This window comes from Mesoplodon bidens, assembly GCF_964165515.1.
Source record: "Mesoplodon bidens genome assembly, chromosome: 5".
In the NCBI taxonomy this organism is placed as follows: Eukaryota; Metazoa; Chordata; class Mammalia; order Artiodactyla; family Ziphiidae; genus Mesoplodon; species Mesoplodon bidens.
The window spans coordinates 49,654,005-49,942,362 of record NC_138161.1 but is presented as its reverse complement, the minus strand read 5'-3'; the positions used below and the strand labels follow the sequence as shown (position 1 = coordinate 49,942,362).

Here is a 288,358-nt window from a genome sequence, read left to right as displayed (position 1 = left end):
GAAAAGCATAAAAAGTAAATACAAGAACTCAAAAATACATAGTGGTCTCTGCTCATTTTGTGAAGGAGCCAATCGCTCTGCATAACTCAGAAGGTATCACTGGGTACTACCAGCCAGTACCTCTCTTCCAAAGTAGGTGCAGGTTAGCACTACATCCACCTAAAGCGAGATTGGAGTCATCTTAGAATTCTGACTACAGCAAAATAGTACCAAACTAAACTAGAAAGTTTTAGTCCCAAATCCCTTATTATAGAAAGGAGTATTTGATTGGTCCAAGCCAGTCAAGTTACCACCTCTGCTCCAATCAAAGTGGCCAGCATCGTGTAGCACAAACATGGCTCCTCCTGTAAGGAAAGCTGAAAACATGTCTAAGATGAGATCACTTTTATGGCAGTTTCACTACCTAGGGAGAAGAACAGTGGTAGTCTATCTGGTTACATAATCTCTGGGCAAGTCCACAGTCTTTACAGTTGATATATTTTTTAATGAGTCTGTCCTGTTTAGAATCAGTGAGGCTTTTCTAACTTCTATACACATACACACACACACACACACACACACACACAAATAATTCCCATAGACCAGTTAAATTACCACTACAATTATGAGATTTAAATACGTTTTTACAAATACATATCTATGTTAAGGGCTTTCTCCAAATATAGTGAATTCTCCCATAACACAAAATAACCCCAAATTCTGAGGGGTTTTTGTGTTGCAAAGTTATACTTCACTTAACTTTTCAAGCGAATAGTTTCAAATTACATTTTCAACTGGGAGCATGGATCAGTGGTTAAAAACAGGAAGTTTGATGAGTAAACTTGAAACCAGTGAAAATACAGAAGATAATGAGGGAAATTCAAAAAACCTGAAATTGTCCACAAATGTGATAGCTATGGAGCGCTTCCTAAGATTTCCCACATGAACCTGGTAGTGGAAAACATGACTGCAATATCCTGTCAAACAAGAAGTAAATCAACAGAAAGCAATCATAGGCTGTTCTCACATGTGAATTTAAAGTGTTTTCCTTAGTATTTTGGAGATTTAATGAAGTTTTGGTGACCTTTATTCAAGAAATCCTGGAATAATCATTGTCTGAGACCATGACACTAACAGAATTATTTAGGAACCAATTATGCGGGCTTCCCTGGTGGTGCAGTGGTTGAGAGTCTGCCTGCTGATGCAGGGGACACGGGTTTGTGCACCGGTCCAGGAAAATCCCACATGCCGTGGAGCAGCTGGACCAGTGAGCCATGGCCGCTGAGCCTGCGTGTCTGGAGCCTGTGCTCCGCAACAGGAGAGGCCACAACAGTGAGAGGTCCGCGTACTGCAAAAATAATAATAATAATAATAATAATAATAAATAAATGAAGTAAAAAAAACCAAACACCAATATGAATAAGTTGGCCATTTCCTTGGTCTTTGCTTGCTATATTTATAATGGTGTATTTGATGGTAAAATGATAAGTAAGTAAATTTTCCCTGAGTTACTGGCATATGTTCAAATCTAAGAAACATGAATGGAGGGGTGACGATCATGGCCTGAGCCACTGCAAACCCTGAATGCTCAAGCAATTTCTGCAAAGTTCACCAAAAGCACACTTCCTCAGAGACTTCTCCTGATTTTCCAAATGTGTCCAAGGGGACAATTAACATTCTATATTAGGCTTAAAAATGTGTTTTAAATATTCTTCTTATTTGAAAAATTCATGATGAAATGGAAGTTTTTCAACCACACAGACGTAAGCTCTCTTAACTAGAAGAAAGTCCTGGTAAGGGAAAACCACTATTTCTCATCTTAAAAAAACTTTTAAAAATCATCCTAAATTTGGCTGCTCAAAGACCTTCTTGGATTCCATCAAGTTCTCACTTCTGATTTAAGCTTATAAAACAAATGGCTTCTGGAAGAGTAAGATATGACTATTATATCTTAGCCAAGACAAGCCTACTTGTCCCAGTGTTACTGAGTGATCTGGAAAACCTCAGCATTTTCTGAGGCCTTACTTTACTCTTTCATCAGACCCTAGAGAAGTTCTGTCACCCTAGGAAGACTGAGAAGTTCTGTCACAAACTGTGGTACATCAATTAACAGGCTTTTATTGAGTACCATTTGTATACTCAGCACTTATGTTCCCAAAATCTAGACCCCCTGTGTACTAAAGCTGCTTTATCTGTTTGTGTCAAAGTGACTGCCTTTACAGAGTGACAAGAGGGATACCAGGATCCCATCAGGCTGCTTGACACATACCGAGATTTGGGGTGCTCCTATGATGACTAAGAGCTAACCTTTTCAGGACATTGTCATTTCCTCTCTTCACCACATCTCATTCTTTCCAGGGTATTTCCTTTATTTTCAGATACAGGGCAGTTTGCCAGCATATCTTCTGTCATGGGATATTAATCATTATACTATGCCAAGAATTAGAATGGGATAGCATGGCGACCGCTTTCAAAACTCCCTTGTTCTGTCAGCATAATCCTAGTTTTGCTACTTTTTGCATCTCATACTTTTCTGACCCAATCAGAAAATAACGACTTTGTTCCCCAAATGAACTGACTTTCTTTTTACTTCTTCTCTTCCTTATTATTATTCCTCTTCTCTCTTTCTCCTCTCATAAACTGTGGTTCTGTTGTCTAAAATACTTTTGCTTTCACAAGTGGGTCTGTATATCAAATTTTCATTATTTTCATTGAGCCAAAATGTATTGAGTGCCCACTAGACTAGCTACTTCAAAAAATAGATACAGTAACTAGACACAGTCTCAAAGAGCTATGGTCTCAGGGAGGGGGGAGTAGGAAAGTGTAAATCAATAAATAAATAACCACTAAAATGGGCATTAAGTTGAGGATGAGAAGTGCAAAGTCTTTTTGGGGTCAGGGGAGAGAGAAGTTCCAAGTGTTTGGGTGATCAGAGAAAGCTTCATGGTAGAAACAGATGTGGTGGACAGAGTCTGGTTATATATCATTCCAGGCCCAGGAGGAAAGGCAACAGAAAAGTTAGAGGCATGCAGCCCATGTGTAAAAATTGTGACATATAAGTCTGTGAAAATAACTTGGACCATATGTTTTCTATTTCATTTTCTGGGAAACAATGAAGCAGCAAAAGTTTCTGAGCAGAGGAGTGGCCTCATCTGAGGAAGCCTGGGGAAGGTGAACCAACCAGCAGTGTTGTTGGGGGGCAGGGGTGAATCCAAATGTCCAGGCAGGAGCCAGAGTCATGTAGGAGCCCCACCAATTGTCTAGACAAGAAGAAATATAGGTCTGAACTGAGGAGGCAACAACAGAAGGAAGGAAAGAGAAAAAACAACATGTGATGAACACCTGCATGTCAAGAACTGCATGAAGTACCTTGACAAGTATTATTCCATTTAATGGAAAAGAAAACTGGGAATGAGAGATAGAACCAGGGCAAGGGGAAAGAATGAGATTACTATTTATTAATAAGTAAGTAGAAAATGTGCAGCTCTTTTCCAATCCTCTCAATTGGCCATGTAGGGGATGTTATTTTTGTCATTTTATAGATAAGGATACCAAGATTCCGTGAGCTTAAGTAATTTGCTCAAGGCCAAAAGGGTAGTAAGTAGCAAAACCATGATGTGCACCCAGACTTATCTGAGTCCAGAATAGATGTTCTTCCCACCCTGTGTACCACAAAGCCTATAGAATCCTCAATACACAAGAATTTATTAGGCATGGAGCATGAGAAATGAGAAGGAAGGAAGGAAGGAAGGAAGGAAGAGAGGGAGGGAGGGAGGGAGGGAGAAAGTGAGGGAGGAAGAAAGAACGAGGGAGGGAGGAAGGAGTTTTGAAAGATGACTCATTCCCATCTTACTCTTAGGTTCTTCATGACCTTTTTTTTTCTTATTTTTTCTTTCTTAGATTCCATATATATGTGTTACACAGACCTACTAGAGAATGGACTTGGGGATATGGCAAGGGGGAAGGGTAAGCTGTGACAAAGTGAGAGAGTGGCATGGACATATATACACTACCAAACATAAAATACATAGCTAGTGGGAAGCAGCCGCATAGCACAGGGAGATCAGCTCGGTGCTTTGTGACCACCTAGAGGGGTGGGATAGGGAGGGTGGGAGGGAGGGAGATGCAAGAAGGAAGAGATATGGGGACATATGTATATGTATAGCTGATTCACTTTGTTATAAAGCAGAAGCTAATACATCATTGGAAAGCAATTATACTCCAATAAAGCTGTCAAAGAAACAAAAAGATGACTCATTAATAATGGTATCATTAATAAAAACAAAATAAAAACCATCTGAGTTTGGAGTTTAGTGAGTATAAGTTAATAACCTTAGTTTTAAATATGTTGAGTTTGAAATCCTGGCTGATTGTCTAAGTAAGAATATCCTAGCAACAGTTGGAAATTGCTAGGTTTTGGGAATCATGAGGAGAGAGATCTTGAGATGAAGGGAAAAGAGACTGAAGGGATTCATGTGTAAAGCAATGTGAGAGGATGAGGAGTTACCTGAGGCAAAGAATGTGGAGAAAAGAATATCTTCATTATGGAGCAGAAGGAGGAAGAAAGAGCAGCTAGAAGGAGGTGAAAGAAGAGTTCTCAGAAAGAATAAAGAACCCAGCAGACTACAGTATCACAGAGGACATCGGAGGGGAAAATCCCAAGAAGGGAAATTTCTGCAGAGAGGACAAGGAGAAAGAGGACTGAGAAATGCTTATTAGATTTGTTGCATATGAAATATCTGGTGACCTTCCAGAAGGTGGTTTCATAGAGGGCTAGAGGTGGAAGCCATATTACGAGGGGTTAAGAAGTGAATGCATGAGTACAAAGTGAAAGCAGAATTTGTACTCTTTTAGAAATTTGGTGGTGAAAGGAAGAGAGATAAGTAGTAGCTTGCTCGAATAGCAGAGTCAGAGGATGGTTATTTTAGTATAGGAAGGGCCCTCACCATATTTGTGGGCAGAGGAAAAAAGATTAAGAGGGAAAAAAGATGGTACCTAAAGGATGGAGCAAAAGCAAGAAGAAGGGAGCAGTAACACACTCAGAGCAGTGTTCTTGGCAAGAAAAAGAACAAGCTACCTTCTGATGTAGAAAAAGGGAACAAAGGTTACCCTCCAGGAGATATTGAGAGAGTTCATATGGACTGGCCTCATCCTCAATAAAACATATGACAAATAGCTAAATAAGACATAGGAAAAGAGGCTCTCTCCTGTAAGTTTGGAGTTCCACATTTTAAAAGAAAGAGAAATGTTTACATAGGTCAGAAAATGGAAATTCAGTTTTGAAAAGTTACCAGACTTCAACAATTTCTTCAGCTACTCTCTATAGCATTTATTCCATTTTTCCAGAATCTAAACTGTTATTCCCTAAAAAGTACATATATCTCCCTTGGACTGCATGGTTACCATTTGAACAATGAAGAGAGCCTTTTCGGTTGTCAGAAATGAAGCAACTCTGTCCTCTCCTCTGTGTTCTTTTGAGGAGAAGGTTCAGGATATTTACTTCAGTAAATTTGGGGGAAGTAAGTACTGATCTCAATGTTTATTTTCAAAGGCTATCAATTATATGGTGATTTTGGTCAGTCTACCTGTAACAAATGCCATCTATTAGCAAAACATTTATTTTATGTGGATTAGCAACAGAAACTTTCAAATAAACTCAGTTACTAGAGCTATCTTCCAGCCCTTTCCATTCTCATGTTTAATCACTAAGAGCTCACATTCACTGATCTGGTACTCCATGTTGGTTCATGATGTACATGAATGTATCATTTAATCCTTGTAATAACCTTATAGTGTATTATTATTATTCCCATTTTGCATATAAATAAGTATTAAGCCATTTTCCCAAGTTCTCAGAGATAATAATGGTAGAACTAGCGTCAGTCCTGGTCTGACTTAAAAGCTCAAGCATCTGAAGATTAAATTGTACCACCTCGCAATTCAGTTGCATATTTCCATAGATACAGTTTTTTCTTCTTCTCTAACTTCTTTGGTGATCTAAGACGTCTCCTTTCTGCCTCCCTCCTCACCACGAGAGTCTAGTATCCTTGGAAGAGAGCCTAGAATATTGTACCTCTTCAAAATATATGGAAGTAACTTGAAACAAATTAAAATCAACTTAAAAAAATTAATCATTGGGTTTTTCATCACATCTGCTTTGTTTCCACTATACTTCCTACATTCACAACCCCTCCCCCCACATTGGATTCAAGAGAATATCCAAGTGTGGGAATGTGAATATTATTGTGAAAATAACCCCGTAAAACAGCTTCTCTAAATAAGACTCTGCTTAAGTCAAGTGTGTGAATGCATAGAAGATGAAGACGGCCTTCTCATCAGCAATTACCCGGGAAGATTTGAGCTGAGGATTTCACTCCCTTAGAGGTGATGTTCACTTGTTCATTTAACAGCTATTCGTAGAGCACCTTCTATTTGCTTAAGCCAGTTCCTGCCCTTTATGAGTTCTCAGACAAGAGGAGAGATATCAGGTATCCTACAATTGTAGAACAGACTGGTAATGCCAGAACAGAGGTGGGGAGGATGGCCAAACAACAGCTTGACACTTTTTTTGTCATTAATTATATGTATTTCAAGCTAACTTCTCAATATGGGCTCATTTCCTGTTTGCATCAACATGAAGCCTCAAATGAAACCACACAGTGTATTTCATTTCAAAATGAAACTCATGACACAGCTAAGCAGTGAGTCATCCTCAGAAGCCATGAAATTTCAATCCCAGTGTTTTAAAAACTGGTTGGGTCTTTTCCATCATTAAGCTGCACTGTGTGTTTGTAGACCTGAACTTCTTTATCACCCATTTTAATTTAGACGATGATTGTCAAAATAGCTCATCTTTGTGTTACAGTGATAAAATCTGCAACTCTCTACATCACTAAAAATGAATTTGGAACAGAGGAAATAAAGTGAGGAAACTATTTTCCTTACAGACCTAGATAATGGAGGAAATTAGAGATCTGATAATAATTTTTCCACAGAGACTATCCTCACAGCCTAAACTTGTATTATTATTTTCACTTTATTGGGTGCCCTTCAGAATTCTGTAAGTTAACAAAAGGCTGTATCTTTTCACTTTGGAAAGTCAGTCAATGAAAACAAACAAACAAACAAAACCAGCTAGGACATCTTACAGTGAAGAGTAGAAAGAACAGACCCAGGTAAATAACACAGTTCTGTATTGGTGAGGATGCTTCCTAAACCATAGGTGATGTCACGGCTGCTTGTCTATTTCCCACCCTCCTCTTGAAAAAAACAAAAACAAAAACAAAAAACAAAAAAACCTCAGTGATTTCTTAGGGTTAGAACACAGGTCAGGGTGAACCAACCACCCAGGAAAGTCCTTTAGTTTGTAGCCTCACCCTTACACAACAAAACAAACCCATGTAATGCAAAAGGAGAGGGAGATGAAAGAATATGTCAATAATGCAGAAACAAATTCACCTTGACCTCAACTTTTAGCTGATTTTCAAAAAGTATTCTTGTGTATCCCAGACCACACCAAATCTTACATGTGATCGCGCATCATCTCAACCTCCACACTCCTCCTCTTCACCCCTGTTGTCACTACCTCACATGTGCACCTGCACGTCCATTTCAGCCCCACCACACTAAGGGTATGTGAAGAATGCACAGACAAGTGAGTCAGAAATTGTAAAACCCTCGCAGAGGCCAGCCCCAAGGCTGCAGATCTCAGGCAAGCCACATGATGGTTTCCAATGGCACTGACATGCACCAAGACAAGAAGTTTCATTAATGTAGTGCTCACTGGAAAATCCTAATGAATCACCAACTATATGACAAACAAGGAAATTGATAGCCCATATCCAACCTTGTTACTCTGTGTGATGGAGAGGTGACAGTGAACTAGAAAGAAGTATGTGGATTTCACGACCCCTGATGGTTTGGTTTGGTCAAATTCAAGGCCCTTACTAAATACTTAGCTAGAAAGATAAGTGATACACAGAACCACTTCCATTGTGACACATCTTCCTCTTTCACCCTTACCAATTTTAGTGCACACCCAGATCAAATCCTGGTCTTTCCTTCTCTCTTTGCAATGGAGTCACATCTTGCTCCAGGGTTAGGTGGCTCAGCCCATAAAGTGAAAATCTCATGTAATTCAAATTACCCTTGAAAATGCCTAAAGTCCCCTATAGCATTCAGTGTCCTCAGTAGGTGATCTTATCAGTTCTCTAATGCTCCTCTAGGGCTTTTGATTAATTTTCAGTGCCTACATTGAGCATGTCAACAAATCCTTCACCACCCACTTACCAAGTTCCTTGAAAATCTGTTTCATGTCTTTATTATTGGTCAGGGAAACACTTAAAATTATTCAATACAATCTTTCCATGGATTTCTACCGAAGATATTGACTATTTCAGGCTTGATTGAATATGGTGCCTGCGTAGAATGAACATATAACCACACCACTACTCATCCCAACCTTTACCCCACCTTTTTGTCTCCCCACCTCTATACTGTCCTTTCTCTCCTTCCCTCCCTCCTTTTATTTCCACAAAGTTCAGTTCAGATAAATAAATTGCTCCTATCAGGAAAATCTTCTATAATGAGTAAATGTTCTCAAGAAACATTTATAAACCCATTTGCCTGACTTTCTTCCACCAAAACTATTACTTTGTGTTGCTCTCATATGCTCATTCATTCATTCATCCATTCCACAAATATTCACTATGAACCAACTATAAAACATACCAGACACCATTCCAAGCACGGGGTTTACATCAGTGTTCACAACGAAGTCCCTGCTCTCAAGGAACTCACTTTCCAGTGGGGTAGACAGTAAGTAGGCATATTCCTAAGACACTGTCAGGCAGGACTGAGTGTTAAAAAGGGGGCATCAGGTAGTCAGATAAGGCTTGTGGAAAAGGTCTTTGACCAAAGACCTAAGTAAGCAGGGAGACAAGCCCTGTGGATATCTGCAGAAACAGTGTTAAGGACAGAGGGGAGCAGCAAGTGTAAAGGTTTTTAAAAGAGCATGGGATTGGAGATTTCCAGAAGCGACCAGGACACTTCCAGGATGGAAGAAGCTGAAAGCTCAGAGGGGAGAGTAGTATGAGATGACTTTGAGAGTTGGTCAGAATCCAGAGGGATTTTGGCTTTTGTGGATGTTATGCAAAGCCCTGATCCATGGATCTTTTCGTAGGAGGTAGCATGACCTGACTGAGGTATTTTTAGAAGGATTTCTCCAGCTGATCTGTGGAGAGTCATGGGGAGGGACCTGTAGAGGTAGAAAGACAGGAAACTGTCAGGCTCCTCCAACCTCCCAGCATTAGCCTACTGTCTCAAATTAGTGTTTCTCAGTATTTGCCTTTCTTGTCAGGAAAAGCAAGTGAGAAAAGTTTTCTAGTTAAGTGGTTTTTGGTTTTCTACCAAACTGCTCAACTTTCACACAGTCCTTCTCTCCTAATCTCTAGGTCTGACTCTGCCATGAAGTCTGCTTCAAACCTGCCCTGAGAGCAAAGTTTCCTGGTGCGTGGGCCCCTTCAGGGCCCTGGAAGCCACATAGATTCACCCAATACCACCCTCTTAATAATATAGGATTCTACCTTCTAACTTTCTTTTTCACACAGAGATTCTGACAGCTTTATCAAAAAACATAATAGCTTGAAATCAAAAATTCAGTGTTAGTTCCTGAAAAAAATAAGTATTTCTACTAATAAAGTAATGTACATTTAATACAGACAGTAAATTTGCCTCTGAAGCACTGCCTATGTGTATAGTAGTTTTTAGTGCCATGGAAAATCTGTGAATGTAACAGATTGAATTTTGAATCCATAAGAAGTAATTTTTTAACTTTACCTGAGATGTATTTAGAGGCAAATAGTAAGGCTTTTTTTATTAAGTAAAGAAAGGGGACACCTGATTTAGTACAAAATACAACATATAGTGCAAATTATTATCACTGAACACCCCATTTCTCACATATGTGTGTATATACACACACATATACACATATAGGTACACATTTATATAAATTTTTATCAAATTTAAACTTTCTGGCAACCCTATCACTTAGCTCCTCTCATTGTCATCACACCCCTTTTCTGATTGTTGAGCAGCAGTCAGCTGCCTGAGTCTATTGCCTGCTGGTGTCATGCCAAGGAAAGTAGACTTGATTCTTTAGGCCACATGGGTCCATTGACTATTTCAGAGAACAGAAATAATATAATTTTTCAATGTTCATTTATTCAAACATTTGTTTTACACCAACTATGCAGCAGGCGCTGGGCTAGGCAATGGTGGAACAACCACGAATAAGACATAGCCTGTGCCCTTATAGTCCAGTGCGACTGCCACATGGAACGTAGCTGGTAGGGAGCCAAGTCTACAGACAAAAAGGCAATAGCAGGGCTTCCCTGGTGGCGCAGTGGTTGAGGGTCCGCCTGCCGATGCAGGGGACACGGGTTCGTGCCCCGGTCCGGGAAGATCCCACATGCCCCGGAGCGGCTGGGCCCGTGAGCCATGGCCGCTGAGCCTGTGCATCCGGAGCCTGTGCTCCACAACGGGAGAAGCCACAACAGTGAGAGGCCCGCGTACCGCAAGAAAAAAAAAAAAAAGGCAACAGCAGCGTTTTGTAACAGTCTAAGAAGAAAATGGCGAAGCTAAAAGAAACTCAAGGGACATGTCAGAGATAGAATCAACTGGATTCTTTCAGCCATTTTACTGTCCAGTTTTCCTTCCTTACCAACTCTCAGGTAATTCCCTCCAGGATTTTCCCTATAAATGTTTATAACACTTCCAAACTCTGAGAGCTGTACCAGAGTACCGTGTTTTATTTGCTTAAAAATAAGTAGAATAAATATTGCCAGTGAGTTTAGTCAAGGATTTGAGTATCTGGGTGTTATGGTAACAAAGAAGAGGAAACTCATCCAGAAAAGGTATGAAAAATAAAGGTCTGCTTTATAAAGCAATGGGGATAAAATAAAAGTACTAAAGTCCTTATTAAATAGACACCATTCATCACTCTCAATAACGTACGACAATACTTTCCAGAACTTCAATAGAAAAAGAAAGGCCTAAGTTTTGGCACCATCTGAAATCTGGCAGGCATAACATTTAGCTAGTCTAGAAAGCTGTCTTTCTCCTGGGATGTCCTCAAAAGACAATGCAGACTGCCTCAGAGCCACATTTTAAAACAAATAGTCCATGTCAGGAAGAAGAAGCCTTGACGTGCTATGTTGTTTGCTTTTCAGAATCAAGTGAATAGAACAGGATTAGGCTAGAGACACCAAATTTTCCCCAGATTATCATCTGAGACATTTAGCCACAAACAGATGAAATCTAGCTGTGACTGATGAGCCCTTTGGCAGGGAGCAATCATCTCCTTCCAAGTATATCTTTCAAGTGAAAAGCCTTGACGCATTTTGTTCCTTAAAATGGTTGATCCTTCTCAGTCTGGCAGCTAGTTTACCAAGGTCCTAAGCCAAGCGCCAAAGTGAAGGCAGTGGTTACTATGTACACATTTCCATGTCCAACCACAAAATCCTGATTTTCTGATCTTTGCTGATAAGTGGCTGTGAATAAAAAGAGAAATGATGATAGACTCAGAAAAGTGAGCTCTCAACTGCCAGTTTGTTGGCATTATTGTTTCAGTCATCTATCAGCATAACAAACCATCCTGAAAAAGAGTGAGCATCATAAAACACATGCTATTATGTTGCTGCATTCTGGTGCTCAGGAACTTTAACAGAATATAGAGGGATGACTTGTTTCTGTTCAGTAATGAACAGAAAATTCTCTTGTTCAGGGACAAGAGAAACCACTTTCAATATGGTTTCTTTCATCAAATGTCTGGCCCTTGGCCTGGGATTAGTGAAGGACAAGCACAGCTGGGGCTATTGACCAGAGTGCCTACACGTGGCCTCTCCATCTTGGCTGCCTCAAGGTAACCAGAATTACAATGTGATGGCTCAGGGCTCAAAGGACAAGTATTCCAATAAGCAAGGAGAAAGCTTCATGGCCTTTTGTGACCCAGCTTCAGAGGTCAGCTAGCATCACTTCCAGTGTGCTCTGTTGGTCAAAGCAGTCACAAGCCTACCAGATTCAAGTGGAGGAGACACAGACCCCACCTCCTGATGGGAGGAATGTCAAAAAAATTGCAGCCATACTGTTAAACTCTCCCAGTTACCTTCCCCATGGATGTCACCATCAACAGAGAGGCAGATTGTATTTAGGAGCACAGTGTGGGAGTGGGGAATAGGGAAAGGCCCCTGTAGGTACAAGTGTGTAAAATGAGAGGACAGTCCTTACCAGACTAATCTTCTCACTGGAGCACATCCAGGAAGACTCAAGATCTAATTTCCATGTAGCTCTGTTACTTGGAACAGGGCTTCTTAATGTGCATTACTCAAGACCTCCCTTAGGGTCCTATGGCCCCTTTGACTAATGATGTTCCAGATGTGACTCCAGATCACACCATTGTCAACACCGTGGGACTACTATGATTCCTTCCAGACCAGTCCTTACACATCAGGACAGAAACAAGGAAACAGAACATTACCAGAGCTGAACAGTCATGACTGTATGAATGTATGGGGCAATTTTACCCCTTTCCTGGATATCTATCCCAATTTTTCTGGGTGTGGGGCATTGGGGGGAAGGAGGAATCATGGATTCTTGTTACCATTAGCCCCCAAAGCCATCTTCCAGCTGTTCAATGTCACACCCAGTGGGACCAGGGAACAGCAGGGAAAGGAGAAGGAGGTGAGCAATGCACAGGGCCAGGCATGGATCAGCAAAGTATTGAGATTAATTATATAATTATACAACTATATTAATATCAAATGAAATAAACTCTAAGGCTTAAAGCTTTACCAGAGATAGAGTGTCACTTCATAATGACAAAAGGTACATTTCGCATGACAGAAATAATTTTAAATTTTCATGCAAATTTTGACACAGCCTCAGAATATTTAAGCAAAAGTTAGCAGAAAAAATAGATAAATGCAATATCATACAGTAATAGTTTAACAAATCTTTCTATATTTGATAGACCAAGAATATAAAAAGTCAGCAAGAATCTAGAAGGTATTTAATTACATAATTATAAAATTAGCAAGCATAATTAAAGCATAAGCACACTTGAAACACAAAGATTGACCCACACTGATTCTCAAAGCAAGTTTCCAAAAATACGAAAATACTGCTTTCATTCAAAGCATAGTCTCTGACCACACCTCAGTGTTGTTAAACTTGACACTGCTAACAGAAAGATAACTAGAAAAATCCCATATGTTTAAAATCAATAAACTTTTAATAGCTCAAGTCAAAAAAAAGAAATTAAATTGGAAAATAGAAAAAATGTAGAACTGATTAATAATAAAATACCACAAACAAAACTTGGGGAAATACAGCAAAAGCAGGAATTAGAGAGAAATTGGTAATCTTAAAAGCCTGTATTAGAAAAGAAGGAAGTATTGAAAATTAAAGTGCTAAGCATCACCTGGGCAGAGCAACTTAATAGACATTTCTCCAAAGAAGACATCCAGATGGCCAAGAGGCACATGAAAAGATGCTCAACATCACTAATCATCAGGGAAATGCAAATCAAAACCACAACGAGATATCATCTACACCTGCGTTGGCTCCCAAACTGGTCCCCATATACGGAGAGCAAAGAGAGCCTTAAGAAAGAAGTAGGCCACTGGAGATTGGTAGGTGGCGGGTTTAATAAGCAAAGGAACTTACACATGCGGCTATATGTGGGCGGCTGCAGGACAAGTAGATCTCCACACCCACCAGACAAAATCTTAAGGCTTATACACAGACCTTAGCTGGGTTCAGTCATGTATGCTGTCCAGATGGTCTCAACCACACCTTGCTCTCTCAGGGTTGTATCCTTCAAAGCAGCTCCGGCTGTGGGAGCGTGGGCGAAGCGTACTTTCCAAGGACCTGGAGGTGGGGAGGAACCCCCAGTTGCCTGGGTCAGCTTCTGGGTCAATGGGTGGTCACGTCCTCTCCATGACCTCCTCCAACAACCTGTCAGAGCAGCTGTCATCAAGACGACAAGAGATGTGCTGGTGAGGATGTGAAAAAAAGGGAACTCCGGCACTGCTGGTGGGACTGTAAAGCGATTCAGCCACTATGGAAAACAGTATGGAGGTTGCTAAAAAAATTTTAAAATATGATCCAGGAATCCCACTCCTGGGTATATATCCAAAGGAAATGAAAACAGAATATGGAAAAGATACCTGAATCCTCATGTTTACTGCAGCATTATTCATAATAGCCAAGATAAGGAAAGAACTTAAGTGTCTGTCAGCGGATAAATGGATAAAGACGTTGTGGTGTATATACGTATACAATGGAACATTATTCATCCACAAAAAAAGAAAGAAAACCCACCATTTGCAACAACATGTATAAACCTTGATAGCATTATGCTAAGTGAGATAAGCAACACAGAAAAACCAATATCGTATATCACTTATATGTAGAATCTTAAAAAGCCAAACTCATAGAAACGGATTGCAAAATGATGGTTATGAGGGGCTAGGAAGTGCAAGAATTGGGGAGATGTTAAAGATACAAACTTGCAACTAAAAGATGAGTAAACTCTGCAGATCTAATGCACAGCATAGTGATTATGGTCAATAATGCTGTATTGTAAGTGGTGCTGGGAAAACTGGATAGGGACATGTAAAAGTATGAGATTAGATCACTCCCTAACACCATACACAAAAATAAGCTCAAAATGGATTAAATACCTAAATGTAAGGCCAGACACTATCAAACTCTTAGAGGACAACATAGGCAGAACACTCTATGACATAAATCACAGCAAGATCCTTTTGGACCCACCTCCTAGAGAAATGGAAATAAAGACAAAAATAAACACATGGGACCTAATGAAACTTAAAAGCTTTTGCACAGCAAAGGAAACCATAAACAAGACCAAAAGACAACCCTCAGAATGGGAGAAAATATTTGCCAATGAAGCAACTGACAAAGGATTAATCTCCAAAATTTATAAGCAGCTCATGCAGCTCAATAACAAAAAAACAAACAATCCAATCCAAAAATGGGCAGAAGACCTAAATAGACATTTCTCCACAGAAGATATACAGACTGCCAACAAACACATGAAAGGATGCTCAACATCTTTACTCATTAGAGAAATGCAAATCAAAACTACAATGAGATATCATCTCACACCAGTCAGAATGGCCATCATCAAAAAATCTAGAAACAATAAATGCTGGAGAGGGTGTGGAAAAAAGGGAACACTCTTGCACTGCTGGTGGGAATGTGAATTGGTACAGCCGCTATGGAGAACGGTATGGAGGTTCCTTAAAAAACTACAAATAGAACTACCATATGACCCAGCAATCCCACTACTAGGCATATACCCTGAGAAAACCATAATTCAAAAAGAGACATGTACCAAAATGTTCATTGCAGCTCTATTCACAATAGCCCGGAGATGGAAACAACCTAAGTGTCCATCATCGGATGAATGGATAAAGAAGATGTGGCACATATATACAATGGAATATTACTCAGCCATAAAAAGAAACGAAACTGAGCTATTTGTAATGAGGTGGATAGACCTAGAGTCTGTCATACAGAGTGAAGTTAGTCAGAAAGAGAAAGACAAATACCGTATGCTAACACATATATACGGAATTTAAAAAAAAAATGTCATGAAGAACCTAGGGGCAAAACGGGAATGAAGACGCAGACCTACTTGAGAATGGACTTGAGGATATGGGGAGGGGGAAGGGTGGGCTGTGACAAGGCGAAAGAGAGGCATGGACGTGTATACACTACCAAACGTAAGGTAGATAGATAGTGGGAAGCAGCCGCAGAGCACAGGGAGATCAGCTCGGTGCTTTGTGACCGCCTGGAGGGGTGGGATGGGGAGGATGGGAGGGAGGGAGATGCATGAGGGAAGGGATGTGGGAACAGATGTATATGTATGACTGATTCACTTTGTTATAAAGCAGAAACTAATTAAAAAAATAAATAAATAAACTTAAAAAAAAAAAAAAAGACAAAAATAAACACATGGGACCTAATGAAACTTAAAAGCTTTTGCACAGCAAAGGAAACCATAAACAAGACCAAAAGACAACCCTCAGAATGGGAGAAAATATTTGCCAATGAAGCAACTGACAAAGGATTAATCTCCAAAATTTATAAGCAGCTCATGCAGCTCAATAACAAAAAAACAAACAATCCAATCCAAAAATGGGCAGAAGACCTAAATAGACATTTCTCCACAGAAGATATACAGACTGCCAACAAACACATGAAAGGATGCTCAACATCTTTACTCATTAGAGAAATGCAAATCAAAACTACAATGAGATATCATCTCACACCAGTCAGAAGGGCCATCATCAAAAAATCTAGAAACAATAAATGCTGGAGAGGGTGTGGAAAAAAGGGAACACTCTTGCACTGCTGGTGGGAATGTGAATTGGTACAGCCGCTATGGAGAACGGTATGGAGGTTCCTTAAAAAACTACAAATAGAACTACCATATGACCCAGCAATCCCACTACTAGGCATATACCCTGAGAAAACCATAATTCAAAAAGAGACATGTACCAAAATGTTCATAGCAGCCCTATTTACAATAGCCCGGAGATGGAAACAACCTAAGTGTCCATCATCGGATGAATGGATAAAGAAGATGTGGCACATATATATAATGGAATATTACTCAGCCATAAAAAGAAATGAAATTGAGCTATTTGTAATGAGGTGGATAGACCTAGAGTCTGTCATACAGAGTGAAGTAAGTCAGAAAGAGAAAGACAAATACTGTATGCTAACACATATATATGGAATTTAAGAAAAAAAAATGTCATGAAGAACATAGGGGTAAGACAGGAATAAAGACACAGACCTACTAGAGAATGGACTTGAGGATATGGGGAGGGGGAAGGGTAAGCTGTGACAAAGTGAAAGAGCGGCATGGACATATATACACTACCAAACGTAAGGTAGATAGATAGTGGGAAGCAGCCGCATAGCACAGGGAGATCAGCTCGGTGCTTTGTGACCGCCTGGAGGGGTGGGATAGTGAGGGTGGGAGGGAGACGCAAAAGGGAGGGGATATGGAAACATATGTATATGTATAACTGATTAAATTTGTTATAAAGCAAAAAATAAAAAAAAATGCAAAAAAAAAATTTAAAAAAAAAATAATGCTGTATTGTTTCTTTCAAAATTGCTAAGAGACCAGGTGTTAAATGTTCTCACCACAAGAAAGAAATGGTAATTATGTGACATGATAGAGGTGTTATAAAGCTACAGTGGTAATCATACTGCAATATATAAATGTATCAAATAAACACACGGTATACCTTAAACTTACCCAATGTTATATGTCAATTTTATCTCAATTAAAAAAGGAAAATACATTTGAAAACTTTGTGAAATTGAAAAATTTCAGAAATATATCACAAAAACTGATTCAAGAACTGGGAAACTTTAATAGTTTTATAATGATTAAAGATACTGAATCAGCAGTTTAGTCACTTGTGTTGGCTTCTATGACATACTTTTCTTCACTTGTGCAAGAATATTTGGCTGTTCAATGCATATAAATTTATATTTAAATATAATTCCGATTTAACACACACTATTCCAGAGTATAGAAAAGAGGAAAAAAATCCTCCTCAACTCTGTTTGAGTTTTGCATAACCTTGATTCCAAAAACTGACAAAAGCAATACAAAAAAGGAAAATTACAGGCCAGTCTCAATCATGAACATAGATGCTAAAAACCAAACAAAATACTAGCTAATCAAGTCAGCCCAAGGATGCTCTAATGTGCTGGAATGTTCTATTTTTTTACCTGGCTGGTGGGTACTTGGGTTTTTTAAAACATAATACTTGAACAAATACATATATGCTTAAATACATTTTGTACACTTCTTCTGTTTGTAGGATATATTTCATTATAAAAACAAAAACAAATAATCCCTAGGAGCAACTGACACACTCACTCTTTCCCATTAAAGTCATCTGCTCTTTATCTGAACCTCTCAAAATTCTGCACTTGGTGCCACACAGAGTGTGACCCACACACCGAGTAGCAGCAGCAACACATGTGAACTTGTTAAAAATGAAAATTCTGGGTCCCTTGCTGAACTAGAATCTCTGGAGGTAGGACTCAGGAATCTGTGTTTTAACAAGCCCTCCAGGTTACTCCGAGGCTCACTCAAGTGTGAGAAGCACAGCTTTTAGTAACAGCCACAAGTACCAGAGGGCTTACAAGCAAGAGGTGGGACTTAAGCCCAAGGGAATTTGAGCCAGAGGCAACTTGGTGTCCAAAATACACCCACTGACTTACCTGAGCACATATTGCACCATGTTGGGTTTTCCTTCTTTGAGAGACCAGCCTCACCTGGACCAGTCTCATTTCACAGTAAGAATGATGATCATTTTTCAATGACTCACACCTGAACATCTGTGTCAATTATAGAGCCATGATTCTTTAACTACATTACAAGATTCCTTCTCTGAAATGGTCACTGTGTAAGCCTCCCAGAGTAAACTTGCTGCTCTAGCTCTGAGTGAAGGGGAAGTGTGTTCATTCTGAATTATCCAGGGACAAGGACTCTCCTTAATTCATAGACTAATCATGCATTTGTGATAATATTTAAAAGTTTTCCTCCTTCCTGCCTCCTCTTTTGTCCTTTTCACTGTTTCCCAGAATCTTTGCATACACAGAAGAAATGATTGAAGGTCGCTTTCAAATAGGATCCTTGGATACCCACAAATGATTCCCTGGGAATCTGGCCAGAACAACTGGCCAGAATAATACATATTTTAATTATGGATTAGAATGATTTTATATATATGTGTGTGTATATATATACTTATATATACACATACATATGGAAAATAAACCTCATGAAAGTTGAAGAGCTATCAGTGGTAAAATCTGAATAAAATTTACTTTAACTTTTTAAAATTTTTATCAGAGGTATACATTCACATAATTTGAAGATAAGTACAGTTATTTTACAAGGCCTAATATAAAAAAATAACCTCCTCCCAGAGGAAATATCTTTCCTCTCCTTCAGAGGATTCTTTTGGAATTTATCACTGTATCGCTAAACAACATGCACATATTTTAAGTTTCTTGATTTTCAGTTTTAGTCATTATCTGTTGATTTTCTACCAGGGAAGATGAGGCTTAGCTTTCTTTAACCTATTCCTCTCTCCCCACCACAAACACACACGGATTTTCCCATAACCACCACCATCCCCTCATTCACTCAATAGAGTTGTATTGAAATTTTGGTTACATCAACATTCATTGTTTACATTACTGTGACTATATAAATGCCATCCACAGTTGAGACATGCAATCTACATGATTACTTTCCTTCCCTGAACAAGCTTTGGTTAATGGGGATGGGGAGAGGGGAAAGAAGGGGGAACAGTTAATAACTGATGCTTCTTTTCCTTATTTTCTCATATGCTTGGCTTTCTATTTACTTATCACCAATTCAATCCCAAAATCTCTGCCAGATGTCTGAAACTCCCATCAATATATTGTGAAACACAGTGTCAGTCTATTAATTTCATCTTCTTGAGAAAAATCTCTTCTGGAACCTTCTAATTCACTTAATTCTAGATATTAATGCCTAACTATTGTCTCTATGCCCAATGCCTAGCTATTGTCTTAAGCTTTCCCTTTATTCATTCTGAAGAGTCCTTTCTACTCTCTAATATTAAATGCTCTGTTTCTTATTTCCTGTGTCTTTCCCTTTCTTAGTTTACTCCCTCATTTTAATGGATCATATCTCTGAGAAAAAGCTCATAGGAGATTAAATTTTTCAGACTGTATCTGAACTTTTTTTATTCCATCCTCACCTTTGCTTATGAATTTGGCTGAGTGTAGAATTCTAGGAATCATTTTTCCTCAAAAATTTGGAGGCCATGTTCCAGTTGACAAATGCTTGGTGTTCTGATTTTTTTATCTTTTGTATGTGACTTTTTTCTGGAAATTTGTAGAACTTGTGAAAGTACAAAATTACGTGTTTTTAACTCTGCTGGGAAATCGATGGATCCTTTCAACCTGGAAACTCTAACCTTTACTTCTGGAAATTTTTCTTTGACTATTTGGGTAATAATTTCCTCTTTTCTCTTTTCCCTCTTTCCTTTTTCTCCTTTTGAACTCCTGTTTTAAAGGTATTGAACTTCACAATCTGGGCCTCTAATTTTATTATATTTTCTATTTTCCATCTCTTTTCCTCTTTTCTCAAATTTCTCGGAGATTTTCTCAATTTTATCTCTCCACTGTGCTGTTGAGCTTTTCATTTCTGTTATCATATTTTTAGCTTCTAAGAGTTCCCAATTGTCCTTTTTTAAAACAACCTGTTCTGCGGAAACGCAGCCCGAGGTCGGGACGCCCCCGATGTTCTAGGAAAAGAAAATCAGGGCTGCGGGTAAGATGGCGGAAGAGTAAGACACGGAGATCACCTTCCTCCCCACGGATACACCAGAAATACAGCTACACGTGGAACAACTCCTACAGAACACCTACTGAATGCTGGCAGAAGACCCCAGACCTCCCAAAAGGCAAGAAACTCCCCACATACCTGGGTAGGGCAAAGCGGAGAGATTCCCGCACAGAGGATCGGTGCCGAGCGGCACTCACCAGCCCGAGAGGCTTGTCTGCTCGCCCGCCAGGGCGGGCGGCGCTGGAAGCTGAGGCTCGGGCTTCGGTCAGAGCGCAGGGAAAGGACTGGGGCTGGCGGCGAGAACTCAGCCTGAAGGGGGCTAATGTGCCACAGCTAGCCGGCAGGGAGTCCGGGAAAACTCTGGAGCTGCCGAAGAGGCAAGAGACTTTTTCTTCCCTCTTGGTTTCCTGGTGCGCGAGGAGAGGGGATTAAGAGCGCTGCTTAAAGGGGCTCCACAGACGGGCGCGAGTCACGACTGAAAGCGCGGAGCCCAGTGACGGGCGTGGGACGCTGGGGCTGCTGCTGCTGCCGCCGCCAAGAAGCCTGTGTGCGAGCGCAGGTCACTGTCCACACCGCCCTTCCGGGAGCCTGTGCAGCCCGCCACTGCCGGGGTCCCGGGATCCAGGGGCGGCTTCCCTGGGAGAACGCACGGCGCGCCTCGGGCTGGTGCAACGTCACGCCGAACTCTGCCGCTGCAGGCTCGCCCCGCACTCCGTGCCCCTCCCTCCCGCCCGGCCTGAGTGAGCCAGAGTCCCTGAAGAGGCTGCTCCTTTAACCCTGTCCTGTCTGAGCGAAGAACAGACGCCCTCCGGCGACCTACACGCAGAGGCGGGGCCAAATCCAAAGCTGAGACCCAGGAGCTGTGAGAACAAAGAAGAGAAAGGGAAACCTCTCCCAGCAGCCTCAGAAGCAGTGGATTAAAGCTCCACAATCAACTTGATGTACCCTGCATCTGTGGAATACATGAATAGACAACAAATCATCCCAAATTGAGGAGCCAGGAGTCAGTGCTGTGCCTCTGAGGTGGGAGAGCCAACTTCAGGACACTGGTCCACAAGAGACCTCCCAGCTCCACATAATATCAAACGGCGAAAATCTTCCAGAGATCTCCACATCTCAACACCAGCACCCAGCTTCACTCAACGACCAGCAAGCTACAGTGCTGGACACCCTATGCCAAACAACTAGCAAGACAGAAACACAACGCCACCCATTAGCAGAGAGGTGGCCTAAAATCATAAAAAGTCCGCAGACACCCCAAAACACACCAACAGACGTGGACCTGCCCACCAGAAAGACAAGATCCAGCCTCATTCACCAGAACACAGGCACTAGTACCTTCCACCAGGAAGCCTACACAACCCACTAAACCAACCTTAGCCACTGGGGACAGACACCAAAAACAACGGGAACTACGAACCTGCAGCTTGAAAAAAGGAGACCCCAAACACAGTAACATAAGCAAAATGAGAAGACAGAAAAACACACAGCAGGAGAAGGAACAAGATAAAAACCCACCAGACCTAACAAATGAAGACGTAATAGGCAGTCTACCTGAAAAAGAATTCAGAATAATGATGGTAAAGATGATCCAAGATTCTATTTCCCAGATCCAAAATCTTGGAAATAGAATAGACAAAATGCAAGAAACAGTTAACAAGGACCTAGAAGAACTAAAGATGAATCAAGCATCGATTAAAAACACAATACATGAAATAAAAAATACTCTAGATGGGATCAATAGCAGAATAACTGAGGCAGAAGAACGGATAAGTGAGGTGGAAGATAAAATAGTGGAAATAACTGATGCAGAGCAAAATAAAGAAAAAAGAATGAAAAGAACAGAGGACAGTCTCAGAGACCTCTGGGACAACATTAAACGCACCAACATTCGAATTATAGGGGTTCCAGAAGAAGAAGAGAAAAAGAAAGGGACTGAGAAAATATTTGAAGAGATTATACTTGAAAACTTCCATAATATGGGAAAGGAAATAGTTAATCAAGTCCAGGAAGCACAGAGAGTCTCATACAGAATAAATCCAAGGAGAAATACGCCAAGACACATATCCAACTGTCAAAAATTAACCACAAAGAAATCTTATTAAAAGCAGCAAGGGAGAAACAACAAATAACACACAAGGGAATCCCCATCAGGATAACAGCTGATCTCTCAGCAGAAACTCTAGAAGCCAGAAGGGAGTGGCAGGACATAATTAAAGTGATGAAGGAGAAAAACCTGCAACCAAGATTACTCTACCCAGCAAGGATCTCATTCAGATTTGATGGAGAAATTAAAACGTTTACAGACAAGCAAAAGCTGAGAGAGTTCAGCACCACCAAACCAGCTTTACAACAAATGCTAAAGGAACTTCTCTAGGCAAGAAACACAACAGAAGGAAAAGACCTACAATAACGAACCCAAAACAATTAAGAAAATGGGAATAGGAACATACATATCGATAATTACCTTCAATGTAAATGGACTAAATGCTCCCACCAAAAGACACAGATTGGCTGAATGGATACAAAAACAAGACCCATATATATGCTGTCTACAAGAGACCCACTTCAGACCTAGAGACACATACAGACTGAAAGTAAGGGGATGGAAAAAGATATTCCATGCAAATGGAAACCAAAAGAAAGCTGGAGTAGCAATTCTCATATCAGACAAAATAGACTTTAAAATAAAGACTACTAGAAGAGACAAAGAAGGACACTACATAATGATCAAGGGATCGATCCAAGAAGAAGATATAACAATTGTAAATATTTATGCACCAAACATAGGAGCACCTCAATATATAAGGCAAATACTAACAGCCATAAAAGGAGAAATCGACAGTAACACATTCATAGTAGGGGACTTTAACACCCCACTTTCACCAATGGACAGATCTTCCAAAATGAAAATAAATAAGGAAACACAAGTTTTAAATGATACATTAAACAAGTTGGACTTAATTGATATTTATAGGACATTCCATCCAAAAACAACAGAATACACATTTTTCTCAAGTGCTCATGGAACATTCTCCAGGATAGATCATATCTTGGGTCACAAATCAAGCCTTGGGAAATTTAAGAAAATTGAAATTGTATCAAGTGTCTTTTCTGACCACAATGCTATGAGACTAGATATCAATTACAGGAAAAGAGCTGTAAAAAATACAAACACATGGAGGCTAAACAATACACTACTTAATAACGAAGTGATCACTGAAGAAATCAAAGAGGAAATTAAAAAATACCTAGAAACAAATGACAATGGAGACACGACGACCCAAAACCTATGGGATGCAGCAAAAGCAGTTCTAAGAGGGAAGTTTATAGCAATACAATCCCACCTTAAGAAACAGGAAACATCTCGAATAAACAACCTAACCTTGCACCTAAAGCAATTAGAGAAAGAAGAACAAAAACACCCCAAAGTTAGCAGAAGGAAAGAAATCATAAAAATCAGATCAGAAATAAATGAAAAAGAAATGAAGGAAACGATAGCAAAGATCAATAAAACTAAAAGCTGGTTCTTTGAGAAGATAAACAAAATTGATAAACCATTAGCCAGACTCATCAAGAAAAGAAGGGAGAAGACTCAAATCAATAGAATTAGAAATGAAAAAGGAGAAGTAACAACTGACACTGCAGAAATACAAAAGATCATGAGAGATTACTACAAGCAACTATATGCCAAAAAACTGGACAACCTGGAAGAGATGGACAAATTCTTAGAAATGCACAACCTGCCAAGACTGACTCAGGAAGAAATAGAAAATATGAATAGACCAATCACAAGCACTGAAATTGAAACTGTGATTAAAAATCTTCCATCAAACAAAAGCCCAGGACCAGATGGCTTCACAGGCGAATTCTATCAAACATTTAGAGAAGAGCTAACACCCATCCTTCTCAAACTCTTCCAAACAATATCAGAGGAAGGAACACTCCCAAAGTCATTCTACGAGGCCACCATCACCTTGATACCAAAACCAGGCAAGGATGTCACAAAGAAAGAAAACTACAGGCCAATATCACTGATGAACATAGATGCAAAAATCCTCAACAAAATACTAGCAAACAGAATCCAACAGCACATTAAAAGGATCATACACCATGATCAAGTGGGGTTTATCCCAGGAATGCAAGGATTCTTCAATATACGCAAATCAATCAATGTGATACACCATATTAACAAGTTGAAGGAGAAAAACCATATGATCATCTCAATAGATGCAGAGAAAGCTTTCGACAAAATTCAACACCCATTTATGATAAAAACCCTGCAGAAAGTAGGCATAGAGGGAACTTTCCTCAACATCATAAAGGCCATATATGACAAACCCACAGCCAGCATTGTCCTCAATGGTGAAAAACTGAAACCATTTCCACTAAGATCAGGAACAAGACAAGGCTGCCCACTCTCACCACTCTTATTCAACATAGTTTTGGAAGTTTTAGCCACAGCAATCAGAGAAGAAAAGGAAATAAAAGGAATCCAAATTGGAAAAGAAGAAGTAAAGCTGTCACTGTTTGCAGATGACATGATACTATACATAGAGAATCCTAAAGATGCTACCGAAAAACTACTAGAACTAATCAATGAATTTGGTAAAGTAGCAGGATACAAAATTAATGTACAGAAATCTCTGGCATTCCTGTACACTAATGATGAAAAATCAGAAAATGAAATCAAGAAAACACTCCCATTTACCATTGCAACAAAAAGAATAAAATATCTAGGAATAAACCTACCTAAGGAGACAAAAGACCTGTATGCAGAAAATTATAAGACACTGATGAAAGAAATTAAAGATGATACAAGTAGATGGAGAGATATACCATGCTCCTGGATTGGAAGTATCAATATTGTGAAAATGACTCTACTACCCAAAGCAATCTACAGATTCAATGCAATCCCTATCAAACTACCACTGGCATTTTTCACAGAACTAGAACAAAAAATTTCAAAATTTGTTTGGAAAAACAAAAGACCCCGAATAGCCAAAGCAATCTTGAGAACGAAAAACGGAGCTGGAGGAATCAGGCTCCCTGACTTCAGACTATACTACAAAGCTACAGTAATCAAGACAGTGTGGTACTGGCATAAAAACAGAAAGATAGATCAGTGGATCAGGATAGAAAGCCCAGAGATAAACCCACGCACATATGGCCAACTTATCTTTGATAAAGGAGGCAGGAATGTACAGTGGAGAAAGGACAGCCTCTTCAATAAGTGGTGCTGGGAAAACTGGACAGGGACATGTAAAAGTTTGAGATTAGATCATTCCCTAACACCATACACAAAAATAAGCTCAAAATGGATTAAAGACTTAAATGTAAGGCCAGAAACTATCAAACTCTTAGAGGAAAACATAGGTAGAACACTCTATGACATAAATCACAGCAAGATCCTTTTGGACCCACCTCCTAGAGAAATGGGAATAAAAACAAAGATAAACAAATGGGACCTAATGAAACTTCAAAGCTTTTGCACAGCAAAGGAAACCATAAACAAGACCAAAAGACAACCCTCAGAATGGGAGAAAATATTTGCCAATGAAGCAACTGACAAAGGATTAATCTCCAAAATTTATAAACAGCTCATGCAGCTCAATAGCAAAAAAACAAACAACCCAATCCAAAAATGGGCAGAAGACTTAAATAGGCATTTCTCCAAAGAAGATATACAGACTGCCAACAAACACATGAAAGAATGCTCAACATCATTAATCATTAGAGAAATGCAAATCAAAACTACAATGAGATATCATCTCACACCAGTCAGAATGGCCATCATCAAGAAATCTAGAAACAATAAATGCTGGAGAGGGTGTGGAAAAAAGGGAACACTCTTGCACTGCTGGTGGGAATGTGAATTGGTACAGCCACTATGGAGAACAGTATGGAGGTTCCTTAAAAAACTACAAATAGAACTACCATATGACCCAGCAATCCCACTACTAGGCATATACCCTGAGAAAACCATAATTCCAAAAGAGACATGTACCAAAATGTTCATTGCAGCTCTATTCACAATAGCCTGGAGCTGGAAACAACCTAAGTGTCCATCATCGGACGAATGGATAAAGAAGATGTGGCACATATATACAATGGAATATTACTCAGCCATAAAAAGAAACGAAACTGAGCTATTTGTAATGAGGTGGATAGACCTAGAGTCTGTCATACAGAGTGAAGTAAGTCAGAAAGAGAAAGACAAATACCGTATGCTAACACATATATACGGAATTAAAAAAAAAAAAAAAGTCATGAAGGACCTAGGGGCAAAACGGGAATAAAGACACAGACCTACTTGAGAATGGACTTGAGGATATGGGGAAGGGGAAGGGTAATCTGTGACAAAGCGAAAGAGAGGCATGGACATATATACACTACCAAACGTAAGGTAGATAGATAGTGGGAAGCAGCCACAGAGCACAGGGAGATCAGCTCGGTGCTTTGTGACCGCCTGGAGGGGTGGGATGGGGAGGGTGGGAGGGAGGGAGATGCATGAGGGAAGGGATGTGGGAACAGATGTATATGTATGACTGATTCACTTTGTTATAAAGCAGAAACTAATTTAAAAAATTAAAAAAAAAACAAACTGTTCTTATTTCAGGAATGTGATATCCTTTTACAGCTCTCTGAGAACACTAATGATGATTTTTTAAGTAGTCTTTCCCCTGAAAATTTTTCTTTTCTTCCAGGTTGCTTTTTTTCTGTGTGTTTGTTTTGGTCTCTATGTTTCATGGCAAAGTCTTATCTCAGTTACCTGGTGACCTTGCTTGCCTATCATCTATTTAAGAGTGTGGCCCTGAAAGAGCTGATTGGAAGTTCTGAACCTGTGGTTGGGGATTGATTACTACAGGCTTCACTGTACCTGTTGATCCAGCTGGGCTATTTCCTTAGAGATCCCACCCCTCAAATATCAGTACCATTGCTTCTTCCTCTTGGTTTGGTAGAGTTCCAAGAGAAGGAGCTTCCAGTCTCCTATCTAGAAGATACATGTCTCTTTGTCAACACTTTGGGAGCTGAGAATAGAAGAGGCCCAGGTGAGACTGTGGATCTCAGTATTCAGAATATAAATTTGCTTAAGCCCTATGTTTTCAGTAGTATACTTTCACCCTCAACTGTGTCTGACAAATCCTAGTGCAGGAACCCTCTGTTTTACACTCTCCGATTTTCCTCAGTCTTCCCCAGGGTGGGTTGGGGACAGAAAACCACTGTGACTTTGTGGATTGGGGGAGGGGATCTAACTGCTTTTTTTTTTTTTTATTAATTTTGGGCTGCGTTGGGTCTTCATTGCTGCACACGGGCTTTCTCTAGTTGAGCAAGTGAGGGCTGCTCTTCATTGTGGTGCTTGGGCTTCTCACTGCAGTGGCTTCTCTTGTTGCGGAGCATGGGCTGTAGGCACACAGGCTTCAGTAGTTGTGGCAGGCGGACTTCAGTAGTTGTGGCTCGCGGGCTTCAGTCATTGTGGCACACGGGCTCTAGAGCGCAGGCTCAGTAGTTGTGGTGCACAGGGTTAGTTGCTCCACAGCATGTGGGATCTTCCCAGACCAGGTCTTGAACCTGTGTCCCCTGCATTGGCAGGCAGATTCTTATCCACTGCACCACCATGGAAGCCCCCTAACTGCTTTTTAAAGAGATTTTAAGTCAACACTGTCCTTTTTAGCACTACCTCTCCTCTCCCAAAGGTACTTTATATGCCAGTTCCTGAAGCTTGTGGGGATTCTGTGTGTAAATCAGGTTTGTTTTCAGCTTCTTACTGCTGCCACAGGATTCAGCTTTCTCAAGTATCCCAAATTGTGTTGATGTTGTCTCACCTCTCATTTTCTTTATTTATCCTTTTAGATTTATGTCATTCTCCCCCAAAATCCATTTATTGTCATTTTATGAGGTGTTTGGAGGAAAGAAAGTAAATGTGTGTGCTCAATCCACCATCTTGACCCAAGAGTCACAGTAATAAAATTCCTCAAAATTCTCTGTGAAGTGAAAGAATTTCAATGATTACCTAGGGAATTTAATCAACATTTTAAAAATCAAAGACAAAATAATTAATACAATCACTTTGAAATCTGGTGATGTCTACAAGAACTGAATACACCCCAAATCAGAAATATTGCACTTCTAATACACATCCAATAGAAAGATATACATATGTTCACCAAAAATTATGTACAAAAATGTCCATAGCAGCACTATTCATATTAGCCTAAAACCGGAATCAACCCTAATGCCCTCAACAGTGAAATGTATGATAAATGTTGGTATGTTCATGGAACATGCCAATATACACAATGGAATACTATAAAATGAAAATGAGTAAATTACTGCTATATTCAAGAACACAAATATAATATTGAGTGAAAGAAGCATATACTAAAGAGTATATATTATAAAGTTCTACTTCTACCAAGTTCAAAACTATTCTGTGGTGACAGAAGTCATAATAGCATCCCCCTCTGAAGGAGAGGACAATGGCTAGAAGGGAGTGGGAGGCACATTTCTGGAGACCTGGTAATTCCTCGGTCTGAGAGGTGGTTCTGTATGCTCCTCTGCATAGATTAATCAATTATACACATAATTTGGCCATTCTTCTGTTATACTTCAATTTTAAATGTTCCTTCAAAAAATTTTTCTATTAACAAAAACAAAGAAAGTCAAGTCACTAAATAGATGCATTTGGTACCAAACTCTGATTTAAGTAGTTCCTTAGGTTCAAAAGCCAGCTTTGCTACTTATTAGCATGTGACTTTGGTTAAAGCATTATTTAAATTCCTCTATAAAATTCAGATGCAGTCATTCATTTATCCAACAAAAATGTACTGCATGCCTACTATTATAGGCACTTGGGATATAGCAATGAGCAAACACACCCAAATCCTTAACCTCATAGAGCCAATATTCTGATAAATAAGGGAAAAAAATGTTTGGAGGAAAAAAAATAATAAATGCTTTACCTACCTCCCAGAATTTCTGTGAATTTCAAAGGAGATCAGGATAAGAACCTGCTACTCAAAATGCTGTCAGATGTAGCCTATTATTATTATTAGTCACTCTCACCAGGAAATTGCCACAACCCTGCTTTGTAGGTGCATTTCTATTCCAGCAAATAAGGAATATTAGGATGAGAAGGCACACATTCACTACCATCTTAAAAGCTGTTCAATTTACAGGTTGTGTTTTTTGGAGGGTTCTCTTTCTGTTTGGTCTTTAAGTCAGGCTCAGTTCTCCAGATCAATAGACCCCTGCATCAAAATCTCCACTGATGAAAATGCTATTGATGAACTTTATTGCTGGGTTTTTCAGTTGGTTCAACACCATTTCCTGGTCATTCGACAGTGAGCCCAGGAAGAGCATTTTGATAAAGTAATAAAATGCTGCACAATACAGCCTTTAAATTTATGGAGTTTTATTGGCATGTTGCTATGTCCCAGGTTTATTCTGTGTCTTTCCTCTCCTGGCTGGGTGAGCGAGCAAAACATTTTCCTGCAGGCTGTTTGGTGGATCTCTAAATAGACTTGTTCCAACAGTGCTTTTGTGGAAGTGAGAACCCAGGAAGCAGCTAATCATCTGGTAGGAGAGGATGTTGTTCTGGCTATAGGGACTAACCAGTCCTTCAAAAACTGTCTTGTTAGAGAAAAAACACTTTGTCGAGTTTTTTCTATAGTAATGTTACTCAAAATTTAATGAGCATACAAATCACCCAGGAGTCATATTAAAATACTGTTGGGATTCACTAGGTCTGGGGTGAAGCTGAAAATTCTTCATTTCTAATATGCTCCCAGTTGGTGTTGATGCTATGTGTTCCCAGACCACACTTTGAGTAGCCAGATCCTATGCAACAGGAACTCAAGAGAAATCAAACAGTAATTTTGAACTACTAGGCTCCTCCATCATACACAACAGGGTCTTTTGATAAAGGCCAATGCCCAGCAAACCAAAGTAAGTTAGTTGACTTATTGGTTCCTTAGGAATTTAGAAACCAAAAGATTCATATTATAATGATAAATATATATATTTAGATATAACTGTCTATACAGAAACTGGCAGGAAGTACATTAAAATGTTAAGGTATGTGTTTTTTTCTTGGTTCTGCTTTCTAATTTTTCTAGAATAAACATCGTTTAGTTTTATAGTATGAAAACAATAAATGTTAGTTTTTAAAATATATGTTTTTCAGACTCACAAACTTAGAGAATGAACTTATGGTTACCAGGGGGAAGGGTAGCAGGGGAGGGATGGATTGGGACTTTGGGATTGACATGTACACACTGCTATATTTAAAATAGTAACCAATAAGGACCTACTGTATAGCACGGGGCCCTCTGCTCAAAACTCTGTAATAACCTAAATGGGAAAAGAATTTTAAAAAGAATAGATACATGTATATGCATAACTGAATTACTCTGCTGTACACCTGAAACTAACACAACATGGTTAATCAACTCTGCTCCAATATAAAATTTAAAAATTTTTAAATAAAATAAAATGTATGTTTTAAAAAATTATCCTAATCTCATGCTAAACACTCTGAATACTCGGTAAAAGTTTTTGACTTTTCCATAAATGTCATATATTTATGGGGTGTAACATGCATTCAGGTTCTCTCTGCCTCTTTCCTCCATCTTCTCATCATAGGGGCAGCTCTGAGGGGTGCAAAATGTCAAGTTGTAATGAACTTCAGATATATCCAACATTACTCTTTCTAAGATAAAGAATTTGGGGGGGGGTCCATTTTGGAGAAAATGCATGTGGCTTCATTAATAGTAAAAAAAACTGCTATTTTATAAGAGACTGTATGATGAAAAAGTCTTCCTTAGAAAACTCTGGACTTCCCAGAAGCAATTCATGAATGCTCACTTTGATTGATAAATTCATGATTATCTTAAAAAATTCAAAGAAAAAGCTGGTTCATATTCAAACTCTTGGGACAAAAAAGGTTGTTAAATAGAGATCATTGTTGACGATTTGGTTCCACAAGCAAGTAGAAAAAAAAAGTCACAAAGTGACGAGGCAATCTGACCAGAATTTGATCTTTTAAGCACTGCCTTACAGTGCCTTTAAAAATGCTTAACTTTTCTTGAGCACTTATTATGCACTAGGGACTGTATTAAATACATTAGATATGGATTATCTCATTTAATACAACAACTTATTTTTCCTATTTTATAAATGAGGAAACACTAGAGAGGAGAAGTAACTTGCCTGTGAATGTACAGTAAGTGGCAGACAAGGCAGGAAGTGACTGATTCCAGGCAGTGTGTGTCTCAGTGACACTTTGTAGAAATCAAGCCTATCAAAAGTACAGTATGGGAGCTGGTCTTCAGCAGCGAGGTGAATATGGGCTTCTGCTTCTGTGGCTTAGGCGTCCTCATGATGGCTACCACCAATTTTCTCATGTGAATGTTCGTTACCCGGAGCCTCAGTTTCTCCACATCTTCGGCCACTGCATCTGTCACACTGACTTTTTCAAATATCCTCAGCTCACATTATTAAAAAGTTGAAGAAGGGACAGAGACCTTCAAGATGGCAGAAGAGGAAGACGTGGAGATCACCTTCCTCCCCACAAATACATCAGAAATACATCTACATGTGGAACAACTCCTACAGAACTCTTACTGAACACTGGCAGAAGACCTCAGACTTCCCAAAAGGCAAGAAACTCCAAACGAACGTGGCTACGTGGCTGACAAGGTCTTCGTGCTCTGGCTGGGTGTCAGGCCTGTGCCTCTGAGGTGGAAGAGCCTCGTTCAGTTCACTGGTCCACCAGAGACCTCCAGGCTCTACATAATATCAAATGGCAAAAGCTCTCCCCAAGATCTCCATCTCAACACTAAGACTGAGCTCCATTCAATGAACAGCAAGTTAAAGTACTGGACAACCTATGCCAAACAACTAGCAAGACAGGAACACAACCCCACCCATTATCAGAGAGGCTGCCTAAAATAATAATAACGTCACAGATACCACAAACCACACCACCAGATGCAATCCTGCCCACCAGAAAGACAAGATCCAGCCTCATCCACCAGAACACAGGCACCAGTCACCTCCACCAGGAAGCCTACACAACCCACTGAACAAACCTTAGCCACTGGGGGAAAACAACGGGAACTACAAACCTGCAACCTGCAAAAAAGAGACCCCAACACAGTAAGTTAAGCAAAATGACAAGACAGAGAAACACACAGCAGATGCAGGATCAAGGTAAAAACCCACCAGACCAAACAAATGAAGAGGAACTACGCAGTCTACCTGAAAAATAATTCAGAGTAATAATAGTAAAGATGATCCAAAATCTTGGAAACAGAATGGAGAAAATACAAGAAAAGTTTAACAAGGACCTAGAAGAACTAAAGAGCAAAAAAACAATGATGAACAACACAGTAAATGATATTAAAAATCCTCTAGAAGGAATGAATAGCAGAATAACTGAAGCAGAAGAACGGATAAGTGACCTGGAATATAAAATAGTGGAAATAACTGTGACAGAGCAGAATAAAGAAAAAAGAATAAAAAGAATTGAGGACAGTCTTACAGACTTCTGGGACAACATTAAAAACACCAACATTCGAATTATAGGGGTCCCAGAAGAAGAAGAGGGAAAAAAAGCACTCAGGAAATATTTGAAGAGATTACTGTTGAAAACTTCCTGAATATGGGAAAGGAAATACTCAATCAAGCTCAGGAAGTACAGAGAGTCCCATACAGGATAAATCCAAGGAGAAACACGTAAAGACACATATTAATCAAACTATCAAAAATTAAATACAAAGAAAAAATATGACAAGCAGCAAGGGAAAAACAACAAATAACATACAAGGGAATCCCCATAAGGTTAACAGCTGACCTTTCAACAGAAACTCTGCAAGCCTGAAGGGAGTGGCAGGACACACCTAAGTGATGAAAGGGAAAAACCTAAAACCAACACTACTCTACCTAGCAAGGATCTCATTCAGATTTGACAGAGAAATTAAAACCTTTACAGACAAGCAAAAGGTAAGAGAATTCAGCACCACCAAACCAGCTTTACAACAAATGCTAAAGGAACTTCTCTAGTCAGGAAACACAAGAGAAGGAAAAGAACTAAAATAACAAACTCAAAACAATTAGGACAATGGTAATAGGAACATACATATCAATAACTACCTTAAATGTAAATGGATTAAATGCTCAACCAAAAGACATAGACTGGCTCAATGGATACAAAAACCACACCCGTATATATGCCATCTACAAGAGACCTACTTCAGACCTAAGAAACATACAGAATGAAAGTGAGGGGATGGAAAAGGATATTCTATGCAAATGGAAATCAAAAGAAAGCTGAAGTAGCAATTCTCATATCAGACAAAAGAGACTTTAAAGTAAACACTATTACAAGAGACAAAGAAGGACATGACATAATGATCAAGGGATCAATCCAAGAAGAAGATATAACAATTGTAAATATTTATGCACCCAACATAGGAGCACCTCAATACATAAGGCAAATACTAACAGCCATAAAAGGGGAAATCGATGGTAACACAATCATAGCAGGGGACTTAAACACCCCACTTTCACCAATGGACAGATCATCCAAAATGAAAATAAATAAGGAAACACAAGCTTAAACGATACATTAAACAAGATGGACTTAATTGATATTTATAGGACATTCCATCCAAAAACAACAGAATACACTTCCCTCTCAAGTGCTCATGGAACATTATCCAGGATAGATCATATCTTGGGTCACAAATAAAGCCTTGGTAAATTTAAGAAAACTGAAATCATATCAAGTATCATTTCTGACCACAACGCTATGAGACTAGATATCAATTACAGGAAAATATCTGTAAAACATACAAACACATGGAGGCTGAACAGTACAATAATAAATAAGAGATCACTGAAGAAATCAAAGAGGAAATCAAAAAATACTTAGAAACAAATGACAACAAAATCACGACAACCCAAAACCTATGGGTTGCAGCAAAAGCAGTTCTAACAGGGAAGTATTTAGCAATACAATCCCACCTCAAGAAACATCTCAAATGAACAAACTAAAATTCCACTTAAAACACTTTGAGAAAGAATAACCAAAAAAAAACCCCAAAGTTAGCAGAAGGAAAGAAATCATGAAGATCAGATCAGAAATAAATGAAAATAAAATTAAGCAAACGATAGCAAAGATCAATAAAACTAAAAGCTGGTTCTTTGAGAAGATAAACAAAATTGATAAACCATTAGCCAGACTCATCAAGAAAAAAAGGGAGAAGACTCAAATCAATAGAATTAGAAATGAAAAAGGAGAAGTAACAACTGACACTGCAGAAATACAAAAGATCATGAGAGATTACTACAAGCAACTATATGCCAATAAAATGGACAACCTGGAAGAAATGGACAAATTCTTAGAAAAGTAAAACCTTCTGAGACTGAACCAGGAAGAAATAGAAAATATAAACAGACCAATCACAAGCACTGAAATTGAAACTGTGATTAAAAATCTTCCAATAAACAGAAGCCCATGACCAGATGGCTTCACCTGCGGATTCTATCAAACAGTTAATGAAGAGCTAACACCTATCCTTCTCAAACTCTTCCAAAATATAGCAGAGGGAGGAACACTCCCAAACTCATTCTACAAGGCCATGCACCCTGATACCAAAACCAGACAAAGATGTCACAAAGAAAGGAAACAACAGACTAATATCACTGATGAACATAGATGTAAAATTCCTCAACAAAATACTAGCAAACAGAATCCAACAGCACATTAAAAGGATCATACACCATGATCCAGTGGGGTTTATCCCAGGAATGCAAGGATTCTTATACATACACAAATCAATCAATGTGATAAACCATATTAACAAATTGAAGGAGAAAACCATATGAGCATCTCAATAGATGCAGAAAAGGCTTTCAACAAAATTCAACACCCATTTATGATAAAAACCCGCCAGAAAGTAGGCATACAGGGAACTTACCTCAACATAATAGAGGCCATATATGACAAACCCACAGCCAACATCATTCTCAATGGTGAAAAACTGAAACCATTTCCACTAAGATCAGGAACAAGACAAGGTTGTCCACTCTCACCACTATTATTCAACATAGTTCTGGAAGTTTTAGCCACAGCAATCAGAGAAGAAAAGGAAATAAAAGGAATCCAAATCAGAAAAGAAGTAAAACTGTCACTGTTTGCAGATGACATGATAGTATACACAGAGAATCCTAGAGATGCCACCAGAAAACTACTAGAGCTAATCAATGAATTTGGTAAAGTAGCAGGATACAAAATTAATGCACAGAAATCTCTTGCATTCCTATACACTAAGGATGAAAAATCTGAAAGAGAAATTAAGGAAACACTCCCATTTACCATTGTGGCAAAAAAAATAAAATACCTAAGAATAAACCTACTGGAGGAGGCAAAAGACCTGTATGCAGAAAACTATAAGACACTGATGAAAGAAATTAAAGGTAATACAAACAAATGGAGAGATATATCATATTCTTGGATTGGAAGAATCAACATTGTGAAAATGACAATACTACCCAAAGCAATCTACAGATTCAATGCAAGCCCTATCAAACTACCAATGGCATTTTTCACAGAACTAGAACAAAAAATTTTCAATTTGTATGGAAACACAAAAGACCACAAATAGCCAAAGCAATCTTGACAAAGAAAAACAGAGCTGTAGGAATCAGGCTCCCCGACTTCAAACTCTACTACAAAGCTACAGTAATCAAGGCAGTATGGTTCCTGGCACAAAAACAGAGATATAGATCAATGTAACAGAATAGAAAGCCCAGAGGTAAACCCACATACATATGGTCACATTATTTTTGATAAAGGAGGCAAGAATACACAATAGAGAAAAGACAGCCTCTTCAATAAGTGGTGCTGGGAAAACTGGAGAGCTACATGTAAAAGAATGAAATTAGAACACTCCCTAACACCATACACAAAAATAAACTCAAGATGGATTAAAGGCCTAAATGTAAGGCCAGACACTATAAAACTCTTAGAGGAAAACATAGGCAGAACACTCTGTGACATAAATCACAGCAAGATCTTTTTTGACCCACCTCCTAGACAAATTGAAATAAAAACAAAAATAAACAAATGGGACCTAATGAAATTTAGAAGCTTTTGCACAGCAAAGGAAACCATAAACAAGATGAAAAGACAACCCTCAGAATGGGAGAAGATATTTCAAATGAAGCAACTGACAAAGGATTAATCTCCAAAATTTACAAGCAGCTCATGCAGCTCAATATCAAAAAAACAAACAACCCAATCCAAAACTGGGAAGAAGACCTAAATAGACATTTCTTCAAAGAAGATATACAGATTGCCAACAAATACATGAAAGGATGCTCAACATCACTAATCACTAGAGAAATGTAAATCAAAACTACAATGAGGTATCACCTCGCACCAGTCAGAATGGTTGTCATCAAAAAATCTAGAAACAATAAATGCTGAAGAGGGTGTGGAGAAAAGGGAACCCTCTTGCACTGTTGGTGGGGATGTAAATTGGTACAGCCACTATGAAGAACAGTATGGAGGTTCCTTAAAAAACTAAAAAAAGAACTACCATATGACCCAGCAATCCCACTACTGAGCATATACCCTGAGAAAACTATAATTCAGAACGAGTCATGTACCACAATATTCATTGCAGCTCTATTTACAATAGCCAGGACATGGAAGCAACCTATGTGTCCATCAACAGATGAATGGATAAAGAAGATGTGGCACATATATACAATGGAATATTACTCAGCCATAAAAAGAAATGAAATTGAGTTATTTGTAGTGAGGTGGATAGACCTAGAGACTGTCATACAGAGTGAATTAAGTCAGAAAGAGAAAAACAAATACCGTATGCTAACACATATATATGGAACCTAAAAAAAAAAAAAGTGGTGCTGAGGAACCTAGGGGCAGGACAGGATAAAGATGCAGGCGTACAGAATGGACTTGAGGACACGGGGAGGGGGAATGGTAAGCTGGGATGAAGTGAGAGAGTGGCATGTACATATATACACAACCAAATGTAAAATAGATAGCTAGTGAGAAACAGCCGCATAGCACAGGGTGATCAGCTCTGTGCTTTGTGACCACCTAGAGTGGTGGGATAGAGAGGGTGGGAGGGAGGCACAAGAGGGAGGAGATATGGGGATATATGTATATGTATAGCTGATTCACTTTTTTATACAGCAGAAACTAACACAATATTGTAAAGCAATTATACTCCAATAAAGATTTTAAAAAATATATACAGTATGTAGTCAATATCTTAGATTTGTTTTCTGACTTCCTAGGCTTCTGATTAATTCCCAGCTTATTCATTAGCTGTTTTCATGATGCTCATTCACTTGTTTTAGAGCCACTAATTAACTGTAGCTTGTCCGTTGGAAGCTTCAAAGACTCACCTATTTTCCTAAATTGGCTCTCTATGTGGAATCTTATAATTTTCTCATTTTAATATAAAAATTAAGCAGATATGTTCACAGAAAAATTGGAGCTGCTATTTCCTATCATAATCATCCTTATTCTATACGTCACCTGGTTTTTTTATCTTACTGGTTTGGCCAAAAATTCGGTCGGTTAGTGAATACGTTTTTCAATAAAGTTCCTTGTGAAAATGAAAAATGTCTTTTTTTTTTTTTTTTACTTAAAACCAAATGAACTTTTTGGCCGACCCAGTATTTTGTCTAAATTTTTCTCATTTGTGTTACTCTTTTTTTTTTTCGGGCCTCTCACTGTTGTGGCCTCTCCCATTGCGGAGGACAGGCTCCGGACGTGCAGGCTCAGCGGCCATGGCTCACGGGCCCAGCCGCTCCGCGGCATGTGGGATCTTCCCAGACCGGGGCACGAACCCGTGGTCCCCTGCATTGGCAGGCGGACTCTCAACCACTGCGCCACCAGGGAAGCCCTCATTTGTGTTACTCTTAAAGTTGTAAGTTCTTGTTGGGCAGGGGCCAAGTCTATATTTGAAAACAACAGAGCTTTGGAATGAAAGATCAAAAGAAAAAAAAAAACTTTGCAATGGTTGCTTCTGGGTTAATGGATTGCAAGTAATTTCTATCCTTCCTACACTTTCCAAATTTTCCACAAAGTACTTACAATTAGGGAAAGTTATTATTTTAAGACATTTTAACTTGCCTTGTCTAGGATAGTATATGTTGATTTCTACAAAACATCTCATCCACACTGAAAAATATCTATTAGTGACACCAGTAATAAATATTAGAAATAAAATTCTTACATTAAATCTGAGGCAGAGGCCTAGTGAGAAGGGAGCCACTCCAATAGGGAGAAGGAGAAAAGTTGGAGGCAAAACATTTTTGTGACCTCACCACTGCTCCCCTGAATCCAAGTGGCCCAGGTTCATAAACCTGCAAGGTGCTTTCCACAGGTTCACAGAATAAAACCTCACTGTGCTCCACATGAGAGGGGTGGGCTATGTAGTAAAAACATGACTTACCACCTACCTGAGCGCATGGAGCCATTCACAGTCCCATAGATAGTTTCTCTAGGCACTGTGATGCTTCTGAAATTTTGTCTGTGATACTTTCAAGCACAGACTCTAATATAAATAGTGCTGAAGTTAGTTCTGGAAAGGTCTTTTTCCTTTCATCTCATTAAAAAATTGGAAACTAGAAAGACTTAGGTTTTCTTAACAGGGATTTATTTTCTGGCACTGCTGATATTTTGAAATAAGTATCAATAGAAACCATTGCTGTCTGCTTCCTTGTGCTCTGGTTATTGGTGTGCCTTCTGATGTCATCACTTGTGAGCTGGTGATATCACAGTGCATTGTTTGAGTTGTATTCATCACCCAAGTGCTGCCAAAAGGACAGACACACAGCATGTGCTGGAAGCACCAGAGGAAACCCCAGCTGTCCTTGTCAGAGCAACCTTGAAATGAAGATCAGAATGGCTGCTCCAAGAGATTGGGCCAGACCACAAAGCAGAAATTCAGGTGACAGATACAGGGGAAGTGGGGAGCTGTGGCACACTTTGAGACGGGTCCTCTAAGGAATGGCAAAATCTTCTACAACGCCTCTGGGAGGTGGGATGGAGGTACAATTTAACAGAAGCTCTTCCTTAATCCCTTCTGGAAATATGAGTTTTCCTCTGGGCCAGAATCCTAATGAGGTAGCTCAGTGACTCCTTGAAGGACATCCATTAAAACCCTGATGCCATGATTTGTAGATTGATGGATTGGGTTCAAATCCCACTCTGAGAGCAATTGAGGTAGTTAACTTAATTCAGCCTTAGCTTCTCATCTGTGAAATAAATAATGGTACCTAGCTTATAGAAATGCTGTAAGGATTAAAAAAGGAAATGTTTGTAAAGTACTGCATATATAAAGCACACAGTGCCTAGCACACATTAGGCCTACAAAAAATGATAGCTATTACTAATTATGTGTGTGTATGAAATTGTGTGTGTATATACATATATATACATATGTATACACATACACATATACCTACAAGATAGCCCAAATATATATGTATATGGCAAAGAAAGATGAGAAGCATTCTGGCTTTGATTTTGAATTTATTGTAAGTGACTAATAACACATCAAATGTTTTATGTAGCAGATCCCCAGTAATGAGCCCAAATAATAGTATACTGTGATAAAGTTATCCTGTCCTCTTGGTTAATGGCTTTCCAAACTCACTGAGAATCAGTTTAGATAAAATACTGTGCAAGTCTCTACATGTCAAAGAAAAATTTCAGAGAACAGAGTTTACTAGCAAGGAAGAAGATTTATTCAATATCACAGTAGGGTTCAGGTCTCTTGCACTAGGGCAGAGAGACTGAACTCAACTTCCTTAGAAACAAAAAGCAGGAGAGTTTTTAAGTGCTAAAGCAAGCTACTGGAAAAGTACTGAAGGATGTTAGTGGGGAGATTGGTCAATGTGATTAGGCCATTTGTGTTTGCTAATTGACACAGGCTGATCAAATGAGGTGGCCCCTAGCCTCCCACAGAGACCAGGAGATCTGGGTGCCATCTTTCTTGATGATTATATTTCACATGATGGCTCCCAGGTCCTTGACAAAGATGGTCTTCAATTGTAAAACAGGCAAGAGGCTAGGAAAAGATTTACAACTCAAATGGGCAAAGAATTTACAACTGCAAGTTTTCTAAAGTAAATGCTCTAAGAAAAGAGAGGTCAGTGACCTTATAGTCAGGAAGAAGACTGTCTAAAATTTAGTCAACCTGAGGGGAACGTTAAGGACATTTTGGTAATGTTCCCAGTTTAGCAAGATAAGTCCTAATGCATCAGTGAAAGAGAAGCCACCAAAGGCATATTTTCCCTGGTGCCACCAGGTACCACCTGTCCAAAACTAGTTCTTAAACCCCATGTGTAATAACCTATCTCCTTTCTTATTTGTTTGGACATTTCCACCATTTGAGTCATTCTCCTGTGACACACAACAAAGGTGTGTGCCCCCTAATTTGGGGGAAGCAATGCAGGACCTGCCTGCATATCTACTACCCCTACTATCAGGGTGAGGCACTCAGCAAAATTTTGAGGTAGACAAAGGCTCTCCAACTTTTCCTCCCTTCCCTGGCTCCCCTTGCTATTTCAGACACCCTGTGCCCTCAGAATCTCTCCTGTATTTTTCTTTCCTCCCAAAAAACTTGCTCCTGAATCTTATACTAATTTAAAAAAAAAAACTGGCTAAAAGCTTAGAGGAAGCCAGAATGTGTGTATGCTAACTAAATCTTAAGCTAAGTGGAATTCTTAGTTCTGACCAACAGTGGGTCAGAATTTTGGGGGATCTTCCCCTGGATGCTGAAACTGCCCTGTTCCAGGAAATGGCTGCCACACTGGAACACAGTGCAGGAAGGTACCAAGAGGGACCCAGCTTGCCAAGGACAAGACTTGCACTGCTCTTGAGTACCAGGCTACTAAAGTAGGTGCCTGGAGATGTGGGAGGATGGAGATTCTGGAGATTCTTGTGAAAGGATATGAAAAGAATATGTCTAACCAAATCAGGTGATGAACCCCTCAGATGAGTTCTAGAATTGAAAAAATATGGGACTCAAAAAAGGATACTGCTACCTAGACCCAGACTATCCAGATTCAAATCCAAGCCTTGCCACTTACTAGCCGTGTAACATTGGGCAAGTTACTAAACCCTTCTGGACCTCAGTTTATTCATTTGTAAATGGGGACCATGTCATCATCTATCACACAGGTGAGAATTAAATGGTATTATTACACATAAAGCACTCAGAACTGTGATTATACTAAGTGCTCTGTTATTATCATTAGCTGTGTGAGCTTGCACAAGCAGCTTAACCTCTCTGTGGTTTAGTTTCCTTATCTATAAAATGGAAATAATAAAAATAATACCTACCTTAAAAAAAAAAAGGGACCCTGCTGTTCAAATTTATCCCTCAACCAACATTTCAAGACTTTTCTCTGGTTGAAGCTATTTGATGAGAGGGAGTTTACCATTCTCCAAATACCACCTCAGTTACTTCTACACATACTCCCTTCAACAATGCCAGTTTTAAGGTATGCCCCAGGGCACACACAGTTAAATGAGTTAATATATGTAAGGCAGGAAAAGAGTATCTTGTAGATAATAATATCTATATATATATTACCTTATTATTTTTTATTATTATGCCACAGCCCTGATTGTGACAGATCTTTGGCAAAGCCAGAGTAGAAAAGGGCCCAAGTTATAGCTGCTAAGTCAGCACCATAAAACAGAGGAACTCAGTAAATTTCCGTAAAGGAAGATGTAATCATCCTGTTCTTTGTAAAGTCTTAAGAGAGCAGATGGATAGTATTTTTCTGGAGACAGACTTCCCCAAGGATGTTGCTTTTGCTACCTTGTATCCGTTAACCCCAGAAGGCACTTGAACCTATTCTTATTTGGGGTTACCTCTACCCATTATCATAGATACATGTAGGATCTGGATGTGGAGGGTTCCCAACTCTAGCGATATCTCCTAAGACATTTCTTGTGAGAAATTCATCCGTAAATCAAATATAAAGAAGAGCTCTGTGATACTGAGGGATGGTCTCTATCGGCTCCTGTTAGCATCCTTAAAAGTGACCAGCTAAATTTATTACATAACACTGAGAACCAGGAATAGCAGTTCTGCTTCCTGGGGAAAGTCAACTTCCAAAAATTGCAATAGAACTGTTGGTAAAGGGTAATTCAGTAATAAACTGACCCAGCAGAGTAGGACTTTTTTTTTTTTCTTAAATGGGAAGGGCACAGTAAAGATATTTGTGTTTATGCCTCTTTCACTTCCTCTCACAGGAAAGAAGCAGATGTTCAGTGCAGGGTTGGGGAGGGAATGGGGGAGATGAAGGAAACAAAATAAAATCTTGGTTCAATTTATTCTTTAAAACATCAGCCAGATACTCTTTCTCTCGTGTAAGTACTTAAAACTCCAACACAGAAGTCTCTTTATCTTTGTACAGACATTAATTCTTTATGCCCTACTTACTTCACCTTTTCTTGAAAGGCATAAATGTAATAAAAACAGAGTCAACAATTACACAAGCCATCTTTTCAACAAATTGTGCTGGGACCATTAGATATCCATGAGGAAAAGGATGAATTTAGACCCTTACTTCACACCATACAACAAAAATTAGCTCAAAATGAATAACAGACTTAACTAACTTCTCTTACTATATGTAAGAACTAAAACTATACAACTTTTAGAAGAAAACATAGGAGAACATCTCTGTGACCTTGGGCTAGGCAAAGATTTCTTAGATATGATATCAAAAGCATGATATACAAAGAAAAAATTGATGTATTGGACTTCACCAAAATTTTAAAATTTGGCACTTCAAAAAGACACTATTAGGGCCTCCCTGGTGGCGCAGTGGTTGAGAGTCCGCCTGCCGATGCAGGGGATACGGGTTCGTGCCCCGGTCTGGGAGGATCCCATATGCCGCGGAGCGGCTGGGCCCGTGAGCCATGGCCGCTGGGCCTGCGCGTCCGGAGCCTGTGCTCCACAACGGGAGAGGCCACAACAGTGAGAGGCCCGCATACCGCAAAAAGAAAAAAAAAAAAAAAAAAAAAAAAAGACACTATTAGGAAAATAAAAAGGCAAACCACAAACTGGGAGATAATATTTGCAAGTCATCTATCTGATAAAATACTTACATCCAGAATACATAAAGAGCTCCTACAATTTAATGATAAGACAAATAACCAGGGCTTCCCTGGTGGCACAGTGGTTGAGAGTCCGCCTGCTGATGCAGGGGACACGGGTTCGTGCCCCAGTCCAGGGAGATCCCACATGCCGCGGAGCGGCTAGGCCCGTGAGCCATGGCCGCTGAGCCTGCACGTCCGGAGCCTGTGCTCCACAACGGGAGAGGCCACAACAGTGAGAGGCCCGCATATCGCAAAAAAAAAAAAAAAAAAAGACAAACAACCAAGACAAGACAATTAAATATACAAATAAGACCAACCAACAAATAAGACAAGACAATTAAAATATAGGCAAAAGATTTAAATAAATATTTCATTAAAGAAGATATATGAATGACCAATAAGTACATGAAAAGATATTTAACATCACCTGTCACTAGGGAAATCCAAATTAAAGTTGCAGTGAGACACCACTTCACATCTACTAAAATTATTATAACCCAAAAGGCATACAATATCAAGTGTTGGTGAGGACATGGCAAAACTAGAACCCTTATACATTGTTGGTGGAATTGTTAAGTGGTATCATTACTTTGGAAAACAGTTGGGTAGCTTCTTAAAAAGTTAAACATAGATTAACCATAAGACTCAGCAATTCTACTCCTAGGTATCTACCAAAGAGAAATAAAAATATACATCTATACAAAGACTAGTAAGTGAATGTTCATAGCAGCATTATTCATAATGACCAAAACCTGGAAACAATACATATGCCCATCAACTGACTAATAGATAAACAAAATGTGGTACATGCATACAATGGAATGTTATTCAGCAATAAAAAGGAATAAAGTACTGATATATGCTACAGTGTGGATGAACCTGGAAAACATCATGCTCAATGAAAGGAGCCAGTCACAAAGGCCACATATTGTATGATTCCATTTACATGAAATATCCAGAGTAGGCAAATCTATAGAGGCAGAAAATAGGTTAGTGGTTGTCTGGGACTGGGGGAAGGGATCTTTGGGGATGATGAGAATATTCTAAAATTAGGTTGTGATGATAGTTGCACAACTCCATAAATTTGCTAAAAAATCATTGAACTGTACAGTTTAAATGACTTGTTATTATGGTAAATTATACCTCAGTGAACCTGTTTAAAAAGAATACACAACACATAAGAAAGGCCATGTGAGGGGTCTCACCGGGGACTCCCCCTGGTGGTTCAGTGAGAAAAAATCTGCCTTCCAATGCAGGGGACGTGGGTTCGATCCCTGGTCAGGGAACTAAGATCTCACATGCCACAGGCAGCCCGCATGCCACAGCTAATGAGCTTGCATGCCACAACTAGAGAGAAGCCCACGCACAACAACGAAGAGCCCTCACGCCACAATGAAAGATCACACATGCCTCAGTGAAGATCCTGCATGCCGCAACTAAGACCTGAAACAGCTAAAAATAAATAAATGAAATAGATAAATAATAAATAAATCTTTTTCAGAAAAAAAGAAAGGCCATGTGAGGAAACAGGGAGAAGCCAGCCATCTACAAGCCAAGGAGAGAGACCTCAGAAGAAATCAACCCTGCCAGCACCTTTAAAAAAAAGAAAAGAATACACAAAACAAATAAAAAGCAAGGTCAGCAAATACTGATATCAAAAAATATTCGATTAAAAAAATAATTGACTTTAAAACTCACCTTCCTGACAGCCAAGGCAGAAACAAAGAAATTCACAGGATTATATAATTTTATTTTTGTTTTAAAAAAAAAAGAAAGCAAAACTGCTTTTGGAACAACCTTTTCTCTTTTTCTGGCTCTGAAAATAATTTACTATGAATAGCTTTATATACATAATAACAGCACAGTGCTTATTGTGGTTTTACCCCCAAAAAAGAAAGGAAAAGAAAGGAAAAAAGAATCCAAGATGCTCCGTACATGCTATTTCTTATAGAGGAGCTCAATAAAAGTTGAAGGAATGTTGTTAGGTTTTAGTTTGGGCCCAGATTTTCTGTGTGGCACCAGAACAATATACGCAGAACCAAGTTTGAGGTACTGCAACTCGATACCAGAAAGTCGGCCAGAGAAGCTAAAGAAATGAATGTTTAGTATCTTTCTTTGGCTATTCTTCTCACATTCCATTTTTCTCATCGGGGCTTTCACAAGGAACCTATAGAACACAATTCCAAAACTGAGTTTACTAATGACTTCATAATTTCCCTATGTATTCTCTGTGGCTGACTGAAAGGAGATTCTCATGCTTAGACCCCAGACATGTAGACAGCTAGGAAACCAGAGAGTCCGATTTATGCTCTTGCCCTTTGGTAATGCCTTAATGCAGAGTGGGCTAAGAACATCTATAGGTACACAAGACTTTTCTCAAAAAAGCACGTTTGGATCTGCCCTCAAGACACTGAAAAGTAGAGCAAAGCCCTAAATTTCTGCACCTACAGCACTTAAGAGATATCTTTGGCCTGAAAGATTTTTAAGAGAGAAGCTAGCAACCAACTGTACCTTCCACTTATAAACCTCAATGGGGTCCCTGTGGAGCCATTGACTTGGAGCAGAATTAAATCTCCTAGGTTCCAATGGGTGGTGTTGGTCCCAAAACACACACCACCACCCCCAGTACCCCTGGAACCTAGCTACACTTAGCTCTTCAACAGAGCTGTGTAGTTCTACCTCACAGGAATGCATTCTAAAGATGGCATACTTGAAGACGCAGAGATCACCTTCCTCCCCACAGATACACCAGAAATACAGCTACACGTGGAACAACTCCTACAGAACACCTACTGAACGCTGGAAGAAGACCTCAGACCTCCCAAAAGGCAAGAAACTCCCCACGTACCTGGGTAGGGCAAAGCGGAGAGATTCCCGCACAGAGGATCGGTGCCGACCGGCACTCACCAGCCCGAGAGGCTTGTCTGCTCGCCCGCCAGGGTGGGCGGGGCTGGGAGCTGAGGCTCTGGCTTCAGTCAGAGCGCAGGGAGAGGACTGGGGCTGGCGGCGAGAACTCAGCCTGAAGGGGGCTAATGCGCCACAGCTAGCCGGGAGGGAGTCCGGGAAAACTCTGGAGCTGCCGAAGAGGCAAGAGACTTTTTCTTCCCTCTTTGTTTCCTGGTGCGCCGGGAAAACTCTGGAGCTGCCGAAGAGGCAAGAGGCTTTTTCTTCCCTCTTTGTTTCCTGGTGCGCGAGGAGAAGGGATTAAGAGCGCTGCTTAAAGGAGCTCCACAGACAGGCTCGAGCCGCGGCTGAAAGCGCGGAGCCCAGAGACGGACGTGGGACGCTGGGGCTGCTGCTGCCGCCGCCAAGAGGCCTGTGTGCGAGCGCAGGTCACTGTCCACGCCCCCCTTCCGGGGGGCCTGCGCAGCCCGTCACTGCCGGGGTCGCGGGATCCAGGGATGGCTTCCCAGGGAGAACGCACGGCGCGCCTCGGGCTGGTGCAACGTCACACCGGCCTCTGCCACTGAAGGCCCGTCCCGCACTCCGTGCCCCTCCCTCCCCCCCGGCCTGAGTGAACCAGAGTCCCCGAAGCGGCTGCTCCTTTAACCCTGTCCTGTCTGAGCGAAAAACAGATGCCCTCCGGCGACCTACACGCAGAGGCGGGGCCAAATCCAAAGCTGAGACCTGGGAGCTGTGAGAACAAAGAAGAGAAAGGGAAATCTCTCCCAGCAGCCTCAGAAGCAGCGGATTAAAGCTCCACAATCAACTTGATGTACCCTGCATCTGTGCAATACATGAATAGACAACAAATCATCCCAAATTGAGGAGCCAGGAGTCAGTGCTGTGCCTCTGAGGTGGGAGAGCAAAAGAAAAAAGAATAAACAGAGACAAAAGGATAGGGACGGGACCTGCACCACTGGGAGGGAGCCGTGAAGGAGGAAAGGTTTCCACACACTAGAAGCCCCTTCGCGGGCGGAGACTGCGGGTGGCGGAGGGGGAAAGCTTCGGAGTAGCGGAGGAGAGCACAGCAACAGGGGTGTGGAGGGCAAAGCGGAGAGATTCCGGCACAGAGGATCGGTGCCCTCAGGCACACACCAGCCCGAGAGGCTTGTCTGCTCAGCTGCCGGGGCGGGCGGGGCTGGGAGCTGAGGCTCGGGTATCGGCTTTCAGTCGGAGCGCAGGGAGAGGACTGGGGCTGGCGGCAGGAAGAGAGCCTGAAGGGGTTAGTGCACCACGGCTAGCCTGGAGGGAGTCCAGGGAAAGGGTCTGGAGCTGCCGAAGAGGCAAGAGGCTTTTTCTTCCCTTTTGTTTCCTGGTGCGTGAGGAGAGGGCATTAAGAGCGCTGATTAAAGAAGCTCCAGAGACGGGCGCGAGCCGCGGTTAAAGGCGCGGACCCCGGAGACGCGCGTGGGACGTTGGGGCTGCTGCTGCCGCAGCCACAAGGCCTGTGTGTGAGCGCAGGTCACTGTACACCTCCCCTTCCGGGGAGCTTGTGCAGCCCGCCACTGCCGGGGTCCCGGGACACCCGGACGGCTTCCCCGGGAAAGCGCACGGAGCACCTCGGGCTGGTGCAACGTCACACCCACCTCTGCCGCCGCAGGCCCGCCCCGCACTGCGCGCCCCTCCCTCCCCTCTGCCTGAGTGAGCCAGAGCCCCTGAATCAGCGGCTCCTTTAAACCCGTCCTGTCTGAGCGAAGAACGGACGCCCTCCGGCGACCTACGCGCAGAGGCGGGGCCAGGTCCAAGGCTGAGACCCGGGAGCTGTGAGAGCAGAGAAGAGACAGGGAAATCTCTCTGTGCAGCCTCGGAGGCAGCGGATTAAAGCTCCACGGTCCGCTTGATGTGCCCTGCGTCTGTGGAGTGCATGAATGGACAGCGAATCATCCCAAATTGTGCAGGTGGACTTTGAGGACAAGATTTAAGATTTTTTCCCCTTTTCCTCTCTTTACAACGAATTATCCCAAATTAAGGAGGTGGACTTTGAGAGCAAGATTTCAGACTTTTTCCCCTTTTCCTCTTTTTACAACGAATTATCCCAAATTGAGGAGGTGGACTTTGAGAGCAAGATTTTCGATTTTTTCCCCCTGTTCTATTTTTGTGAATGTGTATGTGTATGCTTCTGTGTCAGATTTTCTCTGTATAGCTTTGCTTCCACCATAGGTCCCAGGGTTCTATCCATCCATTTTTTTTTCAATAATTACTTTTGTACTTTTAATAACGCTACTATATTTTATACTTTATTCTATTTTACTTTATCTTCTCTCTTTCTTTTTTTCCCACCTTCACTTCCCCCTTCCCTCCCTCCACCCCTCCTTTCTTTCTTGCTTTCTTTCTGTCCTTCCTCCCTCCCTCCTTCCTTTCTTCTTTTCTTTCTTTCTGTCCTTCCTCCCTCCCTCCATCCCTCCTTTCTTTCTTCCTTCATTTCTTCCTTCCTTTCTTTCCTTCTTCCTTTCTTTCCCTTTCTCTTTCTTTCTTCTGCTAATTCTTTCTTTCTACTTTTTCTCCCTTTTATTCTGAGCTGGGTAGATGAAAGGCTCTTGGTGCTGCAGGCCGGAGTCACTGCTGTGCCTCTGAAGTGGGAGAGCCAATTTCAGGACACGGGTCCACAAGAGACCTCCCAGCTCCACATAATATCAAACAGCGAAAATCTCCCAGAGATCTCCATCTCAACACCAGCACCAAGCTTCAGTCAATGACCAGCAATCTACAGTGCTGGTCACCCTATGCCAAGCAACTAGCAAGACAGGAACACAACCCCACCCATTAGCAGAGAGGCTGCCTAAAAACATAATAAGGCCACAGACACCCCAAAACACACCACCAGACGTGGACCTGTCCACCAGAAAGACAAGATCCAGCCTCAACCACCAGAACACAGGCACTACTCCCCCCCACCAGGAAGCCTACACAACCTACTGAAACAACCTTAGCCACTGGGGACAGACACCAAAAACAACGGGAACTACGAATCTGCAGCCTGCAAAAAGGAGACCCCAAACACAGTAAGAGAAGCAAAATGAGAAGACAGAAAAACACACAGCAGGAGAAGGAGCAAGATAAAAACCCACCAGACCTAACAAATGAAGACGTAATAGGCAGTCTACCTGAAAAACAATTCAGAATAATGATAGTAAAGCTGATCGAAGATTCTATTTCCAAGATCCAAAATCTTGGAAATAGAATAGACAAAATGCAAGAAACAGTTAACAAGGACCTAGAAGAACTAAAGATGAATCAAGCATCGATTAAAAACACAATAAATGAAATGAAAAATACTCTAGATGGGATCAATAGCAGAATAACTGAGGCAGAAGAACGGAGAAGTGAGGTGGAAGATAAAATAGTGGAAATAACTGCTGCAGAGCAGAATAAAGAAAAAAGAATGAAAAGAACAGAGGACAGTCTCAGAGACCTCTGGGACAACATTAAACGCACCAACATTCGAATTATAGGGGTTCCAGAAGAAGAAGAGAAACAGAAAGGGACTGAGAAAATATTTGAAGAGATTATAGTTGAAAACTTCCCTAATATGGGAAAGGAAATAGTCAGTCAAGTCCAGGAGGAACAGAGAGTCCCATACAGGATAAAACCAAAGAGAAATACACCAAGACAAATATTAATCAAACTGTCAAAAATTAAATACAAAGAAAACATATTAAAAGCAGCAAGGGAAAAACAACAAATAACACACAAGGGAATCCCCATAAGGTTAACAGCTGACCTTTCAGCAGAAACTCTGCAAGCCAGAAGGGACTGGCAGGACATAATTAAAGTGATGAAGGAGAAAAACCTGCAACCAAGATTACACTACCCAGCAGGAATCTCATTCAGATTTCATGGAGAAATTAAAAACTTTACAGACAAGCAAAAGCTGAGAGGGTTCAGCACCACCAAACCAGCTTTACAACAAATGCTAAAGGAACTTCTCTAGACAAGAAACACAACAGAAGGAAAAGACCTACAACAACAAACCAAAAACAATTAAGAAAATGGGAATAGGAACATACATATTGATAATTACCTTAAATGTAAATGGACTAAATGCTCCCACCAAAAGACACAGATTGGCTGAATGGATACAAAAACAAGACCCATATATATGCTGTCTACAAGAGACCCACTTCAGACCTAGAGACACATACAGACTGAAAGTAAGGGGATGGAAAAAGATATTCCATGCAAATGGAAACCAAAAGAAAGCTGGAGTAGCAATTCTCATATCAGACAAAATAGATTTTAAAATAAAGACTACTAGAAGAGACAAAGAAGGACACTACATAATGATCAAGGGATTCATCCAAGAAGAAGATATAACAATTGTAAATATTTATGCACCCAACATAGGAGCACCTCAATACATAAGGCAAATACTAACAGCCATAAAAGGAGAAGTCGACAGTAACACAATCATAGTAGGGGACTTTAACACCCCACTTTCACCAATGGACAGATCATCCAAAATGAAAATAAATAAGGAAACACAAGTTTTAAATGATACATTAAACAAGATGGACTTAATTGATATTTATAGGACATTCCATCCAAAAACAACAGAATACACAGTTTTCTCAAGTGTTCATGGAACATTCTCCAGGATAGATCATATCTTGGGTCACAAATCAAGCCTTGGTAAATTTAAGAAAATTGAAATTGTATCAAGTATCTTTTCCAACCACAATGCTAAAGACTAGACATCAATTACAGGAAAAGAGCTGTAAAAAATACAAACACATGGAGGCTAAACAATACACTACTCAATAATGAAGTGATCACTGAAGAAATCAAAGAGGAAATTTAAAAATACCTAGAAACAAATGACAATGGAGACACGACGACCCAAAACCTATGGGATGAAGCAAAAGCAGTTCTAAGGGGGAAGTTTATAGCAATACAATCCCACCTTAAGAAACAGGAAACATCTTGAATAAACAACCTAACCTTGCACCTAAAGCAATTAGAGAAAGAAAAACAAAAACATCCCAAAGACAGCAGAAGGAAAGAAATCATAAAAATCAGATCGGAAATAAATGAAAAAGAAATGAAGGAAACGATAGCAAAGATCAATAAAACTAAAAGCTGGTTCTTTGAGAAGATAAACAAAATTGATAAACCATTAGCCAGACTCATCAAGAAAAAAAGGGAGAAGACTCAAATCAATAGAATTAGAAATGAAAAAGGAGAAGTAACAACTGACACTGCAGAAATACACAAGATCATGAGAGATTACTACAAGCAACTATATGCCAAAAAACTGGACAACCTGGAAGAAATGGACAAATTCTTAGAAATGCACAACCTGCCAAGACTGAATCAGGAAGAAATAGAAAATATGAACACACCAATCACAAGTACTGAAATTGAAACTGTGATAAAAAATCTTCCAACAAACAAAAGCCCAAGACCAGATGGCTTCACAGGCGAATTCTATCAAACATTTAGAGAAGAGCTAACACCTATCCTTCTCAAACTCTTCCAAAATATAGCAGAGGGAGGAACACTCACAAACTCATTCTACGAGGCCACCATTACCTTGATACCAAAACCAGACAAGGATGTCACAAAGAAAGAAAACTACAGGCCAATATCACTGATGAACATAGATGCAAAAATCCTCAACAAAATACTAGCAAACAGAATCCAACAGCACATTAAAAGGATCATACACCATGATCAAGAGGGGTTAATTCCAGGAACGCAAGCATTCTTCAATATATGCAAATCAATCAACATGATACACCACATTAACAAATTGAAGGAGAAAAACCATATGATCATCTCAATAGACGCAGAGAAAGCTTTCGACAAAATTCAACACCGATTTATGATAAAAACCCTACAGAAGTAGGCATAGAGGGAACTTTCCTCAACATAATAAAGGCCATATATGACAAACCCACAGCCAGCATCGTCCTCAATGGTGAAAAACTGAAGCCATTTCCACTAAGATCAGGAAAAAGACAAGGTTGCCCACTCTCACCACTCTTATTCAACATAGTTTTGGCAGTTGTAGCCACAGCAATCAGAAAAGAAAAGGAAATAAAAGGAATCCAAATCAGAAAAGAAGAAGTAAAGCTGTCACTGTTTGCAGATGACATGCTACTATACATAGAGAATCCTGAAGATGCTACCAGAAAACTACTAGAGCTAATCAATGAATTTGGTAAAGTAGCAGGATACAAAATTAATGCACAGAAATCTCTGGCATTCCTACATACTAATGATAAAATATCTGAAAGTGAAATCAAGGAAACACTCCCATTTACCATTGCAACAAAAAGAATAAAATATCTAGGAATAAACCTACCTAAGGAGACAAAAGACCTGTATGCAGAAAATTATAAGAACTGATGAAAGATATTAAAGATGATACAAATAGATGGAGAGATATACCATGTTCTTGGATTGGAAGTATCAACATTGTGAAAATGACTCTACTACCCAAAGCAATCTACAGATTCAATGCAATCCCTATCAAACTACCACTGGCATTTTTCACAGAACTAGAACAACAAATTTCACAATTTGTATGGAAACAGAAAAGACCCTGAATAGCCAAAGCAATCTTGAGAACGAAAAATGGAGCTGGAGGAATCAGGCTCCCTGACTTCGGACTATACTACAAAGCTACAGTAATCAAGACAGTATGGTACTGACACAAAAACAGAAAGATAGATTAATGGAACAGGATAGAAAGCCCAGAGATAAACCCACGCACATACGGTCACCTTGTCTTTGATACAGGAGGCAGGAATGTACAGTGGAGAAAGGACAGTCTCTTCAATAAGTGGTGCTGGGAAAACTGGACAGGGACATGTAAAAGTATGAGATTAGATCACTCCCTAACACCATACACAAAAATAAGTTTAAAATGGATTAAAGACCTAAATGTAAGGCCAGACACTATCAAACTCTTAGAGGAAAACATAGGCAGAACACTCTATGATATAAATCACAGCAAGATCCTTTTTGACCCACCTCCTAGAGAAATGGAAATAAAGACAAAAATAAACACATGGGACCTAATGAAACTTAAAAGTTTTTGCACAGCAAAGGAAACCATAAATAAGACCAAAAGACAACCCTCAGAATGGGAGAAGATATTTCAAATGAAGCAACTGACAAAGGATTAATCTCCAAAATTTATAAGCAGCTCATGCAGCTCAATAACAAAAAAACAAACAACCCAATCCAAAAATGGGCAGAAGACCTAAATAGACATTTCTCCACAGAAGATATACAGACTGCCAACAAACACATGAAAGGATGCTCAACATCTTTACTCATTAGAGAAATGCAAATCAAAACTACAATGAGATATCATCTCACACCAGTCAGAATGGCCATCATCAAAAAATCTAGAAACAATAAATGCTGGAGAGGGTGTGGAAAAAAGGGAACACTCTTGCACTGCTGGTGGGAGTGTGAATTTGTACAGCCACTATGGAGAACGGTATGGAGGTTCCTTAAAAAACTACAAATAGAACTACCATATGACCCAGCAATCCCACTACTGGGTATATACCCTGAGAAAACCATAATTCAAAAAGAGTCATGTACCACAATGTTCATAGCAGCCCTATTTACAATAGCCCGGAGATGGAAACAACCTAAGTGTCCATCATAGGATGAATGGATAAAGAAGATGTGGCACATATATACAATGGAATATTACTCAGCCATAAAAAGAAACGAAATTGAGCTATTTGTAATGAGGTGGATGGACCTAGAGTCTGTCATACAGAGTGAAGTAAGTCAGAAAGAGAAAGACAAATACTGTATGCTGACACATATATTTGGAATTTAAGAAAAAAATGTCATGAAGAACATAGCGGTAAGACAGGAATAAAGACCCAGACCTACTAGAGAATGGACTTGAGTATATGGGGAGGGGGAAGGGTAAGCTGTGACAAAGCGAAAGAGAGGCACAGACATATATACACTACCAAACATAAGGTTGATAGCTAGTGGGAAGCAGCCGCATAGCACAGGGAGATCAGCTCAGTGCTTTGTGACCACCTGGAGGGGTGGGATAGGGAGGGTGGGAGGGAGACGCAAAAAACAAATAAAATAAATAACTAACTAAATAACTAAAGATGGCATACTTGACACTGAGCTGTTCCTCCTGGTGAAATCAACCATTCAGTCTAGAACCATGTCATCAGCACAGAGAATAACAGATATGCTTTGCTATGTCAAGAGATGTAGCACCTCGTTTATTTAAAAAATCTGACCCAAATTATCATAAGTTAAAATTAAAAACTGGGAAAGCCACATTAAATGCTACCTAAGCATGGAATTTACCTCAAGGAACCCATTGTGTTTCACAACAGGGACTCTGACAGTCACTGGAGAAAAATTAAAAGCCTTGGACTTAAATAAACCCTACAGTGTAGCTCTGGATACACACTGCAAAAATCTTTAAATGTTCTTGATCTCAACAACAATGAAAAACAAACAACCCAATTAAATAAAGGGCACAGGGCTTGACTAGACATTTCTCTAAAGAAGACATACAAGTGGCCCATAAGCACATGAAAAAAATGTTCAACATCACTAATCATCAGGGAAGTGCAAGTCAAAACCACAATGAACTGCCACCTCACACCCATTAGGTAGGCTACTATCAAAAGTAAATAACTAGGGGCTTCCCTGGTGGTGCAGTGTTTGAGAGTCCACCTGACAATGCAGGGGACACGAACCAGGTTTCATGCCCCGGTTCGGGAGGATCCCACATGCTGGGCCCTTGAGCCATGGCCGTGGAGCCTGTGAGTCCGGAGCCTGTGCTCCGCAACAGGAGAGGCCACAACAGTGAGAGGCCCATGTACCTCAATAAATAAATAAATAAATAAATAAATAAATAAAACAAGTGTTTGTATGGATGTGGAAAAATTGAAACCTTTGTGCACTATTGGTGGGAATGTAAAATGGTGCAGTTTCTATGGAAGACAGTATGACAGGTCCTCAAAAAACAAAAATAGAGTTACCATATGATCCAGCATTTCTGTTTATGGGTATGTGTCCAAAAGATTTGAAAGTAGGGACTCAAACAGATACTTGTACACACATGTATATAACAGCATTATTCACAGTTTAGCCAAAAGGGGGAAGCAGCCAAGTGTCCATCAGTGGATGATTGGATAGACAAAATATTGTGTATACATACGATGAAATATTACTCAGCCCTAAAAAGGAAGGGAATTCTGATGAATGCTACAACATGGATGAACCCTGAGGACTTTACGCTAAGTGAAATAAGCCAGTCACAAAAGACAAATATTGTACAATTCCACTAATATGAGGTACCTAGAGCAGTCATATTTGTAGAGACAGAAAGTAGAATGGTGGTTGCCCGGAGCTTGGGGCAAGGGAGAATGTGGAGTTGTTTTTAATGGTTATAGAGTTTCCCTTTTGCAGGATGAAAAAGTTCTGGAGATTGGTTGTACAACAATGTGAATACACTTTACACTACTTGAGCGGTACACTTAAAATGGTTAAGATGGTAAATTTTATGTCAGGTGTATTTTACCACAATTTTTAAATTCTTTTAATGTTCTTAATCAATTTCTCCATTAGGTGAATCATCATACCGGCAAACAATCATAGAACTGAGTCCAAAGGCTGCCTAATTCAAGCAGGATGTTAAACCAACTGAACCAGACCTGTGGTTTCATTAAGAAAGCTGTTATCAAGTTGCCCTTTGGAAGCTGTTGCATGTTATATTTTGAGCCCATTTTTCAGGGCCTTCGCCACCTCTTTCCCCAGGCTTAAGCTTTGAGAATTGAAGACAGAAACTAAGATGAAGGTGAAAGATCACTGGCCCAGAAACCTGGGTCCTCATAATGGCTTTGTTTCTGCTCACCATGTAATTTGGACCTCTGTTTTTCAGAAGGCTAGAAACATTCCTAAGAGTGTATAATGCCTTCCCAGCACCCTGTATCAAACAGCTAGCCTTATGGAAAAACAAGAACTAGTGATGTTGATAAACTATCAGACTTTTAGCATTCATAACAGAGACAAATGGATACTTAACCAAAGCAGCAGTGGTGTTAATTGAAGACGGATATTCTGATACCGTGGACGGAAAGAAGGAACAGTGAAGAGACAGAAGAGAGAATGGTTCTGCAGCAGGCAGGGGGAATGGGCGAGGTGAAGGTAAGGGGTGATGAGACATGGTGAGGGCCACACAGAGCAGACAAAGTGTCTCCCATACTGCCCCCAGCTGAGCACCCTCCAGACACAGTGAACACGCATGCACACACACGCTAGTCCACGTGTCAGGAGAGGGTGAGGGGAATGAGAAATGAGATGTGCTCAACTCTGGCTGTCACTCAATCTCAATAGTTTCAGCAGTCTCTGAGGGGAATGACTTACTAGGAAACCTTGCCCCCAACCTCACCTCCACATCACAGTGAAGTAGAGGCCAGAAGGCAAATGTCTCACATTGCCACCCATGTCTGTGCCTAAACATTTGTCTCCATCCACACCAACAATTCCATCCTCCCCACCATTACAATGGCAGCAGAGTCTCTATTCTCCTTCTGTCCAAGGCTGAACCCTTTGACCCATGCTCTGGATCCCATCCCTTCTGCATTCTCAGGAACTGTGTTTCATCCATTATTCCCTCCCCTATATTGTCATTCACTCCCCTCCCTTTAGCATGTACATATACTCAGATCTAAACCATTCTTCACCACACTTTTTAAAAATTCAAAATGTGGTATATAAAAGGAAATGAAAGTAAATATGGACTGAACTGTTAAGAATTAGGGTTATGAAACAACAGTCTTAAATGGGGATACAGGGTCTAGGAATTTTTTCTCTTCCAGTTTTATTGAGATATAATTGACTTATTATATTAGTTTAAGGTATATAACATAATGATTTGATATATGTATTAACTGTGAAATGGTCACCACAAGTTTATATATCTATATATAGATATAGATAGATAGATAGATAGATAATATTAGCCATAAAAAAGAAGGAGGGGCTTCCCTGGTGGCGCAGTGGTTGGGAATCTGCCTGCCAATGCAGGGGACGTGGGTTCGAGCCCTGGGCTGGGAAGATCCCACATGCCGCGGAGCAACTGGGCCCGTGAGCCACAATTACTGAGCCTGCGCGTCTGGAGGCTGTGCTCTGCAACAAGAGAGGCCGCGATAGTGAGAGGCCCGCGCACCGCGATGAAGAGTGGACCCCACTTGCCACAACTAGAGAAAGCCCTCGCACAGAAACGAAGACCCAACACAGCCATAAATAAATAAATTAAAAAAAAAAAAAAAGAAGGAAATCCACCATTGCTGCAACATGGATGGAACTTGAGGACATTATGCTAAGTGAGATAAGCCAGAGAAAGACAAAAACTGTATGATCTCACTTATATGTGGAATATTTTTTAAAAAACCAAACTCATAGAAACAGGGAAGAGATTGGTGGCTGCCGGAGGTGAAGAGTGGGAGCTCGGGGAAATGAGTGAAGGTAGTCAAAAAGGTACAAACTTCTAGCTTTAAGATAAATAATTTCTAGGGATGTAATGTACAGCATGGTGGCTATAGTTGGCAATACTGTATTGTATATTTGAAAGCTGCTAAGAGAGTAGATCTTAAAAGGACTCTTTGAAAGAAAAAAATTGCAACTGGTGATAGATGTTAAGCTTATTGTGGTGATCATTTCTCAGTTAATATATATATCAAAGCATTATACTGTACACCTTAAACTAATATAATGTTATATGTCAATTATATCTCCATAAAACTGGAAGAAAAAAAGTTCCTAGACCCCATATTCCCATTAAAACTGTCACTTCATAACCAGAATTCTTAACACTTCAGTCCATATTTATCTTCATTTCCTTATCTCCTCAGCCAACTGAAATCTCAGTGCAAATGATCTCAAAGTCACCAACAGGGCTTCCCTGGTGGCGCAGTGGTTGAGAGTCCACCTGCTGATACAGGGGACACGGGTTCGTGCCCCAGTCCGGGAAGATCCCACGTGCCGCGGAGCGGCTGGGCCCGTGAGCCATGGCCGCTGAGCCTGCGCGTCTGGAGCCTGTGCTCCGCAACGAGAGAGGCCACGGCAGTGAGAGGCCCGCGTACCGCAAAAAGAAAAAAAAAAAAAGTCACCAACAATCTTCCTGTTATCCAATATTGAGACATTTCAAATTATCTGATTAAGGACCACTCTGCAGCACAGGCTCTGTTGATCGGGCTGAACTTGAAATACTGTCTTCCTTCCTGGACTCTCTTCTCTCCTGATTTTCCTCCTTCCTCAGACTGAACCCTCCTCACATTCCAATAGCTATTGTCAGTTCCTCTCACTGAGTGCCCACATCACCCCTTTATCTGTAGTCCCAGGATGTAGCACAATGTTAATATTGAGTAAACCTCTAGAAATCCTGGTTGACAGATTGGTTCAAATATTGCAGTGGCTCTCAACCCTGGTTGCTCATTAAATCTATTGGAAACTTCTACATAGATAATAATATGCCAACTGGTTGTATTTCTGATTTAATTGGTCTTGGGTGAACTCCAGGCAATTTTCCAGAAGCTTCCCAGGTGAGTTTAGTGCTCACTAGTAAGTTTGTCATCCAATGCTAGGACTATAAGGACAGAAAATTTGCAAAATGCATATATCATTTTAGAACTAAACCATTTAGTTAGATTTGAGGTGGAGCTTTAGAATTCTGAGAGAATAAATTTTAAATTTACATTAGAAAGTTGTTTGAAATCAGCTCATCCATGGTCATGCCAGATCTGCAAACCCAGGAGATTCCTCTCACCCTCGCTCAGCCAGGAGCCCACGGGACCAACCAAATCCCAGATTTTGTCAAATGAACAAGTGACTATGACATGAGAGATTTTTTTTCCTCTCCCTTCTGAGCCTGCCAGGATTCTTGGGCGTGCCTTTGCCCCACCCTCCCCCTAGTTTCCAAGAACCAACAGGTCCAAACCCTTCCAGAAGGTCTGGCCTTCCCTCTCGATTCTGCCTTGAGGGTGCAGAATCTGCTGCATGCCTGGCTCACTTGAGAAATTCTGCCTGTTACTGTCAATGAGGGAGGTGTCTCCCACAGGGATGGCGTGACCAGAGAGGCATATTCACACAGAGGCAGTTTTATTTGTTTTGTGTGTTTAATTACTTGACTGTAGTTGTGGGTTTTTTGGGTTTAGGGCGAAGAGGTGAGGAAGGAGTTGGTCAAAATGAGGCTAGAAGGGTAGAAACAAAACAACCATAAAAAGCTGTGAGACCCAACCACAGTAAGAAACAATTCCATCCACCCAGCCCACCTCTTCCTGTGCCACCATATTTTGCTGCACACACATCTACCCACCCACCCACTTATTCTAGAGAGGGAGGAAGAGAGATCACAAAGAGACGTAAGATTTCAAAATTGATCTTGAATTGTGACCAACCTGTTATTTAATGATGATTTCAACAGTCATCTTAATAGCAAGAGAACTAAGTCTGAAAGGTCTGAACCAGTGATTGTGGAAGGTTCTGGGAATTTCATGTTGCCAGGTTGTTCAGGAGGTCTGGATGTTCCCTCTCCACCAGATACTTCTCAGCAAAGCTACAGAGTCTCATCAGAAAAAAGGAAAAGAAATCCACCAAAGTTCAATTCATAGAAACTCTGGCCTTGATCTAAAACTCAAGATAGGATTGTGTATGGTACTCCATATTGAGAATGGCTTAAGAACCAAGAATTTATGCTACTGTTGGTAAAGATCAGATTCTTCATATTTTACATATTGAAAGAGTGGACTAAAGGAAAGGAAAAGAGGGACAGAAGGGGCACATAACTGTTTGCAAAGGGCAGCGAATTCAATCAAGGAGTGATTATTGCAAAACACATGGCTCTGGTCTTAGCATTTGCCGGAGGCAAAAGTTGCTGTGCTTATAATTTTTGTCCCCTTCTCTACCCTGAGAAATGGGTAAAAGTTATACTGCATAGGAAAGTGGAACTACAAGGAGTGGGTGACCATTATGGGAAGCAGTTTTCAGTTCTGACTGTCAGAAGGACTGCCTGAGAAAGTAATGGGGTCCCCATGCTCTACATCTTCACAGGCAGGGTAACTGCCATTGAGTTTTAAGGGGCATCAAGTTAGAGCCATTGGATCTTTAAGATGCCTTTTGGAACAAAGAGTCAATGATGGCAGCAGTATAGATTACTGAAATTGCTTTCCACCCCCCAGTCATCAACAAATCTACTACATCTAAATGTTGTCCTCATTCCGATTTAACCTTTTAAAACAAGTTCACTGGTAAATTTTAAGGATCTACTAAGTACTCAGCATGGTGATGGGTTTTCTGAAGAAGAGAGAAAATTTATTATGCTGAAGAACTAGATTAGAGGGACTTCCCTGCTGGCACAGTGGTTAAGAATCCACCTGCCAGTGCAGGGGACACGGGTTCAATCCCTGGCCCGGGAAGATCCCACATGCCACGGAGCAACTAAGCCCATGTGCCACAACTACTGAACCCGCATGCCACAACTACTGAAGCCCACAAGCCTAGAGCCCATGCTCCGCAACAAGAGAAGCCACCACAATGAGAAGCAACAAAGACCCAACGCAGCCAAAAATAAATAAATAAAATTTTTTTTAAAAAAGAACTTAGGGCTTCCGTGGTGGCGCAGTGGTTGAGAGTCCGCCTGCCGATGCAGGGGACGTGGGTTCGTGCCCCGGTCCGTGAAGATCCCACATGCCGCAGAGTGGCTGGGCCCGTGAGCCATGGCCACTGAGCCTGCGCGTCCGGAGCCTGTGCTCCGCAACGGGAGAGGCCACAGCAGTGAGAGGCCCACGTACCGCAAAAAAAAAAAAAAAAAAAAAAAAAAAAGAACTTAATTAGAGAGTTAGCAAAAGAATGAAGTCATCTAAGTAGGGGTAAAAATAGGAAAAATAAATAGAAAATCAGAAAATTCTAGAACCCCCTAGAACTCTTCCTTTCTCCTTAATAATGATCATGAGACCTCCTTCTTTGGAAAGAACCATACTGCCCCAGCATTCTGCCTGGGTACTCCCTTGTTTGACTCATTTTCACCCAAGGGTAGGGAGGGCAAATTAGAGTGAGGTGTTTGTTGGGTTTCAGCCACACTTTTCAAATTACCCAGCTCACATTCTGTGTGGGTTTTATAGCCAGCTGCCTTTCCTTGGTGATTCACGGAGCCTCTGAAACCTCCTCTTCTCTACTCTGCCTCCCACCTGGGGCAAGAACCAATGATTCTCAGGCTAGAGCTGAGAGGCCGGTATGAAGGAGGCTTATGTGTGATGAAAGATGACAGGGCAATAAAGACCTGACACCTGGCTTACACTGGGTCCCTAAGTTACGTTCTCCTGGATCTGGACAGCGGCAAAAGGGAAACACCCTTATCAGATCCCGTGTGCTCTTGCTGGGCAAACAGGAACTTTAAATCTTACCCTCCCTGGGCTTGCTGTGTGCCACAGCCCATCCTCCACACAGCCTTCAGGTCTTTCTAAATTACCACCTGATCCTGGTTCTTCCTTGACTAAATTATTTCTGGGGGTCCCTCGCTCCTACACCAACTCCTTTAACAGAATCCAAGGCCCTCTGAGACCCAGCCCTTGCCTCATTCTCCAGTCTCATTTCTCTCCATTCCAGGTCTCAGACTCTTGCAAATAGATCAGCACACAATTCTGTGTCATATCTCTGCCTTTTGTTTGTATCTTTCTCTCTTTCCAATGTTTGACCACCTGATGATCCCACGTCTAAAAGCATGGTCAGCCCCGGGTTTTTCCTGAGTTAAGGCAATGACAGTTCCCTGGGGCAGTACGTGAATGAAGCCAGGAGGAACTGGCAGGTTCTTACCTATTTTGATGTTGTCTATGCAAACAATGCACCTAGGCTCCTCCAGATCTCACTTTTTGTGGGGAATTAGCAAAGCAATGCCTCTCTCCAAGCCACTGCCTTTGGCCCTCTTTTGCCCAGAAGGAAGATGACAGAGGGAAACTTAAAGCAGTGCTTTTCCTTAGTGCCCCTGAGGGGAGAGAAAAGATTATCCTCTTTCCAGAAAGTTCTAGGGAGCAAAGGCCCACACTCTATTGAAGACACTTGCAGAGCATAGGACATGGAGCTGCGAGTGTCCTACACTAAGATTACCCCCTTTCTCTCTGTCTTTCTTCCCACTTCTCTTCATCTTACCATGACAATTTCTGCCACGTTTAGCATTTCATGGTCATTGGACCTGAATTAAAGATTTAGCAGAAAATAATCAAGTTAGTTTGAATTTTCATTTCCTCAAATATTTCCATTCAAGTCACAAATGTTTTTAAATACACTAGAGAAAATACATAGCTTTATCTGGTGGACATTTTTAATACATTTTCTTTTAGGTAATATGTAAGGTGTTTTATATTACCAATCCCATCACCAGTTATTTGATAATTCTTCACCTTTCTAGAGTGCCTCATATTTGGTTCTTGAGCATATATGATTACATTTTATCCTTGCGTCAGTCCAAAAGCATAGCCACAAATCCTGTCTATCCTGTCCGCTAAATATCTCTCAGACCTGACCCATCCCTCCCTTTCCCTTCTGCCTCTGCCTCAGTTCAGGCCTTCATCAGTCCTCATCTGAACTTTTATATTAGCATCCTAACCAGACAGACAGACAGCTTGAATTCTATTTTTCTATTTCCTCCCTCTCCACCACCCACTTCTAAAGTTCATTCTCCACTACTCCAGACCTTTCGAAATTATAACCCAGTCCTGTAACCTCTGTGATTTAATTACTTCGGAGGTTCCCTTTCAACTACACAAAGTCCAAACTCCTTTGCACAGTACACAAGGCTCTCCAAAATCTGCCCCTCTTTGCTCTCTAATCCCATTTCTTATCCTCCAAATCTCAAATGTTTTGCAATTGACTGAAGATATAATATTTTCTTTTTTTGTTAAATATATATATATATATATATATATATATATATATATATTTTTTTTTTTTTTTTTTTGGCTGCGTGGGGTCTTTGTTGTGGCATGCAGCCTCTTCCTTTCAGCACATGTGCTCCTCTCTAGTTGTGACACGTGGGCTTTTCTCTAGTTGTGGCGCACAGGTTCCAGAGGTCTTGGGCTCTGTAGTTTGCAGCACGCAGGCTCTCTAGTTGAGGCGCATTGGCTCAGTAGCTGTGGCGCACGGGCTTCGTTGCCCCGCGGCATGTGAGATCTTAGTTCCACGACCAGAGATCTAACCCGCGTCCCCTTCATTGGAAGGCGGATTCTTTACCACTGGACCACCAGGGAAGTCCGATAATATTTTCTTGTATACTGATGGCTTCATATAGTTTTTCCTCTCTGGAATGTCCTTTTTGTCTTTGTCTATTTGGTGACACCTATTTGTCCTTTGAGAAACAGACCTAGTGTCTTCTGTTTTATGGAGCCATCCTCCACCACCCAAAGACAGAATTGATTACTCTCTCTGCTGGGTCACAACTTAATCCTGCACTTATTTCTGCAATAGCACTTATTGTATTGTTTTGCAATTACTTCATTATGTCACTGGCTCCCCTAGTAAGCTATGAACTCCACAAGAAGAAAGTAATCAAATAGATCTTTATATACTCATTGCTTGCACAGTGCATTGTTGTTGATCTATAAATCATTCTTAAATAAGTGAATAAGCAAATGAATTGCAAGGGATGGGGAAAAAGAAAGAAAATACATCTGATTTATTCCATTTAATAGGAGAAGAAACTGGGCTAGATGCTAATCCTACGAAACTGAAGGCATATAAGCAAAAAGCTTAGAATCTAAGAACTATACTACAAAATAGAAGGCAAAATAGAATACTAGGGAAGCTCAGAGATTCATTTCCAACTGGAAAGATATAGGAACTGATAGATCCTTAAAGATGAGTAGAATTCAGCAGGAATAAAGAGGGCAACATTTAAACTTTTCTGGAATGAAGGGTAATATATACAAGTCAATGAGAATAGGAACAACAGAGGCAAAAGCACAGAGTTGCTAAGGATGGAGGGAAGGTCATGTAGTTCATGTAACCAGGGTTCATGGCAGTAGCATGGCAAGCGCACCTTTAAAGTTAGATGGAGCTCAATCAGGCAGGGCCTTGACATTTTGACTCTGCAAAAGGCAGCCATTGGGATCAGAAAATCACTTTTTGTGAAAAAATGCTCTTTATAAAACAAGAAACAAGAGATGGGAGCTTCTCAGGCAGGGTTGCTCATATTCTTGGCTCATGTTTTACCACAATTTACGTTATTCAGCCCAGTCATCTACCTCAGTTGGCTTCAAATGACTTTCAGCCTTACCAAAAATCAACCCCACTCTAAAGAGCAAAACTTAACACCCTTGGTGGTATTAAAAAAAAAGTTCCAAAAAAGTGAAATTCCAAAATCTTGAAAATGTCAATAATGTAGAAATATGCTTTCATTCTGAAGGAAATGGGCTGCATTTGGATATATAAATTCAGGTATGTTTGCCAAAAAAGAAAGTCATATTACAGATAGTGGCCATGCCTGTGTTGTTTACTATTCTATCCCTCCATGCAGACCCAATACTGTGGTCACCAGATGCATGCGGCTGTCATTCACCTGAAGTATGGCTAGTTTAAATTGACTTGTAAGTAAAATACACACTGAATTTTGAAGTCTTAGTTAAAAAATTACAGTATCTCAATAATTTTTATGTTGAAATGATTATATTGTACCTAACTGTGTTAAAATTTACCAAAAACTTTTTTAAATAAAAAAAAAGTCATACACTTTAGCATCAGTGATGGGTATATATAAAGTGTGTATGATCTGTGATGAAAGACATATATATGTCAGATAGAAATAAGAGAATAAAAGAATGGAAAAACAATACATTGAGTATTAGAGCTTTCATTGCTCTCAGTTGACACCCATAGCCTCTCACTCTTCAGATAAAAGGGTATTTGTCATTCAGTCACCAACCAAAAGCAGAGTAATGATTTAACTTGCAAAATAATCATGAAGGGCTTCCCTGCTGGCCCAGTGGTTGAGAATCTGCCTGCCAATGCAGGGGACATGGGTTTGAGCCCCGGTCTGGGAAGAATCCCACATGCCGCAGAGCAACTAGGCCCGTGAGCCACAACTACTGAGCCTGCGCGTCTGGAGCCTGTGCTCTGCAACAAGAGAGGCCGCAATATGAGAGGTCCGTGCACCGCGATGAAAAGTGGCCCCCGCTTGCCACACCTAGAGAAAGCCCTTGCACAGAAATGAAGACCCAACACAGCCAAAAATAAATATATTAATAAATAAATAATGATAATAAAAATAAAGGAATTCCTTTAAAAAATAATAATAATAATAATCATGAAGCACAACAGTACCTGCCTTTTCCCTCAATACCTCCCATTCCTATTAATATAAAGAATGATTTTTTTTTTTTTAATTCTTTTGGCTGCATTGGGTCTTTGTTGCTGCGTGCAGGCTTTCTCTAGTTGCGGCCAGCAGGGGCTACTCTTTGTTGTGGTGTGCGGGCTTCTCATTGCGGTGGCTTCTCTTGTTGCCGAGCACGGGCTCTAGGCACGCAGTCTTTAGTAGTTGTGGCTCACAGGCTCTAGAGCGCAGGCTCAGTAGTTATGGTGCACGGGCTTAGTTGCTCCACAGCATGTGGGATCTTCCCAGGGCTCGAACCCATATCCGCTGCATTGGCAGGCGGATTCTTAACCACTGCACCACCAGGGAAGCCCAAGAATGATTTTCAATTGTAACAAATACTATGGGGAAGAAGTAAAAATTTTATAAATACAGTACCATAGTTTATTATTATTATCATTATCATCTGGGCCTCCTCTGTGACAAAAAGAGAAAAATATTTACCAATCTTTCAGGAATGCTGTGGAATTTCAATAATTCATGTGGCTAAAGATCCAGCTCCATCAGGTTCAGCCACAGTGTTCGAGATTTTTTTAGAATTAAGTAAAATCAGCTGCATAAAACTATAGCTCATACTTTAAATAGCACTTTATTACATAAATTCGTCTCACAACCACAACAAGGAACTGGCAGAATAGCCTTTGTGTTGTCAACAATTTTTTTTTCCACTAGTTGTGCAGCAAGGTTATAGAATAGACTTTGGGGACTCTCACTAGCAAGATTATAGACTCATGTGGACCGTAGACTTGTAGTTATTCAAATCATCTTTTGTTTTAGTAACTCCAGTGTTCTTTGTTTTGTATTAAATAATATATTTCCTTCTCCTTTTTTTTTGATACTCAGCAGTTTCTTAACTACCAAGACAATTTCCCTTTTCTGACCATCCTAACACAGACATACATATAACAATACAAGAGACTCCATAAATACTGTCCTAATTAAAACAATGCCTAGAATCAAGACTTTTAGGATGCAGATTACCAGTCAATTCAAGATTTTTCTCTGAAAAGGGGGCAATATGGTATGATAGATAAAGCAGAGGATTAATAAAAGATAAGATGAACCATGTCAAGATCTGATATTATTTGGTCTGCCATCTCTCCTGACCTCAATTTCTTCATTCTCAGAATGGAGATAAACTGCTACACAGGATTATTTGGTAAACCACACCGTGCCTACAAAATCGGCTTGTAAAGTAGTTTGTCTGTGCTACTATTATGATTATGATAAGAAGTTACCAACTCTTCCCGCAAAACATTCATAGGGCAGGAGGTTGGGAGCTGGAGAGAGCAAGGGAGGCACCCGCCAAGTTGTGGAAAGGACTGGGACCAGGAAGGGAAGGTGAAAGTTAGACTTGGGAAAAGAGTGCTAGGGAGACAATAATGTCGGCCCACCAAAGGGTTGTGTGAAGGAAACAAAGCAAGTAAAATGTAGTTACTAAAAATTAATTTGCACAAAACATAAAGATTTGTGTCTGAATGTTTAAATGAACTTATCCTTTTGAGAGCGTTTGCCAAAGATGCAAGCATTGTCATTGGAGATTGGCCCTTTTAGGACAATGTCAAATAAAATAGTGTTTGCCCACACATGCTTTTGCCAAAGTGCAAACAGACAGGATGCTGTCTATGAAGAGAGGTACCTCTGGTTGTTTGCTTTTAACAGACTCACACTTACCTACTCCTCCGAATTAGATTTGTTTTTCCTTCTCAGTGTCCCCTGTTAAATCTAGACTCATGTCTGTCCTACTTTGGAGGAGTGTAATCAGTAACACAAAGTAATTTAATGTCATCATAAAAAAATGTTATTTGCCCAAGCAAAGGTATATAATTTATTATCTCTATTGTATACCATCTATTTTACACATGTATTATCATTCAATCCATGCAAGTTATAGGTGACAACATTTTACAGGGAGAACACAACGATTTGACAGATTGAATGACATACTCAAAGTCAAACAGCCAGGAAATTCTCACTCTACTTGGAATGGCTCCAATGCCAATGCTGTTTGGCAGACAAGAGGGTTGTGCAGGACTTTCTGTTCTACCCAAGTTGGTTCCTTAGCCAAAAATTTTAGTAAAGTTTTTGGGCTTGGTGATAGCAGGTGTTGGTGTACTACACTCAAGAGAGACAGAGGCAGGTCAGAGGTCCTCATCCACCACCCCTTTTACATTTGAACTTCAGTAACTTCTTAGGGAAAGTAGCACTGGATTATCCTGTTCTATCAGTATGAAACCAGTCAACCATTTGAAAGAGAAGGATAAAGGTGATTCCATGGGGTTGAATCCGATACCTTTAAGGTTCCTTCCTTCTTATAAGAAGTCCCTGATTTTAGTGCCCTTTTCTAATTTTCCAAAGTTAAAGATAATCGTCTCATTGTTTTAAGAACAGTACAATTTCTACTAATTCCTTCAGTCCCAGAAATGAGAATATAGTAGATTAAAAATTCCTCATCCATTTCGTGAAATCTTTTCTTCAAAAAGAAACCACAGGGGCTTTCCTGGTGGCGCAGTGGTTGAGAGTCCGCCTGCCGATGCAGGGGACGCGGGTTCGTGCCCCGGTCCGGGAAGATCACACATGTCGCGGAGCGGCTGGGCCTGTGAGCCATGGCTGCTGAACCTGCGCGTCCGGAGCCTGTGCTCCGCAGCGGGAGAGGCCACAACAGTGAGAGGCCTGCACCGCAAAAAAAAAAAAAAAAAAAGGAAACCACAGCAATCCTCTGTCCTCGTGACAGGTAACAGTCAGGTTTCTGAGACGTGCCGAAGGGTTTCTACTGTCTGCCACAAGGTTTGGGTGTGCTGTCCCTACACCCTGATTTCCCAAGATCAAAACAACACTGGAAAGAGGTTGCTTAACAAGTCTCTGTGAAAATTTCATGCTTCTCAGGCATAGTACATGTTATTTATTATTCAGTGAAACAAGTGAAAATCCTCAGCTACCATCACTCCTCCACTTCTCCACTACACACCCCTAATTCTAGAGCTTATACAGAATGATGCCACACACATGGAGACCAAGCCTACCTTTTGGAGACCTGAACCAAACCTAGCGAACTCAACCAACATTTTGGAATTCAACTCATAACAGAAAGCCGGTTAAGAGACAGCACGTCCACATATCTGTTCACCTCTGCAGGCAGTTGTGCATCTTTTATCACTGCTCTGCCCCAATTCCATTTGTGCAACCACCATGTCCAACATTTCCAAACTTTAGGGTGGCACTACCCTGATCACCATGAGGTAAGTCATAGCAGGAGGGTACAATGATGCAAACTCAATTCACTCCACAGTGCATCAGCAGTGCAGTGGTGATGCTCCACAAACTCTGCTCAGAGGATTCTTATCCCAGCGGAATTTAAGTGTAGGTTTTCTGGGTCACTCCTAATGCTTCTCCTCAGCCTGAATCCTTCTCGGGTGCCATCTTTGCTTTCTACTTGAGGGTGTTTTCCACAAGATCAAATGGACTTCCAGACATTGAAAACAGGTGAGGTTTGGGACAGAAAGTCCCAGTTTTTTAGAACCTGTTTTAATAAATGTACATTGGTCTGTCAACAAACTCGGAATGCCAAGGATGCCTTCAGAAACATCATGTTGCCCTGTTCAGCTCCAACAATCCAAGAAAAGACAAAGTTTTTCATCTTTGTGCATGAGAATCATCCAAAGAGATTATTTAAAATATAGCTTCCAAGGGTTCTCTCCAAGCCTCCTGAACCAGAATCTCCAGGGGTAGAAACCAGGGATATCTTTCTCACAAGCTGCCTAGTTGATCCTAGTGAAAATGCAAATTTGAGAAACATTGCTGTGGCCTAAATTGGTAAGATGAAGATTTGAAACCATAGTGGTAAACACCTTCCTTACAACTCGAATTTTTCCTAGACTATGCAATTGTCCTAAGAGGTGGCAGTTTCCAGAGAGCTCCAAGCTTACACTAGTGGGCATGCAACTGGGAGGAAGCAGATACCCACCTAGACCCTAACCCTGGTCATATTGAGATGAAGATATAGAATATTCCTCCCTTCTCTCACCTGTCCTCCCTCCTGACCAAGAGCTGGCTTGTTACAAATGTGGGGGCTTTATTAGTAAGAATCATATTCTATGTCAGTGTTTGGTTTTTTTCACAATGAAATGACAGGATTGGTTAGACAGAATACTTTTAGAGGATTTAATGTCTTCGCTTTCACAAGGAAGGACAAGATCTCCACCTCAATGGCAAATATGTTGAACCCAAACATCCTGGGACTAAGATCCCTAGGGTAGAAGTTCATAAAGTTAATATGACACTGAACACAACAGATAAGGAGCTGAGTAACAGTGTGACCTGTAGGCAGTCCAGACCTGAGCTCAGTGATAGCTTTCACTTTACTCTGAGCCTCCATGGAGAGGAAGTTCAAAGCCAGTTAGCCACTAATGGGAAATTCATGTTCACTTTCGACATCCCCTGTTTTTCCCTTTTTTTACTGCCACAGTTGCAAGTTGAGTTTCTATACACAAGCAGACAGCCATGGATAAGCCCAGTTGAAATAATGCCAACTGACTAGGTCACACTGAAATAGATGCATAGTGACTGAACAAAAGCTGTAGAGAACTTCACACGGCCACACAAATAGGTTTAGCAGCTTCTCATGAAATGGGAGAGTACTTGGTTAAAAATTTTTCCAAACATCAAAAACTAGATAAATTTAAAACAGGTTTATGGAAGTTATTAAAGTGCAAATGTATTGGGCTGGCCAAAAATTTCGTTCGGGTTTGGCCATAACAGCTTGCAGCCAAACCCGAACGAAATTTTTGGCCAGCCTGCTAATACTACAGTAATAATTCTATACATTATTGCATTCAGTAGATGTGTATTGAGCACCCACTATATGGCAGACACAGCGCTAGGCACTCAGGATTCAAAGGGAAATAAGAGACAGACAGACTTGACCTCAAAGGGCTTTGTTTCTAGGAAATGGGAGACAAATATGTGAGCATGGGCTTACAATAAGGAATTATGGGTGCTGTGGCAAAGCGGGTGGACAGGTGACCATGGGCACAAAAGAGGGAATCGTTAATTGGTCTTTGAGAAGAATGCAAGAGCTGGCCTGTGTTGAGTCTTCCATAAGGAAGGGGTGTTCATGGAGGAGACGCAGCAAGGAAAGCCTTTCTGGGCAGCGTGAACAGAAGCATAAAGACATAAAACCAGGGCTTCCCTGGTGGCGCAGTGGCTGAGAGTCCGACTGCCAGTGCAGGGGATGCAGGTTCGTGCCCCGGTCCGGGAAGATCCCACGTGCCGCGGAGTGGCTGGGCCCGTGAGCCATGGCCGCTGAGCCTGCATGTCCGGAGCCTGTGCTCCGCAACGGGAGAGGCCACAACAGTGAGAGGCCCGCATACCGCAAAAAAAAAAAAAAAGACATAAAACCCCTGGCACATTTGGAAAATGGCAAATCGTTTGGGACAACGGGAACATCACAGAATACAAGGAAAAAGACCTAATAAGGATGATTCTGCAGAAGCAGGCAGGGGACCACGAGGAGCCTGAATGATATGCTGAGGTGCTGAGGCTCAATAAGTTGCCAACGAAGAGTCTGAGGTCTTAGTCTCAGAAAGGTCGCTCTGGGGGAAACGTAGCAATTAAACATAAGCAAAGAAACACTGGAGGCATGGAAACTAATATGAAGGCTATTGCAATGATCTGGACAAGATCAGGAAGCCTGAATTAAGGCAGGGATAGTGAAATAGGGATGCATACAGACGCTGGAGCTGTTAAGAGAGTAAAAGTCCACTGACAAAAACCCAAGTAGCCTAGTGTCCCTCTTCTTACTCTTCCAGGTGGTCAAGTTATTTGCTTAAATGACTCCATGTGGGACATAAATGGGTAAGGCAACTGTCTAGATGCAATTTCATTTCTCTGATAAAGTAATCAGGAGTGCTAAGGAGCAGTAAGATAGCTGAACTTAGATAAGGCAGGATGGAAAAGAAAAGAGCCAGGGTAATGTAAAATAAGCAAATTTCAGCAGTTGCCCAAGAGTAAGGGTTGGGGGTAGAGTGACTACAAAGGCTTATCAAGAGGGAGTTTTTTGTTGGGAGGAGGATGAATTGTTCTATACCTTGACTATTACAGTAGCTACATGACTCTATTTTTAACTGAAGTATAGTTGACTTACAATGTTGTGTTAGTTTCTGATGTTCACCAAGAATATATATACATATCTTCTTTTTTGTATTCTTTTTTCTATTACAGTTTATTACAGGTTACTGAATATGGCTCCCTGTGCTCTACAGTAGGACCTTGTTGTTTATCTATTTTATATATAGTAGCTTGTATCTGCTAATCCCAAACTCCTAATTTATCCCTCCCTCCCTCCCTTTCCCTGTTGGTAACTGTAGGTTTGTTTTCTGTGTCTGTGAGTCTGTTTCTGTTTTGTAAATAAGTTTTTTTGTATCATATTTTAGATTCCACATATAAGTGATATCATATGGTATTTGTCTTTCCCTGTCTGACTTATTTCACTTAGTATGAAAATGTCTAGGTCCATCCATGTTGCTGCAAATGACATTATTTCTTTCTTTATTATGGCTGAGTAATATTCCATTGTATATATGTACCACATCTGCTTTATCTATTCCTCTGCCAATGGACATTTAGGTTGCTTCCATGTCTTGGCTATTGGAAATAGTGCTGCTATGAACATTTGGGTGAATGTATCTTTTTGAATTAGAGTTTTCTCTGGATGTACGCCCAGGAGTGGGATTGCTGGATCATACAGCAACTCTATTTTTAGTTTTTTAAGAAACCTTCATACTGTTTTCCGTAGTGGCTGCACCAATTTACATTCTCACCCACAGTGCAGGAAGGTTCCCTTTTCTCCACACCTTCTCCAGCATTTGTTATTTGTAGACTTTTTAATGATGGCCATTCTGACCAGTGTGAGGTGATACCTCACTGTATTTTTGACTTGCATTTCTCCAATAATTAGTGATGGTGAGCATCTTTTTATGTGCCTATTGGCCATCTGTATGTCTTTTTTGGAGGACTGTCTATTTAGGTCTTCTGCCCATTTTTTGGTTGGGTTGACTTTTTTGTTACTGAGCTGTATGAGCTGTTTGGATATTTTGGAAATTAAGCCTGTGTCAGTTGCACATGGCTCTTTACTTTTGTAAAAACTCATAGACCTATATACCAAAAAGAATAAATTTTACTATATGTAACTTTTTTTAATTGGAGGGAAAGGCAAATAAATTATGCAATTCTCAAAGATAACTCAGTTTATAACAACATGAGAAGGGAAACTTACTTATTCTTGGACATTCATTCATTGATTCAACAAATACACATTGAGCACATACTCCATGCCAGAAACCATGCTACGTGTTGGAGACATGGTGGGAAATAGGCCCCATGCAGCCTACAGTCTAGTGGAAAAGACACCCTTTAAATAAATATTTCTGTAAATTCAATTACAATAGTGATAGGAAGAAATAAAGAATAACATATTATGAAAGCATGTAACAAACATCCTTGAAGCGGTGATACTGAAGTTAAACCCTGAAGGATAAGATTGAGTTGACTGAAGGTGAAGAGGGGTAGTCAAGGGAAAGAGCAGCATTTTGGAAGACCCTGAGATAGGAGCCCTCACATATCCACACACACTCTCACATGCTCACACATGCTCACAAACACCCTCACAAACTCACCTACTCATTTACACATTAAGACACTTGGTGTTTCTATGAAATTGAGTTGTTTGTAGTGAGGTGGATGGACCTAGAGTCTGTCATACAGAGTGAAGTAAGTCAGAAAGAGAAAAACAAATACCGTATGCTAACACATATATGTGGAATCTAAAAAAAAATAAAAAATAAGAAAAGGTCCTGAAGAACCTAGGGGCAAGACAGGAATAAAGATGCAGACGTAGAAAATGGACTTGAGGACATGGGGAGGGGGAAGGGTAAGCTGAGACGAAGTGAGAGTGGCATGGACATATATACACTACCAAATGTAAAATAGATAGCAGTGGGAAGCAGCTGCATAGCACAGGGAGATCAGTTTGGTGCTTTGTGACCACCTAGAGGGGTGGGATAGGGAGGGTGGGAGGGAGATGCAAGACAGAGGGGATATGGGGATATATGTATATGTATAGCTGATTTACTTTGTTATACAGCAGCAAATAACACAACAATGTAAAGCAATTATACTCCAATAAAATGTTAAAAAAAAAAAAGACACGGTGTTTCTAAAATCCTTTATGCTGTGTAACATTTCTATGATAGAAACTGGCAAAGGTTTTCTATAGACCTCCCATATCTACCACTTACCAGATGTGTCACCTCAGGAAAGTTTTTTAACCTATTAGTACTTCAATTTTCTCATCTTCAAACAGGATTATTAATTAGTAATTATAATATTCTGGTACTAATTACTAATTAGTACTTGAAGATTGGGTTATTATAAAGAATAAATTGGTTAATAAAAATAAAGCCTTAAGAACAACATCTAGTGACTTCCCTGGTGGTCCAGTGGTTAAGACTTCACCTTCCAATGCAAGGGGGGCAGATTCGATCTCTTGTTGGGGAGTTAAGATCCCACATGCCTCTCAGCCAAAAAACCAAAACATAAAAGAGAAACAATATTGTAACAAATTCAATAAAGACTTTAAAAATGGTCCACATCAAAAAAAATTTTTTTAATAAAATAAGAACAACACCTAGAACATTAAGTACTCAATAATAGTAATTTATTATTACCAAAACTACTACTACACAATTATTTTTAGAGACCCTCTTTCAATTTCTTAGAGAGAATAGATGGCTCTTAGACTCAATTTTTGGAAACAACATAGAAAAACTACACTCGACCCCACCATACTAACTTCCTATGAATAGGGCCAGTGTCCTGAGCCATATGATGGGATTCATGACTATTAAAAATGCTTTTTCAGTCCAAACAGAAGCTTTGGGGTCCCTTTGGGGATAAATCCATTCGTCTTTACCTAACTGAATCTTTAAGAACACATCTTGTAAACTTTCACTTCCAGATGTGGAGCAACTGGTATTGGACTATCCCTTCTGTTATAAACAATAAAATTAGAGATAGTGCATGAGGTAATTGTTTTTAAACATTGGATAATAGGAAACACAATGTTGTGACCCTTGAGAGAGGAGAAATTCATAAAGTGAGCCCCATGATATCCCTGGGTCTCTACCTGGGCACAATTATCCAACCATGACATAGCAAGCTAGAATCCAAGCAGAGCACAATGATCCCGCTGAGCTGAAGAGGCAGAGGTCAGAGTTCAGGAAAGCTGAAGCAATCAGAATCTGCAGGGCAAAGCATCAGAAAGTAAAGCAGGTATGTAGGGGCTAGAGAGAAGGGAGAAACCCAGAAGTTGTGCAGGAGGTTCTCTGTGAATCCTAAGATGCACATGCCCATGGCAAGAGTACCTGAGGCTTGTAGTAATTATACAGAACAGTCACCATAGAGACAAGAACAGAATAAAGATACTAGATACAAAACAGTGCTAGAAGACATGGAAGTTCTGGCCAAGCCAGAGTGGCAAGACCTTGTTATCAAGTTATTAACACAAAAGGCATCTATCTAAGACACCAGAGAAAACTAGAAACATACTTTAGGATAAGGTCCACTCCATGCCCACCCTAACAAGGTCAAAACCAAGCCTTTAAAACATCTTCAGTGAAAGCTGTATTTAGAGGTTGAGACCTGCAAAGGTAGAAGGCCTTGGGAAACATGTTGAGTTTTCCAATAGGTGTCCCCTAGCAAAGCATAACAACAAGCCTACAGAGTGCAAGGTAATCAACCAGTAAATGAGCTGCCTAATAGAAGAAATGGTAACACTTCTCAAAGGAAGACAACAAAAGTACAGAGCCTATACAATGCACCAACAACAACGTGCAGTACACAATTTTAAAAATTACTAGACATAAAAAAGAGTCATGTACCACAGTGTTCATTGCAGCTCTATTTACAATAGCCAGGACATGGAAGCAACCTAAGTGTCCTTGACGGATGAATGGATAAATAAGATGTGGCACATATATACAATGGAATATTACTCAGCCATAAAAAAGAAATGAAATTGAGTTATTTGTAGTGAGGTGGATGGACCTAGAGTCTGTCATACAGAGTGAAGTAAGTCAGAAAGAGAAAAGCAAATACCATATGCTAACACATATATATGGAATCTAAAAAAAAAAAAAAGGTCATTAAGAACCTAGGGGCAGGATGGGAATAAAGACGCAGACCTACTAGAGAATGGATTTGAGGACAGGGGCAGGGGGAAGGGTAAGCTGGGACAAAGTGAGAGAGTGGCATGGACATATATACACTACCAAATGTAAAACCGATAGCTAGTAGGAAGCAGCTGCATAGCACAGGGAGATCAGCTCGGTGCTTTGTGACCACCTAGAGGGCTGGGATAGGGACGGTGGGAGGGAGGGAGACGCAAGAGGGAGGAGACATGGGGATATATGTATATGTATAGCTGATTCACTTTGTTATAAAGCAGAAACTAACACACCATTGTAAAGCAATTATATTCCAATAAAGATGTTTAAAAAATTACTAGACATGCAAAAAACAAAAACAAAAAAAGGCAAAGTGACCCATAGTTAAGGGAAAAACACCAGTCCCAACATTACTGAGATGATGGATTTAGAAGATAAGGGCTTTAAAGCAACTGCTATAAATATGTTCAAAGAATTAAGAAAATAGGGACATCATGAGTTAAAAAGTAGGGACTCTCAGCATAGAAATGTAAACAATAAAAAAGAGCTAAATGGAAATTTTAGAACTGAAAAATTACAATGACAAAAAAAATCGCAGTAGATCAGAGATGAGAGGAAAAAAGTCACTGTTGAATTTGAACGTAGGAAGGCAAATCTATAGAAATTATCCAGGCTAATGAATAGAGAGAAAATAGATTGAAGAAAAATAAACAGATCCTTAGAGACCTGTAGGACAGCAGACAATGGCCTAAATATATGTAATTAGAGACCTGAAGGAGGAGGTGAGAAGTAGGGCAAAATAGACTTTTTTAAGAAATGGCAAAAAGGCAATCTACAGACTGAGAGAAGTTTTTGTAATATCAATACGTATATGACACTGGGCTTATAGCCAGAATATAGTTTAAAATTTTTACAACTCAATAATAATAATACAATCTAATTATTTTTTGATGGGCAGAAGACTTGAACAGACACTTCTCCAAAGAAGATACATGTGTGGCTAATAAGCACAAGAAGAGATGTTAAACATCATAGTTCTAAGGAAATTGCAAATCAAAGCTACGATCAGATACCAATACATATTCATTAGACAGATATCACTCCACATCCTTTTAAAAGGCTGACAATACCCAGTATTGAAGAAGATTGAGAACAGTTGGTTATCTTGCTATTGAGGGTGGAAAATAGTAGAACCACTTTGGAAAACAGTTTGACAGTTTCTTTTAAAGTTAAACATACTTATCATATGAATCAGCTACTCCACTCCCAGGTATTTACCAAAATGAAAAAGAACATATATCCACCCAAAGACTGTTCATAGCAACTTTGTTCATAATAGCCCCAAACTGGGACAACCCAAGTATCCACCAATAGGCTAACAAATTGTGTTATTAACACAGTTAAATACTATTCGGCAATAAAAATATAAATTACTGATAAAGGCAACAATGTGGATGAGTCTCAAAAACCTCATGCTGAGTGAAAGGAACTCAACACAAAAAATATGTATACTGTCTGATTCCATTTATATGAATACTAGAAGAGGAAAAACTAATCTATAATGATAAAAATGAGATCAATGGTTGCCTGGAGCAGTAGTTGGAAGCAGAGATTGACTGCAAAGGATGTACGAGGGAGCTTTCTGGTGTGAGGAAATGTGCTATATCTTGACTATGATGATGGTGATGTGAGTGTATACATTTACTGAACTGTACACTTAAAATATATGTATTTTATTATATGTAAATTATACCTCACAAGGTTGACTTTTAAAAGAATATTTGCATAACTCTTTAAATTAGAAGGCTTATTTTCATCATCATCCTGTAATGAGTCATTTAACAATAAATTTTATAAGGAACAAGCTCTTTTTGAATCATACACAAGCACCTCAAATGAATGTCTAACCATTCGTTTTTGTTAAATGTGTGTGGCTGGAGAGACAGAAGCCCGTAAAACTAAGAAAGCTCCTGCCCATCATCTCTGATTCTAAGCTGCAGAAGAAACTGTAACTTCAGTACTCATCTTTCTAAGCATCCTCAGTAAGTATTTGTTGACCGGTTCCTAAAGTGAGTGTCTGGATTTATTTTATAAACAAGTTCCACCATCTAAAATCTTGGCTGCTGCAGAGTTTAGGGGAACATTTCCTACAAAATCTGTGCCAGTCTCATAACAGAGGTAAATAGTCAGAGTCTGCATAGTGAACCAGTTCTACTGCTGGTCAGATAGGCTGTCCTAATCACCCTCCTCAAGGACCCTCTTATAGGACCCTCTTACAGAATTTTTTGCACAAGGACCTTCTTATACACTTTTTTGAAAACATAGGCAATAGGGAAGTTGGACTTTCCTTTTCTTGAAATTTTCCTATTTGTAGTGGGAAATTGAGGGACAAGAGAGAGGTGTCATAAACTAAGGGCACTGCTAGCCTGTGCAGTGACCATGTGTGTTAAAACAAGTGCCTCAGTTTACTGGGAAACCTCTCTTACTGATTTGGAGCCTTAATAAAAATAACAGGATGTTCACTTTAGCAGCACATATACTATAATTGGAACAATACGGAGAAGATTCACATGGCCCCCGCACCAGGATGATGCACAAATACATGTAGTCTTCCATATTTTTATATATGAAGTCTAAAAAAAACCCCAAACTCATAGAAAAAGAGAACAGATTTGTGGTTACCAGAGGCAAAGTGGTGGGAGGTAAGAGAATTGGGTGAAGGTGGTCAAAAGTTACAAACCCCCAGTTCTAAGATAAATAAGTACTAAAGGGGGCTTCCCTGGTGGTGCAGTGGTTGAGAATCTGCCTGCCAATGCAGGGGACACGAGTTCGAGCCCTGGTCTGGGAGGATCCCACATGCCGCGGCGCAATTAGGCCTCTGAGCCACAACTACTGAGCCTGCGCGTCTGGAGCTTGTGCTCCGCAGCAAGAGAGGCGGCGATAGTGAGAGGCCCGCGCACCGCAATGAAGAGTGGCCCCCATTCGCCGCAACTAGAGAAAGGCCTCGCACAGAAATGAAGACCCAACACAGCAAAAATAAATTAATTAATTAATAAACTCCTACCCCCAACATCTAAAAAAATAAAAATAAAAATAATAAGTACTAAGGATGCAATGTACAACATGATGACTATAGTTAACACTGCTGTATGATATATTTTAAAGCTGCTAAGAGTGTAGATCTCAAAAGTTCTGATCTCAAGAGAAACCAAAAATTTTTTCACTATATGAGGTGATGGATGTTAACTAAACTTACTGTGATAATCATTTCCCAATATACGTATGTCTTAGTCAGTATACTGTACGCTCCAAACTTATGTAGTGCTGTATACCAATTATACCCCAATAAAACTGAAACCAAAAAAGAAAGAACAGCAGGAAATGTGTAAAATTTCACTACAAGCTCAAACCCTGTGTTACCTACTGTATTAGTTTTCTATTGCTGCATAACAAATTACCACAAACTTAGAAGCTTATACCACCTCCCATTTATTATCTCACAGTTCCACAGGTCAGAAGTCTGGGTGGGCTTGGCTGTGTTCTCTGCATGGAGTATCACAAAGACAAACTCAAGTGTCGACTGAGATGAGCTCTTACCTGAGGCTCTGGGGAAGAGCTGCTTCCAAGCTTATTCAGGTTGTTGGCAGAATTCATGTCCTTGGGCATGTAGAACTGAGATCCCATTTTCTTTCTGGCTATCTAGAAACTATCTGGATTTCTTGGCTCATGGGCGCCTTCCTCCATCTTCAAAGCCAATAATTGTGGGTTGAATCCTTCTTAGACTTAGAATCTCTCCGACTCCCTCTTCTATGACCAGCCACACAAAAACTCCCTGCTTTTAAAGGGCTCAGGTGATTAGATCAGGTGCACCTGGATAGTCTCCCTAGCTTAAGGTCAACTGATTAGCAATCTTAATTACAGCTGAAAAATTACTTTTGCCATGTAAAATAATATAATCACAGGAGTAACACCAGGGGTAGAGGTCATGGGCATCTAGAATTCTGTCTACCATCCTGATGCTTCATCTGTCCAGCACCACTGACCTTCATTGTATCCCTAGTGATACCATTAACCCAAACATTGTAAAGTTGTCTTTAAAAACAAATGCTGCTAGTCAGTGACTCCAAGTCCACTTTCCAGGTTACAGTAATTAAGACTGGGATACCATAAAAATATCATATTTAAAGTTGTAGGAACTGAGTTTAAATTCCAAGAGTTCAGAGAAGAGAGAAGTCAGTATGAACTGGGGAAAGCTTCATAAAGGAAGTGGCAGCCAAGCAGAGCTTTCAAGAATGCACATAATTTGGGGAGGCAAGAGCATGACTACAGACAGGAATAAAAAGTGCATCTATTGAGCAGTGAGGAGACCCACCTGATAGCTTGTTGGGGAATAACGGAAGGTAAGGTTAAACAGTTGAGGGAAGCTAAAGTAAGATGGCTTTGTGAACCAGGACAAGAGTGTGCACTTGATTCAACGAGAAATACTGAGCCTTTGAAACCCTTTTAGGTTTCTGTAGGAGTATGCTACACGGTTGGAAATTTTTGGATTGGTGAGAAAAATGAGATTACAGAAAGAATAATTAGAAAGCTATGGGGGACACAAATTTCTTACCTATTAGAGACACACACTGACATTCTATGATGAGTGGGTTGGGCTTTAACATATTCCAGAAAGAAAATAAGGGGGAAGAATGGCAAAATGTTTATAATTGATGAAGCTTTATGCCAGGTACATGAGCATTCAGTATAATATTCTCTCTACTTTTGAGTATGTTTGAATTTTTCCATAATAAAATGGGGTTTTTTAAAAGCCAATTGTAGTAATCTGGGAAAACCTAGACATGGGTGGTGACAGGAAAAATAGAAAGAAAAAAAAAAGACTGACTAATTCAGCATACATTTGACCTTGATAACAGATTTGATATACAACTTCAGCTGAGGGAAGAAACAAAACTGACTGACTTCTATAGCCTTGGAAATAGAATAATGTCATAAAAGAGAACCTGTCAACTGTCTATAAATTCCTGAACTTTAAACAATGTACCTCATTGGACTGTATGATTGGAATGTATATGGAAATTAATAAACTATGTAAGTTAAATTTCTGTCTATGGATCTCTTACTCTGTCTAGTGCACCACATGAAAAACCTGGACAGATTTTCATCAAATTTAGAGGGTCTGTTTGTAAAATTCTACCTATCTAATATAGCCCCATTTGCTCTATACAAAAAATCATTTTGTGGGACCCTAGGTGTGTCTCATTCATTTATTTTTATTCTTAAGGTAATATAGTATATTATTTTTCGGTTTTCTACAAGTTGAGTCCAGGAATTTACCTTTTTAAAAAGTTTTCTAGGGACTTCCCTGGCGGTCCAGTGGCTAAGACTGCACTCCCAATGCAGGGGGCCTGGGTTTGATCCCTGGTCAGGGAACTAGATCCCACATGCTGCAACTAAGAGTTCATATGCCACAACTAAAGATCCCACACACCACAACAAAGATCCCATACGCTGCAACGAAGATCCCACATGCTGCAACTAAGACCTGGCACAGCCAAGTTAATTAATTAATTAATTTTAAAATAGATAAATAAAAAATAAAAAGTTTTCCAGGAACCTGGAAAGATTTGAGTAGAAGCACCCAAAAGGTTCAAATCCTTGCTTGTTTTCCCAAGTGATATATTTAAAATTTTTTTAGATAGACATAAGAAGTTACACCAGACAAAATTGCTATCCTGAAGATTAATAATTCTCATTTCCATAAATGTAAGAGCCTAAAAAGGACAATTTTTTGACAATTTTAAAGTAATTCTGGAAGGAATACTCCTTAGGAGCAGAAAGGGAGAGAGAGATTTTTTTTTAAAATGAATGAAAGTGATATCTAATGTAAAAAACATTTGGAGCCGATTTGGAAAGAGAGCCAATTTGGAAAGAGACAGGTCTCTTGGGCAGGCTCCCACTGAGATGACTGCCCAAACTAAAGAAACTTAAGTCCACAGAGAGAGGAGCAGTTCACTTGCAGAGCGGTGAGTCCCCAGAGGCTTCCAGGAAAGCCAGTCAGGAGGGACTCCACACTCTCATACAAGTACTTGAAACTAAAATCCTGCCTGAGAGACATTGGCTGCAAATACAGAGAGAAGGTCATGTGAATTAAGATACCACGAACTGAGAAAATAAATAGCAATTTCAAGCTTAAGCCCCAAATCAATTAAGCTAAGGAATCTAGTAGTATTTCACAGTCTGAAATGTGTCCCTATTGTCAACCCCAAAGATACTAAGCTGTTGCAAAAGGAAGTACATGCTGGATCTAATTACCACGTCCACAGAACTACTGAAATCTTTATTCAGATTGATAGGCAGAATCCTTTTCACTTAAAAAAGTAATATCTAGGCCTAAAAAAAGTATATTTTAATGGAACTTGGCAAAATGGATCAATATTTATTGTCTGAAACTGTGGATTTCCTTGATACTTTTCACTTCCAAGCTTCTGCAGTTTCCAGTAAGTGCTTACACTGGTGTTATCATTACAAGGTCAGATGGTCTAAAATGCAGGCATTTCATCTGTGATCATGTTGCTTCCCACATGGGCAACTCTAGATAGTGTGATCCAAGGTGAAGAGTAGCAGGTTTATTCATATGTGTGCCAGAGAGTAAAATGACTAATGATCATCAGAGGAGATTTGTTATAAGTTTCAAGCAATTAAAGCTCTTTAAATCATTACGGTAATTTTTAAAATTTTATCTCAATAATTATTTTATTGTTTCTATTAAGGTTTATCAATGGTAAATGAGTCTCCTGGTCAATGCCAGGTGTTACAGGTAATAAATGAAATGGAGATGACATAGCATACATTAAATCAAAAATTATGTATAAGAGATACTCATAGATTCTGAAGACAGACTACAGGATTGTTCAAAAAGAAGTGGTCATCTTAATCACTTTGAGAGAAATAATGTAGCAGAAAAGATTATAAAGGCTCTTTCCCTAGGGGTTAAATGGTACCCCCCCGAAAAAAGATATAGTCATGTCCCAATCCTCAGAACCTGTCAATGTGATCTCAATTGGAAAAAGGGTCTTAGCGCATGTAATTAAGAATCTCAAAATGAGGTCATCGTGGATTATCTAGGTGGGCAATAAGTCCAATGACAAGTGTCCTTATAAGAGACACAACAGTGGAGGGACTTCCCCGGTGGTCCAGTGGTTAAGACTCAGGGCTTCCACTGCCGGGGTGCAGGTTCCATCCCACATTATGCACAGTGCCGCCTAAAAGAGAAAAAAAGAGACACACAGTGGAAAACACAGGGAGAGGAGGAGAAGGCCATATGAAAATGGAGACAGAGATTGGAGTTATAATGCTACAAGCCAAGGGATGCCTGGGGCTGCCAGAAACTGAAAGAGGCAAAGAAGGATTCTCCCCTATAGCATTTGGAGAGAGCACGGTTCTGACACACCTTGATTTCAGATGGCTGGCCTCCAGAACTGTAAGAGAATAAATTTCTCTGTTTTAGGCCACCAAGTTGGTGGTAATTTGTTACATAGTCCTAGGAAACTAGGACTAAAACCTGTGGATTAAAAGCCAGATGACCTTAGAAAAGTGTTTTCTGAGAGAAAAAAAAAAAAACAGCTTAGGTGACTCATGATCTCTCCTTCACAGCTAGTTTCTATAACACAGGATCAAACATGTCTGCCACATAGCAGGCATTCATCAGTTTTCTGCCTCATCCCCATGGGCATTCCAGCAACCCATTCTGTTACTACCATATAGCTACCGCCCAGCCACAGGTACTCTCCAAAGTCTGCATTTCCTAATTAATTTAGACTAAACTGTGTACTAGAATCATCTTCACATGTACCTGTTGGAAGCCCTAAAAACCCTGGAGATTCTGATTCAGGGCATCTGGGGTGGAGCCAGCTTGGACTAGCTGTCTAGCTACTCTACCCCAAAATCTTCTTGGGCTGATAGGCAAGGGGAATAGTGTGATGGAGGGAGCAGGGGGCAAGGGGTTGGAGGAAAAAGGACACACATAGGAAAGCAAGACACACTGAGAGAAATCTCCACTTAGTCCTCCTGGAAATGTGCCACCCATGCAATGTTTCTGAGTCTGCAAAGGTAAAGTGAGGGGACTGAGAAGACAAAGTAAAACCAGACTTGGTGTATAGCTGAAGATAAGTCTTCTGGGATTAAATCATAAACTCCATGTGAATGATAAAGTGTTTATACATTGAGGTATAAAATATACTGCGAAAATATAAATTAAAAAGGAAGTCATGAAATTAAATTCAATTTAAGAAGTATTTATTGAACATCTCCTATGTGTCAGATACTGTGCTAGGTGTGGAGCCTCTGATGAAGAATAAGATGGCCATTCGCCTCCTCTCAAGGACAAGTCCAGGGCACTAGCAGGCAAACCAAAAACCCAGTAGTCTGGTTCTAACTAATGTAAAACCTTGTACCCAGGCCTGATCTCAGAGAAACAAACAAGAACTTAGTCATTGAAGTTGATTTCTTCCTGGAGTCGTGTTCAATACAGAACTGATGTTATCAGAAAATGAAAGTCGGTGGTACTGAGTTTAAGAAGTTGACATTTACTAAAGGTTAGAGGAATTTGAGGAAATTCTCCACTCCTGATTAAGTAAGAATATAGAAAGGATATTAAATGCGACTGATTTGATTAACAAATAGAGCTGAAGATTTGGTCTCTGACACTTGAGGGAATTCCTTAGTGAAACACCAAACTACATTATTAGAATTAATCCTTTGCACAGAAGGACTACCTGATTTTTTTTTAAAAAGAGTGCCAGCTATGCCACTTTTCATTAGCATATCATTCATATCATTGTTATATGGCTGAGTTAAGTTAGAACCATGATAGTCATTAACTCATTAGTACTTTATAGTATATCTCTGGGTTGAAACACCACTTCCCCCAAAACCAATGATCCCAACCAGGATTGGCATACATTCATTCACTCATTTAACCAGTATTTTATAAGTTCTTACTCTCTGCTAGGCACTCTGCTCGGCACTGATGTTGCAGCAATGAGCTTGTAGTCTTGGCTTCTATGGGGGTCATTCTTTTTTTTTTCTTTTTTTTAATAAATGTATTTATTTTATTTATTTACTTTTGGCTGCTTTGGTTCTTTGTTGCTGTGCACGGCTTTCTCTAGTTGTGGTGAGCGGGGGCTACTCTTTGATGCAGTGCGCAGGTTTCTCATTGTGGTGGCTTCTCTTGTTGCGGAGCACAGTCTCTAGGCATGCAGCTTCAGTAGTTGTGGCACGCGGGCTTAGTAGTTGTGGCTCGCGGGCTCTAGAGCGCAGGCTCAGTAGTTGTGGCACATGGGCTTTGTTGCTCCGTGGCATGTGGGATCTTCCCGGACCAGGGCTCGAACCCGTGTCCCCTGCATTGGCAGGCGGGTTCTCAACCACTGCACCACCAGGGAAGCCCTATGGGGGTCATTCTTTAAGGAACATTCCATCAAGAATCACCCTCTATACCCACACAGCAGATATTCGCTAATCAATTACATACCCTCTCCTGCCAAACCCCTAGACTGCCTGAAGATCTTTCTCAACGTGCTACTCATGAGAATATTACCAGTTAGAGGTAGAACACAAGATGAAACTTACTGGCCATCCAAATGTTAACCAAGCTACAATGAATCACTTGTGGTTTCTCCTAGAATACTATTGCCTTGGTTCATGTCATTTTCTGTTTCATTCACCTCCCTCTCCACTTGTATGAACATTCAAATTGACTCTTCTGAAGATACAGCTCAAATGCTCTACCTTAAAGTCTCCCTAGTGCTCCCCTTTCAGATATAAAGTCTTCGTCTTCAGAATCTTTATATTTCTTCCTCTTCTTTTCTAATATAGTACATGCCATGTCTCCCACATATGTATCTTAAGGATGAGAAATATGACTTTTATGTCTTTGAATACCTCATACTATCTATCAGACAGCTTTGCGCGCACACGCGCACGTGCACACACACACACACAATCATAATCACATATTTGCTAAGCACTGGTTCAGTTAATTAATTAAGAGAGAATTTGAGATTAAGAGAGAACATATAAGCTCACTTGGGAAAAAGCTCACAGTATATCTGTTCAATGGAATATATCATTTCCACTGTTCTGGTAATCAGGTTGCATTTGCAATACAAACTGCTCTTGAGATTTCATTTATATGAGAGAAGAAAAATTATATTTGATGTACAGAAATAGAACTACAGTACATTTTTTAAAATAAATTTATTTATTTTATTTATTTATTTTTGGCTGCACTGGGTCTCCGTTGCTGCACACGGGCTTTCTCTAGTTGCGGCAAGCGGGGGCTACTCTTTGTTGTGGTGCGCAGGTTTCTCACTGTGGTGGCTTCTCTTGTTGCGGAGCACGGGCTCTAGGCATGCAGGCTTCAGTAGTTGTGGCTCACGGGCTCTAGAGCACAGGCTCAGTAGTTGTGGCACAGGGGCTTTGTTGCTCCGCGGCATGTAGAATCTTCCCAGACCAGGGCTCAAACCCGTGTCCCCTGCACTGGCAGGCTGATTCTTAACCACTGCGCCACCAGGGAAGCCCTACAGTACATTCTCAACCTGTGAGTCATGGGCCCCTGGTGGCTGTGAAACCCCTGATATCGTAAACAGCATTTGTGCGTATATGCACACCAGATTCTCAAAAGAGTTTACAGGAACTACAATACATGGGCAGTGATTGACTGATGTTGACAGATGTTGATGTGTTTATTCTCACTTGTCAAAATGTCATGTTGGGAAACGGAGGGACCCCATTTACTGCTCTTCCCAGGTTTACATCTCTCGGAATGATCCTGGTAATCTCCAAATTGTTTTTTCTATGTTCAGTGCTCCCACAAAATAAAGTATGAAAAATACAGTCATAAACATAAAGACATCTTTCTTAGCACATAAACTTCTATAGATCAACAATAGCTTTTAAACTTCCATGATATTTTCAGAACCTAGTAAATCTCTACTAACGAACTTGGCAAAGAGTTTTTTTTATGTTAAATCTTATATAACTTCAGGAAACTCATTCTCAAAAAAACCCAAATTAATATATATTGGCTAATTTAAAGGATTTAGATTAGTAATTAATAGCATTTTTCAACCTTGGGAAACATAAATAAGGGAATAGGAAAAGAAAATGCATATCCTTAAGAAGAATAGTATTACTGAATTAATGTTTATTTAAAGCCATGCGTGAGTTTTTCCATGAGTGTGAATGGATAGATTCACATCACAGCCATACTTTCAGATACCAAATAACTATAACTAACTTTTGTCCACAAGACACACTGGGTCAAACAATGTGATTGGTCCAAAGGTCATCTTTTTTTCAAAGGATTTAAGCACTTAGCTACAAAGATGATTAGTCAGTAAATTGCATAGGAGACTTCTCATTTAAGAGAAAAAGAGGAAGGTTGAGGAAGATGGCGGAAGAGTAAGACGTGGAGATCACCTTCCTCCCCACAGATACATCAGAAATACATCTACACGTGGAACTGCTCCTATAGAACACCTACTGAATGCTGGCAGAAGACCTCAGACCTCCCAAATGGCAAGAAACTCCCCACGTACCTGGGTAGGGCAAAAGAAAAAATAAAAAGCAGAGACAAAAGAATAGGGACGGGACCTGCACCAGTGGGAGGGAGCTGTGAAGGAGGAAAGGTTGCCACACACTAGGAAGCCCCTTCGCGGGCGGAGACTGCGGGTGGCGGACGGGGGAAGCTTCGGAGCCACGGAGGAGAGCGTAGCCACCAGGGTGCGGCGGGCAAAGTGGAGAGATTCCCGCACAGAGGATCACTGCCGACCAGCACTCACCAGCCCGAGAGGCTTGTCTGCTCCCCGGCCGGGGCCAGCGGGGGCTGGGAGCTGAGGCTCCGGCTTCAGAGGTCAGATCCCAGGGAGAGGACTGAGGTTGGCTGCGTGAACACAGCCTGAAGGGGGCCAGTGTGCCACAGCTAGCCGGGAGGGAGTCCGGAGAAAAGGTCTGGAGTTGCCGAAGAGGCAAGAGACCTTTTCTTCCCTCTTTGTTTCCTGGTGCGCGAGGAGAGGGGATTAAGAGCGCTGCTTAAAGGAGCTGCAGAGACAGGCGCGAGCCGCAGCTAACAGCGTGGACCCCAGAGACGGGCATGAGACGCTAAGGCTGCTGCCGGCGCCACCAAGAAACCTGTGAGCAAGCACAGGTCACTCTCCACACCTCCCCTCCCCGGACCGTGTGCAGCCGCCACTGCCAGGGTCCCGTGATCCAGGGACAACATCCCCCGGAGAATGCACGGTGCGCCTCAGGCTGGTGCAATGTCACACTGGCCTCTGCCGCCGCAGGCTCGCCCCGCATCCGTACTCCTCCCGCCCCCCGGCCTGAGTGAGCCAGAGTCCCCGAAGCAGCTGCTCCTTTAACCCCGTCCCGTCTAAGCGAAGAACAGACGCCCTCCAGCGACCTACACGCAGAGGCGGGGCCAAATCCAAAGCTGAGACCCGGGAGCTGTGAGAACAAAGAAGAGAAAGGGAAATCCCTCCCAGCAGCCTCAGAAGCAGCGGATTAAAGCTCCACAATCAACCTGATGTACCCTGCATCTGTGGAATACATGAATAGACAACGAATCATCCCAAATTGAGGAGATAGACTTTGAGAGCAAGATTTATGATTTTTTCCACGTTTCCTCTTTTTGTGAGTCTGTATGTGTATGCTTCTGTGTGAGATTTTATCTGTATAGCTTTGCTTCCAACATTTGTCCTAGAGTTATATCTGTCCGTTTTTTTGTTTGTTTTTTGGGGGGTTTTTTTCTTTAAAAAATTTTTTTTCTGAATTCTTTTTTATTTTAATAACTTTATCTTACTTTACTTTATTTTATTTCATCTTCTTTCTTTTCTTTCCTTCCGTCCCTCCTTCCTTCCTCCCTCCCTCCCTTCTTTCTTTCCTTCTTTCTTTCTTTCTTTTTTTCTTTCTCCCTTTTCTCCCTTTTATTCTGAGCCGTGTAGATGAAAGGCTCTTGGGGCTGAAGCCAGGAGTCAGTGTTGTGGCTCTGAGGTGGGAGAGCCAACTTCAGGACACTGGTCCACAAAAGACCACCAAGCTCCACATAATTTCAAATGGCAAAAATCTCCCAGAGATCTCCATCTCAACACCAACACTCAGCTTCAGTCAACGACCAGCAAGCTACAGTGCTGGACACCCTATGCCAAACAACTAGCAAGACAGGAACATAATCCCACCCATTAGCAGAGAGGCTGCCTAAAATCATAATAAGGCCACAGACACCCCAAAACACACCACCAGACGTGGACCTGCCCACCAGAAAGACAAGATCCAGCCTCATCCACCAGAACACAAGCACTAGTCCCCTCCACCAGGAAACCTACACAACCCACTGAACCAAACTTAGCCACTGGGGACAGACACCAAAGACAAGGGGAACTACGAACCTGCAGCCTGCAAAAAGGAGACCCCAAACACAGTAAGATAAGCAAAATGAGAAGGCAGAAAAACACACAGCAGATGAATGAGGAAGGTAACAACCCACCAGACCTAACAAATGAAGAGGAAATAGGCAGTCTACCTGAAAAAGAATTCAGAATAATGATAGTAAAGATGATCCAAAATCTTGGAAATAGAATACATAAAATGCAAGAAACATTTAACAATGACTAGAAGAACTAAAGAGGAAACAAGCAATGATGAACAACAAAATAAGTGAAATTAAAAATACTCTAGAAGGGATCAATAGCAGAATAACTGAGTCAGAAGAATGGATAAGTGAGCTGGAAGATAAAATAGTGGAAATAACTACTGCAGAGCAGAATAAAGAAAAAAGAATGAAAAGAACTGAGGACAGTCTCAGAGACCTCTGGGACAACAATAAACACACCAACATTAGAATTACAGGGGTCCCAGAATAAGAAGAGAAAAAGAAAGGGATTGAGAAAATATTTGAAGAGATTATAGTTGAAAACTTCACTAATACAGGAAAGGACATAGTTAATCAAGTCCAGGAAGCACAGAGAGTCCCATACAGGATAAATCCAAGGAGAAACACGCCAAGACACATATTAATCAAACTATCAAAAATTAAATACAAAGAAAACGTATTAAAACCAGCAAGGGAAAAACAACAAATAACATACAAGGGAATCCCCATCAGGATAACAGCTGATCTCTCAGCAGAAACTCTGCAAGCCAGAAGGGACTGGCAGGACATATTTAAAGTGATAAAGGAGAAAAACCTACAACCAAGATTACTCTACCCAGCAAGGATCTCATTCAGATTTGATGGAGAAATTAAAACCTTTACAGACAAGCAAAAGCTGAGAGAGTTCAGCACCACCAAACCAGCTTTACAACAAATGCTAAAGGAACTTCTCTAGGCAAGAAACACAAGAGAAGGAAAAGACCTACAGTAACAAACCCAAAACAATTAAGAAAATGGGAATGGGAACATACATATCGATAATTACCTTAAATGTAAATGGATTGAATGCTCCACCAAAAGACACAGACTGGCTGAATGGATTAAAAAACCACACCCGTATATATGCTGTATACAAGAGACCCACTTCAGACCTACGGACACATACAGACTGAAAGTGACAGGATGGAAAAAGATATTCCATGCAAATGGAAATCAAAAGAAAGCTGGAGTAGCAATTCTCATATCAGACACAATAGACTCCAAAATAAAGACTATTAGAAGAGACAAAGAAGGACACTACATAATGATCAAGGGATCCATCCAAGAAGAAGATATAACAATTGTAAATATTTATGCACCCAACATAGGAGCACCTCAATATATAAGGCAAATGCTAACAGTCATAAAAAGGGAAATCAACAGGAACACAATCATAGTAGGGAACTTTAACACCCCACTTTAACCAATGGACACATCATCCAAAATGAAAATAAATAAGGAAACACAAGCTTTAAATCATACATTAAACAAGATGGACTTAATTGATAATTACAGGACATTCCATCCAAAAACAACAGAATACACAGTTTTCTCAAGTGCTCATGGAACATTCTCCAGGATAGATCATATCTTGGGTCACAAATCAAGCCTTGGTACATTTAAGAAAATTGAAATTGTATCAAGTATCTTTTCTGACCACAATGCTATGAAACTAGATATCAATTACAGGAAACAATCTGTAAAAAATACAAATACATGGAGGCTAAACAATACACTACTTAATAACGAAGTGATCACTGAAGAAATCAAAGAGGAAATCAAAAAATACCTAGAAACAAATGACAATGGAGACACGATGACCCAAAACCTACGGGAGACAGGATAAGCAGTTCTAAGAGGGAAGTTTATACCAATATAATCCTACCTTAAGAAACAGGACACATCTCAAATAAACAACCTAACCTTGCACCTAAAGCAATTAGAGAAAGAAGAACAAAAAATCCCCAAAGTTAGAAGGAAAGAAATCATAAAGATCAGATCAGAAATAAATGAAAAAGAAATGAAGGAAACGATAGCAAAGATCAATAAAACTAAAAGCTGGTTCTTTGAGAAGATAAACAAAACTGATAAACCATTAGCCAGACTCATCAAGAAAAAAAGGGAGAAGACTCAAATCAATAGAATTAGAAATCAAAAAGGAGAAGTAACAACTGACACTGCAGAAATACACAAGATCATGAGAGATTACTACAAGCAACTATATGCCAATAAAATGGACAACCTGGAAGAAATGGACAAATTCTTAGAAATGCACAACCTGCCAAGACTGAACCAGGAAGAAATAGAAAATATGAACAGACCAATCACAAGCACTGAAATTGAAACTGTGATTAAAAATCTTCCAACAAACAAAAGCCCATGACCAGATGGCTTCACTGGGGAATTCTATCAAACATTTAGAGAAGAGCTAACACCTATCCTTCTCAAACTCTTCCAAAATATAGCAGAGGGAGGAACACTCCCAAACTCATTCTATGAGGCCACCATCACCTTGATACCAAAACCAGACAAGGATGTCACAAAGAATGAAAACTACAGGCCAATATCACTGATGAACATGGATGCAAAAATCCTCAACAAAATACTAGCAAACAGAATCCAACAGCACATTAAAAGGATCATACACCATGATCCAGTGGGGTTTATTGCAGGAATGCAAGGATTCTTCAATATACACAAATCAATCAATGTGATACACCATATTAACAAATTAAAGGAGAAAAACCATATGATCATCTCAATAGATGCAGAGAAAGCTTTCGACAAAATTCAACACCCATTTATGATAAAAACCCTGCAGAAAGTAGGCATAGAGGGAACTTTCCTCAACATAATAAAGGCCATATATGACAAACCCACAGCCAACATCGTCCTCAATGGTGAAAAACTGAAACCATTTCCACTAAGATCAGGAACAAGACAAAGTTGCCCACTCTCACCACTCTTATTCAACAAAGTTTTGGAAGTTTTAGCCACAGCAATCAGAGAATAAAAAGAAATAAAAGGAATCCAAATCGGAAAAGAAGTAAAGCTGTCACTGTTTGAAGATTACATGATAGTATACATATAGAATCCTAAAGATGCTACCAGAAAACTACTAGAGCTAATCAATGAATTTGGTAAAATAGCAGGATACAAAATTAATGCACAGAAATCTCTGGCATTCCTATACACTAATGATGAAAAATCTGAAAGTGAAATTAAGGAAACACTCCCATTTACCACTGCAACAAAAAGAATAAAATATCTAGGAATAAACCTACTGGAGGAGACAAAAGACCTGTATGCAGAAAATTATAAGACATTGATGAAAGATATTAAAGATGCTACAAATAGATGGAGAGATATACCATGTTCTTGGATTGGAAGAATCAACATTGTGAAAATGACTCTACTACCCAAAGCAATCTACAGATTCAATGCAATCCCTATCAAACTACGACTGGCATTTTTCACAGAACTAGAACAAAAAATTTCACAATTTGTATGGAAACAGAAAAGACCCTGAATAGCCAAAGCAATCTTGAGAACGAAAAATGGAGCTGGAGGAATCAGGCTCCCTGACTTCAGACTATACTACAAAGTTACAGTAACCAAGACAGTATGGTACTGACACAAAAACAGAAATATAGATCAATGGAACAGGATAGAAAGCCCAGAGATAAACCCATGCACATATGGTCACCTTATCTTTGATAAAGGAGGCACGAATATAAAGTGGAGAAAAGACAGCCTCTTCAATAAGTGGTGCTGTGGAAACTGGACAGGTACATGTAAAAGTACGAATTGAGAACACTCCCTAACACCATACACAAAAATAAACTCAAAATGGATTAAAGACCTAAATGTAAGGCGAGGCACTATAAAACTCTTAGAGGAAAACATAGGCAGAACAGTCTATGACATAAATCACAGCAAGATCCTTTTTGACCCACCTCCCAGAGAAATGGAAATAAAAACAAAAATAAACAAATGGGACCTAATGAAACTTAAAAGCTTTTTCACAGCAAAGGAAACCATAAACAAGACCAAAAGACAACCCTCAGAATGGGAGAAAATATTTGCAAATGAAGCAACTGACAAAGGATTAATCTCCAAAATTTACAAGCAGCTCATGCAGCTCAATATCAAACAAACAACCCAATCCAAAAATGGGCAGAAGACCTAAACAGACATTTCTCCAAAGAAGATATACAGATTGCCAACAAACACATGAAAGAATGCTCAATGTCATTAATCATTAGAGAAATGCAAATCAAAACTATAATGAGACATCATCTCACACCGGTCAGAATGGCCATCATCAAAAAATCTAGAAACAATAAATGCTGGAGAGGGTGTGGAGAAAAGGGAACACTCTTACAATGTTGGTGGGAATGTAAATTGATACAGCCACTATGGAGAACAGTATGGAGGTTCCTTAAAAAACTAAAAATAGAGCTACCATACGACCCAGCAATCCCACTACTGGGCATATACCCTGAGAAAACCATAATTCAAAAAGAGTCATGTACCACAGTGTTCATTGCAGCTCTATTTACAATAGCCAGCACATGGAAGCAACCTAAGTGTCCATTAACAGATGAATGGATAAAGAAGATATGGCACATATATACAATGGAATATTACTCAGCCATAAAATGAAACGAAATTGAGTTATTTGTAGTGAGGTGGATGGACCTAGAGTCTGTCATACAGAGTGAAGTAAGTCAGAAAGAGAAAAACAAATACCGTATGCTAACACATATATATGGAATCTAAAAAAATAAAAATGGTCATGAAGAACCTAGGGGCAAGATGGGAATAAAGACACAGACCTAATAGAGAATGGACTTGAGGATATGCAGAGGGCGAAGGGTAAGCTGGGACAAAGTGAGAGAGTGGCATGGATATATATACACTACCAAATGTAAAATAGATAGCTAGTGGGAAGCAGCCGCATAGCACAGGGAGATCAGCTCCGTGGTTTGTGACCACCTAGAGGGGTGGGATAAGGAGGGTGGGAGGGAGGGAGACGCAAGAGGGAAGAGATATGGGAACATATGTATATGTATAACTGATTCACTTTGTTATAAAGCAGAAACTAACACACCATTGTAAAGCAATTATACTCCAATAAAGATGTTAAAAAAAAAAGAAAAAAAAATAAGAGAAATAAAGAAAGGTTTTTCATGAATCAAATTTATTACAAAGAATTAATGTACAATCAAAGCCATATACATTCCTCGGGGTATGCCAGAGATAAGCAAAATAATATTATTAGAATTAAAGTTACTAAAAAATTAGGCATTTATTTTCTGAATGGTAATATGAAACATCATGGTACGTTATCATTATTTGACAACAGAAAACCAGTAAAACATGTTTCAATATTGACTTTTTGTTGTTCTTATAAAGGTAAAACAAACATTCCAACAGAGCAAGTAAATCATAAACTCTAGAAAGTGAGTCATAAAAAGGTGTTCTTTAACAGCATGCAATTCCCTGCAAATAATGTATCTCATCTCAAAGCATATTTACAATTCAAACAGAGCTCTGCCAGCCACTAAAGGAACAACTCTCCATCTGTTTCATCTACAGAAATGGTGATTACACAGCTCCTTTGAATGCATATGATTTTTAAAAATAGTGAAAATCCACTTGTTCTTTTCTAGTTTATTGATTTACACATTTCAAATGTGGCCATGTTAATGACCAATGTACAAATATTTGTACAAATATTTTAAAAGACAAAAATAACAATTATATACAGTTTGCAAAGATCAAACTTTAACCATGGTACCCTCCATCTAGTCCAACGACTAGAGACTTTGCAACACCAATAACTATCAGGTACTGCATCAGGCCAAACGAAGCCTCAACACTACGTCCAGATTTATTTTTTAACTTCCAAATGCTTTCATTTTTCTTTAAAGAAAAAGTTTACAATTCACCTCCTTTTAAACTGGCAATAGCTACATAAGCAATGCCTTATGCCACAAATCAAAGCCTTCTCCTACCCAAAAGCTACTGTTAATTGAAGTCAATTTTACCACTCAGATTAAATTCAGATGTCTAGATCCCAGATACCCAGGTATGAAATATTAAAATCTGCCAAGAGAAATTAGATACTTTTCTTCTTTTCTTTTAACATAACCCACTATATAATAGTGAACTAAATATGTTTGTTTCATAGAAACAACTTACATTTGCCAATACAGAGCAAATGGTCTATGTACAGATACATTAGGACTGCCTAACTGACAGTGAGTATTGCTGACCAGGCTCCCAGCCAATGGAGCTAATACGGTGGAGCTCTCTGCTGAATGGACTTTCCCTTCAGGATACGTCGGATCTGGAAAGGAAACCAATAGGACTTGTGAGGGTTTTTTTTTCTATGATCAAAGTACCACATCTCCTTCAGTTTCTTTGTAAGTAAGTATATGAAGAAATATGCAACAGTATGTGTCAAGACTTTAAGGGGACAAAAAAAAAAATACTACAACTCCTTTTAAAGTTTACTACAGACCTGCTATAATGATCTTTGAGTACAAGAAAGTAAAGCATCTCCATTAAAAATTATCTGAGGCCGGCCTTCCCTGGTGGCGCAGTGGTTGAGAGACCGCCTGCCGATGGAGGGGACACGGGTTTGTGCCCCGGTCCGGGAAGATCCCACATGCTGCAGAGCGGCTAGGCCCGTGAGCCGTGGCCGCTGAGCCTGCGCGTCCGGAGCCTGTGCTCCGCAATGGGAGAGGCCACAACAGTGAGAGGCCCGCGTACCGCAAAAAAAAAAAAAAAAAAAAAAAAATTATCTGAGGTTGAAAATCTCCAAAAGTTTAACTAAGACCTATATTCTTTTCCTAATCTTTACTCCTGTTATTTCTGAGAACATTTAATATTTAACGCAGTAATCATGGTTATTATAATACCTCACCTACCTTGATGTCAGCCTCAACCAAGAACCGAGAGCCCACGTTATACACACAAGTAAATTATAATGTCCTTCGAGTCAAGATAACTGTCATGACATCCAAGAATTAAAGCATCTGTGCATGACTGTATGGATCACAGGAAACCCCCAGGCTCACTCAGAGTCTAGTAATTGATTTTATACCCCAGCCTGACAAATTTTATGATCTGTCTCTCAGCCCACAGCAGATTAGAAGCAACAAATTAGAAGAAAGAAGACTGGAGTAAGGGATGCAATTGACAGCTGCTAAAAGGAGACACAATGACCATGGTCTGACAATAAAAGCAAAGGAAAAGACCCTCCCTCCACACACAGAGACACAAAAAAACACAAAAGCAGGAAGGAGAGCAATCCAAGAACATTTAGCAAAGAGTCAAGCAGCTCTCCATGCTCAATACTCCCTGAGAACATCACTCTATGACTGCACACCACAAACAGCAAACTAGAAGTGAACAGTGCACTTAGGACTCTGCCATTTACTATTTAATGATGGTCCCTATGCCTGGACCCACTCTGAGTCTCAGTCTTCCCAGCTGAACCTTCACCCTGCAAAGTTTTCCTAACTATTAAGTGATATAATATACAGGAAAACTCTACAAATCATCAAGTGATTCATTTTAAGCTATAAAGAGCTCCACAAATATGAGTTACTATAATATTATGGTCATAGCGAGGGCTGTAAATCAAAGGCAAGGCTAAATTGCATTCCATATATTTTATTTTGTGATTATTAAAGTATGTAACGACCCACAGCCACAATCTCTTGTTTCCTCCAGGGAAAGAGTTTCATCAAAAATACTTTAAGTTCTTCCAAACGTATGGACACCAAGGGGAAAACTGGCGGGGGTGGGTGGGTGGGATGAATTGGGAGATTGGGATTGACATATATACACTAATATGCATAAAATGGATAACTAATAAGAACCTGCTGCTTAAATAAATAAATAAAATATTTTAAGTTCTTAAAAAGAGTCAGTTCTTGTTATCAAGAAAAGTTTAGTCATATGAAACTGTTCAATCCCCAAATATAATATATTGGGTTGGCCAAAAAGTTCATTCAAGTTTTTCAAAACAGCTTACAGCAAAAACCGAATGAACTTTCTGACCAATCCAGGAGAATCATATGATGAGAAAAGCATAATTTTATTTAAAGTATAAAATATTTCTAGGTTCTAAATTACATAAATAACCTTCCCATTTTTTATTTAGGATCAGTTAGATAGAAATCATTGTTAACAGCTAATGTTTACTGAGCAGCACCCACTTATGTGCCTGGGACTATTCTGAATACTCTACAAATACTGACTCATTTAATATGCACAATATTTGAAGGCTCATCACTTACTCACAAAACTAAGATTCTCTTTCTTTAGTATGTGCAGGAACCTTGGTTCCTCCTCTTTCATCAACTTCCAAATGTCAAACCATTCTGACTTAGCCCAAACCCAAGTTTGTGTCTTGGAAGACCCATTTGGGGTCCATGGATAAACCCTCAAATTTCTTACTCTTCCTTTGGAGACAAAGCAATTGACTCTAAAGGGCTACAGTGACCACTGTTGAGACACAGATGTTGATAAAGCCCACCTGAAGAGTGCCAGCTGGCCCCTGCCCCTTATGTTTCGGAACAATGCCTAAAAGTATTTCTTCTCCCTTCTGTGGCCCTCACCTGTTCTCCCACAGGGCCATCAGGAACCAAATGTACTGGCTGTTCGTTCTCCAAGTTCCGAGTACTTGGGTCTGCTCCCTTCCTCATCAATAGGCGGACTGCATCCAACTGTGTCACCCGATATTGCAGGCTGGCAGCAACATGGAGGGCGGTGTTTCCATTGTAAGCCTAAAGACAAAGAGACAAACAACACCCATCAGGAAGGAAGACTTTCATGAAAGCAGCTCAAAAGCTTGAAGAAGGTATAAAGAAGGTTATTCCAACTCTTGCGCAGTTCTTGAACACTTCTAAAAGTACCTTTGCATTCACAAAAGACAGGCAACTGGGCAGTTCCAAAAAGAGGCGAATGAGTTCCAGATTTGCTTCTTCAGCTGCCAAATGCAGGGCTGTGCGGCCACTTTTACGATCCTTGTCAAAGGCAAGGGGGGGAAAAAAATGAACATCCAGAAACCATGCCCTGGGTATGCTTCTCACCCAGTCTCTCATATGTCTGACTCACCCTTGGAGACTCACTCGGAGTGCCCCCTTCTCCATAAACCCTTCCTTCAACCCAAGCTCCATGTAATCTCTCATTCCTCCTAACTCCCTTTTATCACATGTACCCTTGTATACCGGGTGGCCATAAAATATAGAAACATAGACTATACTGTTTTATCATGTGCTGTAATATAATAAATCATTTACTGTGTATTCGCCTATGTTTCCAGACTTGGTGGCCACCCTGTAGACTTATAATTAGCTATATCTCTCACCATTTCTACTAGACAGTAAGCTCCCCAAGGACCCAAGTGGCTTATGATTTAGGTATTTTCCCCTAGGGCCCCTAACTCAGTACCTCAGCCTTGTACATAGCAAATACTCAGCAAATAAACCTCAAATTTAAAGATAATAAAATATTTTCCAGTTTAAAAAACAGAAGATTAAGTCCAGATCCAACAACAATGAACAAACCCTTACAAAATGCACTACCTTTAGTATCTGTGTATAACAATGGAAGCAAAATGGAAATATCAATTTCAAGCATTTTATTTTCCTTTCAAATAAAGACATTCATTTCACAGCTAAATGATCTTTTGAATAATAATCCATAGATTAAAAGCAAATCAAGAAAGCAGATGAGGTGATCTTTTAAAATCTAAGCTTAACTATCCATACATTGCTACTCCATTAATTTAAAAAGATGGCAAAAATAAAATAAAAAGGGGGAAAAGTTTTAATCTATACTTGGGAAGAAGGTCTTCGGCTATAACCACGTCTCTCCCACATCCCATTTCCAAACTCTTCTGTGAATTTTACCTTAGCTTCCACTGTGGCTCCCATTTGAATCAGACACTTAATTGTATCAACTAGACTCTTATTCTTCAGCAAAAGCTCCTGAACTTCAGGTGAATGGGGCTGTTGATTTCTCTGGAGTTCGTGAACCACAGCATTGTGGGCCACAACTGCACAGTGTAGAGGGGTCAGGCCTAGAAAAAAGCATAAGAAAGCAGTGGTCAAGCATCCCATCAATTCATTTATTTGTTCTGTAACTACAAACCTGGAGGGTGGCCTCTCACATGACCTACATATGGGCTCCACAAGGACTAGTGAGGTCATCTGAGTAATCCCTCCATTGGGTCTTAGTGCTAATTTTATCTATAGAATATTTTAGCTTTAATTACCTCCCTTCCTTATTGGTGTTGAACTTAGTGCCCTTAGAATTAATGGGCCCCTCTCTCTGAATGTTTTTCACCCAATAATGCGTCGATCACTTACCATCATAGTTAGTTGCCTCCAGATCCACAAACTGATTGCTCCCCACTGCTCCCTTCTGAATTGCCTGCAGAATTTAAAAACAGACATCTATCAGCAAAAGACAAACTACACAAATACTTATCTACCAGTGTTCCAAGAAAGGAGTAAGTCAACTCAAAAGAGAGCATTGCAACAGGCAATCTACATCCAACTCCTAATATCCAAGCTGTACCCCTTTGGCCCTGTGGTAATGGAGGCCTGGCTCGCTGCCTCTTACCTGAAGCACCTGGGAGTGGCCCTTCTCAGCACAAACATGCAGGGGGGTTCTTCCCCAGCAGTCAGTCGTATTCACCTGGGCCCCGAGGTTCACCAGATCCTGCACGATGAGGTGCTGATTGGCAGCCACTGCCACCTGAAAGGCACTCTGTGGACATTCAGAGGAAAAAAATATTTTTTAAAACCCATAACACTATAGTAACAAAGAATATGAACCTAAACTAAGACCGAGGGGAAAAAAACCCACATAGAGAAAATAAATCCTGTTAATAAGCAATAAGATACTGTAACACAAGGAAACTAAAATAAGCTTAGGGTGCAGCTTTATTATATCCAGTTAGTCTTTGGTCAAATAACTACAAAGTTAACGTTAATAACTTCAAGGTTGGCAGTGACAAAGAGTCAACATTCAGAAGTTAATATTAACTAAACTCTCTTGGTCTGGAACTCTGAAATGATCTACACATAAATATGAGACCGGCCGTCATCTTGTCCCCATGACCACACTTTGCCATTTCCCTCTGTCAAGATCCTCACCTGTCCATTGTGCTCTTTAATATCCAGCATGTGAAGCGCATTCATCTTTCTTGCAAGGACATAGGAAAGTGCCCTTCTCCCCTGGGCAACAGCAATATGGAGGAACCTGGGGGAAAAAAAAGTAAAAGAAAAGAAGTGAATTATTTCTTATTTCACTAAGTTCATCCTTTTTAAAAAAAAATTCTTCCTTTAACCCCTTTCTTGATATGTTGGTGTACTCAAACAGTACAGAGCATAATTTGTCTTTTCTGCTATGCTGACAATACATCTGAGTTGCAACAAGATGAATTAGGTTACCAGAAAAAAGAAGTACGCCAGGCACCATGCTGATTGCTTTAAATCCATTATTTTTAATGTTCATAAAAACCCACTGAGGGAGGTATTATCATTTTACATGCCCAGAAACTGAGGCATAGAGAGGTTAAAGAACTTGCCCAACACCACAAAGACGTCAGGACAGATCAGTATTCAATCTACAAATCAACTCACAGTTGATCATGACCAACTAACCATGACCTAACTGATTTTGCTCTACAGACACAATCTATGCTAATCTTTCAAAACCAATTATTCAAAGACACGTACATTTTTATTAATTTAGAACAGGTAATTTGTTCAGCCAGGAAAAAAAAAGAAAGGAAAGCTCTCGCTTGAAATATGAGCGATCATGCTACGCCCACTAGTCATCTTGTTTAGCCAACCACTTACTCAGATCTAAGCTGGCATCCCCTAGAGAAATTCTGTGCCCACTGTGTCCAGCAAGCATGGCTTACCAAATTAGCTCAATGAGATAAAGGGATACTCACGTGTCACCATCTGCATCCTTTGAAAGAAACTGGTCTTGGGAGATATGTGCCAATTTGCTTTCTTCCTGCTCTACTTGCCACTGAAAAAATGACTTCCCTAACTGTGTGGTGTTCATTGGATTTCCGATGATGCTCGGGAAGGGCGGTGGTGTGTTTAAAGGGGCAGAGCCTGCATCATGCCTCGCCAGGGCCTCACAGGCACTGTGTGGCATCATGTTGAAGTTCTGCACGTGGGCATCATTTTGCTGCTGAACGCTGGGGGCAGTCTGTGGGGGAACAGCAATGTTCTCAGATTCCCTGGGATCACTTAGAAGGGATGCAAAACTTTGGTTCGAGCAGAACTGTGGTTCTTGACCATCAAAGATGTTTGGTTCATAGCTGGGGGACTGGGAAGTTCTGGAATAAGGACTGTATTCCAGAGCTGGGTTGTGGGTGTAGTGCTGTGGCGGCAGCTGCTGCACGTTCTGGTTCTGTGGAGAATACTGGTACATGGAAGCCTGATCCATCATGTGTGGGGAGCTGCTGACTTGGAAGGGTTGGTATTTCTGAGGTGGAGAGAAGACCTGCCCTCCGTGGAAGTCCTGACGCTGCTCGTGGGGGGAGCTCGGAGGGACCCCCACAGGGCTCATCCAGCTAACTTGGACAGTGTTCAGGGAAACCAGGCTGCATTCATTCTTAATGTTGATAATGCTCTGAAGCAGATCAGCACTGCTGCCCTGTTTGGATTCATTGTGATGGACATCTTCCATGCTTTCCGCGGGTGTGGGTGTTTGAGGTGGCGTCTGGAAAGGGAGAAAAAATAAGTTGCGCACTCCCTTCCAAAATTATTCCAGGAATAATTTCCAAAGGGGATTCAGAGGAAAATAGTGAGATACGTACCAAAAACTGGGTATGTAACAAAGCTGGTCTTTTGCAAGCTGGTCCATCAGACAATAAATCAGGGCCTTTCCTTTTCCCACTATATGATACTGTGTTCTTCAATTCTATACCCAAGAAAGGAATATGGAATCTGTGATAATTTTATTTCACAAATTTTTACCCATAATTACACTACACTGTTTTACCCTACAGCCCCCATGATATTACAAATAGAGGTAACTCTTACCTGTGAATTGCTCTCTGTTCACACCTTGTGTCTATCAGGAAAAAAAGTTTCCAATTTAGTGTGTGATAAATGGTTTCCTGATTAACATGCATCAACAAACAGACTTATCTCTACCCCTCTTTACAGTTCACCATAAACCTCTGACATGGCTATTCTAGCAATATTTATTTTCTATGTTAATTTCCATCCTATCTTGCAACTTCCCCCGTTTGCACTTTCACCTTAGTTCAACTCAGGTTAAGATAAAATTAATAAGGCCACTTGAGTTTTCCCTTTCTAGTCAAAATGGTTCATTTTAACTGAGCCACATTAATTTCCTTGCCCCCAACTTGCCTTCATTTATTTATTCATTAAATTTCTCTTGCACACCTGCCAAGTGCCTAGCAGTGGGCGAAGTAACAGCAATATAGCAGACAGCAGGACAAATATGTTCTCTGTCCTATGGACTTTGTGGTCTACAAAAGACTTGCCCAACCTAGGTTAGCAGAGAGTAATAACACTGACAGGCTAACCTCCCTACCCCCCAACCCAAAAGAAATAAATTAGGTGCCACCTTAAAATCATCGACAGCTTGTCCGGAAGCCTTCTGTTTATGACTTCGGATGTGCAACAGGAGTTCCTTCACTGAGTTCTTCACGCGAACACCTTGAAAGGGTCCTCTCTGCTGCCTTCCAACCCCCATATGGGGCTCAACTGTTCAAAAAACAAAACATATCCCAATTAAGTGTCTTCACAGACATGAATATTAATAATCTCAAAAGCATAGCTATCCAACGTGATGAAGTTCCCAACTAACAGACCACAAAGCCTCTTCAACTCGCTTGCCTGATACCTTTCCCCACCAGGAAGCCTAAGGAATTAAAGCTCATAAAAATATCGTTTCAGGGAACCCCAGAGCCGAGAGATAAACCCAAATTAATTCTCTGTCTCTCAGCCCTATCCACCCATGAGACAGGATCACAGATTTTGCCACCCTGACTCTCATAAATCTGTAATTATTCTAAACTTTTGAAAAACCTTGGGGGAGCAAGGAATAACTGATGAATTTTTAGCTGTTCAAACCAAATGCTTTATGTCCACACAGAAATTTTAAAGTCTATCAATTCCACTCACCTAAGAAGGTACAAAACAAACTTCTTCCAAAGATCTCAATGTACCAAAGCCTAACATTTAACGATGTCTCAGTTTATTATTTCCCTCAGTTCAGCTACGCCAAGAAAGCTACATAAATTCACTGAGCTTAAACGCATTTCCACACATGCACACAGGATTTCCCCTCACCGACTGTTTTTGGATTGTTCACATAGGCCTTCTAAGTAAAAAGGAAATAATCTCATTTCATATTTAAGCTTTAAAATACACTTTAAAATGCAGTACATGAGGGCTTCCCTGGTGGCGCAGTGGTTGAGAGTCCTCCTGCCGATGCAGGGGACACGGGTTTGTGCCCCGGTCCGGGAGGATCCCACATGCCACGGGGCGGCTGGGCCCGTGAGCCGTGGCCGCTGAGCCTGCGCATCCGGAGCCTGTGCTCCGCAACGGGAGAGGCCACAACAGTGAGAGGCCCGCGTACTGCAAAAAAAAAAAAAAAAAAATGCAGTACATGAGTACAGCATTCTCCTCTGACCACTACTATGTCACAACCTCTTGGGATGAGTTGAACACAAAGTAAACACACAAAGAGTCAGGAAATGAATAATTCAGCAACTCCATTGAGAGTGGAAAAAAATAAGATGGGACAAAAAACAAGGCATAATTTTAAATATATAGATATATACACACACACACACATATATATATATATATATATAATCAAACACATGAGAGAAACAACTCAACGATAGAGCAAACTAAACACTAGTTAGTTTTATGCTTAAGTCTAAGGATATCTTGCCAGAATCTAACACGGCATTTCTCTGGAATGACAGTAGTTAATAACTCAGCGTCACAGGGAGAAAAATTCAGTTTCAGAAATCCCCTATGGTAAACCAAACAACTAACAAAATAGTTTCAGCCAGATGAAGGCCAAATGTGGAGAAAAAAACGGGTCTAAATACACACACAATTTTGGCATTTGCTACACACTTAACATACAGGGAGCATGTTATACAACCGAGTGGTTTAAATCACTTTTTTAAATAAAAATGACAAATCACATTTTAAACTAAAACACAAGCAAAACAGGAGTGGCCAGCCATGGGGAATACCTGAAAGAGAACACTCTTTAAAATCATGCTGATTAGATTTTCCAAAATTTGAGATTATCTAGACGTTCTTTGGTTCACCTACAGCGGCATCCTGTTTTCCTCCAAATTATGCAACTCCGTTCATTAAGAAAAGAAACTAACAATTCACAGCCGCAGAACGGAAACGTTACGCCTTTCTCTGCTACAGATGGCTCAACCATTCTAAAGCACACAAAACAAAGACCGAAGAAATTCTGGGCAGACTTCGGAAAATCACAGACTCAAGGTATAAACTGGTTTTCAGTCCAGCTTCACCTTACATCTTAATAATATCGGTTTCTTTTCTTTATAAAGTCCTTTTACTTAAAATTTCCACAAATACGTACTTAGGAAGAAATAAATCACAACCTTCAACCCAGTACCCAAACCCTTATCGCCGGCTACAGCCTTTCACTAAAACAGCCACAAGAAAAAGGTACACCTACATCAGATCCAAAACCTCGCCATAGTATGTGAATTATAGCTTAATAAAAGTGTTTTTTTTTAAAAAAAAAAAGAGAGAAAACCCAACGTGGTCCATTCCCCCCACCCGAAGTCAGAGCTGTGTGTTTCAAGCTACCAGGCCAGCTAGACGGCGCCCAGATTTCACAGACGGTCAAAGGGCATGGAGTGATATTCAACGCCCAGCACGGGGCAAGGCATCCAGTAGTGGCCTAATAATGATGGCCACTGTGATTATGTACCGCCGCTAAAGCAGGCGCCGAGGCCACCTAACACCTGGCCGAGGTACTTCGCTTCTGGGCGGCCCAGAGCCCCCCTCCCCGCGGGTGGGCCGCCCGCAAACGGGGGTCCTGGGGCCGCCCCGCCGGGGCCAGTGGGTACCTTGCAGCCGCTCGGCACGGGCGCCGCCTCTCGGCCGGGACTCTACCGCCCCGCAGGAGGACACGGACGAGGCGGAAGAGAAGTCGGAGGAGTCGGAGCCGGGCGAGCCGGGCGCCGAGGGCCCAGACGACGAGAAGCCGGCGTCGCAGGCGCCGGGGGCGGCGGCGGGCGGCGACGCGCCGTAGAAGTAGGACAGGTTGAGCGGGCTGGTCATGAGGCCGCAGTCGCCGGCCGCGTCCAGCAGCCCCTCTCCGCCGCGGCTGTCGTCCAGCAACTTGTCCACGATCATGCTCCCGGGCTCGGCTCTCGGGGACCCCAGACACCTGCGCCACCGGTTCGCTGCGCGCGTCTGCCTTCCGACTGCGGCTGTGGCTGTGATGGATTCGGGGACCTATCGGCTGGAGGACGGCGCGGGCACGGGCGTGGTCCGGAGGTGCCCGACTATTTAACCGGCCTTCGAGGCCAGGGGCGGAGAGAAGAGGCCACCGCCTCGCCGGCCTCCCCCGCGCCCGGCCGGGCCATTGGCGGCGTCGGGGTAGCCTCCCGGCCACTCCTCCGGATGCGCCCCGTTTCCAGTAAAATGTACAGGATGAGGCAATGTGCCCTCCGCCCTCGCTCCGCCCTCGCTCCGCCCTCCCGGCCCCGCCCAGACCGACCGGTTGTTTTCCTGCCCTTCACCTAGAAACCCCGATGGAACGCGGCCTCCTGGCCCTCGGACCCCCGCCCTGGCCGCCCGACGACGGATGTCGGGGCCGGCGCTGCCTCGGCGCGCTCCCAGCCTGGCCTAGGCACCCGGGAAGAGGGTGCGTGGCGTGGGCCTCGCCCGCATTGTGCGGCGAGGAGGCAGGAGGCGGCGGTGGGAACAGGTTGGCCTGGTTCCGTGGCGTAGGAAAGTGCTGGAAGGTGTGCGCCGCGCAGCCCTCCCGCCGCCCTGCGCCGAGCTTTTCGCCAGCCCCAGCCAAGACGTCTCCCAGGCAAGGAATCTCCGGGAGGTTCTTAAGGGCCCGTCTCCTCTCGGTTTAGTAAGCGTTTGCCAACGTACCTTTTGGCCAAATCCCAAACTGAAAGAGATGTTGAAGCCATTTTTTTCTGTCCTCAAATTATAATCCGGTCAACAATTTTTTTTTTTTGGGTGCAGCCCAGGAATAAAAAGCGGTGTCCTGTAAACTTCCATACTGAAACAAATACGTCTTAGCAAAATGACAAGTTTACATACATGTATGTGTCTGTATTTACATATATGTAATTTCTTTATGCTGCATAACTGTCCATTGTGTCGGATAAGCACAGGAATTTTGCTCTTTCCTATCTTAAATACTTTAATGGAGTTACACAATTTTTGTAGTGAAGTCCAATTACTTACTAAAACCGTGGCTAGGAGATAGCAGGAACTAAAGATGAATGATTATGTCTGTGCTTTCAAGTACATTATAATCTTTTAAGAATGATAAGGTAAGTACACACATGCTATATTAAAAGAAACCGATTATGATTAAATATCATGAGGGATACAAAGTTCAGCGAGTGTCCTAAAAAGAACATCTAGTGAAGGGCAAGATGAGGTCATGAGGAAAATCTTCGCAAAGAAGGTGACATCTCAGATAGGCCCCAAAGAATGGGTGAGGTTTCAACCCACAGCATTTATAGGAAGAGGGAACAACATGAGCAAAGAATTAAAGAAAAGGTGTCAGATAAAAGCTTACAGTCCCTTCTAGGATAGTCAAGGGAAGACCATAACATTAAATGTAAAAGGTAACTTGGTGTTTTTGGGTGGAGCACCTCCAGTAACAGGCTGACACACTGGGTCTTTAATAAACATTGAGTGACCATGAAAGAATTTGGGGTGGGCAAAATTAATCCGGAAGCAACTCAAAGGAGGAGAGAAACCACTGTAATGGCCCAGGAGAGAACTGACCTGACCCTGGGGCAGAGGCAGTGGGAAAGAAGAAAGTAAACAGAAATAAAACAGGCCTGGGCAGCATTGCTAGCAGAATGCACAGGTCGCACCGGGTTGGAGGTGGGCAGCAATGAAGGGGTCCCCAACCAGGCTATGGTTTGGGGCTGGATGACCATGTGAATAGGGATGCCAACTTCAGATCACAGGGAAATCAGGGAAAGTAGACTGTTAGGGTCCCAAGAGGAAAAATGAGGGAGGCAGGGGAGAAGAGAGACAAAGAGCTTGAATTGTTATTCAGTATTGATAGGTGGTACAAGACCCTGGTGCGGGTGCTAAAGTAAATATTTCCTTGTTTCTCACAAATGTTGTATTGCCCCAGGAACTTCTTGCTGCCTTTCCCTCCTGCCAGTTTTTGAGTTTTGGTAAATTTTTTTAAAAATTAAAAGAAAACAGCTCCCTTGATGTATCTGCAGAAAACAAGGCTCCAGTAATTGCAGTTCCTCAGAAACCAAAATCACTTAAAACATGCTCCAAATGAGATATTAGGCTTTCTCAATAAAATCTATTTGGATTTTTTTTCCTTCACACTAACATTTTATGTATAATAAAGGCCTTAAATGGCCATCCAAATAAATTCATGGCCAATATTTTTTTTTACAAAATTAATTCTCCCCCTAAAATTATTTCCGGTTTCACTTGGTATATAAAAATTCAAACTTCAAAATCATGGCTTCTGGAGAACTTAATATGGATAAATACAGTCAGTAGACTAATGTTTCAAAATAAAGTTTTCTACGAAATGTCAAAGCAATCATACTCTTTTAAAAGACCACAACCCCCAACACACAGTCAAGAATGGTTATTTGTTAATATCACTACAAAAATTAACATTAAATGCTCATTTAAATGTTGAAATATAAACACAGTGTGGTCTATTAGGTTGAGTGATATGACACTGCCACAGTTCTAATCAAACATAGTGTACCATTCACTCTGGGGAGATAGCTAACCATGTTATGAGGACTCTCTGGAAAAGTCCACTGAGGCCAACAGCTAGCACTAACTTGCTAGCCATGTGAGTGAGCCATTCCAAAAGCAGATCCTCCAGCTCCACATCTGGCCTTCAGATGGCTGCAGCACTGACCAGCATCTTGAAGGTAGTCGTATGAGTAACCTTGAGTTAGAAACCCATCTTTCAAAGCCACTCCCAGATTCCTGACCACAGAAACATTATTTGAAAAATGAGCCTTTGAGAATTTACACAGTTTACACTGCTCATCATAGGTGGAGAAGAGATTAAAATCCTTATCTGTCTGAGTCTGGAGCCCAGTCTTTTGCTTTAGAAAGGGAGATCAGAAGACTCATTTCCTCAAGGCTCAGATGCACGGCCTACATCTAAAGATATAGAAAAAGATGAAAATAACAGATCAGAGAGTTCCCTGACTCATGAAAGGAAGAAAACTATTCCAAAGCAATTGGAAGGAACTGTAAGTATAAAATAAAAATATGACAATGCTATCTTTTCCTTGGTTTTATAGATGTTAATAATTTACCTTATTGTGTCTTACGCAATAGAACATTTCTGCATAGTAATATGATGCCAGTTAAGTTGTAACACCATTTTGAGACCAGTCATTCAGAGTTTTTAAAAAGGAACTGACATTTTACATGAAGATGTAATGAACTTCTGAGAAGCCAAAAATTATTTAGTGCAGCTTTTCAAACCTGAGGAGAAAAACCCAGTGAAGTATCTTACAGCATAACTGGCTGAAGAAGTGAACATCATAGGTGAGAGAACAGTAAAGCCTGGCAGAGTTTATCTTGCTGAATGCCTTCTAGAGGAAAAGTCAGCAAAAGAAACCATGGCACTGCCACTTTTCAATGTTATAGTAACTCATCAAATTAAAGATTTGACTGCAAACTTTAAAACTGATCTTTTCTGCAGAACTGCACTTTTGCCTTAGAAATGGATAGATCTGCTGACTGTCTGGACTTGCTATTTTGGGTGTATTCATCAGGTACCAGCACCAACTAATTATCAAAGATCTTTCATATGAATGCTTGACAACAAACATAGAGGTGCTGAATCGGGGCTTCCCTGGTGGCGCAGTGGTTAGGGATCCGCCTGCCGATGCAGGGGACACGGGTTCGTGCCCTGGTCCGGGAAGATCCCACATGCCGCGGAGCATCTAAGCCCGTGTGTCACAACTACTGAGCCTATGCTCTAGAGCCCGCAAGCCACAACTACTGAAGCCTGTGCACCTAAAGCCCGTGCTCCGCAATGAGAAGCCACTGCAATGAGAAGCCCAAGCACCACAACAAAGAGTAGCCCCCGCTCGCTGCAACTAGAGAAAGCCCACGCGCAGCAATGAAGACCCAACGCAGCCAAAAATAAATAAAATAAAATAAAATTTTAAAAAGGTGCTGAATCATTTGAAGTATACAATAATTTTTTTTTAATTTCATCATTTATCCTGGAACAGTTGTGTTGACATTTGCTCTGATGGTACTAAAACAATGGTGGGTAAAATTGCTGGTGCCTTACAAGTGAAGGCAATGGCAACAAAATGAACTAGTCATCATTGTATTCTTTACCACTACCCATTTGCAGAAAAAAGGAAAAAAAAATAGAAGCCAGTTTCACTTAAGAAAGTCATAGATGAAACAGTAATAATTACTAACTTTATTAAGACTTGACCCTTGAAATATATATATCTTTAATATTTTATGACAATTGTCGGGAAAGGCATTTGGTCTACTAGGTTGAATGATATGATATGACATTGCCATTTGTTCTAATCAAATACTGTTTGAGTTGTGAGCTGAACTAGTCTCTATTTTTTATGGAACACCAATTTTACTTGACTGACAAACTGGTTATTCAGATTTGGGTATTTGTCAGTTTTGGGGTTTGTTTTTTTTTTATGAACAAAGCAAGCCTGTCAAGAAACAACTGACAGTATTTATTCCCAATGATAAAATTCAGGCGTTCAAATGAAAATTAGAATTTGGGAAACTTCTGACACCCTAAGCTTGAGAGCTTCCCAATATTGGAAGACATTTTTGACGTGGTTAATTGTGATATGTTATCAACAAATATGATTTTTTCTGTACTATATAATGAAAGGAGGCAACATTACAAAATTTGCGTAACTCAATAGAGTAATACTCTCCAAATGAACAATGCAAGACCTTAAAAAATCACATGTGAGTAAAAGATCCATTCAAGGTGCAAGAGAGACCAATGGATATTAATGTATCAGAGTACAAAAGGTTCACTGATATGGTTTCAGATTCCACAGTGCATTTGTCCCTTAAGGAATTACCACTTATTTTGGTATAATATTAAAAAAGAATATCCACAATTATCTGAAATGACTATTAAAACAGTTCTTCTTTTTCCAACTACATAGCTATATGAGGACAGATTTTCTTTATATACTTCAACCAAAACATATTGCAACAAATTAAATGCAGAAAAAGATACACTCTGTCTTCTATAAAGCCAGACCTTAAGAGATTTGCAAAAATGTAAAACAATACTGCTCTTCTCACTATTTTTTCTAGTTTAGAAATTACAGTTTTTTAAATAAATTAGTAAGTAAAGATTTTTTTATTTTATTGGTAGGATGTAGACAATATATCATTCAAACTAATAGTTCCATATTGGACCAACAATTGTTGAACACCTGACTCCAGAACCTTCCTCTCTTCTCCATTTCTATTTAAACTGTCCAAGACAGGACTTCATCTCTCACCTGAGCCAAATGATTGCCCATCTAGCGTTGTCCACCTCCAGACTGCCATCAGCATGCCATATATACACCCAAATCTAAAAATTCCTCAACTCTACTTAAAGATCCTTCAAATGGCTCCAATCATCTTTAGCATCGAGTTCAACCTTTGTAGGATGGCAGGTATCCAAGCCCTGCCTTCCTCACAAGCCTCATCTTCCTCATTACTTGCAGTATTACCAAACTGAATATAGTTGCTCACATATCTGGGACTTTGCTTCCACTGTTCCTTCTGCACAAAGTGCTGTACCCTTCCTCACCTGGCCAATTCACACTCATCTTTCCCAAGACTCAGATTAATATCCAACACCCCTGGAGCCTTCCCTGACCCTCCCTCCTCCCCACACTCACTCTCACCCCCAGACTGGCATAAGGGCCCCTATTCTGCATCCCCACACAGACTTCCATCATAGCTCTTAAGCTGTGCTGAAATTATCCATTTGGGTGAGTCTGTCTCTTCTGTTCCACTATAAATTCCCAGGACATGTATCCCTTGTAAGTAGCCAACAACCTTTATGTAGTACACATTTAATTGACTGGTAGAAACAAATGTAAATGCTTCCAAAATTACTTATGTGCAACACCACAGACATCAAAATAGACACTTTGGCCCCTGAATTAGAATCCCTTCATTCTCAGCACCTGGATACTATAAAACTATTTCCTATATCTTACAAATATAAAAAGCTCAGCTGTCTTTGCCCAGGATTCTTTGGTTCATATCAACTTTTTAAAGAATGTAAAATGCTTTCAGGAGCTTTCAAAACAGATATATTATGTAATATATTGATTTTTTGATGCTTTCTCTGAAAAATAATAATGTATTATCTCCATAGTAAAGTAAAACACTTTTTAACATCTCAGGAAACATTTAAACTTCTGGGTATTCAATAGATTTTTAATGCAGAGGAACAAATTAGACTATATATATATATATATATATATATATATTTTTTTTTTTTTTTTTTTTTTTTTTTTTTTTGCGGTACGCGGGCCTCTCACTGTTGTGGCCTCTCCCGTTGCGGAGCACAGGCTCCGGATGCGCAGGCTCAGCGGCCATGGCTCACGGACCCAGCCGCTCCGTGGCATCTGGGATCCTCCCAGACCGGGGCACAAACCCATGTCCCCTGCATCGGCAGGCAGACTCTCAACCATTGCGCCACCAGGGAAGCCCTAGACCATATATTTTTAAATTTCATTTATTCTTCAATATGATAGTGCCCTCTAAATGGCAGGTACTTTTCTAGGCACTGGGGCACAGTAGTACCTCAGACAAAAAGTCCTGTCTTGGTGGAGCTTATATCCAGAGGTATAAACATTCTGGTCATACACTCAGATGCTATTACTGAGATACATATACTCAGTTCTACTGAGACTCACATACTTCCTAGAAAACCTACAACATCTGACCTACCGAGCTATGGCGCAGATAGCTGTAGTTAGTAAGAGCCATAAACTGCTTCCTTACAAATGATGTAACACATTATTTTGTGTGTTTTTGCCTGGGAAGATGAAAAAATTATCTCTGGAAATAGTTTCCTAGGTCCTGTTTGCAGCAAATTATTAACATCTGATATCAAAGCACAGTATACCCTTATATTTCTGTTGAGGGAATTTCTCAAAGCAGGTAAATAAATATACGTGTCTAGTAACCTAATCATTATGAGGATGAATTAGCAAAAGATATGCACATCTTGGAACACTCCTCAGTGCTGACAGAATGAACTTGTAACACTTCTAAATACTGTAGGTACAGTATGCACAGCTTTGCATATTATGCACCAATTGTGTCAAGGCAAAATTAATGCTAGAGTGTCCCTGGAGACATCTCTCTGGAGCTTTTTCTTGCCTAAAGTACCTATGAAATGTGCCATGTACCACTTTGTCCCACAAATATTTTCTGAGTAGCTATGATGTCTATGATGTAAAGTAACTCCACTGATTTCCAGTAGGTTCCCAAGGCCTGTCCTCAAATGGATGGGCAGAAGAGGCTGCTTGTACAAAGCCAGGTCACACAGCTGAACATCTCAATCGATTAGATGCCCTGTAAACAGAAGTTGAATCACAGCACTGCTACAATACCCTGAAAAACCTTCCAGTCTAGCAACAGATTGAAATCCCAGTATGTAAATTGGAAGACAAATTTGTCTTCCCCTTTTTTTTAACACTTCATTTCCAAAGAAATGAAAATTTTGTCCATTGGATTTGAGGAAATATTCACATACTATAACTGTGTATATGAGTTGTGCAAAATCATATGCTATATATGATGGAGTAACGTTCAGTGTTGGTCTGAAGGGCTAGCTGGTATACTACAGTCCCTAATAAGTAATGATCCGAACTCACATAAAACACCCACATGAAACAAGTGCACTCTCCTAAAATTCACCCTTAGAGTAAATTGTTCTTAGTTCATGAGGGTGTTTCCTGGTTTCTATTTATAATAATGAACTATTTATAGTATTCTATTTATATATTTCTATGTGTGTCTATCCATAATAGACACACATAGAAATATAGGTGAGCTTTGTCTAAAAGGGCAGAGAATTACAAGTTCTGTGGTTGCTTCTGCTTTCTCTGCCTGTTGACAATTCAGATATTTCATTTCCACACATACAAAAGAAACCACCATCATATATACTGGATGTGGGAATATTGTCAATTCTTGCCTGACTTAAATGTTACTAAAATCTGAGCTGCATGAAACAGAATGGTGAAGAAGGAAGAGTATCTTCACACAACTCCCCTTTTTCCTCTCCATTTTCCTTTCTGCCACTCTTTTCCCACACAAATCTATAGACTCCAGATGGTAACATATAGTCCAGAATTATCCTTCCCTATATATCCTTCTACTATAAAAAACTTCCATCCCCTGGGAAGTTAGCCCAGCTTTCAGGAAGAAAATGCTGATAACCGAATCACTTTGCTATGCACCTGAAACTAACACATTGTTAATCAACAATACTCCAATATAAAATAAAATTTTTTTAAAAAAAGAAAATGCTGATAAACTGATTCACATTGTAAAATAAATAAACAACTTTGTTACCTTTCATGGGAATAGTTACTTTTTAAAGAGAAAAAAATCTGAAGACAATTAATTAAGCCCAAAGGACTGAATGTTTCATAGTTGAATTTGGGATCTGAAGTAATTATGCGAAGAAGAATTTTGAGAGAAAAACCCTTCACTCTTCCTTTGTGTAAGATATTGGCCCATGTGCATCTGCAAAGGCGTGAAGCTATGAATCTTCCCAGCATTATTCCACTTTCCCTTAGGTAATGACTTAAACCTTCTCTTTTCCCAGAAAAAAAGGTTAAATTTGAAAGGTGGGTTAATTTGAGCTTAACGCCTTGTTAATCTAGAAATAGGATACCATGCTTCTAAATGCTCAGTACACAGTTGTTTAATAAACATGTTGATTGCACAGATTTATATGTTGACTTATCTTTTTCAAAATTTTCAGTCATAATCTTCTTTTCCCTTCCTTTTAAACACAGGTCAAATTAGATTAGGGCCTTATATGACGAAAAATTTTATCAAGAAGAATTTTTCTTCTAGAACTTTTAATTCAGAATTTAAAACTTGAAGTTTGGGGGCTTTTATGGGGGGAGGAGTTGGGGGGGCTTGGTTTTTTCACATAAGTCTACAGGGATTTATTTTGAATTTCTATAAACAAGGACAGTAGTATGTACCAAATAGAAAGACTAATTATAAAAATGTTTAAGAGCTGAGAAAGAGACATTAACCTAGACCATGTACGGGAGAGACATCATTACCCCCCAAAATAAAAAATAGTTATAGACCCACAACATAATAATACTTTCATTTACTTATAAGGTTAATAGTAACTACACCATGTACTGAATACTATGTTAGGTATTTATATATACTTTATCTCTTATGTAGTTAGTGCCTGGGAGAATGGCCAAAGATTAAGGTGAAATACGCAGTTATGAAATTTTCCCAACCACCATCCACATTAGCAGACAAAATATAACAAACATGGATTGCTGTGAATTGAAAGGATAATTTAACATTGGAATTCATTAATGAGGAAATCTGAACCCTCAGTTACTAAAAGACTATGCAAATTCCATATAACATTAATGACAATTATTCATTCAAACAATCACCTCACCTCCCCCAAAATTGATTTTGCTTACTACTATGGCCTGCAGGCCAAATCTGGTCTATTGCACAGCCTGTCTCTTAAGAATGGTTTCTACATTTTTTAAAAGTTACATTTTAAATGGTTGTATAAGTGCTTACATAATATCCTCTATCTTGTCTCTTAGTCCACAAAACCTAAAATATTTACTATTTGGCTCATTACAGAAAAAGTTTACGAACGCTTGCTTTAAGCAAAAGTTCTCAGAAGCACTGCAATGTCATGGCTTTGAAGCCTGCAAACTCAGCTCTAGCACTGACCAGCTATGTGTTTGGGGGCAAGTCCTTCATCTCTGAGCCTCAGTTTACTCACATATAAAGTGGACTATTAGTATCTAAATCAAATTGCTAAGACCACATGAGGTAATGTACAACGTGTGTAAAGTATCTGACACATCCTAGACACTTCATGTTAGTTCCCTTCCAGTTCCCATAAATTATTATGACCATTGAGTGAATCTCCAACTTACTTGTATGTGTGTGGCTGAGAGAAGCAGGGAGAATAGATTACATATTGAACAAAAACTTTTCATACCTTTTGTCTGCATAGCATTTCCCCCCCAAGTACTTTCCCACTTGTGCAATCCAACTGTTAGGAAGAAACTCAATGTACTTTTTTTAAATCATAACTGTAGAAGTTGTAGATCAGAAAACTGTTATAATGAACAAAGATGCATTAAATTAGACATGAGGTTCAGTAGACAGATTCTCCTGTTAACATCCTTCCACTTTTCTCTATTTCCAACAAGCATGCTCAAATTTCATCTCTTAACCTCATTCTGGATTACATGTTGCCCTGCAGAGTTTCCTCTTCCCATCAGCCTACATCATCCTATACAGTTTAAACGTTCCATAAATGCTAGCAAACAGGGTCTGGGGGACCAAAAGACCAACCTGTGATAAAGAGTAGAGGATAGATAGAAACAAAGTCATCTTTTAGTTTCATGTGTTCTGTTCTAAGTCTCAGAATCTTTGACCAGTGATTCTCAACCCCTTTCTTCCCCTAGCACATCTGAGAGGTAGGATACACTCCCACCAGTAAGGTTTTCTCTGGCCACTACAGTCTTCAAAATGGGGTTGTATGGCCCTTGAAAACACCTCCCCAGTGATTGTGACAGACCATTAAGGAGGAATTCCAGATCTGTTGGACAACTATTGCTTTAAATTACTTTACCCAATAATTCTAGTGCCATAGAACACTCTATGACATAAATCACAGCAGGATCATTTTTGACCCACCTTCTAGAGAAATGGAAATAAAAACAAACAAATGGGACCTAATGAAACTTCAAAGCTTTTGCACAGCAAAGGAAACCATAAACAAGACGAAAAGACAACCCTCAGAATGGGAGAAAATATTTGCCAATGAATCAATGAACAGAGGATTAATCTCCAAAATGTACAAGCAGCTCGTGCAGCTCAATATCAATAAAATAAGCAACCCAATCCAAAAGTGGGCAGAAGACCTAAATAGACATTTCTCCAAAGAAGATATACAGATTGCCAACAAACACATGAAAGAATGCTCAACAACATTAATCATTAGAGAAATGTAAATCAAAACTACAATGAGATGTCATCTCACACCGGTCAGAATGGCCATCATCAAAAAATCTACAAACAATAAATGCTGGAGAGGGTGTGGAGAAAAGGGAACCCTCTTGCACTGTTGGTGGGAATGTAAACTGATACAGCCACTATGAAGAACACTAGGGAAGTTCCTTAAAAAACTAAAAATACAACTACCATGTGACCCAGCAATCCCACTACTTGGCATATACCCTGAGAAAACCATAATTCAAAAAGAGTCATGTACCACAATGTTCATTGCAGCTCTATTTACAATAGCCAGGACATGGAAGCAACCTAAGTGTCCATCAACGGATGAATGGATAAAGAAGATGTGGCACATATATACAATGGAATATTACTCAGCTATAAAATGAAACAAAATTGAGTTATTTGTAGTGAGGTCGATGGACTTAGAGTCTGTGATACAGAGTGATGTAAGTCAGAAAGAGAAAAACAAAAACCATATGCTAACACATATATATGGAATCTAAAAAAAAAAAAAAAATGTCATGAAGAACCTAGGGGTAAGATGGGAATAAAGACGCAGACCTACTAGAGAATGGACTTGAGGATACGGGGAGGGGGAAGGGTAAGCTGGGACAAAGTGAGAGAGTGGCATGGACATATATACACTGCCAAATGTAAAACAGATAGCTAGTGGGAAGCAGCCGCATAGCACAGGGAGATCAGCTTGGTGGTTTGTGACCACCTAGAGGGGTGGGATAAGGAGGGTGGGAGGGAGGGAGTCGCAAGAGGGAAGAGGTATGGGGATATATGTATATGTATAACTGATTCACTTTGTTATAAAGCAGAAACTAACACACCATTGTAAAGCAATTATACTCCAATAAAGATGTTAAAAAAAAATTCTAGTGCCATTTATACCACTCAGACTACCTGAAAAATAGGGAATAGATTTAACAAGAGTCTTCACCTGTATGAAATACAAGCAGATTCAGGTTTACCTTTGATTATGATTCCTTAGAAAATAGAAGGAGGGTGGATTTGGTTTCAATGCCTAGCCTACCTATAGTTGTATTTTATGAGACACCATACCATAACCAGCCCTCCTGGAGAAAATTATAGAGAAAGGCGATAGGCTTATGTTTGAATGGACTGTTAGCACCCACATAGGTACAATGAGAGGTGAATTTTTAAATACAGGTGTGATGAGGAAAAGGAAGGGAGATCTGACAGAAACCAAGGACTCGACAAGTAACCTTAATGAAAATTACAACAAAAAGAGTAGATGCAAACAGATAATCTGATAAGAGTTACCAGATTGCTAAAACATCTGGATTTTTAAAGAAAGTCACACCTACTTTCTCATAACGAGATTCTACTGCAGAGAAGGGACTATGGGATCATGATTTGGGGAAAGCAGAATTTAAGGAAAAACAGAAACAAAACTAAGTTTTTAGCCTGTATATTTCAAGAGTCTCAAATACATGTGTCTGTGTGTTCATTTATCTAAAGATACTTGTTAAGGAAAAAAATTTTATTTAAAGAGAAGATAAAAATGCAATATCCAGCAATCTATCATCAGTTTAAATTCTATTGGACAGGGCTTCCCTGGTGGCACAGTGGTTAAGAATCTGCCTGCAAATGCAGGGGACACGGGTTTGAGCCCTCGTCCGAGAAGAACCCACATACCACGGTGCAACTAAGCCCATGTGCCACAACTACTGAACAAAAACAGTCTATGCCATCATGGAGCTCACATTCTACTGGGAAAGACAGACAATAATAAAATAGCTATACAAATATAAAGGGGAATTCCCTGGTGGTCCAGTGGTTAGGAACTAAGGATCTTAGGGAACTAAGATCCCGCAAGCCACATGGCATGGCCAAAAACAAAAAAAAGAGAAAGAAAAAGAACATTTAAAATTTAAAAATATATATATAAAGCCAGGTTGTGATAATGTGCTGTGAAGAAAAACAAAGCAAGGCAAAGGGAGACAGCCAGAGATTCTATTTTAGCCAAAGAGGTCCTGGAAAACTTCTGTATTATCTTCCAAACCTATGTGATGGCAAAGCAGTTTGAGACCTGAGAGTTCTTGTCTCCTGTCTGTTTTGAACTCTGAACAAGCTTCCCCACTCCCACAGGTTCAACTCTGACCTGTATTAAAAACTCCAGATTCCTATCTCCAGCTCTGACCTTTTCTCTGAGTTCTAATTCCATGATGCCAAGAGTATAATCGACAGAACTAAAACCAAACTAGCTTCCCCTTGGCTCCTTTACCCCCCACCAAAAGACTATCATCATTTTTCTAGAACTGTCTAGAGAACTTAATGTTTTGTCTCTTTCTGCTCCTTTATTCCACTGTAAAAAAAAAAAAAGTACTAAAAGTTCCTTCTCCAAAATGCTTCCCACATATCCTGTAGTCCTCATTCTCAAAAGCATCACATTTAAGAGCAGCTGTAAGTTTGTTTGGGAAAGCCCTGCTCGACCACAATTGGACCCTATGACCTCCCATATCAAAACTAAATCCCTATGCCTCGTTTTCATACCCTTCAAAATCCAGCTGCCTCAGATCTGTTACGGACTGAATTGTGTACCCCCAAAATTCATATGTTGAAGCTCTGGTCCCCAGTATCTCAGAGTGTGATTGTATTTGGAGATAAGGGCCTTTAAAGAAATAATTAAGTTAAAATGAGGCCATTAGGATGTGCCCTAATCCAATCTGACTTATGTCCTTATTAAAAGAGAGACACCAGGGACATATGTGCAGAGGAAAGGCCATATGTGCACACGTGAGAAGGCAGCCATCTGCCAGCTAAGGAGAGAGGCTTCAGGAGAAACCTGCTGGCCCTTTGATCTTGGACTTCCAGCCTCCAGAACTGTGAGAAAACAAATTTCTGTTATTTAAGCCGCCCAGTCTGTAATATTGTCATGGCAGCCCTAGCAGACTAACGCACTATCCCTTCATAGTTCTATCTACTACTCAACATGCAGTCTTACAAATGATCCTGGGAAACACTACACTAATTCTTGTCCCAAACTTTTATCCAAGCTAGTATTCTTGCCTGTAATATTCTTCATCCCTTCTTAAAAGCACAGGGTTTTGAAGTCAAGCAAACCTAGATTCAAATCCCAGCTTCATTCACTTAACAGCCATGTAGCTTTAACTAACTTCTCTAAGACTCTGTTTTCTCAGCCATAAAATGGGTACATCACTAAATTCAGTCAGTATGTAGGTTAAATGAGGTAGTGTACATGACATGCCCAACACAGCACCTGGTACACAGCATACATTCAATGGTGATAGTTGTAGTTGATATTCATTTCTCAAAGCTCCATTTAATACCAGATTGTTAAGCATTCTGGCCTCTTTGGACCACCAGCCCAACCTGAAGAGAATATAGAAGAGGAGAATCATGGAGTCAAGCTTGGAGCCCTACCCTACAGGGCCTGATGCCACCTGAGAACATTGGAGTTAATGTAATAAGCCACGGGGAGCCAGTCAGGGTTTTTGAACCGAGGAAAAGCATGATCAAAGCCATGCTTTTGGAAGGATAAAGTGACAGCTGCGTGTAGATGATCAGGACAGACACCATGCAATACTAGAGGTGACAGGTCATAAAGAACTAAACTTGAGTGGTGCTTATAGGAACGGAAAGAGGGGAGAATTGTTTAGAGAAATATTTCAGACATGTAGTCTACAAGACTGAACACTGAAAGGGAAGACAGAGTCAGAGGTCACCCCAAGGAAGGCCTTGAGATTGCTAGAGTGCTAGCACCATGAACAGAAACATGGAGGCTGGGTGAAGATGCAGGAGCACAGGGGAGGCATCAAGCTTGATTTTAACCCTCACATTTCATTCCCTGTGCTGCTCCTGCCACTGCATCTCACCCCATATCTGCAATCTGATCAGGTGCCCTTCTCTTCCAGTAAAACTGCAAGAAGGGATTTCAAAATTAATTTACACAAAGATATAAATGGTAACCTTTCTTAAGGGCTAATCTTCATTTTAAGAAAGCCCCCGCTCCAAAGATGAACAACAAGAAACATGGATAATTGACAAACATAAGTGAGGTATGGGATGGAGACAGCATGTCCTTTAGCAAATATTATCATTACACATTCCACCTCCTGCTGCTACGAACACTTTGGCTGCAATCTGGGGCCACCCCTAGATTTTGACATTAGTGTTGTGTTTAAGAACCACTTTCTTATCTTAATGCTGGATGCTGTTCAACACTGCAAAAAAAACAAAATTGTTTTCGTTGGCTGTTTAAAAGCTGAGAAACATCAGCACAGAACAGCAGGGCTGGGAAGGTCCATGATACATCAGCATCGGCCATCCTTCAGATAGTTCCAGTTCCTCTACCCTGACACTAGAGATGCCAAGGGTAAATTCGGCAGCCTTGCCCAGTGCTCGTTTTCCATCTCTCCAAACCTTGTCTTCCACTGCTAATTAAACCCACCTCCTTTACCCTGGACAGAGGTATAAAATAGAAAGTCCTTACAGTCTTCAAAATAGCTGTTCACAGATTAGAAAACAAACAATTCTTTCACTCTTTTTTCCACTCTGGGTTATTTATTCAACCAAAATTCATGGAGTGACCATGCACATACGCTGCAGAGGTGAGGGAAGGAGATGGAGGAAAGAAAAGGAGGGTGAAAATCCAAACTCCTGCAATTCCTACCCTCAACACGTTCTCGGTTCGGTTAATCTTCATTCACATCTGTGGATCACCTTTGTAGCTCTGACCCCTTTAAATCTCCCACAAGCCTTTCTAGGTTTCTTTTAAATGTGGGATTCCATGGTAAATAGTCCACATTTTCAAAAGGATCTGACCCATATTTTCTAAATTCCCAGCCATGCACCTGTTTGAAAAGTGCATACATTGTAATATGTGGGCACGCAAGGGTGAGTGTGTAGGGAGAGGTTGATTTAATAGTCATGGTGCTGAATCATTCAGCAGATTATTTACCCTGAACTTCATATCACTTTCTGTCATATATTCACTGCACTCGGCCAAACACTGCACAAAATGTATTAAAAAGAAATCAACCTGGTACTGCTGCTAGAGAAAATGGTAATATTAAACATCAAATTACCATATGATCTAACTCCACTTCTGGGTATACACCCAAAAGAAGTGAAAGCAGAGACTAAAAACAAATGATTTATACACCTATGTCCACTGCAGCATTATTCACAGTAGCCAAAAGGTGGAAGCAACCCAAGTGTCCATCGAGGGAAGAATGGATACACAAAACAGGGTATGTACATAAAATGGAACATCATTCAGCCTTAGAAGGAATTTCTGACACATGCTACAACTTGGATGAAACTTGAGGATATTATGCTAAGTGAAATTAGCAAACCACAAAAGGACAAATATTGTATGATTCCACTTATATAAAGTACCTAGAGTTGTCAACTTCATAGAGACAGAAAATAGAACAGTGGTTGCCAAGGGCCGGGGAAGGGATGAATGGGGAGTCATTGTTCGATGGATGTGAAGTTTCAGTTTAAGAAGATGAAAAATTTCTAAAGATGAATAGTAATGATGATTGCACAACAATGTGAATGTACTTAATGACATTGAACTGTATACTTAAAAATGGTTAAGATGGTAAATTTTATGTTATATATACTTTATCACAATTTCTTAAAATATTAAAAACATTTAAGGATATAATAGAAGAAAATGTTCCTGAAATAAAGAAATATGAAAAAAAGGAATCATCCCTCTTCTAGAAGCAGGTGCTTTAAAAATCCATGGCAATGATACAGACACAAAGCAAAACACAAAGAGACAACAGGCCAGCGGAAAAATCTCTTTGACCTCAATTGAATAAGTATGTGTAAGAGCATTTACAGCTGTGTGTTTCAACCTTTCTTTCATTATCATACCCACTAAGGAAGTTTGTAGATATTTTTTTCCCTAATTGTCTCCTGATGAAAGTTTAAAACCACAGATAGGGACTTCCCTGGTGGCACAGTCCTTAAGGATCCACCTGCCAATGCAGGGGACGCGGGTTCGATCCCTGGTCCAGGAAGATCCCACATGCCACGGAGTAACTAAGCCCGTGCGCCACAACTACTGAGCCTGCACTCTAGAGCCTGTGAGCCACAGCTACTGAGCCTGCGTGCTCCAACTACTGAAGCCCATGCCCCTAGAGCCCGTGCTCCACAGCAAGAGAAGCCACTGCAATGAGAAGCCCATGCACCACAACCAAGAGTAGCCCCCACTCACAGCAACTAGAGAAAGCCCACGCGCAGCAACTAAGACACAACACAGCCAAATAAATAAATAAATAAAACCACAGATACACTATATATCTGTTTATGTACAATGGTCCTTTAGAGGTCACAAACCATTGTGATATCTGAGATATTGCCCCCCCCAAGAACCAATTTTGCCCTCTTGTATGCAGTATCACCCTCTTTGAGAAGGCATGATTTGCAGTATTAGCGACTCCAAAAACTGGGTGCCATGACAAATAGCAAATCTGACTGAAATAATCAGAGGGCTGGGAATGCACATATACTAACCAACACTAAAATGTGTCCAAAAGTCTAGCGCCAATATTAAAAGTATCTGCACACTACTAAACGCCTGAAGAAAAAGTGAGAAATTCATTTTTAGTGTCTCCAAGTATCCAGAAATTGCCATTGTAGAGATGATATAACATCTAATTGATTAACAGGTTTTTGAGAAGTTTAATTCAGATATTTGGTATCATGTATAGAGAATGTAGCATTACCATTGTAATGGTAACATAACCATGACATAGTTTATTTTTCTACCTGGTAAAATGACATATGCAGATCTTATAGAAAAACTCCATAATTTTTCTTATTACCTGGAATTTAAGGAGCCTTATAATTTTGCTACTCAGAGTGTGGACCTTGCAACATCAGCATCACATGGAAGTTTATTAAAAATGCAGAATTACAAGCTCCACCCCAGACTGACTGAAACAGAATCTGTAGTTCAATGAGATCACCAGGTAATTCTTATGCACATTAAAGTTTGAGAAACACTGCCTTAAAAGACAAATACCATCCAAGTAGATTTATTTACTACTCCACTCATCCTATACTATGGAGCCTATAGGAAATGCAAACTGGAAAAGAATCATGCAAAATTTTTTTTTAAATCACCAGATACAAAACATGCAAATTTCTATCCTGGGGCCTACCCCCTCAAAGAAGTTAGTTCAGGTAGTTAACTCACTCTGCAATAGCAGGGATGGTTAAGAGCAGGTGAACGGGTTTGCCAGATGCCCGCAGCTCCTCTCTTCAGAAGCAGCAGCAGAGGGCCCTTCACCAGAGGTGTGATTAGGAATGCTCTTCCAAGCCTTAGCTTTTCAGCATGGAAGAAAACATCCTGAGAGGAGCCATGTGAGCAAGCAGCAGGATTCCCCTTTCTTTATTTTTATTTTTATTTTTTTACAACTTTATTGGAGTATAATTGCTTCACAATGGTGTATTCGTTTCTGCTTTATAACAAAGTGAATCAGTTATACATATACATCTGTTCCCATATCCCTTCCCTCTTGCGTCTCCCTCCCTCCCTCCCACCCTGCCTATCCCACCCCTCCAGGCGGTCACAAAGCACCGAGCTGATCTCCCTGTGCTATGCGGCTGCGGCCCCTTTCTTTATAATCCCAGCTGTTGTGTCCAAAAATGACTCAATAACTAAGAGGCTGCCTCTCCCCAAACATTAGCCCAACCACTCCCATTAATTCCACCATATAGCTTCACTCTTTGAGGTCTGAAAGATTTTCCCTGTGGTCTTCTTACAATATGAATGGTTATGGTGGTTATCAACTACCCTAACTACCTACCAGTTAAAACTGAACAGGGAGTAGATGGTAGCCAGGTGTGAGCTAGGGAAAAGGAAGGACCCTAGGGAAATCAGAGCCCTGGAAAGAGGCTGACCTCTCCCCATTGTACCTCCGCTAATATCCCAGTGGCCTGGTGGCAAGGGCACTGGCTATGGGGACACGGCCCCTCAGATGCAAATCCAAGCTCTGCCACTTACGATCTGGGGGATCTTGAACCAACTATCAATCCCTCTGAGCCTCAATTTCCTCACCTATAAAATAAGATAATTATGCCTGCCTCAGATGCCCCTATGAGGGCTGAATGAGATCTTGCTGGTCAACTCCCAAAACGAGTGTTTAATAAATGTTAATTCCCTATCCACTAACTCCCCCAAAAAGCAGTAGCGTATTTTCATCCACTTAGTTTGGAAGGAAAGCGTTTTACCTCACAGACAGTCCCAAATTAAAGGAACAGGAAGTGCTTTAATCAGAAACCACGTATGCAAGCTTTAATGACGGGCTTCACCAAAACTGTAGGGGGCATGATGCACTCTGAGCCTGTTAGAGATTACATAACCCCGAAACTGCCAGTCAGCAGAGAGCTGAATTCCCCTCTTAGATGTATGCATGCGTCCTCTTCTCATGGAAAATAGTGGAAATTCAAAATGGTTAAAAAGATGCTAAACCATCAAAATAATCTTAGTTCACAAGAAATCACAGTAAAATGCCTATAAAGTTCATAGTAACTTTGAGGCGACTTCAAAAATGGATTAAGAGATCCAAGAACCATAGAAGTTTTAGAAACATCCCACTGCCCACTTTGACTACATCAGTCAAGGCCCAGGTAACATCTGGAATTAGGAATATCCACCTTTCTCACCATCAGGAGTTCAGCGTCAGGCCAAGAAAGCCAAAAGGTGAAGTCAGCCTCCTGATCTTCCTATTAACCTGGGGGGAAAAAGAGGCCACCAGATGAATGTCAGCTAAGAGCCAAAAGTAAATGGTTCTCTCAGGAGCAGTTCACTGTGCATCTCAGAATAATTAGAAAATCTTCCCTCTCAGTAGCGCTCTCCACAGCTCTTTAACTTCTGAGAGGGTTTCCTTTGGTTCCAGACTTCTTTCAGGACAAAGTAGAATGAGAGAGGTTTGCCTCAACTTCCTCAATGAGGAAAAGTCTGTAGCTGGACAACTAAATTATACTGAGCGTGGTCATCACCTCCATGTTGGGAAGGACAGTGCTAAACGTTTAACATGAGGTTTGTTGTGCGCCCACTTTTTTTTTTTTTTTTTTGGCCACGCCGCATGCCTTGCCGGATCTCAGTTCCCCGACCAGGGATTGAACCCAGACCCCAGCATTAAAAGCCTGGAATCCTGGGCTTCCCTGGTGGCGCAGTGGTTGAGAGTCCGCCTGCCGATGCCGGGAACGCGGGTTCGTGCCCCGGTCCGGGAAGATCCCACATGCCGCGGAGCTGCTGGACCCGTGAGCCATGGCCGCTGAGCCTGCGCATCCGGAGCCTGTGCTCCGCAACGGGAGAGGCCACAACAGTGAGAGGCCCGCGTACCGCAAAAAAAAAAAAAAAAAAAAAAAAAAAAGCCTGGAATCCTAACCACTAGGCCACCAGGGGACTCCCATGCCCCCAGCTCTTGTGCTAACTCTTCCCAGACTGTCTCTCCTATAGCCTCTGTACCCTACCCAACTGTGTCTTTAGCCAAAGCAAATTGATGTTATAATGAAGAGAGGTGGTAGATCATACATTGAAGCCAAATAAAAAGACTTTAGGGTTATCTGAATGTTTAGATGATCTGTGTGGTTGATCTCCTCCTCTATCAGGGATTGTTGAGGGGAATGAATAAGGCTTTGAAAATTTTCTCTTCTTTTATTGTCTAAACAACCTACTGACAGGAGAGACAAAAAATATATATATATTCCACCTGATCAATAATGTATTTCTTTAGATGCCAGATTTAAAGTGAGGGAATATATATTACAAAGTGCTTAAAATTTACATAATAAATGTCATCCTCTGAGACACCGCCACCCCATATGGCCAGTTCACTAATCCTCCTGGAGACAAGCTCAATCCATCCTACCTAGAAATGCACTTTTATTCACACAAAATCCCAGACTGTAATAGATCTGGGGGTTCAGCCAAGTCATCAAAGTTCAAGATTTCCTTTGTTCATACAATGGTCTTGTAATACATGTCTTTCATTTTACAAATGTAATATAAGAACTACATGCTATACAACATTTTGATCTACTTAGATATATTTTTCCATAAAGATATAGTTCTATGCAGTTCTATGCCTACCCTTGGTGAGAAAGTATACCTCTAAGCCCACACCCAAACTTCCTGGGAGATTTCTACTTAGGAGTATCAAAGCCTACTTCACTGGCTAAATAAAAGTTTTTACATTAGATTTATGATACTTTCATCACCCATCCTACCAACCTCTTCCATCAGCATCTTAGTCTTTCCTGGACCTTCAAGGTGAACAGACACAATTCACAGTCATTACCAAACTATAAAAACATCCCAAATTTTCCTTCCCCAAAATACGGCCCCCTAATATTTTGCCCCAAAACAAGTATGATCACCCAAATATCGGAAAGTGACTCCAAAGAATCTGAATATGGGAAAAGAAAAAAAAAAAGCATTTAAGATACTTTTTCATACTAAATATCAAATAATAAAAATATACCTTTGTGTTTGAAGAGTCAAGTCATACAGATACGTAAAGGCAAATCAACTGTTTCCAGCTGTAATCAGCGATAATAACCCAAGTACGTGAGAGCATGAGAAAGATGATCAGTTTCCTTTTGAGGTTACATGATAAGCAGCAGCGACAGTTAAGCAAGCCTTTTTCTCTAAGAACACGCCAGCGTCTGACCTCTTGGCAAGAGAAGGCCAGGCCCTCTCCCTGGCCCCCTTTATAGCGTTCGCTTGCTGCTCCCCGCTCTAGAAAGGGAGGGGGGCGGGGGGCGCTAAGGACCTGTTTCCTAAAATACAGAATACGGTCCAACTCTCATTCGAAAGGGTATGCGTGGGCACAGAGGAGGGGCAGAGGAGGCGGGAAGGGAGCAGCAAGGACTTAGTTCGTGGACTTTTTTTTCTGCACCCTGGAAATTCCCAGGCCAGAAAGGTACCGACCCTAGTCCCGGACATTCCCCTCAAGGGTCGGCTCCAAGACCTGGACTGGAACCGCGCAGAGGAATCAGAAGCAAATCTGTAAACAAAACGGTTTTTTTTAGGGATGCCTTTTTTAAACATCTCAGTGAACTTACTGCCTGCATTGGCCTTGCCCCCTCCTTAGATTCACCTTCTCTGCTTCTTTCGCTTTTTCTGTACAGCCTTTAAGTGCGGAGGCTGAGGAGGGGGATGCTTTCTACAGCGCGGCTTTTCAAATATGGCAATCAGAAAGTAGTGTCCCCATCGTGTGCCCTCACTGACAAACTAGAGAACAAGGAATCTGCGATGTTAATAAAGCAGTGGTCCCGTAACATGAAGATTACATTATTTTCATGTGGGGTGAATTTCAACAGAGAATGAACCATTGCGCAACAGTGAAAGGATATCTTCTACGACATTAGGTTTCACTGTGGCTTCTTTTTCTTTTGGGACACTTTCGACTGTCATCTCTGTACTGCTTCCCCCGCCCCGTTCCCCCCAAGGCAGTCTTACAATCCAGTTTTACAATACAGTTTTAGAATTAGACAGGAAATGTCTGCTTCTCCAGTAGGAATGGGCATCTAGACCTAAACACCAGAAGATCCTTAAAACTTTAAGATAGCAGACGGTTCTTCTTAAAAGAAGCCTGACTTCCTCTCATTTCACGCAGAATATTGAAAAGCAAAATGTAACACACTTAAGTTCACACGCTTTCTAAAAAGTTAAGCTGTAAGTGCACTTCGGAGACAAAGTGAACCTGAAGTGCATTTTGTGCCCTTCTACCTCCTGCGTCCTATAAACTGATGCCCTCAACAACCCTCTGATTTTCCACCCTCACCCCCATCCTCCCCCAGGATTCCTAGGCGCCCCTAGCACTCTGGGACTGTGGCCTCACTTTCAAAGAGGAAAAGAGCACTTTCCAGACCTTATTTCTTTACTGCACACTGAGGAGTCAGGCAAATGCACTCCACTGTAGACATAAACCCTGGAGAGAATAATGTTTAACACAAGAGAATGAATACACTTGGATTTCTGGCATGAGCGACTAGCTAATCTTTAAAAGCTGAATTTACCCAGATCTACAAAGATAATGCTGAGCAGCTTTTTTTTTGGGGGGGGGGGGCGGGAAGGGAGGGGGTGGGAACGGAGCGGGGAGGTCTTATTTCTTTTGTTTCCCTTGGAGGTTTATTTCCTAGTACTTTCTGGGTAACTGCTATTTCCTTTAATAGGGCCCAGAAGCAGACTCACCTCTGGCTTGCAACTCACGGATTTAAAGGCTTACCATACACATTCTTGGCAAGCGCCCAGACGAATCAATCTGAAACTTAATACCTGAAGCTGGGAAGTATCAGTCAGTTGGTATTTAACAAAATGATAGTTGTTCAGAAAGGTAAAATGGATCATATTGGAACAACAAACTTATATTTGCTAAAGAAAAGTTACTCTTAACTTTTATAAAATATAATTTTCATAGAAGAGCCTTATTATGGATTCTCCCTTTCACAAGTAGCATCAAATCAATCATTTGAGTTCTAGAATATGAGGAGATCCACTAAATGAAGTTAATGCTGTCATTCCAAAATAAAAATTGATATTTTAGCCCAATGAAGTTATATATTAATCACCATTTTAATATTTTATTATAAATCTAAATGGCCAACCTATGTAAATAATGATATCATTTAGCTAAACTGTTAGGCAGACTTTTATAATTAAGTCATGAAAACATAGAAAAATATGTGTATGTTAAATTAAAAAACACAGATAAAAATTACATGTTCTCTGTGATTACAGCTATGTGATTTAAAAAACCTAGAAGAAAATAAAATAAACTGCTAATGCTCATTGCAGATGATAGAATTATGGATTCTATCCATAGATTTTCTTTTTCTAGATTTTACAATGTTTATTTAATATCCTTTACATTTACAATGGAAAATATATTTAAAATAAACTATATTATTTGGCTGGCAAGCTAACAGTCACAACTCTGTGGTAATGGCTTAAAATAAACTTTTCAGAAGAAATTAAAATATTGTGTCTAGGGGCTTCCCTGGTGGTGCAGTGGTTGGGAGTCCGCCTGCCGATGCAGGGGACACGGGTTCGTGCCCCGGTCCGGGAAGATCCCACATGCCGCAGAGCGGCTGGGCCCGTGAGCCATGGCCGCTGAGCCTGCACGTCCGGAGCCTGTGCTCCGCAAAGGGAGAGGCCACAACAGTGAGAGGCCCACGTACCACACACACACAAAAAAAATATATATATATATATATATATATAGTATCTAATTGTTCTGAGAATGATTTAGGTAATATTCCAAACTCTACACTTAGGCATTTTTTTTTACTTCCATATGAGCATAGAAAGACACATTAGAAGGACAGAGTGAATGAGAATACTTTAAGAAACTGTGTCATCAGATCTTTAGGACATGTCACTAAATCAAAAATTAATGGGATGAGATCACGAGAAATCATTTGCACATACAAGTAGTACCACTGCAAAGCTCTGGAGAGGTAGTGGAAATTGAAATTCTCCTGGGAAGACATGACTCAGCCTCCTCCAGTGATCCTTGAGTAAATGCTCAAAAGTTCTTTCATAAAAAATAAAACCTCTTTATAAAGTCCAAAAAGTTCTAGTTGAAAAGGGCTATGGACTCTCACATACCTTAGTTCAAATCTAAACTCAAGTTCCTCATCTATAAAATGGAGCTATTATCTGCACTATTAGACCATGATCAGAATTAAATGTTATGGGAAAAGCTCCTAAAATAATAGACAAAAAAATATTATTTCCTTAGTTCTATCTTCCCTCTATGTTTCTCAAAACGTAGAATACCACCACTGCATCAGAACTCCTGGGCATTTGTCACTAAGGTTGATTCCACAATTCCCAGAGGCGTAGCCCCTAATTCTGCATTTTTATCAAATGTTTCACGTGAGGGACTTCCCTAGTGGCACAGTGGTTAAGAATCCGCCTGCCGGTGCAGGGGACACAGGTTCAAGCCCTGGTCCAGGAAGATCCCATGTGTCACAGAGCAACTAAGCCCATGCGCCACAACTACAGAGCCTGTGGTCTAGAGCCCACAAGCCACAACTACTGAGCCTATGTGCCACAACTAATGAATCCCACACGCCCAGAGCCTACGCTGAGCAACAAGAGAAGCCACCACAGTGAGAAGCCCACACACCGCAACGAAGAGTAGCCACCGCTCACCGCAACGAGAGAAAACTCGCACGCAGCAATGAAGGCCCTATGCAGCCAAAAAAAATTAATTAATTTTATTAAAAAAAATTCCAAGTGATCCTTAGACGCTCTAAAGTCCATTAAAATTAAGCCATCTTAATATATTTAACTACCTGCTCCACTTCAGACTCAGAAAATAATTTAAAATCATATTTATTTATTTTATAAACTTGAAGGTGGCCCTCAAGGCTAGGAAAGAAAGATCTTAAACTCTCTGTTTTAAGTTAAAAACCCAGATTCTTTGACCCATTCTTCTAAGGGTGTATTTTTTCATGATTTAGGCATCTGTCTTCATCTCTAAAGCCTCCTCAGTTTCTTCACACGTTCATTTAGGGATAAACAAAACTATATTGTAGCTCAAAAAGAAAAGAGTACTTACTAAAATGGCACAAATTAATTTAAACTTATTTAAAATTAAAAAGGTAAAGACAGTCAAGTAAAATTGATAATTCAATTATTTTAAGAGAGCCAATAGGAACAGCACCTTTTACTTCCAAGCATGACAGAATGTGTGTACCTTATGCCCAAATCAACCCATCACAGATTTCAATATCTAAATTTAATTTTTAATTAGATTTTAATTTCTAATTTGGGTATGCAATTCAAAATAACAACCAAAAAAGAAATACTCAAAATTGATGAAATAATTTCCACAACTTTATAACAAACAATAGCAATCTTTACATAAAAGTCAATTCTTAAAACCCTCAAACTTCAGAACACAAAAATAAATTTTCCTTTATAGATTTTCCCCTTCCAGATCCAAAAGTGGTTATTTTAGAATAAGTATTCATCCTGTAAAATTTAGCTGAATCAGATAAGTAGCAATTACCCAATGCAAATATCAATTCAATGCACAGATTTTACATATACTGCTTTCATATTTCCCTTTTGCTTCTTTTCTAGATAAAAGCCGGACACTGTAAATATTCTCATTAGAAAGTTCTGACCAAGGACACTGGCCTTTTCAAATAATCCAGAAAAAACTGGATCATCAAGATAAACTTCTAAGACACAGCAGTCTTCAGTATGTTACAGGAGCCACTGACTACAAGCCTTGGGGTTAATTCACTTCCCACTGAAGATGTACCAATTACGCTTTTCATGTAGATGTGCTCAATTTCCTTTACCAGACAAGATACAAACACTCCACTGCCAACCAAACTTGTCCCTTCCACTTAGGTCACAACATTTTTCACACTTTTTAGCACAGTATCCCCTCCCCTCCCAGGAGAAGCTAGTTCAAACACACTCATTAGTATCTTTGGTTACAAGGCCAATATAGTGTGTAAATGCTGTTAATAATCGTTCCCCCATGGATAAGTCAAGATGGGAAAAAATCCTATAGGTAGATATAAACGTAATCTGCATTTTCTAAGCTCCTTACAAGTCATTATATAAAGTCCAGCTCTTTTTCAAAATTTTAAATACATATCAATGGCAGCCATCTCTCCATAGGGCCACCCATAAACTTTCCGTAGTGCAGGTGATAGAGAAGGTCACTGAATGTGATTCCTCCAGTCCCCTGCAGGGCAGACTAGCTCTCCAAGGGGCACACAAAGGACAAGAACATGTCCAGTTGGTTCTTCACAATAACTTCATCTGGATGTAGCTTGTGGGGCAGATAATGGGCCAGGGTCATCTCCCAGGCATCAACAAGATATACCCCAACTCCTGAGAACATCTTCCGAAGGATGGTGTCCAGCTGAAAGTTATACCAGTCGCTGTTGAAAAGGCTCACTTCAGGTCCCAGTTCTTGGGCGTTGGCTGTCCGGATGACTACCACAGTCTTAGGGCTTCGATCCAAGAGCTGGACCACGGCTCGACGGATGTTCCTGAGCCGGCGGATATACACTTCCAAGGGGAACGTGCTGAAATGAGACCACACAGCTATGGCAACCACTGTATTCTTCCCTCCCACGATGCCATTCAGCTCATTCGCCACATAACGGAGGTCATTGCTAAAGACGGTCGTGAAGCGGATCGGTGGACCGTGGCAGCGGTATTTGAGCAGGATGTTGTGTTTCTGGTCCACTGCGAGGAAGGGACCCACATTCTTGGGGCTACCCAAGTTAAACTCCACTAAGTCTGAAACAAGTAAAACTCAAATTCATAAGAATGTTTAAACCAAGTGATATATTTTGATTATTCTTTACTTAGTGGCTTCAAAGAACAATTTTTTAAAATAAAACAACAAAAAGGTACAATACAAATGTAAAGGAAACACACCTATTTCACTTCACCTTGGCCCCCTTGGCTTCAATGGACCTTTATATTTTAACATATTTATTACTTAAATAACTCCATAAGCATGACATTACAAGTAATACCATCAGCAATTGATTCTAGACATGAGAAGCAAAATAACCTGTTTACCTCTAATTATTAGGCCAAGAAATCTTCCTGTTTGCACTGACTGTTGAATATCTAAACATTGATTTGGCATTTACACATTACTGTTCTAACAGATCAATATTATTTCTTCCAGGTCAAGAACTACATAACTTCTGCTTTTTTACAAACACATAATAGTAACCAAATAGCTCTTTTTGAAATAAGCAAAAGAAAGAAGCAACCATGCTTCTTTTGACTTTCAATTTCACCCTATGGATGGAAAATCCTGTTTATGTCTTAGAAAACTTCTCTCTCTCTGTCATAACAAACACAGCAGCACAAGTTAGAATTCCCTTCTCTCCCTCTACTTTATCTAAGTTGTGTTTCCAAGTCCTGCTCCTCTGAAGGTCCCAGGAATCAATGATTATTCTCCCTTATTACTCCTCAAAAAGGCTGTACAATTCATCACTGAACATTCACCCCATGAGGAAAGAGGGTCTGTCTCATATCCCTAAATATTCCTATAAGTGCGTTACACAGACCAGATTAAGTAACCCTTGGCAGCCAAACTGAATTCACATTTCCTAAGCACCTATTCCGTGCCAGCACTATTGTGCTATAAGCCAGCAATGCAGGACTTTGCTGGCAGTCCAGTGGTTAAGACTCCACACTTCCACTGCAGGGGGCATGGGTTCAATCCCTGGTCAGGGAATTAAGATCCCTCATGGCACGGCCAAAAAGAAAAAAAAAAAAAAAAAATCAAATAAAAAAATAATAAAATAAATTAGAATAGTTTCCCAGCTTAAAAAAAAAAAAAAGCCAGCAATGCTCAGATGGGTAAGTCACAGTCCTTGCCCTCAAGGAGTTTACAGTCAATTCTGAAGAAGTACCATCAAACTATAATTGTCCCACATTATTTACTCTTAAGGGTTAAAGTCAAGGTTTCACTTTTTTCTCCATGAGTTCCCAGGCTCCTCTTCTAGATTCTCATACCTAATTCATTACTACTTAGCATGTGGCCCCACTTAAATTGAATAAAAGCTCAATTAACCATTCTTTCTTTTGATTAAGATCAAGCCCAACACAAGGCTTTATCGGGTAAAAATCTGTCTGCAAAGGGTAGGGTGGAAAATGCCCAAGACACGCAATGTGATCATTGCTATGAAAGGAAATACCAAGCTACGTCATTAGAACTTAAGAATCAAGCAACTGGGGCTTCCCTGGTGGCACAGTGGTTAGGAATCCGCCTACCAATGCAGGGGACACGGGTTCGAGCCCTGGTCTGGGAAGATCCCACATGCCACAGAGCAACTAAGCCTGTGCACCACAACTACTGAGTCTGTGCTATAGAGCCCATGAGCACAACTACCGAAGCCCGTGTGCCACGACGACTGAAGCCCGTGTGCCTAGAGCCTGTGCTCTGCAACAAGAGAAGCCACCACAATGAGAAGCCCTCACACCTCAACAAAGAGTAGTCCCCACTCACTGCAACTAGAGGAAGCCCACGCGCAGGAACGGAAGACACAACACACCCAAAAATAAATAAAATAAATCTATTAAAAAAAAAGAAAAGAATCAAGCAACTACAGGCTCCTGGAGGGCCCTGGCTGGTCAACACCGAACTGTGCCTAGCATCATGCCATACAAATGATTTCCATTCTCCTGCTTTTTAACTTACGCTTCATCAACTAGAACTCTGCTGTGTCTGTTTCAATAAAAAAGCAAGCAAATCAAAAATGGAATTTCTATTTTGGGGGGTCATATCTACTTCCTCCTTTCCTTCCTTCTAAAAATTAAATTTGAAACTAAGTTGATATAGTAAATAAAAGAGAAAAAAGAAAAACATCACACACAACCACTCCCAACTGTGGGAATTTGCTTTATGAAAAGCCCTGTCCATAAACAGCCATCAAAAACAGTTCCCTCTGCTCAACGTGATGTGGCAGCCTGGATGGAAAGGGAGTTTGGGGGAGAATGGATACACGTATATGTATGGCAGGGTCGCTTTGCGGTACACCTGAAACTATCACAACATTGTTCATCGGCTATATTCCAAAAATAAAAAGTTTAAAAAAAAAATTAAAAGCACACAAACAAACAAAAAAACCCAGTTCCCACAGAACTGTTCATCAGCTCTCTAAACCCTAAGCGGGGCCTTTAGTCCCGCTGCCCCGAATCCATCCCTCCTCGCTCCATCCACACCACTTCCGGGAAGAGGAAAAGGCCCACTGTGAATAAGGGATGGCCCTCCCATGAGTGGGGTTTTATTCCAAGTCTGGAGAGCTGCCCCAGAGCCCAGCAGGGAGACCAAGAAGCTAAGAAGACTGGGACTGACCAGAATCTCCCTTGCTGGGAGGCAGCTCCACCTCAGAGTCACACCGATGGACGGCCCAAGGGGTGAGCAGGGATGGCTCTGCCGCATGGATGCATTAAAATGCGCGACAGTTTCGCTGCCTCCTTCCACTTAAAGCTGTGATAAACTTGGAGTTGGACCAAACAGAACTAGAAGAGAAACAACTGGAAATGTTCACTTCTATCTCACAGCCCAGAATGCTAGAAGTGAAAGACACTTGTGAGGTGACAGTGTCCTGATGCCGCAGCTCACACTTGGAGAAGTGAAGCCCTGAGAAGTAGATGACTCGTCCAGGGTCACACAGCTCATGAGTGGTATGAACTTCAACAAGCAGCCAGTGCTTGCATCGATGCGTCACAGCCCCACCATTGATCAGAAACTATCAGTCATCTCTCCAAGGTTAGGACACCTCTTCAGTCCTACAGAGAAATAACTGCTTCCTCACCTGATGCCTTTCTTCAGGCACCAGACTGGGTCTGCTTATTTCAAAGCTGAATGCTGTATGTGTGGGAAAGAGTTATGAAACAAAAAGCAAAGTACCAACCTGGAACAAATGCAGTGAGGTATTCAAACCATTGCCTGATTGTCGAGTCACCAAATAAATACACCACTTTTCTCTGTAAGCATTCTGTAATGTTGTCAGGGTCATTAAACTGGCGCATCTTAAACTTTCTGGGCCTCCACTGATTTTTGTAATAATAGCCAGAAGGAAAAGTTCCTAAGCCTTGAGATAGTTCTAGGTTGTTGGTTTCTGGAAAAAAAAAAAAAAAAAAAAGATATTCTGAAATTCTCCTCCAAAAAACCATACCTAAAAAATGTTCCAAGAAACACAATTATGCCCCTATGTTTGTTAGCTTGCTGGCTACGGATAACACTTCCTGCCATCACATCTCAAAGAAATCCCAGACTTTCCCCCTCCTACAAAAAGTTCTCCTTTGCACAAAAATAGGAAGATCTGAAGTGGGTGTGAGGGTGTTTGTGGACACCCTCAAAGGGGAAAGGGGACGTTGATCATTCCCTCTGATTATGCATGTTTTTCTCAAAGCCAAAAATAAAGGCAGGCCAAAACCAAGGAAATGTGTAGATCTAAGCATTGTCCAGCATTATCCCAGAACAGGAGAACTTCTCATCCAAATGCCTGTGAGGCAAGTAAAAATTTAAATTCATATTTTACATATGCATAATAATATTAGTCCACACTGTTTCTCAGTCCATTAAAAAGAAAAGTTTCAATCCATGGGTCCTACAATCAAATATTAACTCGGAAAACCACCACTGAATACAGAAAACAAACCAATGACACACATTCTAAAGATTTACTGCCCACAACACAAAAGTTTCAGAAGTCTTTATGCACAATGAACAATATTAAAATTGCATCAGCAGTGTGTACTCATGGTTGTAGCCTAGCTACACGTGATAACACAAGTGCCGGGATACCTTTCACAGAGAAAGTCAACACCTTTCTGTCCTAACACCTCCCTCAGAAAATGCCACTGCAAAAATGGCACGCTTTACATGCTTCAACAGGGATGCCTAATATTTCTTGCAGGTTTACTCTGCACCAGGCACTGTTCTGAGCAATTAAATTTATTATCTCATGGGATTCTCACAATAACCCTTTAAGGTAGGTCCTATTATCCCTACCTTTCAAAACATTTAAGCAACTTGATCCAGAGCTAGTATGTAGCAAAGCCAGGACCTAATCCAAGCCGGTGAGCCCCCAAGCCCATGCTCTTAACCACTGTGTTACATCGCCTCTCAAAAAGAGATGCTAATAGATATCTTTCTTTTCGGCTTTTTTCCTGAAAGAGTACATTTATTCATTTCTAACACTTATTATTCAAACCTGCAATCTTCAAAAAACCACCAATCATTTTATATCACTCCCTTACACAGCCCAAAGTTGAAATCTTGATCATAATCCAGTAATTTTATAGTCTCACCTGTTAAACCACAATTTAAAATCCAAATGCTCAGAAATTTAAATTAAAATTTAAATTTAAATGAGTCTCCTATTTGTGACTATTTTCAGCTTTGACTTCTTGATATTTTCTCTATACTAAAAATTATTTTGGAAGGAGACCTTCAAGATGGCGGAGGAGTAAGATGCAGAGATCACCTTCCTCCCCACAAATACATCAGAAATACATCTACACGTGGAACAACTCCTACAGAACACCTACTGAACGCTAGCAGAAGACCTCAGACCTCCCAAAAGGGAAGAAACTCCCCATGTACCTGGGTAGGGCAAAAGAAAAAAGAAAAAACAGAGGCAAAAGAACAGGGACGGTACCTGCACCAGTGCGAGGGAGCTGTGAAGGAGGAAAGGTTTCCACACACTAGGAAGCCCCTTCGCGGGCGGAAACTGCGGGTGGCGGAGGGGGGAAAGCTTCGGAGCCGCGGAGGAGAGCGCAGCAACAGGGGTGCGGAGGGCAAAGCGGAGAGATTCCTGCACAGAGGATCGGTGCCGACCAGCACTCACCAGCCCGAGAGGCTTCTCTGCTCACCCGCGGGGGCGGGCGGGGGCTGGGAGCTGAGGCTCGGGCTTCGGAGGTTGGATCCCAGGGAGAGGACTGGGCTTGGCTGCCTGAACACAGCCTGAAGCGGGCTAGTGCACCACAGCTAGCCAGAAGGGAGTCCAGGAAAAAGTCTAGAACTGCCTAAGAGGCAAGAGACCATTGTTTGGGGTGCACGAGGAGAGGGGATTCAGAGCACTACCTAAACAAGCTCCAGAGACGGTCGTGAGCCACGGCTATCACCGCGGACCCCAGAGATGGGCATGAAACACTAAGACTGCTGCCGCTGCCACCAAGAAGCCTATTTGCAAGCACAGGTCACTATCCACACCTCCCCTCCTGGGAGCCTGTGCAGCCCATCACTGCCAGGGTCCCGTGACCCAGGGACAACTTCCCCAGGAGAACACACGGCACACCTCAGGCTGGTGCAATGTCACGCCAGCCTCTACCGCCTCAGGCTTGCCCCGCATTCTGTAACCCTCCCTCCCCCAGGCCTGAGTGAGCCAGAGCCCCCTAATCAGCTGCTCCTTTAACCTTGTCCTGTCTGAGCGAAGAACAGACGCCCTCAGGTGACCTACACGCACAGGTGGGGCCAAATCCAAAGCTGGACCCCAGGAGCTGTGTGAACAAAGAAGAGAAACGGAAATCTCTCCCAGCAGCCTCAGGAGCAGCGGATTAAATCTCCACAATCAACTTGATGAACCCTGCATCTCTGGAATACCTGAACAGACAAGTCATCCCAAAATTGAGGTGGTGGACTCCGGGAGCAACTGTAGACTTGGGGTTTGCTTTCTGCATCTAATTTGTTTCTGGCTTTATGTTTATCTTAGTTAAGTATTTAGAGATTATTATCACTGGTAGATTTGTTTATTGATTTGATTGCTCTCTTCCTCTTTCTTTTTTAATATATAGTTATATATTTTTTTCTTTTTTCTCTTTTTGTGAGTGTGTATGTGTATGCTTCTTTGTGTGATTTTGCCTGTATAGCTTTGCTTTTACCATTTGTCCTGGAGTTCTGTCTGTCCTTTTTTTGTTTCTTTTTTTTTTTTTTTAGTATAATTTTTAGCGCTTATCATCATTGGTGGATTTATTTTTTGGTTTGGTTGCTCTCTTCTTTCTCTCTTTCTTTTTCTTTTTTTATTACTTTTTAATTATTTTATTTTTAATAATTACTTTTTAATTTTTTATTTTAATTTTTTTTCTTTCTCTCTCTCTCCCTCTCTCTCTCCCTCCCTCCCTCCCTCTCTCTCTCTCTTTCCCTCTCCCTCTCTCTCTCTCTTTCTTTCTTTTTCTTTCTTTTTTTCTCCCTTTTCTTCTGAGCCATGTGGCTCACAGATTCTCAGTGCTCCAGCCAGGTGTCAGGCCTGAGCCTCTGAGGTGGGAGAGCCAAGTTCAGGACATTGGTCCACCAGAGACCTCCCAGCCCCACATAATATCAGTCACTGAGAGCTCTCCCAGAGATCTCCATCTCAACGCTAAGACCCAGCTCCACTCAACGACCAGCAAGCCACAGTGCTGGACACCCTATGCCAAACAACTAGCAAGACAGGAAAACAACGCCACCCATTAGCAGAGAGGCTGCCTAAAATCATAATAAGGTCACAGACATCCCAAAACACACCACCAGACATAGCCCTGCCCACGAGAAACATAAGATCCAGCTTCAACCACCAGAATACAGGCACTAGTCCCCTCCACCAGGAAGCCTACACAATGTACTGAACCAATCTTACCCACTGCGGGCAGACACCAAAAACAACAGGAACTATGAACTTGCAGCCTGTGAAAAGGAGACCCCAAACAGAGTAAGTTAGGCAAAATGAGAAGACAGACAAACACACAGCAGATGAAGGAGCAAGCTAAAAACCCACTAGACCAAACAAACGAAGAGGAAATAGTCAGTCCACCTGAAGAAGAATTGAGAGTAATGATAGTAAAGATGATCCAAAATCCTGGAAATAGAATGGAGAAATTTCAAGAAAGGTTTAACAAGGACCTAGAAGAACTAAAGAGCAAATAAACAATGATGAACAACACAATAAATGAAATTTAAAATTCTCTAGAAGGGATCAACAGAATAACTGAGACAGGAGAACAGATAAGGGACTTGGAAGATAAAATAGTGGAAATAACTACTGCAGAGCAGAATAAAGAAAAAAGAATGAAAAGAATTGAGGACAGTCTCAGAGACCTCTGGGACAACAGTAAACACACCAACATTCGAAATATAGGGGTCCCAGAAGAAGAGAAAAAGAAAGGGACTGAGAAAATATTTGAAGAGATTATAGTTAAAAAATTCCCTAATATGGGAAAGGAAATAGTCGATCAAGTCCAGGAAGCACAGAGAGTCCCATACAGGATAAATCCAAGGAGAAACATGCCAAGATGCATATTAATCAAACTATCAAAAATTAAATACAAAGAAAAAATATTTAAAGCAGCAAGGGAAAAACAACAAATAACATACAAGGGAATCCCCATAAGGTTAATAGCTGATCTTTCAGCAGAAACTCTGCAAGGCAGAAGGGAGTGGCAGGACATACTTAAAGTGATGTAAGGGAAAAACCTACAACCAAGATTACTCTACCCAGCAAGGATCTCATTCAGATTCGACAGAGAAATCAAAACCTTTACAAACAAGCAAAAGCTAAGAAAATTCAGCACCGCCAAACCAGCTTTACAACAAACGCTAAAGGAACTTCTCTAGGCAGGAAACAAAAGACAAGGAAAAGACCTACAATAACAAACCCAAGACAATTAAGACAATGGTAATAGGAATATATATATCGATAATTACCTTAAATGTAAATGGATTAAATGCTCCAACCAAAACAAATAGAAGTGGCTCAATGGATACAGAAACAAGACCTGTATATATGCTGTCTACAAGAGACCCACTTCAGACCTAGGGACACATACAGAATGAAAGTGAGGGGATGGAAAAAGATATTCCATGTAAACGGAAATAAAAAGAAAGTTGGAGTAGCAATTCTCCTGTCAGACAAAATAGACTTTAAAATAAAGACTATTACAAGAGACAAAGAAGGACACTACATAATAATCAAGGTGTCAAACCAAGAAGAAGATATAACAATTGTAAATATTTATGCACCCAACATAGGAGCACCTCAATACATAAGGCAAATGCTAACAGCCATAAAAGGGGAAAGCAACAGTAACACAATCATAGTAGGGGAGTTTAACACTCCACTTTCACCAATGGACAGATTATCCAAAATGAAAATAAATAAGGAAACACAAGCTTTAAATGATACATTAAACGAGATGGACTTAATTGATATATATAGGACATTCCATCCAAAAACAACAGAATACACTTTCTTCTCAAGTGCTAATAGAACATTCTCCAGGACATATCCTATCTTGGCTCACAAATCAAGCCTTGGTAAATTTAAGAAAATTGAAATCGTACCAAGTATCTTTTCCGACCACAACGCTATCAGACTACATATCAATTACAGAAAAAAATCTGTAAAAAATACAAACACATGGAGCCTAAACAGTACACAACTTAATAACCAAGAGATCACTGAAGAAATCAAAGAGGAAATCAAAAAATACCTAGAAACAAATGACAATGAAAACACGACGACCCAAAACCTATGGGATGTAGCAAAAGCAGTTCTAAGAGGGAAGTTTATAGCAATACAATCCTACCTCAAGAAATAAGAAACAACTCAAGTACACAACCTAACTTTACACATAAAGCAATTAGAGAAAGCAGGAAAAAAAAAAAAAACCCAAGTTAGCAGAAGGAAAGAAACCATAAAGATCAGATCAGAAAAAAATGAAAAAGATATGAAGGAAAGAATAGCAAAGATCAGTAAAACTAAAACCTGGTTCTTTGAGAAGATAAACAAAATTGATAAACCATTAGCCAGACTCATCAAGAAAAAAAGGGAGAAGACTCAAATCAACAGAATTAGGACTGAAAAAGGAGAAGTAACAACTGACATTACCGAAATACAAAGGATCATGAGAGATAACTACAAGCAACTCTATGCCAATAAAATGGACAACCTGGAAGAAATGGACAAATTCTTAAAAAAGCACAACCTTCTGAGACTGAACCAGGAAGAAATAGAAAATATAAACAGACCAATCACAAGCACTGAAATTGAGACTGTGATTAAAATCTTCCAACAAACAAAAGCCCAGGACGAGATGGCTACACAGGTGAATTCTATCAAACATTTAGAGAAGAGCTAATACCTATCCTTCTCAAAGTCTTCCAAAATATAGCAGAGGGAGGAACACTCCCAAACTCATTCTATGAGGCCACCATCACCCTGATATTAAAACCAGACAAAGATGTCACAAAGTAAGAAAACTACAGGCCAATATCACTGATGAACATAGATGCGAAAATCCTCAACAAAATACTCGCAAACAGAACCCAACAGCACATTAAAAGGATCACACACCATTACTAAGTGGGGTTCATCCCAGGAATGCAAGGATTCTTCAATATACGCAAATCAGTCAATGTGATAGGGACTTCCCTGGTGGTGCAGTGGTTAAGAATCGGCCTGCCAATGCAGGGGACACGGGTTCGAGCCCTGGTCCAGGAAGATCCCATATGCCACGGAGCAACTAAGCCCGTGCATCACAACTACTGAGCCTGCACTCTAGAGCCTGCGAGCCACAACTATTGAGCCTGCGTGCCACAACTACTGAAGCCCACACACCTAGAGCCCATGCTCTGCAACAAGAGAAGTCACTGCAATGAGAAGCCCCCACACCACAATGAAGAGTAGCCCCCACTCATCACAAGAGAAAGCCCATGCCCAGCAATAAACACCCAACACAGCCAAAATCAATCAATCAATCAATCAATCAATGTGATAAACCATATTAACAAACTGAAGGAGAAAAACCATATGATCATCTCGACAGATGCAGAAAATGCTTTGGACAAAATTCAACACCCATGGGCTTCCCTGGTGGCGCAGTGGTTGAGAATCTGCCTGCTAATGCAGGGGACACGGGTTCAAGCCCTGTTCTGGGAGGATCCCACATGCCACAGAGCAACTAGGCCCGTGAGCCAAAACTATTGAGCCTGCGCATCTGGAGCCTGTGCTCTGCAACAAGAGAGGCCGCGATAGTGAGAGGCCTACGCACCACGATGAAGGGTGGCCCCCACTTGCCCCAACTAGAGAACACCCTCGCACAGAAACGAAGACCCAACACAGCAAAAAAATAAATGAATGAATTCCTAAACTCCTTCCCCCAACATCTTAAAAAAAAAAAAAATTCAACACCCATTTACGATAAAAACCCTCCAGAAAGTAGGCATAGAGGGAACTTACCTCAACATAATAAAGGTCATATATGACAAACCCACAGCTAACATCGTTCTCAATGGTGAAAAAATGAAACCATTTCCACGAAGATCAGGAACAAGACAAGGTTGTCCACTCTCACCACTATTATTCAACATAGTTTTGGAATTTTTAGCCCCAGCAATCAGAGAAGAAAAAGGAATAAAAGGAATCCGAATCAGAAAAGAAGAAGTAAAGCTGTCCCTATTTGCAGATTACATGATACTATTCATAGAGAATCCTAAAAATGCTACCAAAAAATGACTAGAGCTAATCAATGAATTTGGTAAAGTAGCAGGATACAAAATTAATGCACAGAAATCCCTTGCATTCCTATATACTAAGGATGAAAAATCTGAAAGAGAAATTAAGGAAACATTCCCATTTACCACTGCAACAAAAAGAATAAAATACCTAGGAATAAACCTACCTAAGGAGACAAAAGATCTGTATGCAGAAAACTATAAGACACTGATGAAAGATGATACAAATAGATGGAGAGATATACCATGTTCTTGGATTGGAAGAATCAATATTGTGAAAATGACTACTACCAAAAGCAATCTACAGATTCAATGCAATCCCTATCAAACTACGACTGGCATTTTTCACAGAACTAGAACAAAAAATTTCACAATTTGTATGGAAACACAAAAGACTCTGAATAGCCAAAGCAATCCTGACAAAGAAAAATGGAGCTGGAGGAATCAGGCTCCCTGACTTCAGACTATACTACAAAGCTACAGTAATCTAGACAGTATGATACTGGCACAAAAACAGAAATATAGATCAGCGGAACAGGATATAAAGTCCAGAGATAAACCCATGCACATATGGTCACCTTATTTTTGATAAAGGAGGCAAAAATATACAAAGGAGAAAAGACAGCCTCTTCAATAAGTGGTGCTGGGAAAACTGGACAGCTATATGTAAAAGAATGAAATTAGAACACTCCCTAACACCATACACAAAAATAAACTCAAAATGGATTAAAGACCTAAATGTAAGGCCAGACACTGTAAAACTCTTAGAGGAAAACATAGGCAGAACACTCTGTGACATAAATCACAGCAAGATTCTTTTTGACCCACATCCTAGAGAAATGGAAATAAAAACAAAAATAAACAAGTGGGACCTAATGAAACTTAAAAGCTTTTGCACAGCAAAGGAAACTATAAACAAGACGAAAAGACAGCCCTCTGAATGGGAGAAAATATTTGCAAATGAAACAACTGACAAAAGATTAATCTCTAAAATATATAAACAGCTCATGCAGCTCAATATTAAAAAAACAAAAAACCCAATCAAAAATTTGTCAGAAGGCCTAAATAGACATTTTTCCAAAGAAGGTATACAGATTGCCAACAAACACATGAAAGAATGCTCAACATCACTAATCATTAGAGAAATGCGAATCAAAACTGCAGGGAGGTATCACCTCACACCAGTGAGAATGGCCATCATCAAAAAATCTACAAACAATAAATGCTGGAGAGGGTGTGGAGAAAAGGGAACCCTCTTGCACTGTCGGTGGGAATGTAAATTGATACAGCCACTATGGAGAACAGTAGGGAGGTTCCTTAAAAAACTAAAAATTGAACTACCATGTGACCCAGCAATCCCACTACTGGGCATATACCCTGAGAGAACCATAATTCAAAAAGGGTCATGTACCAGAATGTTCATTGCAGCTCTATTTACAATCGCCAGGACATGGAAGCAACCTAAGTGTCCATCGACAGATGAATGGATAAAGAAGACGTGGCACATATATACAATGGAATATTACTCAGCCATATAAAGAAACAAAATTGAGTTATTTGTAGTGAGGTAGATGGACCTAGAGTCTGTCATACGGAGTGAAGTAAGTCAGAAAGAGAAAAACAAATACTGTATCCTAACACATATATATGGATTCTAAAAATAAAAATAAAAATAATGGTTCTGAAGAACCTAGGGGCAGGACAGGAATAAAGATGCAGATGCAGAGAATGGACTTGTGGACACTGGGAGGGGGAAGAGTAAGCTGAGACAAAGTGAGAGAGTGGTATGGACATATATACACTACCAAATGTAAAACAGATAGCTAGTGGGAAACAGGGAGATAAGCTCCGTGCTTTGTGACCACCTAGAGGGGTGGGATAGGGAGGGTGGGAGGAGGATGCAAGAGGGAGGAGATATGGGGATATATGTATATGTATAGCTGATTCACTTTGTTATAAAGCAGAAACTAACACACTGTTGTAAAGCAATTATACTCCAATAAAGATGTTAAAAAAAGAAACAAAATTACTTTGGTTTTACTCCCTTCAAAGCAGATACCCTATTTAACAGTGCATACTTAATCTTTTTTCTTAGGTATCTGCTAATGCTTTGCAGGTTCAGGGTCTAAATTGAAAAGTAAACAGAATTGTAAATGCTCTTTTGGCCAATGTGATTATCAAAGAAAAATGAGGGTTAGGGTAAACACTTGCTTGGCTTATTCAAAAGCAATTTCTCAACATGCTACCAAGTGTGGCTTTACCATGTCACCACACCTTGCCCAAAGCTTCTCACTGTATCATCACATCAAGGCTGCACAGGCCAGAGAGCTCCTGAGCAGACACCTGGGGCCCAAAGAAAACATTTACTGGAATGGAAATTAAAAGTGATTTTGAAGTCACAATATTTACCACAGTTAAGTCTGGAGACTCAGCTACTGAGTCTACTGTCAAATAAGGGTCATAAAGAAATGGGTATATCACACAGGAAACAATTACCATTTCCATTCAAATGTTAATTATATTTACTATCAGAGTTAAGTCAAGCAAAGCAAATCAATTACTGAACCTGACATTAATTCTTTAAACATGCAGCGCTAGATAACAGAACATATTTTTAAAGTGAAATGTGTTTACCTACATTGCCCTCTTATGGTCAACTGGGACAAAAACATTTCCTGACTAATATAATTTCAAGCAGTCTGAAGTTGTTTAAAAAGTCAGTGTTGCTTGGAGCTCAGAATGCATTTTCACATAAGATATCCGAGATATGAAAGCCTCTTAAATCAATAATATAACTCTTAATGTACTGTACAAGTGGAATGAAAATAATTAAAAAACAAAAATGAGTTATTACTCAATTTTATGGTTGTCTTGAACACTGACGGTGAAGGAACTTTACAGGCAGGCGATTGTAAGAGCAGATATAAAGATCTTTATGCAAAATCAGGAGGGACAGTTTTGATTATTTGCAAGTAAGGTCCCTGCTTCTCTAAAATGTCCTGGCTTCTCTTTAAAAGCCCACAGCTTACATTTTCCTCCAAAGGGCATCATCCCATATCATTCATTAGCCACAATAAAGGCTATTTGGACCACAAATGGGACAAAATGAGAGAGAAAAAGGCAGAGATAAATTTTCCTAAATGATCTAGAAAGAGCTGGACGAGAGGGATACTGTGTGAATTAAGGGTGGGAGGTGTGCGCGCGTGTGTGAACACAGGTCCCTTAATTTTCTGGCATGGAGTTAGAAGTAAGAACAGTAAAAGGCTGGCGAAAGGGAGAACGTGGTTCATGAGGGGAAGGAAAGATAAGTCAGAGAAGAAATGGAGGCAAACAATTCCCTGACCAGGGAACATGAGCACAGGAGTGCCCGGGCACCACCTCGGGGAGGTAAGGAGTGAGGATAGCATGCCAAGCTCTGGGCATGCCCTGTCCAGTGCTGGGAACGTGAGGAGGTCCTAGCTCCTCAGCCACCATACTGGCTTGAGTTTCGCCCCACAAAACCTTGGGAAATTGATTTTTTTCCGTTCTATTTTAGTCCCCTACAAGCTATGCATTTTACAAAGGAAAGATAAAAATGCTATGTGAGGTAGAAATACCTGTAGATTCAGAGAATGTTGAAAGGGACCTCAGAGAATAGCTAGTCCAAATATCTTTTAGAGGTAAAGAAAGCAAGTCAGAGTGACTTGCCAAAGTTTCTCAGAGAGCTGAGGAGACAGGAGGTAGCAGAGATGGGACCATTTACAGAGACCTACATTTATTATTGAAATGGCTGTGGGCTGCCTTTCCCCAAATGATATCAGTTTTCTGGATGTTATGTGTGGGATGTGAGTCCTTTGATTTCCTAAGTTAACTGGACCTGGACCTTGGTTTCATTATCTGTAAAACGGACAAACTACTAGTTATTCTGAAGGGCTGCTGTGAAAATTCGATACTGTAATAGTGTGAAAGTGCAGTTGTCACAATAAGGGGCCATACTGGAACACTGGAAATATTCTATACACTGTAAACATTCTATATCTTGATCTGGGTGGTAGTTAATTAGTTTTCTATTGCTGTGTAACAAATCACCACAAACTTAACGGCTTAAAAGCAAGGGGCATTTATTTTCCCACAGTTCTGCACGTCAGGAATCTAGGGCCTGGTATGGCTAGGTTCTCTGCTCAGGCTCTCACAGGTGGAAATCAGGATGTTAGCAGGGCTGTGTTCCTTTCTAAAGGCTCTGGAGAAAAATCTGTTTCCAAGTTTGTTCAAGTTGTTAGCCAAATTCAGTTCCTTGTGGTTATAAGATTGAGTTTCTCATTTCCTTGCTGGTCGTCAGCCAGGGAATGCCCTTCAGCTCCTAGAAGCTGCCTACATTCCCTGCCCCATGGCCTCCTTCATCTTTAAAGCCAGCAATGAAGTTATCTCCCTCACATGGAATCCTTCTCACACTTTCAATCTCTTTCTTCTGGAAGAAACTGGTCCCTGTTAAGGACTTATCTGGTTAGGTCAGATACACCCAGGAAAATCTCTTTTTTTTTTTTTTGCGGTACGCGGGCCTCTCACTGTTGTGGCCTCTCCCGTTGCGGAGCACAGGCTCCGGAAGCGCAGGCTCAGCGGCCATGGCTCACGAGCCCAGCCACATGTGGGATCCTCCAGGACAGGGGCACGAACCCGTGTCCCCTGCATCGGCAGGCGGACTCTCAACCACTGCGCCACCAGGGAAGCCCAATCTCTCTCTTTTTTTTTTTTTTTTTTTTTCAGTACGCGGGCCTCTCACTGTTGTGGCCTCTCCCGTTACGGAGCATAGGCTCCGGATGCACAGGCCCAGCGGCCATGGCTCATGGGCCCGGCCGCTCCGCGGCATGTGGGATCTTCCCGGACCGGGGTACAAACCCGTGTCCCCTGCATCGGCAGGCGGACTCTCAACCACTGCGCCACCAGGGAAGCCCCAATCTCTCTTTTTTTAAAGTCAACTTTGTCATATAATTGAAGGGAAGGGTTTATATAAGGGCATGGATCACTGGGAGTCATCTTAGAATTCACCCTACAAAGATAGGTACACATGTAAAACTCCATTGTACAGTATGCTTATGATCTGTGTGCTCTATTGCATATGAGATAAATTTCAATAAACAGAGAAAATAGTAAAAAGCCACAAAGATGTTGATATTTATTCTATTGCTATTAAATCTAGTCCTATCCTAAACTTTCAGTAAACTCTCCCAAAAATATGAGCTCTAGTTTAGTTGCTGATGAGGTTAGAAGCCATCAAGGTCCCACACCATTAGGCTATAATGGTCTGAGGACCACAATGCAGATGCTTATGAAAATTCAGTAGTAATTCTGACACTGGAAAAGCCTGTCAGAAGCCAGATGCTTGCCCTTGATAAGATAGTCCAGTCTAATTGAAAGCTGTGTTTCTTTGCTTTTGACTGGAATTATGTGTGCATGGGGGTAGCCCTGGCAACCTCAAGCAATCCACCAGACTCTAAATATGCACCTGAGAAGAGTTTTACCTTGTACGAACATCAATTAACTAATATATAAATTATGAAATGTCATAGGGAAAATAAAACCTTCAAAATATAGGATTCATAAGTGAAATAATATAAGTGTAAATATTATGAACACTTCCAAGGCCTGGGCAAAGAAAATATAAGATGAACCTGAAATATCCTGTGGTACCGTAAAGTAAGGAAGTGCTCAAAAAGAAATAAGTTAATTAATTAAAAGAATGAGAGCATGTCAAAAGGGCACAGAAGCCAAACTAAAAAAGTTCTCAACTACCAAAAGTGGAACAATTTGAACAACTGAATTGGATTATAAACCAAAGAATGAAATAGTCAGGAGTCTATACTGATTAAATTAATGGTGAAGAAGGGACAACTCTTCCTTACAGAAAAATTTCAATTAATAAATGTCTTAAAAATGAGAGATAGAGCAAGTCACCATTAGAACACCACAGAAATAACTGCTGCAGGGAAGATCGAATGATGAATGCTAAAATTAGTAGATGAAAGTTTAAGCAGAAACAGAATGTTTACATAGTCTCGGTATTAGTTTCCTGTAGCTGCTGTAACAAATTACCACAAACGTAGTGGCTTAAAACAACACAACTTTATTCTCTTACAGTTCTGCGGCCAGGAGTCCAAAATCAGTATCACTGGGCCAACACCAAGGTGTTAGCAGAGTCACGCTCTCTCTGGAGGATCTAGGGAAGAATTTGTTCCCTTGCCTTTTCTAGAGCTATATTCTTTAGCTCATGGCCCCTTTCTCCATTTCTAAAGCCAATGTCATGGCATCTTCAAACCTCTCTCTGCTTCCATCTTCACATGGCTTTCTGTCTTCTGTATGAAATCTCCCTCTGCCTCCCTCCTAAAAGGACACTTGTCATTGCATTTAGTGCCCACTCAGATAATCCAGATAATCTCCCCCCAGCTCAAAACTCTTAACTTAATCACATCTGTAAAGTTTCTTTTGCCATATAAGGTAACATTCACAAATTCAAGGGATTAGGATCTGGATATATTTGGGGGCCATTATTCAGCCTACCACAGTCTCAAAGTACCTCCCCAGAATACTGAGTAAATACAAAGATAAAAATAATTAGTTTAGGGAATTCCCTGGCAGTCTAGTGGTTAGGACTCTGTGCTATCACTGCCAAGGGCCTGGGTTCGATCCCTCATCAGGGAACTAAGATCCCACAAGCCGAGCAGCACAGCCAAAAAAAAAAAAAAAAAAAAAAGGAAAGAAAGAAAAATAATTAGTTTACAGTGGAAAACCGGGCTAGACACCACTTTAACCAAGTGATCAAGGTTAACATTGTTAGCAATACATATCAACATCATGTACCCTCTCAAAAGGATACAACATCATTTCTGTCCTATTCTTTCCAAAAATGCATAACCTCATTCCAATCAAAAGAAAACACTAGACAAACCCAAGTTTAGAGAGATTCTAAAAACTATCTGACCAATGCTTTTCAAAAGTGTCAAAGTCATGGAAGACAATAAGAGCCTGAGGATCTGTCACAGAGGGAAGACTAAGGAAACATGCAACTAAATGCAATGTGAGATCTGCACTGGATTCTGAAACAAAAAAGGACATTAGTGGAAAAACTGATGAAATCCAAATAAACTCTATAGTTTAGTTAATAACATTATATGGATGTTAAATTCTTGGTTTTGGTAAGTGTTCTGTGATTCCTTAAGAAATTAGCATAAGGGGGGACTTCCCTGGTGGTCCAGTGGTTAAGACTCCACACTCCCAGTGCAGGGGGCCTGGGTTCGATCCTGGTCAGGAACTAAGATCCCACATACCGCACCTAGAGAGCCGGCATGTCACAATGAAGATCCGGCACAGCAATTAATCAGAAATTAGCATAAGGGAAACTTGGTGAAGGCTATACGGGAACTTTGTACTATTTCCACAACTCTTCCTTAAGTCTAAAATTATCTGAAAACAAAATATTTTTAAAAAGAGTACAAAGGGAATGAAGGAATTAAGAGAGGAAGGCAGGGAGGGAGGGAAGAAGGAAGGAATTAAAGAAGGAAGAATGTGAGCCCTTCGTTTAGCGTCTTTGAGTGCCCCCTGCTGGTCACTAAGGTGAATTTAGGTGAAGTTCCCCCAAGCCGGACTTCATTGCTTTATAAAGTAATTGTCCTTCTCTTTTCTTTCCAGTTATTTACCTGCTCCGAGACAGTTTTATCAAAGCCAGGCTACCCTGCTCCTACTGATTCATGGTTTCTTTCTTCCTCTAAAAATCCATCAAAAGCCCCACTAGTTACTGAATCTTTCTTCTCTCTAAACAGAATGTACATCACAAACCCACAACCACTTCCTGGCTGAATCCCAAGACCTGTCAGGTTCAGGTAAACCATCCAAAGCTCCTCCCACTGGATAGCCAGGGACATCACAAGGTGGGTGAGCCAGACAACCAGGGCTGTGGAAGAGGGAGATAGATCTGGTAGTGGGATGGGGCCTCCGGAGGTGTCAGATGTGAGCATATGAGGGGTTCAGCACTCCTGGGTGATCCCATGTTTACTGATATCTCGGCTGTGGGGTTGAGGGCCAGGCAGATAAAAGGTAAGCAATTTCTATTAACGATGCTTCGCATATGTACCCTCTAAAATTAGTAACTCACTGGGTTCAAGTAAATCAAATACAGCTCTTCACTAGGAAAAGACTGGGATTTCTTGTGGCACATGACAGTGAACACCAGAGATACAGACTGACAGTGTCCTGCCTGCATCTGGGCCTCAAATTTTATTTAGCCCACACAATAGTTTTAAAGTTTTTAACTGGATGCCAATGTTTTGAAATCTGGAGATATTAACATTCAAAAATTGATTTCTGGTTTTTCATGGAAAAAAATCTATAGATCTGGCTGTGCTGGGTCTACATTTTTGCATAGCAACAACGTGTAGGAACTGAGGGGATGCCCCCTTTAGATGGTCCTTGCTCTGCAGTTCCTTAACCACCACTTACACAAGGCATGCATATGGTCAATACCCACACTGGTGGGTTCATATGTGTTATATACCTCATCCCTGGGGCGTTGGTGTTTGCACTATCTGCTCTGTAGGATACTACATACATGCTTTCAACAGCTAAAAGGACCTCGTCTGCCATCTGCACTTGATCTTAGCCAAAAGGCCAAGGAGTGATCACCTTCCATCTGCATAACCACCTTAATAGTGTTCATCCTTCCTTTCTACAAGTCACTATAGCTCATTATACCTATTCTGCAAAAACAAAACACATACATTTACTCTTCTAAATTTCATTCTTTCACTCTTAATAATATCCTATACCAATGGATCAGAATCACCTGGAATGTTTGTTAAAACAGTTAAAACTGTGCCCAGCAGTAACCAGGGCATCTTAAAAAGGAAAAAAAAAGGGGGCTTTGTAACATCAGTGTAACTACAGGGCCTCAACACACTTAGCAGGAAAAACAACAAATCATCAAGCTCATTCCTTTTTACCTTTTACACTGCTGGGAATCACAGTCACCCAATCAGGTCCACTGGAGTTGATTGGCATTTTGATATTGACACCACTTGAAAGAGGAATAAAAAGAGTACAAGCTTAGATTCAGGAACATTTATTTTCTAATATGTATCTTTATTTTCAAATTTTTAAATGGACAGGATTTCACAAAGCTTTACTAAGATGAAATATTCTTATATATGTTAATCAATAAAATTGATAATTAATAAACTAGGTATATTATAATAAGCAGGTTATATGGATACATAAACTGAATAAGAATTAAACAAGTTTTTAATTTTTCACTGCTTCACCCTTAGAGTGCAAACTCCAAAATGACAAATTCTGTTTGAATTACTTCCCTTGGACTCAGAGAATGTTTTTGGTCTAAGTGCAAGAGGCCTTACTTCCCTTGGACTCACTGATGAGAATGTCTATTTTGTCACTACTTAGTTTTCAGGCTGCAAGACTATGGAGCATTAAGTCATACGTCAGATTCCTTAGGCCTTGCCCAGAGCTGACTCCTACCTGGGGACATGTGTCCCCAGATACATGCTCATGCATGTACTCTGTTCATCATTATTATGGCTCTGTTGTGTCTGTTCCCCTTAATAAAACATGTACTCCTCAAAGACATGGATTATATCCCATTCATCTTTCATCTTCAGTACTTAGCACAGGCCCTGGACTAGAGTCCATGCTCAGAAAATATCTGATAGAGGGCTGTGTGAAAAGGTGGGGGACAGTGGAGTCCAGGAGAAGTATACTGAAAACGTGGTGTAACTATTCCAGAAACTGGCTCATAATAATTAGGCCTCTTGCACTTAGACCAAAAACAAACAAAAAAAAATTAAAATGCTAACTTTCCAAACTCGATATGGGAACTTGCAGTTATGATATTTCATTTCATCAAAAATCAATTCAAAACAGATTTGTTCTTAAATAATCCTTAAGCTTCTACTATGTGCCAGGCACTATCCTAGCTACTAGGGATATAACAGTAAACAAAACACACAGCATCGGGAATTCCCTGGAGGTCCAGTGGTTAGGACTCTAGGCTTTCACTGCCGAGGGCCCAGGTTCGATCCCTGGTTGGGGAACTAAGATCCCATAAGCCAAGTGTCACAGCCAAACAACAACAAAAAAAAAACAGCATCTCCTCCTTCATGGCACTGACATTCTAAAGAATGAGGGAGACAGACAACAAGGAAGGAAGGAATTATAGGGGGCTATGTTAGAGAATAACGGCATTTCATGGATTGTAAAAGTGACAATTAATATACATGACTTTAAGAGAGCACATATAAACTACTTTCATGAGTTTAAAGCTTTAAGGTAAGGAAAAGAAGAAACCTTCACCACTGTAATTTGCTTGTAAAAATGTTTACTCTCAATCTAATCATGCAGAAACAATAAAGCAGCAAATTCAATTTAAGCAATATTCTACAAAAACAGCAACATCAAAATTGTCAATATCGTAAAAACCAAAACAAGTTAGAGAACTCTTCTGGACTAAAAGATTAAAGAGACAACTAAACAGATTGTGTGTGATCAGAGATTCAGTTAAAATAAAAGAGATAGCAATAAAGGATATTATTGGGACAACTGGATAAACTTGAATATAGACTGCATATTAAATAACAATGTTGTGTCAATGATAATAGGCCCAAGTGTGATCACTGTGTCATGGTTATACGTTGGAGAAAGTCCTAGGAGATGCATATGCCTGGGGTGCAGTGCCATGATGTCTGCACCTTACTCTCAAATGGTCTGAGGGGAAAGAATTATACACATATACACACATATAAACACACAGAAAGAGAGAAAGCAAATGTGGCAAAACATAACAATGGTGGGTCTAAGCTAAAGGTATGTGGGTGCTCACTGTTTCTACAGATTTGAACTTTTTTAATACAAAGTTAGAAAGGAAAAAAAAAGTATAAATCATGCTAAAATAAAAGGGAAGCTTTTAATGTGATAAGCTCATTCTTTCAAAAGACATTCTCTTGTTATCAGAATTTTTAAGCAAAGTACTATGGTTCTTTCTAAAAACCAACACTTTTTTTTTTTCCTTGAGAGATTAGACCACCTTAATTGTCCAACTATCATTTGGGAACCAAAGACCAAGGCTAAGCTTCTTAATCCTTTCTGAATTAATCAACATTACAAGCCACCAAGGAAGAGAGGTAAAAATGAGCATAGCTTAACATACTCAGGCCATGAGCTCAAAATACTACACTCAAAGATCCCTCAAATGATCAATCTCAATCTTTCTCTTTTTCTTTTCAGTTAGCCTAATGCAAAATTTCAGATTTTTAACAGAGCAAACAATGCAAAAAAAAAAATCTGTATCAGGACTTTGTCAAATGTTTGGTTTCCAAAAACTTATGCCACCTCAAACGCTTTCCCGGAAAACTTCCAGGTAAGTAGAATCTTTTTTAATGATTCTACTACAAACTACCCTCAGCCAGCCTCATCCAGGATATGCAAGTAAAGGCAGGGGCAGACATTATTTTATCCTTCTGGATTCACAGGTGTTCTTTGGTTTTATTGGTAGGATTTAGTGTTAGGAACATTTTAAATTTTACACTAACTTAATTCTCTAACCTTTTTCCCACTTTTTTCCACGTGGAATTTCAGTAAATTACATGCTATGCTTCCTCCTCTTTGCTAAGCCAGTAAGTAGACTGACAACACAACTCTAAAAGGGACTAAGACTTTAAAAAATGGTCCATATAAAAAAAAAAATCTTAAAAAAAAGTTATTTAAAATAAAAGGGGGAGGGCCTCCCTGGTGGCGCAGTGGTTGAGAGTCCGCCTGCCGATGCAGGGGATACGGGTTCGTGCCCTGGTATGGGAGGATCCCATATGCCGCGGAGCGGCTGGGCCCGTGAGCCATGGCCGCTGAGCCTGCGCCTCCAGAGCCTGTGCTCCGCAACGGGAGAGGCCACAACAGTGAGAGGCCCGCATACCGCAAAAAAAATAAAAAAAATAAATAAATAAATAAAAGGGGGTAACTGAACAGTCTTCATACATAGGCAAAAAGTACACAGAAATAAAATCATCTGCTCATAGTCACTGATAAATAATGTGTCTAAGATCTGAACCCAAGAATAAAATTAAAGTCCTTTTGTACTGAGCCACAAAAAACTAGGCAGTCCCCTCAAGAACAGTACAGTGAATACACTGGGAGTAGTGCTCCCTCTGCTGGCCTTCTGAAAGTATGGCATCAAATATGTACTTAAAACTGTTAACGACCAAAAGCTGACTCGGGAAGTAAAAAATCAGAGTTTTATTTTAGAAGCTCCTACAGACCACACATCTCATGGTAGGAACTTTTCACCCACCAAGTAATGAGTGGACATAAAACATTAAAAGTTTTAGAGTGCCCAGATACACTCAACAAAGATTCCTCTCTACAAGGGAATATTTTTATATAAATTTATTTATTTTTTATTTTTATTTTATTTTTGGCTGCATCAGGTCTTTGCTGCTGCGTGCGGGCTTTCTCTAGTTGCAGCGAGCGGGGGCTACTCTTCGTTGCAGTGCGCGGGCTTCTCTTTGCGGTGGCTTCTCTTGTTGTGGGGCATGGACTCTAGAGCGCAGGCTCAGTAGTTGTGGTGCACGGGCTTAGTTTCTCCGCGGCAGGTGGGATCTTCCCGGACCAGGGCTCGAACCCGTGTCCCCTGCATTGGCAGGCGGATTCTTAACCACTGCGCCACCAGGGAAGCCCAAGGGAATATTTTTAAAGTATAGATTTCATTTAAAAATAAAAAATGTTTTACATTCTCTCAAGTAATTGTACTTTCTATGTTATTTTTCTTTTTATTCCTTAAGAATGTTATTTTATTTCAGAACTATATGGAATGCAATAATTTCAACTATTAACCTTCAAAAATACAGTTTGCTGTGGTATTCCTGGCTTCCCATGCTTATCATTAAATCAGTCCAACAATGTTACCATATTCATAGTCTTTTTCCTATCAATAAATGTTTATATGATTTTAACAACTAATAATATGTCACTTAAAACTTTTTCAGTTTATTAGACATGAAGCTAAAACACTACCCTGACTATAAGACCTCTAGCAGCCCTGTTCTTGGATGACTTTTTTTATCTGTTCTGTGAATAAGTGATCTTGCTTATACAGATATGCTATGCAATTCTGAAGTTAAAGATATTAAGGTAAAAGAACAAAAATTTAAGGTCATTAATTTGAACTGAAATAAGCACACTAATCACAAAATATAAATATTTATTTTCTTACCACCTCTCCTGAATTGGGCCAAGTTCAGAAAGATATAAGAAGCACATAACCAAAATAAGAAAGTCTCCTAAGTAGGACAAAGACAATGGAAAGGGACCTCTTAAATTACCCCCTAGAGCAAGGAGCACATACCTCTGGAAGAAAGCATTCTCTGCAGCAGTTAGGAGGCCCTTCAGGTATCCACCCTTGAAATGGTTAATTCGGCTACTGCAAGGGAGCTTCTTTGGTTTGAAGCAGAACCAGGGTTCTCCGGTATAGAGATCTGTAAAGTTGCACAGGGGAAGACTCCCAGGAAGACACACGTTACACTCTGTAGTTTCAGAAATTCTTCCTGAACGGAAGAGGCTCTTGAAATAGACCCTGTCTGGTTTCTCTTCCTGTAGATTCTGAAGAACTCTGATCCCTTCACTGGGGTGGACCAGAGATATGGACACTTTAACTCTGCCTGGCCAGAGCAGAGTAAAAAAGACCTTGTAAAACCCATTCTGGTAGTCCACCACTCTACCCACGGCCCCTGCCTGCAGCTTAGGGGAGTGGATTCTGGCCTGCAGGTAGTCTCCACCATACTTCTTGGGCTTTCTTTGAAAATCCTGTACATGAACCAGCACCTCTAGCTGGCTTCCCACCTTGAAGAAGGCCGCAGAGTTCAAGATGACAAAGTAGCTGGAAGAAGGGTCAGTGCTCTTCAAAAAGGGGACTGGGCCCACATCAGGCACCTGCCACTGTAAGGCGGCCAACAAGGAGTCCTCCTCCAGGCGCTCCCGGCTGGACAGAGTCTGGTGCTCATAGCCACAGTAAGGATTCCGGCTAATTCCTGTCACCTGGGAGAAAACAAACTGTCCACCACTGTCGATGAATGTGGCTGATGCAGTCTCATGGTCCAAGTACTGAAGAGAAAGACACAAACAACAGAAACCACAGCTACAATAAATCTCCTTATAGTCAACAAATAAATCCCTGCTTCAGTTTAAATTTTAATAAAACTTACTTGAGATGACATTGTTTCAAAAACCACGGCTCACCAGTTTTACAGGTTCCCACAGCAAATATCAGAGAAAAATCCCTTTGGTGCTTCCAGAAGGAGAAAGGGAAAAGGAATCATTTTGAAGGACAGTAGTCCCCCTTTAGCCACAGGAGATACTTCCAAGACCCCCAGTGGATGCCTGAAACTGTGGGTCACATCAAACCCTATATTTGCTGCTTTTTCCCATACATATATACCTGTGATAAAGTTTAATTTATAAATTAGGCACAGTAAGAAATTAACAATAATAATAAAATAGAACAATTATAATAATACACTAGAATAAAAGTTATGTGAATGAGGTCTCTCTCAAAATATCTTTTTTTTTTAATTTATTTGGCAGCGCTGGGTCTTAGTTGTGGCATGCGGGATCTTTGTTGCTGTGTGCGGGATCATCATTACCGTGTGCAGGATCTTTCAGTTGCACCATGCAAACTCTTAGTTACAGCATACGAAGTCTTCGTTGCAGCATGCATGTGGGATCTAGCTCCCCAGCCAGGGATTGAACCTGGGCCCCCTGTATTCGGAGCACGAGTCTTAGCCACTGGACCACCAGGGAAGTCCCTCTCTCAAAATATCTTATCGGTGTACTGTCCTTCTTCTTGTTGTGATGATGTAAAAGGATAAAAGGCCTACGTGATGAGATGAAGTGAGGTGAATGATGTAGGCATTGTGACGTAGCGTTAGGCTACTACTGACCTTCTGACAACACGTCAGAAGAAGGATCATCTGTGTCAGGTGATCGTGGATTGAGCTACAATGAGGTCAGTGGTTGAGGATCCTGGGTGGGAAACAGCAGGATGGCACAAGATTTCATCACGCTACTCAGAACAATGCACAATTTCAAACTGGTAAGTTGTTTATCTCTGGAATTTTCCATTTAATATTTTCAGATCATGGTTGACCATAGGTAAATGACACCACAGAAAGCAAAACAGTGGATGGAGGGACTACTGAATATCAGAGTATTCCATTCTTCTTAACAAGGCCTGCCCTCAAGCCAAACTATTTTACCAGAGCCTAACCTACTGAGGTTTTATCAGAGCCTAACCAAACTGAGGTAAGGGACATACCCAACTCCAGCCCACTCTAAACATTCTATCCAATTTAAGGGTTGGGGGTAAGACTAAGAAACAATTCTGAAGTTCACAGACTCACTAAAGAACTGAGGATCATAAGACTATAAAATGTTTCACCTCCCCTACACCTCACCCCCACACCACTAAAAGCCTATTTATTGGAGTTCATTTTACCCAGTACACCATGTCCAGCTTTCAACAAAAATTACAAGACATACTAAAAGGAAAAAAATACAGCAATTATCAAGGGACAGGAGGGAGGAATTAGGAATATTTTGTTAATAATGTACCTGCACTACCCATGAAGCAGTATGGTATTATTTGATAGTGGACTTGAGTTGCTTGTAAATGCATACTGAAAACTCCAGGGCAACCACTTAAAGTAAAATGAGAAGTATAACTGATACACTAAGAAAGGAGATAAAATGGAATCTATAAAATGTTCAAGTAGGGACTTCCCTGGTGGTCCAGTGGTTAAGATTCCGCCCTCCAATGCAGGGGACGCAGGTTCCATCCCTGGTCGGGGAACTAAGATCCCACATGCTGCGGGGCAGCTAAGCCCATGCGCCACAACTACTGAGCCCAAGCACCTCAACTACAGAGCCCAAGCGCTCTGGACCCTGCACAGCCCAACTAGAGAGAAGCCCGTGTGCCACAACTAGAGAGAAGCCCACACACACGCCACAACAAGAGAGTAGCCCGCACGCCACAACTAGAGAGTAGCCCTCGTGTTGCATGAAGAGCCTGCGTGCAGCAATGAAATATCCCTCATGCCACAACTAAGACCCCATGCAACCAAAAATAAAAATAAATAAATATTTTCTTTAAAAATGCTCAATTAAAACCACAAGAGTCAGGGCTTCCCTGGTGGTGCAGTGGTTGAGAATCTGCCTGCCAATGCAGGGGACACGGGTTCGAGCCCTGGTCTGGGAGGATCCCACATGCCACGGAGCAACTGGGCCCATGAGCCACAATTACTGAGCCTGCGCATCTAGAGCCTGTGCTCCGCAACAAGAGAGGCCACGATAGTGAGAGGCCTGCACACCGCGATGAAGAGTGGCCCCCGCTTGCCACAACTAGAGAGAGCCCTCGCACAGAAACAGAGACCCAACACAGCCATAAATTAATTAATTAATTTTTAAAAACCCACAAAAGTCAGAAAAAGAGCAGAAGACAAAAATAGGAACAAAGAACAAGGACAATGAATAGAAAACAGTAACAACTACGGTAGATATTAATCCAACTATATCAATAATCACCTTGAACACCAATGGACTAAAGACACCAGTTAGAAGACAGAGGTTGTCAGACTCAATTATATGTTGTCTCTAAGAAACTTACTTTAAATATAAAGACTTATATAGATTAAAAGTAAGTGGATGGAGAAAGATATACCAGGCTAGCACTAATCAAAAGAAAGCAGGAATAGTTATATTAACTTCAGACAGAGTAGACTTCAGAGCAAGGAAAGTCATCAGAGATAAAGAAGGATATTATATAATAATAAAAGGGTCAATTCTCCAAGAAGACATAACAATCTTTAACATGTATGTGCCTAACAACAGAAAGTCAAATATGTGAGGCAAACACTGATAGAACTGCAAGAAAAAATAGATAAATTCACTATTGTATTTAAAGACTTCAATACCCCACTATCAGAAATGGACGGATCCAGCAAGCAGAAAGTCAGTGAGGACACAGTGGAACTCAACAGCACCACCAATCAACTAGATATCATGGGCATCTATAAACTACTTACCTAGCAACAGCAGAATACACATTCTTCTCAAGCTCACATGAAAGATGCACAAAAACAGATCATATTCTGGGCCATAAAACATACCATAAAAAATTGAAAAGAATAGAAATCATACAATGTCTGCTCTCAGACTACAATGGCATTAAACTAGAAATTAATAACAAAACGATAGCTAGGAAATCCCCAAATACTTGGAGATTAAACAACACACTTCTGGGAATTTCCTGGCGGTCCAGTGCTTAATACTCCACGCTCTCACTGCTCAGGGCCCAGGTTCAATCTCTGGTCGGGGAACTAAAAGAATCCCACAAGCCACGAGGGGTGCCCAATAAATAAATAAACAAATAAATAAATAATAAAATAAAATAAACAACACACTTCTAAATAAAACAAGGGTCAAAGAAAAAATATCAATAGAAAATTTAAATCTTTTTAGTTAAATGAAAACGAAAACACAACTTATCAAAATTTATGGGATGCTGTAAACGTAGGTCTTAGAGGGAAATTTACAGCACTGAATGCACATTATTAGAAAAGAGGAAAGATCTAAGATCAATCATCTAAACTCCAACCTTAGGAAACTAGAAAAAGAAAAGCAAATCAACTCCAAAGTACGGAGAAGAAAAGAAATTAGAAATTAGAGCAGAAATCAATGAAACTGAAAACAGGAAATCAAGAGGAAAGACAATGAGGCCAAAAGCTGGTTCTTTGAAAAGATCAATAAAATCAATAAGCCTGCAGCAAGGCTAACTAAGGAAAACAGACAGGACACAAATTACCATTATCAGAAATGAAAGAAGAGACATCACTACAGATCCCATAGACATTAAAAGGATAAGCAAGGGACTTCCCTGGAGGTGCAGTGGTTAAGAATCCGCTTGCCAATGCAGGGGACATGGGTTCAAGCCCTGGTCGGGGAAGATCCCACATGCTGCGGAGCAACTAAGCCCATGCGCCACAACTACTGAGCCTGTGCTCTAGAGCCCACGAGCCACAACTACTGAAGTTTGCACGTCTAGAGCCCATGCTTCGCAACAAGAGAAGCCACCACAATGAGAAGCCCGCGCACCGCAACCAAGAGTAGTCTCCGCTCACCACAACTAGAGAAAGCCCGCGCGCAGCAACAAAGACCCAACATGGCCAAAAATAAATAGGTAAATAAATAAATAAATTTTTAAAAAAAGGATAATCAAGGAATACCACAAACAACTCTATACACACAAATTTGATAACTGAGATGAAATGCACCAATTCCTTGAAAGATACACTCTGCCAAAACTCATGCAAGAAGAAACAGATAATCTGAATAGGCCTATAATCTCTAGTAAAGAATCTGGATCAATAATTAATGACCTTTCAAAACGGACACCACCAGGTCCAGGTGGGATTCATTGATGAATTCTACCAAATATTTAAGGAAGAAATTGTATCAATTCTCTACACTCTCTGTCAGAACATAGAAGCAGAGGGAATACTTCCTAACTCTTTCCATAAAGCCAGCATTACCCTAATACCAAAACTAGACAACGACATTACAAGAAAACTACAAATTTCCCTCATAAACACAGATGTAAAATCATCAACAAAATATTAACAAATCAAATCCAACAATGTGTAAAAAGAATTATACACCATGACCAAGTGGGATTTATCCCAGGTATGCAAGAAAGTGCCGTAATAGAACTCCAGTGCTTCCCAAAGACCATGTTTTACACCCTCTTAGAACTGGTCCTTAATCTTCACTTTGGCCTTTCTGCTTAGAAGATGACCTTATAAGGACTTCAGTCTTTTCTAGTTTGGACATTAATTGTTATTTATATTGTGGCACTTTGCTCTATATACCATACAACACAATGGCTTTCTAATATTTTGTATCTCAAATTTTATAGTGTCTCTAAATTTCAGATGTTTAAGCTCTTTTCTTATTAGTGAGCAGATCTGCCTGTTTGACAATAAAGTTTTCTACCAAAAGAAAAAAAAACTCACCTTAGAGCCTTGTAAAGTTTCACAGGTAAAGAAAAGGTCCTAATAGCTTCCAGAAAGGAGAACAATGTTACCAATAAAAAAACAAGAATTAGATTGGCATTAGCCTTGTCTTTTGCTATACTGGACACTAGAAGACAGTAGAGCAAAGTTGTAAGGTTCTGAGGGAAAAGGATTTTGAATACACCATTCTAAATCCAAATACAAATCATACATGAGGGCAAAATAAAGACAGTTTCAGACATGTAAGCTTTGTTCCCATGCGCCCTTTCAGAAAAACATTATTTGAAGATTTAACCCAGCAAAATGGAAAGAAAAATCCAAGGAAGTGAAAGACATGAGCAACAGTGAAACCAACCCAGGAATTCAATGAAAAGCAAACTCAGAATAACAGCTGGGCAACAGGTCAAGACAATAATCAGTGAACACTGAAACAGGAAGATAGAGGGCTCTGAGGAAAAGAAAACAAAATGCCTTGAAGAAGCAAGTGGAGGGACTTCCCTGGCAGTGCAGTGGTTAAGACTTCACCTCCCAACACAGGGGGTGAGGGTTCGATCCCTGGTGAGGGAACTGGGATCTCACATGCCTCACGGCCAAAAAAACAAAACATGAAACAGAAGCAATATTGTGGCAAATTCAATAAAGACTTTAAAAATGGTCCACATCAGGGGCTTCCCTGGTGGCGCAGTGGTTAAGAGTCCACCTGCCGATGCAGGGGACATGGGTTCGTGCCCCGGTCCGGGAAGATCCCACATGCCGCGGAGCAGCTAGGCCCGTGAGCCATGGCCGCTGAGGCTGCACGTCCGGAGCCTGTGCTCCGCAACAGGAGAGGCCACAACAGTGAGAGGCCCGCGTACCGCAAAAAAAAAAAAAAAGTCCACATCAAAAACATCTTTAAAAAAAAAAAAGAAGCAAGTGGATTCAATTTAACAAATCATATGAAGGAAAATTCTCATGACATGTTACAGAAGGTGGTATTTTCTCTCATCAGAAAAAAAAGGCAATTAGCACTCCAGAAAAAAAAAAAAAAAAAAGAAGAGGTATAAGAAAGTCATCATTAAAATATGAAGCAAATTAAAAGGCAGTATGATTAAGCAACTGAGGTAGTGTATAAAAAAGATCCATTTGACCTTGATGTTTGGGAAATTCTCCATCAAGAGATACAGATTTGGTTTCAAAGGATCATGTTCTATATTGACTAACATTTACATGATTATCATAATGTTATTTTTTTTAAGTATAAGAATCAATCCAGGGCTTCCCTGGTGGAACAGTGGTTGAGAATCTGCCTGCCAATGCAGGGGACACAGGTTCAATCCCTGGTCTGGGAAAATCCCACATGCCACGGAGCAACTAAGCCCGTGAGCCACAACTACTGAGCCTGTGCTCCAGAGCCTGTGAACCACAGCTACTGAGCCTGCGTGCCACAACTACTGAAGCCCGCGCACCTAGAGCCCATGCTCCACAATGAGAGAAGCCACCGCAATGAGAAGCCCACGCATCGCAACAAAGAGTAGCCCCCGCTAGCCGCAACTAGAGAAAGCCCGTGTGCAGCAACAAAGACCCAACGCAGCCAAAAATAAATAAATTAAATAAATAAATTTAAAAGAAAATAATCAATCCATAAAGATTGATATAATTAAGGCTACACGTTAGCCTTAATTATAGTTAGAGCAATAAAACTAAAGATTATAAAGCCTGATGATGCAAAAGTTATACGCTAGCTAACAGAAATCAAATGTAAAATAATGCAGAAGTGATTTTCTTCCTCACTTACAGGAGGGAGTTAAAATGTGCTATCTAACACTATTAGGGAAAGAAAAGGTCTAAATACATTATTTTAATGCACAGAAATAAAAATAATTTTATAAAGTTTAGAAAGAGAGTGACAGAAGGTGTTGAGTCAGCAGAAGACCTCATCTTTCATTATCTTAACAGGAACAGCAGTATCAACCAACATCTACTAAGCACCTATGTGCCGGACACTCTTCTGAAGACTTTACATAAATCTTTTAATACAATGTTTAAATTATCCCATGAGATAAGTCCTATTATTATGCCATATGATAGACAAGGAAACTGAGGCAATGAATGGCTTGATAATTTGCCCAAGGTCACATAGGTTATAAGCAGCAAACCTGGACTAGAACCCAAGCAGTCTGAGTTCGGTCTGTGTTTTAACTTAACCATCCATGCTGTACTGCCTGATGTGGAAAGGTCAGAAGGTACAGTGTAAAGCTGACAAAACAAGATATAACTGTGTAATGTGTAATTTGTGCTAACTAAGCAAATAATTAAAAACAAGCAGTTACATCCAAGAAACAACACTGAGGGTGACGACTGGGGAGGGAATTCAATTAAGTACTTAATACCACTCTCTATTCTTTCAAGTGTTTTATACTTTTCATTAATTATTTTCTTAATAGACAGAAAGACAGATGAACACATGGATGGGAAAAATAGCTATGTACCTGCAATACTGTGATTTGTAAGAAATATACATTTGGTCTTCATCCACAGTTCCTGGCTCACAGCTCCCAAAATCCTTGGCAGTGATAAGAGCAATGGGAGCATCTTTTGCTGTAATATTTGGTTTCATGTCCTCCGTTCCTGAAAACACTTCAGAGTCATAAAGGGGAAATGGGTGCCTTGTTCTTCATTACAAGCCCCTTTCCACCACAGCAGGGTGTATGTTACTATGGTGGCTTTTGGAAAGCACCTGAGGATGGGGGCTGGTTGGGTTGTCAGGAGAACCAACCATGATTAGAGGGTTGGAACCTTCAGTCCCACCCTAGACCTCCACCCCTGGAGGCTGAATCAATAACACCTATGGAATAAAGCCTCCATAAAAACCCAAAAGGATGGGGTTTGGAGAGCTTCCGGGTTGGTGAACACATGGAGATTCAAGGAGAATGGTGCACTCAGAGCATGGAAGCTCTATGTCCTTCCCATATACCTTGCCCTATGCATCTCCTCCTTCTGGCTGCTCCTGAGTTATAACTGGTTATAATAAACCAGTAATTTTGTAAGTAAAATGTTTCTCTGATTTCTGTGAGCTGCTCTAGCAAATTAATTGAAGCCAAGGCAGAGACCATTGGAACTTCTGATCTATAGTCAGTCAGAAGCAGGTGACAACCTGGACTTGTTACTGGCATCTGAAGTTGGGGTTGGGGGAGAGTCTTATAGGACTGAGCCCTTAACCTGTGGGATCTGATGCTATCTTCAGGTAAACAGTGTTGTTACCAAACCAAACTTGGGTCCACTCGCCTGCGCACAGTAAAGCCAATCTACTGACACCAGGTTGTGGGGAAGTAAAGTGCAGCGTTTATCGTAAAGTGCCAAACTAGGAGTCCAGGGCAGCTAGTGCTCAGAAACACCCCAACTCCCGAATGGGTTTCAGGGAAGCATTTTTAAAGGGAAGATGAGGGAGGGGAGTCACAGAGTATATGATCAGCTCGTGCACAATTCTCTGACTGGTTGATGGTGTGGTAGCAAGGCGGTGTTACAGGGGTTAACATTATCAATCTTCAAGTTCCAGATGGTCTGGGGGCTATGTGCTCATGATCATCAAATAGTTAACTTCTTCCATTTGGTGGGGGTTTTAGCATCTGTAAAACAACTCAGGAATGTGTATCAGATACTGTTATCTATGTATTTCAGGGAGGAACTATGGATACTGTGACTGCCATGTGGCTGATTTACTGTTTCAATTGTTACCAGTTCTCCTGGCCCAACTGCTACTTTTGTCACTATATTGTCCTTTCAATCATTAATTCTTGGGCCAGGCTTTTGTGACTCTCGGGAGGCCTGAGAAACTACAGCTTTTCTACAAAGGAGAGGCAGGCAGAGGACATGGGGGAGGGGGTCTGTCCAGGAAGGGCCCATAGGGTCCTGCTCAGTTACAGTGTCAGAATTGATTTGAACTGTAGGTCACCCTGCTGGTGTCCAAGAATTGCCTGGCGGTATGGAAAAATCCCCCCTACCCACATTGGAAATTGGGTGCAGGACCTTTTTCGTACCTAACCCAGGGGACTGCATCTGACATTATGCAATAAGTTAAATTACAAGGAAAAACAACAACAGCAAGGCAAAACTGAAAATCACTCTCCTCAATAGCTAGTATTACCTGCTATAAACCACTTAAACAAGGCCTCAGGCTCCCCATCTACGCCAAATCACTTCAAAATCCTATACGAGGTAAACATAATGCCAAACAAAGTAAAAATAATCCCAAAATACAAAAGGATTTTTAATGATCTTCTTAGATTCTGTATTTTTTCCCTTTCATTTTACACTCGTATCCAGACACTCTCAATTGGAAGAATTTCATTAGGCTCCTTCATTTTAAAGGAACACATAGTATTATTTGTTCATTAAAAAGGGTAATAATGACTTCGAAAATTTTTCCCTAGCAGAGTTGACATCAGTGTCATGACATGGCGTAAGACATTCCTCCTTTTTTGTCCCCCTTTTTAACAACAAATTAGGCACCCATCCAAAAACAAAAGTGCCTCTGTGGGAATTGTGGGATCCAGTACCACACGCCAAGCGACCTAGGAGGAGTCTCGACCACATGTGTATCTGGTAATAGGCAGATAAACCTCAGTGAAGACAGCATAGCCAGTGAACTTGTCCCAATCCCTCTTGGCCATAGTCAGGGAAAACCTGGAGCATGCTGACCCAGGCAGATACCAACAGATGAGAAAGAATTTGTAGAAATCCAGTCTTCCCAAGGGGAAATCCCAGAAAGAAAAAAAATACAAGTTTGGATGTGACTAAGAGGGTACGAGAAACTTTGCCAGCACTGCCCCTCCCCACACATAACAAGCCCAGGGCTGAACAACCCAGGAGCGCCCTCTTCCAAGAGGGAAAAGGAGAGTGGCAAGTTAGTGCCCAGCTACCCCCATTCTGAGAGAAACCCACTTAATTCAGCAGCACCCCAAGTACTGAGGTGGGATCTCCATGACTGGAGGGAGGGAAGGGATCAGGAAAGAGGCAGATAAGAATACCAAAGGGCACTGAAGGGATGCAGTTCCTGCTAACTGTGCTCAGGACTTTAGCAGGGAGTCCACCCACGAGCCCATGGGAGACCCTCACCTGACAATCTTTCCACAGAGCCCATGAGCACTCCCAATGCCCTGAGTGCTAAACCCACACCTCCCCACACTCTGGAACCAGCAGCTCCTGTGCATGCTCCCAAATGAGGCAGTAAGTGAGACTCTGCTAAACAGGACACTATCAGTTTCTGTGGACAAGGGAGAAACACAAACTTAAGCCATAGTGTCTCCTTCTGGAAAACAAAAGCTAGCCTGGTGGATTGTAAGAAAAGGTTAAAAACTGTGCCACAAGAAGAAGCAAGACATGGGAAGCAAGTGTACCCGTACAAGGGCAGAAAAAAACACAGATAAAACAGGACTAATGAACATTTTATACCATCTAAAGGCAACTAGTAAGACAGGAGGAGGTATCTGCTATTTCAAGTGTGAAAGCAGCAATGCAAATGTACAAGGAACATAAAGAATCAAGGAAACGTGTCATCACCAAAAGACAACAATAATCCTCCAATAACCAAGCTCAAAGGCACAGAATTAACGACCTAGAAGATAAACAATTCAAAATAGCTGTTTGAGGAAACTCAATGAGCTACAATAAAACATAGACAAACAAGTCAAAATATACATGAACAAAATCAGAAACTTACAAAGAGATAGAAATCATAAAGAAGAAGCAAATGGAAATTTTGGAGCTGAAAAATTCCATGAATAAAATGAAAAAACGCAATAGAGAGCATCTATAGCAAAGGAGATCAAATGGAAGACTCAATAAGGGAGCTAGAGGACAGGAACTTTGAAATAAACCAATCAGAAGAGAACGCAGGAAAAAAAGAATGAAAAAGAGCATAGAAAGCTTACATGATCTATGCGATGCCACCAAATGTACAAATATTAGAATAATCAGGGTTTGAGAGAGAGGAGAGAGGGAAAAGGGGGCAGAGTTTATTTAAAGAAATAATAGCTGTGAACTTCCCAAACCTAGGGATATATACTTGGACAACCAAGTTCAAGAAGCTAATAGATCACCCTTTTATCTCTATGCAAAAAGACCTTCTCCAAGACACATTATAATGAAACTGTCAAAAAACAAGCATAAAGAGAGAATCCTAAATGCAGCCAAAGGAAAAAATATTGTAATCTACAAAAGAATGCCCATTCAGCTCTCAGTAGATTTCTAAGCAGAAAACCTACAGGCCAGGAGAGAGTGGATGACATATCCAAAGTGTTGAAAGAAAAAAACTGCCAGCCAAGAATACCCAGAAAAGTTATCCTTCAGATGTGAAGGAAAAATAAAGACTTTCCTTGACAGACAAAAGCTGAGGGAGTTCATCACCACTAGACCTGCCCTGCAAGAAATGCTGAAAGCAGTTCTTCAAGCTGAAATGAAAAGATGCTAGTGATATGAAAACATACAAAAGTATACAACACACTGGTGAAGATAAATATACAGATTTAGAAAACTCTAATTCTGTAATAGGATGGTGTGTTAACCACTTAACTATAGTATAAAGGTTAAAGAAAATAACTACAGCTACTATAACTTGTTAACAAATACACAGTACAAAAAGAGGTAAACTGTGACATCAAAAATATAAAAGGGAGGGAATAAAAAGGTGGAGCTTTGGGCTTCCCTGGTGGCGCAGTGGTTGAGAGTCCGCCTGCCAATGCAGGGGACACGGGTTCGTGCCCCAGTCCGGGAAGATCCCACATGCCGCGGAGCGGCTAGGCCCGTGAGCCACGGCCGCTGAGCCTGCGTGTCCGGAGCCTGTGCTCCGCAACGGGAGAGGCCACAGCAGTGAGAGGCCCGCGTACTGCAAAAAAAAAAAAAAAAAAAAAGGTGGAGCTTTGTGTGCAATTGAAGTTATGCTGTTATCAGCCTAAAATGGTCTGCTTTATCTATGAAATGTTTTATGTAACCACGAAACAAAAACATAAAGAAAATTCACAAAAGCGAAAGAAATGAAAACAGAGCATATCACCATGGAAAATCACTAATTTACAAAAAAAGGAAGGCATAAACAGAGGGGAAAAGAAACAATGAAAATGCAAAACAAATAGAAAGCAATTAATAAGATAGCATTAATAAGTCCTTATGTATCAATAAACACTCTAAATGTAAGTGGACTGAATTCACCAAAAGGCACAGAGTGGCTGAATGAATAAAAAAATAAGATCCAACTACATGCAGCCTACAATAGATTCACTTCAGATTTCATGACACAAAAAGACTCAACATGAAGGGATGGAAAAAGACATTAAATGCAAACAGAAACCAAAAGAAAGGGGGTTATCTATACTTATATGAGACAAAATAGGCTTTAAACCAAAACCAGTAACAAGAGATAAAGAAGATCATTATATGATGATAAATGGGTCAATACATCAAGAAAATATAACAATCATAAATCTATACCTACCCAATGTCAAAACACCTAAATCTATTATGCAAATACCAACATAACTGAAGGGAAAAATACACATCAATATAGTAATAGTAGGGGGTTTCAATACCCCAGTTTCAGCAATGGATGGATCCCCCAGACAGATAATCAATAAAGAAGCATTGGACTGGAACCATATATTAGATCAAATGAACCTGAGACGTTTATAGAACATTCAATCACAGCAGAATACACATTCTTCTCAAGTGCACATGGAACATGCCCCACTTTAGATCACATGATAGGCCACAAAGCAAGTCTTAGCAAATTTAAGAAGAATGAAATCATACCAACTATCCTTTTTGACCACAGTGGTATGAAACTAGACATCAACAACAAGCAGAAAGCTGGAAAATCTACAAATATGTAGAAATTAAACAACGTACTCCTGAACAACCAATAGATCAAAGAATAAGTTGACAAAGAATATTTTTAAATATCTCAAAACAAATGAAGCTGGAAATAACATACTAAAACCTATGGAAAACCTACCACAAAAGCAGTTCTGAGAGGGATGTTCATAGCAATAAATGTATATATTAAGAAAACAGATCTCATGCAACCTAACTTTACACCTCAGGGAAGTAGAAAAAGAAGAACAAACTAAGACCAAAGTTAGCAGAAGGAAAGAAATAAAGATCACAGTGGAAATAAATGAATTAGAGACCAGAAAAGCAACAGAAAAGATCAACAAAACTAAAAGCTGGTGTTAAAAATTAACACCAAAACTTCTCAAACTCTTCCAAAAAATTGAAAAGGAGAGGACACTCCCAAATTCACTTTATGAGACCAGCATTACCCTGATACCAAAGCCAGATAAGGACACTACAAGAGAACTAAACTATAGGGCAACATCCCTGATGAATACAGATGCAAAAATTCTCAACAAAATATTAATTCAACAATATATTAAATTCAACAATATATTAAAAGGATACATACCATGGCCAAGTGGGATTTATCCCTGGGATGCAAGTATGATTCAGCATACACAAAACAATAAATGTGATATACCATATTAATAGAATGAAAATGTATTTGATAAAATACAACATCCTTTCATGATAAAAACCTCTCAACAAACTGGGTATAGAAGGTAAATTTAATAAAGGCTATTTACAACAAACCCACAGCTAATATCACACTCAATAGTGAAAGATTAAAAGCTTTTATTCTAAAATCAAGAACAAAACAAGAATGCCCACAGTCACCACTCTGATTCAACATAGTACTATAAGTGTCAGCTAGAGTAATTAGGCAAGACTAAGAAATAAAAGGCATCCAAATCAGAAATGAAGAAGTAAAATTGTCATTATCTGAAGATGATATCATCTCATACAGTTGACCCTTGAACAATGCAGAGGTTAGGGGCACTTACCCTCCACACAGTCGAAAATCTGCATATAACTTATAGTCAGCCCTCCATATACATGGTTTCTCCATATCTGCAGTCCACATCCATAGATTCAACCAACTGTGGATTATGTAGTACTGTAGTATTTACTACTGAAAAAAAATCCATGTATAAGTGAACCCATACAGTTCAAACTCATCTTGTTCAAGGGTCACCTGTATTTAGAAAATCCTAAAGACTCAATCAAAAACCTGTTGGAGCTAATCAACAAATTCAGTAAAGCTGCAGGATATAAAATCAACATACAGAAATAAATTGCATTTCTATACACTAACAACAAAACATCTGGAAAAAAATAAAGAAAACTATCCCATTCACAGTAGCATCAAAAACAATAAAATAATTAGGAATAAATTTAACCAAGGAAGTGAAAGATCTATACAATGAAAACTTTGATGAAAGAAACTGAAGTAAAAAAAAAAGAAACTGAAGTAGACATAAACAAATGGAAAGAAGCCCATGTTCATAGATTGGAAGAATTAATATTGTTAAAACCCCTATACTAACAGAGTCATCTATAGATCCAGTGAAAACCCTATCAAAATTCCAATAGCATTTTCCACAGTAATAGAAAAAACAATCCTAAAATTTATGTGGAACAACAAAGATCCCAAATAGCCAAAGCAATCCTGAGAAAAAAGAATAAATCTAAAGGTATCACACGTCCTGATTTCAAACTGCCCTACAAAGCTATGGTAATCAAAACAGTATGGTACTGGCATAAATACAGACATATAGACCAATGGAATACAATCAAGAGTTCAGAAATAAACCTCCACATAAACAGTCAACTAATATCTGATAAGGGAGCAAACAAATACTCAATGAGGAAAGCATAGTCTCTTCAAAAATGGTGCTGGGAAGACTGGTTAACCACAAACAAACCAATGAAATTGAACCCCTATCTTACACCACTCACAAAAATGAACTCAAAATGGATTAAAAACAAACATAAGATCTGATATTGTAAAATACTAGAAGAAGAAGTGCCTTGGCATCGGTCTTGGCAATGATTTTTTTAGATATGACACCAAAAGCACAAGCAACAAAAGCAAAAATTAACAACTCAATAAGAATAACAACAAAATCCAATTTTAAAAATGGGCAGAGGGGGACTTCCCTGGTGGTGCAGTGGTTAAGAATCCACCTGCCAATGCAGGGGACACAGATTCAAGCCCTGGTCTGGGAAGATTCCACATGCTGTGGAGCAACTAAGCCCATGCACCACAACAACTGAGCCTCCGCTCTAGAGCCCGCAAGCCACAACTACTGAGCCCGCGTGCCTAGAGCCCGTGCTCCGCAACGAGAAGCCACCACAATGAGGAGCCCATGCACTGCAACAAAGAGTAGCCCCCACTTGCCACAACTAGAGAAAGCCCGTGCACAGCAACAAAAACCCAACACAACCAAAAATACATAAATAAATAAATAAATAAACGGCCAGAGGAACTAAATAGACATTTTTTCCAAAGAAGACATCCAAATGGTGAACAGGTACATGAAAAGATGATCAACATCACTAATCATCAGGGAAATGCAAATCAATACCATGATAAGATATCACATCACACCTATTAGAATGGCTATCATAAGGAAGATAAAGAGGATAGGGAGAGAAGGGAACCCTTATACACTGTTGTTGGGAATGTAAATTAGTTCAGCTGCTACAGAAAACAGCATGAAGGTTCCTCAAAAAATTAAAAATTGAACTATCATATGATCCAGCTATCCCATTTCTGGGTATATATCCTAAGGAAATGAAAAAAGGTAGAAAAAAAAGATATCTGCACACCCATGTTTACTGTAGCATTACTCACAATAGCCAAGATATGGAAAGAACCTAAGTCCACTGATGGGCGAATAAAGAAAATGCAGTGGTGTATACACACACACACATATACACACACACACACACACACACACTGGAACATTATGCTAAGTGAGATGAGTCAGACAGAGAAAGACAAATACCCCATATCACTTATATGTGAAATCTAAACAAACTGAACTCCAAAATTCCCTGGCAGTCCAGTGGTTAGGACTCCATGCTTTCAATCCCTGGTTGGGGAACTAAGATCCCACAAGCCACATGGTGAGGCCAAAAAAAAAAAAAAAAAAAGAGGAATAAAGTGTTAAAAAAAAAAAGCTGAACTCGTGAAAACAAAGAATAAAATGATTACCAGGGGCTAGGGGATTGGGGAATTAGGGAGATATTGTTTAAGGGTACAAACTTGCAACTAGTAGATAAATAAGTCCTAGAGATCAAACACATAGCATAGTGATTGTAGTCAACAATAGTGTATTATTATTATTATTTTTTTGTGGTACACAGGCCTCTCATTGTTGTGGCCTCTCCCATTGCAGAGCACAAGCTCCGGACACGCAGGCTCAGCGACCATGGCCCACAGGCCCAGCCGCTCTGTGGCATGTGGGATCTTCCCGGACCGGGGCACGAACCCGTGTCCCCTGCACCGGCAGGCAGACTCTCAACCACTGTGCCACCAGGGAAGCCCTAGTGTATTATTGTATTAATATAAATATAATAAGTTTATGTAACAAACTTCAAAGTTGCTAACAAACAAGATCTTAATTGTTCTCACCATAAAAAGAAATGATAATTATGTGACATGACAGAAGTGCTAGCTAACACTATAGTGGTAATCATATTACAATCTATAAATGTATCAAATCAACACATCATACACCTTAAACTTACACAACGTTATATGTAAATTATATCTCAATTTTTTAAAAACAGAAAAATTTCCCTTACCTACTGATCACATTTTAGGAAATATTCCAGCCTCCCTCTCCTTTCTAGTTGTTGTGAGGCTATGACAAACTACTAAGGACCAAACCATGCACTGTGTGCTCACAGCATGCCTCCTTCGCCTTTCTTTTTCCTCTCTTCCTCTCCCATGGTCACTCTTGTTCCTTGGGTAGCCACCAGCTACCAACTCAAGGCCAGCAAACTGACCCATACAGCCCAATCCAAGAATCACCAGATGCTTGGTGCTAAGTCACCTGAATTTTACTTAAAAATGAAAAAGAGGGCTTCCCTGGTGGCGCAGTGGTTGAGAGTCCGCCTGCCGATGCAGGGGACACGGGTTCGTGCCCCAGTCCAGGAAGATCCCACATGCTGCGGAGCGGCTGGGCCCGTGAGCCGTGGCCGCTGAGCCTGCGCGTCCGGAACCTGTGCTCCACACGGGAGAGGCCACAACAGTGAGAGGCCCGCATACCGCAAAAAAAAAAAAAAAAGGAAAAGAAAAAGAATGCAAAAATGCCAATTTACTTAATTTTCCCAAATGATAACCCTATTCTAGGCCAGTAACAAGGGCAGCTTCAAGGTCTGCCATCTTTTTAGGTTCAGAGCCAAGAGGAAACACTAATGGTCACTCCTGGAGCCACTGTAAGGTGTGGACTGGAAGGAACACTATGCTAGCCTGTCCCACAGGCCTGTTTCACTCCTGTCTACTGAAACACAACACTGCTGTTTACTGACCGGTCAGCTCAGGGGCGGGCCTGACTGATCAAAGAATAATCCCAAGTGACTGATTAAGGAATGGGCCTGTGACCCAATTCTGTTCTATGAAAAGCTGCTGCATGTTTCTGATGGATTCATGCACCTGAATCCAGACACCGCCAGTACTCTGGGAACAGCTCTCTGAATTTTACTTGCCAATGAAAAAAATGCAAGTAACTCTTGAGAATATTTTGAGGGAAAAAATTGTATCTCAAGCTGGACATGTACAAGAAAGCAACCACCTGTTGCTGTGGCAGCAACCTAAAATCCAACCATGAAAGAGGATGCCATAGACAAAGCTAATGCACAAAGGGCACAGCTGAGAGACTTACAGAGAAATGGAGCCTGAACTATGCTCAACATAGCAAAATGAATTATGCACAACTATACCTCCTGACTTCTATTCTAAATGAATATTATTCCTTAATATTAAAGCCAGATTGAATCAGCTTTATTTGCAGCCAAAAGCCCTAATACACTGGTATTGTTTTCATAATTGGAAAACATATATATTTAAAATATCAATGAATAAGGAAAAATCAAATAAATACAGGCAATGCTCAATGAGAGGTTATCAGAGAACTAACAGAGAATTCTCCCTACAAACTTTTGTTAGATATTGATATATATCTCCTTCTCATATGTGATATTTTTTCTCCCATGGTTTCTACCTGCATCATTCTAATGTCTACTTCCATCATCATATCACCTCCACCTTCCTGCCACTCTCTTATAAAGACCCATGTGATTATATTGGACCCACCCAAATAATCCTGAATAATATCCTTAACTCAAGATTCTTAACTTAAGCTTGTCTGCAAAGTCCCTTTTATCAGATAACATATTCACAGGTTCTGAGAATTCAAACACTGACATCTTTGGGGGCTTTATTCAGCCTACCGTATATACCAGCTTGATAATAAGTCCTTTACATTCAGAGATGTCTAGAAATTCAGAAATCTGTGAATTCACTATAGTAGCTGCTCTACTCACAATCACCCAACTAGAGAGGTTTTGCTAGTTTGCGGATCTTATTTGTTCCTCTATTTGTTTAACTGAATTTGGCCAAATCTTAGGAAATGTGGGGATTTTGGTGTGATACATCTGAGATGGAGCAAACGGGATGTCCGAGGATTTGTATTTTTTAAACCCCCATGAATTATTTCGAATTTATTCAACTTTCATTCAGTAAATCTTTATTAATGTTTCAGAAGCTGAAGAATTTAAAGTATCTAACCACATTTTATGTTGGAAAACTAAGTAAAAATGTAATAGTCGTGACAAAGGAAATATTGCTTTCTTAAATTTCAAAAAATTCCACATATACAATATAAGGGAGACTAACTTGAGCATGAGATGAGGAAACAAAAACATGAAGGAGACCTATTACCAATGGAAAGAATATTTGCTGCATTTAGTGTTGTTTGTTTGTTTTGTTTGTTTATCTTAACCAACTCTGAATTTGGCATATTTGAAAATGCTTTTTCTCCCCTTACCACCTGTGATGGTTAATTTTCTTATGTGATATTTTTAATTAAAATTGAATCTGTGCTTTTCAGAAAATACTCAGAGGGCTTCCCTGGTGGCGCAGTGGTTGAGAGTGGTTGAGAGTCCGCGTGCCCCGGTCCGGAGGATCCCACATGCCACGGAGCGGCTGGGCCCGTGAGCCATGGCCGCTGAGCCTGCGCATCCGGAGCCTGTGCTCCGCAACGGGAGAGGCCACAACAGTGAGAGGCCCGCGTACCGCAAAAAAAAAAAAAAAAAAAAGAAAATACTCAGATACTCTAATAGCAAGGAGAGTACAATCAGGATCAGAAGCCTAGGACAGACCAGGGATTAAGGGATGGAAGACGGCCAAGGTTCAGAGCCTTTCCCACTCCCCACTCCTCACCCCAAGCTTCTTTAACAATTATCATCATAGTAATAAACTGAACAGTTTAAAAGCCATAACAATACTCTCAGCCTGGACAAGATAACCTCTTTAGACGAGGGGAAGTGTGTCACCACACTCCACTAAAAGATCTATTTATATTTTCAATATTAAAATTGTCCTACATCATTTATATTACTGGCACCTCCCTTCTCCATTATTGTTTGGTTTGTGTTTGTGCAGATAGCTAGAGCTGTTAGCGGACATTCTCCAGAAGTTTCCAAGAACTGCAGCAGAACTATTAGGGGAATTCCTAACAATAATTCCTAACATTCCTTCCTGATTATAATGACATTAACGATGTGGGACTATGGCCTAACCTCTCAAGTCTCTCTTTCTCCTCCCTCCTCGGCCATCCTAGACCTACACAACTATCCTCTCTTTTCTTACACCCAGGCTGTTGAACGTGGTAAAACCAAACACACACTCACAAAATCAATGCGAGTAAGCACCATGCACACATATGATCTTAAAAGTTATTGGCCTCTATCATCCTGCAGGGTCAGCTCCATCTTCCACCCCCATTCTTTCAAGCCCCTATGTACCAACCTCCTGGGCTCCACCCTCCTTCCACCTTCCGCCTCCTCTCTAGGCAAGAACTCCCTCAATGTCTTACCTTCCAGCAGCAAATGTATCTACGTTGCCAACCATTATGACATTTTTCCCTCTTAGGTCAGAGGAAGGAGCATGGCTCCTCCTACATAATTAATAATAAAACGATAACAAGAACACTCACAGTGTACCATGTCCCTCATTCGACATAGTCACTGCTCCATCTGTACTCTAGGTCCCATCTTCTCCTCCTCCCCCTGGTCCATTAATCCTTCTCTCCAGCTCCTCTATGAATTCTTCCCCCTCAAATGCAAGTCCCTCAGACTTCCACTTGCAGGCAAGATACAGAAACAGTGAGAGCTACTCCTCCACCTGAAACAGTGGTTTTTCCAGACACTGCTCATCAGACAACAAAAGACATGATGCCTGAAAGATGGGAAATAAAGGAAGTGATCCCTATGACTGATTGCCCTTTGCTTACAGCCTTAAGAGCATCTCTAGGCTGCAGCAGCAAGAGGGGAACCCAGGTGGAGCCTGGAGAACCCCCTAAATTGAGGAGATGAGCTGAGAGTCTTAAAAGACCAAGCTGGTTAGAATCCACAGGACAGTAACAGTAGGAGACAGCTGCACACAGAACTCAGGAGATCTACAGAGTCCTAATTAAGTATTCAGCAGAGTACTGAAGAGCACACGTGTGTAAGGAAACTCCTGGAGGCTGGGGAAAGAACCACATGAAACCATGAGAGAAAACAGTAACCTGAGTTCCCACAGGGCGGGGATGTTTGAGAGACACAAACATTCAGCCTACAGCAAAATCCAAAAACCAAAAAAATACCATAATTAAGTTCGACCTATAACCTGAGAAGTACCACAAGCCAACAAAATTAAAAGGACAGCATCCGTTTAGATTAAAAAATACTCCATAAATTTTGGTGATATGTGAGTTCATGAAGGGAATGGAAGAGAGGGGGAGAGGTGACTACTACTAAGTAACTTCTCAGTTCCAGGCACTTGTGAGGGTTCAATAAGACATGGTCCCTGTCCTAAGCACCACACCCAGTCTTCAAAACAGACTCATCGGACTTCCCTGCTGGCGTAGTGGTTAAGAATTCGCCTGCCAGTGCAGGGGACACAGGTTCGAGCCCTGGTCTGGGAAGATCCCACATGCCGCAGGGCAACTAAGCCCATGCGCCACAACTATTCAGCCTGCACTCTAGAGCCTGTGAGCCACAGCTACTGAACCTGCGTGCCACAACTACTGAAGCCCGCACGCCTAGAGCCCGTGCTCCACAACAAGAGAAGCCATTGCAATGAGAAGCCCGCATACCGCAAGGAAGAGTAGCCCCTGCTTGCCGTAACTAGAGAAAGCCTGCATGCAGCAACAAAGACCCAAAGCAGCCAAAAATAAATTAATTAATTAAAAACAAACAAACAGACATCATCATCTCCCTCCCCTCCCTCCCTCTCCTTCAGCTTTCTGCCAGGAGTCAGCTAAAAGGTCCCCTCCTTGAAAAGACTTTCATAACTCTAAAGCTACTCTAGAGAACCCACTTTCTTTTCTCTACAGTACTTCTCACAATTTCTAATTATCATTTTTTATTATATTCTATGATTACTTATTACTCTTATTTTCTCCCATGCACATTTAGAATACGAGCTCCATAGTGAAGAAACCACTGCACCTTTGGTGACTAGCACAGTATATAACCATTGAAAGCACTCAAACACTTATTGAATGAATGAAAACAGGAACTGTGACTGAGATAAGTTCTCGGATGATCAACATTTTCCAGGCTAGTTAGCCCCAAATCCCTCGACTTGGTTCCCTTAGTTATGAAGCAGCATGCTGAGTACTCACCTCTACCTGAGTGACATTGATGACCAGCACTACCACCATCAATACTGCAAGCAGACAGCAGAAAAAACGTAGTTTGAAGAAACTGATCCACATTGTCTGGCTGTGTCTTGATCACCCATGGCCGACACCATGCTCCCTTCACTCCTTAAAACTCCATGTCTTTGTTTTTCTGAGCTGCAGATGAGCTTTCAGTTTGACTTGCTTCTTTTCTGCTAGTTTCCTTATGAGTTCTTTGTATAAAAGAGCAACTGGGGTTGATTTAAGAAGCACATTTTTCTCCAAAGGACTCCTTTGAAGAGGGGAGATGAGAAAACAGATTACCAATTACAACAGCTTAGAGTGGAGTAAAAGGAAAGACACCATATTTCCTCTTTCTTAACCTTACTGAAGACCCAAAGTCATAAGAGAAAGCAAAGAAACAGAGCACAGTAACATCTATTCCATATCTGGACAATTTACTTAAACCCAGCTCCAGGCTTCTGTGTAAATACAGAGATATCTGTCCTACTACCTATTTAGGTTTTAACTTTTAAGAGAGCAAAGAAGAATATATTCAAACCCTTAGAAATTACAAAATTCAATTGTTAATTTTCTAAAGAGGTCTAAGTAAATAAAACCACTTCCCTTCCCTTACAGTTTAAGTTTTATTACATTACTAGAGTAATTATATTTAAAGAGCAGTAAGAAGAAAACCTGTGATTTTATGAGAAGATCTGGGATTAGGTGCAAACCATTCTGATAACCTCTGGAAAACAGGGATGCCATCCCTCTGTATGGCAGAAGACAGGAAACACCCTTTGGGTTTCTGGCTCCCTCACCACGCATGTGGTTCTGATGCCCCCTCAGCTGAGTAACAAGGCACAGGAGGAAAGACACCTGCCCTGAAGATGTAGGAGAGGAAAGCTAAGCTTCAGGAGTAACAGCTCACCCAAATCCTTCATCACACCTGCTAGAGGCAGAGGACTTGAGAGTATGTGGCTCCTAACTGTTCTTCCATGTAATTATTTTAAAATGCTCTCCCCAGCTGCTTTTATGATATAGGTACGCAGTGAAAATGTTAGTGTTTAGTTCCCAGTGAGGCTTTCCATGGAAGGCAGGATAGAGAGGTAAAGGTGAAAAGGGTGCATAACCACAGTGAAGAGGACCTCAGACTCCCTTAGCTGCACCAATATGCCTACAGTTTTGTGTTGGACCTGGCAAGCCCCCTCTTCCCTCACTCCTCCACTCTTCTGGTCTAATATGTTCCCATACCACAAGTCCCATACCACAAGGACATACGACAACACTTCCTCACCCCAGCTTCATAAAGGAGACAAGGCTAAGCTATTCCAGTACGCTTTCCATCCTCAGAATTCCCACAGCACTTACGTTTTTCACTTCTCAGCTGATCTCTGTATTTCTATGTATTTCTCATCTCCCCAACTACTCTATACCAATTAAGACTATATTTTTTTTAAAAAAACAGAAACTATGTATCAGAGAAAAGCAACTTAAGGATAACAATGTATCATACTTTTTGATTCCTTCCCAGTACTTAGCTCCCTACATGATATATGTTGATTCAACAAACCACACGATAAATAATTATGGAGGCCTACTCTGTACCTCACGCTGTACTAAGTGCCAGAAATTCCCCTGGCAAAGCTTACACTCATGTTAGGCAAGAGGTATTTCTCTCCTAAATTAAAGAGGAATAAATCCCCCACTCCTGGCCACCTCCACAGGGATGCCAAGTACTGTGAAAGACTGAACTTAACCATTTCATAGCCCCCCAATATCACCCCTCTCCAACACCCAGCTACCTACCCACCCTGAAGGACCTGGAAATTCTAGGAAGGAAATGGCTGTGAAATAAAGGAAATAACTCTGTCCCCAGGGCCCCTCTGCTCCTCTGCAGAAAGCCTTCTCAAGGAGCTGGCCACAAGAATCATAGTTTTCCCTGACGGCCAGAGAGGGAAGACCAAAGATAATACTCCACTGCACCACGGTAGCCGTGGTCTACGTACTGTGGAAAGGCCAGCAGCTCAGAGGACGTCAGTGTGGTTCAGAGCTGCTCAGCAGCAGCACAGCAATGGTCAGTGGCGCAGAAGGACAGCACAAGGGCAGCAGACTTCAGAGCTAAAGGAACGAAAGGCCCTATAGGCAGCAACGCAAACATGCAAGAAGCCCCTCACAGCCAGGGACTTCTTATAAAAATCATTATGGAAGGTCATGCTAGGAGAAGATCTGACTTCCTGCTCCAAGTAGGTGGAACACTGAGATTGAGAGATCCATCTGTACACCTAAGTAGATACAGCCTGAGGTGTACTAGACAGACCTCTCTTTGAAAAGACACATACTAAAATGTTGATAGTTGTCACCTGTGGGTGGTTTTTGTTTTTCTCCTTCATCTTCACCAGGAAATAAAACTCACAAATATAAAGAAAAAAGCTGGTTTCTAAAAGTAATAATTAAAGATGAGCTTATAAGGAGAAACAAGGCATTAAATCAGATATGAGAAAACAAATTTAAAATGAAAGATTCCAAAGTGAAAAAAGAAATCTGTAACAGATTTCTCGGTTTTTCCTACAAATATAAAACCTAGGCATTATAGCAAGAAATCTATTTGCAAAGAGAGCAGGAAAATATCATTTGGTATCTCAAATTGCCTTAGAATTGAGTAAGAACAATAGTGCTAGATAGGAATGACTCTTAAAAAAAGTTTCCTAGATCAACCAAAACATAAAAATATATAATTGAATTTAATTTACCTTTTTTTTTTTTTTTTGGAAATTTCCAGTTCCCAAGAAGAGATACTTATTAGAACTAAGAACTTAGGGTTTACATCTAACTTTCCTTCCAGTATAAAATCTGAATTCAAGCAATTGTGAGAGCCGTTATTCTTTTCTTGTCACATTCGAAGCACATGTTGATGTTTTTCATTTTTATACCATTCTTCCTGCTGCAACAGAGATAAGCACATGAAATACAGGTTAAAGATACTGAAAATGAAGCAAAGGAAAATATATTTGAAATCAAGAATACACTTTTATAGCAAAGAGATGTACATAGATTTCAGTACAAAGTAGTGTGCGGAATAAGGATAGGAACATTTCCTTTCCTAGTAATAAAAAAAAAAAAAATAATAAGTGGTTATTTATATTCATGAACTTACATAGGGCAAATCATTCTCAGATCTGAGCTAAAGGTCAAAACCTTATAAATAGCAACATAACCAGAAAAAATATAAACCACAGATAAAAGCCCCATATGTTATTTTTCTTTTTTTTTTTAATTTTTATTGGAGTATAGCTGATTTACAATGCTGTGCTGATTTCAGGGGTACAGCAAAGTGAATCAATTATACATATACATATATCCACTCCTTTTTAGATTCTTTTCCCATATAGGCCATTACAGAGTATTGAGTAGAGTTCCCTGTGCTATACAGTAGGTCCTTATTTTCTTAAAAACTAGAATAATCATGTAGTTCAATGATCCATCCTACCACTAGAGAAAACAAGAAGTATCTGGACACATCTAAAAGTTGTGATCACTCCATGAGGAATCTCAACTTGAGCAGTCTTGTTTTCATATCTTTCTGAAATGTTAGTGCACCACTTACTCATGCTTCATATTTATGTTCAAATGACAAGCAAAAAGTAAAATCCATGGTCTGCTGGGTCTGTTTTGCCGAATTTTGATTAAGACTATTTACCAGCCAATCTAAATTTTTCATGGCCTGTGGCAACAACTCTATACTGCCATTAGGTACCTGACCTCCTACCCCCATCTCACAAGAGAATTACAAAGTGATTGCTTACATCACTTGGAATTACAATCGTCAGTAACACAAATGAAATACTTGAGTTCGGTACTAAAAAGAAAATTAGGGCTTCCCTGGTGGCACAGTGGTTAAGAATCTGCCTGCCAATGCAGGGGACATGGGTTCCAGCCCTGGTCTGGGAAGATCCCACATGCCGCGGAGCAATTAAGCCCGTGTGCCACAATTACTGAGCCTGCGCTCTAGAGCCCGCGTGCTAAACTACTGAAGCCCGCTCTCTGCAACTAGAGAAGGCCCGGGCGCAGCAACACAGACCCAATGCAGCCAATAAATAAATAAATAAATAATTTTTTTTAAATTAGGCAGCAACCCCACCCTCTGGGGGGGCTAACTTTCTTAGACAACCACTACACAAAAACAATACATTATTGAACAACCACACACCCAGTTTCTGGAACAGTCTCCATCCTAAATACTCTGACCTGCCAGCCACATAGATGTACTTGTCAGAGCAAGTATCTGGAATTTTAATTCGGAATACAAGGACCCCACACATAAACGACAAAAGCACAGATTTACATGGACTATATCCCGAATTAAATGTTCGTATCTCGAACTTTGCAAAGATCAGCTGTATTTCATAGGGTGCTAAGTAAAACCTTGAAACTTAACAGGGGAATGTCTAGAGAAAGAACTGGCGACTCATCCAAGACCATGATGATGATGGGTCAACCAAATAAGATCAATCCTTGGATAAAAATGAAGCAGGGACAGAAGTCTACAGGACTTGTTTCCCCATATTCCATTCCATTTCTCTTTCATGTACCCCCATCTCACATGCCCAAAACGCTGACTCACCTAGGCCTTCTCTTCTTTCAAAGCAGCACCCCAATGCTTTCATAATACCCGGGGGCGGGGTGGAGGCGGGGGCAGTAGGGTAGAGAAGTAAACAAATCAGTTAAATAAGTCACAAAGCAATAAGTGCTATAAGAAAAAAATAGAGGGGGCTTCCCTGGTGACACAGTGGTTGAGAGTCCGCCTGCCGATGCAGGGGACACGGGTTCGTGCCCCGGTCCGGGAAGATCCAAACATGCCGCGGAGCGGCTGGGCCCGTGAGCCATGGCCGCTGAGCCTGCGTGTCCGGAGCCTGTGCTCCGCAACAGGAGAGACCACAACAGTGAGAGGCCCGCGTACCGCAAAAAAAAAAGAAAAAGATAAAAATAGGGCATGTTGATAGGCAGTGTTCTTTAACCTTGCATGCCCATTAATATCATCCCAGAAGCTTATACAAATACCAATGCCTGCATTCCACTCAACCAACTGGATCAGAATCCATAGGAGTAGGGCCCGATAAACAGTTTTTATTTAAGGTCTGCAGATAATTATAATACACAGCCAGGTAGGAGAACCAATGGTATAGAGTGGCCAGAGGGTCTTATTTGTACAAATTGCTCAGGGACGGCCTTTCAGAAATGATGCTTGAATTGTAACTTACATTGTCCCTCCAGGACAATCCGAGTCTGTGTCAATGGGGATAGCCAACCCTACTTCAGGGATCTATCCCTTCGTTTCCTTTCTCAGTAACAAATAACTGCATCGTATCAGGCCCAGAGAGATTGTGAGGATGAAAGACACAGAAGATATTAAACACAGTCAAAGGAAAGCGGAGCCCAAACACTATGGAGGAACAGTGTGCTGTTCTACTGCGTGGACTGAGACAGTTATCAGGGTCTGGGAGTGCTGCCAGCTTCAAGAGCACGCTGATGTTCCAAATGATAATTAACCACAGTGAGAAGGGGAGAGATCCATCAGAGCAGCGTGATCCTTTATTCTTTAGAAAATGTGGCAACAATCCTCCTTTAGAATAAATAATGAAAGCAAGGAAAATTTTACAATTACAAATTTTGTATAAATCCTGTGAATCCCTCTTACCACCACACTAGTGGTCTTTGATCAAGTGGAGATGAGCGACAGGCCAGGCAGAGTCTCCACATCACACCTTGTAGAGGTCACACTTTACCCAAGCGACCTCAATCTGATGTCCCAAAACGACAGCTCAGTAAAACCAGAATAGTCCAACGCATGAGAGGACCGCCAGCCAAGAGGCAGCTGGGTCTTGGAGCAGCGATGAGACTGGAGATGCGGGCAGAGGAGGGAGGCGTCTCCAAGTGCCCCGCACTCGCTTAGAAAAGGTGTTAGGGGAAGGGGTCTTTAGCGGCCCGGAAGTCTGGGCTCCGCCGCGCTGCGGCTGCTCCTGCGGGTGTTGCAGCAAGTCGAGAAAGCTGAGGATGGAGATGCTCACGCCCAGCCCCGCCCAGGGGCCGGCTACAGCTCGGGCTACTCCGGACCAAGGCTGCGGCAGCCGGGGGCTTTAACTCTGCCCCGCCTTGGGCCGGAGCCTCCCGTTCCAGGTTCAGATGCCCCAGCCATGACCCCGGGGCTGCAGCTCCTCTGCACCGGGCCCGGAGCTCGGGAGCCAAAGCGCGGAGGAAGGGGCTTAGCAGCCGAGAGGCGCCCGGGAGGAGCCAGGTAATGGTTCGCTCGGGCGGCAGAGGCCGGGCCTGGCCCGGCACGGCACGGCCCAGGAGCACAAGCCGCAAGCTGGCACTCACCTCCGCTCTGGCCTCCCGACGTGCGCTCTCCGGCGGCCGGGTACCCAGACGCCCGTCGCAGCTGCACCAGGCCGCCTGGCCCCGGCTTCCTGGACCAGCTGTGTCGCCTCACCCCCGACCCCCGGCTGCGATTGGTTGAGCTCTGGGAGGGGCGGACCGAGGGCGCTGACTGACAGCCGCGGGCTTGGAGCGCAAGCGTACCCTGGAGCAAGGACGCAGTTGGTGCCTGTCGAGCTCCGCACCACCAGGTTCACGCGGGAGGGTGTCCTGCTGCTGTCGCCCTGTGGTCTGAGCTCTGGCCCCTATCAGGACCCCGGCTCCTGTCGCCTTCAGACATCAGGGTTTCCCCAGGGAGCATCCATTTAGAAGCTTTTGTCTTCTCCGCCTAAGTGACCAAACCCCAGATGCCCCTACTTGGGCCATCTTTCCGCTCAGTGGCGCAATGTTTTGTTCCTTGCACCAGAGAAATAAGATTTGCCAAGCTGTGGCTTCCCTGGTGGCGCAGTGGTTAAGAATCCACCTGCCAATGCAGGGGACAAGGGTTCCAGCCCTGGTCCGGGAAGATCCCACATGCCGCAGAGCAACTAAGCCCGTGCACCACAACTATTGAGCCTGCGCTCTAGAGCCTGTGAGCCACAACTACTGAGCCCGCGTGCTGCAACTACTGAAGCCTGCGTGCCTAGAGCCCATGCTCCACAACAAAGAGAAGCCACTGCAATAAGAAGCCTGCGCACCGCAACGAAAACCCCAGGCAGCCAAAATTAATTAATTAATTAATTATTTTAATAAAAAGATTTGCCAAGCTCCAGCTGAGAGCCATTGGGTCCTTGAATCTTTCCTTGCTTGAAATTAGTGGACATATTCTGTTAGCCCTTAAAACAACCCTTTTGCTTTTACTCGCCCTGTATGTGACATGGGTCTTCCAGCAAAAAGGCCTGAATACTCCCCACACACACACCCGAATTCTAGGTAATCCTATTTTGGACTTTCTTCTAAGCAGTAAAACGTCTGTAGCAACTATGTGAAATTCAGGAACTGAGAGGAGTCCTTCGAAGACAGAAGCACTTGCTCAGGAAACCGGAAGAGATGGCAGGGGTGCTCCGTGTTCCTCGGGGCTGGGAACACAGTGGGGTTAACCCCAGTTTATCCCAGCAAAACGCAGCTTCTAAAAGTAGACTGCCCCACCCATGCGCTCTAGGGCCCTCCCTTGCCAACTACTGAGCAGGTGTGCTGCAACTACTGAAGCCCTGGCCCTAGCGCCCATGGTCCACAACAAGAGAAGGCACCACAGCCAGAAAACCGACACCGCAATGAAGAGTAGCCCCACCCCCCACCCCAGCTCGCAGCAACTAGAGAAAGCCTGTGCACCGCAACGGAGACTCAACACAGCCAAAAAGACAAACAAACAACAAAGAAAAACAAAAGTAGATTGCCCAAGACTATTGTTCCAAGGTCGAAATATTTGACATCTACTGACCACAATGGACTCTATGTGCTCATTCAGAAGTTTTCATGGCAGACCTGCATGCATGGGTGACCCGTATGACTGGAATAAAAGGAGGTTCTACATGGGGCAGTCTCTTCTGGAGTAATCATTTCATTCTTCTTTCTCAAGGATCAGCCTTTTGTACTCATAAAAGGTGGTTTTCATTGCCTCTGTGCCTAATGATCAACAGTCCCATATAATAGACTTCTGCTCTAAGTCCCATCTTCCAGTAGGTGGACTCCCTGCCACCTGTCCTTCACAGTTTGGCTGTCTGACAAGTGGCTAATACTTAAATAGGACATGCTGACTCCTAGTCATGATTTTGGACCATTGGTGAGCCTTATTAACCCCCATTCACACAGGCACTCAGAACCCTAAGGCATTTTAGTGATCTTATATTTTACAGTTATTACAGACACAAACAAGAGTGGAGGGGGGCTTCCCTGGTGGCGCAGTGGTTGAGAGTCTGCCTGCCGATGCAGGGGACACGGGTTCGTACCCCGGTCCGGGAAGATCCCACATGCCGCGGAGTGGCTGGGCCCGTGAGCCATGGCCGCTGAGCCTGCGCGTCCGGAGCCTGTGCTGCGCAATGGGAGAGGCCACAACAGTGAGAGGCCCGCGTACCGCAAAAAAAAAAAAAAGAGTGGCAGGGACCAGAGATTCCTGTCCATCACTACTAGATTCTAAAAAGATCTCTGACTGCAAAGTCACCACACTCCCAGTGGAGAGTACTACTGTACAAAAAACAATGCACTTTGGATCCTAGCCTGACTCAGTCTAATTCACAGCTTTGTCTCTTATTAGCAGTGCCATCCCAAACAAAGTACTTAACTTCTCTGAGTTCATTTCCTCAACTGTAAATTAGGGGCAACACCACCTGCACTTAGGAATAAGTGAGAAGACAAATGAAAAGTACCTAGAAGAGTGTCCCAAATCTCTTCCTCTTGAATTCCCTATCTCAGGTTATGACATGGCATAAGGAATTTCTAAATGTTGCATTTATGATAACCTAACTTTGAGCTGGGGGAAAAAAATGAGAACATAGGTTTCTATATTTTGATATGAAACCAAAGGAACTGATCATTTCTGACCTGTCTGCAGGAATGGTTTACATGCTAATGTTACTAAACTTTATTTCTCTAAGTCAAACAAAGAACGGATCCTAAGTTTAGGTAAACAAAAGCAAATTAAGCTTGTTTATGATGCAGCTAACTTGAGGGGTATTCACCAGCAAGTCTGGCTCCATCTCTGATGGCAGAAGCTTGCTGCATAAGCACTCCTGAGTCCATGTCAGCTCTTGATTCAGTTCCTTTGCTTCCTCCTTTTGAACAAGTGACTGAAATTTGGGCCAGAAGAACCATCAAACCATTGTTCAAAATAAGTGACCGCTGTCACATTGGATACCGACCACCCTATTCCAAAACACCACGGACAGTGAGAGGATGCTGCCAAGGGTGGAGACTAGAAGAGGTATTTGGTTCCTGTATTAGTCGGCTCAGGGTGCCATAATAAAATACCATGGGCTGAGTGGCTTAAACAACAGAAATTTATTTTCTCACAGTCCTGGAGGCCAGAAGCCCCAGTTCAAGATGCCAGCTGATTCAGTTCCTGGTGAGAGTTCCCTTCCTGGTTTGTAGATAAACACCTTCTCAATATGTCCTTACATGGCAGAGAGAATGAGAACTCTCTGGTGTCTCTGCCTCCTCTTATAAAGACACCATTCTCATCAGGTTAGGGCCACAGCCTTATGACCTACATTTAACCTTAATTGCCTCTTGTTGGGAAAGACAGTCTTTCAGGCATGAGGCTTTGGCTTGGAACACTTCCTGACCAAGAGATAAAAGCTCGTGGCTTGTGCTGAGCTTGTTGCCTCATTGGAATATTTTTCCCTGTTTCAGACGTAATGCATATTCCTTTGCTCCACTCTCCCCAAAGGGTTCCTTCACCCCTTCCACCATATGATGACACAGTGAGAAAATGGCCATCTATGAAACAGGAAGCTGGCCCTCACCAGATACTGAATGCCTTGTTCTTGGATTTCCAGCCTTCAGAACTGTGAAAAATAAATTTCTGTTGTTTATAAGCCACCCAGTCTATGGTATTCTGTTATAGCAGCCCAAACGGACTAAGACACTTACAGTATACAGTCAAAACAATCTTCCAAAGTTACTTAGGTCATCTCCCTTTTTCCTATTCCCTTCAGTGAGTTTATGTCATACATCTGTAAAACAAATTCATTTGTCATAGTCCTCATTCCATCTTGAGATCCCCTGATATCCTAGTTAAGATTTGGGGGGTAAAATTTGCATATAGTAAAACTTCAGTCTTTGTGTACTGTTGCATAGGTTTTGATAAATATCTAGAATCATGTATCCACAGCCACAGTACTGTATAGAATAGTTTCATCACCTAAAAATTCCCACGAGCAGCCTCACCTGCCCTCAACTCTCGGCTACCACTAATCCTGTTTTCTCTCCCTATAGTGTTGCCTTTTTCCAGAATGTCATATAAATGGAATCATGCAATATGTACTCCCAATATTTTGATTAGCAAAAAGTTTGGAAACTACTACTCCTACTGATTCAGATATATCTAAAACAATTATCAATATCCACCTAATCACCAAGTTGGGAATCAGCTTCAATTTACAGCATTTTAAAAGGACTCTTCTCTCAGCTCTGTATGTTAAATTATCTAAATTTGGAAGAATCTTTTTTTTTTTTTGGCCGCACCATGTGGCATGCAGGATCTTGGTTCCCCAACCAGAGATCGAACCTGTGCCCCCTGCAGTGGAAGTGTGGAGTCTTAACCGCTGGACCACCAGGGAAGCCCCTGGAAGAATCTTTTTTGAGGCACAAAAAGATTTTCTTTTCCTTCAAAGACAAAAGAGAAAGTACACAGAAAGCCGTGTTATTCTGCTGACTTGCTTTCAATCCCCTCTGTTTTCTTTTTTTTCTTTGGCTGTGTTGGTTCTTCGTTGTTGCATGTGGGTTTTCTCTAGTTGTGGTGAGCGGGGGCTACTCTTTGTTGCAGCGCATGGGCTTCTCATTGTGGTGGCTTCTCTTGTTGTGGAGCACAGGCTCTAGACACGCGGGCTTCAGCAGTTGCAGCATGTGGGCTCAGTAGTTGCAGCGCACGGGCTGTAGGGTTCATGGGCTTCAGTAGTTGTGGCGCACAGGCTCAGTAGTTGTGGCGCACGGGCTTGGTTGCTCCATGACATGTGGGATCTGTGTAGGCTGTGGTCATCTGATCCCCAAGGCCCTCCTGGTTTACTCACTCCTAGGCTCCTAACTTTTACCATGGGCCCTTGTTATCTGGACCTGTTCCCCCTGGTCACCAGTCTCCCCTCAGATATCCACAGGATATCATGCAGCTGCATCCATAGATAAGAGACCTTGCACCCTGCCTGTTGGGTAGCCCAAGGGATGCACAGAGGTCGGCCTGAGGCTGCACAATCCCCTCCCCAAGGCAGTAGGATTCATTACTTCCACTTCAGCCAGATTAGGCTGCTCAGTCTTCTCTGATAAGCTGTGAATTTTCCCCACTGCGTCATCCAGTGGCTGTTGTGTCATCCTTCCCTGTGCTGCCAGAGCACACGGCCTGAGCCTCTCTTTGGTCATCACGGGCTGCCCTGTGTTATTGTCCATGTTCCGACCTAGCCTAGGCCTCTGCTAGGCTGTGAACTCCTTGAGGGCCAAGTTTGTCTGACTCCTTTCTGCATCCTTTTTACCTTGAATCACAACAACTTATTTATAAATATATTTTTCTATTATATTCTGAATTCCCTGCAAGTAAGGACTGTGTCTGATTCCTCTCTTTGTCCACTGCACCCGGCACAGGGCCTGGCACAGAGTAGACAGCAGTAAAGTTATGCTGAATGAACAAAGGAGTCAAAGGCCCTTGGCCTTCTGGAGCTAATTGAGAGGCCAGGGCAAGTTTCCCCATGGGAGAAGCAAGTTGTGTCCCTCTGTGGCTTGCACTCTCAGCCTGCTGAATACTCCTAAATGAGTCTTCTCTGTGGGGGCCTGTATCCAGGCCAGCCACAGTACTTCCTGTGAATGAACTGCTCTCTAGCTCGAGCTTGGTCCTGCCTGGATATCCCAGGATCACAGCCCAAGTCTAGAGCCAAGCCATGACCTGGGGTTCTTATTTCACTGGCATTTCCCCTCTGTCCCTGTTTGGATTTTCTGTAACTGTCTGCCTCCAGGGAGATGCTGGGGCTCAGCGTGTTTGAGCATGCCTTGGCTCTGTGCTACCACGTGCCAGAAATGCTCTCTGTACTGTAAGAACTACCATGACTCTTTGAAACAAGGAAGATGAATAAAGAGCTTTATTCTGATGGCAATAAACAAATAAATAACCTGGTTTCAAGACTTAGTGTAAAGCTATAGTAATCAATATAGTGTAGTACTGATATAAACAAATAAATAATGGAACAGAATAGAATCTAGTTATATTTTAAAAACAAAAAAACAAACTCATGGAAAAGGAGATCAGATTTGCAGTTACCAGAGGCGGGAGGTCAGGGGAAGGGGGTGTTGGATAAAGATGGTCTAGTTATAAAATAAATAAGTACCAGGGATGTAATGTGAACACTGCTGTATGTTATGTATGAAAGTGGTTAAAGGAGTAAATCTTGAGTTCTCATCACAGGCAAAAATTTTTTTCTTTAAGTTTGTATCTATATGGATGGATGTTCACCAAACTTATTGTGACAATCATTTCACGATAAATGTAAGTCAAATTCTTATGCTGTATACCTTAAACTTATACAGTGTTATATGTCAATTATATTTCAATAAAACTGGGGAAAAAATTTTTCCAGACAAAAGGTGTGTGAGTTCATCCCCATGAGACCTGCCTTACCAGAAATAGTAAAGGGTGTTCTTCAAGCAGAAACAAAAGGATGCTGACATCATAAAAACGTGAATGTGTAAAACTCACCAGTAACGCTATAGTCAAAATAAGATTCTCTAATATTTCAATGTTGTTGTGTAATTTACTTACAACTGTAGTTTAAAAGTTAAAAAGGAGGGAATTCCCTGGTGGTCCAGTGGTTAGGACTCAGCACATTCACTGCCATGGCCTGGGTTCAATCCCTGGTCAGGGAAATAAGATCCCACAAGTTGAGTGGTGCAGCCAAAAAAAAAAAAAAAAAAAAAAAGTTAAAAAGGAAATGTACTAAAAATGACCATAATGACAAAACAAAAAGACAATCCACTGAATGGGAGAAAATATTTGCAAATGATATGACCAATAAGGGATTAATATCCAACTCAACATCATAAAACAAACCAATTAAAACATGGGCAGAAGAACTGAATAGACATTTTTCCAAAGAGGAGATGCAGATGGCCAACAGGCATATAAAAAGATGCTCAAGGTCACTAATCATCAGAGAAATAAAACCACAATGTGATTATCACCTCTCACCTGTCAGAATGGCTGTCATCAAAAGGAACACAAACAACAAATGTTGGTGAGGATATGGAGAAAAGGGAACCCTCCTACGCTGTTGGTGAGAATGTAAATTGGTGCAGCCACTGTGGAAAACAGTATGGAGGTTTCTCAAAAAACTAAAAGTAGAACAACCATATGACCCAGCAATTCCACTTCTGGGTATATAGCTGAAAAAAACAAAAACACTAATTCGAAAAGATACATGCACCCCAATGTTCATAGCAGCATTATTTACAATTGCAAAGATATGGAAGCAACCTAAGTGTCCATCAACAGATAAATGGATAAAGAAGAAGTTTATATATACATACACACACACACACACACACACACACACACACACACACACACATATACATACACTGGAATACTTAGCCATAAAAAACGCAATTTTGCCATTTACAGCAACATGGATGGACTTGGAGGGCATTATGTTAAGTGAAATAAGTCAGACAAAGAAAGATATGATATCGCTTATATATGGAATCTAAAAAATACAACAAACTAGTGACTATAACAAAAAAGAAGCATATTCACAGAGAACAAACTAGTGGCTCCCAGTGGGGAAAGGGAAGGTGGGAGGGGCAATATAGGGGTAGGGGATTAAGAGGTACAAACTATTAGGTATAAAATAAGCCACAGGATACTGTACAACATGGGGAATACAGCAAATATTTTATAATAACTATAAATGAAGTATAACCTTTAAAAATTGTGAATCACTATATTGTACACCTGCAACTTATCTAATATTGTACATCAACTATACGTCAATAAAAAATTAAGTAAATTTTAAAAATAAATAAATGAAAAAGAATGCATTACTAAAAATGATAATGGTAAATTTTAGAAATGAAACTAGAAATCAAGCACAGGAGTAAAGCCAGGAAATTCACAAATATATAGAAATTAAACAACACACTCCTGAAAAGGTACATTAAAAAATATCTTGAGACAAATGAAAATGAAAAGGCAAAATACCAAAACTTACTACAACTGATACCACACAAATACAAAGGATCATAGAGGCTAAAATGAACAATTATACACCAACAAATTAGACAACCTAGAAAAAATGGAGAAATTCCTAGAAACATAAAATCTCACAGGAGTGAATTAAGAAGACATCTGAGAAGACCAAAAATGAGTAAGGAGATTGAATCAGTAATCAAAAACCTCCCAACAAAGAAAAGTCTAGGACCAGATGGTTTCACTGGTGAATTCTATCAAACATTTAAAGAATTAATTCCAATCCTTCTCAAACTTTTCCAAAAAGTTGAAGAAGAGAGGACACTCCTAAGCTTTGTGCTGATACCGAATCCAGATAAGAAGAAAACTACAGGCCAATATCCCTAATGAATACAGGTGAAAATTTCCTCAACAAAATACAAGCAAACTGAATTCAAAAGTACAATAAGAGGCTCATACACCATGCAAGGATGATCTTTCAACAAACACAAATATATATAATTTATATATAATAGATATTTATTTATATATTATATAAATATTACATAAATATAATTATATATTATATAACATACAAATATATATGTATATATACCTGACATTATTATAATTATATATTATAAAATAATTATATGTATTATATAATGTATAATATATAATTACATGATATATGCAAATATATAATTTATATATACTATATAATTTAAAATACAAATATAAGAGACTTCCCTGGTGGTCCAGTGGTTAAGACTCTGCACTTCCACTGCAGGGGGCATGGGTTTGACCACTGGTCGGGGAACTAAGATCCTGCATGCTGCACAGTGTGGCCAAAAAAAATAAAAATAGAATAGAATAAAATACAAATATGATACTTCACATTTATATATACAGTTGACCCTTGAACAACACGGGTTTAGACTGCATAGGTCCACTTATACACAGGATTTTTACAATAAATACATACTACAGTATTACGCAATCCTGAGTTAGTCGAACCCTCCGAGGTGGAACTGTGGATACAAACGGCTGACTGTAAAGTTATACTAGGATTTTTGCCTTTGCAGGGGGGTTGGCACCTCTAACTCCTGTGTTGTTCAAGTGTCAACTGTATATAATAATTATATATTATTTATGATATATATAATAATTATATATAAATATATACAAATATATATAATTTATATATAAACATATATAATATATAATTTAAAATATAAATGTGATACATCACATTAATAGAATGATAGACAAAAATCAGATGATCATTTAAGCAGAAAAAGCATTTGACAAAATCAACATCTATTCATGACAAAAAACTCTCAACCAACTGAGTATAAAAGGAACATACCTCAGGACTTCCCTGGTGGGGCAGTGGTTAAGAATCTGCCTGCCAATGCAGGGGACTTGGGTTTGAGCCCTGGTCCTGGAAGATCCCACATGCCACAGAGCAACTAAGCCCGTGCACCACAACTACCGAGCCTGCGCTCTAGAGCCCGTGAGCCACAACTACTGAGCCAACGTGCTGCAATTACTGAAGGCTGCATGCCTAGAGCCTGTGCTCCGCAACAAGAGAAGCCACCATGACGAGAAGCCTGTGCACTGCAATGAAGATTAGCCCACGCTCACCGCAACTAGAGAAAGCCTACGTGCAGCAAGGAAGAACCAACACAGCCAAAAATTAAATAAATAAATAAATTTATTTTAAAAAAGGAACATACATCAACATAATAAATGCTATGTATGACAAGCCCACATCCAACATCATACTCAATACTGAAAAGCTCAAAGCTTTTCCTCTAACATCAGGAATAAGGGTGCCCACTCTCACCACTCCCATTCAACATAATACTGAAGTCCTAGCCAATGCAGTCATGCAAGAAAAAGGAAATAAAAAGTATCCAAATCAGGAAAAAGTAAAACTGTCTGTTTGCAGATGACATTATCCTATACAAAAAAAAAAAAAAAAAACCCTAAAGATGCTACCAAAAAGCCATTAGAACTAATCAATGAATACAAGTGAAAAGTTGCAGGATACAAAATCAATATACAAAAATCAGCTGCATTTCTATACACTAATAACGAACTCTCTGAAAAAGAAAAAAACAATCCCATCACAATAGCATCAAAAACAATATAATGGTGTGTTAGTTTCTGCTGTAAAACAAAGTGAATCAACTACACACATACATACACTTTGGAATAAATTTAACCAAGGAGGTGAACTTCTTTACACTGGAAACTGTAAGGACTTCCCTGGTGGCACAGTGGTTAAGAATCTGCCTGCCAATGCAGGGGACACAGGTTCAAGCCCTGGTCTGGGGAGATCCCACATGCCGTGGAGCAACTAAGCCTGTGTGCCACAACTACTGAGCCTGCACTCTAGAGCCTGAGCCACAACTACTAAGCCCACATGCCACAACTATTGAAGCCTGAGTGCCTAGAACCTGTGCTCCACAACAAGAGAAGCCACCGTAATGAGAAGGCTAAGCACCGCAACGAAGAGTAGCTTCCACTCGCCGCAACTAGAGAAAGCCCATGCGCAGCAACAAAGACCCAACGCAGTCAAAGATAAACAAATTTAAAAATTAAAAAAAAAACTGTAAGACGTTGATGAAAGAACTTGAGGAAGACACAAATAAATGGAAAGACATCCTGTGTTCATAGATTAGAAGATTAATATTGTTAAACATCTAAATTACCCAGAGCCATCTATAGATTGCAATCCCTAACGAGATTCCAATGGCATCATTTTACAGAAGTAGAAAAAACAATCCTAAGAGTCATATGGAACGACAAAAGAACCCAAAAAGCCAAAACTGAGAAAAAAGAACAAAGTAGAAGGCATCACACTTCCTGATTACAAAGCGATAGTAATCAAAACAGTATGGCACTGGCATAAAAACAGACACATAGACCAATGGAACAGAATTGAGAGCCCAGAAATAAACCTTTGCATATACAGTCAACTAATATTTGACATGAGCCAAGAATACTCAATAAGGAAAGGATAGTCTCTTCAATAAATGATGTTGGGAAAACTGGATATCCATATGCCAAAGAATGAAACCAGACCCCTATCTTACACCACTCACAAAAATTAACTCAAAATGAGATTTAAACATAAGACATGATACCATAAAACTCTTTGACAATTGCTAAGAGAATAGATCTTAGAAGTTCCCAACACATACACACACACACAAAATTGTAACTGTGAGGTAATGGATATGTTAGCTAACCTTATTGTGATAAACATTGTACACCTTAAACTTACACAATGTTTTATGTCAATTATTTCTCAATAAAACTGTAAGAAAAATTTTAATAAAGTTGGAAAAAAACTCAAAAACATATCATAGCAAACACATACAATGGAATACGACTCAACAATAAAAAAGAATGAACTATCAGGTGAATCTCTAAATAATTATGCTGAGTAAAAGAAACCAAAGCAGAAGGAAGGGTTATGAAATGATTTATTTTTCAGGGGTGATAAATATGTTCATTTTCTTGACTGCTGTGATGGTGTTATGGGCACGTGTCAAATGTATCAAAGTGTCCACTTTAAATATATGCAGTTCATTTTATGTCAATTATATTTCAATAATTTTTTTAATCTTAAGGTATATATATCATCTTTTATTTCCTGCTCTAAACAATTTTTAATTAACCAACTGTATTATTGTGCTTAGGATGCCATAATAAAATTCCACTGATTGAGTGACTTAAACAATATAAATTTGTTTTCTCGTATTTCTGGAGGCTGGAGTCCAAGATCAAGGTGCCAGCAGGTTTGGTGTCTGATGAGACCTCTCTTCCTGGCTTGCAGATGGCTGCCTTCTTGCTGTGTCCTCCAATGCCCTTTCTTCTGGGCATGATGCCCAGACAATCTCTTGTGTCTCTCCCTCTTCTTACAGGGATACCAGTCCTATTGGATTACAGCCCCATCCTTATGACCTCATTTAACCTTAATTACCTCTTTAAAGTCCTTACCTCCAAATACAATCACTTTGGGGGTTAGGGCTTCAACATATGAATTTGGGGCGGGGGGATACAATTCAGTCCATAACACCAACTACAGTCCTAACTGTGTCAAATGAGAAGGCTTCTGCTATATTTACTCCCTCCCTCCCTAACACTTTCAGCACCCACTGTTTCAACAGCAACTGGCAGTGTCACCTATGCTCTTTGAGGGATATCTGCTCTTCTCTACCCAGAGAATTCCAGTAAGTATCCTGGAAATAATGAAATTTATACCAAACTAAATTAGCATTCCTTTCATAAGGCTAGGATTGTTTTACGGTAAATTCACTTATATAACAATACTCTGGACCTTCCTTAGAATTTGTATCTGCTGGAATTCCCTAGCGGTCCAGTGGTTAGGACTCCACGCTTCCAATGCAAGGGGCATGGGTTCAATCCCTGGTCAGGGAACTAAGATCCCTAGCATCCCGCATGCCACACAGTACAGCCAAAAAAATAAAAAAAGAATTTTTATCTGCAATATGTTCTGAATCTTATTTAATTACCCAATAACTACAAGCACAATGAATAACAACCATTACTACTAATCACTATAATAAACAGATGAATCACTCAAACAAATGTACAAACTTTTTATTTAGAATTAGAGACTCAAACACAAATTAAATAAGTATAATATAAATTAAGCCTTCATAAAACAATCCACAACTACTTTAAATCATCTACTATTTCTATAATAAAATTAAAGAGAAATCTAAAAATAGTGAAAAATCTAATTATTTTTAAAGTCATATGTCAACATTAAAATTATTACAAAACATTCAAAGAAATTTAATTAGAAAATGAACAAAGCCACTACAGAGTGATTCCTGCTATCCACTAAAATGAACTAAGGAATTAAATTATAGTATGATTTCTACTCATACACAAATAAAAAGCACCTTATTTTTAAAAGACAGTTAATTATCTGTTTCTCTCCAAGGCTGTGAGGACTACTCTGTTTACTTGACTTTTAAATTTAATATGGCACAATAGGTTTGATCAATGAAAACAGTATCACTAAAAATGTTTAGAATGTTCCTTACAGACCTTTTCTGCTTTATTTCATAAATGAGGGGGTCATATATCTAAAAGTTAAAATATTATAATATTATAATAAACATTCCTCAATAAGGTATGTGGCAAAATAAAAATATATATTAAACAATTACTTTTCATTTACAAGTGGGAAATTGATCAGACTTATTTTATATTTTCCCTTTTTATGTCTTAATTGTCCAGAAAAAAAATTTTTTTATATTTTATGTTATTGTTATAAATCCAACTCTAAGAATTGATGCCCAAAAAACGACCAAGGGAGATAGTATGATATCTTCAGTCCATATTGTTTCTGAAAATACTTATTAAAAGTGGAACTAGACCTGTCTTAAGTAGATAACAGAAAAATACACTATTACGCTGTTTGTATATTTAAAACAATCCAAAACAAAATAAAAGAAAAATCCACACTCAAGAATGGCACCCACATTATTCACGAATAAAGTATTCTGCATATATACTAACAACTGTGTGGCTAAATATTTTCCTAAAAACATGCATATTATAAGGCCTTTTATAATTGAATTTATAAAAACCAAACTGTATTGTTTATATATCAACTGTCATGATTGAAGCTTTCTGTACATCAGGAGAGTTAAAACTTTAACATCTGTTATTCTGTAAAACTGAAGATGAAATATAATCAAACTAGCTTCTCACTAGAAAATTTTATATATCTCAGCAATCTGTTATACTTCTTGTCATCAAAAAATAGACTCCAAGATGCAGTTATTCTTTCAAAATGTTAGTTTCTACTGCGTTACTCTTTAAGAACCATTTTAATCAAATCACATTTCTTGGAGAAAATCCACTTAGGGTTCTGAAAGAATCAGTTGTTTTCTACAAGCAACTCTGCCTTGAGTGGTAGAGTTCTAGCTCTCTTAGAAGTATTTTTTCTCTTTCAAAGAGAATGAAAAATATGTAGAGACTTTCTTACTGACTTACTAAATGTAAAGAATAATAGAAAGTATATAATAAAATTTTGGAATACAATAACGTTTAAGTTTCCGCAGTTTTTTTTCTATAAACTAGCTATAACCTCAGAAAAGTAATCTAAGTTCTCTGTGCTTTAGTTTCATCTTTAAAACAAAGAGATTAGAATAGACAATCTCTAAGGTTCCTTATAATTCTCACATGATATGATTCTGTGCTTCTGAAGGAATATTTAATTGATATATTGAATGTCCATAAATCAAGAGAACCGAACTAAAATAGCACAGCTGAACTAAACCTCTCCTATTAGAAAAACACAAAGACTGTTAAAGCTCAACTTCTCAAACCTTACTAGGCCCATTCCCTCTTCAGCCAGACCAATAAATAGCCCAGAGTTAAAACCAAATATCTTAGTTAAATAAATTATTTTAATTACACTGTGCCAGCCAGGTCTAGGCTGGGGGTGTAGTTTACATTATTTTCATCCTATTTACATTCAAGATAATCTGTACAGTTAAGGTTGGGGGCTACTTAATATTCTTGCACTTCAAAACCAGTGAAGTTAAATACAGCAGAGTATTAGTCATTATCATACTCTGTCAATTTCAAAATAAAAGTATGTTGAATACCATTTATGGGCTAGAAAAACAACACAAAGGTAAAAAAGAAAACCTTGCTGACAAATGCTGATGTTCAAATGAATTCAGTTGTGTTTTGCCATTTCTCAAAAAAAGAGGGAGGAGATGTCAGGAGAAACCTACTTAGGTAATACTGAACCACAACATTTCAGGAGCTTTTATGAGAAATTAATGTACCATGAAGCAGCACTTTGGTACTAGTGCAGTGCAAGTTGGTTTTCCTTTGTCTAACTATGGGCAGCAAATGAGGCACTTAACTGTAAAATAGAAAAATAGGGTAGATTTAAGAAGAAAATTCAAAATCATTCATAAAAGATAATTAGCATTATTCAAAAAGTTAAAAATTCTACTTTTATTTAACATGCATTCAATGTTATACATGCTTTGCTAGGGAAAATCCTTTGAATGTAAGACTGCTATTTTGTTTATGAGACAGAAAATATTTCCTTTGCAAGAGATTCTGGATTTCTGAGAATGAAATCCAATTCTTCTCAACCTGAGTGCTACATATTTATAAACCAAGAAAAATGCATCTAACCCATACTGCAGAAATGTTTCTAACCATCAACAAAGTATAATATGTGATCCCTGACTTTATTCTTGGAAGGACCAGCTTTTATTTTATATAACTTCAAAGAAGGGGACCTAGTGACTGTAACTGAATAATGAATACATATTTAGCACCTAAATTTAGAGAACAGTTAAGTATTGCCATAGTTTTAAATCACTGTATGTCCATAGATTGGGGGGAAGTCAGATATATGTTGTTCAATGATATCAGAACATTCTCAAAGATTAAAATATCAAGATTCCAAAAATTACCCTTGATTTGCGAATGCATCTGTCTATAACATTCAAACACGATATTATCATTTCTTCCTGGAGTTACAGACGTATATTCTTTTAATAAGTAAAGAAATAAATGAGGTTTATTTTTTCTTTACCACCATTAAACTGTCTTCTGAATGTGGCACTTTTTCAGAGATTTAGATAGAAAATAGTCCTTAAAAAATGTCATTCATATTCTACCACTGGTATTATTTTAAATGTTCTTTTCTATAAGGCAGAGATCAAGAGTGAAGTAAACGATCATGGGCCTCTGCTGAAAATCATAAGCAAATATAAAGCAGGAACAAAGAAAATGAACATTAATTTCTGGCAATATATTGGCACATAAGTGTTTATCTATGGGGTAAAAAAATCACTAAATGAAAAGATAATAAATGTTTGCTGTGACATTATTCCAAATGAACGGAGCCTACACCTAAGAGAAATAGTCTTGTGTTGCCTCTTTAAATAAGCTTGACTTTAATTCTGGATGGAACACTTTGCTTCATATGTTAAAACTGATACATGGCATTAACTAAAGTTTTCCATGAGACAATCTAATCATTCCCACTGAAAAATCATATAATCTTACCTCTTCTCCCTATTTGCTTACAAGAAGGCTTCCCTTGACTCATAAGGGAGGAAAAAGGCTTAAAAACACATGTTCTTACTCCAAGGAGGATGGCAAATTTCAGTAGTTCACAATCCTTACATTTGTCACTTATGTTCACTATAACAAACTGCATTCCTCACTACATAATTAATTTCCTCACATACAGAAGAATTAAAATTCTCTTATTTATATCTTTAAGGTAAAATTTTCTATCTTCTTTAAGGTATTCTAGTCTATTTTTGAAAGGAAATGAATACATAAAAACACAGGAACACTGTTGATTCAATTTAGTTGTTAATAAAGTGCATGTGGCTTTCAATATGAATATTGTTTGATACATTACAGCTTAAGTAAAAAGCTAACTAAGTCAAAATGAAGATTCAGCTTAGTACCTAAGATGTGGAAAACGTGAGACAAGAATATAAATTCTATATAAATAGTAACAAAATTGGGAGAAATATTCTTCTTTCCCAAAAAAAGCCAACTGAAAATATTCTTAAATTAAGTGGACTTCTTCTTCCCAAACAACCAGACGTGCTACACAATAATACCAACATGCAATACCTGAAATGTAGAATTACATTCTGACTGTGGCCCTTGAACTTCTGCATTTAATTCACAATTCTCTGGTGTCTGATTGATTTCATCTTGCAAAGTAGGAGATATGCCATGAGTGTCATCTACAGAAGCACTGTCAGACAAGACATCTAACTTTTCAGGGGAATGAGCTATGTGAAGCTTACTATCTCCCGTCCCTTCATCAAAATGTGTCCTCTCATCAGCATCATCTAGCTGTTGAACTGAAGTTAGATACTGTTCAAGCAGACTATTATCCTGCTCATTGTTTGAGCCTTCCTTACTCCATTCACCATGTTCTTCACTAACATCCCCTATATCTGACTCTTTGCCATGTTTGACTGTGTCAATGGAATTCCCCATTATGGAACTTTCACTACCTTCTGTGGAACTTTTTTCAAAATCCAAAGAATCCTGTAAACAGTGAACTTGTTCTGTTAAGGAGGAATGAAAACCAGAGTCTGGAAATTCTGGTAAGGATTTCTCTTGAGGAGCTTCATCAGGAGCAATGAACCAATCAGAGGTTTGATCAGAAGAGGGCTCCTGACTTTGGGTGAATAATGGAGGGTTAGATGGCACCAGAGTACTTGATATAGGACAGCAGGAACTTAGACGCTGGTCCACCGTCTGCTGCCAAGCTTGTAGAGACCTTACCTATAAACCAAAGGATATAGTTTTACTACAAAGTATAAATCATGCCTGTTTTACAACTGTCCTTTGAGCTTTCTTCCCCAACACTCATGAAGCTGGTAAATGGCAGATGGCTTAACTGGAGTTAGAAATGACCTGACTCCCCTTATCCTTTCCATAGCACCCCCAGCCTAGACCTGGCTGGCACAAGTGGTTCACATCCTTGGTAATAAAAGGTCCTCACCAGCAGAGCAGGGATGGGCCAAAGCAATTCTCTTCCTACTACTGGAAAAATAATCAGAAACACAATAGCACATGTATAGCTGACTAAGTGGTAAATCAGGTACTCGATAAGATACGCTATCTAATAAGACAGATTAGATCTGTCTAATAAGACAGATTAGAGCCTATTAATATGAGTAGATTCACTAAAATAAAAATCTCATTTTAGATACCCATTTGGGATAAGAGGTTTTAAAAACTAACAATATAGTATATACAACTCTAAAATACCTAAAAATACCCCAAGTTCTTGATAATATGCTTTTACATTTTTAAAGTATAATTAAAATCTCAGAATTTTACTGTAAAATCTGCAACAAGAAAGCAATATATAGAATTTTTTAGTTTCCCTTTGACCATCCTCCAAGGTAATCACTGATAGCAGGTTAATATGTAGCCTTCCAGACCTTTTACTATGTATTTTCAAATATAATATAGGTAAAATCCTATTATAACAAATTTGTTTATAAAAATACTTCCAAAGGGGCTTCCCTGATGGTGCAGTGGTTGAGAGTCCGCCTGCCAATGCAGGGGACACGGGTTCGTGCCCCGGTCCGGGAGGATCCCACATGCCGCGGAGCGGCTGGGCCCGTGAGCCATGGCTGCTGAGCCTGCGCGTCCGGAGCCTGTGCTCCGCAACGGGAGAGGCCACAACAGTGAGAGGCCCGCGTAACGCAAAAAAAAAAAAAAACAAACAAACAAACAAAAAAACTTCCAAGGGATTATTATCAAGACGTATTTGTTGGGATACAATAATAGTAAAACCAATGGTTTAGGGAACTGTCCCTAAAGTGTGCTACTACAGGATTCAAACTCTCTCCCTGGAAGTCATGTGTACCTTTTAGGACGTGCATATTATAGCCATCACACACTATTTCAATCACCTTTCATTCAAATAGTCTCAAAAGATAAAACAAGATAGCCACATGAAACTCCAAATTGGGCTTTTTATTTCTACTGGAAAATTATAACAATATCCCTCAATTTAGTACTTTCCTTCAGTGTTAGAGTTCTTTATCTCTCTGGTCAAAACTATGAAAATATTTTTCTTCAGACTAAATAAAATGTAACAAAATTCACTGTCCTAGTTCAGAGTTAATGGCAAGGAACACAAACCACATCCTTAACCTTGAGAAAGCGTGCTTACTTTTTACCTGTAACTACTCTATGATTATCTCAGGAAATCTAGAATTTTTCTTTGTTCACACAGTAGGTAATTCAGCAGGAGGGAGCTTACCTGGTTCCAAAGGAATCTGACAGCCTCTTCTTGTACAAATTTTTTAATACGTTCTTCATCTCTTTCTTTTCGTAATCTACAATAATTCAAAGTCCATTACTGATACAAGAAAGGGTGCTTTGAATTGTACTTCTTGTTATGACGAATAAACATATACATTGTAAAGAGATTAATATTCTAATAACAGTCCTTTCCACTTTTAGAATATCTAAGTGAAACTTTAGTTTTAAGCTATGACTCAACATAGAAGCCATATAAGATGTGACTGAAATTCAGATTATACTGGTTCTACAAAGGATTGCCAGTAGTGAAAAATAAAATATTAAATGCCTCTTTATCTGGCCTCAATTTCCCAGCCAAACATACCAAAGGGGCAGGAGCTGCAGAAAGGATCAGGACCACAGTTTGAAACACCCTATTCTAAGAGACCAGTAGGACTAATCACATCAAATTTCACATACCTGTTTGCCTCCTGACATACTCTTTACTATCAACAGAACTTCCCCTCATTCATTAAAGTTTTCACTCTGCGCTCACTGCCCCCCTCTCTGTACTTAAACTAATCAGAAACCTAAGGTTCTCTTAGCTATCCATTATCTCTTAAACTGTCACCCCATTTTGTTCTGAACCTCTGATCTACTTTCTCTAGCCCCCCAAAGCCCTCCTACTGTGCCATGTGGGACTCCCGAATTATAGTCAGCAAACTCCCATATACACTCAACCTCTGTAGCTCTCTCAAGTGGCAGCTACTTTTTTCACTCATACATCAGGGTCAGAACGTTGCTTCTCACTGCTGTTTACAAATGAGTCTTAACCTTCCTCCTTCAAGAACTCCAGCCATCCTGCTAAATTCCCCAAAACTCTTTTTCAAGTACTGACCTCCCATTATCGGCCCCCATTTACTGAAGGCTCAGCACTAGTCTTTTTCTCTGCCCTGTTCCCCTTGTCATTTCTGGAGCTCTTGACATTCACATGGATGCTCTATCTAACAATAATCCACCCCTCATCACTCATCCTCAGTCCCACTCTAGACCCAAGTTGTTTTTTTTTTAACAGCTTTATTGGAGTATAATTGCTTTACAACGGTGTGTTAGTTTCTGCTGTATAACAAAGTGATTCAGCTATACATATACATATGTCCCCATATCTCCTCCCTCTTGCGTCTCCCTTCCACCCTCCCTAACCCACCCCTCTAGGTGGACACAAAGCACCGAGCTGATCTCCCTGTGCTATGCGGCTGCTTCCCACTAGCTATCTATTCTACATTTGGCAGTGTATTAGACCCAAGCATTTTGACTACACCATTTTCGAAAATTATTTCAAGCACCAACACAAACCACTATGTCCAATCCTCCCAGTTCACTTGTTCTTGCCATAATCTGCAACAACCTGGACGACCAATCTTCATCTATGACCACCAAACAAATCACCCCTTTCTCTTGCCTTTCCTTCTACCTCCTTTAAATTCTGAGATCCATCATTATGATCATTCCCCTCCCAAATGTCATCAGCTCCCTTGCCCCTCCCTCTCTCCCCTACCATGTTCACCTGGAAAAAAACCCATTCCTGGCTGAACCATGTCCAAAATCAGAATGGAACAGCTGAGAGTTGTTGATGAAAATCATACAGTCTGACCTATCGTTTTGCACTTTAAGTTTTTCCTCACCCTATCCAGTTATCCTCCTCCATTCCCCTTATAAGTTCACTTTTAAGATGAATACCCCACACCTCATACCTCTCTTAAACCTCCCACATCCTCACCCCTCTCCTCACTTCCAAGTGCTGACTGCATCTTGTATATTATTGGAAAAGGAGAAACAACCATCAGACAGGACTTCCCTATCCCACCATCAAACCTACCACCTTACCTGCTCCTACTTCAGGCTACTCCCTCTACTTGTGCACTGGACCTCTTCTTCTCTCACCTTCTCAAGAACTTCCATCCTGCACTTCTTCTTTCTTTGCTCTGCACCATCAGTTCTTCCTTCCTTATAGAATCATTTCCATCAACACATAAACCTGCTCTATATCTCCCATCTTTAAAAAAGAATCTTCTTAAGTCCAGATTCTCCTCTGGCAACCACCTACTCTCTTCTCTTCCTCACATCAACACTTCCCAAAAGTTGGCTACCCTCACTCTTCACCTCTCATTCACTACTCAATCCTTTCCAAACTGCCTTCATCCCACTACACACTGAAGCTGCTCTTAAGAAGCTCATTGGGCAGGAAAAGGTTAACTCAACAGGACTGGGGTGTTTGAACTCTGCACATTCTAAAGACAGGACTAGCCTTGACCAGCTCCTGAGAGATAACCTCCAAGCCCTTGGAATATCCTGCCTGATAAGAGTATCTTTGTACATCTGGGACCTTGGTTTATGCTAACAGTGTACTTTCTGGTGAATACCTGTTTTGTACACCTGAGACCCTGGGCCACAGTGCATCAGTTTGACCTTGGCTGGGGGCTGAGGTCTGAGTAGTTAAGGTCAGTAACATGGGCACTCAATGCCTAGGTGACTGACCCCCAATAAAAACCCTGGATGCCAAGGCTCGAGTGGGCCTCCCTTGAGGTTCACATACTCCATATGTGTTGTCACACATCGTTGCCAGGAGAATCGAGCCCCATGTGTACAACTGCACTGGAAGAAGACAACTAGAAGCTTGTACTTGGTCTCTCCTGAACTCTGCCCTGTGTGTCTTTTTCCTTTGTTGATTGTAATCTATATCCTTTCACTCTAATAAACCATAATCATGAACATAAAGAATAGCTTTCTTGGGCTCCCTGGTGGCACAGTGGTTGAGAGTCCGTCTGCCAATGCAGGGGACATGGGTTCGTGCCCCGTTCCGGGAAGATCCCACATGCTGCGGAGCGGCTGGGCCCATGAGCCATGGCCGCTGAGCCTGTACGTCCGGAGCCTGTGCTCCGCAACGGGAGAGGCCACAACAGTGAGAGGCCCGCGTACCGCAAAAAAAAAAAAAAAAGAATAGCTTTTTTGAGTCCTGTGAGTCCTTTTTGCAAATCATCAAACCTGAGGATAGTCTGGGGGACCCTCAACACAGTCACCAATAACCTCCAGCTGCTAAATCTAACACACAGTTCTCTGTCCTCTTACAGCACCTCTCTTCTCTCCTGAAACACTTCCCTGTTGGAGCTGGGACTCACACTCTCCCAGTTCTCCTACCACTCTACTGTCCCTCCTCAGTCTCTTTTATTGCTTCCTCCTCTCCCACCTGATAATATTAATAAATACTGCTGGTTACAATACTAATACTCAGAATAAATCTATGAAATCCTAATTTTCCTGAGTTGACAGTCATGAAAACGTGTGAGCCATGGAATGAACAAATAATTTCCACCATAGCCCCCAAATTTTAGCCCCTTTTAAGTCCCTGCTATTTTCTTTAATTCTTATGTCACCTACTGGGTTCTATGTAGACTTTCTCATCTTCTCATTTTTATACTTAAAATTCAGTTTTTCTATATTTTCTGTACCTCCCGTGTTTAGGTATATAGATGTCCATAAGGCATGCATTCATTCAAAATTTACTGCTATGCTGCATCTATGTTCCAATTGCTGTACTACAGATGAAGATGCATATGGCAGTCCCTGCACTCAAGATGCTTTCAGTATATTGTAGGAGACAAACCAAGAGTGGCAACATGGTATGGAAAGTGTCCCAGTCCCAAAAGCAGTGATTCAGTGTTCTGAATCAATGCTAAGAATCTGACACCCCCAAACCAACCAAACAGCATTCAAACTGTAAAAGTACTAAACAGGGACTTTTCACCCACCTCCTTATTTCATCAGTTAGGCAGACAATGTGCTCCTGCATCCGGCGCAGCCGGATTTCATAGCGTACATCTTTAGCTTGTGGGTTGTAGTTTCTGGCATAAAAGCCCCGCCAATAGGCCTGAAGCTTGGTGGCTGCTTCATTCAATTTCTGAAGGGCAACTTTATTTTGTCCCAGAGTAAGAGATCTGTGGGTTAAAACCCTGCAAGGAAGTTTCTCTGAAGCTGTTTGAGACATGGTTTCTTCACTGTCTGGCTGCATATGGAAGACATTGTGTCCAACTGACTCAGGAAAAGATGTAAGACTGTGGGTGTCATCCTTTATGAAGGCATTGGTTACTGATGGCTCAGGACAAGGTAATAGCCCATCTTTCTCATTTACCTCTGTACTAATAGCACTTTTTGTCATCTCAACAGAATTCTCATTTGCAGCCCAAAAAGCCTTTTCCCCTTCCTTATCAAAGCTGTTGTTTTCCGGACATTTCACAGATTCATCTGCAGCACCATCATCTTCTAGGCCCAAGTTAATGTCTTGCAGCCTCAGCTCAACTGTAGGTGACACTGGAGAGAGTCCTGACGCAACTGGCATAAAAGTAGACTCTGAAGAGAGAAGACTACAGTTTAACTTGTCTTCATCTGTCTGGATGTCTTCCAGGTGCAGGTCATTTCGAGAATATCTTGTAGTGTGTACAGAGGCTGGAAAGTTATTCTTAACAGCATATAAATGGTCATCATTACTGCTTATCCCAACCCAAGAATTGACCTGGATGACGGGTTCTAAAAGAATCAACAGAACATCATTTAAAACATTAAATGTTTAAAGAGGTATTTTTTCAGTTGGATCCTTTTAATGAACTCTAATCCCTGAAATATAGTAAAGTGCCATGAAATGATTTCAGTAATTTCCTCCAATATGCCTAAAACACCAAACCAAATTTTTTTTTTTTTTTTTTTTTTTGCTGTATGCAGGCCTCTCACTGTCATGGCCTCTCCCGTTGCGGAGCACAGGCTCCGGACACGCAGGCTCAGCGGCCATGGCTCACGGGTCCAGCCGCTCCGCGGCATGTGGGATCCTCCCGGACCGGGGCACGAACCCGTGTTCCCTGCATCGGCAGGCGGACTCCCAACCACTGCGCCACCAGAGAAGCCCCAAACCAAATATTTTTAAGAAAATGAATTCTTGCAATGGTCATAAGAATAATCAAAATACCAGGTCATTTCAAAAGGTAGCAGTCCTCTGAACGCTTTCAAAAATTAGACATATAGTAGTTATATATGTCTATCTGTGTATATACATATATATAAAATATAAGATCCAAATGTTCACTTAAGCTAACAAGTAAAAAAATCATGAAAACATGCACTTTTTTTGTTTTATGATACCAAACAGATCAAACAACTTGGAGAAAAAGGATCAGAGATCAGTTTACTTCTTACCACTTTCCTGGACTACCTGGCAATCTTGAATGGGGCTGGAATGCTCCGGTACAAGGGATGCCCTTGTTTCAACAGAAGCAAGAGAAGACGACTCTTCATTTTGGCTCTGGTTCATCAACTGCCTCTGGTGAAACCTAAAAATCAGTAACATCTGATGTGATTTAACACAAACCAAAAAGAAAGCTTTTTCTGCTTCCTTTGAAGTGTAACACTGTCAAAAAGGTAGAAGTTTACAAGCTTTCAAAGTATATACCTTTCAAAGGCAAGAATATAAAATGGGAAAAAGACAGTCTCTTCAGCAAGTGGTGCTGGGAAAGTTGGACAGCTGCATGTAAATCAATGAAGATAGAACACACCCTCACAGGGGAATTCCCTCGTGGTCCAGCGGTCCCTCTACACTCTGACTGCTGAACACCCAGGTTCGATCCCTGGTCGGGGAACTAAAATCCCACAAGCCACTCAGCGCAGCAAAAAACAAAAAACAAACAAAAAAAGAACACACCCTCACACCACGCACAAAAATTAACTCAAAATGGCTTAAAGACTTAAACATAAGACAAGACACCATAAAACTCCTAGAAGAAAGCATAAGCAAAACATTCTCCGACATAAATCATACCAATATTTTCTTAGGTCAGTCTCCCAAGGCAATAGAAATAAAAACAAAAATTTAAAAATGGGGGGCTTCTCTGGTGGCACAGTGGTTAAGAATCTGCCTGCCAATGCAAGGGACATGGGTTCGAGCCCTGGCCCAGGAAGATCCCACATGCCACGGAGCAACTAAGCCCATGCACCACAACTACTGAGCCTGAGCTCTAGAGCCCGCAAGCCACAACTACTGAGTCCATGTGCCACATCTACTGAAGACTGTGCGCCTAGAGCCCATGCTCCGCAACAAGAGAAGCCACGACAATGAGAAGCCCGTGTACGGCAACGAAGAGTAGCCCCCGCTCACCACAACTAGAGAAAGCCTGCTCACAGCAACAAAGACCCAACACAGCCAAAAATTTTTAAATTAATTAATTAATTAGTTTTTAAAGCCATAAGAAAAAAAAAAAAGGACCTAATCAAACCTACAAGCTTTTGCACAGCAAAGGAAACCATAAAATCAAACAAACAAACAAAAAAAACAGCAACAACAAAAGAAAAGACAACCTACAGACTGGGAGAAAATATTTGCAAATGATGCGGCTGACAAGTGCTTAATCTCCAAAATATACAAACAGTTCATACAACTCAACAACAAAAAACCCAACCCAACTGAAAAATGGGCAGAAGACCTGAACAGACATTTCTCCAAAGAAGACATACAGATGGACAGTAGGCATATGAAAAGATGCTCAATATCACTAATTACTGGAGAAATGCAAATCAAACCTACATTGAGGTACCACCTCATGTGGGTCAGAATGGCCATCATCAAAAGTCTACAAATAACAGGGACTTCCCTGGTGGTCCACTGGTTAAGAATCCACCTTCCAATGCAGGGGATAGGGGTTCAATCCTTGGTCGGGGAACTAAGATCCCACATGCCACGGGGCAACTAAGCCCATGCAGCACAACTACTGGGCCCTCGCGCTCTAGAGCCTGCGTGCCACAACTAGAGAGAAGCCCAAGCACTGCAACTAGAGAAGCCCACACACCACAACAAAGATCCTGCGTGCCGCAACTAAGACCCGATGCAGCCAAATGATGAAATTTTAAATAATAATAAAACTAAATTAAAAAATTTTTTACATTTTTTTAAAAGTCTACAAATGACAAATGCTGGAGAGGGTATGGAGAAAAGGGAACCCTCCTACACTGTTGGTGGGAATGTAAATTGGTGCAGCCACTATGGAAAACAGTATGGAAGTTCCTCAGAAAACTAAAAATAGAATTACCATATGATCCAGCAATCCCACTCCTGAGCATATACCCAGACAAAACTATAATTCAAAAAGACACATGTACCCCTTGTTTATAGCAGCACTATTTACAATAGCCAAAACATGGAAACAACCTGAATGTCCATCAACAGATGAATGGATAAAGAAGATGGGGTACATATGCACAATGGAATACTACTCACCCATAAAAAAGAATGAAATAATGCCATTTGCAGCAACATGGATGCAACTAGAGATTATCATACTGAAGTATGTCAGAAAGAGAAAGACAAATACATATGATATCACTTGTATGTGGAATCTAAAATGAGGCACAAAAGAACCTATCTACAAAACAGAAACAGACTCACAGACATAGAGAACAGACTTGTGGTTGCCAAGGGGGAGGAGGGGAGGGAGAGGGATGGACTGGGAGTTCTGGGTTGGTAGATGCAAACTATTACATTTAGAATGGATAAACAACAAGGTCCTACTGTACAGCACAGGGAACTACATCCAATCTCCTGGGATAAACCATAATGGAAAAGAATATAAGAAAAGAATGTCTATATGTGTATAACTGAGTCACTGGGCTGTACAGCAGAGATTGACACAACACTGTAAATCAACTCTACTTCAGTAAAATAATTTTTTAAAAAAAGCAGAAAGTATATACCTTTAATAACTCCCAAATTACAAAGTCTCATTTAAAAGCACTAGAGAGGGCTTCCCTGGTGGCGCAGTGGTTGAGAGTCCACCTGCCGATGCAGGGGACACAGGTTCGTGCCCCGGTCGGTGAGGATCCCACATGCCGCTGAGCGGCTAGGCCCGTGAGCCGTGGCCGCTGAGCCTGCATGTCCGGAGCCTGTGCTCCACAACAGGAGAGGCCACAACAGTGAGAGGCCCGCGTATGGCAAAAAAAAAAAAAAAAAGCACTGGACAGAAAAGGTTAAGAAACTTTTTTTTAAATCACATATGCATATACACGCACAAGCCTTCAAAGGCAGGATCTCTGATAAAAGTGACTACTAAATGCTTCTATCTATACTTTTTTTTTTGGCTGCTCTGCATGGCTTGTGGGATCTTAGCTCCCCAACCAGGGACTGAACCTGGGCCCTCCCCAGTGAAAGTGTGGAGTCTTAAACACTGGACCGCCAGGCAATTCCCAAACTATACTTCTTTTCTTTTTTTTTTTTTTTTTTTTTAATTTTTATTTATGTTTTGCTGAGTGTGGTCTTCGTTGCCGCGTGCGGGCTTTCTCTAGTTGCAGCGAGTGGGGGCTACTCTTCGTTGCAGTGCGCAGGCTTCTCGTTGTAGTGGCTTCTCTTGCTGCAGCGCACGGGCTTATTTGCTCTGCGGCATGTGGGATCTTCTTGGACCAGGAATCGAACCCACATCCCCTGCATTGGCAGGCGGATTCTTAACCACTGCGCCACCAGGGAAGACTCCAAGCTATACTTCTTAATGTTAGCATTTTAAAACCCATATGAAACACCCACATTAAGGGACAAATGCAGTTTTTTAAAATCCCACTCTCCCATGCTTCTTGGCTCTCCCCACTGAAGAAATGATTAGCAATGCAGTTGCTGGGGAGCAAACTGGACTGCACTGCAAGGTTCAGTTCCCCTACAGAACTGCTGCAGTGATCAGTGGCCCAAGTGCCCAGAAATGTGGGCCGCAGCACTCGCCTCTGTCCTACTAACCCTGCAGGAAAGAGTCAGAGGTATTTTCACTTGTGAATTCATCAGCCGCTACAGATAAATGGGCTCACCTCTGCTTGCTCAGAATCTTCTCTAGTTTGGCATCCTCTGCAGTTTGAAGACCCAGCGTAGAAGTGAGAGGACAGACTGTAGCCAGATACTGGACAAGCTGGATGTGCTGGCCAGGCCGATACGCTCTCCCCTTGCCTTGACTATACAGCCATTCAGCTTTTAAACTGGAATTGAGGGACATAAAGAAGAAGAGATGGCACTAGGGTAGACAAGATACATTTTTAAGCAATAATGATTCTTCCTTCTTAATTTACCTTTATAGCATCATTGGATATTTTTCATAAATAAAATTCACTCAAGTTAAAAAGAAAATCTATCCTTCTGATTCATTCTCCTTACTATTACAATGTTTTAAACCCTTTTTCTTGCTTAGGAGTACTTCCAAAGATTTTTACTAATATTTTTAATCTATTTAAAATAAATATTTTGCAAATATTTTCAAATTATTTTCAAAGAAGCAATGAATAGCCCCTCCATTCACTATCAAACTGAAGTACCTAAATACATAAATTGTGTTTAAATCCATTAGTTCATAATGATAGTTTTTTTTTAAGCTAATTGGTCACAGCTGAAGGATGCTAGTGAACTACCAACTCATTATTTTTAAAAACTGGTAAATAAAGGAGACAAATTAAATATTATTAATTCTACCTTTCCTATATGAACTACACCAATGACCAAATAGTTACTTCATAGAAGCATTGTAGCTAATAAAAAAATTAATGATAGAATTAAAATTTCACCATTTTGCAACTCTCAATGAATTAATGGATTTAGGCACTGATCATTAATAGCTACTCCTAACACAAGAGACAACCAGACACCATATGCCTCTCAATAGAGCCCACAAAGTCGTCCTTCCCCCAACAAAAATCTGATCAAACCTCCACATCCAACTACCAATTTACGGGAAATACAGAAGGAGAGGAGTATGTCAAAGCACACGGAGACATAGCAATTGGCAAAATAGGCACAGTGGGAAACTCTACAGGACAAATAATCTGATTTCTTCAACAACCAAAAAAAGAAAAAAGAAAGCAAAGAAAATAAGAAGAGGAGGAACCCATGGAGAGATTTGAAAGCATCATCTTGGACCTCCAGCCAAGTCGAGCCTTCAAACGACTCCTGCCCCGTGTGATCTCACCACAAGATCCCAAGTGAAAACTACCCAATCAGCACAGCCAACCCATGGAGCATGCAATGATAATACATTTTTAAAACACTGAAAAAGAGAGCAGGAGAGAAATTTTTTTAATATATCAACCAATTACAATGTATGGCCTTATTTCAATCCTGTTTCCAAAAATCCATTACAAAACTGCATTTATGAGGACTACTGGAAATGTAAGCCCTTAACTAATACCTGGTGTTATTATAGAATTATTGTTAAATTTTTTGATAAGTAATAACAGTATTGTAGTTATTTCTTTAAGAGTCCTTATCTTTTAGAGATGTAATTATATATAATCTGAGACTTGTTTCAAAATAATACAGGAAAAGGGGGTGTGGGTGAAGGTATAGATGAACAAAGTTGGCCACGAATTGAAAACTGCTGAAGTTGGGTGACAGATTCACTACTGTTTACTTTTGCAATATGTTTGAATTTCTTTTTAATTAACATGATTTTGCCTCAATTTTATCATTCTTAAATCTGCCCATCAACTTGAAGTTAAAGTTGCATCATTTTGGCGTACTTTATTTCTCTGTACACCATTTAACCCAGCATTGCAAATAGTTTGAAAATCACTTCCAATCCACAACCATTTTCTTCAACCTTCACATTAAGGTATCCACATTATGCAAAAAAATGTATAGTCCAAAACTGTGAAGCCACCCAAGATGTATTATAGACTGAAAAGAAACTGGTCCTTTTGACAGCTGGTTAAATAGTGCAGAAGAGTCTTGGTGCAGTAAAATGAATTTAGTTTTCTATGATGTGTCGGTGTCACAAGAAAGGAGAAACTGTTTTCTAACAATGAGATATAAAGTATGCCAAGCTGATTAACTGAAGTCAGGTAACAATAAAAATTTTAATACACTTAATAGAAATAATTAGAAGTATTTCTTCCATAGACACATTCCTGTGGATTAAATAAAGCTCATTCAGGATCTTCATGAACTCTACTCTAAGTTTCCATAAGTTCTCCTGCCAAGCAAATGGCTTGTTGAAAGGCTGTCCCTAAAAAAGGTCCATAATAGAGGACAATCCCCAACTTTAATAATAGCTAGCAAGCGACACTTCCAGGTTACAGATGATTTGTAGTTTGGGAGGAAAGAAAAACGAAAGTAAAAGGATACAGGAGGCTCAGGTATTCCACAGTTTAAGTGTGTGAGGTGAACCACAAACTGTGGAGTATCAACTACTGTAAGATCTGTTTTTCTGCCTTTGCTTCACATTCATCAATAAACACACAATTACACAAGTTTATTAATCCATACAATATTTTCTTAGGTAAAAAAAATCTCTCTGCCCATTCAAAGACAAAATAAAAAATAATTCAGCTCTAACATATTAATTTCAAATCACTGGAATATGACTTTTCTCTTAAAATTAAAGGAAAAGTCTACATTATATAACAGGGATAGCAACTACTGAGAGAATTTAAAACTGTTCTTTCACCTAATTTAAAAAAAAAGGAGGACTTCCCTGGTGGCGCAGTGGTTGAGAGTCCGCCTGCCGATGCAGGGGACGCGGGTTCGTGCCCCAGTCCGGGAAGATCCCACATGCCGCAGAGCGGCTGGGCCCGTGAGCCATGGCCGCTGAGCCTGCGCATCCAGAGCCTGTGCTCTGCAACGGGAGAGGCCACAACAGTGAGAGGCCTGCGTACCGCAAAAAAAAAAAAAAAAGGAATAATGGATGAAATGATATCTGGTATTTGCTTTTAAAATATCCTAACCAAAAAAAAAAGTACGGGAGAGATGAAACAAGACTGGCAAAATACTGATAACTGTTGAAGCCACATGGTGGGTATTTAGGTGTTCATTATGTTACTCTACTTCTGTATATATTTTAAACATCCTTTCAAAAAAAGAAACATCTCCAAAATTCTGCTCCCTAAGTTCTGATCTGTAAACAACAGAGGTGTAGCTTGGTACTAGGTCCTATAAACAGTAAAACAGAGATTGAAAACAAATTCAGAAAGAACTCCAAATACTGAGGTGTTACACAAAGGTCCTTCCCCAGGTGTGCTTCTCTCTAAGAAAGCCCTCAGCCAAAGCACCACAGCGGTGGGTGGCTGCTCAAGTTACTTTTTTGGGTGACACACACACTCAAGATCTGGCTACCCAAGGTCATCAGGGAACTTGGGACACTTCATCATGGAGAAAAAATTTAACTTGGTTGTTCTTAGCAAATAACAGGCTGGGTAGATACAAAAACTAGAAATTCCTTCCTGCCTATCCTTCAGGGCAATTCCAAGGTTGACCAGGAAAATGTTGGAACACTGCTCGGGCTACCTACTGATTTTTCAGTCAATAGCTCTCCCTTAGAATAATTCCTCCCTTCAAGACAAAATACTTCCAGTTGTTTTAAAACATGGGAGCACTGTTTACAGACTACACAGTTATCTCAGACATCAACTGCAGCAGCATTTTCCGCAACAACCTAGGTTCTTTGGTTTGAATAGAACTCTATTTACCCACTTTTCTATGCACTGACATTTGGGTTGTTTCCCAAATGTCCCCACATAGCTCCCAAATGTTTGGAGCTATTATGAATAAGGCTGCTACGAACATGCTTATATACATGTTTTTTGGTAGACATAAGCACCTATTTCTCTACGGTATATAGCAGAAACCAAACTGCTGGGTCATAGTGTATTTATAAGTCCAACTTCAGTAAATACTGCCAGTTTTTCAAAATGGCTGCACCATTTACACTCCTAGAACAGTGTATGAGAGTTCCAATTGTTCTACATACTCATCAATACTTAGCATTGTCCGTCCTTTTTTTTTTTTTTTTTTTTTTTTTTTTTTGGATTCCAGCTTTTTTATTTTTCCCCTTTTACACAAAACAAAGTAGAAGAAATAATACCGGATTAAAACTGCAAAAGTAGCTAATTGGTAGAACACACATACACACAAAAATCTAGGAAAACAAGCTTATTTACAATGAGGAAACACAGGTAAATTACGGTAGTTTGTATACGAAACATTAAAAAAGAAAAGTCAAACATATGCTACATGGGTGCCACTGTTTACAGCAATACTGAAGGGGAGAAAACAACACTTATTTAGGAACAGATACACCACAAGGTCCAGGTTTTACAGCATCAGTGCAATAAATTCACAAAACTATATTACAGCTAGTTAATCAGTTTAAGAATTGTTCCCAAATATGTCACATTTCCAGCCCTCAGAGGTTCATTCCTACAGATTTCAACTACTCCATCTATGGGGACCAAAAGCAGCCAGTGTTACCATAAAATGAGAATCTTGAGGCTTACGTTTAAAGGCTTATTCTGGTCTTGAAAAACTAGTAGGATTTTCTACTGAAATGAATCTTGACTAAACACAGGATGAGTTTTGTTCTTTATTAGCTGATCTTGGAGTGAAGGTCATAGACATGACTCTTAACCTATTATGTACTTTAGTTTCATTTAGCTGAAAATCTGAAATTAAAAGTATTCTAAAAATCCTAAATACCATCTTGCATAAGCCTGCTACTAAAAAGCCCTTAAGGATGTACTAACTTCAAGTTTAAGTGCACGGGAACAAGAGTTCTAAGCCTGTCAGATTACCCATCTGGGAGGAAGGATCAATGCTTCCAACAAATTGCTAAATTCTGCACAAGGAGGAAGCCAACACATACTAGGCCATGGAATTACTTTCATTTTATTCCATGAGGATTCTTCTCCCACAGTATCGAAACAGAATGAGGAATGAATCTTAACTGGTCTCTTCATCAGAAGTGGTAAACTTGGTTTCTATATTCACGAAGCCAGACAGTTGTTTAAGCAGACTGTGAAAGTAGACAGTAGAACCAGCTTCCTGTAGTCACAGACCACTATCTTGTATCCAGCTAAAGCAAAGATCAACTTGAACAGTTATCCCAGGCCACTGTTAACTGTACTAAAGGATGAAGTTCACCACTATATTATTTTAAAAGCAAGAGTTCAATTAACCCTGGGTGAGAAAAAACAAGACAAGTGGAAATGATGAATGAGTTGTCCATATAAGGCCAGCTGATGAGAACACACCCATGAAGACACTGGGCATAAAGCCTTACTTGGCAAGTCAGAATTTCTACTCACTAAGGGCAGAATGAGGGACAGCAAAGAGCTACATCTGTAACATTTTAGTATCCAGACAGCATAACAGACACTGTCCCCAAGGACAACGTATACACCATTAATCACACTGAATAAAGCAGATGTATTATTCATTTTTCTTTTCTTTTTGTTTGAGAAGCTTGTTTATCTCTCTTTTGGCCATTCCAATGTACTTCGAAATGATTCCATGTTGGTTTAGTCCAGGAAGCAAGAGTAAGAAAGTCACTATCAGGTAGGTGAGAAGGAGGTTGTGGACTTGCTGTCCCACCCAAGCAACCGCAGCAAGAGAAATGATCATGGTCATGAAGTACATTTTAGGCTTTTCTTCCTTTAGCGTAAAGAGGCGTTTCCACCAGCCCACAGCTCTGCGTCGAGTTTTTACTAGATTGCTGCAAATTTCATGGAATCTCTGCTGTTGCTCAGTGGTCCATTTATTGGAGCCAAAAATTCTAGGCGCTAGAATGGGAACAAGGTAGTCAGCCAAGCACAAAAACATAACAAAACAGGAAACACCTGACAGAACGGATGGATCTAGATAGTAGATAGTCAGAAACACCAAAGAAACCACACCCATGATGGCAGGTGGAAACCAGGCTCTTTCCCATCGGAGGACTTTATCTGCCATCAGCATCACTTCTCCCCATCCTTGCAGCTGCTCTTCCAGATTTGCAGTCTCTGCAGCCAGCAGGTTGGTGCTGCGATTATCTCCTTCCGCCATTGTTCCCGAGGTGCCCCCTCAGCGAGCGTAAGACGCCCCCAAAAGCCTGCCTTCCTCAGAGGCACTCACGACAACCCCAGCCCGTCCTTTTTTTTTTTTAATAAATTTATTTAATTTTTGGCTGCATTGGGTCTTCGCTGCTGCACGCGGGCTTTCTCTAGTTGCAGTGAGCGGGGGCGACTCTTTGTTGCGGTGCGCAGGCTTCTCATTGTGGTGGCTTCTCTTGTTGCAGAGCACAGGCTCTAGGCATGTGGGCTTCAGTAGTTGTGGCTCGCGGGCTCTAGAGCGCAGGCTCAGTAGTTGTGGCACACGGGCTTAGTTGCTCCGCGGCATGTGGGATCTTCCCGGACCAGGGCTCGAACCCGTGTCCCCTGCATTGGCAGGCAGATTCTTAACCACTGCGCCACCAGGGAAGCCCCGTCCTTTTAATTTTAGCTACTCTGGTGGGAGCTGGTTGATTTGAAGCCTCCATAATAAATGAGGAAAAAAATAATCTTTCTGAATTATCAAAAAAAATCAACATAGTGCTGATCTCTAGTGGGGTGGGGAGTTATGATGAGAGTGGGGCAAAGGAGATCTCTGGAGTGCTGGTTTTGTTCTAGTCTTATTTTCAGTGATGATTATATGGGTATTTTTAAATAGTACATTTGAACTACTTCTGAATTATATGATACTGTGCAATTTTTTTTAATGTGGGGGGGGGAAGAATCTGTCTGAGAAAGTGTTGCTATTATGCTACACTCCCACCTCTTCCTTCCTCCCATACTTTAGTGTAGAATAACCCCACAGAGAGAGAGAGGCTACCCAAGTAAAAGTCCACTCTTCCCTACCTCCTGAAGAATCTGAAATTAAACAACTACAAAACATTATAGAGAAAGTTCCAAAAAAATACAAATTCACCTTAAAGTCACTTGGATTAAAACCATTTCCACAGTATAGAAACATAGCCTTTGCATTATTATTCATCTATTCAACAGATATTTTCTGCTTTTTAACACTAGCTTTAGTTTCTACAAAACTCTTCAATCCCCAGTCCCTATCCTTAAGTAATAATGACAATTATCACTTATTAAGCATCTACTGTCTGACCAGTATTAGGCTATATCCTTTATCTTTATTTCTCATAGCATCCTTGAAAGCTAGGTAGTTTTAGCCACATTTTACAGATGAGAAAACTAAGGCTCAGAGAAGTTATGGAACTTGTCCAGGCCACATTGCTAATGGGCGGCTGGGAAAGATGCAAAGCTTTCTCTTGTCTCTCCTGACCAGGTCTCATTCTCTTCCCAGGTCTCTCTTTATACCAAACCCTTACCTCCGCCCATCTCACCATGCTGCTGCCATATATGAAAATGTTGCCAGTCCTACTCCCACAGAGAAATCTGATAACATCTTTCTTTCTATTAAAGGAAGATCCAGAGAAGATAATCCAAGTAAACCCATATTCCAGCTTTAGAATTACCCAAAATTTGAAATAAAATAAGGTGTCTGAATACACAGCAACACTCACTGCAGGAAAAAGGAAAAGCCACACTTTTTTGCAGGCAAACCAGAGCTGACATACGTCCCACACCCTACACCAGCACCACCACTATGTAGCTCCTGGTTGCCATTCCTCACTGCCCCACACCCTGTACAGCAACTAGATGAAAGAGAGGGAGAAAGAAAAGGAAAACCCTGTCAGTAATCTACCATTCCTTCTCCCATCGGGAAACCCCTCAAGTCACTATCAACCTGTAGAACAGAAGGACAAAAACAGCAAGGAAGAATGTATGTGTTGAGTCCATGAATGCAGGTGTGTATGCAGTGAAAGGAAGAAGAGAAATGAGGCAGAGTGAAGGGAATTAATTCATCTTGATTCTCACTATCCTCTCTAAGTCCACCCCTTCTTGTCCACAACCTAGTTCCTTACCTCCCCTAAAGCTCTGATTCTACTGATCATGTGCCAGCGTCCAGAAGACCCCATCATGCAGGGGTCCCAGCTCCAAGCTGCAGAAACCATCAAAGATCTAGAGAAGGGGGAGTTCCCACTTCTGCTGTTTCACAGGTAGAAGGTGAGGACCAATCAGCATGTCTGCTACCAGTTCCAAATTGGAACTCTGCACACATTTTCCCAAGGTCACTGTTATAAAGAGTAGTTGGGTACTAAGGTATTATTAATACTGCCTTCACAATATGATGGATAGAAGCTTTTGTGGGATTGACCTGAAATCCTACATAGCATCGATAACACGGTTTCTATGTAGAAATGCTCCAAGCCCCAAACAATCGATTAACAAAAGGATTTTTAGAAATCAATTTGTTGTATGTTGGGCAAGAAGTTAAACTCACTAGCCCCAACCTCTAAGGTTGACATTTATTTCTTATCCTTTTTTAGAAAGGATAAAAAATCCTAAATGAACAGCACAGAGTCTTCTATATGATGGTACAAATGATCTTAATTTCTAAATGCACCTTTCAAGAAATATTCAGTTTATTAATCTGTAGTAAGCTAGAAATGGGCTTTTCAGTTAACTTCCATGATAAATGTGATGTTAAAGAGGCCACGTTCACCTTTCCTTCTGCGAAATCACATATCCATCTAGGACTCTGAGGTTTAAGCACCAGCTGACGATGTATGGCCGATAGTCGAACCCTGGAATGGAAGGTGTTGCCATCACACAAGGATTGTTCATGATCGACAACTGTTCCAATTCAGTTAAGGATGCCAGAAAAGAGATCTGGAACAAAGGACATCTTTGTTGAATGAAATGGACCACTCAGTGTCAAGCACAGGGCTTCCACTGATTACACATCTTTGGCAGTTTGAGAATGTTAACAATTTCCCTCTTGTTTTGAAAAGTGACAAGTAACACTCATATTATCCACTGACTTCCAAAATTCCAACAATATGGCCATCTGTACTTGCTGCACAAAGTCCCCTAGAAAGCACTGCTTCCTAGCAAAGAGAACCCTATTTTTAAAATATAACAGCAGCCAGAAAAAGGTGCAGAGTGTGCCTTATTAACCCTGTTAATGTACATGTTCCTCTACCAACAATTACTTCCCAGTGGAGTGATAAGTACAGCATGACAAATGAAATTAAGCCTTAATAACCCACTGACATTAAGTAAAAGTAGAAAGAAAAATAATGGTCTTCTAGAGCCAAGTGTTTCATCCTGATAGCAGTTTCTTCCAAGATGCTCACAGTCTAAAGTGAGCTCACAATCCTTTCCTGTATCTCTCCTGACTTTCCAGCTTCCCAGATCCCATAAGATACCCTCAAATTTTACCTCATTTAAGTCCCGGATTTCATTTTCTGCCAAAGAAAGTATAGCAAGACATCTGGGTAGATAAGCAGGTGCCATTCTAAGAGAGGTGATGATATTTCCATGTAAAAGTAGGGTCTTGAAAGTAAAAAGAAAATGCATTACAAATGAAAAGATTACAAATAAATTGGTCTATTTTGATAAAACCAAAATGGTGTGTACAAACATAAAGTGATCTGTTTTATTATACTTCTCATCACACACAAATCAAAGACTGTTAATGCTGGAAGGGTCCTACGTGGTCTTCTGGTCCAACCCTCCTTTTTCACATCCACATTCTAAGCTCAAGAAAGTTTAAAGACTTGTCCAAGAACATATGCTTAGTGTAGGCATGTTGTGAGATTTAAGTTATTAAAACTTACTTGTTCATTTCCTTTTAAAACATCAAAAAAGAGCGTGAGAAAAGTGAAAGAAAACATTCATTAAAACAATCAGGTATAAAGCAAATTTTCCAAGAGAGAGAGATAACCCACAAACCATAATTTGCAATTATATTCTCTTGGTAACTTAAAGCTTGAGGAAGGTTGAATGTGCTTAGAGATGGTGCTGACTCAAATTAAGTCAGCAACAATGAAGAATAAAGCGAATACTCCCAACACCCAGGATTTTTTTTTTTTTTTTTTTGGCTGCGTTGGGTCTTCATTGCTGCATGTGGGCTTTCTCTAGTTGCAGCGAGCAGGGGCTACTTTTTGTTGTGGTGCACAGGCTTCTAATGGTGGTGGCTTCTCTTGTTGCAGAGCACGGGTTCCAGGCATGCGGGTTCCAGTAGTTGTGGCTCTCGGGCTCTAGAGCGCAGGCTCAGTAGTTGTGGCACAGGGTTTAGCTGCTCCGAGGCATGTGGGATCTTTCTGGACCAGGGATCAAACCCATGTCCCCTACATTGGCAGGTAGATTCTTAACCACTGTGCCACCAGGGAAGTCCCAACACCCAGGATTCTGATAAGGTAATCATGCCTCCATTCCAGAAAAAAAAAGTTCAATCATTTTTAGTTCATTTGAATTCTCTTAGTATCTGGCTACATCAAATTGCTTAGAATAATTGTTGCTAAAAATGATTTCTGCTAACAATATAGTGAAATCTGAGCTAATAATACTGTTTCTAAGGTTAATGAATTCATCTGATGCTAATAATATCCAATGGAGCAAAAATATGGAAAAAAAGCCTACACATGTTGAAGCTGTGGTGCCAACTGTTACTTATTTTAGCGGTCCCCAATCTTTCGGCACCGGGGACCGGTTTTGTGGAAGACAATATTTCTACAGACTGGGGCGGGGGTGGGGTGGGGGGGTGGGGGGATGGTTTTAGGATGATTCAAGCACATTACATTTATTACACACTTTATTTCTGTTATTATTATGTTGTACTATATAATGAAATAATTATACAACTCACCATAATGCAGAATCAGTGGGAGCCCTGAGCTTGTTTTCACTTGCCACTCACTAATAGGGTTTTGATATGTGTCTGCAAGCAATTGATTTATTATGGTCTCTGTGCAGTCAAACCTCTCTGCTAATGATAATCTGTATTTGCAGCCGCTCCCCAGCGCTAGCATCACTGCCTCAGCTCCACCTCAGATCATCAGGCATTAGATTCTCACAAGGAGCGTGCAACCTAGACCCCTCACCTGAGCAGTTCACAGTAGGGTTCGTGCTCTTATGAGAATCTCATGTCACCGCTGATCTGTCAGGAGGCGGAGCTCAGGTGGTAATGCAAACGATGGGGAGCAGCTGTAAATACAGATGAAGCTTTGCTTGCTGGCCTGCCGCTCACCTCCTGCTGTGCAGCCCGTTCCTAATGGCCCAGGGTTTGGGGACCCCTGACTTATTTGATTGCATTCCCCTCGATAAAAAGTGCTACAGGGGCTTCCCTGGTGGCGCAGTGGTTGAGAGTCCGCCTGCCGATGCAGGGGACACGGGTTCGTGCCCCGGTCCGGGAAGATCCCACATGCCGCGGAGCGGCTGGGCCCGTGAGCCATGGCCGCTGGGCCTGCGCGTCCGGAGCCTGTGCTCCGCAATGGGAGAGGCCACAACAGTGAGAGGCCCGCATACCGCAAAAAAAAAAAAAAAAAAAGTGCTACAGGCCACAGATTTTTTAAATTAAAGTGAGGTTAATTTTGATAATTTAGTAATATCTATTACTAAAAAAACAGCAATCGTACAGCCACTATGGAGAACGGTATGGAGGTTCCTTAAAAAACTACAAATAGAACTACCATATGACCCAGCAATCCCACTACTGGGCATATACCCTGAGAAAACCACAATTCAAAAAGAGACATGTACCAAAATGTTCGTAGCAGCCCTATTTACAATAGCCCGGAGATGGAAACAACCTAAGTGTCCATCATCAGATGAATGGGTAAAGAAGATGTGGCACATATATACAATGGAATATTACTCAGCCATAAAAAGAAATGAAATTGAGCTATTTGTAATGAGGTGGATGGACCTACAGTCTGTCATACAGAGTGAAGTAAGTCAGAAAGAGAAAGACAAATACTGTATGCTGACACATATATATGGAATTTAAGAAAAAAAATGTCATGAAGAACATAGGAGTAAGACAGGAATAAAGACACAGACCTACTAGAGAATGGACTTGAGGATATGGGGAGGGGGAAGGGTAAGCTGTGACAAAGTGAAAGAGCGGCATGGACATATATACACTACCAAACGTAAGGTTGATAGCTAGTGGGAAGCAGCCGCATAGCACAGGGAGATCAGCTCGGTGCTTTGTGACCCCCTGGAGGGGTGGGATAGGGAGGGTGGTAGGGAGACGCAAAAGGGAGGGGATGTGGGAACATATGTATATGTATAACTGATTAAATTTGTTATAAAGCAAAAAAAAAAAAAAAACAAACAGCAATCTTGAGTGTCAAAAAGCAAAGTCAAGCTCAGGAATGTTTACTCTCAAGCCCACCAACATGTTATGTACTATATAACTGAAGCTGCTAATGCTGGATGATTGGGCATGAAGGGAATTTCATCATGTTTGTTGGATGGTAAATAAGAATTAACCTTGACTACAACAACCAGTTTTAGTTAAATCAATTATAGAAATTAACAACAAAAAGTTCCATACTTAATTTCTGGTACGCTAATAGAATTTTTATCATAATCAACACTATCTGTTCTTTATAACAGCAGGCTGGCTGATTTTAGATCAATTAGGTTACTTTCTCTTGGTATTTTAGTATAAAATTTCAGAAATGACATAGAAAACACACTTACCTTCAGTGATGCCAATTTAGATAGATCACCTATCTGGGGTATGTTATTATCTGATAAATCAAGGTGTTGAAGAGCTGTGCAGCTATTGATTTGTTCCATGGCCTATTACAAGAAAAGGATCACATTATTTCACGCACATGAAATCGAAAAATGAAATTCTTCCCTATTTCCTGTGGCTGAGCCTCTTGCCTCCTCTGCCCATTATCAGAAGCAGAGGAGGAGGGCTTAGCAAGAGAAAACAGAGGCAGTGCCAACAGAATCTGGCATATTGCTATATAGCTAGTTTCTACCTTCATTATCTCTCTAAGAGTAGAGTCAGATATTTACAGCTTATAGAAACTTTTAGTGATGACATGTGACAGTTGGTATAACATAGACTTTACAAGTTAACAATGGAGCCAAACTGCCTGGATTCAAATCCTGGCTCTGCAACTTCCTGACTGTGTGACCTTAGGCAAGTTACTCAACTTCTCTGTACTTCAGTTTCCTCATCTATATAATAAGCATAAAGCCTGTACCTACCTTATTGGCTGTCATGAGATTGAATAAGTTAAAACAGTTAAGGTGGTTAGAATAATACTTAGCATACATTACATACTCAATAGAAGTCAGTTATCATCATTTAATGCAGTTCCCTTACCTAGCATATCAAAAAATAAGACACAGAAATATTTATTAACTTACCCCAAATTATAGAGCTACGAAGTGGTGGAAGCAGGACCAGAAGCCAGATCTCCTGACTTTTAAAACAGTATATTCTCCACTGTACCATTAAACATGTACATAAAACTTAATTCAGCATGAGTTTTCAAAATGAGATTTTTTTTTCAGTTTATGTTAACTGAAATTATCTCTGGGGAATGAGAGTGGATACTTTCACTTTTTATTCTATTTATTTCTATACTGCTTAAATTTCTTTTTTCACAGCAAATACTTCTGTGAAGTAAAAAAAAAAAAAAAAAAAAAACCTAATTACTTAAAAAAAAAGAAAGAAGGAAACAATTCACCTTGAGATTATTTCCTGCCAAATTCAGCCATTCCAAATGTACTAGCTCCTTTAGGCCTTCCACATAGCCAATGCTATTATGAGGCAAATTTAACACCCGAAGTTGGGTCAGTTTGGCCACACCCATCATCCGCACCAGCCGATTGTTAGCCACTGACAACTGTGGAAAGAAAACATACCATTATTCTTAGGAGTAAAATATAAATATTACTTTCACATTAGGGTGGTTAAAAAGATTTATTTATATGGCCCAACATTCCCAAATATACAAACCCAATTTGCACTTTTCACATATATTGTCTAAAAATTCTACAGTGCAACTATTAGTTTGTTGTTGTTGTCGTTCCTAAGCAGTGGAAAATACAGATAAAGCTGAGCAATCAGACCTCCTCCAACTACTAAAAGAAAACATCTTTAACACAGCAACTACTTGAGAATGTAAACTCCACAATAACAGAGTCCTTTCACTACCTCCATCAAAATCTAGAACAGTACCAGACACATAAGGGCCCAATAAACATTTGTTGAAGGAATGAATTAATCAACTCTTTACCCCCACCATGAAATAAAAGGTTATCTTGACAACACAATATTTTGCCAACATAAAATGTTTTCTTTTTTAACAAATGCTCTTTTTTCTAGTCTACTCTAAAGGCAGCAAAAATGTGTTCATCTTCAGTAGAAATTTAAAAAGCATCACTTAATAATCATCATGTAAAAATTAATTTTTTCTTAAATTAATTTATCCATTTATTAAATAAATTTATTTTAGTTATTAAAAGTTTTAAAAATTTAACGCAACATTTACTGCTTTCTAGGCTTGCAGAGTTACTTTTTGTTATCTTACTCTTTTATTTTGTATAATAATAAACTGGTCTTATATAACTATTTCCCCCACGTAGCAATACCTACCTGTATTAAACGTTTGCATTTCTCAAGATTTTCCAATTTAATAATCTGATTTTTATCCAGAATCAAAGTATGAATATCAACTTCATAGGGTAAGTTTGGACTTAATTTCTGTAGCCCCTGTCCTGACCAATTGACCACTGATCCTTGAAAAGAGAAGGGAAACTGTTAGAAAACACAACTACAACAGCTGAGCATAGGGATAAAATTATACTCATAAAATCTTATACATTTAGAGTTAGAAAACACTAGAGCATAATAAACATCAAGCTTTAAAAACTAAAGCAATCAAATTCTAAGTGACTACAGATTGAAATTATTCATTTTCCTTTAGAAATATCAAATTATACCTAGATTTGTGATATTCTACTCTAGTTTCTTTTCTTTTCTTTCTTTTTTAAAATTTATTTATTTATTTTTGGCTGTGTTGGCCTTCGTTGCTGCACGTGGGCTTTCTCTAGTTGCGGTGCGCGGGCTTCTCATTGCGGTGGCTTCTCTTGTTGCAGAGCACAGGCTCTAGGGCGCCCAGGCTTCAGTAGTTGTGGTTCGCGGGCTCTGTAGTTGTAGCTTGCAGGCTCTAGAGTGCAGGCTCAGTAGTTGTGGCACATAGGGCTTAGTTGCTCCACGGTATGTGTTATCTCCCTGGCCCAGGGCTCAAACCCGTGTCCCCTGCATTGGTAGGCAGGTTCTTAACCATTGCGCCACCATGGAAGTCCACCTACTCAAGTTTCTTTGATATAATACTTTGGAATTCTTCACATTTAAATGTAAACTATTACTTCAATATTTTGTGCCTAAGTAATGACAGTATTTTTTAAATGTAACTAATCTTTTGATAGAGACCAACGTGCTTATAACCTATCAGTATATCCTAAAGTGCCCAAACTATTTTGAAAATCAAAGTACAGTTAATTTACCTACAAAATGGAAATAATATACCTAATTCATTAAATTGATGTGGGGATGAAAAGAGAAACCATATGAACAGCACTTAGTCCCATTCCTGGCACACAGAATTCAATAAAGTAATTTGGTATGTTTAACAGACGTTCAAATCCTGGCTCCACTAAGCTAACCACTGTGGTATCTTGGGCAGCAAGTTACTGATCTCTTTTGGGCTCACTTTTCTACTCTGTAAGATGGGAATGATAATAATACCTGCCTTATAATGTTGTTCTACAAAGAAAATGAGATAATTAAAAAAATAAAAGGCACTCAGAACAGTCTTGCTCATATAAAAAGTGCTGTATAAATGTTAACTGCTATTATTATCAGTACATTGCCATGGTGGGCTGGGGAGGTGGCGTTTAAGAGCTACAGATAGATTTGTGATAACTGTCACAAATAGATTGTGCAGGGAGAGGGCCAGAGAAACTGCCAATTTCAAATTTCTACCCAGATTAAGATTATTGCGGGAAATAATTACGCGAGAGTGCTCTCCTGAAGGGTTTCAACCAACGTTTTTCCATTGTCTAATGGCTTCTAGCATTTGGGGCGGGGGGGGGGTCATTCGATTCTGAGAATTTGGTGAAAGCTATATACCGTCCCAGGAAAATGCATAGCCTTTTCACACAATTCAAAGGGATCGAGAGACCTCTTAGACTCTCCCTCCTAGATAATGAGCCCCAGACCTAAGCGGTGGAGACGGGCCTTCACCTTCAGCCCTGACCCTGACCCAGAGCCTCCGAACTGTAACCAAAACAAAGGAGCTCCGCTCACACAACACCTACAAAAGCACCCACGCCCGCGTTCCGCTGGGCAGAGACCAAGCTATACCCCAGGACCCGGTCTGCAGAAAAAGGGATAGAGAACTGTGGGCTCTGGATAACCCCCAGATTTTATCACGGCCACCGGACACTTCCAAGAAAGGGTCCAACGTCAGTCTATCTATCTATATATCTATATCTATCTATCTATCTATCTCTCTCTCTATATATATATATATACATATATATATATTTTTTTTTTGGTGCGGTACGTGGGCCTCTCACTGTTGTGGCCTCTCCCGTTCCGGAGCACAGGCTCCGGACACGCAGGCTCGGCGGCCATGGCTCACGGGCCTAACCGCTCCGCGGCATGTGGGATCTTCCCGGACAGGGACACGAACCCGTGTCCCCTGCATCAGCAGGCGGACTCTCAACCACTGCGCCACCAGGGAAGCCCCCAACGTCAATCTAGAGAGCTGTGTTCGAGACAGGGTTTTCTTGAACGTTCTAGGAATCCACGGGAAAGGGGGAGATCCTGCAGTTTTCACTTGGGCACCCAGAACTCAAAGTAAACATCCAAGAAAGGTTACCGCGGCCAGAAACCCACCGCCCAGGCATCCTCAGGAGCGCGGGAGCAGCGCGAAGGTCTCTTGGGGCTTGTAGTCCCCCGCTTGGCCCTCGCTGCGACGCCGGAGAGCCAGGCAGCGCCCAGGGGACTACAACTCCCAGAGGGCAGCGCGCCTCCGCGATGCCCACAACCCCACATCAGAAGAACTGGTCCAGAACTGCACCCCTAAACCCAGTCTTCTTCTCTCCACCAGGCAACAATAATTCAGTTCTATGGAGTAAACCTGGGGACCCAGGGGTGGGGATCGCCTTACCTTCTCCAAGAGGCAAAGCCGCGTCGACGCGCGCCACCGCCATACTTCCCGCTTGCTAATAATACCAAGCAACCGTCCTCCGACTGCTAGGTGGAAGTCGTAGTCGGGAGGAAGAAGCCAGAGCCTACAGCTCCCAGGATGCACGGCACCCAAAAGGCCCAATTGGCTGCCTACAACTAACGAAGCGAAACCCGGGTTAGAATCTGAGCCAAAGTGAGTTTGGGAAGCGGGTCAACTCCCTTGTTTGGCAGGGAAGCAGGCTACTGTTAAATGATCATTTCACTCTCTTTTCTAGGTGTTTTCGAAATTTGACACTTTTACCATCGGGATGATTATAAGGTCACTACTCAATACAGACCGAATTTGAGGACTCATTGCTAGAGACTTGGGGGCTGTCTCTTCTTTTGACAATTCTGAATAAGTGAAAGTGTTCAACTCAGCTATAGGCGATTTTGTGAGATAGTCAAAATAGATACATTTTATTTGAAAATTTAGCTTAAGCATGTTGAGATAGAAGCTTTTATACAGTATTTTTAAGTGGTTGTTCTTGAATAGTTAACAGAACTTTAGACCTGGGAGTATATTTAATAGGTATAAACCCAGAATTTCTCCAGAGAGTATACAAAAGAAGTGTACAGTACAGTGTCCAAACTCAAAAATTACACTGCCTTGCTGGAGAGGAGTTCATAGCTATATCAAAAAGCTTACACTTTTGACACAACTATTACATTCTAACTAGTGTGATTGTAGCATGAACTCAGTAAGTTTTCAGGGAATGGAGAAATAGAAACCATAATCTTCAGAGGAGACTTGAAGGAGGAAGTGAAACAGAGCTAAGGCTTAAAAGGTGGGTAGACTCTAAACAGTTCAGGAGTATAAAGAAGACGAAAAGACAGTACAGGCTGCAGGTGGAGGCAGGTAGTAATGCAACTAACCTGATAGCACCACACAATGTAGAAAGGGAGCCTCCAATTTCTACTGCCCACTCCTTCATCCCCTCTTATTCTGAATTCCCCTCTTTCTGAAACAGCAGTGTCCAAAATCTCTGATAATTTCTGTTTGAACAAAATCCCCATAACTCACACTTCTAGGTTTCAAGGCAATTGATTCTGTGAGCATTCCCTCCTTCCTGAGTCCTCCTCCTATCTCTCTGACTACACCTGTTTTAATTCTTTTTTTAAAAAAACTCTGTTTCCCACTGTTTTAGTCTGAAGACAAATTTCTTAACTCTGAAGAGGGAATTAAGACTAGGAATTTTTTTCTTCTAACCAAGAGACCCCTTACCTAGAAAGTACAGTCTTACTATATAGGTGTAAGAACAAAGCAAGCCTGAATTCTGTCTCCTACTAACCTTTGTTCCCTAGAACAGCTGGTGAGGACTGAGGCGAGTCTCCAGCTCAGGGAGAGAGAAAGGGTTTACAGTTCTCTCCAATTTTGCAGGGTAATGACTTGGGAGGGGGGGTCCTGGATGCCCAGAAGGTACCTGAGGAGCACAGCTACCCGCAAGTTTACATCAATAGCAGAACCAGAGTTTTGTCTGGTTTGTCTGACCTGGGATCCTGAGGAAAGGGCCAAAGGGTTCTCTTCAGGGGTTAACTGAGTATAGTCATAGCTCTTAAAGAGAGTGGGCACAGATCCTGGGCACAGTCCCACATGCCCAAGTGACCCAGCAACCCTTTAAAATCATACCATGGAAACTTGTGCTTCAGATACAGCTTTTGCATCTAAAATCAAATTGCTACACTTTAACTAAATTGCTTCATTTTGTGTATATGTTAAACCCTGCACTGCACACTCTGATCAGTTTCCACTCAGTCTACTAACCAACACCATGAACTTCTCAACAAGGTAGCATTTTTTGGCAGGCTCAGGCCCCACAAGAAAGACTTTCCCTCCTATCAGCACAGTGTACTTGATCTCTGCAACAGCTGATCCCCCTGACTCACCTTTCCCATCTCTAATTCATCTGCTCACTGCTACTGGCATTATCTAAATAAAACAACACCTTTTATCATATTAATCCCCTCCTCAGAAACTTCCCTCTTAAAATTCAACTTTCCAGGGCAACCATAATCTGGCCTCACCCTACTTCCCACCATTCATTCCACTAGTTTTCACTTGGTGCTTTTGATTGAGGGAATGACAAAATGATACTTGTGTTTTAGAAAGGTTAAACTGCTCATGAAACAAGGATGAATTGAAAAGCAGAATAGTGGCAGGAAGGAGACTGTTGTAATAGTGGATGGTAACCTTTAACAAACCGTGCAGTTTCAGGAGAGTATTATGTACAAGTTTAGATAACATGAAGTTAAGAGACTAGGTAGACAGAAAACTGGAACAAAATTTTGGATAGTGCAATTTATCTTGACAAAATAAAGGAGATTTTCTAATTAGGATGAAATCTTATGTATGAAAGAAGTAAATATAATAATAACTTTGAAGTTTTAAAGTTTTAAAACTAAGAAGTTATTAATCTAAAGAATTTTGACACTAAAGATTTTGAAAATGTGCCTTTCTTTTTACAATAAAAGTATTTTACATGATTTATGTGATTTTTTTGGTGATTTATATGAAGGTTTAGGTATACAAAATCAGAAGTTTTCTTCTCTGGTTAGTATTCATTGGTAGACTCTTATGGTCCTGCTCTCTTATCTATGACCTGTGACATGGAAGGAGAGACTACCAACTGTGAAAAAACAGTTCACGGGTGTCAATGAAAACATTAATCAACAGTCGATCTCAGAAAGAAGTGGAAATTTTTATTCCAGTCAACCTGATGATTGTAATTCAAAAAGCCCTGAGGACTATTCTGTCCATTAGAGGTCAAAGCATGGTTATGTTGCAGGAAGGGGGACATCTTCCAGGGCCTGAGAGAGGGCTCTTGTCTAACACTTGGAAATGAATTGTCCGAGGAGACATACATGCTGACAAAGCAGGAGACTTTATTGGGAAGGGGCACCTGGGTGAAGAGCAGGAGGGTAAGGGAACCCAGAAGAACTACACTGCCATGTGGCTCGCAATCTCGGGTTTTATGGTGATAGAATTAGTTTCCAGGTTGTCTCTGGCCAATCATTCTGACTCAGGGTCCTTCCTGGTGGCGCACACATCACTCAGCCAAGATGGATTCCAGCGAAGAGGATTCTGGGAGGACACGTGGACTTGTGTCTCCTTTTGACCTTTCCCCGAATTCTTCCAGTTGGTAGTGGCTTGTTAGTTCCATGTTCCTTACCAGGTCATCCTGTTTAAGATAACTCGCAAATGGTTACTGTGGTGCCTGGCCAGGGTGGGTGGTGTCAGCCAGTGTTTCCCCTAAAGTTATATAAATTTTTGAGACAAATTAGGTATTATTGACAGTTTACACAATCCAGATCTACAGTACAAAGTGAGTACTTTGTACTCACAGGGGGCCATTACAAGATTAAGAGGGAAGGTTATCTTCTAAGGATTTGTGACCTTGTGTGAGATTAAGAAGGAAGGTTATCTCCTACGGAGGTCTGGTTAATGCAGATGCACAATACACACTAAAGGAGGCCCAAACAGGCAGTGAAAATGTTATGTTTAAAATTTCTTGTCGTGCCATAAAATATGAAATTTATTTCATCACGGGTTATCTAGAAGCCCTAAATGCGCATTAACTTTCCTCATTGTTATTTATCATTATTTAATAGGTGTTACACACACAATAATAAAAACCAAACAGTGCACAAGGTTATACACATAGTTTCAAGTGTTTTGTCTGTGCACTTATCTAGAAGAGGAGATGCAGCTCTTTCAAATTATAGAAGTGGTCTGTAAATCAAAAAGAAGTTTAGAACCACAGTGAAAGAATTTCAGTAATAAAATTCTACAATAATATTTGGATGGAGGGGCTAACTACGCTGCCTTATTATTTTTTTTATTTTATTTTTATTTCTGGCTGCATTGGGTCTTTGTTGCTGCACGCGGGCTTTCTCTAGTTGCAACGAGAGGGGGCTACTCTTCATTGAGGTGCACAGGCTTCTCATTGCGGTGGCTTCTCTTTTTGCGGAGCATGGGCTCTAGGCGCGCCGGCTTCAGTAGTTGTGGTTTGTGGGCTCTAGAGCACAGGCTCAGTAGTTGCGGCACAGGGGCTTAGTTGCTCCGTGGCATGTGGGATCTTCCCGGACCAGGGCTCAAACCCCTGTCCCCTGCACTGGCAGGCAGATTCTTAACCGCTGCACCACCAGGGAAGCCCCTGCCTTATTATTATAAGGAGGTTCTAGCTGGGCTTCTGTCTAGAGATTAGTGCTGAACAAATAGGAAGCTACCTCTGGGAGAGGAAAATAAAATAGTTTGGGGGAACCAGTGAATGATTGTCTCCACCATCCCTCTGGATGTGAACTGCCAGCCCACCATTCTCCAAAGTAGTGAGATTTCAGGAAGGCGAACAGAACAGTCTTAAAGAATTGATCCCAAATAGCATGAGATGTCAGGGCCAAAATAATTTGGAAGAGTTAGCCATCTCAAGATGAGATACTAATATTTTATTTTATTTTCCCCCATATAACATATCAGCTAATATCTAAGAAAAAGAAGAGGTGAAAGTAAAAATAAATTTCAAGAATAAAGTTACTGTCACATATATACAATGGAATATTACTCAGCCATAAAAAGAAACGAAATTGAGTTATTTGTAGTGAGGTGGATGGACCTAGAGTCTGTCATACAGAGTGAAGTAAGTCAGAAAGAGAAAAACAAATACCGTATGCTAACACATATATATGGAATCTAAAAAAAAAAATGGTCACGAAGAACCTAGGACAGGAATAAAGACGTAGACCTACTAGAGAATGGACTTGAGGACACGGGGAGGGGGAAGGGTAAGCTGGGACAAAATGAGAGAGTGGCATGGACGTATATACACTACCAAATGTAAAACTGATAGCTAGTGGGAAGCAGCCACATAGCACAGGGAGATCAGCTCGGTGCTTTGTGACCACGTAGAGGGGTGGAATAGAGAGGGTGGGAGGGAGGGAGATGCAAGAGAGAAGAAATATGGGGACATATGAATATGTATAGCTGATTCACTTTGTTATAAAGCAAAAACTAACATACCATTGTAAAGAAATTATACTCCAATAAAGATGTTTAAAAAAAAAGAAGAAGAAAGCCACTGTGAAATACTTTTCCGGTGACTTTGCCTAACTAACTGGGAAGAAGATGACTTTTGTTTGAAAGAATAATAAAGAAGGGACTTCCCTGGTGGCGTAGTGGAGAGCGCAGGGGGCTGGTGTTCGATCCCTGGTCAGGGAACTAGATCTCACATGCATGCCGCAACTAAGAGTTCGCACATCACAACTAAGGAGCCCACGTGCTGCAACTAAGGAGCCCTGGAGCCACAATTAAGACCTGGTGCAACCAAATAAATAAATAAATATATTTTTAAAAAAAGAATAATAAAGGAACCCTTGACAGCTTTATTTCATGATCTCTTTTGAAGTGCTTCTAAAAGGCAGTGAAACCTATATAAGTGATTCATCATATTTCCAACTGAAAATTAAGTGAATGTTTAAATAAAAAATTGTAATTTTAATTTATATTTGGAAGACTGAGTGCTTAAAAGCTCAAAAAGTTCATTTTTATAAGAGTAGTAGTTTTACTCTCTACCCCACCCCCCCAACATGATTCATTTTTTTAAAATAAGTGGTGTAGGGACTTCCCTGGTGGTCCAGTGGTAAAGAATCTGCCTTCCAGTGCAGGGGACTTGGGTTTGATCCCTGGTCGGGGAACTAAGATTCCACATGCCGCAAGGCAACTATGCCCGCACGCCACAACTATGAGCTCATGCGCCTCAACGAGAGAGCCCGCGTACTGCAAACTACAGAGCCCACATGCCCTGGAGCCTGCACACAACTAGAGAGAAAACCCACATGCCACAACTACAGAGAAGCCCGTGCACCACAACTAGAGAAGCCCGCGCACCGAAATGAAAGATCCCACACGCCTCAGTGAAAGATTCCTCGTGCTGCAAGTAAGACCCAATGCAGCCAAAAAAAAAAAGAAGAAAAAAGTAGTATAATGGTTAATTTCATGTGTCAACTTGGCTGGGCCACAGTGCCCAGATATATCATCAGACATTATTTTGAATGCCTTCTGTGAGGGTGTTTCGGATAAGATTTACATTTAAATTGGTAGACTTTGAGTAAAGCAAATTGCCCTCCATAATGTGGGTCAGCCTCATCCAATCAGCTGAGGATCTAAATATAACAATAGACTGAGCTCCCCGGAACAGCGTGGAATTCTCAGGCAGTCTTTGGACTTGAACCACAACACTGGCTCCTTGCTGAGTTTCCAACCTACCAGCCCACCCTGCAGATTTTGGAAACCCCAGCCTTCACAATCATGTCAGCCAGTTCCTTAAAATAAATCTCTTCATCTCTCTATATATATACTATTGGTTCTGTTTCTCTGGAGAACCCTGGCTAATACAGGAGTAAGAGAGGTAACCAACTTCCAAGTAGCTTTTAAATACTAAAGCCTTCATTTTGTAATTATATGTGATGATCCACCTCATTTGGGGCTCCATTGACATCAGATAGAGGTATGAAAAATTTAGTCAGTTCTGAAAAAAATTTCTCCGAAGAGAAAGAAAATTCAGAGTTTCAGTGAATTATGTGTCTCTCATATATGGCATACACCAGTGTAGCTGATATAAGTGATCTAACTACAGTAATTATCAGAATAGCTTTCCTACACAGTTGCTTGTGCACAGAATGTTACACAAGTTTTCAAACCTAATTTAATTTGCAAAAAATAATCTCCAGGGACTGCCCTGGTGGTGCAGTGGTTAAGAATCCACCTGCCAATGCAGGGGACATGGGTTCGATCTCTGGTCCAGGAAGATCCCACATGCTTCAGAGCAACTAAGCCCATGAGCCACAACTACTGAAGCCCACATGCTCTAGGTCCCATGTGCCGCAACTATTGAGCCCACGTGCTGCAACTACTGAAGCCCAAACACCTAGAGCCTGTGCTCCGCAACAAGAAAAGCCACCGCAATAAGCCCTCGCACGGCAACAGAGTAGCCCCCGCTCTCTGCAGCTAGAGAAAGCCTGAATGCAGCAACAAAGACCCAACTCAGCCAAAAATAAAATAAAATTTTAAAATAATAATAATAACCTCCAAAGGAGTCTAAGTATATCTTTAGATGTTCTCTTTGTTCTTCAGGATATATTTTCTATTTTAAAGTAATGTAGCATGCGCCAACTTTAAAAAAATGTTACTGTAAAAATCTTAGAAAATACAGACAAGCAAAAAAGTAAAAATAACAATCTTCCATAATTCCCCTATGCAGAGATAGTCACTGTTAACATGTGTGTTTCCTTTTAATCTATTTTTATCTATAGGACTATATCTAGATTCCCTGCCTCCCCTATTTTTTTTTAACAAAAATGGATATATACTGCACATAGATTTGAGACTGCTATTTTCAGATAATATGTTTGTAAACTTCCCTGTGACCTATTTTTGGTTATCTCGTGCACTTTTAAGAAATTTACCTTTTCTTTCTTTCCAGTTAAGAGAGGATATTATCGAACAGAAATATATTAAGTATATTACTACACTGAGGAATACAAGTATACGTGTTAACTTTTTCTCTTCTGAAATTGTACTTTCAAAACTTTGAAATCACTAAGATTTTCACATTTAACTACAACACAAAGTCTATAACACAGAAGGAATATTAATAATCTCTTTAAGCTAAAATACAAATTCCCTTGGGATTGACATATACACACTACTGTTCTTGCCTCAGCACAAAAGAATTTGGAGATGAAGTGATAGGTAAGAAATGGATTTATTTAGAAAGAAACACACTCCACAAAGTGTGGACCATCTGAGAAGGCGAATGAGCCTCGAAATATGCTGTGGTTAGTTTTTATGGGCTGGGTAATTTCATAGGCTAATGAGTGGGAGGATTATTCCAATTATTTCGGGGGAAGGGGTGGGAATTTCCAGGAATTGGGCCACCGCCCACTTTTTGACCTTTTATGGTTGGCCTCAGAACTGTCATGGCGCCAGTGGGTGTGTCATTTAGCATGCTAATGTATTACAATGAGCAGATAATGAGGCTCAAGGTCTACTGGAAGTCAAATCTTCTGCCATCTTGGACCCAGTTGGTTCTAACCAGTCTTTGTCATGTCCTATGGCTATATCATTGTTTTAAAGGTTGTGCCCTACCCCCTTCCTTCCTGTTTCACTACTACATATAAAATAGATAACCAATAATGACCTACTGTATAGCACAGGGAACTCTATTCTGTAATGACCTATATGGGTAAAGAATCTAAAAAAGAATGGATATATGCATATGTACAAGTGATTCACTTTGTTGTACACCTGAAACTAATACAACCTTATAAATCAACTATACTCCAATAAAATTTTTTAAAAATAAAAAAATATATAGGGCTTCCCTGGTGGCGCAGTGGTTGAGAGTCCACCTGCCAATGTAGGGGACACGGGTTTGTGCCCCGGTCCGGGAGGATCCCACATACCGCGGAGTGGCTGGGCCCGTGAGCCATGGCCGCTGGGCCTGTGCGTCCAGAGCCTGTGCTCCGCAACGGGAGAGGCCACAACAGTGCGAGGCCCGCATACCACAATAAATAAATAAATAAATAAATAGAATATAAATTTCCTTCCATGAAATAATAAACTCAAATGAAATAATAAACTCAAACATCTACTTTACATAGATATTCTCTAGCAAATGTTGGTAAACTACAGACTATGGGCTGAATCCAGCCTGCTGCCTAATTTTGTACAGCCTACAGCTAATATGGTTTTTACATTTTAAGTGACTGGGGAAAAAATAATAGTAATATTTTATGACCCATAAAATTATATGAAATTCAAATTTCAGTGTCCATAAATAAAATTTCATTGGAATACAGTCATATTTATTTACCTATTGTCTACAGCTGCTTTTACACTACAATACAGAGTCCTCATGACTGAGACCATATGTAGCATTCTTAGCTCTTATTAGTGCTGCTACACACTACAAATCACAGTAACACATTTTTACTTGACAGCATTTCATGTGCCATGTGTATCGCCATACTGTGACATTTTATTATTAGTTTTATGACCAGCATATACCTATCATGTCAAAACAAAAAAAAGAAAATGGTAAGCTTAAAATATTCCATCTTTAAGATACTGTGAACTGCAGATTATTTTGTTAACAAATTAGACGGCAAAGCATTATGTTTATTATGCAATGAACCTATATGCTAAAAGAATACAATATATGTCGACATTACCAGACTAAGCAGTCATCACAATATTCAAATCACAGAAAACAGAAAAGTTAGAAAAGTTAAATAGAATATCTCATCATAGTAAAATTTCTTCACCAAAGAAAAAAAAGAGAGAAAGAAAATTAGGCTGCAACCAAAGTAATTTCCAAGTAGCTCATTTGTTAGGCAAGCAAGGAAAGTCATTTACTTATGGTATGTTAATTAAATGATGTTTGACTGCAGCAGCTGAAGAAATGTATCCAGAAAAAATACTTAAGATCATTAGCCTTTAGGTAAGAACAGCTGCTTAAAGTGTTGAGAACACTGGGAACATCAATAGTCAATTTAAATTATTTAGTGAAGGCTAATTATTTTGAATCGTTTTCCTTGGCTCTTAATGACTTGACAGGTGTTATTGAAACTGCTCCTTTGTTCTGTTTATTCAAGGAGTCAATTTTTCAAGTGACTTTAGAATTAGCCTTTATGAATAGGCTGCATTGAACAGGTGAGAATATTTTTAAAGAAGTTGAGAAAACACTAATTCAATACACCTAAGTGGAATCTGTTTAAAAAAGTAGAAAAAGCCCTAGTTTGACAGATTTACAACACTTGTGAAAATGTAAGGTGTAAAGCCTATGGTTATAACAGCATTGTATTATTAATTAGCAGATTCTTTGTGGAAAACATTTGAATCCACCATGTGTTGAGCCAGTGGTGTCAACAATAAGCTTCATTTGTTCTTATGGGTTTACCATCATCAGCCCATGAATTTTTGTCAGAAATAGCAGCTGAATATCCTAACTTGCCCTACCACACAGTGTTTGATGACTTACCAGTGGTATCGTTTTATTATTATTATTAATGTTTTTTAGCTCAGGGTCAAGATGGAAATTTTTTCAAATGAAAAGAACCTCCCTTAACCACTATTATGGAACACTTATTGAATGGCTTTAGGATTCATTTTTTTGCTAATTTTGATCATGTGATGATGCTTCTTAACAAACTCAAGCTAAGAACAATGCAGCACACATGCAAAACTTATTCTGTGGTAAAGTCATTTCAATAATCACTAACGTTATTTGATTCAGAAGTTAAAACAAAAAGGAAGCTGTCCATTCTCAAACGAATTTGCAGTGGTTATATTTTTCGAGCTCAAATTACAGTTTTAGCAGTGTTGTTGAGACCTCAATGCAAATGCAAAGAAAATTTCCATGTTTCAAGACCCATTTAACTGCATTTTGGAGCTTTCACTTAACTTTCAGTTGGAAATAATTAATCTGACATGCTAAAAGGAAAATATCAAGAGAATAGTCTAATTGTATAAGTGCCTTCCAAGAGATTAATATGTTCAATTTAAATTATATGTCCTTGGATTGATGGCAGTATTTGTCAGGGTGAAAAGACATTTTTCAAAGACAAAAGTTGTAAAATCTCATTATAGATCAGGATTAACAGATTAATATTTGCAATTGATTTTGATGATAGGGAAATGTTAAGAGAAATGTTATCCTCTCCCTCCCCAAAAATAATTTCATTCTTTTCTTTAGTAGATCTGTTTTACAAAAATGTACTCAATATTATTATATTTTAAATTTTGTCAATTAATATATTGTGTAAATTGGTTTTCTCTCTTGTTATATAAATACTTATATAAATATTCTCAATTTTGCCTCTTAGCCCATGAAGTCTAAAACACTTAATATTTCCAAACCTCTGTTCTGGAGGAAATAAAATCTGAGTAGGAAATTAGCCAGTGAAAGGGAGGAACGATTCCAGCCAAAGAAGACAGCTTGGGCACATGCGTGAGAACCAACAGAGTATGTGAACAGTACTAAGCAGTTATTGCATTCTGAATCATATAAATACCATGCTTCGTTCCTCTTGTGTTTTTGAGCCAATCGGTAATACCAGTTTCTTCCAGAAGATGGCTCCCTTCATTTAGCCAAAATTTTATTATGAAACATTTCCAACATACAGAAAATTTGAAAGAACTTTACAGGGAACACTCACAAACCCACCACTTTGATTCTCTTATCAACATTTTATTATCCTTATTTTATCACATATATATCCATCTATCCCTCCCCTCCATCCATCTCGTTTTTTGATGTATCTCCCTATATACTTCAACAAGTATTTCATTAACTAGTGTTCAATATTTATTTAGTTTCCTGTTTTTTAAAATAATATTTACAGTAATTCCCTGGCGGTCCAAGATTAGGATTCCGAGCTTCCATTTCAGGGGGCAAAGATTCAGTCCCTGGTCGGGAACTAAGATGGTGCATGCTGTGTGCTACAGCCAAAAAAAAAAAAAAAAAAAGATATAAAGTAAAATTTACATGCAATTAAATACTCAAATCTTAAATGAACATTCACTGAGTTTTGACCGTGTTTAATTAACCCAAAATCCATAAAGACATAGAACATTACCATTAAAACAGAAAGTTCTCTCATACCCTTTCCCATTCAATCCTTCCTCTCCCACCCAGAAGCAACCACTGTTCTGATTTTTTTTTCACCATAGGTTAGATTTATATGGTGTAGAACTTGATACACACAGAATCATACAATATGTCCTTTTTTTTTTTGGTGAGGCTTCTTTAATTTAGCATAAGGTTTTGGGGACTCATGTTGATATGTAAGTCAGTAGTTTATTCCATTTTATTTCTGAGTAGTAGTTCATTATATGAATATATATTATAGTTTGTCTATATATTCACATTTGATGTGGCACTGAGAGTGTGTCTTGTATGTATTAAGAATAAAGATGATATAAACATTCTTGTATAAAGTGGGTTTTTTGTTTGTTTTAAAAATTTTTTTAATTACAAAATAACACAGGTGGTACTTATTCCTCCTATTTTCAGGATTGAATTGCAGGACTTAAATCTTTCAATCCCCAAACACTTTATAATTGCTTGAAACTTTTTATCATGGAAAAGTAATTAAAAGAGTACATAACAGAACTTCCCTGGTGGCACAGTGATTAAGAATCCACCTGGCAATGCAGGGGGCATGGGTTCAATCCCTGATCTGGGAGGATCCCACATGCTGCGGAGCAACTAAGCCCGTGCACCACAACTACTGAGACTGCACTCTAGAACCTGTGAGCCACAACAACTGAGCCTGTGTGCTGCAACTACCGAAGCCCACGCGCCTAGAGCCCATGCTCCACAAAGAGAAGCCACCGTGATGAGAAGCCCAGGCACCGCAATGAAGACCCAATGCAGCCAAAAATAAAGAATAATTTTTTTAATTAAAAAAAAAAGAGTATTTAACTATATAGAGACTATTGTGATGAACTCTCCTACACAACACCCAGCTTCAACTATTATCCACTTCTGGCCAATCATTTTTTCATCCATGCCCTTACCCACTAGTCCCTCCCTCAGATTATTTTAAGGCAAATCCCAGCCATCCTGCTACTTCATCTGTAAATATTTAGTATGAATCTCTAAATATCAATATAAGAACTCTTTTTTATTAAACACACAGTACAATTACAATAGCTAAAGAATTGACAGTACATCTTAATATCAAAAGTCCAGTCAGTATTCAAATTAGCCCTATGGTCTATCCAGCTTGGTTGTTCAAATCAGGCCTCAGCTAAAATCCATATGTTGCAATTAGTTGAGGAGGCTCTTAAATTTTTTTTAATCTATAGGCAGAGCCAGCTTCAAGTTGTGCAACCTATGCAGTCACATAGGGTCCCTTGCTCAGGGGCATCCCATGCTTGGAGTTTACTGCTCTGCAGTCACTGTCTTGAAAGTCTTAATAATCGTAGCCTTGCATTTGTGTTTTTTAAGTGAAGTATAATGGGACAATAGAGCATGTGCCTGGGGCTTGGCACCTCAGCTCCCTTGTGGGCCCACTCCTTGCAGCCTCCTCTCTTTCTAGGGATGGGTTCCAGAGGGCCGCTGGTTCTACAGTCCCTTGACTCACTCCTTCCCCTCCCCCTCAGCTCTCTCCAAAGCAGGCAGCACCATCATGCATTATGCCAGTTTGACACCTACCCAGGAGGATGGTGGAAGGAGATGGCTGGCTGAACTTCCCAGCAGCACTGAGGCAGTTTGTTGGTCCGGTGCCTATAAGGAGGGGGACCTGAGAGCAGGTGGGCCTGGAATGTTCAAGCACAATGTCAAGTCACAGGGCAGGACCCTGGGCACCTATGAGGGGCTGCACTGGCCCAGCGAATGTTCTTGCCTGAGAGAGCATGAAGCTAAATAGCAATTGAAAAAAATATCATGAAAGGTCGACAGATAGATTGCAGAAGAAAGGAAATAGCTTATTTTAGTACTTTAAGGACATCTTTTTCCTGCTTTTTGACAAAGGGACCCCATACTTTCATTTTACACTGGACCCTGCAAATTATTTATATAGCTGGTTCTGTTCATTCGTTCTTCTCTCTCTCTCTCTCTCAATTTTACATGATGTTGAAGAAATTAAGTCATCCTGTAGATGCCAACTGCAACCATGTGGAGTCATTTCACATGTGCCTCTGTCCCCTATAATTTATATAATGGGTAGTTAGATATGAAAACTTGATTAGCTTTAGATTTTTAAGAGAATTCTTTAAATTTTTAAATTTTAATAATGCTTCATAATTTTAAAGAAAGATTCATAATTGTTCACTGAGTAATTTTTAAACCTAGTTATTTTCTAATCTAGTTACTAGGCATTCCTTTCAAAGCCCTCCCTGAGGCCAATGCCTGAGAGTCTTGGAATTGACCAGCCTACTGGGAACTCAAATGATAGATTCTAAAAAGGCAGGATCCCTCCCACAACTGAGAAGAGAATGCTATTGGAAGAAAACACTAAGATTGGTGCCTAAGTCATTCCGAAAGCATTCGTGTTTACACATTCCTGTTGTTGTCTTATTTTAACTTTTTCTGGCTCTTAACACTGTCAAAATTCTTCCATAGGCTTCTGTGAGATGACTGTCATGGATATCTATTTCCTTTGACCTCATCTGCTCAGCCTCCTTCAGTAGATTCTTTCTCCATTTCTCCTATCCCGTAAATATTAGTATTTCCTGATTCCTTTGGCTGACTCACTCTAGTCACTCTTTCTAGGGGTGGCAGACCCAGAGATGCACTATCCAGATCCCTTTTCAAGCAAGGGCTTGAAGACATCATAGTTAGCAATGTCCTCCAGCTGTCAACAGAGTCTGGCTTAGCTGCTGAGCACCACCTCACTTAGGTCATGAACTCCCTGGGTCAACCCACATCTGCTGACTAAGCAAGGTGGGGGTATAAAGAGAATTGATCATTTGACTCAAAAAGGGATACTCTGACAGGCAATAATTGTTCCAGAGCTCCTGGCAGGGTTGACTGAGGTTTAGTTGGGCCACTAATGCATTTGCCTTCTTCTGCCTAACATTGCTTCCTCCTTCCTTTCACAGGACCTGGTCCCTAATAAATACCTTTTACTCTAAACATAGTCTTAGTAAGTGCTTCCAGAGAAGACAGCCTGTGACAGTAGGTGATGCTATCCCACATATTCCACTATCACCTATAGATCCATTACTCCTAAAATACATCCTATTCCAAACACTCCTCTAAACTTGTGTATCTTCCCACTACACAGCTCCACCTTAACATCCTACGGGCATCGTGAACTTGGTCTTTCCCAAACTGACACTTTCCTCACAAACACGCTCCTTCATCTGTCTTCTTTTGACAAATGATACCGCTATTCACTAAGTCTCCATCTTCAAATTTTCCTTACATCCTGCATTACCTATTGCTATGTTAACAAATTATTCCTAAAACAAAGTAGTTTAAAACAACAAACATTTATGATCTCACCATTTTTATGGGTTAGGAATTCAAGAGGGTTTATCTGGGCGGAAACTGGAAGAGCAAGAAACATGTTCTACCCCAGAGCCTCCGGAGGGAGCACAGATCACTAGACTTCAGCCTAGTGATACTGACTTCAGACTTCCAGCCTCCAGAACCATAAAAGAATACATTTGTCATGTTTTAAGCCATCAAGTTTGTGTTTATTTGTTACAGCAACCACAGGAAATACAGCAGGAGACTATGTATAAAAGGTGAAGAAACAGTGAAGAGAATGCTCTGTTCTCAGGAAGTATATAGAGGCCCAGAAAAGCACCAATTTTGGAGTGAAGCTGTGTCTTTTGCCTCTGAAAGAGAAAGGATAAAGTCTGCAAAAATTTATGGATGGTGTTGGAAACTGTGCTTTATGAGACTATATAAAATGCTTTTAGGGGTTTCTGTGTAATTTCTTCTTATTATAAGAGTGTTTGAACACAATGTAAGGTGTGATACATACAGAGTGTTATAAAGAACCCTGAAATGCCAGCTCCAGGAAAGAGTAAAAGAGCTAAAATCCATAAGACCGAGTTTCCTTCTTTTCCTCCATGGAGCTAGTCAGACCAAAAATAATTTCGAGGACCGACAGAACAAAATCTTCCTAAAATGCTTGGGAAGGGACTATAAATTCTAGGGTTCTGTGAAGTAAACAGATCCAAATTCCTGCAGGTAGATTTTGGCTCCACCCTCTGCTCACATCCAGCTGTGCCTTGTGGAGCTTGTAGAAGCCAGGACTATTCCAGATTTGTTTTTTAAGTGATCAAACTATTTTATCACCAGTAATTTAAAACAAAGAAAGTTAGATGGATGTCAGAGTCAAGTTCAAAAACCATGGAAGCTGAGGTATCCATCTGCCTGTAGTCTATTTAGACAAAGTCTTCTAAGTAGACCAGACACTCTCAACGGCTGGTCAGAGTTGGTCAGGCTGTCAAATTCCTTCCCTTTGCTTCTTTGGTTTTTCAATTCCATTCAGATCTCTGTTCATTCATTCTTGAGACTGTTTCCAACATACGTGCAGCTTTCTTAATATCAGTCAGCCACCTTGTTGGACTTTTCAAATCTCTTCAACCACCTACTTGCAGAACTTTTTAGGGTGAGTTGCTTATATAGAGAGTGTCCAGAAGAGGGAAGTTTCCTACTCTACCCATTTTGAGTTCTTGTGGCTGGACTAATAACAAAATCAACACACAACAGATGAACAGTAGAAAAAGAAAATTAAACTAATTTAATTCATGTGCACAGAGGTCTCATAGAAATAAGTCCTAAGTAAGAAGTTGCAAAAGCAGACAGCTTTTATATTTTTTAGACAAAGGAACAATAATTAGTAAGGAATTTAAGCAAAGTTTGGGCTTTGGGTAGTAAATTAGTAAGGAAGTGTCAAAGTTTGTTTATACAAGCTTCTGTGCCCTGAATTCCCTATCTCTGGTAATAATTATGTCTTCCTATCTTCTGGTACAGTACAGCGAGAGAGTATGAGAGATTTATTTCCTGCTTTCAAGGGGACACAGAGGAGGGTCAAAGTATCCCTCTTGCACCTACCGGTTCTTAAGTAACCTGAATGCAAAATATCCACTATGCCATTGAGGCATACTTTGGAGCAGCCTGCCAGTGGGCTCCAACAACAGCATAAATCGATCATTAGATTTGTTTCCTAGTCAAGTACTCCAGCCTCGCACACAATTCAAGGATTCTCTTTGGCCACTCCCCATCATTTCCTGAAGTACCGAGCATTACAGAAGGGGTCAAGCGATCCAAGCATCGGCCCTCCCGGTGGGCCCGGGCAGGGCTGCCTTTTCCAGAGAAGGGCTTTACCGTTTCCTGAGCAACCACCGGCCGCTACCCCCACACCCCCGCCACTAGGTAGCAGCCAGCAGCCTGGCAATCGAGCTCCTCCGTCACCGGCAGTCATTTTGCAATGCTTCGGCGCTTGCTTAATAGAGATTTTGTAAACTGAATGAATTAATGTATGCAAATGCTTTAGCACGAGTCCTGGCACACAGAAAGAGAGCACTCAACAAACGTTAATTATAGTTAATGCAAAACGCCATCAAGCACAATTCCATTTGCACTGCCTCAGAGACAGTTCAGATGTCCTTATTTTTTTGCAAATGTGGAATCTATTACAATTTAATTTTGTTAGTTAAGGAAATGGGCCAGCACAGAAGGCAAAATATGATTTTAGGTTTTACCTAAGGGGTATTCATCTATACATCACTAAACTATAAGAGGGAGGGGAGAGAGGAGCCTCTTCTCTTTACCTCACGTTCCCTGCAGTAGGACGTAGCTCTAGGAGAGACGACAGAATGACTCAGAAAACAACTGCCTGCCTGTCCCTCCCTCCCCGCCTGTAGAGCCTTAACGGCCTCTAGTGCAGTTACTCCAGAGGGAGCCGGCCGCCGGGGAACTCTAGACGCGTCGCCCCGGCGAGGTAACGTCATCACCAAACGCCCGGGTTAGGGAAGAGAATTGTGGGAGGAGATTGCTTTCCCACGACCTTATAAGGGCTCGTCCCATAATCCTTTCCTTCTTTCCGCCATCTTTTCTTCTCTCCGGCGCTAGCAGCAATGAAGTAAGCCGGAACCCTACATCCCAATCCTCTTGCATCTTCGGGCAAAGGGCCTCTCCGGCATCCCAGACATGGCTTCTCCTTTCCGAAGATATCCCCCACCCCACCTAATGGGCTTTCGCTTTTCGTTACAGGGTCGAGCTATGCAGTTTCAGCGGGTACAAGATCTACCCAGGACACGGGAGGCGCTACGCCAGGACCGACGGGAAGGTGAAAGGCTGCGTGGGCTAAACGCATCTTGTGCTTCTTAGGAAAGACCGGTCTCATTCAGTCTAGGCGGGATCATTCACCACATCACTCTTGGTCCCTGAAAAGCTTGTTCCGGGGACCCTGTGTGCAATGGTTGTTAGGATCAGAAGCCTCTAAGTGAATCAGTCTTGAGCTTTGATCGAATGTAAATCAGGTCGGAAGTTAGGAGCTTGTGTAACATTAATGTTCCAGTGTAAGGGCACTGGGCCACCGGGGTATTTGGCTATTTTATGGGCACCAGGTCCTCTTGGAATCTCGGGAGGGACAGGAGTTAGATGCCTTCCAGAATTTGACACCCAGCTCTCCTCTGCGTTATGAACTTAGGTTTGTCTACTCGAGAAAAGACAGGGCGAAACGCAGAGACAGTTTCCTGCCAGTTCTGTGATACACGCCTTTTGGTCTGTATGGGCCTCAGTTTTGTAAAATGAGAGGATAGAATTAGAATATTAATTTACTAATAATTTCAAGCTCAAGACTCCTACTTTGAACTTGTCACGACAGGTTTTCCAATTTCTTAATGCAAAATGTGAGTCGGCATTCCTTTCCAAGAGGAATCCTCGTCAGATCAACTGGACTGTCCTCTACAGAAGAAAGCACAAAAAGGGACAGTCGGTAAGTGAAATGCACTTTCATGTTGTTGAAACTGAGCATCATTTACTGTTTTTTAAAATTAAAATTAAATGAGACAGTATGTGAAAGTACTCCTAACTGTAAAGCATCAAACAGTGAAGTGAAAATGAATGATATAAAGAGTGCCTCCTTATACATCTTAGGCTCACAGTAAAAATATCGAGTTGAAATTTGAAAGCATCCCCCTTCCAGAGTTAGATAAATTACATTAAGCCTACTTGGGTTATAGCGCACCGTGAAAGTGTTTAAGATGTTCAAGTGGGTGGCAACTAAATAGCTCTGTGGAACCGTGGTATTGGTTATAATGCTTATAGAATTATTCCCAATGTAGGTATCATATTGTGGAGTCTTCCAGCATATTAGTTCTTAAAACTGATTGTGTTTTTTGAAGTGGTCTTTTAGGTTGTTGAAAGAGATTTTTGAGAAAAGGTTTGAGTGCCATGGCAAGAGAATTAGTATTCAGGAGGCTTGTGAATATTTAGTGAGTGAGCACCTCCTGGGTGAAAGACATGGCTAGGTATTATGGGAGTTCAGAGGAAGGAAAAATTCTAAATAGGGGGATGTGACATACCCAGTAGGGTGGCCATTATCCAAACGGGGGTGGGGGTGGGAGGAATTACAGATGTTGGTGGGGATGTGGAGAAATTGGAACCCTGTGCATTGCTGAATGAAGATGGTGCAGGCACTGTGGAAAGTGGTTTGGCAGTTTCTCAAAAAGTTAAAGAGAATTACCATCATATGATCTAACAATTCCATTTATAAGTCTATATACGCAAAAGAATTGTAAGCCGGGACTTAAACAGATTACTTGTACACTGATGTTCATAGTGCTGTTATTCACAATAGCCAAAAGGTGGAAACAACCAAATGTCCTATGAGTGGATGAATGGATAACAAAATGTGATAAAACATACAGTGAAATATTATTCAGCCTTAAAAAGCTGACAAGCTTGACATTATGCTAAGCGAAGTAAGCCAGACACAAGAAGACAAATATTGTATGATTCCACTTTTATGAGGTACCTAGTTGTGGACAAATTCATAAAGACAAAGTAGAGGTTACCAGGCAGGACTAGGGGGGAAGGTGGAATAGGGAGCTATTTAATGGGTGCAGAGTTCGTTTTGAATTATGGAAAAAGTTCTGGAGATGGAAGTTGGTGTTTGCACAATATTGCAAACATGCTTAATGCCACTGAATTACACACTTAAAAATGCTTTAAAATGGTCAACTTAATGTTATATATATTTTACCACAATAAGAAAAATATAAACAGGTAATACTGGCATTTTCTACAATAAAATTTCACCTCTGTACAAAGTTCAAAGTATTGGTAAAACGAGCATTTTGGTTAACCACAAATGTGCCCTCTTTTTTCCATATGTCCTGTTTAAAAATTTTAAGATAATTTTGCATATCCCTGCTTTAATAAATAGTTCATTTTATTTTTTCTTGGACTTAGAGATGCACACAAGATCTTTTTTCTCACAAGCACTGTAGCATAGGTTCCAGTATAGAATCTGCAGCAGATGTTTGAATTGTAGTGTCTTGATTCCCAGACATTCCCTAACATTTGGTGGCTTTCCTGTCTTAAATCATCTTCTAACTTGACTATTTCTCCCAGTGTCAGTACTTGGAGTAAAAACAAAATAGAGTTGAGGTTTGATAATTTTTTTCCGAAAGCACATTCTTTATCATAAAGTCTTGTTAAGATCACTTTTAAAGTACTATTCAGTTAACTTCCTTAGAGTTTAACTTTCTGTCTTTCTAAATAAAGTAGTAAATAATGGCCAGGATTTGTAATAGATGGTTTAACCAATCCATAATTGGAAAACTTATCTGTGTATTGCAGCATTTTATATATAGATACTTTAAAAATATATATTTATATGTATATTTCATTTCAAATAATTGCATGGATTATTTTTGGTTGATTTTTTTGCTGCACTGTTCAGCATGTGGAATCTCAGTTCCCCAACCAGGGATTGAACCTGGCAGTGAAAGCCCAGAGTCATAACGACTAGGCCACCAGGGAACTCCTTGGTTGAATATTTCTGTGGTCTGAATTGTGTTCCCCCCAAAATTCATATGTTGAAACTGAGCCTCCAAGGTGATGGTTAGGAGGTGGGACCTTTGGGAGGTGATACAGCCATGAGGGCAGAGCCCTCATGAATGGGATTAGTGCCCTTATAAAAAAAGGCCTGAGAGAGCTCATTTGCCCCCTTCTGACATGTGATATATTTCTTCCCGACATTCATGAAGCAAGGTTGCTAAGTGTGGTCCCCATCTTTTTGTTCTGTAGGAAGAAATTCAAAAGAAAAGAACCCGCCGTGCAGTCAAATTCCAGAGGGCCATAACTGGTGCATCTCTTGCTGATATAATGGCCAAGAGGAATCAGAAACCTGAAGTTAGGAAGGCTCAACGAGAACAAGCTATCAGGTGAGGAAGCTTTCATTATGAGCATTTCAGCTATTGGAATGGATTTTAGGTTATGTTTGGGTTTATAGGCACAGAAGTCTTAATCTCATGTTATTTTGTGTTGTGTTACTTGCATCTGTATAGGAATTGTCAAATTGTAAATACTCATGTTTAATAATAGAGAAGTTTATACTATAGTCTAAATGATTTGTTGAAATTCTATATGCAATTATAAAGATACTGTACAATTTCTAAGAAATGTTAAGCTGACTTGGTGGTTAATGACATTTGTTAATAAATCCTTCGGATTTATCATACAAATAATTGCAGGTGGGGAAGGAATATGTTAATTCTACTTTTCCCAAACACTAGCCTCTTGTTAATAAGCTATACCCTTAAGGAGTAAAGTGCTTTGCTTAAGTTATTTTTAACCCCACAGGGCTGCCAAGGAAGCAAAAAAGGCTAAGCAAGCATCTAAAAAGACAGCAATGGCTGCTGCAAAGGTAATTGTGGGATTGTCTTGGATTTCTCATTTAAAGCAACAGAAAGATTTATTTTTATTTCAAATTGTGGTAAATGAAAGTTTCAGTTTTTTAAGGAATTTAGTGCAAGGCTCTAATGGAAATGATGTCCATAATTGATTTCTGAGTGAGTGATTCCGGTCTCCAGAGAGGTCCCTTTGCTAAAGCCAAATGCATATGTTAGTGCTATATAGAAATGGGAAGGGGAAAAATAAAGGTGTTTTAAGTTTATTTTGAAATAATTCTAGATTTTCAGTAAAATTTTCTATAATTGTACAGAATTTACCCAGCTTTTATCAATGTTAATTTCAATAACCATAGTAAAAATTTCAAAACCAAAATATTAGCATTGGTCCTTTTTCTGTTCTTAGGATACAGTTCAGGATCCCACACTGCATCTAGTTGTGTCTCTTAACTCCTTCAATCTGATATCTTTGTCTTTCATTTATATTTCATATAAAGGTGGACTTTATAATATTAGGAACACAGATAATTAGGAAGGCAATCTAGGATACAAACAGAATCTGGGCATAAGAGAGCAGTGATTGGGGGAAAAAAACAAAACAAAACCCTACATGGAATAATGCCACATAACATGTTGTCTTTTTACAGGCTCCCACAAAGGCAGCACCTAAGCAAAAGATTGTGAAGCCTGTGAAAGTTTCTGCTCCCCGTGTTGGTGGAAAACGCTAAGTTGGCAGCTTGGATTTTTAAATAAAGATCTGACTATAACTAGATGGTGGTGGAATTTTTACTCCTAAATTGGGCATGTTCAGCCTACACAGTAATAGCTAAACGACACAGTTAGGAATTTAAGAGCAAGGTGGGTTTTTTTGTTTTAATAGATTATTTATTTATTTATGGCTGCATTGGGTCTTCGTTGCTGTGTGTGGGCTTTCTCTAGTTGCAGTGAGCAGGGGCTACTCTAAGTTGTGGGGCATGGGCTCTAGGCACGCGGGCTTCAGTAGTTGTGGCGTGTGGGCTCAGTAGTTGTGGCTCATGGGCTTAGTTGCTCCGTGGCATGTGAGATCTTCCTGGACCAGGGATCAAACCTGTGTCCCCTGCATTGGCAGGCGGATTCTTAACCACTGCACCACCAGGGAAGTCCAAGAGCTAGGTATTTTTTAAAGAGTTCATTTCTTGGGAATAGTGCCTCCTAATGTAAGCCTCTTGGAGAGATGTTAAGCAAGATAATGTAAATAAAATAAGATCTATACGGTTAAATGCAAGCTTTGCTCAGCTGAGGCTATAAGGGCACGGTACAGCCTGCATTGTCTAAAATTTTTGTTACATAGCTACAGGTACTAGGATATTGCATAGATTTTAGCCAGGTTGATTGCTAAAAGATGCATTTTTCTGTCTGCAGAAAGTAAGCCTTCTTAATGAGTTATTTTCTTGTTAAATTACCCTTCTCCATAATAGACACATTTATTTCATATTGGGGATGCCTTTTGGTTCACCAGTATCTCACCTTTTAACCATTAGCTTATAGCTGAGTTAAAACTACTTAGAACTATCACCTGTATAATCTGCTCTTGCTTCCAGAAAATAAGCTTAAATGAAGAGTACAATTTCTTTTACATAAATGTGGTAAAGAGAGTAGTAATTGTAATTGTTGTTAAGAATAGGCTTGCGGGGCTTCCCTGGTGGTTCAGTGGTTGAGAATCTGCCTGCCAATGCAGGGGACACGGCTTTGAGCCCCGGTCTCGGAAGATTCCACATGCCGCGGAGCAACTGGGCCTGTGAGCCACAATTACTGAGCCTGCGCGTCTGGAGCCTGTGCTCCGCAACAAGAGAGGCCGCAATAGTGAGAGGCCCATGCACCGCGATGAAGAGTGGCCCCCACTTGCTACAACTAGAGAAAGCCCTCGCACAGAAACGAAGACCCAACACAGCCATAAATAGATAAATAAGTAAAAATTTTTAAAAATAGGCTTGCACTTCTTCAAAAAGTAGATCATCTTACGTACCACACTGTGCTAAGTTGCAAGGAAACGATGAACAAGGTACATCCTCTTCAGAAACATGCTTTTTATACATAGGAATAGTATGTGAAGGTAAAATACATCAACACTGCCCCTCACCTCCATTCTATCCAGGGTGATGGAATTAATGATTATTTCTGGTGTTTGTTAAATTCAGGCATTGGTCTAGGTGTTGGGGATAAAACAGTCTCTTCGGAGGACTTGAAAACTGAAAAGATGTGTAAAGTAAATATACAAGGTAAGCTGGTTGGCTGGCTTTTGCTTAGTAAGATTTTGTTTGGAAAAAACCCTTTTTATTGTAATTTTTAAAAAATATATGAAGAAAAAGGTCATGCAGCTGTGAACAGAGAAAGCTTAAAAGCCAGTCAAAATACCCAACATGAATGCAGAGCTACATGTTCTTACTTTTGAACACAATAAAATGTCCCCTTAAAAGCACTGCTTTTTTTCATCTAAATACCTTAAAATGGAACTGCCCATTCTGATTACCTTTGAGTCCTGAACAGCTTGCAGCTCAGGACAGTATAAACACTAAATACTTGTTCTCACAGGACAGCGAGTTTAGCTTTTCTCAGGAAGACCGCTGGACCACGTGTAAAACATTTTAGTAAAACATTTCTCTGTATCGGCCCAAAGGCACAGAAGAGAATCCTAAGTTTTAGTGGGCTTCTCAGTGCTTTCACGGGGTGTGTTTTGATAGAAACTGATTAGGATGTGTAGGGATTTTGATTAATTTAGCTTCCCTCAGCCATGTCCACAACTTGTTTACTTAAAATCGTAATCTACTTACATTAAATTGAGGGGTTTTTTTTGGTGTTAGTTTTCTTTAAAGGTTTATTTTTAATTTTTATTTTTTGGCTGCATCGGGTCTTAGTTGTGGCACGTGGGGATCTTTTGTTGCAGCACGTGGGCTCTTAGTTGTGGTGGTGGGTTTTCTCTAATCTAGTTGTGGTGCACGGACTCTAGTTTGGGCAGGCAGGCTCTAGCTGAGGTGGGCAAGCTCAGTAGTTGTGGCACGCAGGCTTAGTTGCCTGGCGGCATGTGGGATCTTAGTTCCCTGACCAGGGGTCGAATCCGCATCCCCTGCGTTGCAAAGCGGATTCTTACCACTGGACCGCCAGGAAAGTCCCACATTAAATTTAGTTTAAAGGAAGTCTATTTCACAGCAAAACTGGTGGCGCTGGCCCAGCACATATACATCCCTTGGAGGGTGGATTTGGAAATCCATTCTGGGTGCCCCACCCCTTAGGAGCAGGGGTGTGTCTCCATCTTCTAATTCCTCCCTCACCCAGCTGTAGTCTGTGGAATGAGTGGCCCTAAGGCCTGGTAGTTCTATCTTTCCTCCGGGCCTGGGAGCTCATGTACCTACAGCTAGGATTTTCAACTGCTTCAACCGGGCCGTTTGGAAATTCCTGCAATCCCCACCCCCAAGCGCTGAGGGACTGAGTGCATCCGCTTTTTTTTGTTGTTTTAATTATTTCATTTATTTAGGTTGCGCTGGGTCTTAGTTGCGGTTCGTGGGCTCCTCTGTTGTGGCATGCAAACTCTTAGTTTGCATGTGGGATCTAGTTCCCTGGCCAGGGATAGAACCCGGATCCCTTGCATTGGAAGTACAGATTCTTAACCACTGCACCACTAGGGAAGTCCCGCATCCTGCTTTTTGAGCCCACTGTTTTCACCATCTGTCCTCACCTATCTCCAAAGGGTCACTACCTCACTCGGTGACTGCAGACTCTAGGCTGGGAGAGGAGAGGGTTGGCCCAGAGTTTTCAGGCTCCAATAAAGCACCGCGCAGTCTGAGCCGCCTCGGCCTTAAGTGCATTCAGTATATGTTGGGTGTAAAATGGAGAATTTTTTCCCCTAAGTTTATGTAAAAATATATGCAAATAAAGCTGTAAGAAAACACTGCTAGCTGCTCTTCCTCACTCCTTGCTAACATGACTACCTTCATAGGTAAAAAATCGTCGATACATAACCTGATCATTCCAGAAAAATGACTATTCCATGGGTAGTTAGGAACCAGCAGTTGCTTAGAAATTACATTAACTCCTATCACGGAGGGATTTAGATTTTATAACACTTAACTGGAAGCTACATTTCCATGTGAAAGGGCTTTCTTTGGTCTTACATCCAGTGGCTAATATTATACTAGGGGCCTCAAAATCTGGCGCTTTTATGTTGGGTGTCTCAAAACGTAGGCGGGGTCAAAAAGACTCCTTTACACCTTGGGGTATCTCCGACGGGATTAACAACTGCCCACCACCGCCTCCTACACGTGCTCAGATCCTGGGAAAGAAGGGAAAACAAAAAGGGAAACTGCCAGGACTTAAGATGTCTGCTCAAAACCACTTCGATTTCCCAGGAAGGGCCTACCCGCTTCCAAAATGTCCGTCCGCAGTCCTAACGTCACTTGGTCGGCTAGATCAAGCCAGAAAGCCATTGCGCTCCAATCAGGGCTTAGCCCCCTCACCCACTGCCCTTGATTTGCGTCACTTCCGGTGGTGCAGCAGCCATTTTGTCAGTCGCCAGCGGATCCCGCGCGCTGGAGAAGTGCAGTTCCTCTTGGTTACCAACTCGTCCGCTCTCCCTCCGCGGTGCGGGCGCCCTCGAAGAGCACTCACCACAGACACAGCCAGGCCTCCCTACAGTGCCGCTACTGCTGTTGCATCCGCCCGAAACTAGTGCGCTGTCTTCTTCCCTTGCCACTGACAGGCGCCCTCGGGGAGCCGCCGTCAGCGATGTCAAGCGAGGAAAGCTACCAGGCCATCCTGCGCTACCTGACGAACGAGTGCGAGCCGTACGCGCCGGGCACCGAGGGTAATGTCAAGCGTAAAATCCGCAAGGCGGCCGCCTGCTACGTGGTGCGCGACGGAACGCTGTATTACCAGCGGCGGCAGCGGCACCGCAAGACCTTCGCCGAGCTGGAGGTGGTGCTGCAGCCCGAGCGGCGCCGGGGGCTTATCGAGGCTGCGCACCTGGGCCCGGGCGGCACTCACCACACCCAGCATCAGACCTGGCACGACTTGTCCAAGACGTACTGGTGGCGAGGTAAGACCTCACCCGCGGTAAGGGGGAGGGCGGACGGCTTGCTCCCAGAAAAGGCCCGCAGCCGGAGGCGGGCCCCTCTGGGCACCCGCGAGTGTGAGGGTCCGGCACCCTCCTCCCGGTCGCCGCTCGCGGGCCCAGCCTAGCCCGTGCCCGGCGGCGGAGCAGCTGCCAGGCGGAGCCGAGAGGGTGGGGGACGCGAAAGGAGCCGCACTTCCCACAGGAAGGAGGCCGGGGAAGCTGGGGGCGGGCCCTGGCCCGGGGTGGGGCGAAGGGGGCTTCCCCGGGGCCCGGCCCAGCCGCGGGGAGGGGCCGGGACGCGCCGGGTGCGCTGGGCCCGCCTCCTTCGGCGGCGCGGGAGGCGGTGGCTTCTTCCCTTGGCGGACGCTTTTGGGCGGCCGTTGCAGGTGCTGTGTGTGGTGCGTTTTAAAATCCTGTTTGTGCGGATGGTTTGGGAGCGGCGCGGTCCGCCCAGAGCCCGGCCGCTTTCTGCAGTGCGTTCCGCTAGGGTGTTGGCCAGCGGGTTTGAGCTTGTGCTGATCCGCTTGCCGGGGTTCCTCTTTGTGCTACTGCGGCGTGAATAAGAAATCATACAGTTGTGTGCAGAAATGATTTCGAGTGACTGTGGAAACAGTCATTTGAGGCTAGTTTTTAGGACAAGAATTTTAATAGCAGGTACTCTCAATTCTGGGTATTTTAATATTCTTCCGTTTGCTGTAGTGAAGAGCGATTTGGACACTGTGAGGCACTATGTATGCCCAGAAAAGATGCGGTTTCTGGGATTGTTATGGTCCGGGAGCGTGGCTCTAAAGTTTGACTCCTTGGGAACCAGGTTAGGGAAGGAGAGAAAGGTCCTTCGGGTGTTTTTTTTTTTTTTTTTATACCGTCCTCACTCTCCAAAACGTTGATGAATATTCAAACCGTTCGGTTATAATTAGTAAAAGTTTGCAGGCCTATAGAAGAGGTTTCATCAGGAACGATTCCGTATGGTTCTGCAGAAATTAATTTATGGAACTTAATCTGTGAGTAAGGAAGTTAGACTACTGAATATGAACTTTTCTGGATAGGTCTTTTTGCTTCTTAAATAATTCTTTCGTGTTTTCAAAAACAGTCCAGCTCTCTATATTCTTCTTTTTTTTTTTTTTTTTTTTGGTACGCGGGCCTCTCACTGTTGTGGCCTCTCCCGTTGCGGAGCACAGGCTCCGGACGCGCAGGCTCAGCGGCCATGGCTCACGGGCCCAGCCGCTCCGCGGCATGTGGGATCTTCCCGGACCGGGGCATGAACCCGTCCGTGTCCCCTGCATCAGCAGGCGGACTCTCAACCACTGCGCCACCAGGGAAGCCCTCTATATTCTTCTTAAAAGCTTTTCCTTATTTTATATTTTAAACCAATATCTGACTTAAATTCCTATAGCGACATGACTGAAGGGTAAATACGGAGTAGTTGCTGCATTTTGTTAGGATTGATTTGGTCAGACATAGTTTTGTTGAACAAATGTCTCAGGTTTAATATTTTATGACATGTTAAAACGATAATTATAGCTAAATATAAAACGAATCAAGCTTTTACATGCAGGCGTAGTGCTGAGCACTTAAGTTTACATAGTATTTAATCCTCATCCAGCCTTGTAAGATGGCAACATTTATGTCTCTGTTTTACAGATGGGAAAACTGAAAGCACCAGGAGCTGACCTTTGGGATTTCAAACTTTTCTTAACCACTGTTATATGGTGCTAAATGGGCTTAGTGTTCAGAATTTTCTTTCCCTAAATTGATTATCTGTGAGTGATATCTAATCCAGTATTTTGTTTGTTTGATTTTTGTTTTAGTGTGCAGTGTCTTAAAAGACAAAAAAAAACAAACAAACCTGAGACTGTGTTGATGTTTATTTTTTTTAATGAGAGATACATTTGTGGATAAGTAGACTTTTGAAGTCCTTAAATGTCCAGAACAGCTGTTCTCTAAGTTTGGTACTAAACCCCTGAACAGGGAGGCCGTGAGATCCTTTCAGAGGATCCCCGAAGTCAAAATTATATTCATAATAATACTAAGGCATTATTTGCCTTTTCACTTATTGTATCACAAGTATACAATGGAGTTTTACAGAGGCTACATGACATGTGATAATATGGCAATAGATTGAATGCATATATGATAATCTGTCTTCTGTTAAACCACACATTAAAAAAAGACTTGCAAAAATGTAAAGTAACGCACTTTTCTCACTAATTTTTTTATGTTTTGGTAAATAGTATTTTTCGTATAAATGCTATTTTTGTTAATATGTAATGGGTTTATGATACTATTTTATATCATTATTTTTATTATTTTAATATTTTTTCATTTAAAATGAGAATTCATAGTCAGTAAGCATCAGAGAAGTTCGCCCTCGATTATTAGCTATTCATTTTGATGTTTATTACATTAACACTTTGCTCGTTTTACTTGTTTGTTATAGGCCTATTAAAATTTTCAACACTGGGGACTTCCCTGGTGGTTCAGTGGTTAAGACTCCACGCTTCCACAACAAGGGGCATGGGTTCGATCCCTGGTTGGGGAACCAAGATCCCGCATGCTGCTCGGGACTGCCAAAAGGAAGAGAAAAAAATAATTAACAACGCTGCATAGACAGAAAAATAAACATTCTTGGACCTGGAACTGATAGCTGATAAAACATTTTTAACTATCAGTTTTTAATGTGTCATACACTACAAATGGACCCTTTTTATAATAAACATACTCCAAAGCCCTGTAGATGTTTATCTGGGAACTAATAAGATCTAATCAGAGTAGATGCCAAGAAAAAAATGATTCCAAAGTCAGGGATAGTTTACTGGGATTTATTATTTATGCTGCTTTTTCTAGAATGTTGCCATCATAAGCACTGCCATTATATTCTGGTAATAAAGCAAGTTTGTAGCAACTTCACTTGTTTGAGCACAGTGAAAAACTGGCTCCGTGCCTAAAGTTGACATATAGCAAATTTATTTCAGAACGTAAAATGTTAATAGATAGTCTCACCCTCTCAACCCCTTATTTTATCCTGTATTGTAGTTATATGCTGGACTTTCAAAATAAATGACTCTCTCCCCTGCCTCAGTCAAATGCTGACTTATGGGGATCTACAATTAATGCAAAATGTGAAGAGAAAATTAAATTAGTAGGAAAAACGATTAAACTAGGAAAATTATGTAGTAGGTTAAATTAGCTACCTGCAGAGGTTCCTACCGTAAGAACTGATTTGTTTTATGGGGATACATTGATGCTGCCGTTATCTAATCTAGAAGAGGAGGATGTAATTTCTGAAAACCCAGCAAGAACTGGGTCTATGTTAATACAGCTATAACTGACCACTTTGTAACCTCTTTGAAGAAAAAAACAAAACAAAAAAATCTGAATGACTAATATGCGTGGAGAAATAGAAATAGGAGCCACTATTCTCTGGGCCTCATCACTGATAGGGAGGGAGGGAGTTTCTTGAACAGCTAACAGGAGCAAATTGTTCAATTTGGCAGATCTCTAGAGTAGGGGTTCTCAACCCTGGACAGTTTTGCCTCCCAGGGAACATCTGACTATGTCTGGAGACAATATTGGTTGTCATAACTGGTGGTGGTGTTTGAGGGGCTGCTCTTGACATCTGGTTAGGTAAAGGTCAGGAATGCTCCTAAACATTCCACAGTGCACAGGACAGGACAGCCTACCCACCCCTCCCTGCCCCACAACAAGAATCATCTGGCTCAAAATGTCGACACTGCTGAGGTTGGGAAACTGCTGCTCTAGAGTGAGAATCTGTTCCTCAAGTTGTTTTATCAGAGGTTGTTTACCCACTAAGTCTATGCTCAGTAAAGAACCTCCTAATGCTAATTTGGTATTTTATGTGGACTTTTTTTGGGGGGGGGGCTGCATTGGGTCTTCATTGCTGCGTGTGTGCTTTCTCTAGTTGCGGCGAGCAGGGGCTTCTTTTGGTTGCAGTGCTCAGGTTTCTCATTGTGGTAGCCTCTCTTGTTGCGGAGCACAGGCTCTAGGCGTGCAGGCTTCAGTAGTTGTGGCACGTGGGCTCAGTAGTTGTAGCACATGGGTTTAGTTGCTCCACAGCATGTGGGATCTTCCTGGACCAGGCCCTTGAACCTGTGTCCCTTGCATTGGCAGGTGGATTCTTAACCACTGCGCCACCAGGGCACGTCCCTACGTGGACGTTTTTATGGAAGTTGACCATTGAGCATCATTTAACGCTTATGTAGTAGTTACCTTGTCTCAGACACTGTTCAAAGTGATTTATAAATATTAACATTTTATCGTTATAACACGCTGTGAAGGTAAGTGCTATTATCCCCATTTTGGCACAGAGAGGTTAGGTGACTTGGACATGGTCACAAAGCTAGTCAGTGGATTCAAATTTTCCTGCATAAAGTAATTTCTACCCCTTGTGGTAATTACCCACTCTTAAAATAGTAAGTTAACTATGTTTATACATTTATGTCTTTTCAGTGATTAATTTGAGTCAGATTCTTTCAGCTTAATCAGCTCTGGGCAAGCTAAAGAGGTCAGGTTCCTGAATCTGTAAAGCTAGATTTAAGATGGATCCCATCAAAACACTAACGCTAGAGTTAAAGGACTTCTAAAATATGATAGGATGATTTTTTCAGACAGTTGATCGACTGTCATACATTAATATCTTTTTTCTATAAATTTACTTATTTTATTTATTTTTATTTTTGGCTGCGTTGGGTCTTCATTGCTGTGCACTGGCTTTCTCTAGTTGCAGCGAGCGGGGGCTACTCTTCGTTGCAGTGCGTGGGCTTCTCATTGCAGTGGCTTCTCTTGTGGAGCAAGGGCTCTAGGCACATGGGCTTCAGTAGTTGCGGCACGCGGGCTCAGTAGTTGTGGCTCACAGGCTTAGTTGCTCCGCGGCATGTGGGATCTTCCCGGACCAGGGCTTGAACCCGTGTCCCCTGCATTGGCAGGCAGATTCTTAACCACTGCACCACCAGGGAAGTTCCGAGAATATAATTTTCCGAATTTATTAGTCCAGTGTGTACTTCTTTTAGTAAGTATGGGATATAATACAATTTGATAAATATTGCTTAAATACTATCTGAAGGTTGAAGTGCAAGTAACTTGGTATAATTTATCATCTTGAAGCTTTTCAGGAATTTTCTGTATACCTCTGTATCACTTTAGCTAATTAACAGCGTTTTCATTTGCATTTTACTTGGGGATTGTCGGGGAAGAAGTTTCTGTCACAGGGATGGATAAATGTGTTCCTGGGTAAGTAGCATAGTATCCTGAAAGTCACATGACTTCTGGAGGCCCACTTATGCAGTTTACTAGATGTGACTTTGGACAGGTTACCTCTTAGGGCTTCATTCTCCTTGTCTGTAGAATGGGAATTAATTGGTCCTCCCTTACAAGTATGATGGAGAGGGGGGAGTGTGTGTAAAGTGTTCCTCCCTGCTTCCTACCCCATCCCAACATGTTGAGTTGAAAGTTGAAATTCAAAACAGGGTTTTATGAATGGCTTGTGTATAATCAACTTTTGATAGATTGTGTATACTGTTATTTAATAAAACTCTAAAAGCTCATAGCTTTCAAAGACAAGAGATATATTTTACACTCATTACAAGTTTTGGTTGTGGTCCTTTTCAGGTTGCAGATTGGCTCCACCTGTTTTTTTTCATCTACATTTCAAGGTAGAAGACAGTATCCATCTGGAACATGCTGCTCTTTGACAGAGGGGACATAAGTCAGGGAACCGATGGGAAACATTGCTTCTTAAAGCTTCTAGTGACACATGGCATCCATCATATTCATTCATATTCCATTGACCAAAGCTAATTGCATGGTGAAGCCTGATGTTAGTAGGGTGGAGAGTTATTAACGTGAACCACATTATTATATTACTGTTTATGAAAGTCAAAAACAGTTACATATTGGCAATTTCATATAGTTCCTATTGCATGAGTGAGTTGAAACTCACATGGAGATGGATGGTGCTACATAATCGTACAGTGAGTAAATGAATAAGAGTGAACAACAAAACAGTCTACCTCGGCGTGGAGACAAATTGTCATTATAACATATCTTTGAAAAAAATGTATCTTAAATTCTAAATAATTCACTCTACATACTTTATGGGCATGTGTGTGTCTGTATACATGCACTTGAATATACATTAGTATACACAGATTAAATAATGAACAGTATAATCTTCGGTTTTCACATGAGAGCAGTATTAAATTTAACTAGTTAATTTTTGTTTCATTGTAGGTATATTAAAGCAAGTCAAAGATTACATTAAACAGTGTAGCAAATGCCAGGAGAAACTAGATCGATCCCGTCCTATATCAGATACTTCAGAAATGTTGGAAGAATTGGGACTAGACCTTGAATCTGGAGAAGAAAGTAATGAATCAGAGGATGACCTGAGCAACTTTACTTCGCCTCCAACTACAGCTTCCAAGCCTGCAAAAAAGAAGCCAGTATCCAAACATGAACTTGTATTTGTAAGTGGAACCTTCCATTCAGCTTAACATTTGTAACTAGTGTGTTAGTATTTATAGTCTTAACTGAATTTTTTCTTAAACCACTAAAACTGCTTCCCTTTTGGCACTGTCACTGTCATGTTGTTATATGCCCTAAAAGTTTGCTAATACTGCCTCTTCCTTAATTATAAGTATTCCTGTTGTTTCTTCTCATCAGAATGTAACTTGTTGATTTGTTGTTAATTACTCCTCCTCTCTTCTTTTTTTTTTTTTTTTGTGGTACGTGGGCCTCTCACTGTCGCGGCCTCTCCCGTTGCGGAGCGCAGGCTCAGTGGCCATGGCTCATGGGCCTAGCCGCTCCGCGGCATGTGGGATCCTCCCGGACTGGGACACGAACCCGTGTCCCCTGCATTGGCAGGCAGACTCTCAACCACTGCGCCACCAGGGAAGCCCCCTCTCTTCTTTTTAGTAGTATATTGGTACAGATAGACAGAATACATTTCTGGAAGCAGTCTCTGGGTCATGCAGCAAGGTAAAATTAAGCTGACTAGGTCTTTGCTTTTTGCCTGCATTAGTTTCTTATATCATCAAATAAATTTCTGACTAATAAGAGGAGGCAGCAAGAAGTGAGATGCAGATTTTCATTGGGTCAAGTAGAATGAACATAGCAGAAGATAGTGAGAACAACGTATCTTTTTATTTAAATACATAGGTAATAAAGAATATCAGGTTATTCATATTAGTGGAATCTTTTACAAGGGAATAATGTGTCTTGTTTTAAATTCTGTTAAGGGTAAAAATACAGATAATATGTAATGCAACTCTTGGTCTCAAACTTATTTTGATAGGTTGACACCAAAGGAGTGGTGAAACGTTCTTCTCCAAAACATTGTCAGGCTGTCTTAAAACAGCTGAACGAACAGAGACTCTCTAACCAGTTCTGTGATGTTACTTTGTTAATTGAAGGAGAAGAGTACAAAGCTCATAAATCTGTTCTGTCAGCTAATAGCGAATATTTTCGAGATCTTTTTATTGAGAAAGGAGCTGTTTCCAGTCATGAGGCAGTGGTGGATCTTTCTGGTAAGAATTTTCTGATATTCTTGTTTTTGTTAATAAGTATATACTGGAAGAGGGGTGTGTATATCTTACAAACTCAGGTTTTATGCTCAAGTGGGAGAAGCCCACTTACAGAAACAGACTAAGCTGAACTGTAAGGTCCTTCCTTTTAGTAGGGTTTCCAAGATAGAGTTATGAAAAGGCTGTCATTTCCTATCACTACCCGTTAGGGGAGACGATTGTAGCAGTAGTAGAATTTCTGGGATTTACACTGTTAAAAACAGTTTGAGAGAAATCCATAACTGCACCAGTGTTATTACACTAAGTGAATATATTACTTTAAAATTGACTGCCTGAACCTTATGTTGTGCAACATGAAGTTGTAGAGCACTTCTGTAGGTCTGTTGGTTTTCATTTTTTAAGATTAATAATCGTCATTCATTAAATTCAATAATCAAATTGTCAATATAGAATAATCAGAATTCCAGGTGTGGTTTTTTGGTTTCTTTGGGGCTGCTGCTGTTGTTGTTATTATTGTAAATGAATAATTTGACTTTCTTTTGGCCTCACTAGAATTTATATATTGGCTTAGGAGTCAACAAATGAAAATTTAGGAAGCATTAAAATAGGTAACCTTATTTATACATTTCCTCATAATATTAATTTGCTATAACTCTTGAATTACTGACACCACTGTGTGAAATGTCATTTCCCCTTTCTTAAACAAAAAAATGACTTTATCCAGATATATAAATACTTACCTAGTTAACCACTGATCCTTTTCTACCTTACACTGTTAAAACTCACCTTCTCTGGAAAGGCAAATTCATATATTTTTCCTTAACAGTAGCTATATGTTTAACTACTAAAAAATATTTCTCAAGCATCCATTGTGTGCAAGGAACTGGCCCGGGGTATGGGGATACAGTGGTGAACAAAAACTTTTACAGAGCATAGAGTTGCATTACATTCTAGATTCGTGATATTTACTTTGGTGACTCAGAGGAGAAAATACATCTTATTCTGGGCCATCTGAATAATAAAATCTATCACAAGTGTAGTCTTGATGTGTTAGCTTTGGAATTTTTTCCTTATCTTTCATGCATCTTTTATGCATCTGAAGCAGAAAGAAGAGTGTGTTGCTCTTTTCCAGTTTTTCAGCAGCTTATAATAGCAAATGAAATGTCTGCCCCAAAATAATTGCAGCACAGCATTCTATTATTCCAACAAAATATCTCATTTATTCTTCATTCCATATGCTTATTTTTATATATTCAGCAAATATGGTGTAAACCAATAGCAGGTGAAGTAGACATTGTTAAAAGTTTTGTTTGATGTTTAAATATTTAGTAGATAGACTAATTGTAAAATATGTGTAATGTATAAAAAAATGATAAAATGTACATCTGTTTTCTAATTACCTACTTGAATGGTTGTTGAATTCATCAGTGTTTTCCTTTATGTTGTTTATGCTTTAAAAACAAATTGTTCCCTACTCAGTCGTAAAGATATTTTCATATACTGCCTTATAGTTTTTCTTTCATATTTAACTTTTAATCTATTTGGAATTTTTTTTTTGATGGTGTGAGATAGGTGTTTGATTTCATTTTTTCCCATTTTGTTTCAGAACCATTTAGTGAAAACTCCCTTCTCTTCCTACCCATCGGCCATGCAAATTCTCTTAAAAAACACATTTTCACATGTTTGGTACTGATTATAGGCTTTTTTCCAGTCTGTTGGTTGTCTCTTCCCACACTATTATTGCTTGGTCTTAATGACCTTAGCTTTATAATAATGAAAGTCTCCCACCTTAATTATTCAGGTGGGTCTTAGTTATTCATAACTCTTTGCTGTTCCATATAAACTATTAAAGCAGCTTGTCTGCTTCCACAAAAAGAAGAAAAATGTATTTTGTTAGGGATTACATCGAATTAATAAAGTTTTAGAGGTTTTTCCATAGAAGTCTCACACATCTTTTGTTAGATTATTCTAAGGTAGTTTATACTTTTTGATACTATTATGATTTTTTTCTTAAAATTATATTATTTCTGATTTATTTTTGGTAACTGTTGATTCTATATACAGTAGTACTGTATATAGAATCAGCAAAGTAGTACTGAATATAGAGTACTGTATATAGTAGTACTGTATATAGAATCAACAAAGAATCTATAGATAAATGTCTAAATGACTACGAGTCATTCAGACATTTATCTATACTCTTTGAAATTTTCCATATAAAACAAATATTCAGTATATTCTTATATTACCTGCTAATAGTAATGTTTTTTTCCTTCCTTTCCAGTCCTTATATTTTGAACTTTTTTCTTCTCACTTTACAGTGCTGTTTAGGACTTCAAAAAAACCCCAGCAGTTAAATAGAGGTAGTGATAGAGGGTTCACTTATTCCCATGGTAAAGAAAGACATTTTTTCTTTTTTAACCATGAAGTATATTATTTGGTGAATGTTTTAAATAGATAACCCTTTACCCCCTTTAACATTAAGGAAATTCCCTCTGAAATAGGTGTGGACTTACCACGTACTTTTTCTGTATCCGTTGAGACCATCTTTATTTTTTTCATTCTGTTAATGTGGGAAATTACATTAGTTTACTAATGTTAACTCAATTTACATTCCTGAGATAAATCCAGTTTAGTCATAATATATCATCTTTTGTACAAACTGCTGTGTTTGGTTTAGAATGCTAATATTGTTAGACTGTTTCCAAGTGTATTCATGAGTAATTTTCCTTTTTCACACTGTTTCTGTCATGTTTTGATATCAGAGTTGGTTTAGTCTTATAGATTGTGTATTCCCTCCAATTTTTTACATGCACTGAAGTAGTTACTATGAGATTAGAATTATTTGTTTCTTGAATATTTGGTAGAATGATGGCTAAAATTGACTGGACTTTTGGGGGATGATTTTTAGCTACTAATTCGACAAGTTTAATGGTTAGGGAATTATTCTGTAGGTTTTCTATTTCATCTTGAGTAATTTATAGAAAGTTTTGCCATAATATGTCTATTTCATCTAAATTTTCAAGTTTCTTGGCACAATTTTTTTTTTTTTTTTTTTTTTTGGTCGGTGCCACGCGGCCTGCGGGATCTTAGTTCCCCGACCACGGACTGAACCTGGACCCTCGGCAGTGAAAGCGCAGAGTCCTAACCACTGGACTGCCAAGGAATTCCAGCACAAAATTTTTAATATTCTCTTCTAAATGCCTCCAGTGACTGTAGATTTGTCTCTTTCATTCCTTGTGCCTTCTCTCTCATTTCTGAATTTTTTTTACCAGAGGTTTACTGACTTTTTTAAAAAGAGAGGTCGGCAGACTATAGCTTGTAGGCCAAATCTGGCCCACTGCCTGCTTTTGTAAATAAAGTTTTATTGGGAGACAGCCACACCCATGTATTTACATATTGTCTGTGGCTGCTTTTGCACTTACAAGGGCCGAACTGAATAGTTGCTACATAAACTAATGACCCACAAAACCTAAAATATTTGCTTATCTTGCTCTTTACAGAAAAACTTTCCTAAGCCCTATGCCAAAGCATAACTTTTTAAATGTTAAAAACCTAACTTTTGGGGCTTCCCTGGTGGCGCAGTGGTTGAGAGTCTGCCTGCCGATGCAGGGGACATGGGTTCGTGCCCCGGTCCGGGAGGATCCCACGTGCCGCGGAGTGGCTGGGCCCGTGAGCCATGGCCACTGAGCCTGTGCGTCCGGAGCCTGTGCGTCCGGAGCCTGTGCCTTGCGGCGGGAGAGGCCACAGCAGTGAGAGGCCCACATACCACAAAAAAAAAACCCTAACTTTTATGCAAATACTATAGTACAAGGTTTTATATGATTAATTTAGGAAACCAGTAAGATGTTAAAACTGCTTCTAATAGAATTCTGAAGAAAAGAATTGTATATATTGTCTTTCAACCAGAGGAATGAATTTGCTCAAAATGAATTTGCTAATAGATTGGTTAATACCCTATAGAGAAATGAACTGTAAGTTTTGGAATTATCTTTCCTACCCTGATAGAAAAGGCTTCTTAATCTTTCACATTTCATTTGCATTTGCAATTACTTTTCTGTAAGTTAATTTTTAGAGTTGTAAAATAATCTAGTCAATAGCAGTCAATCAGTGTGCCTGCTCAACACTACTTTTTAAAATTTATTTAATTAATTAATTTATTTATTTATTTTGGCTGCGTTGGGTCTGTTGCTGCGCGTGGGCTTTCTCTAGTTGCAGCGAGCAGGGGCTACTCTTCGTTGCAGTGCACGGGCTTCTCATTGCAGTGGCTTCTCGTTGTGGAGCACGGGCTCTAGGCACGCAGGCTTCAGTAGCTGTGGCACGCGGGCTCAGTAGTTGTGGCACATGGGCTCTAGAGCACAGGCTCAGTAGTTGTGGCACACGGGCTTAGTTGCTCCACGGCATTTGGGATCTTCCCGGACCAGGGCTTGAACCCGTGTCCCCTGCATTGGCAGGCGGGTTCTTAACCACTGTGCCACCAGGGAAGTCCCTCAACACTACTCTTAAAGAACACCTGACTACAAGGAGATATTATACAGCACAGAAAGTATAGCCATATTTTATAGTAACTATAAATGGAGTATAACCTTTAAAAATTGTGGAACACTATGTTGTATACCTGAAAGTTATATAATACTAATCGTACACTGTACCTCGATAAACAAAAACCCAATATTTTTTCCTGATAACCAAATTTTTCATTATTGAAGTAGAGTTGGTTTACAATATTGTGTTAATTTCTGCTGTACAGCAAAGTGATTCAGTTATACATATATATACATTGTTTCTTAATCTTTTCTATTATGGTTTATTACTGGATATTGAATATAGTACTCTGTGCTATGCAGTAGGACCTTGCTGTTATCCATTCTATATATAATAGTTTGCATCTGCTAACCCCAAACTCCCACTCCATCCCTCCGCCACTCCCCCTCCGTGTTGGCAACTACAAGTCTGTTCTCTATGTCTGTGAGTCTTTCTGTTCCGTAGACAAGTTCATTTGTGTCATATTTTAGATTCCACATAAAACTGATATCATGTGGTATTGTCTTTCTCTGTTTGACTTACTTCACTTAGTACGATAATCTCTGGGTCCATCCATGTTGCTGCAAATGCCATTATTTCATTCTTTTTTATGGCTGAGTAATATTCCATATTCCATAGTATATATGTACCACATCTTTATGTATTCATCTGTCAGTGAACATTTAGATTGTTTCCATGTCTTGGCTATTGTAAATAGTGCTGCTGTGATCATAGGGGTGCATATATCTTTTTGAATTATAGTTTTGTCTGGATGTATGCCCAGGAGTGGGATTGCTGGGTCATATGGCAACTCTATTTTTAGTTTTTTGAGGAACCTCCATACTATTTTCCATAGTGGCTGGACCAATTTACATTCTCACCAACAGTGTAGGAGGGTTCCCTTTTCTCCACACCCTCTTCAGCATTTGTTATTTGTAGACTTTTTGGTGGTGGGCGGGGAGTGGCACTGCACGGCTTGCAGGATCTTAGTTCCCTGACCAGGAATCGAACCAGCGGTCCTCAGCAGTGAAAGCACAGAGTCATAACCACTGGACCGCTGGGGAATTCCCATTTTTAAACTTTTTAATGATGGCCATTCTGACCAGTGTGAGGTGGTACCTCATTGTAGTTTTAATTTTCACTTCTCTAATAATTAGCAATGATGAGCATCCTTTCTTTTTTTAAAATATTTATTTATTTATTTATTTGGCTGTGCCAGGTCTTAGTTGCAGCATGCAGGATTTTTAGTTGCACCATGCAAACTTTTAGTTGCAGCATGTGGAATCTAGTTGCCCAACCAGGACTCAAACCCAGGCCCTCTGCATTGGGAGTGCGGAGTTCCAGCTACTGGACCACCAGGGAAGTCCCTTGAGCATTTTTTCATAAACCTATTGGCCATCTTTGTGTCTTCTTTGCAGAAATGTCTATTTAGTTCTTCTGCCCATTTTTTGAATTGGTTGTTTGCTTTTGTTGTTGTTGAATTGTATGAGCTGTTTGTATATTTTGGAGATTAAGCACTTGTCGGTCACATCTCTTGCAAATATTTTCTCCCATTCCATAGATTGTCTTTTCATTTTGTTTATGGTTTGCTTTGCTATGCAAAAGCTTGTAAGGTTAAGTCTCATTTGTTTATTTTTGCTTTTATATCTATTGCCTTGGGAGACTGACCTAAGAAAACATTGGTACAATTTATGTCAGAGTATATTTGGCCTATGTTCTTCTCTAGGAATTTTAGGGTGTCATGTCTTTTTTTTTTTATTTTAAATAAATTTATTTATTTATTTTTGGCTGCATTGAGTCTTCGTTGCTACGTGTGGGCTTTCTCGAGTTGTGGCGAGCTGAGGCTACCCTTCGTTGTGGTGTGCGGGCTTCTCATTGCAGTGGCTTCTCTTGTTGTGGATCACAGGTTCTAGGCACGCGGGCTTCAATAGTTGTGGCACGCAGGCTCAAATAGTTGTGGCTCGCAGGTTCTAGAGTGCAGGCTTGGTAGTTGTGGCTCATGGGCTTAGTTGCTCCGCAGCATGTGGCATCTTCCCGGACCAGGGATCAAACCCGTGTTCCCTGCATTGGCAGGCGGATTCTTAACCACTGTGCCACCAGGAAAGTCCCGCCCCTTTTATTTTGATTCAGATGTTTTCCTGAGTGTGTTTATGTGTACATAAAAAGGCTAGGAGTAAAAACAAAATACCAAAATTATCTTGGGGCAGTAGGATTATGAGTGATTTTTTTTATCTTCTTATTTTCTTTTGTGTTTTATAGCATTCTACAATAAACATTTGACTTGTATCTTTGGGAAAAAATGGTTTTTGATATTTAAAGTTACTTGGAGCAGTGTTATTCCTTTCATGGAAAATTTTTCTTATGACTTCAACTTAGAAATTAAAAAGGTACTAGGTTAAAGACCAAAATACATTATTTTGTTGGTATCTGTTGTTGTTTTTTTAAGAAATATTCTTTCTTACCTCAACCTTATTTAACCCGGTTTCATAATTTGTAGCAGTATTAATATGACTTTAGCCTGCTTGATTATCAGCTTTCCTAGGAATGGCTGAATTAGCTATGATGGTCATGTTGATGTGTAGTCTCCCCACCTTTAAACCTGAATCCTAATAGATCTCACAGTTTAAGGTTTCCCTGTATGCTTGTTACTTGTTTATCCACTATTTGCCTATGTAAAAGGACCACATTTTATATATCTTGAGTCAAAACTGAAAAACACAGCAAACATGAGTTTTTTGGTTTTCAGGGTTTTCTGGCCATGCTGCATGTCTTGCGGGATCTTAGTTCCCTCACTGGGGATTGAACCCATTCCCCCTGCAGCAGAAGCGCAGAGTCCTAACCACTGAGCCAGCAGGGAATTCCCAAACATGAGTTTTTAAAAGGTTGCCTTGGCTCCCTGTATTTTAATAAAAGATCTCTTAAGATAAATTATTATATGAGAAAAGCAAGGCACAGAAAAGTATGTGTAGTATAACACCTACTATAAGAAGGAGGCATAAGAGTATTTATTTGACTGTATAAAGACTCTAAAAATCTGTACAAATTCTTAATCATTCTGGTTATGGAGATGGAGTTGGACTTATCACTGTGTAATCTTCTGATTTTTGAATCATGTGAATTTTAAAAATGGGTTTCGAAAGTGAAGTACTGAGAACTTAGAAATAAACTGATCTTATTTTCTCACATAAAATGAGAACCTAATACCTCATGTGTATAGTAATCATCTTATTCCTTAGAACAAAGATAAGCAAACTATAACCCAAAGGCCGCCAGTCCTCCTTCCCCTCCCTTTTTCTGAATAAAGTTGTATTGCACCACAGCCATGCCCATTTGTATACATATTATAATATATGGCTTCTCTTTCCAGCTACAATGGCAGAATTAAGTAGTTGCAACAGACACTTTATGGCCTGCAATCTTTATTATCTAATTCTATACAGAAAAATTTTGCTGACCCTCTGCTGTAGACCTTGTTTTAAAGTTTTTAATACTAGAACCCTCTGTTCACAATCAAATTTTTATATGGACTTCTATTATTAAAATATACAGCTATACTTACTGCAGTGAGGTTAGGGGACAGGTTGGTTGAACCCTGCCTACTCACCTGCCTCCCTCTCTTTTTTTACCCTCCATTCTCCAGCAGATGATTCTTGAGGGGAATTTGAGGAACCCCCGGGGTTCTAAGGAGTACAGTTTGAAAATGACTGCCTTACAACAACTCTTTGAGGCAGTAAGTGTGATATTATTTTCTATTTTAGGTATTGAGAGACTCGGCTCATAGAAGTTAGTTAGTCAAGGCTTAATAAGCAACCAACTCAAAACAAATCCAGGATATTTAATTGCAGAATAAATGGTCATATTTGCCTTTATATTCTATTTTATATTGTCATAATCATACAGTAATTGTTTCTACAAGGTGTTTTAGTGGTGATCTGACTTTTTTGTCTTTCATCTTTCTTGTTTCGCATAGGCTTTTGTAAGGCAAGCTTCCTTCCTTTACTGGAATTTGCCTATACTTCTGTGCTAAGTTTTGACTTCTGTAGCATGGCTGATGTAGCCATCTTGGCTCGTCATCTTTTCATGTCAGAAGTTTTAGAAATCTGTGAAAGTGTACATAAACTAATGGAAGAGAAGCAGCTAACAGTATATAAGAAGGGTGAGGTACAAACAGTTACATCTACACAGGACTTACCAGAACAAAATGGAGGTACAGCACCTCCTGTGGCTAACAACGAGGGAACTACAACAACTGTATCCACTGAACTTGGGGATTGTGAAATTGTACTGCTGGTGAATGGAGAATTGCCAGAGCAGAATGGAGAGCTAGGACAACAGCCTGAGCCCCAGGTTTCTTCACAGACCGAAGCTGCCCTGTCACCTGTAGGCTGTGTAACTGATTCCCATCCTGAAATGGAGTCTGTTGATTTAGTAACAAAAAACAGCCAGACAGAACTAGAAACTTTAAACAGCAGAGAAGATGGCACAGTCTCTGATACTCATCCTAAGCTTTCAAAAGAGAATGTAATCAGTAGCTCTCCAGAAAACAGTAATATGGGAAATGATACAGCAACAGAGGATATCTGTGCTGAAGATATTTCAGAGCATAGGCAGAACCTTGGCCAGTCTTTCAAAGATGAGGAAAATCTAGTTGAACCGACAGCACAGACAGACCATAGTCCCGATGATGATGATACTTACAGAAGCAGGCTCCGGCAGCGCTCTGTTAACGAAGGGGGATATATCCGACTACACAAAGGAATGGAGAAGAAGCTGCAGAAACGGAAAGCCATTCCCAAGTCAGCAGTTCAACAGGTATGATGAAAAAAGAGTTTACCTTTGTAGTTTTAGCTTTAAGTTGAAAGCATTCTGCAGTTAAACTTATGGTGATAATTATCTTGGGGGGAAGGGGAGTGGATGCAGGAAAGCAATTTAATGTTTTAAATACCAATATTAAGATAATGTGAATTTGAGATAATTAATTTATTTAGATCGTGTTTTCTGTTCTTTAATTAGGTGGCTCAGAAATTAGTTCAAAGAGGAAAAAAGATGAAACAACCAAAAAGGGATGCTAAAGAGAATACCGAAGAAGAAGCATCCCATAAATGTGGGGAATGTGGAATGGTTTTTCAGAGACGATATGCTCTTATAAAGCACATACTGAAACATGAAAGAGCTAGAGATTACAAGTGTCCAGTAAGTATCTGGAAAGCTAATTATAGATGGCTATAACTTCATTATAAATAGAAGCCAATTTACTGCTTCATTATTATCCTGCCATTTGTGTGCTCTCTTCTCTCTGTCTCCCTTATATTGCCGTAAGAGTTATCTTCTGATTTGTACATGTCATGTCCTTGCCAAAAAATGTTTACCTCTTCTGCTTCTTGATACCCTAGTAAGACAAAAGTAAAATGATCTTCTTAAAAAGCTCATAGAAAGACAAAAAGAACAGGAGACCTTAGCAACCAAATTCTGGATTCTGATAAATAGATGGAGTGTTTTTTGTTTGTTTGTTGGCTGCACTGTGCGGCATGCGGTATCTTAGTTCCCCGACCAGGGATAGAACCCGTACCCCCCTGCAGTGGAAGCACAGGATCTTAGCCACTGGACTGCCAGGGAAGTCCCTAGATAGAGTCATTGATTCAGCAGATTTGAAAGGGCTCATTCCCAGGCTTTCAGTGTGGAAAGCTAAGAATCAATCCAAATTGTATTGCAGAACTACCAAAAGGCTCAGAAATTAATGGTACTAGCTACCTTGAAAGTAGAGATGCGTCTGGTTGTTAGAAAGTCTTTTTTTTTTTTTAATTTATTTATTTTTGGCTGTGTTGGGTCTTCATTGCTGTACGTGGGCTTTCTCTGGTTGGGGCTAGCGGGAGCTACTCTTCATTGCGGTGCACCGGCTTCTCACTGCGGTGGCTTCTCTTGTTGCAGAGCATGGGCTCTAGGTGCGCGGACTTCAGTAGTTGGGGCGCACGGGCTTCAGTAGTTGTGGCTTGCAGGCTCTAGAGTGCAGGCTCGGTAGTTGTGGCACACGGACTTAGTTGCTCCACAGCATGTGGGATCTTCCTGGACCAGGGCTCGAACCTGAGTCCCCTGCATTGGCAGGCGGACTCTTAACCACTTTGCCACAAGGGAAGTCCCTAGAAAGTCTTTTTAAGAAGTAAGTAAATCACTACCACCATGCCTTCAGCCAAAGATCCATCTTCTACTCTCTGAAAAAAATAAAACCCACACCTGCTCTAGAGAACACTGTGAATAATGAGGGTGAATGTACTATATACCAAACAAGGGAATGTAAAAGCATATATACTGAATATTGAATCCTTTCAAGCTCTCTTTCCCTACTCAAGTTCCAGAATGTTGACAACCAAACCCTTAATCTTAAAATAGAAGGATTTCTTAAAGGTGAGAAATCCAAAGTCTGAAAACAAAAGATCTAAAGATACTGCTCATTAAAGCCTGTGGTTGACAGTTTACTCCTCTGCTTACACACAAGTTCCAATCAGTTTTTAAATGTCTTATTTTGAAATGTGAATAGACATCAGGTATACAGACTCACAAATATTTCATGCAAAAAAACAACTTTGAGGAATCCAATACTATGCAGTTAGAAGAAAACTCAAACCACCCCCCAACACACACAACCCAAACCACAAACTATGATTTATGTTAGAGCTAAATAAAAAAATTACATCAATAAAACAATAACCATGTACTGTGTTTTTAAAAGGACACATCAAGAGAACAGAAGAGTTTTTCTTAGGAATAAAATACATAATAACACATATAAAAATATCAGAAAAGTTAGGAAATACAATTGACTAAATCACTCAGAAAATAAAGCAAAAGACAAGGTAGAAATGGGAGTGAAAGAAATTTTAGAGGATTGGTCTAGGTTGTCTTCTAATACCCAGATAATTCCAAACAGCATGGAGAGAAAGAAATCATTAATGCAGTGAAAAAAAATTTGAGAACTTGAAAATAGAAGTTTCCTTGTTAAAAGGGTGCGTTGAATGTCCAGAATCATGGGTGAAAATAAATCTATACCAAGATATATTATGAAATTTCAGAATCAAGGTACAAAGAAAATCTTATAAATTACAAGAGAGAAAGGATAAGGGTCAGAATAGAATAGCTTCAGGCCTTTCAGCAGCAACAGTAGAAGTTAGAAGACAAAGGCACAATATCTTTAATATTATAAAAGGAAATGATTTCTAACTTGGAATCAGTAATCAAACTATATTTATGATGGTAGAATAAGAACAGTTTCAGACATGCAAGGTCTGCAAAGTTTTACCTCCCAAACTCCCTTTCTCAGGAAGCTGTCGGCAGAGGTATTCCTCTAAAATGAGCAAGACATGGGAAACGGGAAACATGGGGTCCAATCTGTAGAGTCCAAGCGTGGGAAACAACCACCCAAGTCTGGAACACCAACATAGTGCTTTGACAGCGATCTCCCACAAGGTGATGTGTTTTAAACCTTCTCTCAATAGACAGTTGAGAGAAAGGTTTGATGATGAATTAGCAGTAAATACAAAGAGAAATAAAACAGAAAAGGAAATGAAAGGAAAGAGAATCATACTGTCTGTATGGTCCCGCTGTAATAACATGTACGTCATCCAAATAATGTAAGCACTGAAATTGATCTCATCAAAATGATCATAAAGCTGTATTGAGAAAGTATGGTAATGGGAAGGGTCATGTACGTGTAGAGAGTGGAGAGGTAAAGGAGAGAGTCACTTCCTATTATTCATATTACTCAGAATTACAGAGATAATCATTAAGAAAGAGTCAAAAAAGTAGAGGTAGTGAACCAAGAGGCCAGTTTTATTTACTAAAAAAAAGTTTTGTAGATCATGACTATATATAACTCTGATTTTAAAATAAAGAACAGAAGCTTTCAGGAATACTCAGCAAGTACAGGGTAAAACCCAAGGACTATCACAGTTTTATCTTCCAACTTTTTCCAGCCCCTATTTTTGCTCTTCCTAACAACTATTAGTACTCATATAATAATAGTATTCTTGTCTTTGTCTGTATCTTACCATTCCTTCAAGACCCAGCCTCGGTGATGACGCCGTTTCTTATACTCTGATTATTCCCTCTTCTTAAGTATTGATCTCTCACCTATTTACATATAAATCCTGTTTTTGTGGTTAGATTATAAATCTTTGCAGAGTAGAGGCTGGGTCTGTCCCTTTCATTTCTATAGTGTGGTGCCTAGCATATTGTCTTTTACATAGTATATATGTTTATTGAGTGATACAATTGTAACAAAGATATGGAAAGTTGAAGTACGAGTTGAGTTTCACTTAACATTTGTGATGGAAATACATTCAGGCAGAATTTTGTTTACTTTTTCTTTTAGTTGTGTAAGAAGCAGTTTCAGTACAGTGCCTCCTTGAGAGCACACCTTATTCGACATACCAGGAAAGATGCACCTACTTCATCCTCTTCCAATTCTGCATCTAATGAGGCGTCAGGATCATCGTCTGAGAAGGGCAGAACCAAACGAGAATTTATATGTTCGATATGTGGAAGGACATTACCTAAACTATATTCTCTTCGAATACATATGTTAAAGCACACAGGGGTAAAACCACATGCATGCCAGGTAAAGCCATTATATTTATTTTGTTATTTAAAGAAGATTGGAACATAACCGGTGATAAGACTAGTTGATTCTGGCGTCACATCACTTTTGTAAAATGTCACAGGAGGTCCATAACTTTTTCAGTTTGTTGCCTAGGTCAAGGGTGATTCCCAGTTCTGTAATTTGGCTGAAGTTGTAACTTGAAATTAATCTATTTAGGATGTTCGGGAAACTTGTTAGGATTCAGAGTGATACTGGGTGAGAATAACCAATTCATCATCTCAGTCATCCCTTAACGTTCAGTAGGACCAACCTGGCTTGGGAAGGAACCTGTGAGTTAAACACATCTTAGCAGAAACTCTGCCTAAGCTATGTGTCCTTCTCTAGAGTTGAAAACTAAATGCCAAAATGTGATTCCTGGGTAAAGAGTCCTGTGATAAGCCAGCTTTGGGCTATTTGCAACGGTGAAAATTTTCTAGTAGCACCTATAGCCTTGCATATAAGGATGACCCACTATTTTTATTAATAAACGGTTTTGGAACCAGTGAAATTTTTTTTTTTTTTTTTTTTTTTTGTTTTTTTGTTTTTTTGTTTTTGTTTTTGTTTTTGCGGTATGCGGGCCTCTCACTGTTGTGGCCTCTCCCGTTGCGGAGCACAGGCTCCGGACGCGCAGGCTCAGCGGCCATGGCTCACGGGCCCAGCTGCTCCGCGGCATGTGGGATCTTCCCGGACCGGGGCACGAACCCATGTCCCCTGCATCGGCAGGCGGACTCTCAACCACTGCGCCACCAGGGAAGCCCACCAGTGAAATTTTTAATGTTTTTCTCTCTCTCTTTCGTTTCTTAAGCTCCATCTTATAAGAAAAAAGAATGTAAGAGTAGAATAAAGCCTCATGTACTCTTCACCCAGCTTTAGTAGTTATCAACACATGGTCAATTGTGGGATTTTTTTTAATTTTTAAAAAAATTTTATTGAAATATAGTTGATTTACAATGTTGTGTTAGTTTCAGGTGTTCAGCAAAGTGATTCAGTTATTTATTTATTCATCCATTCATTCATTCTTTTTTAGATTTTTTTCCATTATAGGTTATTACAAGATATTGAGTGTAGTTCCCTTTGCAATACAGTAGGTCCTTGTTGGTTATCTATGGTCAGTTGTATTTTATATGTACTGTCACTCACTCCCTTACTTCCCCCTCCCTTCAGTTATTTTGAAGCCAAGTCCTAAGCATCATTTTATTCATATATTTAAAAACTTAAGTGTTAATTGGGCCTCTGGTCTTCTGGTGTAGCACTACTCAAAATGTGTGGTCCATAAAAGATAAGTGCAAAGATGGAGAGTAGGCATGTAGAAACTGTCATGGCAGTTTGATATTGTGACATTTTCATTGTGTTTAACAAAAATCTCTCCCTAATAGATTGGGGAAAGAAAAAAACTGGTTCTTCATCATAGAGAGTTTAAGAAGCACTGTTCTAGTTGGTATAGCAGGAATTGAGTATATTGTTCTTGATTAAGCTCCCATGTCTTTTTTTTTGCGTTATGCGGGCCTCTCACTGTTGTGGCCTCTCCCATTGCGGAGCACAGGCTCCGGACGCGCAGGCTCAGCGGCCATGGCTCACGGGCCCAGCCGCTCCGCGGCATGTGGGATCCTCCCGGACTGGGTCACAAACCCGCGTCCCCTGCATCGGCAGGCGGACTCTCAACCACTGCGCCACCAGGGAAGCCCCCCATGTCTCTTTTAATATAAGGTATATTGTTTACCAGTCTCACAAAGGACAGTATGAGGTTTTTTGGGGTATTGTTTTGAGTTCTTCCAGTGATCGCATGGGTGTAAGAAAAATAGCAATATTGGTTAACTACTGAATCAGAAGATGATCAACCAGCTAAAATCCTTGGCCCTTGTATCAACTTTAACTTTGTCATTTTGTTTATAATTTAAGTTTTTAATTTAAAATAGCATAGTAGATTCTGTGTCCTCATTCTTCAGAAACAGCCCTTATCTCTTTTTCTGTTTTACTGGTTTAAACACCTGTGCTCTCTTAGGTCTGTGGAAAGACTTTCATCTACAAGCACGGTCTAAAATTACACCAGAGTCTCCATCAATCACAAAAGCAGTTCCAGTGTGAACTATGCGTTAAGTCATTTGTTACCAAACGGAGTCTTCAGGAACATATGAGTATTCACACAGGTAATGAGAAACTTATATTGACATAGTTACATGTTATATACTATTAATTTACTAGTATATTGATTATGCTGTAAGATGACTGTATGTGTGCAGTTTTTTATTAATGAGAGTAAAGGTTTTTTTGTTTTTCTGTGTTTTTTTTTTTTTTTGCGGTATGCGGGCCTCTCACTGTTGTGGCCTCTCCCGTTGCGGAGCACAGGCTCCGGATGCGCAGGCTCAGCGGCCATGGCTCACGGGCCCAGCCGCTCCGCGGCATATGGGATCCTCCCGGACCGGGGCACGAACCAGTATCCCCTGCATCGGCAGGCGGACTCTCAACCACTGCGCCACCAGGGAGGCCCTCTGTGTTTTTTTTGAGAGTAAAGTTTAAAAGTTGTTCTTATAATCTAGTTTTAGAGCTATCTTATTTGTGTAAAAATTTTGTTTCAGTCAGTGCAGAAAAAATGTACTGAATATTAAATCCAGGCACCTAAAGAAATGGTCTTGCTTTTAAAAAGTTAAACAGTAGACAGATGTAACTGTCAACATGGTATGTGGCTTATAATTTTATTAGAACTTTTAGTCCACGTATACTTATTTTCAGGTGTTTAAAGCAGTTATGTGGGAAATGGCTGATGAAGGGTAGATAATCTGCTCTAGAACTTGTATACAACTCTACACTGTTATAATCCAGATGATCATGCAAGCCTATCACATTCTGTGGGTAGTAGTAGTAGCCTCGCTAGTACTCTAGTTGAGAGAAAATAGGGATTTTGACATAGTTTGTTATTCTTAGAAGGTGGATGCCAAATGTTACAGCTTCCGTGCCCACTTGATAAAATAACTTCTTAAATACAACATAAAGCATTCTGTTGGAAGAGCACCTGATTGCTGGATTTGTGACATGGTTTTTATTTTTTATAGGAGAGTCCAAGTACCTTTGCTCAGTTTGTGGAAAGTCTTTTCACAGGGGCTCTGGGCTCAGCAAGCACCTAAAGAAACACCAACCAAAGCCTGAAGTTCGAGGCTATCATTGTACTCAGTAAGTATTTAATATGTGAACCATTCAATTAATTTCCTTGTGTTCTTACTCAGTTTATTTGAAAGTTGTTTCAAAAGAAAATATTTGAGGTGACTATAGTTGATAACACTGTATGCTATGATTGAATTTTGCTAAGAGAGTAGGAACTTGAATATTCATATGTAATTATACACACACATATATATCTGAGGTGATGGATGTGTTAACAAATGGGAGGATTCCTTTCACAGTGTATACATATACTGAATCATCACATTATACACTTTAAATATCTTACAATTTTATTTGTCAGTTACACCTCTGTAAAACTGAAAAGGGAGAATACTTGAAGATAATATTAAACTGTTGTTTGTTTACTCTTGATTTTAATCAGTTTGTTTTTGTCTAGGTGTTCCTATTTATTTATGTAACAGTTTTATTTAGACACAAATTTCATACCATACAAATCACTCATTTTAAATGATTTAAAGAAGTTGTTCAAATGTGCAACCAGTTCTTTCCTACAGTAGGGACTGTAGGAAAGAAGGGTCCCTTGGTGCCAGCCAGAGATTCTTCCTAGGCAGTTCCTCGGAAGTACTGGGCCCTCTGCTCATTTCTTCCTTCTTCAGATTCCTTTTTCCCTCTTTTCATTTTCCAGAGCCTCCTGAAATCTGTTTTATAATTGAAGTAAAGTTCATAGAACATAACATTCATCATTTTAAAGTGTTCAGTTTAGTGGCTTTTAGTACATTCACAGTGTTGTGCGAGCATCACCACTAATTCCAGAATGCCTTCAATACTCAGCCAGGCAGTTTACAATTCTGCCTTGGTCTTCTCTTTCTGTTTGTGCAGAGTCAGCCATTGGTGAGAGTATAGAGCCTTTTCAGGTCTTTTCTGAGCGTGTGCCCAGCACTGGGCAGATATTTTGGACTTCTAGATTCCTGGGAATATGTGAGAGTTTTTCAAAGCTCTTATTCCCCAAAACATCTCGGTCTCCAGCCTTTTCCTCCCAGGCTTTCGGTTTGGATGTTGTTTGCACCGAACTGCTGTTCCTTGCCCCAGCAGCTGTGGCTAATACATTTGCCTGTAAGTGTTTCCAGCCATCTGCTCCTCTCTACTTCCCACCCCTCCCCGAGTCCTCAGCCCTGGAAGAGTTAGGGTAAATACAAGCAAGCCCTTTGAGGGGTAACTTCAAGGAGTCACCAGATAGCTCAGAACAACTACAGCTCTGTGAGAATAAGTTCCTCTGGTACTAGGGACCTGTAGCAGGAGTGCAGTCTGTCTGCTGAGCTGAGGAGCCCGGGGATGGGGCCAGGGTGAGTTGAAATGCCACAGAGCTCTCTTACCAAGATTCAGCAATTGCTTTCTTGATTAAATATTTACCTGGTCACTGTAAACTTTTTTTTTTTTTTTTTGGCAGTACGCGGGCCTCTCCTGTCGCAGAGCACAGGCTCCGGACGCACAGGCTCGGCGGCCATGGCTCACGGGCCTAGCCGCTCCGCGGCATGTGGGATCTTCCCGGTCCGGGACACGAACCCATGTCCCCTGCATCAGCAGGCAGACTCTCAACCACTGCGCCACAAGGGAAGCCCCCACTGTAAACTTTTTTTTTTTTTTTTTTGCGGTATGCGGGCCTCTCACTGTTCTGACCTCTCCGGTTGTGGAGCACAGGCTCCAGAGGCGCAGGCTTGGCGGCCATGGCTCACGGGCCTAGCCGCTCCGTGGCATGTGAGATCTTCCCGGTCCGGGGCACGAACCCATGTCCCCTGCATCGGCAGGCGGACTCTCAACCACTGTGCCACCAGGGAAGCCCTACTGTAAACTTTTAATTAGTTTCCAGAGGTCCAGTAAAATTGATTCTGATAGTTTTTGCCCATTTGTTTACTGCTTTCATGTAGGGATGGGCTTTTGGACTTACCTACTCTGCCCTATATGCTGATGTCACTCTATAATCAGTCTTATTTTAAAACAAAGATAGTTTATTATTCATACATTTTTAGTTGCAAGTATAAGAAAACCTAATTTAAACTGACTTGAGGGCTTCCCTGGTGGCTTAGTGGTTGAGAAACCCGCCTGCCAATGCAGGGGACATGGATTCGAGCCCTGGTCCGGGAAGATCCCACATGCCGTGGAGCAACTAAGCCTGTGTGCCACAACTGTTGAGCCCACGTGCCTCAACTACTGAAGCCCGTGTGCGTAGAGTCCGTGCTCCACAACAACAGAAGCCACCACAATGAGAAGCCTGTGCACCGCAAAAAAGTAGTAATCCCACCTCAACAAAGAGAAAGCCCGCGCGCAGCAACGAAGACCCAACACAGGCAATAATAAAAACAAATAAATAAATTTATTTTAAAAAATTAAAAAATAAAATAAACTGACTTGAATGAAAGTCGAATCTAGGAGTCTGAATGGTTTAATGTAAACTGGTTTCAGATTCATTAGCACTTGATGTCTCTGAGACTCCGTATGGACAAGGCAGTGGCAATGATTTCAGCCTTACATCCTCTCAACTCCCAAATTGTCAAGCTGCTTTTCTCGTAGTTCCTATAAAAGCCCCTGAGGTTCGCTACCATTGGGTCTGGTTAAGGCATTTGGTTTTCTGTGAATCAATCACTATGGCTAAGAGAATGCTGTGCTCTGATTGACCTACCTAGGCCTACGTCAGTTGCTGCATCCTTATGGTCAAGAGTGGGGCCTACTTCCAACAGATGGACAGAGACTGGAAGAGGGTGAAAAGGGATGTAAAAAGGGGAGATCAGATGGGGTTGAGGAGGAGACAGAAAATAATAACACCTATGATAATAACCCTTGGGAGCTGTGCAGGATTCTTTCTAAAATGTTTCTAGTACTCTGCAGCTAAAAGAACTTAAGATCCTGCAGCCTTGATGCAAGATTGGAATAGTAAGAATTGTTTTTGTGTTAAATTGGGATCATCCTGTGGAGTTCTAGAAACCCAAGAATATACTGAGTTCTTGGAAACTTCTTTTAAAAGAATAAGATGATCCAGTTGGGTGAATGAACTTTGTTATTGCAGATGTGAGAAAAGTTTCTTTGAAGCTAGAGATCTTCGCCAGCACATGAACAAACATCTTGGTGTGAAGCCATTCCAGTGCCAATTTTGTGATAAGTGCTATAGTTGGAAGAAAGATTGGTATTCCCATGTGAAGTCTCACTCTGTCACTGAGCCTTACAGGTGGGTAAATCTGAGGAGGATCTGAACTTGAGATATAAATGTACTTGGATTAATTATTATGGATTCTGGTGCTTTGGAAAAAATAATTTGGGGTTTTCCTTTATTTTAGGTGTAATATATGTGGCAAAGAATTTTATGAAAAGGCATTGTTCAGAAGACATGTAAAGAAAGCTACCCATGGAAAAAAAGGAAGAGCAAAGCAAAACCTGGAACGGGTGTGTGAACAATGTGGAAGAAAATTCACTCAGCTGAGAGAGTATAGGAGACACATGAACAACCATGGAGGTAACTATACTTCATATAGTTTTATATATATATATATATATATATATATATATATATATATATATATATATATATATATAACTTTCAATAGAATAAAAGCAAGTCCAGTAGTGATTCTCCTTTTATCATTCCTCTTGCCTATTATCTCGCTTTCCTTAATAAGAGATTAATCCCATGTTGTGGAAGATTTATTCAAGTGATAGAGGTGATCCTGAACCTGACTACCTAATTGTTGTGTAGATAGATAGATTCCTGTTTTAGTGAGCTTAATATTCTATATCAGTATTTTTATGCTGGAATGGACTACTGGAAGCTTCTGGGTTTTTATCCTAGGATTATAGGATTGCCGTGAAGGATAAAAGAGACTATTCACAGAACCTCGGGATTGTCTCTCACTAACTTCTATCAATAGGAACATCTTTAGAGAGATTATATCCAGAATCTGCTTTATTCTAAGAGAAACCATTTGGTCCTAAATAAAAGATCGCCATAGTCAAGATAGAAACGTTTATGGGCTACTGTACTTAAAAGAAAAGCATTATTTATCAGGCAGCTGTAATATATTTTGGTACTTGGACCTCACCACACATTCACCTCTCTTCTTTTCTTTCTTAATAGGAGTTAAGCCATTTGAGTGCTTAACATGTGGAGTAGCCTGGGCTGATGCCCGATCTCTAAAACGCCACGTCAGAACACATACAGGTGAACGGCCCTATGTCTGTCCCGTATGTAGTGAAGCCTACATAGATGCTCGAACACTCCGTAAACATATGACTAAATTTCACAGAGATTATGTGCCTTGCAAAATTATGCTGGAAAAAGATACCCTTCAGTTTCATAACCAAGGAACTCAAGTGGAGCATGCTGTTAGCATCTTAACAGCAGATATGCAGGAACAAGAAAACAGCGGTCCTCAAGAACTTGAAACTGTGGTAGTGACAGGAGAAACTATGGAAGCTCTCGAAGCTGTTGCAGCTACTGAAGAATGTCCGTCAGTATCTACACTTTCTGACCAAAGTATTATGCAAGTGGTTAACTATGTGTTAGCACAACAGCAAGGACAGAAGCTATCTGAAGTTGCAGAAGCTATTCAAACTGTTGAAGTAGAGGTGGCCCATATTTCAGAAACAGAGTGAATGTAGTAATGGAGATGAACAGAAGGGACATCTCACATAAACTGAACTCACAGAACATTTGTTTACAGTACTATGTGGCTATCCGCCTAGAGTTTGTATGTCAAGGCTCTGGGCTGTTTTGGTGGTGTTTTAACATTTCTAAACGGTTTGTCTGGCTAATGGGTTCTGTAGAAAAGTCCATTTACTGTAAAGAAATTGAAAACAAATCTATTTGGCAGTGGATTATCATGGTATACTTTTTATGAATTAATGTTTATAAAGAACTGTACTAAATTAAAAACCGTACAGTTTCATTTGCATTTTGACATTATTATATACTTTGAGTTTAAAAGGCTGTACTAATTGGCTTTTCTTCTTTTATTCTCAAAATATAGAGGTTCTGTGATTTCATTTGCCTTGTTTATGGATTAAAAATTCTAATATAAAACGTTTTAGTGCGATGCATAAGTATATTACTTTTTTTTAAATGCTTCAGATCTGTGATTCTTGACTTACTATTTATTTTAACCCCTTATAAAGTCAGGGATTCTTTATTTTAAAGCACTTAGTGAGTTACATGTTGTAATCAAGTTTGCACAGTGTACTTAATCTATATGGGGAACCCTTAAATGAATAGCTGATTTTTTAAAATGCCATTAAAATGCATGAAATGCCTATTAAAGCCTTACTCTACTATCCCTCAAGGCAAGTAAATTGACCACGAGCAAAGAACACTTATTAAACTGTTGATGGGAAATTTCTCCTTGATAACATAAGATAATAAATGGGAAAAAAGAAGTTAAAACTAGGTTTGGTATGTTTGCAGCTTTTGTATCATGTTTAATTGTTCAATTTTGTTGAAAAACTACAGTTTAGAAGTAGGATAGCGATATAGACATCTACAGCGGTCCTGTGGATACTATGTAATTGTCAAGTAATTTCAGAATATTGAAAATTCTTCAGCCCTCATTACAGTATACTACTTAAAGAAATTGATCATGGCCCACCAAATTGTTAAAAGTAAATTCTTTGTAAAAGTTGCCTGAGGGCTCCCCTGGTGGCGCAGTGGTTGAGAGTCCACCTGCCAATGCAGGGGACATGGGTTCGTGACCCGGTCTCGGAAGATCCCACATGCCGCGGAGCGGCTAGGCCCGTGAGCCATGGCCGTTGAGCCTGTGCATCCGGAGCCTGTACTCCGCAACGGGAGAGGCCACAACAGTGAGAGGCCCGTGTACCGCAAAAAAAAAAAAAAAAAAAAAAAAAAGTTGCCTGAGAATTAAGTTAATTTGTGTGTTTGATATTTAAATTCCCACCTCTTTAAGCTATCCAGTTTTCTCGTTTTTCAAAATAACCACGGGGAGATGCCACATTTCTCTCCTGGGAAACTACCACTCGAGCTGTAATTGTTAAAATTAAACTTCTAAGTATTAGAAGCTAATATAAGTTGTAAAATTAAGATACAAGCAGATCACATGTAAGTCATTCCTAAAGCACAAGAAAAGAATGTGCCTTGATGTACATATATTATTAAAATGCTTATTCCAGTTTACTTTAAAAGTGGCTTAAAAGATGAAGAATAAATGTGATGCCATGCATGCATTATACCTGTATATGTAATATTTGCATTTGCAAATTTCCCATTGTTTTGATAGCTGTGTGGCTGACTTTCAATTTTAAGTGGATTAACATACAGTCTATAACTTTATAATGGCTGCTTGTTTATCATATCTTTCAGTTAGTGAAAATGTATTTCAACCTGACAAAAATTTGGAATTGTGTCTTTATGTTCCCTTGTCACCATTGTTATTAGATTGTTAATTGTATAAGACCCATTAATGTATGTCATAAATATGTAAATAAAAGATGTTGAATCTTGTTTAAGGCATAAGCTTTGGAGTTGGGCTTGTCACTATTTTCAGCTCATAAATCAGTTGCTGTTATTTGATATGTTATTGAGTTAATCTGTTTTTAAAGGGGAGGAGAACTGAACACATTAAAAAATAACCATTGACAGAACACATAATACTATTAAGACTTATTACACTTAATCTTACCACAAAATTAAAAGTAGTACAATTAACTGCCTTCTTTGGATAATTTAAATGTGTTTAGAGAATTACATAAGTTACATGTAGAAATAAGTGTTAAGGTTCCAAAAATTCAGTTTTATATTTCCATGGGGAAAATTCTCTATTTATAATAATTCATTTTTAGAAGCACACATTGATTTGTTGTTGTCAGATGACTTCCTTCCTGATTAAATCTGCTTGTTACTGCTGTTTTATTAAAAGCCATTGGCTGTTTACATAATTTCACAAGG

At 40.3% G+C, this 288,358-nt stretch overlaps 7 protein-coding genes across 13 annotated transcripts; 2 read left to right on the top strand and 5 right to left on the bottom strand.

The window, feature by feature from the left end:
* Nucleotides 1-94,697: 94,697 nt before the first annotated feature.
* NFKBIZ (NFKB inhibitor zeta) lies at nucleotides 94,698-106,259 on the bottom strand. The gene is made up of 12 exons (XM_081235421.1): nucleotides 105,776-106,259; nucleotides 103,264-103,403; nucleotides 102,711-102,741; nucleotides 102,485-102,588; nucleotides 101,606-102,387; nucleotides 100,800-100,905; nucleotides 100,264-100,410; nucleotides 100,008-100,071; nucleotides 99,549-99,718; nucleotides 98,550-98,660; nucleotides 98,253-98,420; nucleotides 94,698-95,971 (listed from the first exon to the last, which is right to left on the bottom strand). The coding sequence occupies exons 1-12, from the start codon at nucleotides 106,062-106,064 to the stop codon at nucleotides 95,918-95,920; spliced, it is 2,166 nt and encodes a 721-aa protein (XP_081091547.1). The 5' UTR covers nucleotides 106,065-106,259; the 3' UTR covers nucleotides 94,698-95,917.
* Nucleotides 106,260-131,444: 25,185 nt separating this feature from the next.
* Nucleotides 131,445-182,995, bottom strand: NXPE3 (neurexophilin and PC-esterase domain family member 3). Of its 4 annotated transcripts, XM_081234659.1 has the most exons (7): nucleotides 182,825-182,995; nucleotides 182,081-182,192; nucleotides 180,075-180,363; nucleotides 157,590-158,344; nucleotides 153,187-153,260; nucleotides 136,638-136,844; nucleotides 131,445-133,494 (listed from the first exon to the last, which is right to left on the bottom strand). In XM_081234659.1, exons 3-7 carry the CDS (start codon nucleotides 180,165-180,167, stop codon nucleotides 132,944-132,946), a joined length of 1,680 nt encoding a protein of 559 aa, XP_081090785.1. In that variant the 5' UTR covers nucleotides 180,168-180,363; nucleotides 182,081-182,192; nucleotides 182,825-182,995; the 3' UTR covers nucleotides 131,445-132,943. The 4 variants fall into 4 exon arrangements, with proteins under 4 accessions (XP_081090785.1, XP_081090788.1, XP_081090786.1 ...); XM_081234662.1 differs by lacking the exon at nucleotides 136,638-136,844; XM_081234660.1 differs by lacking the exon at nucleotides 182,081-182,192.
* On the top strand, nucleotides 148,612-253,285 carry RPL24 (ribosomal protein L24; the record flags this gene model as incomplete). Of its 3 annotated transcripts, none has more annotated exons than XM_081234664.1 (6): nucleotides 148,612-148,616; nucleotides 248,872-248,947; nucleotides 249,488-249,598; nucleotides 251,917-252,053; nucleotides 252,472-252,535; nucleotides 253,166-253,285. In XM_081234664.1, the coding sequence occupies 6 exons, from the start codon at nucleotides 148,612-148,614 to the stop codon at nucleotides 253,244-253,246; spliced, it is 474 nt and encodes a 157-aa protein (XP_081090790.1). In that variant the 3' UTR covers nucleotides 253,247-253,285. The 3 variants fall into 3 exon arrangements, with proteins under 3 accessions (XP_081090790.1, XP_081090791.1, XP_081090789.1); XM_081234665.1 differs by lacking the exon at nucleotides 148,612-148,616 and adding an exon at nucleotides 160,314-160,321; XM_081234663.1 differs by lacking the exon at nucleotides 148,612-148,616 and adding an exon at nucleotides 248,649-248,740.
* Nucleotides 199,041-231,173, bottom strand: CEP97 (centrosomal protein 97). The gene is made up of 11 exons (XM_081235000.1): nucleotides 231,078-231,173; nucleotides 228,494-228,636; nucleotides 227,583-227,741; nucleotides 226,576-226,677; nucleotides 223,306-223,419; nucleotides 222,587-222,753; nucleotides 214,048-214,212; nucleotides 210,409-210,542; nucleotides 208,974-209,748; nucleotides 205,184-205,259; nucleotides 199,041-203,688 (listed from the first exon to the last, which is right to left on the bottom strand). Exons 1-11 carry the CDS (start codon nucleotides 231,118-231,120, stop codon nucleotides 202,996-202,998), a joined length of 2,571 nt encoding a protein of 856 aa, XP_081091126.1. The 5' UTR covers nucleotides 231,121-231,173; the 3' UTR covers nucleotides 199,041-202,995.
* Nucleotides 218,228-220,113, bottom strand: LOC308617311 (ADP-ribosylation factor-like protein 6-interacting protein 1). Its single transcript, XM_081234279.1, has one exon. The coding sequence runs from the start codon at nucleotides 220,034-220,036 to the stop codon at nucleotides 219,425-219,427; it is 612 nt and encodes a 203-aa protein (XP_081090405.1). The 5' UTR covers nucleotides 220,037-220,113; the 3' UTR covers nucleotides 218,228-219,424.
* Nucleotides 242,341-248,609, bottom strand: LOC308617461 (uncharacterized protein; the record flags this gene model as incomplete). Its single annotated transcript, XM_081234666.1, has 3 exons — nucleotides 242,341-242,630; nucleotides 244,351-244,454; nucleotides 248,430-248,609. 3 exons carry the CDS (start codon nucleotides 248,607-248,609, stop codon nucleotides 242,609-242,611), a joined length of 306 nt encoding a protein of 101 aa, XP_081090792.1. The 3' UTR covers nucleotides 242,341-242,608.
* A 3,703-nt stretch (nucleotides 253,286-256,988) lies between the features above and the next one.
* Nucleotides 256,989-287,997, top strand: ZBTB11 (zinc finger and BTB domain containing 11). 2 transcript variants are annotated; one of them, XM_081236012.1, is made up of 11 exons: nucleotides 256,989-257,586; nucleotides 263,851-264,086; nucleotides 264,914-265,145; nucleotides 273,637-274,478; nucleotides 274,680-274,859; nucleotides 278,032-278,277; nucleotides 280,301-280,445; nucleotides 281,349-281,466; nucleotides 284,480-284,638; nucleotides 284,748-284,923; nucleotides 285,542-287,996. In XM_081236012.1, exons 1-11 carry the CDS (start codon nucleotides 257,277-257,279, stop codon nucleotides 286,057-286,059), a joined length of 3,162 nt encoding a protein of 1,053 aa, XP_081092138.1. In that variant the 5' UTR covers nucleotides 256,989-257,276; the 3' UTR covers nucleotides 286,060-287,996. The 2 variants fall into 2 exon arrangements, with proteins under 2 accessions (XP_081092138.1, XP_081092137.1); XM_081236011.1 differs by lacking the exon at nucleotides 256,989-257,586 and adding an exon at nucleotides 257,823-258,258 and having other exon boundaries at nucleotides 285,542-287,997.
* The last annotated feature ends 361 nt before the right edge of the window (nucleotides 287,998-288,358 follow it).

Excerpts from the sequence above, each read along its gene's own strand:
- CEP97 (XM_081235000.1), bottom strand. The coding sequence starts at position 231,120 with ATGGCGGTGGCGCGCGTCGACGCGGCTTTGCCTCTTGGAGAAG. Across the intron at positions 226,678-227,582 it reads TGGCAGGAAATAATCTCAAG|GCCATGGAACAAATCAATAG; the intron begins GTGAATTGTTTC and ends TTCTTGTAATAG. Across the intron at positions 205,260-208,973 it reads CTAACTGATGAAATAAGGAG|ATTACGAAAAGAAAGAGATG; the intron begins GTGGGTGAAAAG and ends GAATTATTGTAG.
- ZBTB11 (XM_081236012.1), top strand. The coding sequence starts at position 257,277 with ATGTCAAGCGAGGAAAGCTACCAGGCCATCCTGCGCTACCTGACGAAC. Across the intron at positions 264,087-264,913 it reads CCAAACATGAACTTGTATTT|GTTGACACCAAAGGAGTGGT; the intron begins GTAAGTGGAACC and ends TTATTTTGATAG. Across the intron at positions 280,446-281,348 it reads ACATATGAGTATTCACACAG|GAGAGTCCAAGTACCTTTGC; the intron begins GTAATGAGAAAC and ends TATTTTTTATAG.
- NXPE3 (XM_081234659.1), bottom strand. The coding sequence starts at position 180,167 with ATGTGGATCAGTTTCTTCAAACTACGTTTTTTCTGCTGTCTGCTTGCA. Across the intron at positions 153,261-157,589 it reads GAGAATGCTTTCTTCCAGAG|TGGTGTCAATATCAAAATGC; the intron begins GTATGTGCTCCT and ends TCCTCTTTCAAG. Across the intron at positions 136,845-153,186 it reads GATTCCCAGCAGTGTAAAAG|AAACCAACAACCTAGAACTA; the intron begins GTAAAAAGGAAT and ends TTTTTTTTCCAG.
- NFKBIZ (XM_081235421.1), bottom strand. The coding sequence starts at position 106,064 with ATGATCGTGGACAAGTTGCTGGACGACAGCCGCGGCGGAGAGGGGCTG. Across the intron at positions 102,742-103,263 it reads AAGCTGTCGATGATTTTAAG|ACACAAGGTGTGAACAGAGA; the intron begins GTGGCACCTAAT and ends TTTTCCTGATAG. Across the intron at positions 100,072-100,263 it reads GCCACTCCCAGGTGCTTCAG|GCAATTCAGAAGGGAGCAGT; the intron begins GTAAGAGGCAGC and ends TAAATTCTGCAG.
- LOC308617311 (XM_081234279.1), bottom strand. The coding sequence starts at position 220,036 with ATGGCGGAAGGAGATAATCGCAGCACCAACCTGCTGGCTGCAGAGACT.